The sequence below is a fragment of the Pinus tabuliformis genome, chromosome X (genome assembly GCF_031772625.1).
Source record: "Pinus tabuliformis cultivar Carrire ecotype Pingquan chromosome X, CPIR1, whole genome shotgun sequence".
In the NCBI taxonomy this organism is placed as follows: Eukaryota; Viridiplantae; Streptophyta; class Pinopsida; order Pinales; family Pinaceae; genus Pinus; species Pinus tabuliformis.
The window spans coordinates 357,347,931-357,636,288 of record NC_142308.1 but is presented as its reverse complement, the minus strand read 5'-3'; the positions used below and the strand labels follow the sequence as shown (position 1 = coordinate 357,636,288).

General features: G+C 38.9%; 1 protein-coding gene across 3 annotated transcripts; it reads left to right on the top strand.

The window, feature by feature from the left end:
- Positions 1-46,126: 46,126 nt before the first annotated feature.
- On the top strand, positions 46,127-263,933 carry LOC149139973 (ankyrin repeat domain-containing protein, chloroplastic-like). 3 transcript variants are annotated; one of them, XM_089448136.1, is made up of 7 exons: positions 46,127-47,193; positions 58,315-58,391; positions 137,938-138,036; positions 138,313-138,411; positions 221,628-221,726; positions 221,831-221,929; positions 262,542-262,769. In XM_089448136.1, exons 1-7 carry the CDS (start codon positions 46,173-46,175, stop codon positions 262,752-262,754), a joined length of 1,707 nt encoding a protein of 568 aa, XP_089304262.1. In that variant the 5' UTR covers positions 46,127-46,172; the 3' UTR covers positions 262,755-262,769. The 3 variants fall into 3 exon arrangements, with proteins under 3 accessions (XP_089304262.1, XP_089304263.1, XP_089304264.1); XM_089448137.1 differs by lacking the exon at positions 262,542-262,769 and adding an exon at positions 263,691-263,933 and having other exon boundaries at positions 46,128-47,193; XM_089448138.1 differs by lacking the exon at positions 262,542-262,769 and adding an exon at positions 222,058-222,175 and having other exon boundaries at positions 46,128-47,193.
- Positions 263,934-288,358: the final 24,425 nt, after the last annotated feature.

Below are 288,358 nucleotides of genomic sequence, written 5' to 3'. Positions count from 1 at the left end.
TCCTCTTCGCTTGATGGGGCTGGTAAAGCCAAAAGTCAAGTTCCTAAGGAGAAGAAGGAAAAGAAGAAGAAAGAGAAGAAGAAGAAGGAGCCGAAAGCGAATGGGGGCAAACGAGTGTCGTCTAACGAAAATCCACACACTGCACCGACCAGGCCTAAATCGCCATGTGTCATTTGCAAAGGAGACCACTTTCATAGAGATTGTCCTTGCATCGCTCAGATCTTAAGGGACTGGTCTCCTCGTTTGCACAACCCGGTGTCGTCAACCTCTGATGATCATGTTGAAAACACACCGTCAACTAGTGAAAGTGAAGCCCCAGGACAAAAAGGAAAATATAGATTTCCTTGTAAACTGTGTGAAGGCGATCATGCCGTCCACTGTTGTCCCTTCTTAGACGAAGCTAAAAGAGTTTTGGATGATCGTCCAGTTTCACCGTTACGACTTCCTCCTGGATATAAAAAAACTCTTGCCGAGTCCGTCACTAGTTGAAAATCCGGCTGACCCGCTCAGGTGGTCAGCCGAAGCATCTGTCATTGAAGATGAACCATCTGAATCCATACCAGAAGAAATTCAAAAGGTCAAGGCGGCAGTTGACCCGGTCTTGCCTTCAGAGGTTCCATCTTCAGATGACACAATCACTGAAGAGAACAAGGATGACACCGTCCAAATTCTTTTCATAAGCACAGACTCCAACGAACATAGGGGCAATTTACTCGTTCCTTTACCGCAGGAAGGAAGTTTGTCAGAGTCGTACCTGGCCATCTATTCGGTCCCACCTCCAAGCAACCTAGTTGTCTCCTTCGACTGGAATCAACTAGGCAGACCCCGTTTACCAGCTAGTGTACCATTCCGAATTATTGTTCAAATATATAGAATGGTTATGGATGGTACCATCATAGATGAGGGGGCTTCTGTGAGTATCCTTTCCTCAATTGCTTGGAAAGCGCTTGGTTCACCATCGCTTTTGCCTGAGACGAGAAATCTAACAGGCTTTGATAAAGGAACCAGTCGACCGTTAGGGATCCTTCCCGATGTGCCCATAACATTGAGAGGGAAAACCGTTCACATGAACGTAATGGTAGTTCAAGGACCCCTGGATTACAATCTACTCCTTGGACGAGACTATATTTATTGCATGGGAGAAATTGTCTCCTCACTCTTTAGAGTAATGTGTTTTCCGCACGAAGGAAGAGTGGTCAAGCTCGTGGACCAGCTTTCATTTCCCGGATCATACAGAGCAAATAGTCATATACCATCCCTGAATGGTCTTTTCACGCAAGAAATGTCTCAATCTCCAGTGCATCCACCCGATGAGCGCGAGTAATTCGGAGGGATATGACTGAAACCCAAGGGGCATGCACCCTGGTCTGCTTCGACAGGAAAACTTCGGGTATAGGGTAGGTTTCCGCGGGAGAAGATGACTAGTCTGTACCCCCGTCTGTGATTGGAAGAGGGGTTATTCTAGAACAAGATTCTCTTGTCAAAGTTATGTGAGTTGGCGGGCATCGCCGCTCACCTTTGTTTATTTCGGTAGACATCGCCAGAGAAGTGTTTTGTTTACGCCGTAAATAGAACTATCTTTGGTAACCTGTAAGAGGTAGGCCTCTCTCGGTAAAACAAATGTTTTAACGGACTAAAGAAGGGGTAACCTTGAAACTCTGTTTTATACCTGGGGGCATGCAAACCTTTTGGAGTGCAAGAAAAGAGCGATCATTTATCTATTTTTTGGATTGGTCGTTTCCTAACTTGCATAAAGAAAGGATGTGGGGCAAAACTCTAAAAGTTGCCGTTTTATATGAGACATTCTTATCACAAGACTGGATTAATCGAGCAGTGTTACCGCAAGGTTCAAGCTCGTTAAAAAATAAACCCGCATCGAGCAGTTTTAGCACATAGTTCAAGCTCGTTAAAAAATAAACATAAGACATGAGCAAATGTTTCCACCCGCGTTTAAGCTCATTAAAAAATGAACTATTCCCCGATAAATAACCATCGTGAATGTAGTACCTCAGCCATTAAAGCCTTGGTCGTGTTTGCACCGTCACCTCCACTTTTCATTGGCCGATCATTCACCTCCATTTGATTGTTTACCCATTTTGAGGAACAGCTGCGAAGAGTGATTTCACTAGCCATCCTTGTGACACTGCCATGATTGGAAAATTCCAAACCTTACCTGGAATCAGCTGCTACCCGTTTTATCACTCGTTCCTCAAAAGACGAGTCTCCTTTAAGCTCTTTTCAACTGACTCATAAAATATGAAAAGATTGCCGAGCCATTGGCCTCTCCAGCTCGTTAAAGGGACAGGAAGTGCTATCCCTCCTCTAGATTTTAATCTTTTTGGACCTGAGGGATTATTACACAAAAAGATCGAGCGATTGTTTTGTTCGACTCGTTAAAACTATCGAAAATTCATCCCTTCTGTATTGTTTTATACTTTTTTCGGACTTAAGGGATTAGGTGACGAAAAAGGAATTTTGGAGTTACCTTTACGTTCCTTTTCAAACTCTCTAAAATTGAAAAGGACCGAGTTATCTTTGTCATTAAACTCTTTAAAAAGATTAATAGCGACAAACTTGTCTTTAGACGAGAACGAGTTTCACTATCGCTAGGCTCGTTAAAACATAGCGATGGGTTTGCCCGAAGGGCAAATTATAGAACAAGCATATGTTATCCTCCTCAAGCTTGACAAAAATAAAGAGGTACTGGTCAGCAATGACTGGGGAAAAATTGGGAAGAAAACTCAAAGAAACTTTGTTGGTAGCAAGTCGCTCTTGAACATGACACTTCCACTCCGTGTCCGAGTCGGGTTGGGTTGTTTCATTCACCAGTCACATCACCATGGTCACGCCATACCATCCACATTTGGGGTTAATGCTACCAATCCATCACATCAGTGTCGCCGATATGTTCAAGAGAAGTCATCCAGAGAAGTCACCTGTGTCTCACCCACTACCGTACATTATACTCCATTCTTTCATGACCGCCACCCTGAACCTTATATCACCAGATCGTTTTCACCTCCATCAAAATCATTTGCTCCATTCCGTGTCATTGATGTGGGATTCATTAAGGCCCTCCTGTGACGGATCACTTCTTGTCGACATCAGCTCATTATCCAAGAAGTTGATCTAGGAACACCCCATTCAGTACTTTGAAGCTTGCATGCCTCAATGGCAAGTTTCTCACTTCCTACGACAGGTTTACATCAATGGCCTTCGACCGAAAGATTTTGCGTGGTGTTCGACGCCAAGTCCTTTATTTACACCACGTGAATTGTACTGCAGTACCTTGAGAGTCATTATCATTATCGGTGATTCCTCTCACTCTTGTTAACAGTTTACATCATTGACTGGTAATCAAGCGATGTCTTTCCATTTCGACTTCAAAACATTTCTCACATGGATCGACTTGTACTTCGAGTGAAGATCGGACGAGATTGAAGACCCCAGATCTAGTTTCATCCATCCGGGCTGCGATATATATTCAGGGAAATAAAGACATTAAATGTACAGCATTGCAGCACAGATAATCATCCTACCAAAAGGATGATGGCTCTATCAGAATCATCAGTCTACACTCAGACGGTTGTCTGTCCTATGTACATGAAAATGAATTTATAAAGCTAAGCATGGGAATGCCCGCCTCAGCTAGATCATGAAAATATTATGAAGATAATGTATTGTATTGTATCTTATTACAGGTCTCCTCCCAGCATTGAAAGAACTTCAGATCCTCATTTCACCCGACACCAAAAGGTTAACGGCCTCATACTTTAGGGGGCAACTGTTATAGACATTTTTGTGCCCTACAACTCCAAGCATGAAATGTCCATAAACCAAGGGCTCCTAAGTCCCTAAAAGTGTTGTTCTAACCCCTAAAGGAACAAGGTCAACAGATTACAGCTTCTCCCAGAAGTTCTCCATGAAAAACTACTCAAAATTGGTCAAAACAGGATCATTGCAGCTGCTCCACTGGCTAGGTGCGTTGCATCTCACCCAAATGCACTGTGAGGGTGCGTTGCATTTCAAAACTCCCTTCCGTGGGGTGCGATGGGCGAGAAATGACAAATGGTAGTGCCATTCCGCGAGGTGGAGAGGCAATGGAAGCTTCCAGAATCTTCTCCTGTGACACTTGCCTCACTGAATTCGACCAAGGATGAGTAAGAGGCCCTCAGTCTCCAAGTGGAAGCAAGAACTGACAGAGAGAAGACACTAATCAAATCACAAGCTGACTCATCCTCCTTACAAATATCTATATATGGATCCCTCATCCCAGAGATCCAGAGGCTGGAATTTTGCATATTGTAAGGAATTGTTGTTGGTTTCTAGAGACAAACATCAGATTGTTGGGTGATCTATGCTTTGTTTGAGGTGAAGAGGGGCTTCTTTGCTGGGAGGTTGATGCTGGGTCGGAACCACTGGTTGTAACTCCTCCTGGATCTTTTCTTGTTTATCAATAAAAGCTATTTGAGTTCTCCTCCATGCTTTTGTATCATTGATGCTTGTTACATTTGTATGGTCAATTTAAATCTGATCCTAAGTTGTTTATGAATATAGATCCATGTCTTTGTATAGTGATATGCTTTTGTGATCTCACAGGTACTTTGTGAAGCTGGGCGTGCTAGTGAGCAGGTAGCTGGAGACTATCAAAGAAGAGAGGGATCGAATCAAAGGATTAGCGCAAGACACAGGTTGGTTCTTTCTATTCCTCTCTATCTATAATTCATAAAGGAAATACAAAAGTAGCTTTTCTCTGTTTTTTTCTAAGGTAGCTGTCACACCTTAGTGGGATAGAGCAGTTCTAAATAGACACTTTTCCCTGTAACAGACCACCTCTTTCATTTATAAATGTGGGTGAAGGGGACCCCACTACATTTCATTGTTGACAATGAGAGTCAGAAGAACAAAATATCCACTATGTTCATCAAGATATTGAAGCTACTAATAGTGCTACCCCCTAATCCATATACCATTGGTTGGTTGAGCCACGGAATAGACATTCATGTTAACCAACAATTTTGTTTGTTTTATGGCATCAATCCATTCAAAGATGAGGCACCATGTGATGTTTTCCCACTTTAAGTTTGTGATGCTCTTTTAGGACAACCTTATATGCATAAATTTCATGTTGTTTATGAGTGTAATGTCCCTATTTTCATTATTACTTTAGGATTTCAACTCTACAAGGTACTTGAGGTAGTTCCAACTATTGCAATTTCATTGATCTCAGTGAAACAGTGTCGAAAGGTAATCTCTCATACTTCCAAGTTTGTCTTATTTATGGTTCAACCAAAAGGAGGAAAAAAGTTCACTACGACCATTACAACTTCAACACAAGCTTTCTCTATAGAACATAAACATGTGGAGAAGCTTGTATAAGGGTCCAGAGACATATTCACCTCACCTACAAGGGTACGTATACACTTTTAGGTCAAACATCCACATACATGGGATGATGACAATCTTCCATATGCTCAACATGGCTATGACAAATCACCTCACAACTTTGTTGGCCAAAACTATTTTTAGATGTGTTTGAGGTTTTAGTTAGCAGACCCCATGGATGTCACTATATTGAATGCATATTAACCAACAAAATTCTCCCATGCTCATGTCGAAGTAGACTAAGCAACCAAATTTGTTAAATAGATCCAACACCTACAACATTCATGATGGCCTGCAAAAAGCCAATGTGAAGTTCAAATTTCGATATGATCAGCATCAAGTTCCACACAAGTTTCAATCTATAATGGATCAAATCATGGACACCAAGACGAAGAATATCTACCGGTAGAACATACAACTCTACCAAGTGGTCAAAGTAGAGTAGCTCCTTCATCAAGGCAAATGGCTCACTAAGAGCCAATTTCAGCAATCTAAGTTTATTTATCTAAGCAGGGAACTTGAAACAATGGGGAACATTACTTCCTAAGGGAGGAGGACTAATCCGAGTGGAAATTGGTTTCTATCCACATTTTCTATTGAACTAACGTGTTTAATCTTTAATTTTTACTAGATTTCACAACTATGAGATTCACAGCCTAATGTTTAACCCTTGTAATATGATTTGAGTGGAAATTGGTGGTTATCCACCTTTTTCATCAAATCAATACAATTAATGTTGTATTTTTTCCTTTCATGGTTTATAAGCCCATGGTTTTGACAAACCATTGTATTCACCATGGTGATTCCCGTAGTATTCACCCATGACATTCACCATGTTATTTACCCATGGTATTTAATAATAAAACAAATAATGGAAATCCATGAATCCTAAGTGAAAAGACACCCATAAATAATATAAATAGGGGCTTTCACCCTTGTAAAATCCATGAAATTTCTCATGATTTATTATTAATATTTTTTTACCATTTCATAAAAAAAATTAAACTTTTTTCATATTATTATTTCCTCATCATTATTTTCTATGCACTTGTGATGTAATTTATTGTTGATATTTCCCTTACGTTATTTACTATAACTTGTGACATATTCTATTGTTAATATTTTGTCTCATTCCTCAAATAGAATCAATGCATAAAGTAAATAAACAACCAATCAAATGTATAAGGTAATCACTCAATCAAATTCAAGAAAGAAAACGCACTCATGAGAAGCAAAGTGCATAAATCAAAACAATAAAAAAATTAAATCTAAACCTAATGCTCATAGAGATTATTAATGTGCCATGGAAAAGGAAAGAGGTTACTCAGAGAACCATTTACCAAGCATGGTGAAACCATTCCACCAATGCAAAAATTCGATGAGGTTGCTCATTAATAGAACGAATGCCAAAATGAATAACAAGGTTCTCAATGCAAGATCAAAAGTATAATAGTGGACAACCAACAAATGCTTTCAAGGTGGGTCCAATTAAGGGATGTTCAAAAGATGAAACACAACCTTTAAGAGGCTAAGGTATCCTTCTATCAAGCAAATTTCACCATATCTAACTCTTGAAAACCCTTCACCTAAGTTTTCTAAGTCGTGAATCTTAGTCTGCTTCAACCTTGAAACTCCATTATCTTCATATTCAATATCATAAACAAGGTCTCTTTCAAAGTAGCAACACTTAACATCCCACCTAGATTCCACTATGTGAAAAATTGAGCAAGGCCATCATTGTCATTATAAGCAATAACTTCTTAGAATGTGCAGACTACATAATTGTTTAGATCATCATCATCCAAAGCAAACACGTGATCATTCAAAGGCTCACCCAGATTTTACACGTGATACTTCATGAATTGTTCCTTGTGTAAAATGACCAAAGTGTCATTCAATGTGGGGATGGTGGTATAACATAAATCTATATATAAATATTCTCCCAAGTCAGCTGATAATTTCTTGGATAACAGCATGCCCCTTTTTACTTATCACTAACAATACATGCTTAGTTGTTGCGCAATAGGATGCTTGATTCCAGTGCATCCACCAATCTCATGCCTTTGACAATGATCCATTAGTTAGGGTTTTACATGAGTAGGCCTTAACCAAGGTGATAGTGGGTGGCTTACTTAGAGGTCTCCCTTGGCTCTCACCCATAGGATTGATTTTCCCTTCTTAGAGAGCTTGAGTAGCAACAAGTTCCATTTTGTTCTCTTTTATGCAACAAAACAATTGAAAATTAGTATTTCATACAAAAAATAAATTTTATCTACATAAAAGAATAATTCAGTGATTATATATCTCTTATTCATGTTGTTGTTTGGATGGTTCCTACTGTGATGCAATTATGTCCATTTCTTTTACATCTCCTTTTACACTTTTTTGGACATCTTACTGGCATATATTAGTTTCCCCTCATTTATCCTTTGAAATTTGCACAGACTTCGTGAAAAATAAAAATCACATTTTTTTAAAAATTGACATGAAAGTAAATATAGCAATTTTTTTATTGTTTTTTATGGGAACATGTTATAGAAAAACATATTTGGTCATAACACATTTTTAAATTATTTATTTTCGCTATTGTATGTTTTTTTCTATTGCAAGTATCATGGGTCTCATTGGCCATTGTATTAGAAAGGCTTCATATATTTATATGTAACTTGATTCTTGAAACCATTGGGCTTAAATTTGTAATGGAAGTGAAGAGTATGTCTATATGTTCTTTCCACTATATCCATCATAGTTTTGTGAAAAAAACTCCCCCCTCTCGTTAACTTCCAACGCCACTCCAAATGAATAGAGGACCAAGTCATCATCATTTACATCCTCATAATTTTTATCATTTTATGACAATATTATGTCCTATCACTATTCGTCCCTGTACAACATTAAAAAATTGTGAAATTGAGTCCTTAAAATACTTTAGCGATTAATGTTTAGAAATTAATTTTAGCAAAATGTCAACTAAAAGCTTCATGTTGATTACCTTTTGATCCATCTAATCCTTCTCATTACAACATTTCCACAACGATTTTATGCTCTTTTGCACTCAAATTGTATATAATCTTATCAAATTTCTTTAAATTTTTGCTCTATATAACATGCCAATTCACATCATTTATTTAAACCTACAAATGATTCAAATATATTAATTTTTTAATAAAACTTAAAGAAATTGCCTTATTCTCTTGTTGAGATGAGCTACCATTGTGCTTGCTACATTAGAATGTTTTCTTTGAACTTCTACCACCCATCTTCTAGAAAAAAAACCAAGGACCATTAGATATAGATTTTTTTTTAAATAAAATATTGGTTAACACTAGTGCGTTACATGCACAAATACACGTGCACATGTACAAGATTGCCTTATTGTTACAAATTCAAAAACATTCTATTTGTAATTTTTTATAGTGATGTGATGCTTTATAAAGTAAAAAGTGCATTGGTACCTCATTTATGTTTATTAAGCACTATAGAACCCACAAACAAATTTAAACCATAATGTTTTTTTTTTGTATTAAAGGAATGTTACAACATATTTTTAACTAAGTGGTGTTGTTGACATGAACATGTGAATTGTTGCATAATTATTATACATTGTGCATCATTATTTAATTTATTTATTTATTAATTGACAATGACACGGTTTGGGATCCATTCGTCTAATTGGAATGGGTACCAAACACTCCATATACCAGTAAAAAAATGATATAAAATTATTGCTTAAAAGAAAAAAAAATACTTGTGAAATTTAAAGAGGAAAACCAAAAGAAACAACAAGAAAGTTAGGGATTTCGTGTTATAGATTTGACCTGAAAATATAAGATAATAGAAATAAACCCAAGAAATAATAAGATCTAAATATAGAAATGCTTCACTTTATTTATCAAACCCTTAAGGTAGGGCAACACCATACATTCACTCCTTAAAGAAGGAGAACACTCCACAAGCCATATGTTTGTTCATACAATATTCCTTAACATCTCTCAATGAGGAGTCTCTAGCCTCTATATAGACCTCATACATACAATACCATGGGTCATTACCATGGTTCTCTCAATACCATCTATCTAATACAATGGGCTTATTACATTATTGCTAACTACTTGTGGTCCCTTACATGATAGAGGTTAACCATTTTACTTTTTACTATGGCCCATCCCATTATTACATTATTCCCTTGAGTACCTCCCTCTGTACCCCATACTATCCCCTCTAGGTATACTACATTCCACTCCCCTTAAACATGTTTTGTCCCCAAAACATAAGAAGAACACAAATAATAAGATCTACTCAAAAGAGTAGTCCACTGGTATCATGCACTAGCATCTAGCCATCCAAGAGAAAGGTGAACCCTCGATCTAGCTAGTTCCTCGCTCGCTTGAGATGGAAGTTGATCCTAGCGGCTCTTCTGTGTTGATGTGTAGTTGGTGGATCGTCGCCCCTCTCTATTTGTCATGTGGGGTTTGTTGTCCTTGTGGCTAATTTGTTGCCATCGTGTTGGTTGTTTTCTTGCAGGGTGATGTGGGTGGTGATATGCTGAAGTTTTAGCCACCGGTGTATCTTTCTTTAATTCACCACCTAAAGGAGCCTGATTGGTATCTGGTACATGTTGTGGTGTCTGTTGTTGTTGCTTATCTTCCAATATTACTTCAACCACAGATTTCTCATCTGATGTATCCATACCTGTAACATTTTTTGCTTCAGCCTCCTTGGACTCTACCTATTTTTCTTGTACCTGGTTTGATGTTTGTGTTTGGTTGTCAACCATCAAGGGCTCATCATCTGATGTGTCAGTCCCTGGAACATCTTCTGCTTCAGCCTCCGTGGACTCTACCTGTTTATTGATGGAAATATCCTATAATGTAATTTTTTCTTTTTATACCAAAGCTTCAGGAATTTTTTCTACACATTAATATTGATAGTACCCACAAATTCCATCCAAGGGTATCCCAAAACAACATCCACATTAGCCATATTTGAAGCATAAAAATCACAATGCAACACATACTTATCCATAGAAAGCTTCAAATCTTTATAAACTTGAACATCCTCATTATCAACCTGTGTGTTTTCAATGTGTTTTGCTAGAACTTGCAATTTTTTTTCCAAATTAACATTGATAAAATTATGCTTGCAGCTAGGATTTATAGACACAATGATTTTCTCCTTCTGAATACATCCATGAACTTGCAATAAGGAGATACCAGTAGAAAATAACCCCTTACATGTCTCATTCCCCTGTTTTCTAGCATGAGACCATTTGTCCAAAAGGAGTTTTTCAAATTATTTATCTGAAAGGTCGGACAGTTGCTTGCTGTAAAGTGAGTTGCACCATATGGCAGCCTCATCTTGAAAACCAAGGGATAATAAAATTTTCAAATGTTTCCCGTATGTGAACTTTTGACTTTGTATGAATTCTTCAATAGTAGGGCTACCATCTTTTCTTGTAAAAAACATCTTGTTAGACGGCACGAAAAAAATTCACTTACTTGGCGAACATTTAAAGTGGCCACAGTTCAGTCAATATTGCTCAAAATATTTATTATGACCTGTTTTCGGAAATGGAACAACCATTCTGCATCTTCCCATGGAATAGAAATCATGATCTAGGCACTGGAATTCCAAATTCGCACTGCAACTGTCCCGTTATCACAAAAATTTCTGACAAAAAAGAAAACAAAAATTTAAATCAGCGATATCTCCCTCATCCGGACTCCGAATCAACTGATTTTTTTTTTAATTTGGTATTTTTTTGCAAATAACCCAGATCTGCAATTAGATTCTACAAATATTGACTCAAAACGTACATATCTGATCTGCAAACTCGCCACCTCGAAAATTGTCTGCAACACAACTGATTTTTAAATCAGCGATATCTCCCTCATCCGGACTCTGATTCGGCCGATTTTTTTTATTTTATTTTTTTTTGGGGGGGGGGGTATTTTTTTTGCAAAGAACCCAGATCTGCAATGAGATTCTGTAAATTTTGCCCCATAACGTAAATATCTGATCTTCAAACTCGCCGCCCCAAAAAAATGTCTGCAACACAACTGATTTTTAAATCAGCGATATCTCCCTCATTCGGACTCTGATTCGGCCGATTTTTTTTTTCAAATTGGGTATTTTTTCGCAAACAACCCAGATCTGCAATTAGATTCTACAAATTTTGCACCAAAACGTACAGATCTAATCTGCAAACTCGCCGATCCAAAAAGTTCCTACAAAAATAATAAAAATAAAATTTCTCCGCTTTGCCCAAGAAAGTGCTCTGATACCACTTGTTATAGATCTGATCTGAAAATATAAGAAAATAAAAATATACCCAAGAAATAACAAGATCTGAAATTTAGAAATGTTTCACTTTATTAATCAAACCCTTAAGGTAGGACAACACCATACATTCACTCATTAAGGAAGGAGAACACTCCACAAGCCATATGCATGTTCATACAATATTCCTTAACATCTCTCAATAAGGAGTCCCTAGCCTCTATATAGGCCTCATACATACAATACCATGGGTCATTACCATGGTTCCCTCGATACCTTCTATCTGATACAATGGGCTTATTACATTATTGTTATCTATTTGTGGTCCCTTACATGATATGGGTTAACCACTTTATTTATTACTATGGCCCATTCCATTATTACATTATTCCCTTGGGTACCTCCCTTTGTACCCATACTATCCCCCCTTAGGTATACTACATTCCAACACTTATAGTAACTATGAAACCATTTTATTCTTTTGAGAATGCATTGAAAATTGTTTGAATCAAATAGGGAAAATATTAAGAGAATCAATCAAATTAATTCACATACCTGAAATTTATCCTCAACAGATTTGTATGTGATCTATGGTGATCCCTTACAAATTTGACTCTTCAAAAAAATCAGCCCGCTCTAAATTTTTTGCTTGTAAATCTTCCTTTAAAATTTTGGCAAAAGAATGAAACAAGATTAGGGTTTTCAATTATAAACACACATTTACAAAAAAGGAATTTACCTTCTATTTTTTTTAGAATGCAATGACAATTGTTTGAATTGAATAGGAGAAAGATTGAGATGATCAATAGAATGAAGTCATATAGCTGAACTTTCTCCTCTACATATTTGTATGTGACCTATAGTGATCCCTTACAAAATTGTCACCTCAAAAAAAAATCTACCCATTCCAAAATCTAGTCTGGTAAATCTCTCATGCACAGATCTACCCTCCAAATTTCGTCAAAATAAAGAAAGAAAAATTACAATTATAATTTATAAACACACATTTTAAAAAGTGAAATTCCCAATCATTTTTTCATTGTATATTTCAACACACTGATGATAAATGCAAATGTTTTTCTACTTAGTGTAAAGCACATTGATGTGTTAGTTACATTAAAACACATTGTTATACAATTTTATTGACGAAATATAAATGTAAATCTCCATAATTAAAAATTTGCATTGGGAAAAATGGAGCTCACTCTTTAGTGCATATCATTAATTAGCCCCAATGCATTTTAAATATACATATGCATTAGGGTGTCATAAGATAATAGAACACATCGATCACTTTTAAATGCCCTCCAAAATTTTGTTTTAAATTAGATTGTTCTGTGATACACAAACATGTTCTAAGAATATATTCATGTATTAATGACACTTTTGGCTCAAATGCAAGGGAAAAAGTTTATAATACCAATTGCCCATTTCTTTAGATTCTGATTCATTTCATATTGTTATAATTTCTTCAAGTTCTCTCCCATTGTTTATACTAAGCTCCAATTTTATTTATGATTTATCAATCTGATTGAAAGAATTTTATTTATACACGAGCATTTGAATAATTATTTATTGAATTTTGCAAGATCGTGATTCATGATCAAGTTTAGATGCGCAAGGTATTCCACCAGTCCAAAAATCCCCCAAGTTTTTATTAGGAGAAAGATACCACAAACACATGCTTAATGAAAGTGAACAATTTCTTTACTTTGCTAATTGTAATATGCCATCTTCTAATAACCAGCCTGGGTCAATAATACTACATCAGGAATTGGACCTCTTCTATGACACCCTAGTAATATGTGGTTGTTCAAAATGTAAAGGGTTGAACGATCATCTAGATTTCTATGCATGCAATATATATTGCGTCCCTTTGATGAGTTGTTTATAAACTATAACTTTTGTAGACCACCAATCTTGTTAAAAATGCCTTGCATTAGGTCTACCTTTAGACATACCCTTGGGGTGTAAGAAAAAGATGATTAAGTAATTGTAGTTTTGGATTTTCAATCAAACTAATGTAAATGTATTTCTTATTCAACATTTGTTTTATAAAGTGATTGGTTGCATGCTTATTATAAAGAAAAAAAAATCCATCCTTTCAATAATTGTTTGGTATAATGTTTGAACATACAAAATGCAATTTTTTACTAGTATTATAAACATAATATTCAATATTGTTACAATTAGGACTCTAATGATGAACAACTTGTCTACTATCTATTCTTGCACCCGAATTTGATGTCAAATAAGGAGATTAATATTAAATGAGTACATCTTAAAGGGGAAGCATATCAAGAACGGTTTAATTAACCACTTATTCAATTCCTACTACATCTCTGAGTCACCAATTTAAAGCCTCTACAATAACATTGGTTCTTCACATGTTGGGGATGAAGGCAACGATTTAGAGGTTATAACGGATGATTTCTTATAGGATACCCATGCCATGGAGGGAATTTTGTTACAGGCATTCTAAAAAAATGAACTAGGGGATGATGTTGAAATCATCGATACTTTCGTCAAAAGCCTAAAATCTATTTCCACCACCCCTCTATTTCAACATGGGTCAGGGTCTACCAACGAGGGACAACAATGTTACTGTACAAATTAAAAGTAATGTATGGTGCTAGCCATGTGTTTCTTAGAACTTTTGAGGTAACTAACCATTAAGTCCCCTATTTTTTTAAAGAAATCACATAAAAAATAAACATTGAAAATGGTTGATTATGTGTGCTCGATGGCATGTGTACATTTTTTTTACCACTAACTGCAAGTTACTCAAAGATAAGGTAATTTAGAGTGATAATGTCTTTCCCAACAGTTGCACAACGGCAAAGAAAATATTAAAATGGTTGGGTACTGAGTACATGTCATACCATGCATGTTCGATTGATTGTATTGTATACAGAGACGAATATGTGAATAAAGAGACATGTCCAAAATGTGGGCATGACAAGTATTAGCAATAAAAAAAGGTAAGGCACATGCCTATATTTCCAAGGATTGAAATTCCATTTCATTTCAAATAATTATCCATGTTGCAGGGGTGGCGTGCCTCACATAGAAATGAGGGAGGAGTTATGTGAATGTCGATAGGTTCAATAGCCATGCATCATATAGAAGATACATGGCTTGATTGAGCATAGCCATGGATGGATTTAAGCCATATTCCCTCCAATACACCAACTATTATGTTGGACAGTGGTGGTGATCAATAACAATATCCACCCATGGTTGTCTGTGAAGAATGAACATCTTATGTAGACTCTTATAGTCTAAGGTAGAACACAATTGAAGAGAATGGATGTCTACCTCCAACCATTCATTGATGAATTTAAGTAATTATGGAGAGGGATACATGTATATGGCATATAAAGACCCATCCTAATGAAGAAGCCTTTTACATTGTATGGTATATGTACATACACCATACATGATTATCTAAGACTAAAAGTTGCTCTAGTAAGCATTTTGATTGATTTTTTTATATATGTAATGTTATTTGGCATACTTAATTTGATGTAACTATATTTTTTTATGCTAATGTGCCCTATCTGCACAAAAATCACAAGTCATATAGTAAAAGGGTATCATGGGTGTAAATGCTATGGACCTTCTATAAAGGCTATATGGTCCAACGAACAATAAAATATGGTTGATCCGAAATCACCCCTAGGTGACCTCAGGAAATTAATGAAGGTATTACAGACTCGTGTGCTGGTGTGTGTGTCTATGTTATCTTGTGCAATGGATCGATAAGATTGCAAAATACAAAGACACTTGAAACAGTAAGAGATCACAGTAAGCAAACATAAACACAACAAAATTTAATGAATTGACCCAATCCTCCCAGGCTACGTCTCCTGGTCTAGCCTTGAGTGGTGGTTTTTTTATTATGTTTTTAAAGCAGAGTCCTACAATAAGGAGCTCAATCTAACTCTCACTTGACAAAGGATGATCAGTAGGATGGCACTTGGAATTCCCAAGTCCTTAGAGTTCACAGACTCCCCTTACCGAATTTCGACCGTAATTGGTCTCTGTCTACTCGATGCTGCCTTTACTCTAATGGTCAGCTCGACTTCTCTACCCTCTGCAACTTTGCCTCTCTTTCTGTGTCTCTCGGCCTTTGGCTTCTTCACTGCTTCTCAGCCTCAATGTCTATCCTGTCTCTGTCAACTCGTGGCTTTAAAGCTAGTTCGTTGCTTCGACTGTTCGTTTCGGCTTCTCAGCTCTCTGCATCGCATGCCTCTGTCCGTTGGGACTCCTCTGCCCTGCATCATCATTATTGTGTAACGCTTTGCAGAGAGGTAGCCACCTATCTCTTTGTGAACTGAGTGTCAGTTCTTCATAAACAGTCGGCGTTTTTTTTTTTTTTTTTTTTTTTTTTTTTTTTTTTTTTTTTTTTTTTTTTTTTTTTTTTTTTTTCAGATGCCTGTGAAACGGATCCTTCTGTCGATTCATTGGTTAAATCAGACTTCAAATCTTATGTGTTTTATTTTATCTCTCCCCAGGGTCCGGTCATCCATCGAGTTGAACCTCCGCCATTGATTTGGAGCCCCCAAATCCTACGGTCTTCGCTTATATCGCGCGATTGAGTTGCTCGATCGTTAGTCCGCGATGTAAGCGGTTTCTCTCTCTCCCCGTAGGGCACACGTCACTCAGTGTATGGAATCGTTGGGTCCTCGACCAAATCCGCCTACCGCTCGAAATGCCTTCGATATTCCCCCGGTTTTGAGCGTGGGACCCGCCTTGTCAGTTTTAGCGCTTTCCCACGGTTTTCTGGTTTCCCTTGTGACCAAGCGCTCGAGGATTTTCCTTCTCGAGGGGTTTTGCCCAACGATACGCAATTAGCATTGCGTTAATCGCATATCAGAAATGGCCTCCATTTCCGAATCTGAGTTTCCCAATTGCATTTTTGCGCCATGCGCGGTCTCCATGGGCCAACGGTCAGCGTGCTTTGACCGAAGGTCCTTGTTGCTCCGTGCTAGCTGCAATTTGCCATGATTCAAAGGTTATTTCTGATAGCTATAAGATTTCTTGAAGTCTGTCATTCATTCTTACTAATCATGGAATTGTTTGAGGATCCAATTTGGATCACGACCTTCTCACTGAAAAAGCTTTTGGACCACCAAAAGCTGGTTTTCAAGCATCAACTAAGTGAGGATACAACTTTCTCACCTGTCCAATCTCTATCCATTTTGTACTGCTTGGATTTGAACCCCTGAGCCCAATTCTGAGGTACTCAATATCTCCCCTGCACGTCGTTCTCACTTTCTTGTCTAGAACTGTGCCTTCCTGCAATTCATTAAGATATTCAGGTAATAGGTCATCAATAGAAGGCAATTGACTCTACTCTTCAGGATCTTCAATTAACGAAGGTTCAAATAGTCTCAAGCTGTCTGCATTGACGATTGAGTAGATGTGCATATAAGCTGGCAAATCAAGGCGAAAATCATTCTCACCAATTTTCTCAAGGATCCTGAAAGGTCCATACCTTATTGGTTTTAGCTTTTTACCTTCACCTTGCATCCTATCCTTGCTGATATACAACCAGACTTGATCACCAACTTGGAAACTATGCTCCATCCGATGCTTATCATGCCTTGCCTTGTATTTGGCCTGGCTCTTTTCCAGCTATTCCTGTACTGCTTGATGGATCTCTTGGATTTGTTCAATGAACCTAGTTGCCTTGTCCACATCGTTGTGTCCCTCAACTGTTGTGTCCTTACCAAAGACAAAATCCAAGGGAGACCTTGGTGTGAAACCAAAACAGGTATCAAAAGGAGATCTTTGTGTGGAAGAATGTTTGGCTCGATTGTAAGCATGTTGCACATAACACAAATGTTCATCGCAAAGCTTGGGATATTTGCTGCAATATCCCCTGAGCAACTGGATCACCGTCCTGTTGACTACTTCTGTCTGGCCATCGGTTTATGGATGGAAAGTTGTGCTTTTCTTAAGTTTGGTGTCCATCAGTTCCCATAGACTTGACCAAAACTTCCCCACAAGTCTGGTGTCTCGATCAGATATAATGGAAGTGGGTAATCCAAAATGAACCCATACATGTTGAAAGAACAGTTTTGCAGTCCGTTCAGCTGTAATATGTTTATTACAAGGTATCAAAATACACATTTTGCTAAACTTATCCACAACAACATACAGATAATCATGACCCTTCCTAGATTTAGGCAATCCTCCAACAAAGTCCATGGAAACACTTTCCCAAGGATGAGAAGGAACTGGCAATGGAGTGTACAAGCCTAGTTTCCTATTGTTGGGCTTGCTTTTAGTACACATAGTACACCCTCTTACATATCTAGAAACTGTCTCGTTCATTTTTGGCCAATAACAAAATCTTTGCAGTTGTGCAACTGTTTTGCTTACCCTAAAGTGACCTGATATTAGAGAAGTGTGTGCTTCTCGAATTATCTTTACTCTTTCAGTTTGTGGAATGCATAGCTTCCCACAATGATACAAGAGTTGGTCCTTAATATGATAATCCAATTCTTCTACTCGTTTGCCTTGACTTAAAGTTGCATATACATTTTTAAAGTCTATATCTTGAGCATATTGTTCAATGTAACTTTCATGTAATACAGAATTATGCTTAAGTATAGTGGATGCATTCATAAGGGGTCTAGATAACATATCTACAACTTTATTATGTATGCCCTTTTTATATCTAATGACTAAATGAAACTGCTGTAGGAACCCCATCCACCTGTAGTGTCTTGATTGCTGCAACTTAGTTTAGGAGTGTAGATATTGAAATGGTTGATGATCAGTATGGATAATTGTTTCTTTGCCCATTAGGTAATGTTTCCACTTTTCACAGTCTGTGCTAATGCATACAATTCCTTATCATATGTGGGATAGTTAACTACTGCAGAGTTAAACGTCTCAGAATGATAACATATGGGTTTACCATGCTATATCAACACTGCTCCCATGGCATAGTCACTGGCATCTGTTTGGATCTCAAACGGTCTTTGAAGATCTGGCAGTGCTAGTACTGGTGCTGTACTAATCTTTTCTTTCAAGGTGTCGAAGGCTTTCTACTGTTTGCCTCCCCACTGAAACACCTTGTTCAATTCTGTTAAAGCATGTAAGGGAGCTGCAATTAAGGAAAAGTTAGAAGTGAACTTTCTCCAATATCATGTTGCTCCTAAGAAGCTTCTAACTTCTGTAGCAGATTTGGGTTTAGGCCAGTTTACAATGACTACCACCTTAGAGGGATCTATCTTCAATTCACCACCCCCTACTATATGTCCCAAATAATTCAAAGATGTTTTGCCAAATTCACATTTTGAGAGCTTAACATAAAGTTTTTCTCTTTTCAAAACATCTAGTGTCTGCTTAACATGCTTTAAATGTTCTTCCCATGTTTTGCTAAATATAAGAATGTCATCCAGATATACAATAACAAAATCATCAAGAAAAGGTCTGAGCACATCATTCATTATTCTCATGAAAGTAGCAAGAGCATTAGTTAAGCCAAAAGGCATAACCAGCCACTCATACAATCCCTGCTTTGTTTTGAAAGCAGTCTTCCATGCATCTTGTTCTGCAACTCTGACCTGATGATATCCACTATGCAAGTCTAACTTGGAAAAATAAACAGCTTCCTTTAACTGATCTAATAGATCATCTATGCGAGGAAGGGGATAACGATTTTTTATTGTTATTTTATTCAATGCTCGGTAATCAATGCACATTCTCCACGAGCCATCTTTCTTTCTCACCAAAACGATTGGTGACCCACATGGTGATGTGCTAGGTCTGATGAACCCCTTCTCGAGCAACTCCTGCACCTGCTTCTTGATTTCTGCATTCTCTAAAGCGGACAACCTGTACATCCCAATGTTAGGCAATGGAGCATCTTGCTGCAAATTAATATCATGCACTATTTCCTTTTTGGGTGGCAGACCTTTAGGTTCTTGAAAAAAGATATCATATTCTGAAACAACGTTTTCTAAATCAGCTTGTTGTTTAGCATCACAGCCCTCAAATACATTGGTTTTATCAAGTTTCTTTTCCTTTACAACCATCAGTAAAAATTGTTTGCATGAATTTACAATTTGTTTCATTTGCCCTGAATTTATGAGAGTATAATTATTCTTGAGCTTATGAGCCCTCACAAAGTATTCGATTCCATCTTTAACGAGTAGATACTTGTTCTCAGCTCTATAGAAAATAGCTTTTATGTCATACAAGTAAGGACTTCCTAAAAAAATTCCACATATATCCAAAGGAATTATATCTAACTCAACCTCATCTACAAATGCTGACCCAAAAGAAAACTTGAGTTTGCATTGTCTAGTCACTTGTAGTTGTGCTTTATCCCTTAACCAACCTAATGGGTATGGTTTCTTGTGAGGTGTAGTCAGTAATCCCAACTTCTTTACAATTGCTTCAGAAATTAAATTTACTTGTGAGCCACTATCAAACAAAGTATCAATCTTTTAATGTTTGGAAATAACTCGAATATGGAACAGCTCATGTCTTTTTCTCTCATTTTCTTCATCAATAGTAGATTGTGCAGAATTACTAGTAGATGCTTCAGAATTCTTAACTTTATTACCTGTGGCTGCAATGGTTGTTTCATCTCCTGAGTCCGACCCCAAATCTTTCTGAATAGTTGCAGCAGTCTTCTTCTTCTTGCCCTAGAACTTCTTAGGTCTTATCTCTGGATGCAGAATCCAACAATGCTCTTCATCATGCCCATCCTTCTTACAGTGAGTGCATGAAGACTTGCTTTTCTGTGCAATGTTGGCCTTCCTCTCTTTCCATTTATGTTTTCTTTTCTCCTTATTCTTGCTTGCAATGGGCTTGGATGATCCTCCAACCTCTGGGTTCCCATTCTTTCATCTAGCTTCTAGATGCGTAGCTTGAACAGATACCTCATCTATACTAGTGGGATTAAACATGAGGATAGTGTGCCTCATGTAGCTGTGTAGACCACCGATGTACTTCAATAGAGTCTCAGGTGAGTCTAATGAGATTCCTAGAATCAAAGCTCTCTTCCTAAATTCTTGGGTGTAACCTTGTACACTTTGCCCTTTCAATTGGCGAAGAGTTTGCTAGCTCATCATGGCTTTCTGCATGTAGGCCAATGGATAGAACTGCTTTTTGATTGCAAAAACAAATTCAATCCAGACAGAAAGAGTCTTACCATGTCAGCTTGGGTCCTGCCTTCCCACCAAACCAAGGCAGTGCCCCCAAGGCATAGGCTGGCCAGCTGAATCTTGCTCTTGTCTGAGTCGATACTCTACACTCTGCAATAAACATCAATTTGTCTGATCCAATTGTCCAGCTTTTTTGCATTCAACTCTCCATCATATATTGGTAAATCAAATTTAACATCTAGTTTAATCAAAGATGTCTTCTTTTTATGTTCAGGGCTATTAGGAGGTGTGAGAAAGTTTTCTTCTTTCCCTTTGCCTTTTGAGTGGTCATGGAGGAGAGACTCTTCTTCTCCTTTATCTTGTTTGGAGCCTGATGATTCCTCATCTTTATGTTTTCTAAAGTCCTTATACATTTCCTCTACCATGGATCTCATGGCCAGGAAACTATCTATAAATTGAGGGTCTGGGCCCACAGAACCTTCCTCCGACATTGTCTTCTAAGGATAGACTCTTCCAATTTCAGGATTAGTTTCGACCAACTCTCCTTCTCCTAATTTGATATTCAATCTAGTTAGCATTCAACAGCTAAATCCAGCACAAGCTTGTCTAACCTTAACAACCTTTAACTCTGATACCACCTGATTTGAAATCACCCCTAGGTGACCTCAGGAAATTCATGAAGGTATTACAGACTCATGTGCTGGTGTGTGTGTCTATGTTATCTTGTGCAACAGATCGATAAGATTGTGAAATACACAGACACTTGAAACAGTAAGAGATCACAGTAAGCAAACACAAACACAACAAAATTTAATAAGGAGTTCACCCAATCCTCCTGGGATATGTCTCCTGGTCCAGCCTTCATTGGTGGCCTTTTTATTATGTTTTCAAAGCAGATTCTTACAATAAGGAGCTCAATCTGAGCCTCACTTGACAGAGGATGATCAGTAGGATGGCACTTGGAATTCCCAAGTCCTTAGAGTTCACAGAGTTTTCTTACAGAATTTCGACCTCAATTGGTCTTTGTCTACTCGATGTTGCCTTTATTCTGATGGTCATCTTGGCTTCTCTGCCCTCTGCAACTTTGCCTCTCCTTTTGTGTCTCTCGACCTTCGGCTTCTTCACTACTTCTCTGCCTCACTGTCTGCTTGTCTCTGTCAACTCGTGGCTTTAAAGCTAGTTTGTTCCTTCGACTATTTGTTTCAGCTTCCCGGCTCTCTGGATCACCTACCTCTTTCTGCTGGGACTCCTCTGCCCTGCATCATCATTGTTGTGTAATGCTTCGCAAAGAGGTAGCCACCTGTCTCTTTGCAAACTGAGTGCCAGTTCTTCCTGAACGGTCATTTTTTTTCCATTATTTCCCAGATGCCTGTGAAACGGATCCTTCTGTCGATTCATTGGTCAAATCGGACTTCAAATCTTATGTGTCGTAGTTTATTTCTCCCCTGGGTCCGGTCATCCATCGGGTTGAACCTCCGCCATTGATCTGGAGCCCCCAGATCCTACGGTCTTCGCTTATATCGCATGGTTGAGTTGCTCGACCGTTAGTCCACGATGTAAGCGGTTTCTCTCTCTCCCCGTCGGACACGCGTCACTCAGTGTATGGAATCGCTGGGTCCTCGGCCAAATCCACTTACCACCCGAAATGCCTCCGATATTCCGCCGGTTTTGAGCGCAGGACCCGCCTTGTTGGTTTTAGCACTTTCCCATGATTTTCTGGTTTCCCTTGTGACTGAGCGCTTGGGGCTTTTCCTTCTCAAGGGGATTTGCTTTGTGCTAATTGCGTATCAGAAACAACCTCCATTTCCGGATTTTGAGCTTCCCAATTGCCATTTTTGCGCCATGCGCGGTCTCCATGGGCCAACGGTCAGCGCGCTTTGACCGAAGGTCCTCGTTGCTCCGTGCTAGCTGCAAATTGCCATTATTCAGAGGTTATTTCTGATAGTTATAATATTTCTTGAAGTTTGTCATTCATTCTTACTAATCATGGAAATGTTTGAGGATCCAATTTGGATCAATGGCGTACAACTATTTGTGGGTACTACTCCCGTAAGAACACCCTTATAAAGGAGTTACATATGTTTTCAATGGTAAACCAAAGAGAACCTAAAAAACTAAATAATGACACTAGAAAATTGGATTAGGGCATATGACACACTGAAGGAGAAGGAAATTGTAGAATTGTTAAATTAAAATGGGGAACCTATGTTCGATGATCCTGAATTTTTTGAAACCTATGTTGAGAAAAAATCCCATTGGGATGAAAATGAAATCAATATTTTATAAGCTTCCATATTGGGAGTGTCTTAAGATTTCCCACTTACTAGATCCCATGCATATATTAAAAAAATTCCATCCTCCCTATGGAGGCACATATCGTCAAACAAAATAAACACATTTGTTTTTAAGAGAGCTCTTATTTCTTTGAATACTAAAAAGAGATGTTGGCCAATAAAAAAGGTAGAAGAGAGATTGGTCCTTTTTGGTATTTTAAAGAAGGTGACGTCCCAGAATCAGAGGATGAGCCTCCCCTAGGGATCAACACAACTACAAAGCTCTTCATGTTTTTTTTTTCTAAATTGGACTAAATCTATATTAAAAAGAAAAAACAGAGTATTTTACAACAGGCCGCAGCCTGGAAAGATCAAGCCAGTACCATGGCTTTTTAGCATACGCATATGATAGAGTTGCGTTAGATCGCATGACAGAGATGCATTAGATCAGGATGTGTTTGGAAATTACAATCCGGTTTGCGCATGTCGTGGCTGAGACCTGTATGCACCTGACGTTTACACTATCCATTCGGTGGAAGGGGGTGTTTCAGTCTGTCCCCCTTACCAACATTACGCTGCCAGCTAAGATCGTTCTCTAGCTCAGAGGTGGGCCTGTGTATACAGAAGAGGACCGCCTTCATTGACTTGCGTGGCCCGTTTCGAGCCATTGCCATGGCCCCTGTATGTAACCCATTGCCTGACATCTTCGACCTTATCCTACTAGCTTTCCGATCAACGCCTCTGTGCTTGGATTGAAAAGTCCTGATGCGCCAGAGCGATGCATTCCTTCTGTAGCTATTCATCATTTGTATCACTGAGAGGGCCTGAGAAGTTGTGAGTCTGCTGACTGACCCCCTGGTTGGCCATTCTGTCTGCCACTTTGTTGGTTGTGCGTCTTATGTGCCTGAAAGTGATGCTTCGAGGCATTCTCAGTCTTTCCTCCATCTGTTCCAATCTGCCGAGTAATCTCCAACTTGTGGCTATTTTGGAAGCTGGGGAACCTGCCTGGATTCTGATGACCGCTTCTATTATTATGAGGGAGTCTCCTTCAACCTCAAGAGGATACATGTTTTCTTGCTCTGCAATGCAGATACCTTTCCAGATTCCTTCCAGCTCCGCTGCATTGTTGGTGTCGATGTCGATATTGCCATGATAAATGTGTCTAATTGTGCCTATTTCATCTCTGAAGACTCCTCTGTAACCAGCGGGTCCTGGGTTTCCCTTAGCCGTGCCATCAAAGTTTAATTTGAACGAATTGGGAGCAGGGGGAGACCAGAATAGAGGAGAGGTAGAGCTGGACGTGGAACAGGGGTTGATTTGGACCGGAGTGGAAAAGTCCATGTTCCAGGCATTTAAGATAAGGCGTTCCTGAGGGAGTTCTGGCAAGTCCGCCGATTGTCATTATCTTAATGCCAGAGTCTCTCGGAGATTGTGCTGGAGGAGAAGCCATAGAGTGTCGATAGGCTTGTTGGAGTTGTTGAAGACCCTATTGTTTCTCTCTTTCCATAATATCCAATAAGCGAAGCGTGGGATAAGGTTCCATAGCGAGTTTAACAAAGAGCTTTGAAAGGGATGCCTTGGCCAGTTTCTGATAGTTTCTGCAATGTCTCCTTGTCTTCTGCCAGATCTTCTGTTACAGTTATCAATTTTCTCCCATATGAGAGTAGCAAGAGGACAAGTATCCATTAGATGCACAGTTGTTTCTGCGTTGAGATTACAGTTAGGACATCTCGAAGGTCCTATGAAGCCTCGTTTTTGCAGCTTGTCCCATGTGAGAATGCGTTGTTTGCCTAGCAGCCATAAGAAAGTGGAGACCTTGGGCCATAAACCTGGTTGCCATACTTGGTCCCAGAGTTTGTCTTTGTTTTCCTGCGTGGGAGTGTAGCGTAGGTGATGACAAAGCTCTTCATGTTACAGGAGGTGGAGATTGGAATTAAGAAGATGAAAATAGGAAAGGCAAAGGACTTGGTTGAACTTCAAGAAAAGTATCTAAAATGGGGAATGGACACTCTTGCACCGCACATCATGGAAATATTCAATAACATAATTCAGCAAGGATTCCCAAAAGACTGGGCAACTAGCCTAGCAATACCCCTTTTTAAAAGAGGATACATTAATAATCCTTGCAATTATAGAACCATTATGATCAATCCTTTGTTTGCGAAGCTTTTCGATAGCATGGTAGAAAATAGAATCAGTAACTGGGCAGAAGTAAAAGAAAAGAGGGAAAAAGGACAAGCAAGTTTTGGGCCGAAGCATTCTACAGTGGATCATGGTATCACGTTGAGACACATTATTGAAAATGTTTGGGGGGGACAAAGAAGAAGTATTATGCTGCTTTGTTGACTTCAAAAAGGCATTTGACACGGTCCTTAGATATAAGTTGTGGCGTAGAATGGGAGAACTTGAAATTCCTTTGCATTATAGAATTGTTTTCCATAGACTTTATGAAGAGGTGAAAGTCAAAATTAGAACCTCAGCGGGTATTTGTGACATTGTAGTCAAGCAAGGTTTCCCTTTATCCCCTACTCTTTTTGGTTTATATATTGATAAATGGGAAGACTAGCTAAATCTGCAAGGTGGAGATGGTGTTCGGTTGGGGGAGTTTGTGATAAAGCTTCTTTTATATGTTGATGGTCTTGTATTGATTTATAAATCGTCCCATGGATTGCAGATGCACCTATCTACCCTTGAGCATTTTTGTAGAGAAGTGGGGATGCAAGTCAATACTAGCAAGACCAAAATAATGATTTTCTCTAATAAAAGGAAGCAGAGCCAGCATACGTTCTTCTTTGAAGGCAACATTCTTGAAGAATTAAATGACTAGAAGTACCTCGGGATTGATTTCAACAACAAACTTAATTGGGAGGATTGTAGAAAGAAGAGAATTTTAGGAGGGTGGAAAGCATTATATGCTGTTCAAAACAAATGTAGAGAGGCAGAGTTATGGGATTGGAAAATGATTAAAGTGCTTTTTGATCTTCTAGTTTGTCCAGTGATTCTATATGGGTGTGAATTGTGGGATAGCAGCACCCCCGTCTCAAAATGGAAACAAATTGAGAAAATCCCAAAACGCTTGATCATGAGCAAGTACAAGTTCGGTACCTTATGAGACAATGTTGAGTGAAACAGGGGAAACTCCCATCAAAGTAATTTCTATGGTGTGGCTCATAAGATATCTAAAAAGAATTGAGCAAATGGGAGTAGGTAGATGGCCTAATGTTATCTTCAATGAAGGCATGAGTGAAAGAAAGAAAACATGGATGAAACAAAAATACACATGGATGCAAAAGTGGAATATCTACCTCAATGCATGTCCCACAAATAACAAGGAGCTAAAGGATTTTGTTATGGAGAAGTTTCATAAAGGGGTATGGAGAAAAGAGTTGGGTAGAAAGAAAAAGTACTACATTGAGGAATTCAACCTGACGTGTGATCTCCAACAAAAAATAGTACATTGGAGCTAGCATTTCATGGAGGGAAAATGTTTTTATTGCTCAATTAAGAACCAACTCACATCATCTTCGATGTGAAACAGGACGATGGAAAAGGCCTAAAGAAGATTGGGAAGAACAGGTGTGTACATTTTGCACGTCCAAGGTAGTGGAATCGGAAAAACATTTCATTTTGGAATGGAATGTGATGCGTTCAAATACATTAGAGAAATTTATGGGAATATGTTAGCATTAGTTTCTTGGCATTGTCTTTTCAGTGAGGGGATTGTTGGAAGGTTGGGCCAGCTCATCATCAATTTGAATAAGAAAGGATTGAATTGCAAAAGGTGAAAAGAAGGAACTGATAGTCCCATAAAATATTTTTGGTCTCATAGACGTTAAAATATCATTTCATTTTAATTAAATATATATATTACATTATGTTGTGGAGTATTGTATAGATTTTAGATAGTGTTTTTAGTATTACTTGAGCCTTATTTTTAGGATATGAACTTACTATTGAAAAAGAAGAACCCATATAGATTCAATACGGATTTAGGCTTTAAAGACTATTCATAAGTTCAAACATAAATATAAAATTATATGTCCTCCGTGTTTAGAATACCTACGTGGTGAACCACATATCAACTTCCCAATAAGAAGATAGGACCATGAAAATAAATAGTTGTGTGCTCATTCCTTGCTTCCCAAATCTACCACCTATCATGTACTAAAAGTAAGCTTTGTTTTGAGAGATGATCAACTCGATTATTCCTCTCCCAAAAAATATACAAGAAAGAAAATGACTAAAAAAATTATAAGGCTTATCTAAAATTTATCAAAAAAAATACTAGAAATAAATTGATTAACTCTTAAATGGACTCAAGTAAGAAATTTGAACATGAATAATTGTTGTTCATTTATTTAGTAACCACATGAGAAAAATTAAAATATGAATTCTTTCCACCTTTTTCTAACGTCAATTGGCAAACAAGAAGGATAGCTGCGAAGCAGCAAGGCCCTGCCAGTGAGTCCACTAGATTAACAATATCACATGTATATATGACAACCAAAGAGACATATTGTTGAATATATGACCGTCAAGAGACATATTTCTGGTGCTATTGGAACATCCTTAAATCTAAATCTCCAATGTCGAAAAATCCAGCGCATAAAGGATCGGATGAGCATTAAATTCCACGAGTGTATCAGTATATTATCATGATTTTGTCTAATTAGTCAAAGGAAAGATATTGGTATTTAATATGGTATAGTAATATTGAATCTTTATTAACAAATCCAACTTGCTGGCTGAAGTGGTAAATGTTAGATTTTGCCACCGAAATCTCCAGCTGAGAAGGGCTTCAAATTCAAACCAAAGGTTAAAATGGTAATGAATAAGAACAAAAATCTCGGTGCCTCAATTTTCCACCAATTTATATGTTGACTCGATGGAACTAAATTTAAGAGAAATAATGCAAATGACTTGTAAACAAATATAAGTACAAGATCACTTGGTTGTGATAAATTTAAAAGAAATGATGGAAACAACATGTAAACAGATATATAAATGATGCAAAAAACATGTAAATAGATACAGGTACGAGATTGTTTCTTCTGAAATATACTACTGTGTAACTTGTTACATCTCGGTAGAGATGGATTCCAACAAAGACAAAGAAATAAGTGAAATTCTTGGCAAAAATGCGAGAGGTAGAAGGTCTCCATAACCAACAATAGTCATTGTTACAATGTAGAAATATTAAGGATCAAGATTAGCTACCTGGTTTACTTCAACGTTTTTAAGATTACATCATGTCTACGCTTACCCTCCATGCATGTAACCCGCATTTTTATTTTTATTATTTATTATTTTCTAATATATATATATATATATATATATATATATATATTATTTGTCTAAAACAATAAATATATGGCCAAGTAAGAAACATTTGGATGACACCTAGGCTTGGATGCAAGCCATGTTCCTTGCATGGAAAGCCACCTTTCAAACAAATTAGTAAAACTATTAAAATCATCGGCTTAAACCATGGAAGGCCAACTTTCAAAAGAATTGATAAAGATACTAGAAGCACTATTATAAACCATATAAACCAGATCATGAACACATCAATAAAAGTAAGTAATACAACATGCTAATAGAAACCTCCAAAATTATTTGGGTGGAAATATTGTAGATAAGGAAGAAACCATGGGTTTTACTCATATTGATGCAACTCTTGAAAATTTCTCCACCGTCTTTGAATCCATCCAAACTAACATTGACAAAAATTCTCCATCGTCTTTGAATCCATCAAGACTAACAATGAAAAGGATCAAGTCACGTTGCTGCTTTTCTTGGCAGACAAAGATCTTGCTTTAGGCCTCAGCTGGTGTCCAGGTTCTCATTTTTAATTCCCTCAATCCCTTTATTATGATTTGAATTTATAGAAACCCAGAAATCTAGATTGAAATTGACAATAGAATTAGTTGTAAAGGAAGACCCAGAGCTTAAATTTTTGGACATTCAAATATTTATATTTGCATAAATTCTTGTTAAATTGAAACCCTCAACTTTAAATTTTATAGACTGTCTTAGGGTAGAGGAAATGATTTATAAAACATTGGAAAAATCTGAGAATAATGCAATTCTCCTCAGGGCCTTTGCTGGGAACCGACCTACATGGCGAAACACTAGTCACCCATGGAGGGTGCATAAACACTTATAATTGAAAGGGTTGCCTACCCTTATCCGTTGGAAAGACGGATCCATTGCAGGGCGACTAGAGGACAAAGAGGTGCATATTGAATCTTGTATTAGTAAGTTGCTTAAGTATGGTTTGTGGGTGGTAGTATATTAGAGAAATTTACGTTGTTAAATTTGTGGACAATAATGCGATAAGAAACTAGCATATGCAAATACATATTTTATGTGAAATCTAATAATTTATTGTGTATTGTGAGAATTTGAATTTATGTCTTCCGCAATAAGTTTTTCTCTTATGGTAATGCATTGTAGGCAAACTCGACAAAGATCAAAAGATGCTTCTAAAAGGTTAAAAATACTTCTGAATCATCATCGACACCCACACATGAAGTGTATATTTAGTACAAGTTCTCATATTTATTTTTATCAGTGCTTAATAATAGATAAACCACCCTTTATCAGAAGAATTGAATTTTATTGGAGTTTTCAAGTTCTTTTATCTGCATTGTTTTGTTGAATGGTAGTGTTTTAGTGTGGGGACTACCCTTCTATTTCATGTTTCTAATTGTTTTAAAGTTGCTTCACAAATTCATTTCTTTTAGATATGGAAGAGAGAAAAAAATTGGCGAAAAGCAACTAACAAGTTCTCCTGCAACAGGTATTCCATTCAAAATTGGAGAATAATGTTGCATTCCATTCAAAATTGGAGAATAATTAAGCAACAATTTCAGCTTGTTCGAAATTGGAGAACAATTACGGCTAGGCTTGCTAAGGAACGGCGACTGGGCTTGCCAATGAGATGGAACCAAAGGTATCACGACTCTAAAAACATAAATCAATTCTTTGTTCTTTTAGTTGTTCTAGCTTGGCAACATGGGTCTTTCTCTCATATTCAATGGCAGTTTGTAGTATCATATTTGAAAATGTGTACAAAATAATCGAAAATGGAATTTACACAAACACAACAAGATTTTCTACATACCCATTTGGATAGACATTTCCTTGGATTGTAAAAGCAGTAGAACAACTAGTAGAAGTGGCTCAATATTGACTAGGTGGTTAGTAGGGAGGAAGAGGTTTAGTTGAGGTTAGGTCTACTGCTAGTGCGACTATCAATATTAGGTGTACTGCATTGTTGCTTGTTGCTTGGTCTTGCTGTAAATATAAGTATTAGATAGTTGCTGCTTTTTCCTAGATCTAGTGCGTACAACTTTACAGATAGGACTCTAGCATGTGGCTCCTGATCATTATTTCAGTGGTATCTTTGGCGGCGATGTCGATTAGTAAGATTATTCACTCACTTGAATGTTCATTGCTTGTTTTTCAGGGACAATCGTTCATTATATAAAGAAGGTGGGAATGCATGCTCTGCATTCATTGATATTGTTTCTTGCGTTCAAGTGAAACCAAAATAATTATTATTGAGCATGCAAAAAAATCCTTACCATGAAAAATAGAGGACCGGATTATCCATAGAGTTCAGGATGTGCCTCAAAGAGCTGCCAAAAACTGATGCATTTAAAGATTCAGACTCAGTTGTTTTGAATTGGAAGAACCGACTCCAGGGGGCTTGCCTCAGAGGAATTGGAAGAAGAAACTTTGTCAAGCATCTGCATTCACTGCTATTTCTAATAAGGTGTTTGTACCATGTTATTGACTAAACACTTCTTTCCCTGGCACTAAACTTACTTCTATTAAGGTGTTTGTTTCATGCAGGTGGCAATATTGCATGATTATGAATGTGGCAGCATGATTATGAACGTGAACGTGGCAACAAGTGCAAACTCGTGGAAGCGTGGCAGCAATGGAAGTAAGTGCAAACTCGCAACAACGTCCATAACATTACTAGATTATGGAAATATGACTTGATAGTATGCATTTTTAAGTTAAGTTTTTGGTATAATATGTCTCTCTCCACCTCAGGAAGAGGCCAAATACGATCTCAATTTTTTTTATTTGCCAATAGAAATCGTTCCATGTTTAATAGGCTCAACAAAAAGTAAATTACAATATATAGAACAGAACTTTGGTTAAAGCAATTTTAGTCCTTATAAACAACTCATATTGCAAAGCATATCGATTACTGGGCAATAGGGACTAATAAAAACTTAATTTCTTTCCACCCTTTTTAAGACCAACTTGAATGCTAACTTGAATTCCATTAATTCGACCTAATTGTTTAAGACTCTTTTAAAACCTACAATAAAATTCAAACAAAAGAGAATATGAAAGGTGGAGAGTTCTCTTAACTCCACAAATATCTAAGATTACATCAGATTACCCATCCTATGTCAAAAAGTTTGGGCTCAACAATAATTGGGTTCTATTTGAATTGGAATTTTTTAATAAGATTTAAATGAGAATTACCATTATATTGATCTCTATATATTCTTTGAAATAAAATATAACAAATTTTTACATTTATTTTTATTAATAACAAAAATAATAAAATATAATTAATTAGAACATAAGATAAATTTATACTAGTAATTTATAATCCAAAAAAGTTATATATATATATATATATAATTTAATTTAATTTAATTTAGGCAAACAGAAGTGTGGGTTCATAAATGAGTAACAATCAGTGATTCATAGGCAAATTTAATAAATTTAGATGTGGTCTTTCCATTAAGTCAAATTTAATGGGTGAATTTGAAAAGAAATCATTGACCATTCCCTGAAATTCATCCTATTTTTGAATAAAGAAAAACAAATATGACTCAAACCTGAACAATTTGTTGAGATTCATTGAACTTTGAACGTTAAGGTTCAAGTTTGGTTAACACTGTGATGTTAGCCCCATCAAAAAATAACCAAGCCTTAGACTTATCGTCTTTCTCTTCTACAACATATTTCACTGGTTTGTCTACCTTAACGTAGGGAAAATAATTTAAAATGTTTTTGACTTTGTATAACACATTGAAAATGAGCAAGACTAGAAAGACTAGCATTTTTATACAATTAGAATCCCCATGCCACTATGGTAGGAAGATTATTATACTTTATTGATGACGTTTGTATATAAAATTTTGGTTTATCGAATTTTAAGAAAGGTAAGAGATTACTTAGTTTATTTAAAATTTTATTTTACATTTGAAAAGTTAAAAATTAAGTCATAATAATTTTTTATAAAGTAAAAGGTTATGAAGGTGGGTATTGTAACAAATATTTTAAAATTGAATTTAGATTTATGTGATTCATATCATGAATAGCAAGAAAATTTTCAGTAAAAATCACATCATCAGAGTTTTGTGGATGCATTTCAAATAATTCAATGTGGTCCATTGTCAAAACAAGATGAAAAATCAAATATTGGCATCAAGTTAAATAGATGAAGAGGAAAAAAAAAAATAGTATAACAGTTAGTTTTGACTAAACAAATATTTTTTTCTAAGCTTGGCAAGACTACATCTTCATCATGTCCAATATATCACCCCCATCGGAGAATTGAACGGGTGACTTCACATCAAGGAGTGCCTTAACAAAACACCCAATCATTGTTTGGATCATTGTTTATCCAAGACACCGTGGACATTAACTAAATAAATATGATTTATTAATAAATAATATTTTAATATAACGAAAGAGTTGTTAGAATATAGCTATTAATATTTAATTAAGGAAAATAATTCATCAAAAAGAAAAATCTAATGGTATCTAAAATAAAATTAATATTTAAGTCAAATTTAAATAATCAAAACAATTAAACTATTAATTCTAAAAAATAAAATAAAAATAATATTTGGGTGAAATTTAAATAATCAAAACAATAAAACAATTAATTCTAAAAACTTAAAAAAAAAATTGGTCAAACTTAAATGGTTCATTTGGTTCCAAAGATGAACCACACTTGTTAGTTTGAAAAGTGTCCACAATATTTTCTCCTATGTGATTATCACTGAAAATCTAAGTTTAAAAATTTTAAATCTAAAAATAAAAATAAATAAAATATATATTTAAAATAATAAAAATAAAAATAAAATAAAACAATAATAAAGAAAATAAGTAATTAATTGTTAATTAACATCAAGATCAAGATTTCAAGATACAATTTAAAAAACTAAAAATAAATAAATAAATAAAAATTAAAAAATTAGATAAATAAGTAAATTAATTAAAATAAATAAAAACTCAAAAAAAATATAAACATCCGACACTTTTTTTTTTCAATTATCCTTATTTTTAAATTTTATAACATTTATTTATTTATATATATATAACCACATTTATATTTCAAAATAAAATAAAAACGTAATCCTCAAAATGTCTTCCTAATATGGTTAACATTTCACTATTCTCATTGATCTTCAAAAGCGAGATCTTTTATCATAATTCTTTGAGCCAAAATCACTAAAGAATAAACTTTATTGGACTTTACAAAGTTAAAAATAAAATATCTCTTGACAAACTTTGTGCTCCATCACACTAAGGTTTTAAGTTTACTTTATAAGTTTGATAATACTTAAAAAAAAATTAAATTTCAAAATTAAGAAAGAAATTTAATAAGATGGTATAATTAGCATTCTTTGTTGCTTAGTTTAAATAAATATTTTAATATCAAATATGTTGTATGTAATTCAAACAATAATAAAATTGTAAAATGAATTATATAAATATTTGTTTAACTTTTTTTAATTAATTTTTTAAATATAATTAAACATTTTTTTGGTAGATAAAAGTTATATATATATATTTGACATTGAAGAGAATGATAACAAGTTAATATTTATTTATTTAATATTGAATAATGACACTTTTTTATATAATGCTCATATTATAGTACACATGTCATGTCCTTAGAATATAGATTGATATAATGAGAGTTGTACAAATTGTACACATGTTATTTTTACATATTTTGTCAAATTTATATTTTTTTGTAAATTAAAATATGAAACCCATAAAAATTGTCTATTCAATACTTTACACCAATGAGAAATTTTTGAATATAATCACATTTCAACCAATCATATTTGAGATAAATAGAAATACATTTTATTTAAGAATAATAAATTTAATTTTATAATGTTAAACTTTAGATAGATTTTAAATTTTTTAGTCAAATAAAAACTATCAACTTTTAAATTGTCCAAATATATATATAATAGTTTTCATATTCAAAATCATCAAAATAAAAATTTCCTTAACTCATGATATTTATTTTAAAATTTGACAATCATTACCATTCATTTATAGATATCATATATTTATTATTATAATATCATAACTAACCAACTAAATATCTATTTCATATTAAAACTTTATTACAATCCAATACTAAATATTTTAACAATATAACAATAAATTTTACTAATAAAAAAAATTAATATTTCATAATTCAAATAATTTACTCCCAACTTACACTTTTATAGTAAATACTCATAAATATCATATATTTCATATTATTATTATTATTTACATGTGGGAAAACCTATCATAACTCCGTTGTCAAACTAGCAATGAGGACAACTATCTATAGTTGTTATCAGTGAATGTATGTTGACTCATCACTGTTATTCAAGGAAAACCACGTCACCTGGACTAACTCGCTGGTAGTCCGTAAGGGGGCAGAGTTTCACTCCTACTAGATGTCTTTGGGTCTTGGGTCATTAACCCGTTTCCTTACGTCTAAGGAAGACGAGCTCTTAGCCAAGCAGAAGCAATTTTAGGGCATACTCCAAGCCCATCTAATAAAACTTTATTACCATTCAATATTAAATATTTTAACAAATAACAATAAAAATTAATTAATAATTTACTTATTTTGAGTTGTAAGATTAACTTTCGGTCTAAAAATCATGAATATGGATAATTTTGGTTTAGAAATTCTAAAGAGGGGTAGTTAAGTTATCACTCGATGATAGTGGGTGACTTAAAAAATGAGTGTTGAAAATATTGAGAGGGAGTGAATTAGTGTTTCATTATTTTTAACTATTTTTATTTGTTAAAACATTTGATGCACATAAATCATGAAACATAAATATTTACATATGAAACACTTATATATATATATATATATATATATATATATATATATATATATTTGTAAATTTCCTTGTACAAAGTAAGCACCAACTTACAACTTTCATAAGCACCAACCTACAAGAGATTGCATTCCCCTAGTTGAGCACCAACTCAACAATTGTAGGCAGCAACCTACAAGAGACACCAATCCCCTCGAGCTGAGTACCAACACAACAAAATGTAGGAACCATCAAATCGCATCTTCGAGTTGTTCCTTGGATATGTCATCAATAACTTTTGGTCTTCAACAAATTTTTTAGTGAGTTTTCATCTAACCATGCAACCATCAGGTTTGCGCCTTCAAGCTTGATCACACCCACTTGACTTGTAACTTTTGGTCTTCAACAAATTATTTAGTGAGTTTTCATCTAACCATGCAACCATCGAGTTTGCGCCTTCAAGCTTGATCACACCCACTTGACTTATACACCTTAACTTTTTGTTCTTCAACTAGGCTTCTTGACTTGGCTCTTTAAACTTGATCTCCTACATGTCAGTTCTTTACATTTGATCAAAAATAGGTCTACCCATCTAGCACTTCAACTTCCGCAACTCTTGTTGTTCATTGTTCAACATTCATCGCTTAAGCTGATTATATGTTAAAATAGAAGGTCCTCCCACCTGACAATGTGTACTTGACATTGTAGATTTCTTTTTGCTACATAGGGATTTTCAACACACTTGGAACCAAACAATAATTTACAACCTTGAAGTTTTGCTTCCCACAACCTATCAACCTTTTCACTAAACACTCACCTTATGTAGCCCACAGGCCTATCATAAAAATTGTCCACAATATCGCTATTCTTATTGCACCTCTCTCCACAATAATGCTTGGCCTTATCATTACCTTAACATCACAACTACTTCAACTAACAACTCCCTTAACACTGCCTTAGCCAACCAGACTCACCCTCTAAAGATACTTGCAACAGTTCTCCAATAGAGCTTGATCACCTCAAAGATCAAACCAAAATTGTTTTATAATAGGACTTCAACTTCAACCACAAACCAAACTTGAAATCAACCTTCAAAACACTAAAAACCAACCTTCAAACTAAACCTGAAATCGACCTTTAATGCACTAGAACTTGGCCCTCAAACTAGACATGAATTCTACCTTCAAAACTCTAGGACTTGGTCTTCAAACTAGGCTCAGACTTGACCTTCAAACACTAGAATTTGGCCCCTAGAATAGACTTGAAACTCAGCTTCAACAGGACTGAATTTTGGTCTTCAACGAGCCTAAAAATTAACTTCTAAAACAACTCTATAACTTTCCTTCTAACCAGGACCAAAAACCTTCCTAAAGAGTGCCAAAAACTATTCCAAAAATGCACCAAAACCCTTCCCACAAAAAACCTCTCCAACTCGTCTTCACTTCACTTGGTTCATGATGTATGAACCTCATAAATGCTCCTTTACTTTCTTAGATAGACTAAAATTGGATTGAGCAAGTGATTCCTAGGTTCCTCCACATAACACCTATATATAGTGTGTGTTTGACCCCAAAAGTAGGTCCAATTTGCCCACTGGTTGCGCTGACTTGGCAGACTGTATAATGAATATTCAAAAAATCATTTCTCCTCGACTGTGAGGAGTCAGAGGTAGTGCCATATATATTTGGAAAGGTCTTAGAATGAGCTTTTCAACCATATATAGTGCTCACATTTGAGCTAGGTAAATGGAGTAAAAATGCATTCAAGTATAGGGTATCTAAATGGGGCATACAAAAAAAAAAAAAAAACATGCCAAATATGCTATTTAACTATAGAACTCTTTCATGTGGACAACTTTTGACATTAATAACAACTATTTCTAACAATATCCCCCTTTGTTATTGATGGAAATTCTTTGATATTTGCTTCTTCCAACAATTGTTGCCCCTGTTTGCATTCTCTTCATACTTCTTGCTAGCTACTCCCCCTATTTGACGTTCTCTCCCCCTTTGACATCAATAGAAAAGGGTGCTCCCTCTGTCTGCATTTTTCAACACTTCCTCATAGATGTTCCTCTTTTTTTGTCATTGAGGACTACTCCCCTTGAGTTTGTGCTCCAATCTTTATCTTCATATTGAGGATTTTCAATCAATGTCAAATATGGACGTCTTTCTCCATAGCTTAGAACATCATATGTATATAAATAATGTATAATATAGCTATGCTCCATCTAATAGACCATTATATGTATCTTCAGAGTGTCTTCAAGATTGGATAGGCCTAACTCCACTGAGGCCAAGCTAGGTGTCTCCATAGAGGCCTGTTGAACAATAGGTTGTTGGATCATGGATTGTTGTACTTTATCTGAACCTTCTTCCTCATTGATGAAGCTCTCCTTATGGGTATCCAAAGCCTCATTCTCATGTACTTCATGTTCACCATGATTTGTAACCAATAAAAGTTCACCCTCAAAGGGAAATGCTTGATGCACATTGCTATTGTGTTTTCCTTGTAACTCATCCTCATTTCCATTTGGCTCAACTAGTTCTTCAAAATCATGAATCAAAGGTTCTTCTTCATACAAATCCTCATACTCTTCGTCTTTATTCCAACCAAGCAAAACTCCAACTAGGTACTCTCAAGGGTTGTAAACAATGGAAAGCATTTGAAAATGCATTGAGTACTTGAAAATTGTTGGCATTAAGAGCAAGATCAGGGAAGTTATAATCCATGTTCTAGTTCACAAATAGTTGGAAATAAGGTATAAGATGGAGTGCACTTAATCTTTTGTATTCCTTTTAATGACACACACAATTACTACAAGCACCTTGTTTAGAAGATTGACTTTACTCATTCCTGGGTCCACTGCACAATACTTAACCAACAAAACCACAAGTTTTTAATACATATCAATTAATGTAAATGAAATCCCTTGTGTCATTTGTTGGGATGGTAATGGAAGTGAAACCGACACTGATATTTCTAAGGCTAAACAATTTTGGATGGATAGTTCCATTAGGACATGGAAGAAACAATCATAAATATCATCATCTTATAACATATCAAATTGTTGTAACTATGATATGTAAACAACACATGCTTTACCATTCACTCTAAGAAGATCATAAATACGAGCCTATTCTTTGAAGAGACTTCCAAACTGTTCATGAAAACCAATGAGATTAGTTGATCCACCATCTCGGTTGGTTAGTTTGTTGTCATCCCTATTTGCCCCAAGTTGACTAGGAATAGCCTTCTTATCTCTAGATTGTCTAGCCTTCTCCTCTTTCCCAACTAAAGATGCATTTTGACCAACTGTATTTGATGAAACATTTCTTACATCTTCAATTAATTATTGCAAGGACTTAGGAGAGCCTGGCATTTGTTCCACCTTTCCCAGAGCTTCAATAAGATTGTAGGGATCAAATGCACTAACCCCAAGTTCTTGAATAACATAGATTTGAACAAGACAATAGATTCAGTTGCCACAACATCATATCCTCCGTCCACTAGGTTAGCAAGATGCATGGTATATTCTATAAGATTAATTAGTTCAGAGTGAATAAATGCGACAATTATATCCTTGTTGAATTTAAATTCCTCATACGAACAAACAACCTAGCTTACCAGCTCCTTCAGAACCCATTTACAAACATCACATATGGTCACCAATACAACAATGTGGGTTGAAAATGTAAGTTGCTTGATGGATTCTCTTACAATCTCTTAAAAACCTTATGTGATATTGCTAGAGTTGCCTCATCTCTACTAATACATTGCAATATAATATCTGGAATATCTGAGACATGTCCGTGAATTTCATGATCATTGGCACCCTCTGAGATTGCAGCCTCCAACTTTTGAGACACAACTGATACTTGTCCAATGCTTCCCCTGTGTTTAAAGAGGGATCCAATCCACAAATTGTTGATTTTTGGGTAGCATCGGATGTGCTTTAGCTCTGAAATTCTGTGGAGGGGTTAGAACACATGAGATCTCCAAGACCCAGAAATTGTTTGGTGAAATTCCACCCAGATTGTATTTTATTAAAATAATTAATATTTTTAATGGGGTTCCTAAGTCTAAACTTAGGAAAATTAAAATATTAATGGGTATTAATAAAAATATGGGTGAGAAGCTTCTAAGAGACGAGGATCAAGTCTAATTTAATCTTAGCTATTGATTAGAGACATAATCTTGGTTGTTGATTTCTTAACAGGAAAAGTATAAATGGAGGCTTGGGGTTAGTTGGAGAAGACACACAAAGAGATTGAGGAAATCGATTTTCTTAGGTGAGAAGTTCTCAGGAGGGAAATCGATTAGGGAGATCTTGCAGCTCAGGGGTAGTGATAGTTTGGGAATATAGACAGAGAAGCAGAGAGAAACTTGTGGAGGCAACTCAGTAGCTGGGGGAGCTGACGCTGGGCTAGTCTGGGCCCACGCAGCCTTGACGCAGAGCTAGGAGGACCAGTGCAGAGGAAGAGCTGCCTTCCACACAGCAAGTCGGGGAGTTGTCGGAACAGCTGGGAAATTTGACGTAGTGGGAAGAAGTGTTGATGCAGAGCCTCAGAGAGCTCCATGCAGGCCCACGCAGTTACTACGAAGTTGTAGCTGAGGCCAGCCAATTTTTCTGCTGGATCAACCAGATTCTACCGGGTGAAGTGAGGTAAAACTCACTCAAGTTCTCCGCCATTGTATTTCTCTATCACTAGTTTGCCGGGAGGGCAACCAACATTTGTATTCAAAACTTCTACTTAATAATAGAAAACCCTTAGAGTTGTTGCACCGGTTTTCCCACATTGGGTTTTTACGGGGATGTTTAGTCTAAAAATAAGTGTGTCCTTTGCATAATTGTCTCATTTATTTTTCAGTTCTTGATCTGTATAGTGGTGTAGGCTGCAATGTATTTACATTAATATTTTCTAAACATTTCTGAAAATAACTTATTAAATGAAGAATACAAGTAGGTGATGTAAATCAGTGTTCTGCAGTAGGATTTTTGACTTGTTCGACTCAAAAATTCTCACATAAATCTCCTTTGATGCTCTTCCTCTTCTCTAGCTAGATGTTGCTTCTCTTCTTCTTCTTTTTTAGCAAGCTCTTAGGCTCTCTCTTGCTCTTCATTCATCCTTTGCACATAACAAGTTTCCACTCCTTTAGTCCATTGATGAGGTGGACCCTGGTTCTTTCAAGGAAGCAAAATCTAGCTCCTGTGCATTGCATTGATCTAATGCATCAACTGTAAGTTACCATCCACAAAGACCTATGCCTTGAGCATACATATCCATCTTGGGCTCTTCTTGTTTTCTTCTCGACACCTTAGCGTATTTTTATTTATGCTTGGTAAAGATATCTTCTTCCTTGATTTGTTTAGGAGTCCACTACATGCTACTTTTGCAGTTATGTGCCATATGCCCATTATTGTAGCATTTGTAGCATTCAATATTGTACTTGAATAAGGGGCCAAATGAATTATGACTTTTGTTGTTGTAGCCATTGGATCTTATGATTTGATTGTTTGCAATTTTTCTTCTAGAGGAATGATAAGGGGCTCTATATTCAACCTTCTCATAGGCTCTACAATTCCTTGGTTTATCTCCAAAGTTTGTGCATGAAAAACAATGACCAAGAAATATAGTTTGATACATGGATGAGAAGTCTTGTATTGATGAAACAATACACTTGATGAAGTATTGTTATGCTTTGGAGAAGATTCAATTCTTTGTTAATCCTTGTCTCTTATTTCACTGCTATTTGTATAACTTTTAGGTGTAGTAGCTCTTCCAAACTCATCTTGATTTCTTCCCTTACTTCCACTGTGGTTGGGACTTTGAAAAATATTAGCATGACTTTCAAGCTTTTCCTCAATCTTATTTTCTGATGATCTAAGGCTTGCATCTTCTTTGTATGGAATCTTACCCAAATAACCAAGACTTGTTTTGCCGTATAATGATCTTTGGCTACTGAGGATATCATCCAACATTTGAGAACTTTCCAAGTTCTTGTTGAGCTTGTTTACTTCATTCCTTAATGACACAAATTTTGCTTAAAGCTTCTCACAATTTTCTTCTTTTTCCTTTAGTTGACTTTTCATCGCTTCTTCCGTTCTCTTAGTTTGTTCTAGTTGAATGTTCAAAGAGATGATTTCTTCAAAATTTTGCTCTTGCTCTTTCAACTTTTTATCAACTTCTGCTAATATTTTCTCATAATCCTTATCATTTTCCTTAGACCGACTTAACAACATTTCTTCTTTCTCTTTTTCTTGCTTTGCTTGACATCTTGGGAGGACAACCTCTATTTCATCAATGTTATGACTCTTCTCTTCAAGGATTTGAAAACATTGTTTAAGCCCTATATTTTCTTTTATGAATCTGATTATTTACTCACGAGCAACCACAAATTCTACTTCAAAATCAAGGGTGTAAACCTCTTTTAGATTTGACCGACTCTTCTAATTGTCTTCATCTTCTTTAAAATATTCTATATTCATAGATATGAAGGAGACTTCTTTGGGGGGTTTGGAGTCACGTCTTCTTGATTTTTCCATCTGTGTTTCTGAGGTCTACCTTTCAGCTATTAGGCTGTGTCTAAAGGTACCAAATCTGATACTAATTGTTGGAAATATTGAGAGGGGGGTGAATCATTCTTTCATTATTTTTTACTATTTTTATCTTTTAAAACATTTGATGCACATAAATCATGAAACACATATTTTACATAAGAAACACACATACAATTCTTCTTTGTAGATATTTTGTAAAATCCTTGTACAAAGTAAGCAATAACTTACAACTTTTGTAGGTACCAATCTACAAGAGGTTTCATTCCCCTAGTTGAGTACCAACTTATCAAATATAGGCACCAACCTGCAGGAGACACCAATCCTCCCTATCTGAGCACTAATGCAACAAACTGTAGGCACCAACATACGTCTTCAAGTTGTTTTTTAGATCTGTCATCAATAACTTCTAGTTCTCAACAAATCATTTAGTGAGTTGTCATCTAACCACACAACCCTCAAGTTTGCGCCTTCAAGCTTGGTCACCACTACTTGACATGTACACCTTAACTTTATGCTCTTCAACTAGGCTTCTTTGCTTGGCTCTTGAGACTTGATCTCCTACATGTCAGTTCTCTATGTTTGATCAAAAAGAGGTCTACCCATCTGGCACTTCACATAAGGCTTTTTAACACACTTGGAACCAAACAAGCTTTTACAACCTTGAAGGTATGCTTCTTGTGACCTATCCACCTTTGCACTAAACACTCACCTTATGTAGCCCATAGGCATATCAAAAAAATTGTCCATGATAACCTTGTTCTTACTGCACCTTTATCCACAATAGGGCTTGACCCTATCATCAACTTAACATCACAACTACTTTAGCTAACAATTCTCTTAGACACTGGCTTAGCCAACTAGGTTTGCCCTCCAAAGATCCTTGCAATAGTTCTCCAACAGAGCTCAACCACCTCAAAGATTAGCGAGAACTTGGTCTATAATAGGACTGCAACTTTGACCACAAAACAAACTTGAACTTGACCTTCAAAACACTAGAAACCAATTTTCAAACCAAACTTGAACTTGACTTTCAATGCACTAGAACTTGGCCCTCAAACCAGATCTAAATTTGGCCTTAAAAAATCTAAGACTTGGCCTTTAACTAGGCCTGAACTTGACCTTCAAACACCAAAATTTGGCCCCCAAAACAAATTTGAAACTCAACCTCAACAGGGCTAAAGTTTGGCCTTTAACAAGGCTAAAACTCGGCCTCTAGAATAACTTTGCAACTCACCTTCTAACTAGGACCAAAAACCTTCCCAAAGAGTGCCAAAAACCCTTCCCACATAAAACCTCTCCAACTCAGCTTCACTTCACTTGGTTCATGAGGTATGAACCTCAAAACTGCGCCTTCGCTTGCTTAGATAGACTCGAATTGGCTTGAGCAAGTGAGTCCTATGTTCCTCCAGATAACACCTACAGATATAGTGCATTTGACCCCCAAACGGAACGCTGACTCGCCCATTGGCTGGGTTGACTTGTGCACTGGTTCGGCTGACTTGGCAGACTGCATAATGAATATTCAAAAAATCATTTCTCCCCAACTGTGAGGAGTTAGAGGGAGTACTATATACCATTGGAAAGGTCTCGAAATAAGTTTTCCAACCATATATATTATGCTCCCATTTGAGCTAGATAATTAGAGTAAAAATGCATTAAAAAATATGGTATTTAAATCGGGCATCAAAAATCCAAAAACAAAATTTCCAAAAGGCATGCCAATATATGCTATTTGACTATATAACTTTCTCTTTCATTTGTACAATGTTTGACATCAATAATAACCATTTTCAACAAGTAGCTTCTAGTCTAAACAATTTTGATCCACAACAACTAAGCTCTCCATCACACCCCATCTAAACCATACCAATAATTTGATGATAACACTTAATGTAAACCACACAAACCCTTAATATAACTAAATTTTAGAAATCTCCTCCTAATTACTATACATCTAAATAAAAATTAATTAATATTTCGCCATTAAAACATTTTATTTTTATTTTTTTATTAATTAAATAAAAAATCCTAATAATTACATTCAATTAAACTTTTACTCCCACCTTGTTCTATAATCACTTTCTCTTTATCAACTCCAATTAGAAAGAAAGAAAGAAAGAAATTATATTAACATCCACGAGGCTAAAGATAGCCTATGGGACAAATTGCTTCTTCATCTGCTTGATGTATTCAACCCTTTTTCTGTGAAGCTTCAAAATAAATGCTCCCAACTTCTCGACAAACCCCTCGCTAAATAGATTATCCCAAGAGCTAGCTGCCAGCATATCACATCCTAAAATGAATTTATTTTTTATTTTTATTATTATTTTTTTCCACTTTTCCGAAAGAACAAAAAATGCATACTCTTTCCTCCCACACTTCCTTTGGCCTTTACCAACGCCCTGTTTTACAACGGAGTTGATGAGAATAAGTCCTTAACTGAGCAATAAGAATTTTGGCTCTCCAAGAGATATTGGCCTCTATGTATGTTTTTGGTTGATGACTATGAGTGGGATTAAACACTTTAATATAGTAATTTTTCTTTTTTTCCTAGCTTCTTATCCCAAGTACGCTTATGGAAGTTTTCCATAACAAAAGCTTTTATCTCTTTATTGTTTATGGGACACGCGTTCAAGCAAATACCCCATTTACTAAACCATTTGTTATTTTGTTGCATCCAAGTTTTTTTGCTCTTGCACAATTTATCATTAAAGAAAACCTTAGGCCATTTACCCTCTTCCATTTGCTCAATTTTTTTTAAATACCTTATGACTCGCACCATAGCAATTGCTTCAATAGGAGCATTTCCCGTTTCACTTAACAAGATATCATAAGGAACTGCACTTTTAATCTTAAATTTGTTTGTAATCGAATGCTTCTGAATTTTCTCAATTTGTCTCCACTGAATGTCGGATGTACTGCTGGCCCATAGTTCACAACCACAGAGAATCATTGGAATCACTAGAAGCCCAAAAAGAGTTTGAGTGGTTTTCTAGTCCCATAACTTTGCCTCTCCACATCTATTTTGAAAAGCATAAAATGCTTTCCAACCCCACAAAGTTATTTTCTTTCTACAACCATTCCAACTTAGATTTTTGTTGAAGTCAATTCCGAGGTATTTGTAATCCGCAACTTCTTCCAGAATGTTGCCTTCAAAGTAGAACTTATGTTGGTTATGTTTTCTTTTCTTAAAGAAGACCACTATCATCTGATATTGACTTGCATCCCCACACTTCTACAAAAATGCTCAAGGGATAGTAAGTGCTCTTGCAAACCAAGAGCCGACTTAGCAATCAGAATAAGGTCATCTGCATAAAAAAGAAGCCTTATAACAAACTTGCCCAAATAGATACCATCACCCCCTTGCGAATTTAACCACTCCTCAAGCTTGTCGATATATAAACCAAAAAGGATAGGAGACAGTGGGCAACCTTGTTTGACCCCGATATCGCTTCTAAAACTTTCAGAAATGCCTATTGAAGTTCTAATTTTGACTTTAACCTCTTCATACAGCGTATGCACCACTGCTCTCAAATGTTTAGGAACCCCAAGTTCCTCCATTATGTGACAAAGCTTATCCCTAGGAACCGAGTCAAATGCTTTTCTGAAGTCAACAAAGCAACAAAAGACTTCTTCCTTTTTCTCCCAAACTTTTTCAATGATGTGCCTTAAAGTTATACAATGATCAACTGTGGAATGTTTAGGCTTAAAACTTGCTTGCCCTTTAGCACGCTTATCTCTTTCTTCTGCCCACTTGCTAATTTTGTTTTCCAGTATGCTTCCAAATAGCTTTGCAAACAAAGGGTTTATCATGATGGTCCTATAATTGGAGGGATTATTGACGTCACTGCTCTTGAAAAGAGGTATTGCCAGATTAGTTGTCCAATCTGTGGGGAGGCCTTGTTGTATGATGTTGTTGAAGATTTTTGTAACGTAAGGTGCAAGAATCTTTGAGCCCCACTTTAGATATTCTACTTGGAGTTCAGCTAAATCTTTTGCTTTTCCAACACTCAACTTCTTGAAATTATGAATAATATTTTAACGTCCAAAAAACCAAAATAGTTTATGAGCCTCCAATCTCCCTATTTATCAACTTTTCTAATTCAATCATTTTCTTATTAAAATTGATAATAAACTGAGTCAACCTTTTAAAATCCCCAACTAAAAAGAATGCCAAAAAAATACAATACCAAAAAAAATGATGATTATAGCTTAATTAAACATCTTAGTTTCACCATTCCAACTAAGCAAATTCAAATGAATCTTACCGATTATATCACTGGTTCATTCACTAGTACAATCCAAGAAAATACAATACCAAAAAAATAGATGATTATAACTTAATTAAACATCTTAATTTCACCATTCCAACTACGCAAATACAAATGAATCTTACCGATTATATCACTGGTTCATTCACTAGTACAATCAAATGTGGATAATTCCCAAACCATCACATGCTTGCCCAATGCTGCTCCATCTCCATGCCTCCTCGCCCATTCTTTCATCCAAATCAAACCTGCTTCGAATTCCTCCCACCCAATCCGAATTTCAATGGCGCGCCGAACGCCAATTCCAACCCGCCACACCTAATTTGAACACCAGAAGATTATCTCTGCATCTCTGTAAATGTCAATCTTCACACCACCAGAATTGGGTCCCTTCAGCTTCACTGGGCGACGAAGATAACGCCATTGGAGATTGTGTTGTCTTTGAAGAAGGCATATTTGAAAACCCATTCACATCATCTCAAGCAAATGCAAAAAAGCAGCACAATATTTCAGAGGACAAGAGCCTAATACCCGAAGGATGGCGGGACTTGCAGCAGGAGCTCAACATTTCAAAGAAGGAAAAGAAGAAGAGAACGAAGATGATGGAGTTAGAACAAAGCTTCCAGAGGAAAAGGGAAATCGAACTATTTAGGGAGGGTGCGTCGAAATTTAACACCATTAAATTACCTCCTTTGAATTTCTCAACGCCGGATTCTGGCAATAAACAGACGTCGGAGGACGACAAGGTATTATCAACCCGCCTCATATCCTCAACGCCGGATTCTGACGATAACCAGACACACGAAGATAATAAGGGATTCTCAACAAAGTTAGAATTCTCAAGCAAAGACACTGATTCAGAGCTTAGTGGTGAGACAGAGTCACTGAACGGAGAAAATAAGGTAGAAAATGAATCTGAAAACTTTTCTGTCAGTTATGAGCAGAAGGAAGCTGTAACTGTTGACAAGGAAGAGACAGCAATTGGTTCTGTTCAAGATGAGCAGAAAGTAGATAATTCTGTTCCGGTGCAAGACGCCTTGGGTAGTTCTTCTAGTAAAAGAGTTTCTCCGAGAAATCCTCGGCTTGAGCTTGCTGGTGCAGGTTTTGAAGATATTATCAAGAGTTTCAGTGGAGAATACAAGGCGAAAGATAATGAAATCACAGAGGAAGTGCCACGGAAAGGTAATATCGAAGTCATTTAGGGGGGATTGTGTTTTTTTATAAACTTAATAGTTATATTACTGAAAGGGATGCAAGTGTATGCTAACCCATCATCCTTCTACTTATCTATGTAATGCGAAATTGCTCCTATATCTAGACTCTTTCAATCTTTTCGCAAGGCAAGACAAGCTGAACATTTTTTTAAAGAGAGTGCTTTCTTTCATTATCACAATTATCAAAACATATATCCATAGGATTTTATTAAAAAAAGGGTGGTGGCATAGGCAGCCTCCACAAGTTAAGCGTCATGGAGTCTAAATCAAACTGTCCTAGCTTAGAATTAAAATTGCTTTTCTGACATAATAGCCATTTACAGATATTAATAACCACTATAATTTCAAGTATAGTTAGCTGGCTTACACTTTCAGAAAATTCCAGAAATCAATAGACACATGTCATGTTATTGAGGGAATCCTGCCCATATTGGGGGATGGGTCATCACAGTTCTCTGGTGGTGGCTCCAATTCATTTTGTACAGGCTCTAGGTTTGTGATAACGGGGCCAACATTTCCTTGCTTTGTCTTGGTAGTCTTCTTTGCTTCAGAAATGGCTAAGGCTGACCAAGGGTACTTGTCATTCCACTGCTGTGGCGGGGGCGCGGCGGGGTGTCAGTTGTAGTTTTTGAGGTTTCTCTTAAAGTGTTTACACAATGCTTGGGGGTGCTTCATGTAATGTGAGATGCATGGTATGTTGATAGCCTATGGTTCTACCATGATGGACATACACATTGAAAATAGGTTGCTCATGGATTTCTAGCCCTTGTGTTGATGTTTATATGGCACACTTCCTTGGAGAGTTGGAGAACCAGTTGGCATGATAACTTTTTTCATGGGGTGCACCCTTGGAGAAGTTGGTTGCTTGCTTGGGTGAAAATTTACCTTGGAGGAGGAACATTGGGCATCTTAAAGGAGGTTGTTGAGCCCTAGATGGCATGAGAACACTTTGTTGCTTACATGGAGGCTTGTACTTGACTTGAGGATGCTCGGGTTGAGGAGTGATCATGTAGGTGTGGTGAACCCTAAGGTATAGATGGCTTGGGAGGGAGTACTGGAGCATTAGAGGTCATTAGAGGAGGACTGCTGAACACATCTCATGGAGTGTTCTTTGTTGGACCCTGGTTTGTTGGATGTGCATGCCTTGAAGCTTGACATTTGTCACCTAGAGTTGGAGTGCTTCACATGTGGGCATATCTTGCGTAGATTTAGATTGCTTGTAGTGAACTAGGTCCAGTTTGTATTATTAGCCACCCTCACCTTTCATATAAATAAAGAGAGAAGAGAGTCCTTTCATTCATTTAGAGCAATTTAGTCTCTTTCATTGTACTCTTTCTTCATTTGTAATTGCTCTCTTTGTATTGAGCGCTAGGGTTCTTAAATTTCAAGGGAAAGCTAGGTTAGGTTTTCGTGCTAAGGAGACAAGGAAGCTAGGGTTTGGGACAAACCCTAGAGGAGCAGAGGGAGCACTCGATCTTGTAGCTTTTGTGAGTGAAGAAAATTAGAGCTTTGTGGTATTCAGAAACCTTAGTGCTAGATATCATTTTGGGGATTCAACTGCGTTAAGTAAGTCATTCACGTATGACCATTTCCATGAGAGGTAGTTGTAATTGACTAATTTCTCATGATTTTTGAATAGTTCACTTAGCACTCATTGCATCGGGTGATGCTCACAAGGGTGAAGAAGTGGGATTGAAACTAGTGAAATGAATCACATAGCGTCAATCATCACTTCCGGGGGTTGCACTCGGTAACCAGGACTTCCCGGGAGGTCACCCATCCTAGATCGCCTCTGGCTCAAGCACTCTTAACTGTGGAGTTTTCCCCACAATCAAGCCCACTTAGCTTGCTACCCCATTTGCAAAACCTTAGCAAGTATTGTGCCTCATGAACCATTCAAGAAGAGATCCCTTCACTCTTTTTGAATTGAAGTATTAGGGGGTTTACGCAGTGCATTATTTTAGATATCATTTTGGGAATTCAACTGCGTTAAGTAAGTCATTCACGTATGACCATTTCCATGAGAGGTAGTTGTAACTGACTAATTTCTCAAGATTTTTGAATAGTTCACTTAGCACTCATTGCATCGGGTGATGCTCACAAGGGTGAAGAAGTGGGATTGAAACTAGTGAAATGAATCACATAGCGTCAGTCATCACTTCTGGGGCTTGCACCCGGTAACCAGGACTTCCCGGGAGGTCACCCATCCCAGATCGCCTCTGGCTCAAGCGCGCTTAACTGTGGAGTTTTCCCCACAATCAAGCCCACTTAGCTTGCTACCCCATTTGCAAAACCTTAGCAAGTATTGTGCCTCGTGAACCTTAGTGCTACTTGGAGTGCTTGATGTGAAGAATGTAGAGGGAGACTATATTATTTGCTTGTATGATGCAAGCAGTGTTTTAAAAACTTGCCGTTTTGAACCAATAACTGGTCAAACCAATTGATTCATTAGCTGACCGGGTCAAACTGGTAGAAAAACCGGGTTTGATCCCTCACTTCGCCCAGAAACCACAAAAATCGGTGCTAACCGTCTAGTTTAGGACGAAACTGACCGGTTTATGGTCAAACTGGCTGGTTAGCTGCCAAGGCCGTGGAGGATCCATGCAACACAATTTAGGAAGCTTCTAGAGTGTTTTGGAGGGAAAATAAGGGTTGTTTTCCTCCAAAAACACCCTCTCCAAGCCTTTAAAAGGAGCTTGCCCCTCTCATTTGTCTCACACATCTCATTTGGAGTTTTTGTGAGTTTGATTGGGAGCTTGGAGAGTGTTGAGTTTTTGCTGGAGTAGTCATCTTGGAGGCTTGGAGTTGGAGTTGGAGCTATTTTGGAGATAGTTTGGAGCTGTCAGTGGAGTTGGCATCTTCAAGAGGAGGCTAAGGAAGCTAGTTTGCATTTCCAGGTAAGGATTTTCACTTGAAAAATTCCTCATTTGACTGTTGTCCATGTATTAATTTTTTTTATGTGTTCTATGCTATCAAATCTCTAGTTCTATGCTATCAAATTTTGTAGGCTACATGTGCATTTTTTCCTCTAAATTTAGCTTTGGTTTTCCATGTTTCCTAGCTGCAATTTTTTTAAAATGGAAGATTTCTTTGCAAATTTTAATTATTTCAAGCCAACATAGCTCCAAAAGGCAAGGGCAGTGCATGGTCTCATTATGATTTGATTGATGAAAAACTAATATGCAATTTTTTCCATAAACCTATTGGAGGTGGGGATATTCTCAGATTGAAACAACACTTGGTTGGGATAAGAGGCCAAGTAAAGCCATGTGAAGCACCAAATGAAGTGTTAGGTCCTATTAGGGCAGAATATCTTTCCAAGTTTGAAAAGTTTGAGGAGAATAGGGCTAGGGAGAAGGCCATCCAAGATGACATTGCAAGGAAGAGGGAATTATTATAAGCCATGAAAGAGAGTGGGTATGATGATTATGAGATTCAAGACTCCTCTTCTATCCCTTCCACCAATGACCCCTTTCACTATGTTCCTCCTTCTTTTGACCAACAATGAAAATGAACAAAGAGAACAAACATCTAGAGTTATTTCTCATCCCAGCCAAGTCGTCAACCCACTTCGGATCAACATTGGAAAAAACAACGCAAAGAAACTTCTTATCAATACATTGCTAGATGGTGGTATGATGCAGATATCCCATTTAATGCTGCTTGCTCACCTTATTACCAAGCTATGTGGGACTCTGTTATAGCTGCAGGAAAGGGCTTCAAAGGCCCTAGTATGCATGACTTGAGGGGAGCTCTTTTGCAAAAAGAGATTTCTTCCATTGATGAGTATTTGGCTGAGTATAGAGATTCATGGCTCAAAACAGGTTGTTTCATCATGTCAGATGGATGGACTGATGGAAAGAATCACACTATCATTAATTTCCTTATTTCTTGCCCTCAAGGAACCATGTTTTTGAGATCAGTTGATGCATCTGATAAGGTGAAGGATGCAACCCTTCTATTTGAGCTTTTGGATGACATTATTCAGGAAGTGGGGGAGCAGAATGTTGTGCAGGTCATCACCGATAATGCCTCAAACTATGTTCTTGCTAGAAAGATGCTTGAGTCCAAATATAGGACCATATTTTGGACTCCATGTGCTGCACATTGCATAGACCTCATGCTTGAGGACATAGGCAAAGTGGAGTGGGTAAAAAACACTGTAGAGCATGCCAAGTGCATTACAAAATACATTTACAAACACTCAGGGCTATTGAGCCTAATGAGGAAAAACACTCGGGGCAAAGAGCTTGTTAGGCCTACAATTATGAGATTTGCAAATCACTTCCTCACGTTGCAATGTCTCAATGCTCAACAGAAAAACCTACAGAAAATGCTTTCTTCTGATGATTGGCCTGAATCTCAGTGGGCTCGTAGACAAGATGGCAAAGACACCAAAAAGAAAGTGTTTGACAATTATTTTTGGAAAAGGTTGTAGAGCTTGTGAAAATTACTAAGCCCCTTGCTAAGGTGCTAAGGATGGTGGATGGGAAAAAATTGGCCATGGGCTACATTTATGAGGCTATGGATCAAGCAAAGGAGCAGATACAGGCAATTTACAAGGACAGGTTAGCTAAATATGGTTGTATATGGGAGATCATTGATAACATATGAAACAATCAACTCCATCGTCCTATACATGCAGCTAGGTATTTTTTGAACCCAAGTATCATTAAAAGCTTGGCTAGGAGATCTACAAGACTGGATTGATTGATTGCTTGGAGCGCACGGTCCCTTTCCATGCAGACCAGCTAGAAATACATAGACAACTTACTCTTTTCAGTATGGCAACTGTTGCCTTTGGCAAAAACTTGGCAAAGATGGCAAGAGATGTGGATCAACTAGGTAAGCAATTCCAATTTCCAATTTGTTTTTCTTTTCAAGTTAAATTGTTTACAAATTTACAATTCAAATTATCTATAAATACTTGTAATCTGTAAATAAGTAATGAAATGAACTAAGTTACTAATTAATGTTTTTTCTTTGCAGCACATTGGTGGGAGTCATTTGGTGGCCAATGTCCTCAATTGCAAAAGTTTGTAGTTAGAGTCCTTAGCCAAATTTGCAGTTTTTTAGGTTGTGAGCGCATTTGGTCCGTTTTTGAGCGCATACACATGAAGAAGAGAAACCGTTTGTAACAAAAACGGTTAAATGATCTTGTTTTCATGCAATACAACCTTCGACTAAGGTGGAACCAAATGATGAACAAAACACTTGATCTAGATCCCATTATGTTGGACGAGATTGATCCAACATCAGAATGGGTGGAGGAGACCGAAGATCCTGTGTTTGATGCTGATTTTGATATTGACATGGCATTAGCGGGGGATAAGCAGATTTGGTGGTGCCATCAAAACCAGGATCAGTAGCCGCATCAAGGAAAGACAAACAACCAATGGAAGGCACTAGTCGTGCAACTCGATCAACTCGTGCTTCCATTAGGTCCACTTCCATTGTTATTGGTGGCAGTGCTACTGAGGTTGAGGCATCCTCAGACTTTGAACCAGATGATGTCTATGTAGCTCCTGATGATGATGATGATCATGTGTCTATTAGTGGTGATGAATTTGATGATTGATTATGTGTAGACTCTAGAGTCTAGACTTGTAGTCTTGTAGTAGGCCAATGGCCTCATAGCTTGTAGCATTGTTTTTGGACTTTATAGGTCATTTAGAGCCTCATTGCTTATGTATTTTGTTAATGGTATGTATTGCACTCGGTGCCATTTTGATATATTCACCTTTACATGTTATATAAATGAACAAACTTTGCATATTTTGTCTCTATTGGCTTGGGATCATGGTTTTAAATCTTAAAAATAGTTTTTTTCATTAAAAAATAATTATTTAATGTATTTTTCAAAAAACCGGTTCATTTAGATCTGACCAGTCCCGGTTTGGCTGGTTCCAGTTTTTAAAACTATGGATGCAAGTGAAGGTGCCAAGGAGGACTTGTTGGTGTCTATGTTAGCTTGTGTAGCATCTTTGGTGAAGTGACTAGCTTTGGTTGAGAGTGATTCCTAGCTAGGAGGACTTGGTAGCTAGGGTTGTCTTATGGTTTCTCTAGCTAGTGTTAGGAGAACGTGACTTGTACTAGCTTTATAGTAAGTTTTGATATGTACTTGTACTTCATCTTATCTATATCTATGAAGTGTTTCAGCATGCCAGATTTTGTGCACTGGCAGTTTTGATTTTCAGCTTATGTTATTTTCATGATTGAGTAGATTCTAGAGCTGGTAATGCATGCTAATTTGACATAACATTGAACATAATCTGTTAAGTGATATAACACATATCTAGAAGATAAAAGGCCAGATTTACTACTGTAATAAGTATTTTCCTTGGGAAGTGTGCTCAAAGCGCTGAAACATTTTGGCATGGAAGTACACTGATTTATATTTACTATTTATTTGCTTGGGTTGCTTCATGAATTCGGTTGAAGGAAGTGAAGTATTTGCTGCTGTCAATTAGTATTTCAGATTCACCCTGATGTTGAAAGCTCTTAGCAAATAGATTTGGGAAACTTCAAGGTTGAGGTGAAATTTCAGAAAGTGCCATTTTTTGAAATTTATACATGGTATTAGAGCGGATTTGGCTGAATTACTCTCTTGGTGAAGAGGGATTTGGGTGTTTCAGTTGTTTAGTACATGCGAGAGGTGCTTGACCTAGTACATGTTGATTGGGGGTGAAATCCTATGGTGCTTGGGAGAAGTGCTTCGACGCTATAAGAGTTGTTCTACATTATTTGATGCTGATCTTTTATTAAGGTGTACTTCGGATTTGTAGGATGGTTGCTCTTGGTATTTGAGAGTGTGGGTGGATGGTGCTTCCAATTTCATACATTGGAAGTTCAAGCTGCAAATGCTTTTGGAGGATGCTGAGCTTTGGGAAAATGTTGAAAAAGAGATTGTTGCACCTACCGATCTGACAATGTTGGCCACCCTTGTTAAGGACGAGGCTAAGGAAAATATAATCACGTTTGGTTTAATGAAGGATCACTTCATTTGTCACATTGCAGATTAGACAATCGATAAGTTGATGTATGTGGCTTTGGTTCGTTTATATAAGAGTTCTTGTGTATCTAGACATATGCTCTTGTGAAATAAATTTCAACCATTTGCATAGGCAATACATGCTGCAGCTCATCTGGTCCATCCTTTTCATCTATCTGTGCACCATCCTCTAGATCCACATCCTATCATGTTGTTGGGTCCTTCTGATATTCTTGTGTCTTCCTATTCACAATATGGAGGGCATTGTGCATTGCAACGAGCCTCTCTGCTCTCCTAGAGGTAAGTCTATTCCTCTTGATAGAATGGATGAAATTATATGTGGACCAGTTCCTGTCTGCTATGGAGGAACTAACAATATGAGACAATAAGTGAATAGCAAGATGTTGGACCACTGGAGTATCATCCCTATGCATGGTCCACCAACCAATGGGGTCATTTTGATCTTCCTTTGCATTAGGCTTGTTGTAAGGGACCATTGAGACCTATTGCGTCCACTGCTTGCAAAGTGTTCTCCCCTCTTTTGCATTGTACATTTTTGTAATGACAACTTGTAATCCCTTCTTGATCTCTGGATCCTCAATGAGAAGAATTCTACTAGGCTTTATCATATACCATTTTGGATTAAGTGCATATGTTGCCATGTGCAATGGAGTATTAATTCAATCCCACTTATGATGAATAATAGGATGAATTTGATTTGTATAAAACTTAAATCTTCAAGGAGGGCTCTTTCTCATAAATGGCTGCCTTCACTTGACCCAACATGCGATGAAAAATCTCATAGATTTCTCCAAGATTAGGAGAATTTGTGTTAGTGTAACGAATGACCTCAACTATAAGGCATACAACAGATAACTACAATATGTCCACCAAACATTATCCAATATCCAAAGCCTGATGTTCTTCCCCCCATTTATCTTGATTATATCCACTTGTTTCAATCCAGAGTCACAACCATGTTGTACAATGTGTATTGCACTCCCAACATCCTCTCCAATAAGAGAAAATAAATAGCATTTCTAGTCTTTGTGGGCTTGAGTAATTCCTCCCTTGAGTGAGACCTATACATGGCCAAGAAGGTGTGGTGGTTGTAGATAAACATCTCTTGTAGTTGTCAGCAAGGTGGATACCCATTGAATTTTTCCAGTTTCTTTTAGTGCATTGTTTAGTGTGTGCACACAACAAGTGATCCAAAAAAATGCTTGAATTTACTCTGAATTAATAACCCATCTGATCTGCACACTGTTGTCGCATCTATCACAACTTGCACAACATTGATAGACCCAACCTCCTCTCTAGCATCTCAAAGAAGTTTAATTTCAAAAGCTATATCTTTGCACTTTCTAGAACAATCAATAGTTTTAAGAAAGAAAGGCCCATCTTGACATGTAACTATGATGTTGATAAATGGATGTTTGATAATGTTTGTCTACCCATCTGTAGCAATAGAATGACCTGCCTTCATCGATGTCTGTCTCATCCACTCTTTCTGCACATTAATATTGGACACTTGCCTTTCTAAAATCACTGTCTTCAGCATATGTTCACCTGGGGGCACAGATGAAGGTCCTGATGCTGCAAGTGCATGGACCATCTCCTTATCATAAAGAGAGTGACTATAACATAGAAATGAATGCCACTGGAATTTTTTTTTGCCAATGGCATCATCTGTATCATCATGGTTCAGCTTACCATACATCCCTATAATAGTTGGTCCTGTTGCACAAGAATGAAGAACTCTTCTGTTTGGATGAAGATGTCACATTCTTAATAGGAGATGGTGGAGGCATAAAGCCCATGGATGCTTTATTTTTATATTCCCTTTTGGAACTCGCAGTTGCTTACACATTTTGATCAACTTGGGACATCACATTTTGGCTAGAAAAAGTGTCGTTTGCATCCGTTGTCATTTTCATCCTCAAAAATTCAAATCATTGTAGTATGGTTAATTTTGTAGATACATCAACCCCGTTGCCACCTATGCTGAAAAGGTGCTGTTTAACCCAACTATAACTCCCAAGGATAACAATATACAAGATTGCATGTTCAGTGGTGTGACCTGCTGCTTTGCTTTCCTAGTTTTTTGTTGGTTGAGAGGCCAAGTAATTTGGTTGCATATAGCAAAAATGGAAATTTTGGATCCATGTCTCCTTTGCATATTCAACCAAAATCCTTGGTGGCACAAACTAGTGCTGGATTGGGTTTCATTCAACGTTGATGAGGTGTTTCCACTTCCAACCTTTGTCCCATTCCCAATACAAACCTTTTCCTGGGCATCATAATCATTATCATTGTCACTGCTACTGCTATTGCTGGAATCACTCACATTGCTAGTTTTAAACTTTTATGCACAGATTTTTAATTTTTGGCAACCTGCAGCGAGAGTTTCTCATTAAATTATTATTATTATTATTATTTTTTAATGTTATGGTTGATGGATGCCCAAATTCTGAGTTTGAAGGTTGGAAATGAAAAACAGAGATAAAAGCACACACAAAAATAGCCCAGAAGTTAAAAAAACAGCAAGCATTTCAATTTCAGATTTGAGATTGAGGATTTTGACTCTTGACCCTACCTCCACATTGCTAGATGAAGAAATTTGTTGAAGTAGAAACTCAGAATGTTGAAGCAAAAATCTGAACAGTGAAATCAGGATTCAGGCTTCAGCTCAGGAGAAAATAAAATCTGAAAATGTTGAATTTGAAATCGGTCCACTCATTTAGCAAGAAAATTTATCCACTTCTTTAGCATGTTAGTTGATGCACTCCCTCTTTCAATCCACCAAGACAAATGATGAATCGCTCCAGCTCTCCATGCAATGCTAAATTGCTCAATCGTCCACAAAGTTGCAGCTAGTTAAATGGTGGCTCACCTTTCTCTTGGAAAAGACAAAATGAGTTTGTAAGTGAAATGTGAGAGAGAAAAATAGGTTTTAGAAGGCTTTATGTCTCTAATTTTTTTGTTTTGTTTTGTTTTTGTTTTTTATAATTTATTTACTTATTTTTTAATAATTTTGAAGGTTTATGGGAAAAAAATTGGCAGATCCTTCCTTTTTGGCAAATGTGCTTTGCACACTGGATAAAATTTTCCTTTTTCGTTTCTCAAAAAGGGGGATGTCATGAAATGTGTTGCCAGGCACCCCCAATCCCAGGAGCATGGGAAGCGGTTGGGGGGTATGCTTCTGTGGAAGATTGGATTTTTTTTCATGCCATGGCACAATTTTTTCAAAATCTCTTGAAATTGCACTTTTCTGCGGGTGATGTTTTTTTTTTGGGTTCCACATCATAACAATTTTGCCAATACATTGACGATATTTGCAGCACTGTTTTTTGAGACCATATTTTGGTGAGTCAGTCAGTGCCACTGCCATATTGTGTAGAGTATTACAACCAACTGATCTATCCACATGTCACAGGAGCATTTGACCAATTTGAATGCCTTGTTCAACATTGATCAACACAGCTTTTCTCAAAGCTATCACCTTGGGCTCGATACTTACCCTTCCATTTACTCTGAAATGACAGTAACTATGCAAGGAAAAGGTTCATGATATTCCTTATTGCTTTGCAAGTCTTTTAGTGGGTCTTTTTTTGTTTTTGTTAATTTTCTTCATTTACGCCTATTTGACCTTGTTGAACCCTCTTTTCTGACCAGTAGGAAAATGGTTGCCACTGTTCTGTAAACCTTCTATGATAAGAGGCCTTTTGAATGTTGTTAAGTATCAACATCCTACTCGAGTCTTTACACCACATGGGTGATCAGTGGTTATTTAATGAGCAGATAAATGCCGTTAGAAGGAAAGTGTTTAACAGGAGTTCCCAAAGTAGGTGATGCACTCGCTCCTTCAAATTTAAATGATTATATAAGTGCCGATGGCAATGGGCATGTAATGTGATAGATGGAGATATCCTTTACCAGGTTAACTTTTATTCAACTTTAAAACATTGGTAATGACTGAACTCTTCTATTTTTTGATTAGATGTTAGCTTTGAGTTTTGATAAATGGTTATTGTTTTATTTAATTAAGCTTCATGGATCAAAGCGAATATTAAGTTTGTTGTCTTATATATGCTGCAGAGCGTCGACAGCTGTATACACCGGAGGAGAAGATTCTTTTAAATCAACGTACACCTGATCTTCAACGAGCCACATCAGTGAGTCCTTTCAACAACCAGTGCTTTTGGCAATTGAATATATTTGTTAAGTTGTATTTTCTAACTTCTCACAATATCTGTGTATTCCTTAACCTTTATACTTTTCCTTTTCGAAACACACTTTGAATAGCAAGGAGATAATAGGCATCAACAACACACCCTTGTTTCAAGATGTAACTTGATTTAAAGAGATCGAGAGACAAGTTACTTCAGGTGGCTCAGTGCTACATATACTGTTTAAAAATGAAGGATTTCAAAATGATACTTATGTAAAAGCTTCTTGGAAGATTTCAAAGCAGCAGTTTGGGAGATGCTGGAAACCCATTCAACATTGAATGCATTCAGTCTCCAGTGAATTTTATGATTTAAACTTGATAGCAGTGCAGTTTTGAATAGTTTTTTTTAAAGATATTTCAGGCCTGACATAATACTATTTTGAAGCCAGACCATCATTGGTTATCACTAATCTGATGAAGTTACTGTTGCAGAAGCACGTAACACTGTAGAATATGTCTATATAAATAATTTTTATTATTAATGAATGAGTTGATGCTGACATTCCTTCGTCACAGTGTGCCTAAATAGGCATTGACTGGTCATGAAGGTTGAATGGTCATGTCCAATGACTTATCCCTTCATAACTAATAAATTTTCATTAATGTTTATTAATTAATTATTTATTATTATTATTTATTGTTTAATAATTTTTATTAATTATTTATTTATTCATAACATTGTCACCCCCTTAAGATGCTTTGTCCTCAAAGCATGGGTAATGTTGGGTGTTGTCAAAACTTCTATGTTTCCCATGAAGAATCTTCTTCTCGAAGTTTTTTTCCATCTAATGAGGTATTCTTTAACAGTTTTAGAATGTAAAACCTTTTCTCTAGTAGCAAGAACGCCTTCTAGTTCTAAAACGATTCTTCCTTCATCATCAACTTTGGGTATTTTTGTTTGAGCTGATTGACTTTGTCCTAACATTTTTTTAAGACATGATACATGGAACACATTATAGATCCTATAGTTATTTGGTGATTTCATTCCATAAGCCACTTCACTGATTTTTTTGATTATTTGGAAAGGTCCATAAAATTTTGGAGCCAACTTGTTCTTTCCTTGTTGATTCAGAGATAATTGCTTGTAGGGTTGAAGTCTTACGAAGACCCAATTGCCTTCTTCGAATTCTCTTTCTGAATGGCGCTGATCTGCTTCTTGTTTCATCCGATTACTAGCTGTTGTTAAATTTTCTTTCAATATTTTAATGATTTGTTGATTTTCTTCCAACTGATTCTTCACTGCTTGAACCTTAGAGTCACTTAATGCGAAGTCCTTCCATTTTGGAGGTTCATAACCATATAAGGCTTGAAAAGGGGTCATTTTAGCTGATGTATGGTTGGTGGAATCGTATCACCATTGGGCTACATATAACCATTGAGACCATTTATTTTGTTTATCTGTTACGAAATGACAAAAATATGTTTCCAAACATTTATTCACTATTTTTGCATGTCTATATGTTTGCGGATGATAAGATGAACTCATGTTAAGGGATATTCCAACCTGGTTACAAAAGTCCTTCTAGAAATTCCCTTTAAATTTGCATCTCTATCGCTGATGATGACCTTTGGGAGGCCATGTAATTTATAGATGTTTTTGCAGAAGACTTCTGCAATTTGTTTTGTTGAATCTGTCTTCTTAACTGCCATGAAATGTGCATATTTGGTTAGTCTATCCACCACAACAAATATTTTTTTCTTTTCCATTAGACATAGGCAACCCTTCAATGAAATCCATTGAGATTTCCTCCCATTTCTGATTTGGGATATGTAAGGGGTGAAGTAATCCTGGGGTTAGGACATTCTCATTTTTATTCCTTTGACAAACGTCACATTCAACGATGAATTTTTGGATTTCTTTACTCATTCCTTCCAATAGAACGATTGACGAGTGTTATAGTATGTTTTGAAGAACCCAACATGTCCTGCTACAGGGGAACTATGTGTTTCCTTTAGAGCCTTCATTTTAAATTTGGAGGATGGAATTAGATAAATTCTACCTTTATACCATAATATGTCATTTTTCCATTCAAAGTTTGGATGTTGATCAATATTTTCAATTATAGAACAAGAGTTAGGATCTTTGGTGTGATTTTTTTTGAATCTAACACATTAGAAACTCCTACTGCAATATCTGGTTTATTATCTCCTACTTGTTCTTTACATTAACAAGTTATTTTATAATATAAACATCGAAATAAACACAATTGCAGCCTTCACAAATATACAGATCAACAACTGAAATAAACTGAGACAACACAAGGGACACCGTTATTTTTGGACAATCGTCCCCAGAAAAACCCAATGCGGGAAAACCGGTGCAGCATATACGAGGGTTTTATTATTAAGCAGATTCCTGAATACAACTAGGGCGCCAGGGATGACTCACCCTGCAGAGAATATCCTCAGCAATAGTACCTTTCTCTGGAGACAGATATTTCGGCTAATCAGCAACCAGATGATTGGCCCCACAGTGACTTCGACTGTTCCTCAGCTAGACAGTGAAAGCTGCTCCAAGCTATCTTCTGAAACTGCGTCACCTTTCTACTGCTTTGCGTCAGCTGATCAGCTCCTAGTCTGCCTCATAGAAGTTCCTTAGCGCACCTCTTCAGCCCAGCATCAGCCCTGTAGCCCTCTGCACTGCTTGCATCAGCTTTACGGCCTTTTGTGTCCTCTGCGCTGGCCTCCTTAGCCTCCGCGTCAGTTCTGGATGCCTCTGCGCCAGCCCTCCTTGGCTCTGCGCTATCTCTTCGACACTTTCATTGCCTCTCTACTATGTATTCTTGGCCTCTTGCTGAACTGCCCCTCGCTGCAACTGATCACACACTCGATTTCCTCAGCAAACCTCGCTCCAGAAAATCGAATTCTTGATCTCTCTTGGCGTGTCTCCAGCTGACCCTGAAGCCTCCTTTTATACTTTTCCTGTTGACGATTCAACGGCCGAGATTAAGTCCCTAATCAATGGCTAAGATTAGATCTGGCTTGATCTTCATTATTTAGAACTTTCTCACCCATATTATATTAATACACATTAATATTTTAATTTTCCTAAGTTTAGACTTAGCAACCCCATCAAAAATATTAATTATTTTAATTCAAATCTCATCTAACCAGCGAGGAACTACTACCAACGCTGCACATGTTGTTATGCTTTCATCTTTTCGTGAAAATGTGTCGGTGACTATGTTATCCTTTCCTCTTTTATGTGATATTTCCACGGGAAATGTGGAGAGTTTCTCTATCCATTTTTGTTGTTCTGTAGATAATGTCTTTTGTTGTAACAAAAATTGAAGACTATTGTGATCTGTACGAATCAAGAATTTGCTTCCCAAAAGGTATTGATGCCATTTATTGAATGCATGTATGATGACAAACATTTCTTTATGGTAAGTAGTCTTCAACCTTTCCCTTTTGTTGAGTTTTCGACTTTCAAAAGCTATCGAGTGGTTGTCCTGCATTAAAACTGCTCCAATTCCGAACCCTGAAGCATCACATTCTACCACAAAGGGTTTGGAAAAATATGGGGTTGCTAGTATTAGAGTAGATGACATTACTTCTTTTAATGTCTCAAAACACTCTTCTGCTTTGCTATCCCATTGAAAGGCATTTTTCTTTAACAAGTTTGTTAGGGGTGCAGTCAAGTGCGCATAGTTTTTGATAAATCTTCTATAATATCCTGTTAATCCCATAAACCCTCTTAGTTTTGATATATTTTTTGGTTTTGGCCATTCTTTGATTGCTTTGATTTTACTAGGGTCTACCTTGACTCCTTCCTTGGATATGATGTGACTGAGGTATTCAACTTTCATTTTACCAAAAGTACACTTCGATAATTTTGCATAAAACTGATTCTTTTCTAGTAAGGAAAGTACTTCCAAGTGCTTGGGTGCTCCTTCTAGGTTTTACTGTAGATGAGGATATAGTCAAAGAAAATTAATACAAATTTTCATAAGTATGGATGAAAAATGATGGCGGACAAATCCCGCCAACCCAGAATCTCTGTCTCAGATTTAAAATACCGCAACGGAATTTCCTTATCTCCTGTTCCACCCGGTGATTATGCGCTGGCTTGTTTAACACACTGGCCTCTGTTTAAATCCTTTTACAGAACCATCCGAGCTTGTTAACACATAATGCGTTTGTGCGCTTCATGAATTCTTAAAGGAATTCTTTAACTGATGGGTTCACAACGCGGACTTTTCCTACCTCCATAAATAAATGCGTCCACACATTAAACGGCGCCTGTCTATCATTTCATGCTTATTCTTCATTATCCTTTCAACAGAAAACATGCCATGCGCGCCTGCACATATGGGTTTTCATGAAGGTATATTTCCCTTCCTCCCTGCAACACTGTGACTATATATATATATATGACAGTTTTATAAAACCTTTGGATAGCACTTAATGAAGGGAAGCTTGGCAATTACGCAGCAAATATATGCATATATATACATTATGTCTTACGTGGCGTTCCCACATGTAATTGATACATATAACAGCCAGGCATAACAGCATCCTCTTTCTCGGTCATTAAACATACAGTAAATCTTCAATTTAAACCTGCGCATACAATATATATATATACCTTTTCTTCACTTGATGCCGCCGCTGGTTATAAGCTCCCGCCCCGCCTTGTTACGCTGTGGCTTCTCCAACGAACCCACAGTTTACATTGCTTGGTTTCGGAGTACAGACCTCGCCCACCTTATAACTCGCCTATGCACAATCAAATCAAGTCTGTATGATGGAGGCAGAGATAGAGGTTGTCTTTACTTGGTTGTGGCGCTGGGTACAGGCTCGTATGTATCTATGTAGGCGGAATTTATCGACGCACAGGCTCAGTTATATACTGCTTCCGGTTGATGTATATATATAATCGCCCGTTCCAATTCCGCAAGCCGACGAAATGGGCAACTCTCCCTTCCAAATGGCGTTCTGTCACGAATCTTCAACTGAGCATTCACGAATCTTTAACGGTTGCATACAATAGAGATATCCTTCACGCCATCGCTGATTACACTTTGAAGGTTTGGATAACCTGAGATGGGATTTAGCTAAGACCGAATTCAATTGTGCGTCCACAATTCTGTTAAAGAATGACACCTGCGTACACAGTGTTTGAACTCGCTGTCCGTCCACAAGTTAAACATATAGATACGGTTCAGCGCTTCCGCTATGAACTCACAAGGGGAAATCACCGGATTAATACACTACAATACGTATGGAATCATAACCAGAATCACCGTGCCATTCAACATTACATAACTGTATATATATGCGCCATATAAAATCAATTACAAACAGAGACAGAAATCAGTAATCATCGGTTATCCACTTAACAATTACGATACACCAGCACATATACGATTTCAACATGCTCATATTCACATAAAACTAATATTTACACAGAACTTGCTCTTCAAGGCCAGATATGCAAATCCATGGCCCTTTTACAAACTGCTGAAGGCTTACAGCCTTGCTGATCAAGCCTGTTCTCTATCAACCTCTCTCACCATCTCTCATAATTATACAATTTAAAAAAAATCATTTAATTAAATGCTCAATCCCTTCAATTCCTCAACAAACCCCTAAATCTCTCAACATCCCTAAAGGATAGATCTTTATCCCTAAAATCCTTCAACTAATTAAATTCCCTCATATCCTTTTATTAATAAAAAGATATTTACATAAATCCTCACCTTCTCCTATTTAATTCAAATTAATTAATAAAATATTAAAAATCATCACACCCCATATTTACAAATTAATATTATCACACCCCATATTTACAAATGGAGAAAAAGGTCTTGATGCTCCTGCATCAAAAAAGCTCATTCATAGTTGCTTGGAATGTAGCTGGGGCATTTGTTAATCCGAATGGCATGACCTTGAATTCATAATGTCCTTATGAGTTATGAACGCAATCTTCTTGATTTCTTCTAGCCTTACTCGTACCCTGATCTTAGATCTAACTTTGAGAAGTATTTTGTGCCATGGAGTTCGTCTATTAACTCATCTATGAACAGAATGGGAAATTTGTTTTTTTATAGTTATTTTGTTTAACCCTCTATAGTCTATACATAGTCTAAAAGATCCATCCTTCTTTTGAACCAATACCACTGGAGCTGCATATGGGTTTCTACTTTTTGTAATAACTCCACATTTTAGAAAATCTTGAATTAGCCTTTCTATCTCTGTTTTGTGATGATGAGGATAGCGGTATGGTTTGATATTAATGGGTGCTGCATCTGGTTTGACTTCTATAATGTGTTCTATCTTCCTTTCTGGCAGTAACTTCATAGGAAATTCTTGAAATACTTTGTTATACTTTTGGACTAGGGCTGCAATCTTTGGTTGTTGTGATTGAACTACATTTGTAGTTAATAATTCTATTTGTTGACATTGTGCGATATATACTGGTGCTCCTTTTTGAATAAGTTTCTTCATTTGTTGTGCAGATACAATTTGAGTAGGAGGTGGTTGGAATCCGAACAACTTATATCTTCTACTAGCGCATTTGAACTAAATGAATTGCTTTTGATGATTTGCAGAGTATGTTCCCAATGTTTGTAGCCATTGTATTCCCAAAACGACATCTACTCCTCCTAGGGGTATTGTGTAGAAGCTAGTCTTCATTTCATAATTGCTTGAATGTAATTTAGGCTTGTGACATTTGCCAACTCCATCTATTTATTTTCCATCTACCATTATGAATCTTATATCGATTGTTGGGTACACAAATAGGTTTAGTTTCTTTGAAATATTCACATCTATAAAATTATGAGTGCTTCTTGTGTTTACTAACACAGTGACATTTTCCTTTCTTATGTGTCCTCTTAATTTCAGTGTTTGTGGTTGCGCTATTCATGTGATGGCAGCAAGAGAAATTTTAGGCACGATTGCTTCTTTTGGTTTTGTGCTTGGGGCTTCAATTCCCTCGTTAGTCTCTTCATTTGAATCATTGCTAGTTGAGTCTTTCTCCTATTCTGCTGCACAAATGTAGAGTTTTGGTGTGTTGCATTTATGACCCGATGCATATTTGTCTCCACAGGTCCAACATTTGCCTTCTCTAGGTTTGGGTAGCGGTTACCTTCTTCTCGTAATTGGTGTAGTATGTACTTGTTAGATTTCTCTGAGAAATTTTTACTTGATTTTTCTTTCGAATATTTGCTTGGTTTCTCGAAACCTGTGAATGATGTCTTATTGAATTTGTTTTTTTGTTCAATAAGCCTTGCCGCATTTCTAGCATCTTCAATAATGTTTGGTTTTCATAGTTTCAACTCGGCACAAATATAGTCCTTTAGTCCACATATATACATTTTAAGTAATTGTTCTTCAATGAATCCTCTTTGTCGTGTAGCCAATACTTCCCATTCGTGGGTATAGTCGCTTACAATTTCCTTCTGCTTGAGATGTACAAATTTGTTGTAGACATCATTTTCTTCTTCATCGTAGAATCTTTTTAGCAAGGCATCCTTGAATTTCTTCCAATGAAAGAACGAGCATCACATTTTCCAAACCACCACAGGAATCAGTCATATGCTTCTCCTTCCCAATTTTTAGACGCTGTCATGATTTTCATATGTTCACCTAATGGTGTGTTTGATTTGAAGATGCCTTCTATCTTATTGATCTAAACAATAACTCCCTTATGGTCTTTACCATCGTGCTTGGGTAGCTCCTTTTTAATTCGTTGATAGTCCTTCCATGGAATTTTTGTATGGTACCGATTTCCTGTGAAGTGTATTTGTTGAATCTCATGATTTGGGGGATCTTTGCTATTTTGAGATTTGGGACTTTGTATTGGCTCTTGAGCGTTTAAGGGATTTACAAAAAATGAATTCACCCTTCCTACTAGTTGGTCCATTCTTTCCTCTTGTTCCTTAAGCCTAAGAGTTGCTTCCTGTTTGTCTTCCTCTCTCAATTTTAAGAAGGCTTGCCAACGATAATCAAAATCTCTGCTTTCTTGGCTTTGCATTCCTTGCAACATTTTTTCAATATTGTTTATTTTATTGATATTTGTCGCTAATTGCTTTTGAGTTTCAATTATCTCCTTCTGTCCTTCTCCCAACTCTGTTTGTTTCTTTTCAACATTGTCGAGACGATGGTGTACTTTATTGAGCTCCTCTCGGTATCTATTAACATAGGCTTGTAGCTCATCATTGTTCTCAATTTTGGGTTTGGCTTTATTCTTCTTGGCGGAACCCACTTTTTTTTAATATATATATTTATATATTTTATTTTTTATTATTTATTTTTTTCCCGAAGAAAAATCGTAATTTTATTCAACTTGAAATTCAAGGAACAAAATTACATTTTGCAGATGCCTATAGGCATTCCTTTAGATCAGCCTTTCGACTGATGCCCCAAAAAAATAAAACAAAAAAAAAGAAAATATAAAATTACATGGCGAGTCAATAGCTGGCGACTAAAAGCCAAAACCAACCAGAGAGAAGAGACTGGGACTAAGAGAAAAAACTTAGTCACCCTTTTCTACCCTTCTTCTTATCTACTTTTCGCCATCCTCCTTGATTAGGAGTGGACATTACAATGATTAGTTGGTTGTCTGCTGTTTTCTTCTGATGTTTTTTATCCGAGTCTGAGCTCTCAGAGGAATAAGGATGTTTGGATCCTTCGACTTCCTTCTCCTTCTGTATTTCTTGATTAAGATTTCCTTCCACATCTGGATTGTGTGACCTTGCTGCCACCATTCCTTCCTGATTGATTCCTTCGCTTGGTGGGGAAACTTTGTGAAAATTCCTACACTCAAGGAACCCATACTGTAGCAAAACTGAATTTACTTCTCCTACTTGATTTTAATATACATTATCGAGTTATTTTATGAAGAATATTGAAGTAAATTACTTCTGTAGCCTTCGCCAATTTAATTTGATTACATGAAACAAGAAATTGAGCAAAGAACAAGATACACAGGACACCGTTATTTTTGTGCAAAATAGTCCCCGGATAAAACCAATGCGGGAAAACCGGTGTAGCAGCTCTGAGGGTTTTATATTATTAAGCAATAGTTTTGAATACAATGTTGGATGCCCTCCTGGCAATCCAGTTATAGAGAAAAATATAATGGCGGAAAACTGAGTGAGATTACCTCACTTCACCTGGCAGTTTTCCGCTGATCCGGCAGCAGAACTGGCTAACGCGGTTATCTTTGCGTTGCCCCTGCGTCAGCTCTGTGCTCTCTTCTACCTCCTGGAGCTTCTGCGTCAACTTCTCCCGGCTGTTTAGCAACTCCCTGGCAGTTTCGGATTTCTGCGTGAAGGCAACTTCTCTTTTGCGCTAGCTCTCCCTAGTTCAGCGTCAGGCTTGCGTGGGCCTAGATTGGCCCAATGTCAGTCCCTCTAGATGTTGCGCTGCCTCCACTAGTGGCTCTTCGCCTCTCTGCCTAGTATTCCCGAACTGTCCCTGCCCCTTTGCTGCAGAATGATCACTTAGTTCGAATTTCTCAGCTTCGTAGCCCCAGAAATTTCGAACTTTAGATCAATTCGTTCTCTTGGTGTGTGTTTCTAAATGAAACCCAAGCTTCCTTGTTATACTTTTCTCATTGAGACTTCAACGACCGAGATTAAGTCTCTAATCAACGACTAAGATTAAAAACTTGACTTGATATGCTTTCTAGAACATTCTCACCCATATTTTGATTAATACCCAATAATACTTCAATTTTCTTAAGTTTAGACTTAGGAACCCCATTAAAAATATTAATTATTTTAATAAAATACAATCCGGGTCGAATTTCACCAAACGATTTCTGGGTTCTTTAGAACTCATGTGCCTTAGCCTTTCCACCAATTTTCATGGCTAGAGCACATCCGATGCTACCAAAAACTAACACTCCCTCTTAGCGAGGAATGTGCTTTAGCAACAATGTCCAACTGCATGCTGCTATGTCTCTTAAGCATCTCTTTTCTGCGCTGTTGTTGCCACCAACACTGTGTTGCTACTGCTACTGTACTGCTGCCCATGACACTGCCACTGCCACTGTTGCATCTGTACTACAACTCCTTCTGCATCTGCTGCTAACACTGCTAGCTCTGCACTGCGTCATTTTCCAATTTCTGTTGCTCAGCAATGGAAAAGCATCCCAAATTTCTGAACTCACTGTGTTCAACATAATACCATGTGAATGTTGGAATCTGACTACTACTAGTCTCTGACCCTCTGAATCTTCTGCACTGCTGTTGACTTCTGCATTGTGCCATCTACATTGCTGCCAACCTTGCTTTGCGTTGATCAGTCTTTGGTCTCAGGCTATTGCATTTGTCTCTCCAACCAACCCACTGCATCATCTGACACTAAGTCCATCTCGCTACTGCTGAATCTCGGGCTCTCGTAGCAAGGAATTGATCCAAGAGGTGGGTTCCTCAAGGATCCTGCCCACATGTAGTCCTCCCGACTACAGTTCTATATCGCCCCATTTCCCTCCTGGAGATGCGTGGGCACTCATGGCAAACTCATCTTCGTCAATTTTTGCTGGAGCAGCCTTAGGATCATGTTTCTCATCCTTATCCTTTTGCTTCAAAGGACACTGGGATGCAAAGTGGCCCATCTCGCCACATCTGAAACATTTCACCTTCGAAATGTCCTTCTTCCGCTTTTGCTTCTGCTGTCCCTTTGATGCTAGAGCTGCGTTCTCCTCCTCCTCCTTGGTCTTCGTGCCACTCCCACTGCTGCCATTGAGGTTGACCTTAACTAGATCCCTCCTTAATTCTTCTTGTTGAAGGGTTGCCCACATCTCCTCCCATGAAGGTAGTCTTTCCCTGCCCAATATACTTTGGATGAAGACTTGCCATTCATCCGAGACTCCATTCAGGGCCGTCCTTACCATCGCGGTAGACTGAGGAGTAGACCCCACTGCAGCAAGTTGGTCTCTGGTGTCCTGAAGACGTTGAAGATAGGAGTTAACCCCTTCTCCCTTCTGCATCAATGTCCGCTGCAACTTTTGTTCTAAGTACATCTTCTGCTGTTCGGAAGAACCTTCATATAGTGAAGACAAAGCTTCCCACATTTCTTGGGCTGTATCTTTGCCCTGCAAGTGTGAGACCACATGATCTCGAACTCCATCGAGTATGAACCTCTTCGCCTTTCCCTGCTCGACCTTGTACTTCTTATTCTGATCATTGTCTGCGGGAACAACCACAACACTCTTGACGTAAGCTTCGAGATCATACTCCTCTAGAACAACTAAGATTCTGGTCTTCCATATGACATAGTTGGAAGCTCCTTCCAACTTGTCTTGATCTTTGAGCCCATGTGATGCCATCTCACCCAAACTGTCGAATTGACTCCTCTAGTCACTGCTCAGCACTGATTTGCTGCTCGACAAGTGAAAAATTCGAACTTTTGGCGAGAAAAGTCCTCTGAGGAGAAAATTCCCCTTCTGTGTGTCTTCGCTCTTTTCCGACGAATTTTTGCCCCGGCAGAAATGTGCCCTTCAAGCACTGCGCTGAGGCTTTGCGTCACTCCCTCTGCCTCTGCAAGCTCACGAACCGGAAATCGTACCTCTCTGTCGACTCTCTCAGAGAGAGATTTCCTCGGAATCTCTGCTTTCTCGACAAGGATTGCACAATCCCTTAAAGGGGATTCAAATTTCTACCAAATGCAACTATTGGCCTCTCTGCTCAGCGCTGGATCTGCTCTTCCTGTTTCAAAATCAATGCTTTGATACCATGTGAAAATTCCTACACTCAAGGAACCCCTACTGCAGCAAAACTGAATTTACTTCTCCTACTTGATTTTAATATACATTATCAAGTTATTTTATGAAAAATACTGAAGTAAATTACTTCTGCAGCCGATACCAATTTAATTTGATTACATGAAACAAGAAATTGAGCAAAGAACAAGATGCATAGGACACCATTATTTTTGGACAAAATAGTCCCCAGAAAAAACCAATGCGGGGAAACTGGTGTAGCAGCTTTGAGGGTTTTATATTATTAAGCAATAGTTCTGAATACAATGCTGGATGCCCTCCCGATAATCCAGTTACAGAGAAAAACATATTGGCAGAAAACTGAGTGAGATTACCTCACTTCACCCAGCAGTTTCCGGCTAATCTGGTAGCAGAACTGGCTAACCCCAACTATCTCTCCGCTGGCCCTGCGTCAGCTCTGCACTGTCTCTTCTGCCTCATGGAGCTTCTATGTCAACCTCTCTCGGTTGTTCTGGCCGACAGTTCCAAGTTTCAGCGTGAAGGCAACTTCTCCTCTGCGCTGGCTCTCCCTGGTTCAATGTCAGGCCTGCGTGGGCCCAGACTGGCCCAGTGTTAGTCCCTCTAGATGTTGCGCTACCTCCACTAGTGGCTCTCTGTCTCTCTGCCTAGTATTCCTGAGCTATCCATGCCCCTCTACTGCAGAATGATCACTTAGTTCGAATTTCTCAACTTCCTAGCCCCAAAAATTTCGAACTCTAGATCAATTCGTTCTCCCAATGTGTGTTTCTAAATGAACCCCAAACCTCCTTCTTATACTTTTTTCGTTGAGACTTCAACAAACAAGATTAAGTCTCTAATCAATGGCTAAGATTAAAAACTTGACTTGATCCGCTTTCTAGAACATTCTCACCCATATTTTGATTAATACCCATTAATACTTTAATTTTCCTAAGTTTAGACTTAGGAAGCTCTTTAAAAATATTAATTATTTTAATAAAATACAGTCCGGGTGGAATTTCACCAAACGATTTATGAGTTCTTTAAAATTCATGTGCCTTAGCCTCTTTACCAATTTTCATGGCTAGAGCACATCCAATGCTACCAAAAACTAACAAACTTGTGGATTTGAGTTATCCTTAGTTATGGGATTCTCTTCCTCTTCTTCATCAGGTTGTTGGGCTGGAAATTGCCATTTCTTAGGCTTATTGATTGGTTGCTTTTTCTTCCTAGGATCTTTCTTTGTCAAAGGACATGCGTTTTGTAAATGTCTAGTTTGTATACAAGAGCGACATTTGAATGCCATATTCTCATAATCTAAGAACTGAGTCTAGCATTGGTTGTTGTGTGTTAGAAAAATACCATCAAGAAGTCCTTTACTGATACACAAATTCAGGCAAAAGTAGATATTGCTTCTTCTGTTTTTTGTGTATCCATCTTAATGTATCTCCCTAGCAGGTTACCAATTCCTTCTAAGACTTTTGGATGCCAGAAATGAAGGGGTAAATTATGCAATCTTACCCACACTGGCATTTTGGAGACCACCATTGAGTTGGCATCGAATTCTAGGAACCATGGGGTGATAAATAGTCCCGCATTACCCTAGAACCATGGACCCTCTTGTATAACATAATCTCTGATCTCTGATGATTCAAATTTTACTATGAAGAAGCCTTTGGAGCATAGATGGACCTCACAGTTTGGTGTCCAGGTTGTAAAAATCCATTGAAAGAGATCTAGAGGTTTTGGCCAAAAACCATTAAACCTGCAAATAATTGCCTGGGATTGATAGATTGTGCGAAGATTAGTTGACTCTACTAGATCTATTGTCATTGCCAGAATTTGTTTTGTCTGCTCCACAATATAGGGCCCATGAATGTTTAGAGTCTATTCAGATTTACTTGATGCAGTAGATTTACCTTTAAGAGCGTCTTTGAATGAGGTAGATCCATGGATTGGTCTAGGCGCGCTTCCCTGCATTCTTAGGTTAATGATAATTGTGGAATTCCGATCTATGCCACAGTCATGTAGCTATTGATCATCCTTCATGGACCTACTGGCATAGATCAGACTTTGTGACTCCATTGCAATACCAGATCTGTTATGGATCTCTCTTTTCAAATACAGAACCAAAAATCCTTTTTGACCCCCATGAGGATCAACCTTTTAGATGGGGTTTGAACGAGATATCTACCTGGGGGGTTAGCTTCCCAAACTCTGCCACTTCCTTATTTGCCTCTGCATGCTTTGTTTCCTATGAGCGGCTATTACCGCATCCACCATGAAGCACGAATCCACAGTTGGAGAAAAGTTTGGGACTGTTGACGCCCTGCAAATTGCATCTAATAACCAGCGAGGGGATCCATGCATGGGGAGACCAGTTTCACGAGGATTCCTAGTCTCTATAGCAGCCGTAATACACCATTTGATGAGTAGAAAACGGATGATCGGGTCCAACAGTCTTGCATGTCATTTGCAATGGCTTCAATGATGTCATAGAAGAAACGTGCCAGACACAACGTCCATACAACAAAGGATTGCCTATATTGCCTCGCAACCAATCCATGTTACCTGTATTGTTCCAACGAGTAGACTTGGGAGAAATTGACACCATCGTGACCTCCACAGATTCAAAACCCCCGTCACCAATCTGCACCTTGTCCAACAAGCAGAGAAAAGCCACCTTAGGGACAAAACCCCCGCCTCCATTCGGCTCCCTGGCCCCTAATTGAAGAAAGGTCGATTGATATGCTGCGAAAATAGGTTTAATATGGCCCCAACCAAGGTTGTGATCACACCGAGACCCAAAAACCCCGTGTCCCGGAACCCCATTGGCCCCAACTTCGAAACCTGTGTCCTTTGCAGCGCCATGACTAACATAGGCGGAAAACGTAAACCTAGCCATCAATAATCAAACTAAAATATTTCGCAAAGCTTCTGCCCAAGCACATGTTATCACAATTCATATATAATAATAATATTATTATTATTTAAATATATATATAATTAGCTAATAATAGTAGTAGTTATATATATATATAAAATTATTAATTAAACTATATAATTAAATTATATAATTATATAATTAATTAATAAACTATATAATTATTATATTAATTATATAAGAAATTAATTAACTTATATAATTATATAATTAATTAATGTATATAATTTAATTATTTAACTTATAAAGACAAGACCATGGGTCGTGACGGTCAAAAAATGATTCGTGGAATGGATTACAACAGAAGCAGAGGTGTCGGGCACCATCGAGAGGATGTGTGGTGATAGGGATAATGATGGGGGATAGGCACGGTAGCTGCAAGGGGTGTGTTGGCTATGGTTCGATGGAAGGAATTGACTGGCAATAGAGGGTAAGTTGTTGGGGCGAAATGGCAGTGGAAATAGGATCACGCAACGTAGCGGGGAGCACGATGGCGGTGAGACACAGAATGTAGGTCGGATGAGGTACAACGATCGGGGATAGACGCGGAAGTCATGTCGGAGAATAGGGCAGCAGTCACGGATGGCACGGATCGACGATAGCTGTGGCAAAATAGGAACGATAAAGCAACGAACAAAGAATGGTATAGACTATGTAGCGTTTAATGTCTAGAGGTTGATATGGCTCTGATACCAATGTTGCAGAACCATATAACGCTGTAGAAGATGTATATATAAATAATTTTTATTATTAATGAATGAATTGATGCTTACATGCCTTCGTGATGGTGTGCCTAAATAGGTATTGACTGGTCACGAAGGTTGAATGGTGATGTCCAATTATTTATCCCTTCATAATTAATAAATTTTCATTAATGTTTATTAATTAATTAATTAATAATTATTATTATTTTTAATTTATTATATAATAATTTTTATTAATTATTGATCTATTCATAACAGTTACAAATCATTTACAAAATATAATGGAGAAAAGGAATTTAAAAAAATGATGGTTATGCGCATAGTGCAGTTGATGAGCAGGTGAATTGTGAAGTCAATCATTTCATTATAGAAGTGAAAAGTGAAAAGCAAAAGGGGCGATTATATATTGAGCATTGATCCCATCATAATAACTTCCGTGGTCCTGTTACCTCCCAACTTGTACGTAATGATAAAAGCCCTAATCCATGTTGATATTTGTAGATCGGAAGGTCTTCTATGTAGGCTAAGTGTCTAGCATGCATAAGAGAGTCCTCTTTAGGGGCTTGTTCGAGAGGAACAAGTATTATGATTTTTTTTTTAAAGTTTTATTTGAGGAAAAACACATTAATTTATTGATTAATGTTGGCTATTGAGATAAAGTTTCTAAGGATAAATAGTTTAATTGTGTAAGTGACTTGTATCTAATCTCCACTGTTGATCTAAGTGGGTTAGGATTAAATCCTAACCCTCTATCACTTTCGAGATCAGGGATTTGGCTCAATCAGAAATTATAAAGAGAGCCTAAAGGAGAGGATGAAGATGTTAAAATTTGGGTACCAGAGGACAAGTGGTTCCCTAAGACTTTGATCTTTGGCCTAGGGAAAAGTGTCCAAATTTATTTTTTACTTTTCTCCTAAAGTGACTTTATAAGTGGTAAAGTCAATTTAATTTAAAAATGACTTTATAAGTGGTAAAGTTACATTCTAATTTAAAAGTGACTTTATAAGTGGTAAAGTTACATTCTAATTTAAAGGTGACTTTATCAAAGTGAACGAAGAATTAGAAAGTGAAAAAGTGACTACGGAAATAAAAGGCTAAGTGGGTCTTTATTTAAGTGGGTGAGTTAAAAAATAGAAAGTGAGAATTAAATGCACATTTATTCTCATCCCTAGATCTAAATGAATCTTAGCCATTAGATCTTAGGGTAATCCAAAAGGTCATTTAGAGAATAAAAGGAGAAGAGAATAGAAAAAGATCATTCATTCTTTCATGAACATTTGAGAGAAAGAGAAGAGAGAACAAGGAGAAAATTTTTGAACAGTGAGGAAGTGAAGGAGAGCAGCAAGAAAACATTTCAGCAAATCTGGGCAACAACATTTATTGGCACGCATCCCAAGGAAAAACCATACAACAAGAGAAAGGCACAGAAATCGAGGAAGAGGGACAACAAGTTGTGGGCACATTTTTCGAAGCTGGTCGTATAGCATTTAATGCTGTAAAAATTTCTGTTTTGGCTGTTTTGTGGTCGCTGGAATTTTTACTGTGTATTTCAGTTTCTCTGTAAAAGCATTTTCATAAATAAAGAAGAGCTCTCAAACTGGTTTTATCCAAGAGTTGTAGGAGGTTTTTCCAGGGTCACATTGACCAAAAATCAATGTGTTATTTTTTGTGTGTGGTTGTCATAATTTTGTTGTGTTTTATTTCTGCAATTTCAACAGTTGTAAAATCTCTAAATTTGTGTTTTCAGAAAAATATTATCATTTCTAAATTTTAGAATTTTTATTATGCTTGGATTTAAAACTAAATGCATGGAGCGATAAGGAAAATTGATAACCGGAGTGGGGGTTGAAATTTCTTCATGGTATCAGAGCTTGGTTGGCTGAAAAGTGCAGTTTGGGACAGCAAAGTGAAAATTACAGCAAGTTGATTTTTACACAGAAAACAAAAATCTTTACCGCAGATTTGAAAATTTCAGTTTGATAGGATAGTGAAATATGTTTTTGGGTTTGAGAGTTGAAGACAGGTTGGATGGGCAGAACAACTACAATGCATGGAAGGAAAGAATCCAAAGCATCTTTGAAGAAGCAAAAGTCTGGGGCATTATGGTAAATACCACACAGAACCCAGTAGCAGTACCTGCTGACCCTGTACAGTTGGCAGAGTTTAACAAAAAGAATGCTAAGGCAAAAAGATTGATTCTGGAAGGAATCAAAGACCATGTCATTCCTCATGTGAGAGGAAAGACTTATGCACATGAGATATGGACAGCCTTGACTAGTCTTTACCAGAGCTCAAAAGAAAACAGAAAAATGGTCCTAAAGGAGAAACTGAAGGCCATTAAAATGGCTAAGACTGACAGTGCTACAACATACCTCACAAAGATCACTTCAGTGAGAGATGAGTTGGCAGCCGTAGGTGAGATCATTGCACCCACTGAGTTGGTGAGAATTGCTTTGAATGGTCTTCCCAAGACTTGGGAGAATTTTGTGGATGGCATTGTTGCACGGGAAAACCTTCTCGATTGGGAGAGGTTGTGGGATGATTGCATTCAAAATGAGATAAGAAAGAACCATCTTGGGGCAGCCAAACAAGTGGAGGAGGATGACAATGTGGCATTGTTAGCAAGAGGCAAGAAGGGCAGAGCAAAGAAGCAAGCTTCCAATAGTGGAGGCAAAAGCAAAGGTAAAGGCAAGTAGCAGAACAAGGAGAAGGACTATTCCAAAGTCAAATGTTGGAATTGTCAAAAGTTGGGACACTATGCTATTGTGTGTCCGGAGAAGAAGAACAAGAAAGGGAAAGACAAACCCATGGCAACTTCTGCAGAGATAGAGAGCTTCTCAGAGAGATTTGATCGGGAGTTTGGGTTCATAGCTTGTGAGGCCACTAGTGCAGGATCACCTACCATACAATTTCAGAGGGAGTGTGCCTTCCCCGCTATTAGCAGAGCATCTTCTAGCATTTGGTATGTTGACAGTGGTGCTTCCCGCCACATGACAGGAGTCAAAGAGTACTTCATAGAGCTTTCAGAGGGTGATATTGATACGGAGGCAGTACTTGGTGATGATAGCATTGTTAGAGCAGTCGGTGTGGGGACATTGACATTTGATAGGGGAGCCAAACCCCCTTGAAAGTGTCAGATGTTCTATATGTGCTTGGAATGAAGAACCTGATATCCGTCTCAACACTTGAGGATAGAGGGTATGATGTGTTGTTCACGAGAGGGCAGGTGCTTATATATCCTAGGGGAACACCAACTTCTTCAGCTAGAGACATCGGTGTGCACCATGCCAAGGTGTACAAGTTCTCATTTCAGCCCCTGATTGCATTGAGTAGCAGCACCCGAGACAGGATCGACAACAGATCTAGCAGTTCAAAGTTGTGTGAGATTTGGCACTGCAGGATGGGGCACATGTATCATGGGGCCTTGAGTACATTGCGGGAGATCACCATTGGTGTGCCAGATTTCAGTTTTGATCACCTTGATGTATGCAGAGGATGTGCTATGGGGAAGTTTGCCAGATTCCCTTTTCCTAGTAGTGACAGTAGAGCGACTGGGATCCTTGACTTGATTTATACCGATGTGAGTGGTCGGATGTCTCATGTATCCTTGAGTGGCTATGAGTACTGTGTTTTATTCATTGATGACCACTCGAGGAAGACTTGGATTTATTTCTTGAAGACCAAGAGTGAAGTCTTCAAGCGGTTTCAAGAGTTCAAAGCTCTTGTGGAGACCCAGATAGGTAGGAAGATCAAAGTCCTCAGGTCGGACAATGGAGGGGAGTATACCCTTGGTGAGTTTGTTGATTTTTGTGCTGAGGCAAGCATTAGGAGGGAGTTCACAGTTCCTTACTACCCCCAACAGAATGGGGTTGTAGAGAGGAAGAACAGATCCATTGCAGGGGTTGCCAAAGCCATGCTTCATGATCAAGGGTTACCTTTATTTTTGTGGGCAGAGGCCTGCAACACTGCTGTGTACTTGCAGAACAGGAGTCCACATTGTGCCTTGGGGAATGTGACTTCGGAGGAGGCTTTTTCTGGGAAGAAGCCTGATGTTGGGCACTTTCGTATCTTTGGGTGCCTTACATATTCCTATGTCCCCAAGGAGAACAGGACCAAGCTAGAGCCCACTGCAGACAAGGGCATCTTTGTGGGTTATAGCGAGACCTCAAAAGCTTATCGGATTTATATTCCTACACAGAGGAAAGTGGTTTTCAGGCGGGATGTGAAGTTCGAGGAGGAGAGAGCTTTCAAGAGGTCACGGGAGTTAGAGTATCTAGAGTCACCAGACCCTTAGGAGCAGCTGAGTCAGTCACAGGGATCCAGTGGTCAGGGATCAGGAGGTACGTCGATTACAGTGTCAGGGCCATCAGTGAGCAGTGGCTCTCAGAGTCAGGTGGGTGGTTCTTCGGGCAGCATGCAGGGCAGTCCGCAGAGCAGTTCACAGGGTAGTCCACTAATGGACAGTTCGCACGGTACTTCAACATCTACAGGCACAGGTTCAGGCATGAGGTCAGTTGACAGGCCTTCAGGAGTTCAAGCTTCTGATGATGATGAGGATTCTTTCACTCTGGTGGGAGAAGTATGCTCAGGGAAGAGGAAGCCCAAGTGGCTTCAAGATACCTTGCGCGAGGCCACATCAGTTGTTGGGCCAAAGAGATATGTTAGAGAGAGTAAATCACCTGAGCGGTTCTGTAGTTACATGGCATTGATAACAAGCATTGTTGACTCCGAGTCTTCTAGTTATGAGGAGGCAGCCAGCCAGCAGGTCTGGAGAGATGCCATGATGGAGGAGTATTCTTCTATTATGAAGAACGATGTTTGGGAGGTGTTGACCACTACCGGTCAACTACCCATGCAGTACACCCCCCTTTTCTTTGCAAAAAGGGGCAGCACCTGAGCGACGTGTCCGTGCCAGCCTACAGTCATCAACAGCTTGATCATTTTAATTGTAAACCCAGTCTGCATGTATGAATTGTAAATAATCTAAGCAGATCAGAGTCATGTATGTAAAATTGCCTAGGTGGACCTAACTTTCTAATGATAATCTACGTCCCGGGAGGTTTTTCGTCTCACCGATCTACGATCGGCAGAGTTTTCCTTCAACCTGACCCCAAAGCCGGGATGCATTTTGTTATTAGAACTTTAGGAGAATCCTAGTGTGTTAATCTGCTAGATTATAGTTGTGTCGCAGAAACTGGGTATTTTGTGAGGGTCTGTATTAAGTGGGTTTGTCCCCTTAAGATGTAAATTGTAAAAGTCATGATGTAATGTGTCTTGAGGGTTGAAAAATGTTTTAGTCCCCTCATGAGTCCTAAGTCCTAGGTCCTAGGTGATGTTTCCAACGGCTTAGTTCGAATGATCCATTTAAGAAAATAAATGAAATACTAAAATAATAAAATAAATAAAAAATTAAAAAAATAAAAAAATAAAAAAATGAAATAAATAAAAAATAATAAAAAGTTCATAAAATAAAGCAAAAACCCTAAATAATAAAATAATAATATTTTTTGTGAATGCATGCAAAATATCATTTTTTAATAAAATCGACGGATGAGATTAAGAGATGTCTTAATCCTCATCGACGGTTGAGATCACTTCAACATGGATCACTCAAACTAGCCGTTGGGATCATTTCCTTTATATAGGGTCTTAGGGGGTCATTTCAGAGTTTGGGATCTGATCTGTGAGTCTGTACTGAAAAAAGCTCTCTTGTAATCTGATTTCTGGTTAATAAAAGAAGACTTTGGGGTCCAAATCGTGCTGGTGTTACTCTCTGGAATTGCTGTGAGATCTTTAATTTTCTGCATATTTCAGTTTTCAGCCATTAATCATAGCTTGTTTTTTTTTTAGAGTATTGTGAGCACAGGTATCTTGTTCACTTGCTAGGGTTTGAGTGTTGCTAGGGTTTCTGAAATAATGGCAGGTATCTCCATTATTTCCTGAGATCTGGTAGCATTCTTTCTCTCTTTGCTGATGGTTGCTTGAGATGTGCAGGAGAACTTTTTTAGTAAAGAATATTGGTGGGCGTTTGGGGAAGTTCTAGGCTGGACCAGCCGACTCCCACAGGCTCTTCTTTGCAGAGCCCAGCTGATTTTGCCCTGGGTTAATCATTTAAAATTTCTTTCCTGTTTTACATGAGAAATTTTCTTCAGTCTGTTCACATCAAAATTTAAGTTCCAATACTTCGAAAATATCACTGCAATTATTGCTAAATTTGGCTGTGCCAGAGCTATAAATTTTTGTGACTTTGGGTAAATTTTGGAGGGTTTACTGCAAAATTTTGTATATCTGCCAAATTTCCTTTTTGCAGGATATCTGTTGTCATCATCTCTTGCCTATTTCGCTTGCAAGTGTTAAACATAAACCCAGAATCCAATAATCAGGGCATCCTGTCATCCGGTTGATACTAAGAAAAACAAGGAGGGGTTGCTGCTTTCTCAGCATAAAATCGAAGCGATTGTGGCAAGCATTCAGCGTTCAGACGACTGACACTTCAAATTGATGCACGGTGAGTCAGATTTGTGCTGCCGGCAACTCCAGGTAACGTATTGCACAGTTTAAACCCCAAAATAGTTTCAAGTTTTCTTTTCTTTTCAGCTGAAAGTTGAAGCATTATTGAGCGTGAATTGATCTGGTCATCAGAGCTTTCCTTAGCCTGCATTTTCCTTTTGGATTTATGCCCAGGAAGCGTACCACCGTTTGAAACAATCACGTTTGAGTTTGCTGTGGCATAATTTTTATACGAAGTTTGAATCGATTTTTTTTAGGGCTATGGTTCCAATCGTATTTGTTTTCCGCCTTTCGATTTACTTCACGTGATCTGCGGGTTTCTTTTAAGACATTTTCATTCAAATTTTCGTGCCAGCGTTTATCTGCGTCTTTGGGCTTGCGTTTCTCTGTTCAAATAGCCGATTTTTGTTGCCGTTTCATTTTACTGGTGCCCTCATTCGCGCCGGTAGCAGCAGAGCATGCGTATACATCCTGCGGTTGTGGTGCTAACTGGTATCACCTCCATCGAAAACCTTGCCTCCGTCGACTGTGCATTAAACCCGACCACTGTGCCTGGACGCTTTCAATTCAGCATCGTTGGGGTAGAATTCACATGTTGTATGCGTCAGTCTTAGATTCATTCTCTTTCACGCTTGATCTTTATTTTCATTTAGTCATAGGTTAGTTCGATTAGGTTTAAATCTTAGAAGTTTCGTAAGAGCTTGTATTGTTTTAGATTTTATTTTATTTTAGTTTTGTCCATTAAATTTTAGATTTATGTTTTACATAGTTAATTTTCATAGTTTCCTTTTTAGATTTTCTTAAATATAAAAAAAAAAAATATATAAGAAGGTTTTTGTTTAGAGTTTTAAATTTTTAATTTAGCTTAGTTTAATTATTTTTAAGCTTTAGTTTTATTTTAATTAGTTCTAGCTTTTAGGATTTTTTATAAAAAAAAAAAAAAAATAAAAAATTTAGGATTTACATTTAGCCGGAAATTTTAGCTTTAAAACTTTTTGCCTGAAAATATTGTGGAAATTTCTTTTGCCAAATTCAGTTATTTGAGAAATTTTTATGCTGAGATTTAAAGTTATTGATGTGGAATGAATGCTTTACATGAATGATTATCTTAACATGGTATCTGGTTAACAATTGGCGATTTATAATTGTGTCATTATTTTTCTAAATTACTGGATATCGTTATTGAGTTCCATGATCTTTGTGGTTTTACTGAATATTTAAAGCATTGTTCTCATTATTTGATGATAAATGATTGCTGTTTATGGTTCATGTTCTTATATCATCCAGCGAGTAATCATTTAAGCACCAATCTCATAAGGCACTGGTCTATCAAATTAATACAATCATTTTAGTGCATCTCGTCTCCCGGCCCAACTGTTTGGCAGTTGGCCTTCATCATTTCACAGGTTCTACCCCCCTTAGTCGTGGGAGACAGGCTTAAACGGAGGGATCGGGGATCAGAGTGACAGCCCCCGGTTTGAGCGTTGTCGTGCCAATCCGCGCGACAACAGGAGGTAGTGTCGAGGCCCGAAGGTAAATCAGTTGTTAATTCTAGATGGCTCTACAAGATAAAGCATGCTGCAGATGGCAACATCGAGAAGTTCAAGGCTCGATTTGTGGCGAGACTGTTCTCACAGATAGAGGGAGTTGACTATGAGGAGACCTTCGCTCCCGTAGGTCGGTATACATCTATTCGCTCCATTATATTGATTATAGTAGAGATGGGTTGGAAGATCCACCAGATTGATGTGAAGACTGCATTTCTCAATGGCTTCATTCAAGAGGAGGTTTATATTGAGTAGCCGCAGGGCTTTGAGGTGCATGGGAAGGAGTCCCATGTATGTAGATTGAAAAAGGCACTCTATGGCCTGAAGCAAGCTCCTAGAGCTTGGTACTCGAGGATTGATATATATTTGCAGCAGTTGGTTTTCACAAAGAGTGAGGCTGATCCGAACCTATACTTCATTGTGGTGGGTGAGGAGCCTCTCATTCTGGTGTTGTATGTTGATGACTTGATCATCACTAGTGCAGAGAGACTCATTGAGGGTTGCAAGAGAGATCTTGCTTCAGAGTTTGAGATGAAGGATATCGGCTTGATGCATTATTTTCTGGGATTGGAGGTGTGGCAGGAGGAGGGGCATTTCTTCCTAGGACAAGGGAAGTACATTGTGGATATTCTTAGCAGATTTCACATGGAGGACTGCAAACCCATGTCTACACCTATGATCACTAACTAGAAGAAGCTTCACGCTTCTGATTCCGAGTTGGTGGATCCTACTCTATATAGACAGTTGATTGGTTGTTTGATGTATTTGGTCAACACTCGACCAGATATATGTTTTGCAGTTAACACTATGAGTCAGTTCATGTGTGAGCCCAGGAGAGTGCACTGGGTAGCTGCAAAACACATTCTTCGTTACTTGCAGGGGACAATGGATTTTGGTTTGGATTATAGACAGGGTGATGGAGTGAGACTAGCAGGGTACACGGATTCAGATTGGGCAGGTTGTGCTTCAGATAGGAAGAGTACTTCTGGGTGTTGTTTTGGGTTGGGTTCGGTAGTTGTGTCGTGGATTAGCCGGAAACAACAGTCAGTTGCATTGAGTTCAGCTGAGGCAGAGTATATGTCTACTAGTTTGGCTAGTTGTGAGGCCATATGGCTTCGCATGATGTTGTTTGGTCTATTTGGTCAGGCATTGAGACCTTCAGTAATTTACTGTGATAATCAGAGTTGCATAAAACTCACGGAGAATCTAGTTTTTCATGATAGGTCAAAGCATATTGAGATCAAGTATCACTTCATTAGAGACTATATCCAAAAGGGAGCTGTCAAGCTTGAGTATATTTCCACAATGAGTAGGTAGCAGACATTTTCACCAAAGCCTTACCATGCGGCAAGCATGTATACTTCAGAGACAAGATGGGAGTGGTGAGGAACACTTTCCTCGGTAAGAGGGAGTGTTAAAATTTGGGTACCAGAGGACAAGTGGTTCCCTAAGGCTTTGATCTTTGGCCTAGGGAAAGGTGTCCAAATTTATTTTTTACTTTTCTCCCAAAGTGACTTTATAAGTGGTGAAGTCAATTTAATTTAAAACTGACTTTATAAGTGGTAAAGTTACATTCTAATTTAAAAGTGACTTTATAAGTGGTAAAGTTACATTATAATTTAAAGGTGACTTTATTAAAGTGAACGAAGAATTAGAAAGTGAAAAAGTGACTATGAAAATAAAAGGCTAAGTGGGTCTTTATTTAAGTGGGTGAGTTAAAAAGTAGAAAGTGAGAATTAAATGCACATTTATTCTCATCCCTAGATCTAAATGAATCTCAACCATTAAATCTTAGTGTAACACAAAAGGTCATTTAGAGAATAAAAGGAGAAGAGAAGAGGAAAAGATCATTCATCTTTTCATGAGCATTTGAGAGAGAGAGAAGAGAGAGCAAGGAGAAAATTTCTGAGTAGTGAGGAAGTGAAGGAGAGCAGCAAGAAGAGATTTCAACGAATCTGGGCAACATCATTTATTGGCACGCATCCCAAGGAAAAACCGTACAACAGGAGAAAGACACAAAAATTGAGGAAGAGGGACAACAAGTTTTGGGCACATTTTTCAAGGCTAGCCGTATAGCATTTAATGCTGTAAAAATTTCTGTTTTCGCTATTTGTTGATTGGCACGATTTTTGAGGCAGAGTTCAAGCACGAAAATCGAGATAAGTTGTATTTTGTGGTCGCTGGAATTTTTATTGTGTATTTCAGTTTCTCTGTAAAAACATTTTCAGAAATAAAGAAGAGTTCTCAAACTGGTTTTCCCCAGAGTTGTAGGGGGTTTTTCCAGGGTCACATTGAAAAAAAATCATTGTGTTATTTTCTGTGTGTGGCTGTCATAATTTTGTTGTGTTTTATTTCTGCAATTTCAACAGTTGTAAAATCTCTACATTTGTGTTTTCAGAAAAATATTATTATTTCTAGATTTTAGAATTTTTATCATGCTTGGATTTAAAACTAAATGCATGGAGTGATAAGGAAAACTGATAACTGGAGTGGGGGTTGAAATTTCTTCAGAAGATACAATTTTGCAATTGAGGAAGTGATTTTCTAAGGAGTGAGAGGATCAAGTGACTGAAGAGACAGAAACAAAATGTGCAGCAGGTTTTTCCAGAGAGGAAAATTGTGGAGTCCAAGAATCTGAGTGAAGGGGCCGAGACTTGGAGAAAGGAAGGCCAAAAATCTGAACAGGCTGAGATTATGAGAGGAGAGGTTGAGTTCCAGTTGAGGAGAGGCTGAATTTACTAGGTAGGTTGAGAATTCTAGGGCACATTTGTACAGCCAAAAGGAGGCCGAAACTTGTAGGTATAGGCCAAGAATTTTCCAGGGCCGAGTTGTTCTCCAAAGGTTGATTTTTCTCTAGGTTGAAAAACAAGTGGGCCATTTCCACGTTCAAACAATTGTTGTAATTTCTGTGTATTTTCTCTGTGGGTCTAGGCCCTAAATTATGTAGAGTGATTAATGTGAAGGAATATTAGATTGGACAGATTCATGTGCTATTTGTCACTGATTTTTTCGAGTACTTTTTGCTGCAAATTTATTGCGAAAAGTTAAAATACAAATGTGTTTATTTTCAACAGTTCAAAAATTTAATTTACTAGTTAAATAAATTTCTGGGTATAAAATAATTGTTGTGTGAAATAGATTAGATTTGGTCTTTAGAAGTGAATATGGTATCAGAGCAACCTTAAGCTATGTGAAAAAGGAAATCAGTAGCATAAGGGTTTACAACAACATATTTATTTTTCAGCTGAAGAGTTTTGTGGTTGAGGGTTTGATCTAGGAGAATGACTTCTATCAAGTTGAAGTATGAAGACCGGCTAGAAGGGGCATCAAATTTAAGACCGTGAAAGGAGAGAATAGAGTTGATTCTCATGGAGAACAGTGTATGGGAGTTTGCAAAAACTCACGCTGCACCTCCTACAGATACTACAACATTGATCGCCCATAATTTGAACAATGTGAAAGATGGACGTATCATCATGGATGTGGTGAAGGATCATATGATCCCTCACCTATCAACAAAGAAGAGTGCCATTGAGATGTGGACTGCTCTTAATGAGTTTATATCAAGTGATAACCAGAATAAGAAATTGGTGTTGAGGGAAAAGTTAAGGAACATGAAGATGAATAGATCAGAAACAATGGCATCATATCTCACTAGGATTCAACAAGTTTGAGATGAGCTTGGAGTTGTTGGGGAAGTTGTGCCAAATGAGGAGCTTGTAAGGATAGCCTTGAGCGAGTTCACAAAACAATGGGCTACTTTTGTGACAAGTCTTCTAGCATGAGAGAAACTTTCTGATTGGGGCAAAGTACGAGATGACTTCACTCAAAAAAGAAATGTGGGAGGAGTCATTGTCTAGCAAACAATCTAAGAGGGGGATGAGGAGAACCTTGTACTTGCTAGTCAGGCAAGGAAGGGCAAGACGAAGGCCAAACAAAACCCTAGTGGAGGAGCTACTTCACAAGTTGACAAGAAGAGGGACATGAGCAAAGTGCAATGCTTTCTATGTCACAAGTTTGGCCACTTTTCAAGTCATGTCCGAATAAGAAGAAGGGCAAGGTAAAGGCATCTATGGCAACATTTGCACAAATGAATGATTTGGTCACAAAGTTTGAGAAAGAGTTCTCATCGGTGTCTTGCCTTTCTGGCATAGTTACACAAGGGGTGTGGTATGTGGACATTGGAGCATCTTGTCACATGATGGGATCTCGATATCTCTTCACTAGTATGGAAAAGAAGCATAGAGACCTACACGTGGAGCTTGTTGACAATGCCAAGTATGCAGTAAAGGGAGTCGGAACCACGCAATTTCAATTGGATTTTGAGAGTCCAATGGAGGTGAATGAGGTGATTTATGTACCAGGGCTTGAGAAGAATTTGCCCTTAGTATCGGCTACAGAGGACAAGGGTTTTGAGTTTGAATTTATAGGTGAATAGTTACTTGTTAGGCAGGATTTGACCTTAGCTCGAGGAGAGTGATTGGGGGCAGAGAGGGTAACTTGTACTTGTTGAGAGGGCAATTGGTACGAGCCCTAGTGCATGAGAATGATAACTTGTCTGAGTTGTGGCATAGGATGATGGGTCAGTTGCACTATAGAGCTTTACCGTTGTTATGGGAGATGGTCACTAGACTTCTAGAGATTAATGTAGAGCAGGATGGAGTGTGCAAGGGATGTGCATTTGGCACGTATGCCAAGGCTACCTTTCTAAGTAGTGAGAGCAGGTCGAAGGGTGTGTTGGATCTAATACATTCAAATGTGAGTGGTCCTATGCTAGTGGATTATGTGAGGGGCTTGTTACCCACCACCAGTGGGTGACCCCTATAGGAGAAATTTTCTCCTAGATTTGTCTTCAACCGACAACCAACAACCTCTTGCAGCCACCAAATAGCTCGATATGCCACCATTCTCCACCATATGAGCTAGCCATTGTGTGCCCTCGCCCATCTGTTATGATTGTATGTTTGAAGGTGGGTCTTCCAACCCTGAAGGTATGATTTCTCATTATGTAATTGGGTCTTTATGATTGCTTTTCTTGGACACATTTGGACATGGATTAATGGGGGGATTCGATGGAAAGAATGGGCTTGGACTGTACTCTTGTTCCCTTGTCCAAACTTGGTGGTTAGTCTTGTATCCTAGTCTTGTGGGATCTCCTCTATTGGCTACTAGCTTTAGGAATGGCACTACATGGGAAAGCCTAATTTTGGTAGCGTGGTCTCGCTTCCTGACACCATATACCTCACTCCCCTCCGCTCATTATAACCCCTTTTCACACTTTTCCTATCTGGGTCCACATTTGTCCATTGGGTACACAAGGTGTTAGCCTCGCCCTCCCCTTGTCCACACTTTGGTTCGGGCCTAGAACAATGCCCCGAAGGTTGATGAAGCTAAAAAAAAAGTTAAAAGCATAATTTGGCCACTTACAATAGGGAATGTACCACAAAATGCAAAAGGTGCCCAGGACATAAAAAATTAGTGCGTGGGCAAAAGCTAAACATGAGCTCTACTCTTTATTATGGCTATCACCCTAGTTCCTAGGGCCCCTATGAGTGCACCCCCTGCATCATTAAGGAACCCATGATTGTCCCAACTCCTGGTCGGCGATTAATTGCCCAACCTTAAGGGGGTAATCACTGCTTCATCATACACATGCTCTCATCCCCTGGAGTCTTGAGCAGTAAAAAAAATAATAAAAAGGCAAAAGGCATATGAAGAAGGGTGGAAAAACAAAGGCTAGGGTAACTCATGAACCACGATTGCTCCCTCCTACATCTATACACCCAATGTGTGGGCTTCCCTCATTATAGATACCCTTGTACCATAACATGTGGCTTGGAGCCTTCTCTATTGCTCCATTCTGTTCCATCATTATTTCACATGCCACTTGCCATTTGATGGATGTACCATGGACCTGTCACTCCCTTAGAGGTTGAAACTATTGAAGGAAATGTAACTAGGCTCGGTCTTCATAAATGTACTTTTGATATTTGTATTTATTCAAGAAAAAAAATATTATTTTTATAATATATGTCAATGAATTTCTCGCTCATTGAAATAGGTCTAGCACATATTAGAGTGCTATAGGTGAGTCAAAGAGTCAAAAGAAAATGTTGAAGACCTTAAGGGTATGTTACACCATGTATATTTATGTATTAGAGTCAAGAGAATACCTCCAAGCAAAGTCAACAAGTCTCCTCCATGCAATGACATCTCAAAAGAAGCAATTCGAATTATATATGTCAAATCGGCCTATTGTCCTCTAGTCGGCCTAAAGGGGGGACAGTCCTCTATGTATAGAGGCTGTCTACTCCTCTAAGAATAATGCAATCTACCTTTGAAATCAGCGAAGAAGAAAGACCGAGAAAGGGTGAAGAAAGTTGAAGTACAAGGAGCCTCTAGTGCAGCGAAGACGGAGAGACACAAACCGAAGTTTATAGGGCTGTTCTAAGGAAGAAACGCAGTCACATGTGCGAGAAAAGAAGGGCAGTTTGCGGATATAACAACATCAAGATCACAGTTACATATTCCTCCTTGTTTGGGCTAGTAACTTAGGCCTATAAGGCGTCATACTCAAGCGAAGAAGAGGGTCTCTCAAGCGAAGGATAAAGGAGCTAAAAGCATAAGGGAAACCTCCCACACGTGCGAGAAACTAGGGCTGCAGTACCACTATATCAAGTCTGCACTATACAAGAAGAAGAAGCTCGATTGGGTTAAGAGAAAGAAGGTATGCTCTTGGTGAAAGATCTCACTAAAGGATCGAATATTGGAGTCTCTTCTAGAGCTAGTGTACTAAGGGCTATCAACAAGTTGAAAGAAGAACAAAATACCGGAATAAGGAGGACAAAGTGCCGGGGAACAAAGTGCTGGAAGGAGAAGGACAAAGTGCGGGGGAAATGAAGTGCAGGAAGGAGGAAGGACTTGACTTGTGCTTGGAGGATATTCTAGTCAGGGGTCTGGGATTTGGTATTGATCAATAAGAAGCTTCAATAAGAGAAACTTACTAAAGGGTTATCCTCTCAAGAGAATAGAGGTTTTGGGCTTGGCAGAGAGCCAACATCTTGTGTTCTTGTTCTTCTTTTTTGGTAGCAGTATGATGAAGTACACACACATGCATTAATAATAAGAAGAAGATTAAGCTAACAAGGAAAGTAAAAAGACTCCACAAATTGTTATCAAGTCAAGAAGAATCACACTACACCTACTTGCCCTAGATTCTTCAACAAAAACCACCTAATAGGGTCCTTTATTGACCTCTCTTGTAGAGCAAGGTAACACCTATACTTTGTAAAGCCCATTTGGGAGGGCATGCCACTATGAAGTGTCCACTTTTTCCCCTGATTAGCAAGCTTATTTACTCAATTGCACTAATGATTGGTTGTACTGGAAGGTGAGGAGCCACATTGGATCTTATATAGGATTGTAGGTGGGTCTCCATCTCGAACTTGGCCTCCCTATACGGGATCCAAGCCCTCCAGAGGGTCATAAATTATAATAGCACTTGTATGGTGAGCGTTGAGAGCCATGGGCCTCCACATATTAGGGCATTTATTGCCATACCATGGGCTTCTTCAACACTACATATTGCTTGTTTGTGCCCCAACCATACAAAGACAATGATGTACTTGGACCTTGTTGTCCAGTCGACCACACACTTGCACCTAACTCTTGGTAGCTCATCCAAGGTGCAGATGGGGTTTTGTCTCATCCAGAGAGACAAAGGAGGGCATGCATCATCTTCTAGCCCTCACATATGGAGCATCGAATTGTTATTGAGTCACTTGAGACCCATGAGACCATTGATTGTGCCCCATAGTCACTTGGGAGCACCACATGATGTTTTTCTTAGAAATCAAAGGGCCAACCCCTTGATCATCATTTTTGGAGCTCTCTTCTTCATCATGGTACATTGAGGACTCATCTTGGCCTTCCAACAACCCTTTTGCACCATTATTTTATCATTTCGGCCTCATTAGAAGGCTTATTTTACACATTTGAGCTATTTGGTGGGCTTGTCACCAAAAGGGTTGTTATTTGCACATTAAAATATTATTAGGGGCTTAATTAGGCTAGTTAGACCAATTCGAACTTGTGAGAGGCTCATATAAATTAAAGAAACCTCATTTATATTTGATCATCATCATTTGGATTTGGACCTCTCTTCTAAAAGAATTCGGACCTGCAATTGTTGGACGAAATTGGATGTCTTTGATGTGTGAGAATTTGACTATCTTGTCTTGGAGCTTCTATTTGCAAAATTAAGGGATGGATATATTCTCATATCTTGTAAGTGCCATTTGATGCTATATTTTTATATTGTTACATGTCTAATGTATGGAATGTCATGTCATGATCTTTTATGTGCCCTAATTTAATGCGAATTCATGAAAACACTGAGATTATTGAAGTATTGCATGTGTTACTCATAGATAATGTGAATGAATGTTCCTAGAGGCTCGTTTTTCCTTGAACCATGATTTGCTACCTTTTGCCCCTACATGTTAGTTTGCATGCCTAGTTCCAAAAACCGCTTTATGGAGAAAATGCCGTACCAACTTTGTCAAATGTTTTCCTTGAGGATGGTAGGCCACGTCATGAGGATTCCAATGAGCTATCACTTGCCCCATTTGGTCTTAGTGTTGAGAAATTAATGCTTGTAGTGTTGAGAAAAATATGGCAACTACATTAGGGTGGTTTCTCTTACTTTGGTAACTGCTTGTGATGTTCTTTTAATTAACTTGATGTACTTGTAGTTAGCTTCTTCTTATCTTGATTATTATAGTGTTCTTTATCATCAAAAAACTACCAAACAATGAAGATCAATGAGACAAGAGGACAGAAGATATAGGCTGCAAGCTAAGGCCAAAACCTCTGCTCTTGAGGGGAAAACCCACTGGAATTCTTCTCTTCTTATAGAATCTTCAAATGACGAATTCCAAGACCTAAGACCCTTGTCAAAGTCCCCTCCAAGACCAAGTCAAACTTCTCCTTGATGAGCTTGTCCTTCACAAAGTCAACCAAATCAATACTTCTTCACACTTCAGATTTTGACCTCACTTCAAGATTTCGGCTACTGCTTCAGATCTCCATTTTTCTACCCTCCTGCAACCTGTGCAATTTCTCACGTGTGAGTGGTTTAGTGGCTGAAATAACCTTCTCTCTCCTTCACTCAAGGTGCTTCTTCTTCCTTAATAACTCGGCTTCCTTTGATATTCTTTCTACCAAACTTTGGCTTCTTCTAGGTAGGTCTGCAATTTGGTCTTCCTGCTACAAATTGATGCCCTAACTCTTTGCTAGGTCTTCTTGTCTTTCTTGTGCTTTAAAATGAACTTGGAGCGATGCCCTTTGACGAGGTCGAGTTTTTCCTTATATCTAGGCTTTTCTTGGAGCTCAAATAGCCCTTATGAGGCCGACTTGTCTTGGAGGGAGTCTTATGACACTTTTTGACTTACAATAATTCTCTTGACATGATACAATATGCCCAATGGGGTCTTTTACATTTTACAATGACTCTTTAACTTGGAGTCTTATGACACTTTTTGACTTACAATAATTCTCTTGACATGATACAATATGCCCAATGGAGTCTTTGACATATTACAATGACTCTTTGACTTCTTGACTTCATGACAAATTCCTAGAAGCACTCAATGGGTGCTTGACCTATAAATAAATTTACCTTGAGCATGAAACCCATGCATGAAGAATGACAATAATAAATTTCTTTTCTCTCTAACATCAAATACATGAAAGCAAGAATACATAGGACATTAGGAAAATCGAACCTAGTTACATATTTCAACAATCCCTCTTAACTAGGGAGGTATTCATAATACATACATGGTACATGGACATTCTCATATTGAAGAATACTCATAAGAAGAGTAAGATTGGTAAGCCATCCTATAAGCTATCTTATCAGCGTACATTAGTGTATCTCATTATATCAACCGACATTGTCATATAGCTAGGCTTTGACTAACAACTCTAGCTCTCCACTAGACAAGAGCACAATGCCGGGGAGACAATGACTAATAGACACCTTCATTAGTGTCTCTCAAGGCACATACCCCATCCGATGTTCACAAGGTATGCCCTTCTAGGACCATTCTTGTCTTGGATTTACACATCTGTAAGGAATTTCCTCTTCGACTACTCTTACCTATTGGATGGCCTACCACATCCTCAAAGAGTATTGGTATCAGTCTCAGATGCGTACCCAATCCTCCATTCTTTCTTCATAATGAAGACAAGAATGATGTGTCTATCTCTCCCTCTCAATTAGGGAGGATCTAGTCATTCCTGTAAAAGGAATATACCCAAGCTCCCTCTTAACTAGGGACTTGTTTTCAACAACAACTATCTGCTCTTCGGTGGAGATCATGGTACCATTAGCTACTTGTAGGGCTCCTCTTTCTGGATCATCATGTCATGGATGAACTTCAACTTCTTCATCATGGAGCTTTCTTCTTCATCATTTCTTTGTAGGGCATCGACCATCTTCTTCATCACTTCCCTTCAACGAAACATAGTGTTGAACCAATAGTCATGTCATCCTTCTCTTCACTGAGAAGTGACCTTCTTGTCATCATCTAGCTATCCTTCATACTGCTACCTCTTCCAAGTCATGATTCCTTCAGGATCTTCCATCCAATCTTAGCTATAGATGAACTTCTACAACCCTCTCTCGGTAGCCCTGTTATAACCCAACCAGATGCTTTCTTAAAAAAAAAATCCAAAATGAACATCAAATCAATATTAACTCTTTATGATGGTCCTTTGTCATGACATCTGCTTCTTGCAACATCAACATCCTTTCACATACTGTATGAATCCATCTCCAAGACATAGATTACCAAGGCTCTTCTTCTCCAACATACATATCAGGGTCTTCATACCTTCTCCATGGATGTCATAGCTAATCCTTCTTGTTATCAGATGTTGACTACTTATCTTATCTTATGTGACTATAGATACATCTTTCACGAACTCTTCTTTCACCTTCTTCACATTTTGATTTCTCAGAATTTTCTATACATAGTTCCTTCATCATAGCAACCATAGATGCCAAACACCTCATATTCTTCATGAGGTCATATAATGTTGATTTCATCTTGTCAATATGTAGAAGAGTTCAAGGCACATCGTATTCATACCTTCATGTATCATACATAAGGAAGAGTTCCTTCTTCTTTCATCATGCTCTTGAGATAGAGCATTCTATCAACAATTATGTGATGACATGATTTTATCTATTACCAAAATATATACATACCTCTTCCTTCATGTGGTCATCTAGACTTCCTTTGGCATCTCCCTCTTTTTGAAGATGAACATGCTTCAACCATTTTAACATGCTGCACTTCTTTTCCATCATATCACCATCCTTGTGGATTCCATACTAGGTGGAATGTAGAATATCTTTGTGATACTTGCTTCTTCAAATAATGATGAACCCTTCTAACAAGGATTCCGATGTATTGAGAAATCTAGGGCATCAAGATTAGGTGATTTCTCTACTTATGATAATTGCTTGTGAGTGTTTTTTACTTCTTTCGATTAAGATCTTTTACTTAAATTATTATTTTGTTCTTCTTCATCAAACAACTACTAATGCATAAACAATAAAGAGACAAAAGACACAGAGTGTAGGCGATCAGCCAGGGCCAAAACCTCTCCCAGTTGAGAGGAAAACCCAAACAAATTCTTCTTCTTATAGAGACTTCAATTGACGAATACGAAGACCAAGACCCTTGACCTATTTTCCACTCCAAGACCAAGACACAAAGCTTCCTCTTCTTCCTTGAGTCAACGATAGTCAAACTTCTTGCCTTTTTCCTCCTTCTCGTCTACCCTTCAAGATTTCGGTCCTTTGGGATAAATCTGCAACTTTTAGGCCCTAATTCAGAAACCCTAGATTCTGTATTTGAGAGATCTTTGCCTTCAACCTCCTTCACTTGATATGGAGACTAGTATTCTTCAACTTGGCTTGAAGATTCACTTGATTCCTTTCAAAATCTGCCTTCACAAGGTGACTATAAAACTTCAACTCTTTCTTGTAGTAGATAGCACTATAATCTCCTATGTGTGGAAGAGAGTAACCCTAAAGCACATCTGAAATTGACTCGATTGTCTTCTCTTCTCTTTCGCTTGATGGTTAGGTTTCTCTCTTGATGATTCTCGCACTTTTTCCTTGCTTCAGACCTTGACCGAATTCCTTGTGCTCAAATGGAGGCCGAGCTGCCTATTTATAGTGGTTGCCCATGAAATAAGCCGACTTCTCCTTGCCCATAGGCCAACATGCCATTTGGGGTAGGTTTATTATTCCATCTTGAGGTTGACTTGCTGGAGGAGCTTGAGCTTGATCTTGGAGGGCCTTTTGACTCTTTCATTTGACTCATATACAAATGTAACATGCCTAAGAAGGGCCCTTGATACATGACATTGACTCAATTTGACTTTATGACCAATCCTAAGGGCTCACGATGGGAGCCACAACTAAAAATAAAATTCCTTGCTCATGAAACCCATGAGATAAGCATTACAATAATAATTTTATTTTTCTTCTTTATATTAAATACATAAAATCATAGCTACACATGTCATTATGAAGATCGAACCTAGTTACATTTTTCATGACTCCCTCTTAACTAGGGAGATATTCATAACGATACTTGGTCATTCTCAATTTGAGGAATTCTCATAAGAAGATTCAGATTGGTAACCCATCTGTTTAGCATCATATCAACCAACATTGTTACATAGCAAGGCCTTGACTAACAACTCTATCTCCCCACAAGATCAGAGCTCAATGCTGGCGAGACCAATGATGTATAGACATCCTCATCGTCTCTCTCGGAACATACCCAACTCGGGCTCTCTCAAAGTATGTTCCACCAAGACTATTCTTATCTTAGGTTCCCAGTCTTTAAAGAATATCGGTCCTCTACGACTACTCTTATCTTGGATGCCCTAACTCGTCCTCAAAGAGCATCAGATGCCAATTGTTTACCCAATCCTCCATTTTGCCTTTCCAAGTGAAGACAAGAATGATGTGTTTATCTCTCCTTCTTAATTAGGGAGGATATATCTGTTCCAATGAAGGAATATACTCATTCCTACGGAAGGAATGTACCTAAGCTCCCTCTTGGCTTAGGAATTTGCTTTCAAGTTTCTACCAAGTTAGAAACTTGCAGCTAGGGTCCCTCTTAATTAGTGTTAATTTTAGGTATGTTCTACGCTGAGAGCAAATTTACTTCAATTTTCCATATTAGCTCAATATCAATTCCAGATTGGCAATCACATTTAGCATGATAGTAAAATGCAGATAGAACATAAACATAAATCGTGGAAAACAAGCCAAGACAAGAGGACACAAGATGTGGTGCCAGCCAGGGACAAACCCCAATGTGGGGAAACCCTTGATCAATTCTTCTTATGTTCTTCAATAGTTCAACAGAGAGAGAGATAGTACATATACATCAGAAGTCAACATTTTGACTTGAAAAAATAAGAGTAGAGATCTTCACTAAGAAGATAACACATGAGGTCGCTGATCTGAACTCAGGTGAAGGCCTACTGCTTCAACTGATTCTCCAAGGTGATTCCATCATCTTGCTACACCTATCACTGTGTTGCACCTTGCTGCTCCCATCATCACTATGCTGCACCATGCTGCACCCATCATCACTGTGCATCATCACTGTGCTGCACCATGTTGCACCATCACATCATGTCCATCATTACCATGCTGCTGCAATACATCATGTTACTACACCCTTTCATGTTGCTGCATCCATCATATCATGTTGCACCTCATTACATCATGCTGCACCTCATTATGTTGCAGCGTTCATCATCATGCTGTCTTCAAACTAAGACAACAACGCCAAGGTAGTCTTGACTATGGTGCTATGGCCTGCGGCCTAGCACATAGCAATGTTGAAGAGAATGTCTTCGAAACATATAAACACTGTGACTTTACTTTCATCAAACCATGAAAGAATATAGACACACATAAATACATTATACCAAGGCTATTTACTGAGTTGTTGTGATATCATTGATATACATTGCAAGGAGGCAGATCCATATACTGTAATACAGTGTCCTCGTCCGAAGTCATTCCTCCAAGAGATCACAGGGATACTACTCCTTGTCATGCGAGGCTAACATGGATAACAAGAAGACAAATCCATTCCAAGAATGTATGAGTCCAAACTTTTACTCCTTGCTACGGCTAGGTGTCTTTTGAACTGCATATAGGTTTGCTGTAGATAACACCCTTAGGACAACATATAGGCTTCCTTTTGACAATGTCTTAAGGTCTAGGCTATCTCTTCTCTCTCTAGTGAGGCCAGCACAAAAGGCTATTTATCTGCAGTTAGGTTAGCAATAACAGTTAGGTCTCTTATTAGACCTGTTTTTAGGGCACATGGACAACATTAGATAGGCTGTAGATATGTCTCCTCTTTTTTGCTAATAGATCTTCTCACAAGCCTGTGACTAGGGCACATTGTGACAACAGATTTAGGGCCTCATAGATCAACGTCATAGGGTCTCTTAGACCTGCGTTATAGATGCCTTCTCCATTGCATTAAAGCCTTCTTCACCATGATCGTGTTAGAGTCTAGGGCATCCTTACATGACAACGTATTAGATTTAGGGCATCATTAGGCCAACAGTTAGGGCTTCTCCATACCAGCATTAAGCTTCTCCATGGCAGCGTAGAGCTAGGGCATCTTCTTCTTAGGGCAATGTATACTCTTAGGATCTCTCCTCGCACCAAAACCCAAAGACAAGTGGAGAGAAGAGATCACAAGAGGTGTGTCTAAAATGACTTGCAAGGCACCTTTATTTATACTAAAACGTGGAGGACAAGTGGGGGTAATTTGGTTGTTGGCCGACCTTGACGAATTGTCACATAACACAAATAAATTCATATCTCCATGAATACTTGTTGGAATCAGATGATCTTTAGATCAATCCTACACCTCTCTACGACAGTAATCCAAGAAAAATATCAGCTGCCATAAATAAGATGACCCACATGGAGTTTGGCCCTAGTTGCCAATTTTAACAATTAGGGACCTAAAACGTCTCTTTAGTTGGAGATGATGGGATAACCAACTGCTCGAAGAACTCCTCCTCGCGATGTCATGAAATTCTTTTCTTTATTCAGGAGTCTTCATGTTTTGGGACTTCTTCGTAGGGAACAAACCATCCATCACTTTCATCCATGAGTTAGTCATGTCATTATTCCTTTCATCGGAAAGTGATCCATCAGTTCCTATCTAGCCTTCCTTCATGCCATGTTTCCTAAAGGATCTTTCATCCTACTACATGGACATCAGGGGTGGAAGATATCCATAAATCTTCCCTTGGCAGTCCTGCATAAGCCCATCCATATATCATTCAAAAATAAGGAATGAACATTAAATCAAAAATACCTTTGTGATGGTCTTTCATCATGACATCTTTTAGCTCGCATCATTTTCTTGCATACACATTGACACATCTCCAAAAGATATATATTGTGAAGGGTCTCTTTCTTTTTCAGAATTCATCAAAGTCTTCATATCTTTCATGGAGATATCTTAGTCAAATCTCTCAGTCCATGGATGTTGATTGCCTTTTCCATAGTTGCATATTTTATGATCTCTTCCTTTCTTTCTTCACACATTTCTTTCTCAGAACTTCCAGTCATTGTTCCTCCAATTTGTCAACAACCTCATATTCCATATGAGGACATAATATGTTGATTTCATCTAGACAATGTGTAACCCATGCCTTCCTGCATCCTCCCAAAGGAGTAGAAACTTTCTTTTGATCATGCTCTCGTGATAGAGCATTTATCCATGTTACCTGCAACCATATGACATGACTCTACACTATCGAATACAAGCATACATACCTTATTTTCCTTTAGGTCATCCAGACCTCCTTGAGCAACTTTCTTGATTGAAAGAACTTCAATCCCTTGATCTGATTTACCTCATTTTTCATCATACCATCATTCCATGAATTCCCACAAGTTGGAATTCTTAATGAAACACTTGCTTTCTTTTGATTGGTGAACCTTCCGATGAAGATTCCAATAGAGGATCTTGAGTATCCTCAGCCAACAAATGTTTTCTTTTGATTGATGTATGATGAGTTTTGTGCTAGATGACCTTTTCCTCCTTTTCCCATAAGTGCCACTTGTGCCTCTAATGAGGTTACCAAGAGCTATATCTTTCCATAGACTTCTATTTCAACCATCTTTCATGCTTATCTATGATGATGTCACGAGCTCTTGCTTCTAATGCTTCTATGATGCCATGATGCATCTTATCATTTTCTTTATTGAATCATGATAGCCATATCTTACAACATAAAAACTTGAAAATAGGAACTTGAAAAGAACTAGGTGAGGAAGACTATCTCAATCATAGTAGAGATCTCTTACTTCCTATTTCTTGGACTTCTTATTTAAGCTTCCTCTACTTCGTTGGTCATATGGGCTTCTTGGACTTCTTCTCTACCTCTTTTGGTATTGTCCTTCTTAAGCTTGGGACAATCTCTTTTGTATTGCCCATATTCTTGACATCCATAGCATTGAATTTTAGCCATGTTCCTCTTCTTTTTTTGAGGACCAAATTTCCCAAACTTTCCTCTTATCTTTGCCATAGCAACATATGCTTGATTTCACTCATTGGATCCCACATCAGTTTTAGCCTTCAGTCTAATTTCTTCAATCTTGAATAGTGACCATAGATCCTGGAATGGAGTAGGTTCTTTCTTCCCATAAATACTTGAAGTAAAGTTGCCCCACTCCTCTGGTAGTGCATTTAGTACTATAGTGGTCATCTCCTTCTTAGACATTATTTCTCCTAGATCTTGAAGTTGATCCCTTATCTCAAATATCTTCATAAAGTATGAGGCTATTCCTTCTTCTTTTGATATCTTTAGCTTGTAGAGTTCTTGTCTTAGATAGATAACTTCTGCTGCAGTGCTTACAGAAAACAACTCTACCAATATGTCATATATTTCTTTTGAGGTATCTAGTTTAGATACATATGGAATGAGGGGATCCTTGATGGATTCTATGAGAATCCTTTCAGCCCTTATTTCTCCTTTCATAAACTTTGCAAATGCTTGAGCATCTACTTTCGCTAGTTTGGTGATAGATCCTTTGACATGATCCATAACTTCATTTTCAATGAGATTAAGATCTGTCCTCTTCTTCCATGCAAGATAGTTTGAAGCCCCAACCAATTTGTTGCTTTCCTTGCAGAAAAACATTTTGACAGATTCAGAGATAAATATGCTTACTTGTGAAGATGCTTCTTCCACTCGCTGCCTCCTTGAATTTGATGATAGAAAACTTCTCCTTGAAAAAGATATATCTCTTCAAGAGTGATCCTTGACTTCTCAGAGAAGGAGATCACTTTAGATCCTTTGATTCAGTTGTCCTTGTTGATAATGATGACTTCTTGGATGATCTTCCTTAATGGTAGGGTCCTTGCTTTGATGTCTTTCTCGACATTTGATCCTTGAGTGTCCCTTGATAAGATGACCTTCCTTGACTTTGTCACCTTAGCTCTGTTACCATGTTGATAAATCTGGGCCATCAAGGTTAGGTGATTTCTCTACTTATGATAACTACTTGTGGGTGCTTTTTTACTTCTTTAGATTAGGATCTTTTACTTAGATTATTATTGTGTTCTTCTTCATCAAGCAATTATCAATGCATAAACAATAAAGAGACAAGAGACACAGAATGTAGGTGATCAACTAGGGCCAAAACCTATCCCAATTGAGAGGAAAAACCCAAATGAATTCTCCTTCTTATAGAGACTTTAGTTGACGAATACCAAGACCAAGACCCTTGACCTATTTTCCACTCCAAGACCAAGACACAAAGCTTCCTCTTCTTCCTTGAGTCAACAATAGTCAAACTTCTTGCCTTTTTCCTCCTTCTCGGCTACCCTTCAAGATTTCGGTCCTTTGCGATAGATCTGGAAATTTTTGGCACTAATTCGAAACCCTAGATTTTGTACTTGAGAGATCTTTGCCTTGAACTTCCTTCGCTTGATATGGAGACTAGACTTCTTCAACTCGGCCTGAAGATTCACTTGATTCCTTTCAAAATCTGCCTTCACAAGGTGACAATAAAACTTCAACTTTTTCCTGCAGTAGATAGCACTGTAATCTCGTACGTGTGGAAGAGAGGATGACTTCTCCTTGCCCATAGGCTGACATGCCATTTGGGGTAGGTTTATTACTACATCTTGAGGTCAACTTGCTGGAGGAGCTTGAGCTTGATCGTGGAGGGACTTTTGACTCTTTCATTTGACTCATTTACAAATGTAACATGCCCAAGAAGGGCCCTTCATACATGACATTGACTGAATTTGACTTTATGACCAATCCTAAGGGCTCACAATGGGAGCCACAACTAAAAATAAAATTCCTTGCTCATGAAACCCATGAGACAAGCATTACAATAATAATTTTATTTTTCTTCTTTATATTAAATACATAAAATCACAATTACACATGTCATTATGGAGACTGAACCTAGTTACATTATTCAACACTCCTTAACTAGGGAGGTATTCATAATGATACTTGGTCATTCTCAATTTGAGGAATTCTCATAAGAAGAGTTAGATTGGTAACCCAACTGTTTAGCATCATATCAACCAACATTGTTACATAGAAAGGCCTTCAATAACAATTCTATCTCTACACAAGATCAGAGCTCAATGCTGGCGAGATCAATGATGTATAAACATCCTCATCATTGTCTCTCTTGGAACATACCACACTCGGGTTTGCTTAGAGTATGTTCCATGAGGACTATTCTTATCTTGGATTCCCAGTCCTTAAAGAGTATCGGTCCTCTACGACTATTATCTTGGATGCCCTAACTCAACGTCAAAGAGCATCGGATGCCAAATGTTTACCCAATCCTCCATTTTGTCTTTCCAAGTGAAGACAAGAATGTTGTGTCTATCTCTCCCTCTTAATTAGGGAGGATATATCTATTCCAATGAAGGAATGTACTCATTCCTACAAAAGGAATGCACCTAAGCCTCCTCTTGGCTTTTAGGGATTTGCTTCCAAGTTTCTACCAAGTTAGAAACTTGTTTCTAGGCCCCCTCTTAATTAGGGACCTACAACAACTCTTTAGTTGGAGATGATGGGACAACCAACTGCTTGAAGAACTCCTCCTCACGATGTCATGAACTTCTTTTCTTTATTCAGGAGTCTTCATGTTTTGGGACTTTTTCGTAGGGCACAAACCATCCATCACTTTCATCCATGAGTTAGTCATGTCATTATTCCTTTCATTGGTTTGTGATGCATCAATTCCTATCTAGCCTTCCTTCATGCCATGTTGCCATCTTCATGCCATGTTTCCTCAAGGATATTTCATCCTACTACATGGACATCAGGGGTAGAAGATATCCATAAATCTTCCCTTGGCAATCTTGTATAAGACCATCTAGATATCATTGAAAAATAAGGAATGAACATTAAATCAAAAATACCTTTGTGATGGTCTTTCATCATGACATCTTTTTGCTCGCATCAACATCTTGCATACACATTGACACATCTCCAAAAGATATATATTGTCAAGGGTCTCTTTTTTTTTCAAACTTCATTAAACTCTTCATATCTTTCATGGAGATATCCTAGTCAAATCTCTTAGTCCATGGATGTTGATTGCCTTTTCCATAGTTGCATATTTTATGATTTCTTCCTCTCTTTCTTCACACATTTCTTTCCTGGAACTTCTAGTCATTGTTCATCCAATTTGTCAACCACCTCTTATTCCATATGAGGACATATTATGTTGATTTCATCTAGACAATGTGTGACCCATGCCTTCCTGCATCCTTTCAAAGGAGGAGATCCTTTCTTTTGATCATGCTCTCGTGATAGAGCATTTATCCATGTTACCTGCAACCATATGACATGACTCTACAATATCAAATACAAGCATACATACCTCATTTTCCTTTAGGTCATCTAGATTTCCTTCAGCAACTTTCTTGATTGAAAGAACTTCAATCCCTTGATTTGCTTTACCTCTTTTGTCATCATACCATCATCCCATGAATTCCCACAAGTTGGAATTCTTAATGAAACACTTGCTTCCTTTTGATTGGTGAACCTTCCGATGAAGATTCCAATAGAGGATCTTGAGTATCCTTAGCTGGCAAATGTTTTCTTTTGGCTGATGTATGATGAGCTTTGTGCTAGATGACCTTTTCTTCCCTTTCCCATAAGTGCCACCTATGCTTCTAATGAGGTTACCAAGAGCTATATATTTCCATAGACTTCTATTTCAACCTTCTTTCATGCATCTCTATGTGTCACGAGCTCTTGCTCTAATGCTTCTTTGATGCCATGATGCATCGTATCATTTTCTTTATTGAATCATGATAGCCACATCTTACAACATAAAAACTTGAAAATAGGAACTTGAAAAGAACTAGGTGAGGAAGACTATCTCAATCATAGTAGAGATCTCTTACTTTCTCTTTCTTCGACTTCTTCTTTTCAGCTTCCTCCACTTCTTCGGTGATATGGGCTTCTTCTCTACCTCTTTTGTTATTTTCCTTCTTGAGCTTGGGACAATTTGTTAAAATTGGCAACTAGGGCCATACTCCATGTGGGTCACCTTATTTATGGCAGTTGATATTTTTCCTAGATTCCTCTTGTCGAGAGGTGTAGGATTGATCTAAGGATCATCCGATTCCGACAAGTAATTATGGAGAAATGAATTTATTTGTATTTACTTGACAAATTTTCAAGGTCGACCAGCAACTAAATGTGTGGCACACATGCCTAGCGAATCATATAAGTACAAGTGAGGTTGAGTCATTGTGAACTCATCTCATCAGTCGTCTTCTCTCTCTCTTACGCATTAGATGAGCCCCTCTCTCTCTCACATGTGTGGCTGAAGAAGGAAGACGCTGGTTTCTGGTTAGGGCAGCATTGACTTGGGTTGACCTAGCTACAGGTGGGCTGATTGGATAGCGTTGACCAGCGTGGAGGCCTTCTTGACTGTGGATTGGGTTTGGCAGCCTCTCCTAGGCTCGCTGCAATTCTGTTCAGTGCTTTTGACCAGGTTTGACCACTCCTTTGACCAGTGTTGACAGTCAAGGCGTTGTCGTAGGTTTGACCAGACTTTGACAGGATGTTGACTGTTGTTTGACTGAGGTTTGTGGACTGTTTTGGGTTGCTGAAGATAGCTGTTGAAGACCGAGTTCTTCAGGTTGACTAGAAGTCAATCCGGGGCTATTTTGACCAAGTTTGACTTTGCTGATTTAGGGTTTGCTGCTGCTGTTATAAAATTACAGAATTCTGAACTGTACTATTTCTCTCTGCTGAACTATTGAAGATTAAAGAAGAATTGATCAAAGGGTTTCCCCGCATTGGGGTTTGTCCTTGGCTAGCCGCCACATCTTGTGTCTCTTGTCTTAGCTTGTTTTCTGTCGATCGTTTAATGTTCTATCTGCACTTCACTTTATGGTTATGTGATTGCTAAATAGTGACTAATAAAAATATTTGAAGTAAACTGCTCTAAGCATGGAACATACCATAATTTAACATGGTATCAGAGGTGAGGCGAAGACAAAGCCCAATCAAGAGCAAGAGTTAGAGCAATCACCGAAGGTTGTTGAAGCAATCTTAAAGAAGTCATGGGGTCCTCAGCACACTTCCCCGCTGAAGACAAACTCCATGAGAAGTCTGAGTATCACGGATGGAAGATGTCTCTCGATCTGACATTAGAAGAGTAGGAAGTGTTGAACCATGTGAGAGGCAGAATTGTTGAGGCTCCATCACATGTATCCGCTGCTGCTAGGAACAAGTGGACCAGGGGAGATGTCAAAGCAAAGAAGATCATCCGGGACTCTATCGACAAGCGCCTGGTCGCCTATGTTTCCGTTCTAACCACTTCCAAGGAAATCTACGATAGACTGGTGAGTTTATTTAAAGTTAATGATGCAAATCAAATTTTGTTCCTTAGAAATAAGCTGAAGGAAATTAAGAAGGGCGAAGATGAGAGTATGCAAGCATATTTCTTAAGGATCACCGAGATCAAGAATGATCTCCTATCTATTGGGGAAGTAGTTCCTGACAGGGAAATGACTATCGCAACTCTCGGAGGGCTGCCACCTAAATGGTATATATTTAGGAGTACTCTTCTCAACAATAATGTAATTCCTGGATTTAAGGAATTGATGGCAAGATGCATGCAAGAAGAAACAAGGATGGAAGAGCAAGAAATGCCCGCACTTAAAGGCAATCCTTTTGCCTTTTCTTCTCATGCTAAAAGAAGAAACTATTCCGGGGCTAAATCCAAAGGAAAGGTTGGACCGAAAGGTGTACAATTGCAACAAAATGGGCCACTATGCGAGGGAGTGCGCTGATAAAAGGGACTCACACCATGATGATGATCAAAATCACTCTCAAGGCAATCAAAGGAATGGCAGGTCCAATGGCAAAGGAATGCTGGAAATCAAGGAAGAGGTCAACCCTTCAAGAAAGCAAGAAACTCCAGCTATGAATCTAATGTTGTTAACAATAAGCAAGATGAATATTATCTACCAGCGGCCCTCTCTACTACTGCTCCCCCGAACTTGCTGGGAAATTGGCTTATTGATAGTGGTGCCTCAAGGCACTTCACTGATTACAAAGAAGCTCTCTCTAATCTGATAGAGAAGGAGACCAACCTGGAAATTATTCTTGGGGACAACTCAAAATATCCGGTGAAAGGTGTAGGGAATGTCACTCTTCAATTGAATTAGGAAAATACAATTCATCTACAAGAAGTCCTATATGTACCTGATCTCAAAAAAACCTGGTGTCCATTTCGGCAATGGAAGACAAAGGCTACAAGGTGGCCTTCATCGATGGCAAGGTACGTGTATGGAAAAAGAACTTTAAAGATGCTTTCACTCTTGGGTTTCGAGTTGATCCATTATATCAGGTCGGGGGAAGTTCGCTGGGTGTCATGTCTTGTGACACATCTCTTCAGTCCGAACTATGGCATCAGAGGTTTGCTCACCTTCATTAGAAAGCTCTACCTGATGTGAGAAAAATGGTGACCAGGATGCCCGAGTTCAAATTAGAGCAAGAAGGTGCATGTCCGAGATGTGCCGAAGGAAAGCTCAAAAGGGGACCATTCCCCACCAAAGCAAGACCTCCGATATATTGCAGTTGGTTCACTCAGACATATCTGGGATGATGCCTGTGAACTCCTTGGGAGGACATTTATATTACCTCACTTTTACAAATGATTATTCTCGCAAGACTTGTATATATTTCTTGAAAAAGAAGGATGAAGTGTTCTCTTGGTTTCGTCACTTCAAAGCCTTGATCGAGAATCAAACCAAAAAGAAGATCAAGACCTTAATGACTAATAATGGGGCTGAGTATGAATCCAATGAGTTCCATGACTTTTGCAAAGACGCTGGCATTAAGAGGGAGACTACAACACCACATACTCTTGAGCAAATTGGTGTGGCGTAAAGAAAGAATCGGACGATTGTGGAATCTGTCTGTGCTATGCTCCATGATCAAAGACTTCTGAAGTTTTTATGGGCCGAAGTTGCGAATATCGCCGTATATGTGCAAAACTGATGCCCTCATTAAACATTGGGTTCCAACACTCCCGAAGAGATGTTCACTGGTAAGAAAGCTGACGTATCTCATTTTAGAATTTTTGGAAGTCCTGTATATTTTCATGTGCCGAAAGAGAAAAGAAATAAATTGGGTGCATCTGGAAAGAAAGGAATCTTCGTGGGCTATAGTCAAAATACTAAGGGCTATAGAATCTACGTCGCTGGTCAAAGAGAAGTCGAGATTAGCTGTGATGTCACCTTTGACGAAGATATGGCTCTTAGCAAAGTTGACAATCTTCCTACTCTAAGGGAATCTAATGAAGCCGACACCAGGAAATCGGAGGAAAAGGAAGATGAGACGATGCCCGTTGTGGAAAAACCTATGGATCCTATTGATCCCCCTCTGCAAGAGCCTTCCTCTTCTAGGAAGAGGTCTTCATGGCTTAGGGGGACACTTGATGATGCTGAAGGACACATTGCACCCAGAGGGACTTTCTGGGAAAGTATGAAGTTGGCCAGGTATTAGCGATACTTGACCATCATGAGAACGATCATCCAAAATGAGCCTTCATCATTTGTAGATGCTGTCAAGCATCAAGTCTGGAAGGATGCTATGACCGAGGAATATGAGTCCATCATGAAAAACGATGTCTGGGATGTGGTCCCCAGACCCCAGGACAAAGCCGTTGTCACTTCGAAATGTCTTTACAAGATAAAGCATGGCGCTGATGGAAGTGCTGAAAAGTATAAGGCTCGTTTTGTCGCTCGTGGCTTCTCTCAGAAGGAAGGTATAGACTATGACGAGATATTTGCACCTGTTGCCCAATATACCACCATTCGCTCGAACATAGCCCTTGTTGCTTCACAAGGATGGAACCTACATTAGATGGATGTCAAGACCGCATTCTTGCATGGTTCAATCAAAGAGGAAGTCTATGCGGAGCAACCCGAAGGATTTGAGATTCATGATCGGGAATCTCATGTGTGTAGGTTGAAGAAAGCCCTCTATGCGCTGAAGCAAGCACCTCGAGCGTGGTATGAGAGGATTGATAGCTACTTGATGAAGCTGGGATTCACTAGGAGTGAAGCCGACCCTGACCTTTACTTTAAGGTTGAAGATGACAAACCTCTCATACTGGTGTTGTACATTGACGACCTCTTTCTGACAGGTGCAAACCTTCTCATTCTCAAATGTAAGAGGGAGTTGGCTTCCGAGTTCGAGATGAAGCACCTAGGATTGATGCACTATTTCCTAGGATTGGAAGTCTTGCAGAAACCAGGGGAGGTTTTCCTATCTCAAGGAAAATATGTGGTGAAGATATTGGAGAGATTCGGTATGGTAGACTGCAAGCCCGTGACTACCTCGATGGAGCTTGAATTCAAGAAGTTAAGCGGTAGTGTTGCCGGACTTGTTTTACAAAATGCTACCAAGTATCGTCAACTCATCGGAGCATTGATGTTCTTAGTGAACTCCCGTTTGGATATATGTTTTGCAGTCAACACATTGAGTCAACATATGGTTGAGCCTCACCACACACATTGGATTGGTGCCGAGAATCTGTTGTGATATCTTCATGGCACAATCACTCATGGATTGAGATACACTATAGGAAATGTGAGACTACATGGATATACCGATGATGATTGGGCAGGCAGTGTGGTGGACTGAAAGAGCACTTCCGGGTGTTGTTTCTCTTCGGGATCTGCCTCGATATCCTAGATGAGTAGGAAGTAGAAGTCGGTGGCTTTGAGCACCGTTGAGGCAGAGCACATTACTGCTAGTATGGCCTCTTGTGAGGCTGTCTGGTTACGGAAGCTCTTTAGTGAGCTGTTTGGATTTACATTGGATACTACCGTGATCCTATGTGACAACCAGAATGAGATTCGTTTATCAGAGAATCCCGTATTTCATGATCGCTCCAAGCATATCGATATCAGGTACCACTATATTCAAGATATGGTGCAGCGGGGAGCAATACGACTCCAACATATTGGTATAGATGAGCAAGTCGCCGACATTTTGATGAAGCCCCTGGGAAAGATCAAATTCTTGAATTTTCGAGAACGACTTGGTGCCGTTGAGAGACCCTCTTATGAGGATCGTGTAGGGTGCATACATTGAGCTATGGGAGCTCCAGGGGGGCGCGGGGTACTTCTTGGACCAACATGCGACCATAGGGCGACTCACCCTCCCTTGGTGGTGCGCTATGTATAGGGTGAAAGTTTCAACCTTCCCCTGTGACACCCCATGGCGACTGTGGGTCAGGATGATTAGTTCTCCCGTGGCCACTGTTAGACAGGATGATTTGTTCTCCTGTGGACAGGATGATTAGTTCTCTTGTTGAGGCATCTTACCCATGCAGTCTGGGACTCATGGGAAGTACCTCTCATCTGATCAATGAGTAGGGAAATGGGGTTAGGGACCATTAGTAGTACTATCAATGGATGCATCGTTGTATCTATCGTACTCCCTATGCTAGGATGACCTCTATTGATCTGGGATCAATGAGAGTGGTATGACACACTCTGAGACTGACTTCGAGTCAGTGGAGGATGGTATGATACATCCTCGATCATTTCTTCTTCTGCATAGTTCAGCAGAGTAGAGCAGAGCACAACCAAGCAGTGCAAGGCAGTGCATTTGATGACAGGGATAGGACCGACGGTCATACGGATTAGCAGATGGAGTTCTCCCTAGGTTAGAGGGAGTGTTAAAATTGGCAACTAGGGCCAAACTCCATGTGGGTCACCTTATTTATGGCATCTGATATTTTTCCTAGATTCCTCTTGTCGAGAGGTGTAGGATTGATCTAAAGATCATCCGATTCCGACAAGTAATTATGGAGAAACGAATTTATTTGTATTTACTTGACAAATTGTCAAGATCGGCCAACAACTAAATGTGTGGCACACATGCCCAACAAATCATATAAGTACAAGTGAGGTTGAGTCATTATGAACTCATTTCATCAGTCATCTTCTCTATCTCCTACGCATTAGATGAGCCTCTCTCTCTCTCACACGTGGCTGAAGAAGGAAGACGTTGGTTTCTAGTTAGGGCAGCGTTGACTTGGGTTGACCTAGCTGCAGGTGGGTTGATTTGATAGCGTTGACCAGCGTGGAGGCCTTCTTGACTGCAGATTGGGTTGGACAGCCTTTGCTAGGCTAGTAGCAGTTCTGTTAAGCACTTTTGACCAGGTTTGACCACTCCTTTGACTAGCATTCACTGTTAAGGAGCTGTCGCAAGTTTGACCAGACTTTGACTAGATGTTGACTGCTATTTGACTGAGATTTGTGGACTGTTTTGGGCTGCTGAAGATAGCTGTTGAAGACCGAGTTCTTCAAGTTGACTAGAAGTCAGTCCCGGGATGTTTTGACCAAGTTTGACTTTGCTGATTTAGGGTTTGCTACCGCTGTTATAAAATTACAGAATTCTGAACTGTACTATTTCTCTTTGCTGAACTATTGAAGATTAAAGAAGAATTGATCAAAGGGTTTCCCCGCATTGGGGTTTGTCCCTGGCTAGCCGCCACATCTTGTGTTTTTTGTCTTGGCTTGTTTTCTGTTGATCATTTAATGTTCTATCTGCACTTTACTTTATGTTTATGTGATTGCTAAAAAGTGACTAATAAAAAGATTTGAAGTAAATTGCTCTAAGCATAGAACATACCATAATTTAACACAATCTCTATTTTAGTGCCCATATTCTTGACATCCATAGCATTGAATTTTAGCTATGTTCCTCTTCTTTTTTTGAGGACCAAATTTCCCAGACTTTCCTCTTCTCTTTGCCATAGCAACATATGCTTGATTTTGCTCACTCGATTCCACATCAGTTTTAGCCTTTAGTTAGATTTCTGCAATCTTGAATAGTGACCATAAATCCTGGAATGGAGTAGCTTCTTTCTTCCCATAAATACTTGAAGTAAAGTTGCCCCACTCCTCTGGTAGTGCATTGAGTACTACAGTGGTCATCTCCTTGTCAGACATTATTTCTCCTAGATCTTGAAGTTGATCTTTTATCTCAGATATCCTACTTCTTCTGATATCCTTAGCTTGTAGAGTTCTTGCCTTAGAGAGATAACTACTGCTGCAGTGCTTACAGAAAACAACTCTACCAATTTGTCATATATTTCTTTTGAGGCGTCGAGTTTAGATACATATGGAATGAGGGGATCCTTGATGGATTCTATGGGAATCCTTTGAGCCCTCACTTCTCCTTTCATAAACTTTGCAAGTGCTTGAGCATCTTCCTTTGCTAGTTTGGTGATAGATCCTTTGACATGATCCATAACCTCATTTTCAATGAGATTTGGATCTGTCTTCTTCTTCGATGCAAGATAGTATGAAGCCCCAACCAATTTGTTGCTTTCCTTGCAAAAAGACATTTTGACAGATTCAGACATAAATGTACTTAGTTGTGAAGATGCTTTTTCCACTCGCTGCCTCCTTGAATTTGATGATAATATAGATGATAGAGAACTTCTCCTTGATGAAGATAGATCTCTTCAAGAGTGATCCTTGACTTCTTAGAGAAGGAGATCACTTTAGATCCTTTGATTGAGTTGTCCTTGTTGATGACGTTGACTTCTTGGACGATCTTCTTTAATGGTAGGGTCCTTGCTTTGATGTCTTTCTCGACATTTGATCCTTGAGTGTCCCTTGATAAGATGCCCTTCCTTGACTTTGTCACCTTAGCTTTGATACCATGTTGAGAAAACTAGGGCATTAAGATTAGGTGATTTCTCTACTTATGATAATTGCTTGTGAGTGTTTTTTCCTTCTTTAGATTATGATCTTTTACTTAGATTATTATTGTGTTCTTCTTCATCAAACAACTACCAATGCATAAACAATAACTAATAAAGAGACAAGAGACACAGAATGTAGGCGATCAGCTAGGGCCAAAACCTCTCCCAATTGAGAGGAAAAATGAAAATAAATTCTTCTTCTTATAGAGACTTCAGTCGACGAATACCAAAACCAAGACCCTTGACCTATTTGCCACTCAAAGACCAAGACACAAAGCTTCCTCTTTTTCCTTGAGTCAATTATAGTCAAACTTCTTGCCTTTTTCCTCCTTCTCGGCTACCCTTCAAGATTTCGATCCATTGGGATAGATCTGGAACTTTTCGGCCCTAATTCAGAAACCCTAAATTCTGTACTTGAGAGATCTTTGCCTTTCCTTCGCTTGATATGGATGTTAAAAATCTGGGTACCAGAGGACAAGTGGTTCCCTTAGGCTTTGATCTTTAGCCTAGGGAAAAGTGTCCAAATTTATTTGTACTTTCCTCCTAAAGTGAATTTATAAGTAGTAAAGTCAATTTAATTTAAAAGTGACTTTATAAGTGATAAAGTTACATTCTAATTTAAAGGTGACTTTATTAAAGCCAATGAAGAATTAGAAAGTGAAAAAGTGACTATGGAAATAAAAAGCTAAGTGGGTGAGTTAAAAAATAGAAAGTGAGAATTAAATGCACATTTATTCTCATCCCTAGATCTAAATGTATCTCAGCCATTAGATTTTAGGATAACCCAAAAGGTCATTTAAAGAGTAAAAGGAGAAGAGAAGAGAAAAAGATCAATTCATTCTTTCATGAACATTTGAGAGAAAGAGAAGAGAGAACAAGGAGAAAATTTCTGAGCAGTGAGGAAGTGAAGGGGAGCAGCAAGAAGACATTTCAGCAAATTTGGGCAGCAACATTTATTGGCATGCATAGCAAGGCAAAACTCATACAACAGGAGGAAGGCACAAAAATCGAGAAAGAGGAACAACAACAAGGCACACATTTCGAGGCAGGTTTTATGCATGATTTTCGAGGTAGTCAAACCGCTAAAATCCGTATGGTCCATACAACAGGGTCCAGGCACGATTTTTGAGGCAGGTCGTACAACATTTAATGTTGTTTTATTGCTAGAAAAAATTTCTGTTTTGGCAGTTTGTTGATTGGCACAATTTTCGATGTGGACTTCAAGCACGGAAATCGAGATAAGTTGTAATTTGTGGTTGCTGGAATTTTTACTGTGTATTTCAGTTTCTCTGTAAAAGCATTTTCAGAAATAAAGAAGAGCTCTCAAATTGGTTTTCTCCAAGAGTTGTAGGGGGGTTTTTCTAAGGTCACATTGATAAAAAATCACTGTGTTATTTTCTGTGTGTGGCTGTCATAATTTTTCTGGTGTTTTATTTATGCAATTTCAGCAGTTGTGAAATCTCTAAATTTGTGTTTTCAAAAAATATTGTCATTTCCAGACTTTAGAATTTTTATCATGTTTGGATTTAGAACTAAATGCATGGAGTGAAAAGAAAAATTGATAACCGGACTGGGGGTTGAAATTCTTCATGCTATCAGTGGTTGGCTGAAAAGTGCAGCTTGGGACAACAAAGTGAAAATCACAGCAAGTTGATTTTTACACAGAAAACAGAAACTTTTACCACAGATTTGAAAATCTCAGTTTGGTAGGACAGTGAAACATGTCTTTGGGTTTGAGAGTTGAAGACAGGTTGGATGGGCAAAACAACTAGAGTGCATGAAAGGAAAGAACCCAGAGCATCTTTGAGGAAGCAGAAGTCTGGGGCATTGTGGTAAATACCACACAGAACCCAGTAGCAGTACCTGCTGACCCTATACAGTTGGCAGAGTTTAACAAAAGGAATGCTAAGGCAAAAAGATTGATTCTCGAAGGAGTCAAAGTTCATGTCATTCCTCATGTGAGAGGAAAGACTTATGCACATGAGATGTGGACAACCTTGACCAGTGTTTACCGGAGCTCAAATGAAAACAGAAAAATGGTCCTAAAGGAGAAACTGAAGGCCATTAAAATGGCTAAGGCTGACAATGCTACAACATACCTCACAAAGATCACTTCCGTGAGAGATGAGTTGGCAGCCGTAGATGAGATCATTGCACCCACTGAGTTGGTGAGGATTGCTTTGAATGGTCTTCCCAAGACTTGGGAGAATTTTGTGGATGGCATTGTTGCACGGGAAAACCTTCCTGGATGGGAGAGGTTGTGGGATGATTGCATTCAAAACTAGATTAGAAAGAACCATCTTGGGTCAGCGAAACAGGTGGAGGAGGACGACAATGCGGCATTGTTAGCAAGAGGCAAGAAGGGCAGAGCAAAGAAGCAAGATTCCAACAGTTGAGGCAAAGGAAAAGGTAAAGGCAAGCAACAGAACAAGGAGAAGGACTATTCCAAAGTCAAATGTTGGAATTGTCAAAAGTTGGGACACTATGTTGTTGTGTGTCCGGAGAAGAAGAACAAGAAAGGGAGAGACAAACCCATGGCAGCTTTTGCAGAAATAGAGAGCTTCTCAGAGAGCTTTGATCGAGAGTTTGGGTTCTTAGCTTGTGAGGCCACTAGTGCAGGATCACTTGCCATACAGGTTTAGAGGGAGTGTGCGCTCTCCACTACTAGCAGAGCATTTTCTAGCATTTGGTATGTTGACAGTGGCGCTTCTCGCCACATGACAGGAGTCAAAGAGTACTTCTCTGAGCTTTCAGGGGATGATACTGATATGGAGGTAGTACTTGGTGATGACAACATTGTTAGAGCAGTTGGTGTGGAGACATTGACATTTGATAGGGGACCCAAACCTCCCTTGAAAGTGTCAGATGTTCTATATTTACCTAGAATGAAGAAGAACCTGATATCCGTCTCAGCACTTGAGGACAGAGGGTATGATGTGTTGTTCAAGAGAGGGCAGGTGCTTATATATCCTAGGGGAATTCCAGCTTCTTTAGCTAGAGTGATTGGTGTGCGCCATGCCAAGGTGTACAAGTTCTCATTCCAGCCCCTGATGGCACTGAGTAGTAGCACCCGAGACATGACCGACAACAGATCTAGCAGTTCAGAGTTGTGTGAGATTTGGCACCGCAGGATGGGGCACATGTATCATGGGGCCTTAAGTACGTTGCGAGAGATCACCACTAGTGTGCCAGATTTCAGTTCTGATTAGCTTAATGTATGCAGAGGATGTGCTATGGAGAAGTTTGCTAGATCCCCTTTTCCCAGCAGTGACAGCAGAGCGACAGGGATCCTTGACTTGATTCATATCGATGTGAGTGGTCGGATGTCTCATGTATCCTTGAGTGGTTATGAGTACTATGTTTTATTCATTGATGACCACTCCAGGAAGACCTGGATTTATTTCTTGAAGACCAAGAGTGAGGCCTTCAAGCGGTTTCAAGCGTTCAAAGCTCTTGTGGAGACCCAGACAGGTAGGAAGATCAAGGTCCTCAGGTCGGACAATGGAGGGGAGTATACCCTTGGTGAGTTTGTTGATTTTTGTGTTGAGGCAGGCATTAGGAGGGAGTTCATAGTTCCTTACAATCCCCAGCAGAATGGGGTTGCGGAGAGGAAGAACAAATCCATTGTAGGGGCTGCCAAAGCCATGCTTCATGATCAGGGGTTACTTTTATTTTTGTGGGCAGAGGCCTGCAACACTGCTGTGTATTTGCATAATAGGAGTACACATCGTGCCTTGGGGAATGTGACTCTGAAGGAGGCCTTTTCTGGGAAGAAGCCTAATGTTGGGCACTTTTGTATCTTTGGGTGCCTTACATATTCCTATGTCCCCAAAGAAAACAGGGCCAAGCTAGAGCCCACTGCAGACAAGGGCATCTTTGTGGGTTATAGCGAGACCTCAAAAGCTTATCGGATTTATATTCTTGTACAGAGGAAAGTGGTTGTGAGGCGGGATGTGAAGTTCGAGGAGGAGAGAGATTTCAGGAGGTCACGAGAGTTAGAGTATCCAGAGTCACCGGACCCTCAGGAGCAGCTGAGTCAGTCATAGGGATCCAATGGTCAAGGATCAGGAGGTACATCGATTACTGTGTCAAGTCCATCAGTGAGCAGTGGCTTTTAGAGTCAGGTGGTTGGTTCTTCGGGCAACATGCAGGGTTGTCCGCAAAGCAGTTCACAGGATAGTCCACTAATGGACAGTTTGCACAACACTTCAACATCTACAGGCACAGATTCAGGCATGAGGTCAGTTGCAAGGCTTTCAGGAGTTCAGGGTTTTGATGATGATGAGGATTCTTTCACTCTGGTGGGAGAAGTATGCTCAGGGAAGAGGAAGCCCAAGTGGCTTCAAGATACCTTGCACAAGGCCACATCAGTTGCTGGGCCAAAGAGACAGGTTAGAGAGAGTAAACCACCTGAGCGGTTCTGTAGTTACATGGCATTGGTAACAAGCATTGTTGACTCCGAGCCTTCTAGTTATGAGGAGGCAGCCAACCAACAGGTCTGGAGAGAGGCCATGATGGAGGAGTATTCTTCTATTATGAAGAATGATGTTTGGGAGGTAGTGCCGAGGCCTGAAGGTAAATCAGTTGTTACTTCCAGATGGCTCTACAAGATAAAGCATGCTGCAGATGGCAGCATCGAGAAGTTCAAGGCTCGATTCGTGGTGAGAGAGTTCTCACAGGTAGAGGGAGTTGACTATGAGGAGACCGTTTCTCTCGTAGCTAGGTATACATCTATTTGCTCCATTATATCGATTGCAGCAGAGATGGGTTGGAAGATCCACCAGATGGATGTGAAGACCGCATTTCTCAATGGCTTCATTCAGGAGGAGGTTTATATTGAGCAGCCGCAGGGCTTTGAGGTGCATGGGAAGGAGTCCCATGTATGCAGATTGAAAAAGGCACTCTATGGCCTGAAGCAAGCTCCTAGAGCTTGGTACTCGAGGATTGATACATACTTGCAACAGTTGGGTTTCACAAAGAGTTATGCTGGTCTGAACCTATACTTCATTGTGGTGGGTGAGAAGCCTCTCATTCTGTTGTTGTATGTTGATGACTTGATCATCACTGGTGCAGAGAGACTCATTGAGGGTTGCAAGAGAGATCTTGCTTTAGAGTTTGAGATGAAGGATATAGACTTGATGCATTATTTTCTGGGATTGGACGTGTGGCAGGAGGAGGGGCATTTCTTCCTGGGACAAGGGAAGTACATTGTGGATATTCTTAGCAGATTTCACATGGAGGACTGCAAACCCATGTCTACACCTATGATCACTAATTGGAAGAAGCTTCACGCTTCTGATTCCGAGTTGGTGGATCCTACTCTATATAGACAACTGGTTGGTAACTTGATGTATTTGGTCAATACTCGACTAGATATATGTTTTGCAGTTAACACTATGAGTCAGTTCATGTGTGAGCCCAGGAGAGTGCACTGGGTGGCTGCAAAACACATTCTTCGTTACTTGCAGGGGACTGTGGATTTTGGTCTGGATTATAGACAGGGTGATGGAGTGAGACTGGCAGGGTACACAGATTCAGATTGGACAGGTTGTGCTTCAGATAGGAAGAGTACTTCCGAGTGCTGTTTTGGGTTGGGTTCGACAGTTGTCGTGGATCAGCTAGAAACAATAGTCAGTTGCATTGAGCTCAGCTGAGGCAGAGTATATGGCTAGTTGTGAGGCCATATGGCTTCGCAAGATGTTGTTTGGTCTATTTGGTCAGGCATTGAGACCTTCAGTAATTGACTGTGATAATCAGAGTTGCCTAAAACTCACGGAGAATCCGGTTTTTCATGATAGGTCAAAGCATATTGAGATCAAGTATCACTTCATTATAAACTATGTCCAAAAGGGAGCTGTCAAGCTTGAGTATATTTCCACAAATGAGCAGGTGACAAACATTTTCACCAAAGCCTTACCACGGGGCAAGCATGTCTACTTCAGAGACGAGATGGGAGTGGTGCGGAACACTTTCCTCGGTAAGAGGGAGTGTTAAAATTTGGATACCAGAGGACAAGTGGTTCCCTAAGGCTTTGATCTTTGGCCTAGGGAAAAGTGTCCAAATTTATTTGTACTTTTCTCCTAAAGTGACTTTATAAGTAGTAAAGTCAATTTAATTTAAAAATGACTTTACAAGTGATAAAGTTACATTCTAATTTAAAGGTGACTTTATTAAAGGCAATGAAGAATTATAAAGTGAAAAAGTGACTATGGAAATAAAAAGCTAGGTGGGTGAGTTAAAAAATAGAAAGTGAGAATTAAATGCACATTTATTCTCATCCCTAGATCTAAATGAATCTCAGCCATTAGATCTTAGGGTAACCCAAAAGGTCATTTAGAGAGTAAAAGGAGAAGAGAAGAGAAAAAGATCAATTCATTCTTTCATGAGCATTTGAGAGAGAGAAGAGAGAGCAAGGAGAAAATTTCTGAACAGTGAGGAAGTGAAGGAGAGTAGCAAGAAGACATTTCAACAAATCTGGGCAGCAACATTTATTGGCACGCATCCCAAGACAAAATCGTATAGTAGGAGAGGCACTGAAATTGAGGAAGAGGGACAACAGTAGGGGCACAAATTTCGAGGCGGGTCTTGGGCACGATTTTTGAGGCAGTTGTACTGCTGAAATTTGTACGGTTCGCACAACAGGTTCTGGGCACGATTTTTGAGGCAGGTTGTACAACATTAATGTTGTTTTATTGTTGGAAAAAATTTCTGTTTTGGCAGTTTGTTGATTGGCATGATTTTCAAGGCTGAGTTCAAGCACGAAAATCGAGATATGTTGTAATTTGTGGTTGTTGGAATTTTTACTGTGTATTTCAGTGTCTCTGTAAAAGCATTTTTAGAAATAAAGAACTCTCAAACTGGTTTTCCCCAAGAGTTGTAGGGGGGTTTGTCAGGATATTCCGACACATAGGAAATAGTTAAGTATAACTTGGTCTTGTGTAGAGTTAGGTAAAGTGTGTTTCTTTACTATGTACTTTTGTAACTTACAATCTGACGATCACGATATGTTCTAGACATGAAGTGATCCGACGGTTCATTCTATCCTCGGTATTACCAACACTTGATCCGTGGCTTAACACCCGATTGGTCCATGATCTCTATTTAAAGAGCACGGAGGGTCATTTGTAGGGTAACCGTTCATGAGAGAAGTTTATGTAAATTTTCATTCTTTTATTAATAAATTCCTTGAAGTGGCCGCGTTGGCTCAAGCCGTGGACTATTTCCCTCTTTGAGGGTTTTAACCACGTCAACAATACTGGTGTATTGATCTGTGATCTGTTTGTGAGCGGTGTCCTTTGGTGTTCTGTTTGAGGAACTTACCCTATAAATTCCTACATGGTATCAAAGCTATTTGAGGGCCGCATCCGTTGGTGATCCAAATCTGAAGCCGGTAGAACTGCATTCGATTGTCGTTTCCTAGATCTACTGTTACTGACTGCTTTCAGGCTGAGAGGACTGCTCTATTGTGTTAGGAGCATTTGTTCCAGTGAGGAACCCCTTTCGTTTGACGCGAAAAGGTTTCTGGTAGCCTAGCTACGTCATTTTTAAGATCTGGAGGTATACAATGTTTATTTGTAGTTTTTAGTTATTTTCTCTCTATTTATTTCGGTTTATTTAGCTCTTTGTTTTTTTTATTATCGGATCTATACCTTTCATTTCTGCGTATGCTCTTTGCCCCGCGACTCTGTGTGATCTGGGCAAATCAGAAACAAAAAGGAAGGATTTTTCTCATGCGTATGCTCTTTTCCGCCGCGCCTTAGTGTGATCTCGGAAAATCAGAAACATTGAGGAAAATATTTAGTTTCCGGCTAAAGCTAACTTCAAGCTGTAAGGTTTGTTTTTTTTGTATGTTCGTGTTGGGTTTTGTGTTTTTTGTTTTGTAGGCAAAAAAGAGCTTTCTCAAGTAAGCACGCACCCCAAAGCTTCAGTGACTAAAAAAAAAACCCTTTTCTCTTTTCCAAAAATTACTAACCTTTTAATCTAGCTCACTTGGTCCAAATCTATTTTATGAGAATAGAGGTCTTGAGTTCAAGTCTTTCTTTTTGTTGAGCTAATTAGATTAAGTTTGGAAAGGGGGCGGATTTTTTTTTTTAAATATAACATTATCATTCATTTCCGCACATTCCCGCACTTCGTCGGCATCTTCAACAACTTTTCTTCAAAAAGCCATAACTTCTTCATCTGGAAGCCGTTTTCAGAGCCCCTTTTTTTTTTTGAATCAGCCTAATTTTTCAAGATCTTTCCATTGGAACACTTAGTTTCAGCATCTATAGCTTCAGTTTCTGTTAAAATGGAAAGTCCATGACAAGTTATTCTTGACAACACCAACTACTTCCAATGGTGGTCCTACATTGTGGATTTACTTAGAAGTAAAGGTCTTTACAGAATAGCCTCAGGCCAAGAAACCAAACCGAAAGATGAAGATAAGGCAGCCAAATGGGAAAATAGGCAAGATCAAGCACGTGGGTTGATAGGGATGTCTATTTCTGAAGACCTTAGATTCCATATCGCAGAACTTGATACTCCTAATGAAGCAATGAAACAGATCACTAAAGTTTTTGGAATTAAAAATGAACTTAGAGCCAATCAACTCGAAAATGAGTTGCTTACATTGGACCCCAATAATTTTTCTTCCATTGAAGATTTTTTGTTCAAATTCAAGATCCTTAGACTTCTCTTGGAAGGTGTTAAGTTTAAGAAAGAAGATGGTAACCTTATCTATTCCATTCTTACTAAGTTGGGACCAGCCTACTCTGTGTTTGTTTCCACCTTCCATTTTACTGGAGAAGCATTTATTTCTCAAGGACAAGACTACAAGTCCCCCTCTTTTGATGCCTTTTGTGATTCCTTAATAAGAGAACAAGAAAAACTCTTACACCTTGGTCTTCTTAATCTTGGAAACTCTTCTAAGAAAGCCTTAGCTGCCCAACAACAACCAAATTCAAAGAATCTTAAGAAGCCGTATCCTAAAAAGAATGGTCTTAAACCAAACAAGGGTCCTAAGCCATTTCAGTCTCAAAATGAAAAATCATTTCAACAAAATGATAAGGCAAATAAAAACAAAGGGAAGAAGACTGATAGACATTGCCACTTTTGTAATCGAGATGGCCACTTAGAATCCAAATGCTCTAAGAAGATGGAAGCCTTGGAAGCAGCAATGAAGAAGCATAACTTCCATTTGGAGCACTCAACAACTTCGACTTCATCTTCAGGAATAACACTTTCTACATGTGGTTGTCAAGTATCTCGGTCTGGATATGCATTAAATGTATCTTTTTCTTCTCATTCTCATGAGTGGCTCATTGATTCTGGAGCTTCTTAAGCTAAGATCTGATAATGGCGGAGAATATGTTAACAAAAAATTCATCAACTTTTGCATTGAGAATGGAATTCAAATGCAACATACTGTCCCATATACTCCACAACAAAATGGTGTAGTTGAAAGGAAATCGCTAATTGTATGCTTCAATCTAAAGGACTTAGTCTTAATTTTTGGGCAGAAGCAATTAACTGTGCAAATTACATAGTAAATTGCACTCCTACTAAGGTTTTAAAGAATATCACTCCAAAAGAAGCATGGAACTCAATTAAGCCAGATGTAAGTCACTTTTGTGTTTTTGGAAGTGAAACATGGGCCCATATTCCAAATGAGAAACATAAAGCTTTAGAACCTAAGAGTGAAAAATGTATTTTTGTTGGATATTCTGAAGATGTCAAAGGATACAGACTTATTCCACTTAAGTCCAAAAATGTTATCATTAGAAGAGATGTAAAGTTTGCTGAAAATATATCGGCCTACGAGCCTAGTTCGGCGGATGTGCCACCTCTCTCTATCCCTTCTACTTCTGAAAATATTTCTTCTTCAGATGATGACAGCGAGGATGAAAATCCTACCCCACCTTCTCAGGATCCTCCTTCAGCTCCTCAGCTTCCAAAATGGGTCCGTGCTACTCGGGATGCAACAGGTGCTCTTGTCGGTGATCCTACATATCAGCGACGTACACGTTCTTAGTTCGATAGAGCCTCTTCTTTACTATCTCAAGCTTCAACTAATTATGATCTTGACACCTTTGCAGAAGCTTCAGGCCATCCAGATCGGGACACAACTATGAATGAAGAATATCATTCATTATTGGCAAATGATACATGGGATCTTGTTCCCCTTCCAAAGGGACGAAAACTTGTTAGATGCAAATGGGTTTACAGAACCAAGTATGGACCAGATGGAAAAGTTGATAAACATAAAGCTTGTCTTGTTGCTAAGGGCTTTTCACAAGTTGAAGGCATTGACTATATTGAAACCTTCTCCCCTGTGCCAAAATGAACTCTATCTGCCTTGTTCTTTCCCTTGCTGCCTCTTTAAAATGGGAAGTCCATCAGATGGATGTTAAATCTGCCTTCTTGCATGGGGACTTGCATGAAGAAATCTATATGGAAGAACCTACTGGCTTTATACAAACAGACTTCAGCCTTGTATGTCGGCTTAAGAAATCCCTTTATGGTCTCAAGCAAGCCCCTCGGGCTTGGTACGCCAAAATGGATAGCTTTCTTTTAGAAACTGGATTTTCTAGGTGTCATTCTGACAATACTGTCTACACCAAGAAAGTGGGCAAGTCCCTTATCATTCTTGTTCTTTATGTTGATGATCTTATCCTTACTGGTACTGATCCCAACCTTATAAACCATGTGAAGTCCAGCCTTAAAAAGAAGTTTGAAATCAAAGACTTAGGACACTTGCATTATTTTCTTGGTCTTCAAGTCTTGCAATCCAAGGAAGGTATTTCCCTTTCCCAGTCCAAGTATGCATGTGATCTTGTACATCATTTTCACATGGAAGACTGTAAGCCAACCCCTTCTCCCTTTCAGTCTGGAGCCAAACTTCCAGTCACTTGTACTTCCCATGAAGTTGATGCTACCTTATACCGTCAACTTGTAGGAAAACTTTTGTATCTGATCGATACTCGTCTTGACCCTTCCTTTGCTGTTGGTCTTATTGCTCGGTTTATGCAAAACCCACATGAAAGTCATTGAAAAGCAGCTAAAAGAATACTTCGTTATGTTTGAGGTACAGTACAATTTGGGATTCATTACAGTGCAAAAGCATCTCCTCTACTGGTTGGTTTCACTGATTGTGATTGGGCTGGTGACCCTGATGATCTGAAGTCTACTGCAGGTTATGTATTCACTCTTGGTTTAGGACCTATTACATGGGCTTGCAAGAAACAAAGTGCCATTTCTCTTTCTTCCGCAGAAGCAGAGTATCGTGGTGCCGTAGAAGCTAGTAAGGAGGCCTTGTGGCTTCGTCAGATCCTGTCAGAGTTTGGCTTTCAGCAGTAGCATTCGACTACACTTTGGTGTGATAATCAAAGTGCCATTCAACTATGCAAAGATCCAGTCCAATATCAGCGCAGCAAACGCATTGAACTGCACATGCACTTCATCAGAAAGCTCATTCATGACCATGTTCTTGAAGCGAAATATTGTTCAACAAATGATCAAGTTGCAGACATCTTTACAAAGGCTCTCACAAAGGCAAAGTTTACTAAACTTCAACTTATGGTTGGAGTTCAAGAAGTTGTCACTAAGGGGGGATAGGCTCTAGTGCCTCCTTCCTTCTCCTATTGTGTCATATTTGTACATCCTTCAATCCTATCCCAAGTTATTCTTAAGGGGGGATGTTAGGATATTCTGACACATAGGAAATAGTTAAGTATAACTTGGACTAGTGTAGAGTTAGGTAAAGAGTGTTTTTTTACTATGTACTTTTGTAATTTACAATTCGATGGTCACGATATGTTTTAGATATGAAGTGATATGACGGTTCATTCTCTCCTTGGTATTACCGACACTTGATCCGTGGCTTAACACCCAATTGGTCCATGATCTTTATTTAAAGAGCATGGAGGGTCATTTGTAGGGTAACTGTTCATGAGAGAAGCTTATGTAAATTTTCATTCTTTTATTAATAAATTGCCTGAAGCAGCCGCGTTGGCTCAAGCCATGGACTGTTTCCCTCTTTGAGGGTTTTAACCACGTCAACAATACTGGTGTATTGATCTGTGATCTGTTTGTGAGCGGTGTCCTTTGGTGTTCTGTCTGAGGAACTTACCCTGTAAATTCCTAAAGGGTTTTTCCAGAGTCACATTGACCTAAAATCACTGTGTTATTTTCTGTGTGTGGCTGTCATAATTTTGTTGGTGTTTTATTTCTGCAATTTCAGCAGTTGTGAAATCTCTAAATTTATGTTTTCAGAAAATATTGTCATTTCCAGATTTTAGAATTTTTATCATGCTTGGATTTAAAACTAAATGCATGGAGTGATAAGGAAAACTGATAACCGGAGGGGGTTGAAATTCTTCAATGGAGACTAGACTTCTTCAACTCGGCTTGAAGATTCACTTGATTCCTTTTCAAAATCTGCCTTCACAAGGTGACTATAAAACTTCAACTCTTTCCCACAGTAGATAGCACTATTATCTCGTACGTGTGGAAGAGAGTAACCCTAAAACACATCTGAAATTGACTCGGTTGTCTTCTCTTCTCCTTCGCTTGATGGTTAGGCTCCTCTCTTGATGATTCTCACACTTCTTCCTTGCTTCAGACCTTGTCCAAATTCCTTGTGCTCAAATGGAGGCCGAGCTGCTATTTATAGTGGTTGCCCATGAAATAAGCTAACTTCTCCTTGCCCATAGGCCAACATGCCATTTGGGGTAGGTTTATTACTCCATCTTGAGGTCAACTTGTTGGAGGAGCTTGAGCTTGACCTTGGAGGGCCTTTTGACTCTTTCATTTGACTCATACAAATGTAACATGCCCAAGAAGGGCCCTTCATAGATGAAATTGACTGAATTTGACTTTATGACCAATCCTAAGGGCTCACAATGGGAGCCACAACTAATAATAAATTCCTTGCTCATGAAACCCATGAGACAAGCATTACAATAATAATTTTATTTTTCTTCTTTATATTAAATACATAAAATCACAATTGCACGTCCTTATGAAGACCAAACCTAGTTACATTTTTCAACACTCCCTTTTAACTAGGGGATATTCATAATGATACTTGGTCATTCTCAATTTGAGGAATTCTCATAAGAAGAGTCAGATTGGTAACCCATCTGTTTAGCATCATATCAGCCAACATTGTTATATAACAAGGCCTTGATTAACAACTCTATCTCTCCACAAGATTAGAGCTCAACGCTGGCGAGAGCAATGATGTATAGACATCGTCATCATTGTCTCTCTCGGAACATACCCCACCTGGGTTCTCTCAGAGTATGTTCCACCAAGACTATTCTTATCTTGGATTCCCAGTCCTTAAAGATTATCGGTCTTCTACGACTACTATTAGCTTGGATGCCCTAACTCATCGTCAAAGAGCATCAGATGCCAGATGTTTACCCAATCCTCCATTTTGTCTTTCCAAGTGAAGACAAGAATGATGTGTCTATATCTCCCTCTTAATTAGGGAGGATATATCTATTCCTACGGAAGGAATGTACCTAAGCTCCCTCTTGGCTTAGGAATTTGCTTCCAAGTTTCTACCAAGTTAGAAACTTGTTTTCAGGCTTCCTCTTAATTAGGGACCTACAACAACTCTTTAGTTGGAGATGATGGAACAACCAACTGCTTGAAGAACTCCCCCTCACGATGTCATGAACTTCTTTTCTTTATTCAAGAGTCTTCATGTTTTAGGACTTCTTCATAGGGCACAAACCATCCATCACTTTTATCCATGAGTTAGTCATGTCATTATTCCTTTTATCGGAAAGTGATCCATCAATTCCTATCTAGCCTTCCTTCATGCCATACTACGTTCTTCATGCCGTGTTTCCTCAAGGTTCTTTCATCCTACTACATGGACCTCAGGGGTGGAAGATATCCATAAATATTCCTTTGGCAGTCCTGCATAAGCCCATCCAGATATCATTCAAAAATAAGGAATGAACATTAAATCAAAAATACCTTTGCGATGATGTTTCATCATGACATCTTTTTGCTCGCATCAACATCCTGCATACACATTGACACATCTCCAAAAGATATATATTGTGAAGTGTCTCTTTCTTTTTCAGACTTCATCAAAGTCTTCATTTCTTTCATGGAGATATCCTAGTTAAATCTCTTAGTCTTCATATTCTTGGCATCCATAGCATTGAATTTTAGCCATGTTTCTCTTCTTTCTTTGAGGACCAAATTTCCCAGACTTTCCTCTTCTCTTTGCCATAGCTGCATATGCTTGATTTTGCTCACTAGATCCCACATTAGTTTTAGCCTTCAGTCTAGTTTCTTCAATCTTGAATAGTGACTATAGATCCTGGAATGGAGTAGCTTTTTTCTTCCCATAAATACTTGAAGTAAAGTTGCCCCACTCCTGTGGTGGTGCAATTAGTACTACAATGGTCATCACCTTGTCAGACATTACTTCCCCCAGATCTTGAAGTTGATCCCTTATCTCAGATATCTTCATAAAGTATGAGGCTATTCCTTCTTCTTTTGATATCCTTAGCTTGTAGAGTTCTTGCCTTAGAGAGATAACTTCTCCTGCAGTGCTTACAAAAAACAACTCTACCAATTTGTCATATATTTCTTTTGAGGTGTCGAGTTTAGATACATATGGAATGAGGGGATCCTTGATGGATTCTATGAGACTGCTTTGAGCCCTCACTTTCCTTTCATAAACTTTGTAAGTGCTTGAGCATCTTCTTTCGCTAGTTTGGTGATAGATCCTTTGACATGATCCATAACCTCATTTTCAATGAGATTCAGATTTTTCCTCTTCTTCCATGCAAGATAGTTTGAAGCCCCAACCAATTTGTTGCTTTCCTTGCAAAAAGACATTTTGACAGATTCAGACATAAATATACTTACTTATGAAGATGCTTCTTCTTCTCGATGCCTCCTTGAATTTGATGATAATATAGATGATAGAGAACTTCTCCTTGCTGAAGATAGATCTCTCCAAGAGTGATCCTTGACTTCTCAGAGAAGGAGATCACTTTAGATCCTTTGATTGAGTTGTCCTTGTTGATAATGTTGACTTCTTGGATGATCTTCTTTAATGTTAGGGTCCTTGCTTTGATGTCTTTCTCGACATTTGATCCTTATGTGTCCCTTGATAAGATGACCTTCCTTGACTTTGTCACCTTAGCGCTGATACCATGTTGAGAAATCTAGAGCATCAAGATTAGGTGATTTCTCTACTTATGATAACTGCTTATGAGTGCTTTTTACTTCTTTAGATTAAGATCCTTTACTTAGATTATTATTGTGTTCTTCTTCATCAAACAACTACCAATGCATGAACAATAAAGAGACAAGAGACACAGAATGTAGGCAATCAGCCAGGGACAAAACCACTCCCAATCGAGAGGAAAATCCCAAATGAATTCTTCTTCTTATATAGACTTCAATTGACGAATAGCAATACCAAGACCCTTGACCTATTTTCCACTCCAAGACCAAGACACAAAGCTTCCTCTTCTTCCATGAGTCAACAATAGTCAAACTTCTTGCCTTTTTTCTCCTTCTCGGCTACCCTTCAAGATTTGGTCCTTTGGGCTAGATCTGCGACTTTTCGACCCTAATTCAGAAACCCTAGATCCTGTACTTGAGATATCTTTGCATTCAACTTCCTTCGCTTATATGGAAACTAGACTTCTTGAACTTGGCTTGAAGATTCATTTGATTACTTTCAAAATCTTCCTTCACAAGGTGACTATAAAACTTCGTCTCTTTCTTGCAGTAGATAACATTGTAATCTCGTACGTGTGGAAGAGAATAACCCTAAAACACATATGAAATTGACTATGTTGTCTTCTCTTCTCCTTCACTTGATGGTTAGTCTTGTCTCTTGATGATTCTCGCACTTCTTCCTTTCTTCAGACCTTGACCGAATTCCTTGTGCTCAAATGGAGGCCGAGCTACCTATTTATAGTGGTTGCCCATGAAATAAGCTGACTTCTCCTTTGCCCATAGGGCCGACATGCCATTTGGGGTAGGTTTATTACTCCATCTTGAGGCCGACTTGCTGGAGGAGCTTGAGCTTGATCTTGGAGGGCCTTTTGACTCTTTCATTTGACTCACTTACAAATGTAACATGCCCAAGAAGGGTCCTTCATACATGACATTGTCTCAATTTGACTTTATGACCAATCCTAAGGGCTCACAATGGGAACCATAACTAAAAATAAAATTCCTTGCTCATGAAACCCATGAGACAAGCATTACAATAATAATTTTATTTTTCTTCTTTATATTAAATACATAAAATCACAATTACACATGTCATTATGAAGACTGAATCTAGTTACATTTTTCAACACAATGAAGGATCTTGATGATCCTTATTTTGCAAATGCTCCTTTCTAATGATGATGATGTATGGTGATCTCTTTATCTGCTATCTTGCTAGATGACTTTCTCCAACCATATAAACTGCTACTTCAGTTATCTTTCTATGATTCTAATGATGATGTCATGAGCTACTTCCTTTCTATCACGTGAGATCACTGCTTTAACCATATCCATTTTCATGCTTCTTGAATGATGTCATTTCAATTCTGCGATAATGCATCCTATCATACTTGTGATGCTTTCCATCATGACTGCTATCTTGTACAAACTGAAAAGAACTAAGTGTATGATGTTATCTTAGTCATAATAAATGTCTTTCACTTCCTCCTTCTTGGTTTTCTTCTTTTCTGGTTCTTCTACTTCTTCGGTGACATGGGTTTAATTTATTTCCTTTCTCTTCTTGTTGTCTTTCTTGAGTTTAGGACCATTCCTTTTGAAATGCTCATATTCATTACATTCATAACATTGAATTTTAGACATGTCAATTTTGTTTTGAAATCTTTTTCAAGACTTCCCTTTCTTACTTGCAATAGCTGCATATGCTTGTGTTTGTTCACTTGATCCAACATCGTTCTTTGCCTTCAATCTGATTTATTCAATTTTGCATAATGACCATAGATCATTAAATTGGGTAGTTTCCTTCTTTCCATAGATACTAGATACAAAGTTTTCCCATTCATCTGGTAGTGCATTGAACACAATGGTGGCCATCTCTCGATCAAACATTACTTCTCCTAGCTCTTGTAGTTGATCTCTTATTTGAGATACCCTCATAAGGTATGAGGCTACCCCTTCTTCCTTTGATACCTTCATCTTGTATTGTTCGGTTCTTAACGTTATAATTTCTCTTGCAGTACTTGCAGAGAACAATTCCACTAGTTTTTCATAGATCTCTTTCGCTATCTTCAACTTTGCTACATAGGGAATGAGGGAATCCTTGATTGACTCAATAAGGATTCTTTGAGCTCTTACTTCTTCTTTCATGGACTTTGATAGTGCTTGAGATTTCTCTTGATAAGGTTTGGTGATTGAGCCCGTGACATATTCATTAACTTCATTTTCTAAGAGGTTCAAGTCTATTCTCTTCTTCCATGCAAGGTAATTCGTTGTCCCAACTAGTTTGTTGTTCTCCTTGCAGAAAGAAGTCATTGTAGATTGAGACATAAAATATAAAATACTTACTTGTCAACTGAAGATGCTTCTTAGATGCCTTCTTGATGATGTTGACTTCCACTACTTCTTTGTTGTTGATTTTGAAGATGCCTCCTTGATGATGATTGTTTTCTTGATGATCTTCTTTCTTCAAAAAAGACAATGCTTCTTTTCTTAGATGGAGAGAGATGATTTCCTTTAAGGATGTTTGAGATGTGATCCTTTCTTCCAGGGGAAGGAGATTTCCTTGATTCCTTTGATGATGGAGTGTTCTTCTTGCTTCCTTTGGATGTAGCGTAGAATGTAAATACTTAGAGTCTTTTGAGTGGAGATGGGGTCCTTGTGGTCTTCTTCTTCTTCAAAGTGTTGTTCCTTCTAGATGATATGATCCTTGTGATGAGATGGATAGCCCTCCTTGATGCTTCTTAGTTCTCCTTATGCTTGGCCCTTATGTATCCTTCTTCAATTGGATGATCTTCAAGTTGCCTTTCCTTCTTGTTGTCACCTTAGCTTTGATACCATGTTGAGAAATGTAGGGTAGCTAGATTACGGTGGTTTCTCTTACTTTGATAACTACTTGTGGTGTTCTTTTACTTAACTTGATGTACTTGTAGTTAATTTCTTCTTATCTTGATTATAGTGTTCTTTATCATCAAACAACTACCAAACAATGAAGATCAATGAGACAAGAGGACACAAGATATAGGCTGCAAGCTAGTGCCAAAACCTCTCCTCTTGAGAGGAAAACCCACAAGAATTCTTCTCTTCTTATAGAGTCTTCAAATGATGAATTCCAAGACCTAAAACCCTTGTCAAAAACCCCTCCAACACCAAGTCAAACTTCTCCTTGATGAGCTTGTCCTTCACAAAGTCAACCCAAGTCAATATTGCTTCACACTTCAGATTTCGGTCTCACTTAAAGATTTCAGCTATTGCTTTAGATTTGCACTTTTTGACCTTCCTGCAACCTCTGCAATTTCGCATGTGTGAGTGGTTTAGTGGCTGAAATAACCTTCTCTCTCCTTCGCTCAAGGTGCTTCTTCTTCCTTAATAACTCGATTTCCTTCCCTGATCTTCTTTCTACCGAACTTTGGCTTCTTCTAGGTAGGTGTGCAATTCGGTCTTTTTGCAACAGATTAATGCCCTAACTCTTCACACGTGTGGGAAGATTTAGCCCAAAACAGTCCTTAAAAGCTTCGGTTTCTTCTTCCTTTAGAACTCCTCCTTGCTGGGGCTTCTTGTCTTTCTTGTGTTGCAAAATGAACTTGGATGGATGCCCTTTGATGAGGTCGAGTCCTTCCTTGTATATAGGCTTTTCTTGGAGTTCGAATAGCCCTTATGAGGCCGACTTGTCTTGGAGGGAGTCTTATGACACTTTTTGACTTACAATAATTCCCTTGACATGGTACAATATGCCCAATGGGGTCTTTTACATATTACAATGACTCTTTAACTTCTTGACTTCATGACAAATTCCTATAAGCACTCAATGGGAGCTTGACCTATAAATAAATTTACCTTCAGCATGAAACCCATGCATCAGGAATGACAATAATAATTTTCTTTTCTCTTTAACATCAAATACATGAAATCAAGAATGCATAGGACATTATGAAGATCAAACCTAGTTACATATTTCAACATGTAGTAATTAGAGTTAGATTCCTCTTTTCTTGATAATTACTTGTGATGTATGTTGGCTTATTTACTTCTTTATTATGTTATCTTTTCATCAAGCAATTACCATATCAAAAGTGCACGAAGATCACAAGAACAAGGAACACAAGATGTAGGCACTCGGCCAGGGTAAAATCGCTATGAAGGGGAAAACCCAGTCAAACTCTTCCATTAGTAGATTCAAATCAAGATGTGACAATCCATGACCCTTTTAACCTAGACAAAGACCTCCTCCAATCACTAAGTTAGCCCTTCCATCAAGTATATGATCTCAGCCAAAGTATCCAAGTGTTAGCTTCTTAGATGCAACTTCAATCTAGAATTTCGTCCCCCGAGCTACAAAATTTCGAACTGGCAGCTACTTCAAAAATTTCGGCCCTAGCTATTCCGCCCAAAAACCCTATAAACTTCACACGTGTGAGAGAGAGAGATGCTCCAAACTTCGATTTTGCTTCTTCCTTGAATTAGGTCTTCTTCTCTTGCAATTCTCTCTTTTTCGTCCTCTTTCTCTTGTAGATCGAACTTGTGAGTGTGTGCTTCAAATGAGTTGAGCTTTCTTTATTTATACTACTTCCATAGGGTCAAATTCCCTCTTTCTTGGCCGACTTCTCTAGGACAGGGCCGACTTGGTGAGGAGGTGACAAATGACACTTTTGACTCAAAAATAATTTTCTTTACATGATACAAATGCCCAAGAAGGGTCTAATAAATGTGACAAAGACTCTTTTGATTCATGCCAAAACCTAGAAGCCTTCAATGTAGGCTATGACCTAGTAAATAAATAATATAGCATGAAACCCATGCTTCAAAAATATTTTTCTTTTACAATAAAATTTCTTTTTCTTTTCTTTTGACAAATACAATTATGAAGACCGATACTAGTTACATTCTTCAACACTCCCTCTTAACTAGGGAGGTATTCATAATTACATATATACAGAGGTACATGGAAGATCTCAAAATGATATGCTTTATGAAGAGTCACAACACATGTAGTGTTACAGATTAGATACCTGACCAGGGTATCTAACTGGGTGGGACTAAGGTGTGTTCCAAGCTTTAGCCACTCTAGGTACCATTAGGCTTTAGCTCTAACACCAACCCAAGGATCTAGGTGCCTATCCAAGGTCGAAGCTCCAATACCAACCCCACCCTCCGTACTTCGGGATCTAGACACCATCATAGGTTGGCCATATGTCCTCCCAAGCATCTTGTCGCCCCATGAGGCTTCATCTCTCCTTATCTACAAAATCTATAATGTCAACCACTCCATGCATGCTTATGAAATATTTGAACTTCTTATTTGGAAGAGATTTTTTCAACACATCAGCTACCTGTTCATCTGTCGGAATATATTGTAGCTTTACGACCCCATCCTGCACCAAACTTCTAATGTAGTGGTACTTGTTATTGATATGCTTTGTCTTGGCATGAAACACAGGGTCTTCAAACATCTTGATGCTGCTTTGATTATCACAATTTATCACTGTAGGATCCAGTGGTCTTCCAAACAAATCTGACAAGAGTTTTCTTAACCAAATTGTTTCTTTTCCTACTTCACATGCAACAACATATTCAACTTCAACACTACTTAAAGCAACATGATCTTATTTTATACTCATCCATGAAATCATTGCAGATCCCAAACTGAAACAACCACTGATAGTGCTTCTTCCTGTTGAATAAAATTGTAACTAGGTTCGGTCTTCATAAATGTACTTTTGATATTTGTATTTATTCAAGAAAATAAATATTATTTTTATATTATTTGTCAATGAGTTTCTTGCTCATTGAAATAGGTCAAGCACATGGTTAAGTGCTTCTAGGAAGTCAAAAGGTCAATATATTTATATAAGACCCTTAGAGGGCATGTTACACTATGTATAAGGTCAAAGGAATACCTCCAAGACAAGTGCAAGTCCTCTCCATGCAACAACATCCTCCACAAGAAGCTAAACAAAGAAAATAATGAAGATATGGTCAAGTCGGCCTAAAGATAGAATGTCGGCCTAATGTCGGCCTAGAGGAGGGACAATCCTCTATATATAGAGGCTGTCCACTCCCTCATAAAGGACATAACGCAAGCTCTGAAATCAACGAAGAGATAAGCCGAGAAAAGGAAGGTGAAGCAAGTTTAAAGGGTCTCCAAAAGTACAACGAAGGAAGGAGGAAACTTAGCGAAGGTAGGTGACTATTTCTAGGGCTAGAAATAGTCACATGTGCGAAGAGGAGGAGGGCAGATTGTGGATATAAAAACAGTAACATTTCAGTGCAAGATTTGTTGGTGTTTGGGCTAGATATTAGGCCTACAAGGCCTCCCAAGACAAGCGAAGAAGTCTCTCTCTCTAGCGAAGGTGAAAGGACCCTAATTCACTAAGGGTACCCTCCACATGTGGGAAAACTAGGGCAACAGAACAATAGTACAGTCATACACCCATATCTCAAGAAGGATCTCGTTTGGTCAAAGAAGAAGTCTACTTGAGCAAAGGATAGAAGAGGAACATCTCATCTAGAAGGCTCACTCAAGGAAGGTCTATCTCTAGACTAGAAACAAAGAGGGAGGACGAAGTGCTGGGGAGCAAAGTGCCGGAAGGAGGAAGTCTATGTGCCGGGGAACCAAGTGCAGAAAATAGGAAGGACTTGACTTGTGTTTGGAGGACATACTAGTCAAGAGTCTAGGGTTTGGCATTGATAAAGAAATAAGCTTCAATAAGAGAAAACTTACCGAAGAGTTTTCCTCTCAAGAGGAGAGGTTTTGGCCTTGGTAGAGAGCCAACATTTGTGTTCTTGTCTTTATGTTTTTGGTAGCAATTTGATGAAACACACCCACTAATAATAAGAAGATCAAGCTAAGATAATTGTAAAAGTGCCTTGTTATCAAGTCAAGAAGAATCACACTACACCTAATTGCCCTAGATTCTTGAACACTTCCATTGGTCTCACTACCACCCGAATCAGAATCGGTAAAACCTATCAATTTAATCTCCTTCCCATAATACTTCAAGCAGTGATGAATTGTTCCACAGAGGTATCTCAAATGTGCTTGGTAGCTATCCAATGGTCATGACAAGGCTCTAACTGAAATTGACTAAGAACGTTTATAGCAAAGGATATGTTAGGTCTAGTATTCACCAAGTACATCAAAGATCCCACCAATTTACGATTGCTTGTAGGATCAACGAGATTAGAGTTAGAGCTTCTCAACTTCTTTAAATTTGTGATCATGGGAGTAGTCATAGACTTGGAATCCATCATACTAAACTTATGTAACATCTTGATTATGTTCTTTCCTTGACCAAGATATAGCTTGTTGGGTTTTTGTCAAACTTCCAAGCCCAAATAGTAGTGCATGTGTCCTAGATCTTTGATTTCAAATTCAACTGCCAACAACTTCTTACATTCTAGAATTCTGCACTCCACACCTGTAATAAATAAATCATCCACATATAGAAGTATAATGACTGGTTCATTCTTCACTATCTTGATGTAGAGGTTTGCATCAACAAAACTTTTGACAAAGCCAATCCTTAAAAGATAGGCATCCATTCTTGCGTACCAAGCCTAGGAGCTTGCTTCAAGCCATATAGAGTTTTCTTTAGTTTGCAAACATGAGTTTCTCTGCTATTTATCTCAAAGCCTTCCGATTGTTCAATATATACTTCCTCATTAATGGTTCCATTTAGAAACGCTGTTTTAACATCCATTTGATGTATATTCCATCCCATAGTTGTAGCTAGCGACACCAAAGATCTAATAATAGTGTACTTGGCAGTGGGAGCAAAGGTTTCTTCATAATATATTCCTTCTTTTTGAGAGAAACCTCTTGTAACAAATCTTGCTTTGTATTTGTCTGTGCTTCCATCAACGACATGTTTGATCTTGTAAATCCATTTGGAAGTGACACTAGATTTGTCACTACGTCTAGGAACAATTTCCCAAACCGTATTCTTCATGATAGATTGGTATTCTTCCTACATTGCTTTCTTCCATTCTTCTTGATGGGCAACTTCTTCGAATGTAGTTGGTTCAACTTTGATTAGCTTTGTCATGTATGCTACAAACCCTGAGTATCTTTTCGGTCTTTTGCTTTCTCTAAAAGTTCCTATTGTTGCTCCACGTCATTCGGCATCTTCAAGTGTAGCTCTTAACCAATTTGGCCTCTTCTTTATTTCAGGAATAATTGTAGGTTGAATAGGTTTACTTGGTCCTACTTCCTCTATGTTTGTAGGTGACTTGTCATGCTGCTCTTCTTCTTCAAATAGTGGTACATCTTCATTAGACTCAATTGGTATATCCTTAGATCTCTTGTAGGCATGATTTTCATGAAATATAACTTCTCTGCTAACTTCAATTCGTCTATCTTCTTTGATGTAGATTCTATAAGCCTTTGATGAAAGGCTATAACCAATGAAAATACCTTTTATACTTGTAGAGTCTAACTTCTTTCACTTGTCTTTTGGAACATGAATGTATGCAAGACATCCAAAGATTCAAAGATGGTCTACACATGGCTTCTTCCCTGAGAACGCTTCTTTTGTTGTCATATTTTCAAGGATTCTATGAGGACTTATATTTTGTATGTACACTGCTATCATGGCTGCTTCTCTCCATAGAAATTTTGGTAGGTCTTGATCAAATATTATAGTCCTTATGCATTCTTCATTGGTTCTATTCTTTCTTTCTGCTACTCCATTTTGTTCGGGGTTGTAGGGAACAATGAGCTCCCTCTTAATGCTGCTTCTTTGCAATATGCTATAAGTTCTTTTGAAGTGTATTCACCTCCATTGTCGGATCTTAGAGTTTTTATCTTTCTTTCAGTCAGGGTCTCAACTTCGGATCTAAACTCCTTGAACTTCTCAAATACTTCATCCTCTGTCTTGAGAAGATAGATCCATGTCATTCTAGAGTGATCACCAATGAAGGTTACATAATATTGATGGTCTCCAAGAGATTTATTAGACATGGGCCCACATACATCAAAATGAATGAGTTCTAATATCTCCTTAGACCTTGTATCACTGCTTGTAAAGGGTTTCTTAGTATTCTTTCCCAAGGTACATCCCTTGCATACTCCTTCATGGTCCTCCTTGATGTTGGGGATTCCCTTCACCATTTGACTTAGAGAGGGTATTATTTTGTAGTGAATATGTCCATATCTTCTATGCCAAAGTTCGATGGGACTAATTTCCATATGAACAAGGGCTTGAGGAGATGGAGTTATAACTCTATATAATCTTCCTTCACGAATCCCAATAACCCTTGCCTTTTCAAAACTAGAATCCTTTCCCCAAACCAAAACTTTACCATCTACAAAAGCAACTCTATCTCCTTTATCTTCTAAACAAGAAATGGAAAGTAAATTCTTTTTCAAACTTGGGACATAGAGGATGTTGTTGAGATGTAGCTTTGCTCCACTTTCTAGCTTCAATGATGTAGATCCAAGGCCCTTGATTGCATAGCTGTTGTTGTCTCCAAGCTCCACTGCATGTGATGATGATCCTTTTGATAGAGTATGAAGTTGTCCACTTTCTCCTGTCATGTGTCTTGAGGCTCCACTATCAATAATCCATGCATTGTCATCATCAAGTGTACCTGTAAGTGCAGCCAAGAATCCTCCACTCTTGACTTTCCTAGATAGATTGTAGATGATCCTTCTAACCAAGCTTCCTGCAATTTTCATGAGATTGAGTCCCATCTTCAAATAACTTGCCATTGAGAGAGTGATCTTTTCTACCAAGATTGCTTTCCTTTCTTCAAATGATAGCCAACAAAGTGATCTTCAAATAGTCCTTCCTTCACCTTAGCTCTGATACCATGTTGAGAAATTAATGCTTGTAGTAATTAGAGTTAGATTCCTCTTTTCTTGATAATTACTTGTGATGTATGTTGGCTTCTTTACTTCTTTATTATGTTATCTTTTCATCAAGTAATTACCAAGTCAAAAGTGCTTGAACATCACAAGAACAAGGAATACAAGATGTAGGCACTTAGCCAAGGCAAAACCCCTATTAAGGGGAAAACTTAGTCAAAATTTTCCACTAGTAGATTCAAATCAAGATGAGACAATCCAAGATCCTTTTGACCTAGACAAAGACCTCCTCCAATCACCAAGTCAACCCTTCCTTCAAGTAAATGATCTCAGCCAAAGTGTCCAAGTGTCAACTTCTTAGATGCAACTTCAATCCAAAATTTCGGCCACCTAGCTACAGAATTTCGGATCTGCAGCTACTTCAGAAATTACAGCCCCAGCTACTAGCCCAAAAACCTTAAAAGCTTCACACGTGTGAGAGAGAGAGATGCTCCAAACTTCGATTTTGCTTCTTCCTTCAATTAGGTCTTCTTTTCCTGCAATGTGCTCTCTTTTTCGTCCTCTCTCTTGTAGATCGAACTTGTAAGTGTGTGCTTCAAATGAGTTGCACTGCCTTTATTTATACTGCTTCCACAGGGTTAAATTCCCTCTTTCTGGGCTGACTTCTCCAGGACAGGGCCGACTTGGTGAGGAGTTGACAAATGGCACTTTTGACTCAAAAATAAATTTTTTTACATGATACAAATGCTCAAAATGGGTCTAATAAATGTGACAAAGACACTTTTGACTTATGACAAAACCTAGAAGCCTTCAATGGAAGCTATGACCTAGAAAATAAATAAAAGAGCATGAAACCCATGCTTCAAAAATATTTTTCTTTAACAATAAAATTTCTTTTTATTTTCTTTTGACAAATACAATTATGAAGACCGACACTAGTTACATTCTTCAACACTTAAGATGTTTACCTCTAGACCCACTTGAATCTTGCCACTTGTGAGCTGGAAATGAAGGCAATTTTTTGTGTGCATGGGTCACAGTTTGCTTGATTGATGGATTCTGGCATCTGGGTTTTGTCCAAAGTGTGGTTTTATTCAACTTTCATATCAAGTTTATCCATGCATCTCAAGGAATGACTTACTTTTGGCCATTTTTACCCACGTGGCTAGGAGAGAGAGTGTGACCACCTTTAAATTGGAATATTTGCTTGATGCCTTCACCTTTTTCCAAAATTTGTATGTGGCATGTCAAGTAGGCTTCATGATGATAATTTTGAGCTACTATTGAATTTTGGTCCCAGAAGCCTTGTGCATTGGGATATGTATTATGCTCCTATAAAATATGGAATGTTGTGAACTATGAGAAGCCATGTTGGGAAACTGAGATATGCTGTACCATATCCAAAAGATGCATATAGACTCTATGACACATGACTATGTGGAAAAGGCATAGGTGCAAAAGACATGGGATTGACTGGCCCTACAACTGCATTCACCCCTACCAAAACAATGGCTCCTTTAAACCATGTGTCCAAGTAGATCCATCCCAAGTCCTCCAATCCTATCTAAGACAAAAGGATCTAAGACTGGAGTCCAAGAGGATTGGGCATGGTTGATGACCAAAATAGGTCTAGGATACCATAATACATAACCTCACATGGCCTACAAGGCTTTTGAATTGCATCTTTTCGGACTTACAATGGTGTTGTCAAAAATGAAAATGGTTATAGTACCCTTGCTGAAATGAGGCATAACAGGCACTATGCTAGAATTCTAACCAAGGTCAAGCATCCACCCAAACTGAGCTACCCGTGTCCAATAAGCATCACAGGGGCCTAAGAGACCTAGCTCTCTCCTAGCCAGGGGAAAACACTTTCAGAGTAACCCCAAAAGCTAACATTTGCGAGACATGTCTCCTGCCTTCCAATGACTGTGTGACCTTGTGATTTCTATTGATTATTTTGCAAGGTACAACTAGTGCCTCTTCACTTGTAACTGATTGCTTATTTCTTTTTTGTTTTGTTTTATATCTAGAGGAATCAACAACAGGGCTGGGTTTGTACTTGTGTGACATGGGGTTGATTCCAACTGCTACAATCTCTAGGTGAACCTATACATGCCTCCATGGATGACCCACACGGTAAATTGGGGGGGATTTGATCCTCAAACCTCAAACTTCACAAAGACTTCATTACATGGTGATTGCCAATTGAACTGTTCCCCCGGGGGGCAATTTGTGGCTTATGTTGCTAGCAACCTATGTACAGGTTTTGGTTTGCTACTCTTTTCCTTGATGTCTTGATGGAGGTTAGCTTCCCCAAGTGGTGACTGCCATCAGGCACATTGGTTCAGTTTTTTGATCATCAGAGATACATTAATAATTACTTCTACATCCTACAATTTGCTACTGTCTGTTTTTGTTGTATTCATCAAAAGATGTTGAGTTATTGGAAGTCTATTTTATCTGTGTTGATTGCAATCTAGAAGATAATATTGCATGAACTTTAATATAGTACTCCTATTTTTATTGGAAATAATATATTTGTTATTATTATTTTAATATTTTGGCAGTACGTGAATTTGATCCTTATTTAGTGCAGTTGTAAGTCTTGTAGACATGTACTAAATGTATGTTCTGTTTAATTAGAATGATTGAAAAAGCATTAGAATTCAAATACTTTAAATATGGCACTAACGTAGTAAAGTTATTTAACACAATGGCAATAAAATGCAGGCAAAATGGATACCTCTGCATACATTTGCAACGGCAGGCCAATCTTATCTTTTAGATTTTCTGCTGACACACAATGTCGATATAAATTCTGTTGACAAGGTAATTTCAACTATTTACATTGATACCTTATTGAAAGAATAACTGTATATTTTATGATAATCTTATTCAGTGATGAATTGTTTAGAGAGTTGTTTTTGTAAGCTATCTTTTTTTATGGATGCCTAGTTTGTGGTATTAAAATTGAGAGGGAACTCGGTATTGTTCTCAGTATGAATCTGACATTTTATTGAGATGCAATTTTGCACATTCTCTTAGATTAAAAAATTATTGAGATTTTGACCTTGAACTAAAAATCTAATGGAGCATTTTCTGCAGGATGGTTTGACTGCCCTTCATAAAGCTGTGTTGTGCAAGAAAGAGGGCATAGTCAGCTATCTTCTAAAAGCAGGAGGAAATGCTTTGATAAGAGATAAGGTGCATACTAAATAAGATAATCTGTATTTATTCAGTATTCCCAAAGTTTTTGCATATTTTGATTTCAATATATTAGGATACATGCTGAAAAATAATTCTTTATTAATATGTATTGTGATGTGACTGCAACTCTTGGAGTAGATTTCTCTAGATCGTAGAAATCTGACTGTTTAGTGTTTAATTTTGAAACTGGAGAACTGATCCTTTCGTATTTAATCAGAAGTCTCAGTATGTATTGTATGGAATATTTCATAAATAAGCCTCTACAATATCAGCTGTTGTATATCCCACATTACATTTTTATTATTTTGTTTTTCTTGAAAAAATACTTATTATATCATACAAATTCCATACAAGTACAAGAGGCTATAAGTTATCTTATTACAGTTATGACAGCAATAAGGTCAGAACAAGCAGAGGCAGATACATTTTTTGCATCTTTGATCAACAAAAAACCCATTGGATCTGGATTGAGCAGCTAAATTATCAAATGCCAATCTGTTAAAAGACTGTAGTAGTATCATATCAGCCCATTGAGAACATACTATTGAATCTTCGAAATTGCTTGGAACATCGAGGTGTGGATGCAGTGACAAACAACGTAGAAATGGCTATGAAGAAGGAATTTGAAATCTCCAAACAGCACAGCTCACCAATATGTGTTGAAGAATTTAACTAGGTTCGGCCTTCATAAAATGTATGAGTCACTATGAAATGTATTTATCAAAATAATGAAAAAGATTATTATTATTATTATTATTATAACTTATTAAAGCATGAGTTTTATGCTTGGGTCATCATGTTTTAGGTCAAAGTCTCCATTGAGGACTTCTAGGATTTATTTTGAGTCATTAGACTCATTGTCCATTAAAAGAGACCCTTACTGGGCTTTTGAATCATGTAAAAATAAGTAATATTGAGTAAAATAGGCTATTTGTCCCCTCCACACCAAGTCGGCCTCAAGGAGATCAAGTCAGCCTCAATCTGGGTAATTCGACCTCACCAGAAGCCTATATATACAAGCAGTTCGAATTCATTTGGAGCACTCACTCTCTCACACACAAGTTTGATATCCAGAAGAAAGAGCTGGAAAAGTGCGAAGTAGGAAAAGAAGGCTAAAAGGAGTGCGAAGTTGGAGAAGAAGGAAGAAAAGGTCAAGATCAAAATTTTGGGCTATCTATCTCTCTCTCGTGTGGATTCCTCTAGGAGATCGAAGTCTCTCTTGTCAAGTTGAAGTTGCTGCTGCTTCTGCCAGTTGCTGGGTCGAAGTTGCTGCTGAAGGGTTATCATCTACAAGAAGGAAGAAAGGGCTGACTTGGTGTGGAGGAAGTCTGTGTCTAGGTCAAGAGTCTTGGATTATCTCAAGAAGTTATTAAGGAAGAGTTGTTGACTGGGTTTTCCCCTAGATAGGGGTTTTGCCCTAGCTGTCCGCCTATATATGGTGTCTGTGATCTTTGTGCTATTGTTTTGGTAATTGCTTGATGAACTAAAAGATAAAAGAAGAACATAAAATAAGAAAGTCACAAGTAATTATCTATATAAAGAAAATCTTTCTGCCTTTCTGATTTTCTAACATGGTATCAGAGCTAAGTTGAAGAAGGAAAAAGGCAGTTTGAGGATCTATTGAAAGGAGTCTAAGAAGCCTCAAAAGGTTGAGCAAGGGATCAAAAAAAGATATTTTATAAGGAAAAAGCTTACTACCTTCAAGGACAATGTCTAACACAATAAAGGGAGAACAAAATAGAAGGAGTATCAAATTACAGGTCATGGAAGAAAATAATTGATCTCATTCTTGAAAAGAACAAAGTCCTGGATTTGGTCAGAAGAAAAGTGAAGAAACCTACCAAAGGATCTAGTGATGTAGATAAAGTGAAGTTTAGAGACTCAAAAATATTGGCTATGGCACAAATGGTAGAAGGTATAAAGCACAATCTTGTCCCATACATTTCCAACATAGACCATGCTAAAGAAATGTATGAATTCATATCAAAACTGTTCATTATCAAGAACATCAGTCAAGTGGCAAGTCTTAAGAATGAACTAAGGACCACAAAAATGACAAAATATGACACTGTGGCTTCCTTCTTTGTAAGGATAGCTAGAATTAGAGATGACCTTCAAGCCATAGATGAGATTGTACCAGAAAAAGAGCTAGTGATTATTGCATTATTGGGATTGCCACCTACTTGGAGTGCTTTTGCTTCAGGAATCAACAACTGGAAATAAACTCCTTCATTCAAAGAATTATGGAATGCTTGCAACCAAGAAGAGATGAGAATCTCATTAGTAACCAACAATGAAGAAGAAAAAGTTTCAAATGCCTTCTCTGCTCATCACAAGAAAGGAAATTTCAAGAAGTCAAAAGGGCCAAGAAGGAAGATAGATATGTCCAAAATAGAATGCTACCAATGTCATGAAATGGGTCACTATAAAAGTGTCTGTCCTAACAATCTGAAGAATAAGAAAATGAACAGGGACCAAGCCAATGTTGCTGAAGAAGGATCTCCAAAGAAGAATAAAGACGAAGAATCATATATAAGCGACTTACACTACTAAGTCCTTTGCTCTAAGATTTAGTTGTTTCATTTTTGATATCTAGTATTTGTAGGTTTAACATATTTTGGAAAAACATTTTTGGATTGTTTTATAAGGTTATAGGTATCCCTCGAGCTTGGAGGGAGCCCTCACCAACTTCTAAAGATAAGTATCTTATTCCTTTTTGTTTTTGGTTTTCCTTACTTATCTAAGTTTGTTTGCATTAAATACTAATCTCATTTCTATTCATATTTTCCTTGTTTAGGAAAGGCTTGTTGAACACTCAAGGATTTTGGAAGAAGGCCTCACAAAACAAGCATTGGAATTACAAGGTATGTTAAGAAACAAAAGGTATGCCTTAGACTGTAAGTTTTGCTCTCTTCATGATAAAGGTATATTCATTCTTGATAAACTATTCTACATTACTAACATTGTTGTGTCTAGCTCTCTTGAATCATAAAGATTCTTGATTGGGTGATTCATCATTAGATAAATCTACCCTTCTCATATCTTTGATTATTCTTGTGGAACCCTAAAAAGGTTCTTTGTAAAACCCTAACTTAAGGGTATGTCGATGATAATGTGTGAAACCCTAGCCTACTTAGGGTTATTGATGAAGTCTAAAGAAAATGTTTGATGCTTTGATGATGTCATGTTTGAGGTTTTGGTATGGTTATAAAAACCCTAACTTGTTAGGGTTGAATGATGATGTCTGAAATCCTAAACCTTTGAAGCATTGATAATTTAGGGTTTGCTGTTAAAACCCTAGATCTTTAAGGTCTGGTATGGTTTATAAGCAAGACCCTTATTTTAGATAATGTCATAGGAATGAAACCCTAGGTATATGTTTGTCCATCTAATCAAATATGTTAGATGTCTAAATGTGTTTGTGCCATTGGGTTTGACTAACATATGTTGTTATGATATGCTTGTGCATGATGATGTAATCCTAGATATATGTTGACCTAATTGTTGATGGTCATAAGTCCTAGGGTTTTGAACTAAGTCGAAGTTTTAGGATGATAATGTCTGTGAATTCTAAGGTTTTGTAACTAAACCTGAGTAGAAGTTCAATTCTCTAATATATGTGATAATCTGAGATTTATGAAAAATTGTTGAAATCTGAAATTGAGCTGTGATTGGTTTTGATTGTTGAAGCTTAATGGTTCATGTATGAAATCTAGGATCTTGCACTAAATCCTAGTAGAAGTCTAACATATGAGTTCTAAAGTTGTTGGATGCATTGTAGAACTATATTTGTTTGAATTGCTTCTAGGGTTTGCAATATTTTGTAGTAGGGTATGTCATATCTCTGGAAGAAATATTGAAGTCCTAGATATAATGAAGATTGTTAGCCTGATTAAGTTTCTCAAAAGTCTTGATGAGAAAGTCTAGGGTCTATGACCAACCTTAGCAAGAAGTTGAAGTATAAAAGTATGTGTCCTCTGTTTGTGAACCTAACTAAGTTTGGGTATTTGATGTCTAAAGTCCAATGCTTCCATTATTGTATAATTCTGAAATAGTTAAGTTCATGCTTCTATATATGTACTTGGTTGTACTTGCTATTTAAGTTGTGCAGGTACATAATCTTCAAAATGTTGAAGATATTTGTAAGTAAAGTTGATTTGGTGAATAAGCATGATGAACGAAATTATATGAATAATGATGGTCAAGATGTCTCGAATAAGAAGAATGGAAGCCATAAAAGATTCTCCGATATCATAGAAAGAAGTTAATCTCCCTAAGTTAAGAGGGAGCCACGATAAAAGGAAGGATATCTCCCAAATTAAGAGGGAGGGCATATTATAGTCATGATGGATACCTTGAAAATTGGAGAATGCATATTAAGGTGCTAAGAAGAATTTGGTTGCTGCATGTGAAGAGGAAAGAGAGCCGAGTGATTGAGGAAACCTTTTGTCAAGATTTGTTTGAGAAGCCTTTGAGTCCTATTGTGATAAATTGTGAAGTAGCATCAAGATGTCTGAAGACCCCAAAGGTTTGTGTTTACTTATGCATTTGAAAGTTTGTTATTGATTGGGGTTGTGATTGTACAGATAAATCTCTCAAAGTTTTGGAAGCATGCTTGATGTTACCGATCTATTTGAGTGGGAGAGATTTGATGTGTTGAGGCATTGTGTGTAATACAAAATGCCTGGAAGGACGTCTGGCTGACCTATGTGTTGATGTCTAGTAGGGAGGGTGGCGTTGGTCATAGAGTGCTGACCTTGGATACGCACCTAGATACCTGGGTTGATAGTTAGCAAGTAAGCCTGATGGTACCTAGAGAGGCTGAGAGCTTTAGTCCATCTTAGTCCCACTCGGATAGATTGCCTTGGTTAGGAATCTAGTCTGTGGCACCGTGAGTGTCTACACTGTTGGAGGACCTTGGATAGATTGCCCTAGTCAAGAATCTAGTCCATGGCATTGCGGTGCCTAAACTCTTCATAGTTCATATGTTTTGAGATCTTCCTTGTACTTGTTATTATGAATGCCTCCCTAGTTAAGAGGGAGTGTTGAAGAATGTAACTAGGTTCATATGTTTTGAGATCTTCCTTGTTCTTGTTATTATGAATATTTCCCTAGTTAAGAGGGAGTGTTGAAGAATGTAACTAGGTTCGGTCTTCATAATATGTATTTGAGTCACAATGAAATGTATTTATCAAAAGAATAAAAAGGTTATTATTATTATTATTATTATGGCTTATTAAAGCACGGGTTTCAAGCTTGGGTCATCATGTTTTAGGTCAAAGTCCACATTGAGGACTGTTAAGATTTATTCCGCGTCATTGTCCATTAAAAGAGACTCTTCTTGGGCTTTCAAATCACATAAAAATAAGTAATATTGAGTGAAATAGGCTATTTGGCCCCTCCACACCAAGTCAGCCTCAATCTGGGTAAGTCGACTTCACCAGAAGCCTATATATGCAAGCAGTTTGAATTCATTTGGAGCACTCATTCTCTCACACACAAGTTCGATATCCAAAAGAAAGCGCTGGAAAAGTGCGAAGTAGGAAAAGAAGGCTAAAAGGAGTGCAGAGTTGGAGAAGAAGGAAGAACAGGTCAAGATCAAAATTTTGGGCTATCTATCTCTCTCTTGTGTGGATTCCTTTAGGAGATCGAAGTCTCCCTTGTCAAGTCAAAGTTGCTGCTGCTGCTGCAAGTTGTTGCTGCAAGGTCGAAGTTGCTGCTAAAGGGTTATCATCTGCAAGAAGGAATAAAGGGCTGACTTGGTGTGGAGGAAGTCTGTGTCTAGGTCAAGAGACTTGCATTATCTCAAGAAGTTATTAAGGAAGAGTTGTTGAGTGGGTTTTCCCCTAGATAGGGGTTTTGCCCTGGCTGTCCGCCTATATCTGGTGTCTGTGTTCTTTGTACTATTGTTTTGGTAATTGCTTGATGAACTAAAAGATAAAAGAAGAACATAAAAATAAGAAAGTCACAACTAATTATCTATATAAAGAAAATTTTTCCGCCGTTTTGATTTTCTAAGAATATGATGCTGCAAAACTGAGGCAAATTGGTCTGGATTGAATTCCAGCAATGTTTTGCAAACATGCATTCATAGAAGATGTTCTTGACTGTTTCTTCTCTCCCACAGTGGAGGCATGTCGCTGCAAAATTTGGCAGGCCTTGGAGAGGGGCACCTTACAAGGCTAACACTAGAACAAGTGATAATAATGGGGTGATGGCTCATTGTCACCACACCACAACTAAAACCCCTTGCTGTTTATTGATTTTCACCAATGGGAGGAGTCTCGGCATGTTACAAGGGAACCTAATAGGGTATTCACTATTCTAAGGTTAAGGTACAAGGTGATGCAATGAGGCCTTCTACAAAAATGTCACAATTTAGGCTCAAGGCTCCAATAGGAAGCAATTCACTTTCTTGATAGAGGCATACTAGATGGGGTACAACACTTGGGGATTGATTAGTAGGTTGAGTGTTGGGGGTGGCCAAAGGTCAAGGCAAGGAGAAAGGGTTTCCAACAATGATTTTCAACAAGAGAAAGGCTCATGAAGCCCTCAAACAAGCCCCTAAGTTGAAGCAAGACTAGACTAGAGTTTTAGCTTAGGGCAAACTTCTAGGGAAAACAAATTTATGGATAATATTGGAGTGAATGCCCATCAAAAGAAGAGATTTTGTGGCAAATACCCTCTTCTTGATGTTTAGGCACTTCAATGCCAAAAATACTCCATGCCTAGGGATTTGCACCAAGACCTAGTTAGCAAGCTTGGCCTTGAAGTGGCCAAATTTAGAGAAGAAGAATTTATGGGTAAAAGTAAGATTGATCACCAACAAAATAAGACCAATGCCTAGATCCTTAGGAGAATTGAGTTTCTGATTTGATTGAATGACAAAAAAGTTGCTAAGGAGGCTGAATTCTTGATGCTTTAGCACCAATACCCTTACAATTACCTATGCAATGTGTTGATCATTGGAGTGGCACCTGATGATTATATGAAGACTCCATGCCCAAGGATGATCCAAAGGACACTTGTACCATCAAATATCATCGGTCAACAGAGCTTTTTAACTCTACTTCTATTCTCTCATCATCTTTTTTGTACCCAAATTCCACACCCTACGGGGAATTGTAATAAGTGATACTAGTAACGATGAGTTTTGAGTTTGTAACAGGCCTAAGATGTTGGGACTCGATCAACAAACGAGTACACCTTGGAGTGTTTTTTTATCTGGTTAATTATCTCTTCTTTTTCAGAGGCAGATAATTTTTTGGGTTTTTTCACTCACTTTTTACACTAAATCCGGGGTGACAGTTTGAAAGCTGAGCCCCTAACACATCTTAGTGTCTAGAGTCGATGTATATTACCATACTAGATCACATAAAAAATTTCGTGGAATATGGTTAGGTCTAGGTAGTCATTTTTAATTTTTTAGATTTCCCGCATGTCAAAAATTGCAAATAAAATTGTATTTAAATTGTAATAAGTGTAGTCTAGAGAAGTTGTATGGGGTATTAGTAATAAAAATTACACTTCTCACCCTCAACTTTTTACTATGACACACTTTCAGGGGTTAATAAGGTGTTTTGGACTCTCAAAACCCACATTTCCTAAGTTTAGTGTGGCATTTATTTAAGCTAGAATTAAATAAAATAGAGAGAAATAAATTATTCTATGTGACAAAATTACGTGGAAATGACTTGGAAATTATCCCAAGTCAAAGAGTTGAGTCAACGGACATGTGGAAGAGGACTGAGCACACTGCATCATAAATACACCATTATTTGACAAAATCAAATTTCCCAGGGTTAAAGCAACAGTTGCACATGTAGAAAATCAAATTTATTAGAGGAACTCATGTACTGAAGGAATATTGTACGAAATATTTTGATTGAGGATTTCGTGGGGCCTTCTCTCACTGTTAGCTTGAGTTGTTTCTACACTTAACAGTTCACATGGAGGATTACGAGTTTTAATTGAGGAAATCACGCAGTTCCTAGGGATCTGTGCAAAGCATCTTTGGGATCAACTACATATGTGGCATCACTTAGTTCGAGTTTGCATTTGTTGACTGGAGTTATCGCGATACTTGGATTCACTCATGGATGAGTTTACTATGCCATATATGGAATTTGATTTTCTTTGAGGTCCACATATGGAATTCGATTTTGCTCTAGTGTTTATATCTTCTCCACATCGAACTTGACTTATCTTTCCTTGGGCTTTGCTCCAATTTCAGTTCTCATATCCATTCTTCTTTGGGATTTTCTCCCAACTCTCTATATAATGAAGCTATATGCTCTCATATTGTATCATGTTATGAGATTGGGCTTGATGAAACTCTGCCATTTCGTACTTGCATATTTTCTTAATATAATTAAGACTTTGGGGCTATCTCGCTGGTGTTCTCTTGGTGTTATGAGGTGATGTCTTTTCATGCTCTTGCTATTGTATTTAATTTTTTTTGCATATTGAATTAATATTAGTTTATACTTGCCATCTTGCTTGGATTTATGTGTGCAAGCTATCTTGCATATATCATTGATTTAGAGTAGTATTCTAGGGATAAGCTTTCCAATTCATTTTAGGAGGAATGTTTGGTTTATCTTATTCATTATATTGCTCTAATCTTTTGCAAACTAATACTTATTCAAGTGTGTAGGAAAGATCTTTTGTATTGTGTGCAGAAATCCATCTGGAAGTGGGAGAAATCTCAATTAGATCAATTCACTCTTAGAGTTACAACGATCCAAGACTCCGCCATTTTTTCGCTCCAAGCTTTCCATCCAACAAAGAGGAAAATGGAGTTTTCTTACTCTATAGCTACCTGATCATCCATTTAAATTTAAAATACTCCTTTGATTCTAGTTCTTTCAAAGTTATATCTCCTATTCAAGAGTCATTTCCAAAGCTAGGCAAATATGGGGGTTCACTCCCATTACTTGAGCTAGTATTTTGTATATTAAATTATAGTTTAGTTTTGGTTTATTTTTCCTAATTTCACAATGACAATTGGTTTTGTGTTTTGTAGTCCATAGGCTTGAGAATTGTGCAACAAGGAGCTTGAGGATAAGCTTTGGGAAACTACTAACTCGTGTGTATGTAGGACCCCCTCACGCTATCCAAACACTGATTTCTAGGGAGGCCGTAAGCACTTGGGAGAGAGTTGCAAACTCATCTACGCCGTGAGACTTTTGACCCTTGTGAATCTCTTTCGGAGAGTTTTTTCCATCTTCAAGTTTGTTATTGTTATATTTTTGGCGAGAGAGTCTAGCTTTGTTAGATTCCTATCTTTGAAAAGATATCTCTCATATTGTGGGCAACCCTCTTAGAGACATTTTTACTCGTCTTAAGCGCTAATAAAAATAATTTTTTTTGTTTGATGGAGCTTTAGATTTTTCCCATGGCACCCCCCTTTCTCTTTTAGAGAAGAGATTCTTGTGGGTGGACTAATTTTGCTTCTAGTTTTTCTTAGCTTTCTAACATTTAATTTCATTTTGTGCATGCTTAAAATCAACACTTTTTACTTCACATGTAATTTTTACTAAGCTTGTATTTAAATTCCCACGTGCATAAACTTTTAAATTGTAAATTTGAGCGAATCTTATCTTATATGTAAACACTTCATACTTTGTCAAGTTTTAATTGTTTCATAATTTCGTCAAGTATATGTTTCACTACTTGGTCAATTTATGCTATATGTTATGGAAGTTATTGGAGCACTATCATTTATTTGAAACAATTTTAGCTTAAAGCAATCTATTCCATTTTATTTGCCTATTTTCCATTTAGTGGTGCAAACACATATGAGCTCATTTACGTTTTAGTCTTTCGAGTTTTGCAACTATCTTATTTCTCTTTGAAGCATTTGCATGTAGTATTATTTTAAATTGAGAATTAACAAAATTTGCACTTCATCTAGGCATTTTAGTATAGGAAGGCCCCAAGCCTCATTAAAATTTTACCTCCAACATAAATTGGTTGAAGTAGACATTTTAGGGACTCTCTACTCCTCTATTGACTCTTCACTGTGAGATCGATATCTTTGGGCGAGAGTGAGCTCTGAGGATTGAAGAGTTAATTTGTAATCTTGTTGTAGAGATAATAAATAAAATTAACCAAAAGCACTTTCCGTTTACTTTAATTGTCTCTTGATGGTTTGAGATTTCATATGCAAAGTCTATTCCAAAAGCAAGTATTCTAATCCTTTCAAACAAGTGCTTTCTTTTCATACTTCAAGTCTAATTGCATATTGATGTCTTGGTTTAACACTTTTTTTTTTACATTTCCAAGTTAATTACTAATTGCTGGGTTTTGGTAAGATATGTTTCACATGTTTTGATTCATAAAGTTGATTATCTCAAAATCATTTTTGTATCGTGCAATATCTTGTGCTAACAAGCTTTTCTTTATATTTCAGGGTTACCTTGCTTTTTACTTTGAGAGCATTTTATTGTATTTTGAGCAAATATATCTTTAAATTGTTGAGAAAATTCCTTATAAGACACTGGTTTTATGGTTTTTCTCATGTTAATGATTGACATTGTTATTTCAAATTGCTCACATTATATTTTCTCATAAATCCTTAAAAGTAATCCACTTTCATTATAATACTCTCCTAGAAACTCACATCTTTTAATTTAACCTTTCATTAGGGACCACACCCCTTAGCTAACCTAGGAGATAGCTCAAACGAAGAGAGTCAGGATTAGTGACACAACCCCTTCTCTGAGTTCCTTGCCACCAACCACACTTTGTGGGGTTGAAGGCTCTTCTCACTAACTTGTAGGTAGGTGTAGGCGGCAGGGGCTAACATTTTTGGCGCCGTTGCCCAGGACAAGCTTTCTTGTACCTGGGAAATCGACTAACCTTTTTGTTTAACATTTTTGAACTTTAGATTTAGATTCTTGCTCAAGTGGCGACTCCATTTAATCCATATTTTGCAAGAGTCTCTACTAGGAGAAATTCAAGTGGTGTAGTTAGCCCCTTTCCTGATCTTGAAAGGGTTTTTAGAGAGAGGTTGAATAGACTTTCTCATAGTAGAGCTCTTGCTAGTCTTGGGCAACAGGCTATTTCTGATATTCATTTGTTTTTTCAAGAACAAGTAGAGCCTATCATCATGAATGATCTTTTTGTTCCTTGTGACTTCACTAACATAAATGGTTATCCTCACAATATCCCTGACAAGGCTATTGAAAAGTTGCCTTCCTTTCAAGGTAACAATGCCATCAGTGCTACATCACATGTGAAAAACTTTAATGTTTATATCTTTAAATGGTGTAACACTGTTAACTATGAGGATGCGAAGATGAGACTTTTTGTTTTATCTTTAGAAGAGGATGCTCTTGATTGGCTCACTAAGCAACCTGCTAACTCATATAACTCTTTACAAGCCATTCTAACTGCATTTTTAGATAAGTTTGGAGAGAAGAAGGAAAATAGGCATTTGATCAATGCCATTAGCAACCTGAAGAAAAATGAGAATGAAACCATGGAGGAGTTTAACAAGATATTCAATGAATTAGTAAAAAGCATTCCTGCTACTGTTAAACCTCCTGATGAATTTCTTTTATGCTCATATCTAGATGCTTTTGGGGTTGACATTGCCCTTGAGTTGAGGAGGAAGGAGCCTACAAATCTAGGTGTAGCTCAATCTGAAGTCTTGAAGATAGAAATGGCTAGAAAGCGATAAGGAAAATATGAAATTCTCCTTGTTTGAATAGAGGGCCATCAAAATCAAATGATTCCAAAGGAAAGGCCCAGGAAGAGACTACACATGATCCTATTAAAGAATTGACTCAACACATCAAGAGCATGGAAGCGAATCACATTAACGAACTGCAAGCCATGCAAAATAGGTTGGTGGCCATGGAAAGATCGCAAGTGCAAAGATTCCAACCTAGGTCAACTGATAGATGGCAAAAGAATAAAACCCCTCCACAAGATTATAGGCTTCTTAATCCATTGGAATCCACCAACATGGTAGATCAAATTCCCCTTTTTGTAGGCCATGTAATGAGTTCCATGAAGAGGCCACATGACCATATGTAAAGAGAATTATGGAAGGTGGCATGTTAGGAGATGAACATGTAGGGACAAGTGGTCAAATCAATATGTTCTCCATGGAATATCAAATATACACCATTGAAAGAAATCAAGAGATTGACCATAGGCCTAATAATCTTGGGGTTGAGAATATGATTGCAAATTTTGACGAAGTCACTAAGATTTTTGGGGAAAAACCTACATCTGGACAAATTCTTACTAATGCAAAACACAAAGGGATGACTTATCAGAGAAGGGATATCCAAGACCGGAATAATCACATAATTTTTTCTCCTCCTAATTCAGAATTAAATTTTGACTTGGGCAATTGGGTGAATAATGCAAAGGTTTCTATTCCAGCGACAGAACTTTTAAAGATACCATCTCAAAGGGCCAAGTTACTAAGCGCCATTGAAGTTACTCAAAGGGAAGAAAAACCTAGGGACGAACCAGAAGATGTGGAAATTGTATTGAAAAGTATGAAGTGTTATGTGGGGCATGAAGATCATCTACGATTTTATGTTTCTTTGATAGTGAATGATTGTCTTTTACACAATTGCATGCTTGATTCAGGGGCTTCATCAAATGTCATGACCAAGAAATTCACGGAGCAATTACATTTAAGGGTATCTAGGCCCTATCACAACATATGTTCAATGCATTCTAAAAGAATTGAAGTGTGTGGGATAATTAAAGATTTATATGTTTTTCTAGCTGCATACTTAGATAGAATAATGAATATGGATATTGTTGTGATAGATGTTCCTGATTCATGGGGAACGCTCCTATCAAGAAAATGGGCATCAATGTTAGGTGGTAGCTTTCAAATGGACTTATCATATGCCACCATCCCCATGCCTGATAATACCTTTGTTAGACTTGATCAGGAGTTAGAGAAAAGATGTCATGTTGAGGATCCAAGGAAACCTAACATTGAGATTATCTATAGATCATGCGAGACAGGAAGTGATGCAGTGTTGACAAATTTTCATCCCCCCCCAACAGAACAGATTCAAAACGAAGAAATTAGACATAGCTCAAAAGGCTTGAGTACTTCAAATTATCCATCAGAGCATTTTCAAGACAAAGTAGTAGGATTGACAGTAATTGCATCATCATCACCATCGCAACTAACCAAGAAGAAAATAAAAAAGCGAAAAAAGAAAAAAAGATATAAAAAATGAACCACCAGTTTTGAGTAGGGTCAAGCCTCAACGCATCAATAGTCGAAAAAGGAAAAAGAAGAGGTTTGGTATATCTGATGGCCACAAACAATTTAACATTGGAGCAAGTCATAGTCCCAAAATAGTCAGAATTGGACAAGACACATCAAAGAAAGAACCTATGGATTTGCCTGTGAGTAGGCAGGTTCTCAAGATGGATTTCACCGAAGACATCTGATGCCATGGGGCATTTTATTGTATCATATTTATAAGCTTATCCCTTGTCATTTTGTTTAAGTAGTTTTATTTCATGAATAAATTATCATTTATGCTCTTAGAATAAATTTCAATTTCTTTATTTTTGTACTTGATGATATTTTGAATGGATACTGCTGATATATGTCTTTTGTCGGTAGATGCAGATTCTAGGTTCTTCACTTTGTATCTAGTATGCATCCCCATATGGAGCCAAATGTTGACCATTGGAGTGGCACTTGATGATTATATGAGGACTCCATGCCCAAGGATGATCCAAAGGACACTTGTACCATCAGATATCATCGGTCAACCTAGTTTTTAAACTCTACTTCTATTTTCTCATTATCTTTCTTGTATTCAGATTCCACACCATGCGGGGAATTGTAATAAGTGATACTAGTAATGATGAGTTTTGATTCTGTAATAGGCTTGGGATGTTAGGACTCGATCAACAAACGAGTACACCTTGGAGTGTTTTTTTTATCTAGTTAATTATCCTTTCTTTTTCAAAGGTGAATAATTTTCTGGGTTTTTTCACTCACTTTTTAGCTCAAAGCTGGAGTGACGGTTTGAAGGTTGAGCCCCTACCACATCTTAGTGTCTAGAGTCGATGTATATTACCATACTAGATAACACAAAAAATTTCGTGTTAATTTTTTAGATTTCCCGCAGGTCAAAAATTGCAAGTAAAATTGTATTTAAATTGTAATTAGTCTAGAGAAGTTGTATGGGTTATGGGTAATAAAAATTACACCTCTCATCTTCAAATTTCTACTGTGACACACTTTGAGGGGTTAATAAGGTGTTTTGGACTCTCAAAACCCATATTTCTTAAGTTTAGTGGAAATTGTGGCATTTAATTAGGCTAGAATTAAATAAAATAGAGAGAAATAAATTATTCTATGTCACGGAATGATGTGGAAATGACTTGGAAATTATCCTAAGTCAAAGAGTTGAGTCAACAGACATGTGGAAGATGACTGAGCACACTGCATCATAAATACACCATTATTTGGCAAAATTGAATTTCCCAGACATAAAGTAAAAGTTGCACATGTGGAAAATCGAATTTATTAGAGAAACTCATGTACTGAAGGAATATTCTATAGAATATTTACACTGAGGATTTCGTGGGGCTTTCTCTCACTGTTAGCTCGAGTTGCTTCTACACTTAGCAATTCACATGGAAGATTACGAGTTTTAATTGAGGAAATCACGCAGTTCCTAGGGATCTGTGCTGAGCATCTTTGGGATCATCTATATATGTGGCATCACTTAGTTTGAGTTTGCATTTGTTGATTAGAGTTATCACGATACTTGGATTCACTCATGGATGAGTCTACTATGACATATATGGAATTTGATTTCCCTTGAGGTGCACATATTGAATTCGATTTTGCTATGGTGTCTCTATCTTTTCCACATCGAACTTGACTTATCTTTCCTTGGGGTTTGCTCCAAGTTCAATTTTCACATGCATTCTTCCTTGTGATTTGCTCCAAATTCTTTATATAATGAGGCTATGTGTTTTCATATTGTATGGTGTTATGATTTATTGGGCTTTGAAGAAACTCTGCCATTTTGTACTTGCATACTTTCTTAATATAATCAGGAATTTGGGGCTATCTGGCCGGCGTTCTCTTGGCATTATGAGGTGATGTCTTTTCATGCTCTTGGTATTGTGTTTAATTTCTTTTGCATATTGAATTAATATTAGTTTATACTTGCCATTTTGCTTGGATTGATGTGTGCAAATTATCTTGCACATATCATTGATTTAGAGTAATATTCTAGGGATAAGCTTGCCAATTCATTTTAGGAGGAATGCTTGGTTTATTTTATTCATTATATTGTTTTAATCCTTTGTAAACTAATACTTCTTCAAGTGTAGGAAATATCTTTTGTATTGTGCGCAAGAATCCATCTGGAAGTGGGAGAAATCTCAATTAGATCAACTCACTCCTAGAGTCACAATGATCCAATACTCAGCCATTTTTTTGCTCCAAGTCTTCCATCCAACGAAGAGCAAAAGAGAGTTTTCCTACTCTATGGCTACTTGATCATCCATTTAAATTTAAAATACTTCTTTGATTCTAGTTCTTTCAAAGTTATATCTCCTATTCAAGAGTCATTTCCAAAGCTAGGCAAGTATGGGGGTTCACTCTCATTACTTGAGCTAGTATTTTGTATATTAAATTGTAGTTTAATTTTGGTTTATTTTTCTTAATTTCACAATGACAATTGGTTTTGTGTTTTGCAGCCCATAGGCTAGAGCATTGGGTAGCAAAGAGCTTGAGGAGAAGCTTTGGGAAACTACTCACTCGTGTGTATGTAGGACCCCCTCACGCTATCCAAACACTGATTTCTAGGGAGGTCGTAAGCACTTGAGAGAGAGTTGTAAACTCATCTAGGCCGTGGGACTTTTGAGCCTTGTGAATCTCTTTTGGAGAGTTTTTTTCCATCTTCAAGTTTGTTGTTGTTATATTTTTTGGGAGAGAGTCTATCTTTGTTAGATTCTTATCTTTGTAAATATCTCTCTCATATTGTGGGTAACCCTCTTAGAGGCATTTTTACCCGCTTTAAGCGCTAATAAAACATAAAAAAAATTGTTTGAGGGAGCTTGAGATTTTTCCCATGGCATCCCCCTTCCTCATTTAGAGGAGGGATTTTTGTGGGTGGACTAATTTTGCTTCTAGTTTTTCTTAGCTTTCTAACACTTAATTTCATTTTGTGCATGCTTAAAATCAACACATTTCACTCCACATGCAATTTTTACTAATCTTGTATTTAAATTCCCACATGCATAAGCTTCCAAATTGTAAACTTGAACAAATATTATCTTATGTGTAAACACTTCATACTTTGGCAAATTTTAGTTGTTTCATAATTTCTTCAAGTATATGCTTCACTACTTGGTCAATTTATGCTATATGTCATAGAAACTATTGGAGCACTATCATCTATTTGAAACAATTGTAGCTTAAAGCAATTTATTCTATTTTACTTGCCTATTTTCCATTTAATGGTGCAAACACATATGAACTCATTTACATTTTAGTCTCTAGTTTTGCAACTATCTAATTTCTTTTTGAAGCATTTGCATGTAGCATTATTTTAAATTGGGGAATTAACACAATTTGCACTTCATCCAGGCAGTTTAATATAGGAAGGCCCCAAGCCTCATTAAAATTTTACTTCCAAAATAAGTTGGTTGAAGAAGACATCTTAGGGACCCTCTACTTCTCATTGTGAGATCCATATATTTGGGCGAGGGTGAGGTTTGAAGATTGAAGAGTTAAATTGTAATCTTGTTGTAGAGATAATAAATAAAATTAACCAAGAGCACTTTCCCTTACATTTACTTTACTTGTCCCTTGATGGTTTGAATTTTCATATGCAAAGTCTATTCCAAAAGCAAGTATTGTAATCCTTTCAAACAAGTGCTTTCTTTTCATACTTCAAGTCTAGTTGCATATTGATGTCTTGGTTTAACACGTCATTTCTTTTACATTTCCAAGTTAATTACTAATTGCTAGGTTTTAGCAAGATATGTCTGACATGTTTTGATTCATAAAGTTGATTATCTCAAAAGTATTTTTGTATCTTGCAATATCTTGTGCTAACAATCTTTTGTTTACCTTTCAGGGTTACTTTGCTTTTTCTTTTGAGAGCATTGCATTTTACTTTGAGCAAATATATCTTTAAATTGTTGAGCAAATTCCTTATAAAGCACTGGTTTTATGGTCTTTTTCATGTTAATGATTGACATTGTTATTTCAAGTTGCTCACACCATATTTGCTTATAAATCCTTAAAATTAATCCATTTTCACTATAATACTCTCTTAGAAACTCACATTTTTTAACTTAACTTTTCATTAGGGACCACCCCCCTTAGCTAACCTAGGAGGTAGCTCAAACAGAGAGAGTTGGGATTAGTATGACAGTCTCTTCTTTGAGTTCGCTGCCACCAACCACAACTTGTGGGGTTGAAGGCTTTTCTCACTAACTTGTAGGTAGGTGTAGGCGATAGCTGGTAACATAATGGATCAAGGAACTTTATGGGAGAGCTAATTAAAATTCACCACTAGGAAATTCATTCACATGTTTTTCACGAGTAATGCATGCAATAGTGACATCTAAATCATATTCAAGAAATCTTCAACAAATTAGGGCACAATAACAAACCCTAAATTCAATATATTCCATACATTAGACATAGAGAAAATAAATATTCAACAATAAGTTCACTTACGACTTAACATGCAAAAGATTCCATCCATTGATCAAAGATAATAACTCCAAAGGCAATCAGTTTGCTCCAAATGTCAAAATGCATTCATAGAAACCAATTACTCCACTGGAAAGACGACCGAATTCACTGGAGAGCTAAGTCATATGACACGAGGACACGAGACACGGAGGACATGTAAATACGAGTATTCAATACGAAACGCAACGACCTGGAAACAGGACACGGGGGACACGTTATATATATATATATATATATATATATATATATATATATCGAAATATAGTTTTTTATCCATATTAAATTGCAGGTTGCAGCTTATCCCAATGTCCCTTTAACAGATGGGTGGAATAAAAGCTTGGTTCTGCACAGTTAAATAAAAACAGAGTATAATTTATAAATATACATGTATTGATGTACACAATCAATTAGCATTTTGTCTAGCATGCACCCAAATCTGTATTGGAGTATAATGGCTTGAAAGTTGAATGTATGATGGATGGCAGATGTAGGCTTGACCCAGAATCAAGCATTATGAATGATGATGCAGATGAGGGCATTTCAGAAGTGAAACAACAGCTCCCTATCCTTGCTAAAAATTGCCTACAACTTACAAGGAGCAGACTGCAGTCAATATTTTGAGAGACCATTTGGAAAGTTGAAAGTTTGAAACCCTTGGTGATGAAAGCACATAAGGAAGTGCAGGCTGATTTAAATTACATTTAAACATTTGATTGCTCTTCCAACATAATATGGGGTAGACCAGCCATCCTTGAAGTTGAAAGGTTTCAACATGCCAATTGAATCTGAATGAAAACTCTAGTATTGTCTAAAACACCAAAAGGTCAAGACTCAACTACATCCCTAGTGTTTTTCTAAAACAATATCTTTGTGTGCTCGTCTTAAAGACTTAAACTCATAGTCATAAATTTATTATCTTACACAAAGAAAGTTTTTGTTTTTACATTGAGGCTTTGAGCTGATTTCTCCAAGATCACATTAAATCTCAAAAAGTTTTCTAAAAGATCCTTTTTATGCCCCAACAATTAAATGGACTTCAACAACCTTCAAATAGCCATGACAAATTTTCTTCCTGGAGGCTGGAATACAATCTGATTTGAAACAAAATGGCCAAGAAATTATCCTTATTGTATCTTTGGAAATTTGGCTAGAAATTAACATTCAATAATCGTGTCAAGTTGTCCGGTGTCATGTTAGGCAGGGTCGTATATATTTTCTGACAAGTTGATGACTCACTTTGCAATACTATATACAAATGTCAATATATCAATTTCCAATATGACAAAGTGAGGAGATTACATGATAGTTCATTAGATTTCTATATCAATTTTATTTTTATAAGATGTTGGTGTCTATGAGGTTTACTCCCTCCACGGAATAAAAGGTATAAGTTGTGGCTCGTGGGTATATTAAGCATTGGGTTGAAACAATTTTTAACCTTTCTTTCTAAATCCAATGTTTCTGATCAAGCTAATTGTTGAAAGTGCAGTTGAATCTAGGCATCTACCTGAAGGACAATGAGACAGAATTTTCTTTGCTTGTTGATCGTGCTGTTGGGGGTTCATTGGTTGCTCTATCTACGTAGTACAAACCCTTGACTCCTTACGGGATTTCCTTTGCTCTTCTCCAATTCATCATCCGCATAACAGATTTGGGGCTCATAATCCCCAAATTCATAATCACATGACGGACCTTATCACAACGTTGCATCAGCATGTAACGGGCTCTTCACAACACAAGGTTTTAGGTTTCCTTATCTTTGACTAGGATCATCGTGTCCAATAGAGTGAAATCAAAATGCCAGAAACTGCACGATAATGAAAAAAATTATAACATAGAATTTAGAAACGGTAAACAGAAACAGGAAACCCCATCTGGCATCAATCATGATATAAGTTAATTTGAACACGGGTTTAGGGGTTTACTGGTTTACGGGCTGGTCTTGAACGCTGAAGCGGAAACCTGAATGCTGCACAGCAATCGGCACGGGCACCAGCCGCACCACACTCTGCTCCAGACTCCAAATTCAGTTCTAACTTCAAACACCCTGCTCCACATGACAGCTCCAGACGACAGCACAGGACGAAAATAACCGGGAAAAATCCATTGCGTGGGCAGCTAGGCTTTAAATTACATTTTTTTGCGGGGTACGTATTCAACCTGTCGAAAAACGTTAGGGCCACGTTTTCTACCAACGAAATATGCGTTTTCCAAATGCAAGACACGACGAAAACCGGCGAATACATTTTCCATTTTCCAGGACACGATAAAAACTGTATTCGACACGTATTAGGGCCGTTTTTGTGTCCAGTACGTAAAATACGGGACACGGGACCCTGGAGGACGTGTCCTGTGACTTCGCTGGAGAGGTCTCAAGTTGTGATGATGATTTGATACAAATGATCTCTCTATTTATATGAGGAGACATTTACCCTAATGCCCCCTAAAATAATAAAATAATGTGCTAAAAAACAAGCTAGGTTTGAAGCCGACCTAGTAGCCAATGAATAAAATCAACTCTAGCCCACACATGTGAGTTGTAGGTGAGAGAATGATGACAACATGCATTTGTGAGCCCTTCTAGGGATAGTGCTGATGCTTCTTGGTGCCAAGATGTGAGTAGAAGCCCTCTAAAATCATCTTTTAAGGGTTGGCCCTTAGGTCTTTGTCAATGCTCCTCTGTGGACCCCAATTTTCACATTAGGGCACAAAAGTGGTCTCATGGGTCTCTAGGTGGTGAAAATGCCTTTCTCTACTCTAATGTTGGGGGCTCTCAAGGTGGTGCTAGCCCTCCCATGTCTCAAGGTGTGAGACCTGTTGACCACACGTGTGTCAACTTGATCCGGATTTAAGCAGGAACGCAATAGATTACAGAGATAACCATAAATACAGAGATGCGATAACCATAAAAACAGAGATGCAGCGGAAATAATACTTCATTTCATTAATGGAGAATACTGAAATATGCTTACAACCAGAAATGGAAATAAACCAGCTAGGGCGATGGTAGCTTATCTCTGAGAAGAGATGTGCGGCTACATGCCTCTGAACTGTTCTGAACGGTGTTACAATGAGGCTCGAAGGCCTATTTATTGTTGAGAAACAATGGAAAACCCGTCACATCCCAAAACCTAACCGTAGAAGATGAAACGCCAAATTGTGGGCCCCGTTTGGGTAAATTGGTACATCAATTTCCCGGGGTCGTAACTTTGGCATACGATCTCCGTTTGACGCGTACGATAGCTCGTTAGAAAGATCTATCCGAGTAGTACCACTTTGGGAGGCAACATGGGTCCATGGACCCATGTTGCCCCAGACTTCCCAAAACACGTCGTTTAGGGCCTCAAAACGGCTCCGGAAGTTCAGGACCCGAAAAACTGCTAAAAATAGTAAACTATGCTGCAATTTAGGAAACTGAAAAGACTGAAAGAGACAGTTGTGGGGGTCCAAATGGGATAGGTGGGTGGCCACCAACATCCACCTGGATCATTCCTCCCCCCTTAGGAAGCAATGGTCCCCATTGCGTTGAGTTCCTCCCTGAGATGAGGAAGCTTCTGCTGAGTTGGGTCTCTGGTGAGCTGTTCTGCAATCTCTGATGTGTCCAGAAATGGTGGAAAGCATGGTCGACGATGGTCCACATTGAACACTCGGTGCAAGCGAAGGAATGGAGGAATGCTGTGCTTCAAAGCATTGTTGCCCATAGCCTTGGTACTGGTGTAAGGACCATGTCGGAGTGGTCTGAGTTTCTGATGGGTTCTGGTAAGGCGTTCTCTCTGTCGATGCAACCAGACTTTGTTGCCCACCTGAAACTTGTGTATTACCCCTGTGGGTGAGGAGAAGTTGTTCCTGTGTTTTGTCATGACTGTATCCCTTTGCTGCTGCTGCTGCATGGAGGAACCCTTCACGGGGGCCATGGATGTAGCAACGATCTTTCCCATACAGATGAATTTCCTGGTCTGGGAGATGAGCTTGCTGCCTTTCTTAGCGGTGATCAAAGATGTGGCGGTAGGTGGGGCTACCTCCGGTATCCTGTATAATGAATTATTCAAAGAAATAATGACAACACGAGGCCTTGACTCATACACAGCATGTCGCCTCCACAAGTATGGCTGGCCTAATAATACATCACAAACATCCAGAGGTGTAACATCACACAATACCTTGTCTGTGAAGGGTTTGATGCTGTAGGGAAAGCGGCACTGCTGGCGAACTTTTAGATCTTTTCCTTCGTGAAGCCACCCGATACTGTACGGCTGCGAGTGCGGTGTAGTTGGTAGGCCCAACCGCTTCACGACCTCTGCTGAAATGAGGTTCTTTTGGCTGCCACTGTCGACAATGAATTGCAGCGGCGAACCCTTCACCCACATCTGTGAGTGGAAAAGACGCTCCCCCTCTTCTGGATCTGTAGGTTCATTCTTCTGGATCTTGGCAGTGGCAACAGTGGCGCTGGGATCCGCATCAATGATCTGCTTCCCTTTGCCATTCCCCTTGTCAGGTTCTGGCTCAGGGTCGGAACATGCATCTGATTCGGAAGCCTTCAACTCAGCCACCAGCGACTGCTTGGTCCGACACTCACTTGTGTTATGAGTGGGACTCTTGTGGAACTCACACCACTTTCCTGTGTCCTTCTTCGGCTTCGTGGTGTTGTTCTTTTCTTGCAGCTTTGACGGGTTGTCTTAGGTCACCCTGCCTTGGCTTTGTCCTTTGGGCTTCGGATTTGCAGATCCAAAGTCTCGCTTCTTCTGTTTGAACTTTTGCTCGATTTTGACAGCGTATCGGTATGCTGTGCCGAGTGAGGAGATGTTCAAGAACACCATCTCTTCCTGGATGTATCTATGCAGGCAGCCACGGTATTTGAGTACCAGATGCAGCTCAGAATCTTTGATACCCAACTGTGTACGAAGGGTATGAAAAATGTTTGTGAACTCCGGCACATCTTGGTCTCGTCCCTGCCGCAGTGTGGTCCATTTGATGTATTTGTCCTCATAGCTTCCTATAGGGTAGTATTGCTCCTTGATGGCATCCCGGAAGTCATTCCAAGTGGGGGCGGCTGAAAAGAGTGAGCCTGTACTTTCATCATTCTGCTCGCAGTATAATTCCCACCAGTCCTTGACGTGGGGGGCTGCTTTGAGAAGAGCGAAAACAATCTTTTCCCAACTTGAAAATTCATGAACAGAAAAATACCCATCTAGCAAATTTAACCATTTATCTACGACATCTGCGTCTATTTGACCCTCGAAGATGGGGATTTCAAAATTAACTTGTACCTTAAACGGTGTGGCGTTTCCAGAGTAGCTGTTGGAAGCCGATGCGTCGCCTCTGGGTAGCCGCTGAAGGATCTGCGCAAAGCTGTCCATCATCGCGTTCCTTTGCCGCTCGAGGGCTTCTTCGAGCAAGATTCTGATAGGATCTCCTGCGCCCTCGTCTTTCTTCTCATCCGCCATGGGAGGTCGTCGAGATTTGCGAGGCTGGTCTTGCAAAGGTTCGACCAATTCAAGCCCTAACTCCTTATATCCCGACCTCGTTGGGGACATGCAAAGAAAAACAGAGAAAAAGCAGACCGCTCTGATACCACTGATCCGGATTTAAGCAGGAACGCAATAGATTACAGAGATAACCATAAATACAGAGATGCGATAACCATAAAAACAGAGATGCAGCGGAAATAATACTTCATTTCATTAATGGAGAATACTGAAATATGCTTACAACCAGAAATGGAAATAAACCAGCTAGGGCGATTGTAGCTTATCTCTGAGAAGAGATGTGCGGCTACATGCCTCTGAACTGTGTTACAATGAGGCTCGAAGGCCTATTTATTGTTGAGAAACAATGGAAAACCCTTCACATCCCAAAACCTAACCCTAGAAGATGAAACGCCAAGTTGTGGGCCCCGTTTGGGTAAATTGGTACATCAATTTCCCGGGGTTGTAACTTTGGCATACGATCTCCGTTTGACGCGTAAGATAGCTCGTTAGAAAGATCTATTTGAGTACTACCACTTTGGGAGGCAACATGGGTCCATGGACCCATGTTGCCCCAGACTTCCCAAAACACGTCGTTTAGGGCCTCAAAACGGCTCCGGAAGTTCAGGACCCGAAAAACTGCTAAAAATAGTAAACTATGCTGCAATTTAGGAAACTGAAAAGACTGAAAGAGACAGTTGTGGGGGTCCAAATGGGATAGGTGGGTGGCCACCAACATCCACTTGGATTACAACTACCCCAAAAAGCAGAGTACATGTCAGTAGATAAAAATTTTCAATGTCATTATCATCATGCAACTTTCGGATTGTCATTATATTTCCAAATTCTGCAACCTTGTGGGCTTTTATTTGTAAAAATGATTCTAGTATGACTATAAAGCCATGTAAAAACATCTAGGTAAGCCTTTGATTCTTAGCAAAGAGTTCACTTTAGGGAGTTTTTACCCTCTGCCAATTATCCGTGTTTTCTAACCCAAATAATTGGTAGAGTTTTTCTCCCACACATACCCCAAAGCTAGAGTGGGGCTCGATGGTAAGGTCTTAGATGTAGTCCTAGTGTTAGCGAGTCTATGTAAATTCTCATAATAGATCATCTGTCATGTGTCACAGTATTTGGTTGTCTAGAGGTCATGTTTTAATTGTAAAATTTCCCCTTCTGTATGGGACGTCCGTGTAATATTTGATGTAAAAAAGTGTCGTCAAGGAATATTTTAGGTGGATGATTAATCATAATTAGATGTCATTGCCTAAATATTTTTTAGACCCACTTTGAGGGTTAAAATATGTTTAATCCCCTCTAGAGTCATTTAATTTATTTTCTGGCAAAAAATGGCAAAAATATTAAGCCATAAATTATTCAAAAAAATAAAAAATGAGAGAAAATTAAATTCTCTCCAAGTTGAAAAATTATAAAAATTACTGAGGTCCTTTGTCAAAGAAGGAATCAAGTCAAAAGTAAGAAAGGACTCATTTCCAAGGCAGAAAATCCCACTCAAAGATTCGTTGGGCCAAAAAGAAATATTTTCAAGCAAATCGAATTTCTTTGGTCCAGATAGTTATTTTGAATGAGGGCATTTCAAGAATTCTATTTTTTTGAAGATTCTCTAGTGGTCCAAAACCACCCAGAAGTCAAATATTGGTCCATCTAGCACATTCATCAAGGAAGTCGATTTTTTTGGAGATCTGTGCACCAGTTATCATGGGATTGAATTATTTGGACAGGGATGAAGCGATGGATCAAGGGAACTAGCCGTTTTCTCCACTGGGAGGGGTCTTATGCTCTCATTTTCTATATAAGGAAGCTATTTTGCTCCTTAGTGCTATCAATGTATCATCAAAAAATCATTATCGAGCTCTAAGTCAAGCTTTGCTACTTTAATATTTTTTTTGGAATAATAAAGAAGTCTTTGGGGTTTATTCATGGTGATGTTCCTCTTCTGCTTCTTGTGGTATTGTTTTTCTGGATCATGTTCTTAATGCTCTACTGAAATAATATTATAAGTTATTATTTCATTAGCTAGTGGTTGGATTAACTATTTGCATAGGTATCTTGCATTAGTTACTGGGTTTAGAGAAGCATTCTATCGTGATTGATCTAGCAGGTATCTCTAGATCTTGAGGGTTATTGTGTCTATCTAGCCTCTATTGATCTAATAACTTGATTTTAAGTGTGTAGAGACTTCACGGTGTTTAGATCTTGGGCATGAAGGGAAGTCTTTGGTTGGACCAACCAACTCCCAAGACAAGAAGTTTAAGAGCCAGTTGTATTAAATCTCAAGGCTTATCTAACGATTTGTTTTGTAGTGATCTTGGTGATGGCTCAATTATATTATATTTTATTTTATTTCATTTATCTCTATCTTATTTGGGCATTAATGAATCAAATTGCTAATTAGAGCTATAAATTATTGTAAGTTTTGTAGATAAATTGTGTAAATAATTCCTCTAACCCTTGTATATATTTCTTCTTTTGTATATATAGTCATTTGGGGTTTTGAGTTTGATTTTTCTTGTGGATCTAAAGAGGATGACTAGGGTTTTGCTTCTTGAAACTCGTTTTGTAGGTGGATATTCAAGGGATTAAGGAAGAATTTGAATTCTTGAGGGTTTTAGCCCTCACCTAGCCTAGATGACTAGGGTTTTAAGGCTCAATGTCACATTTTTGAAGGTCGTCTAGCTTCTATTCAGGGCCGCAACGGTTTTAGGCCATATTATGCCTTCCAAAGGGTTCGATTTGCATTTTTGTGGCCCCATTCATCAAGCAAAAATTTCCTAAGGGAGCCGTTGGGCATTTGAAGCCCTAATCTCACTGTGAATTTGAATTTTAGCAAGGGTTTCAAATTCAAAATTTTGTAATTATTTCTCAATTTTTCTCATCAAACTTCTAACTTGGGTTTGATTTAGTAGGCCCATAGACACATCTTTGGGTCAAGTTTTAATTTGTAGGCTTGTTCTTAGCTAGCAGCTAGCCTCATTGACCATTTTAGGCCTAGTTGCAAGGCCTATTAGGGCCTCTTTACCCTAGCTGCAGGCCTATTGGGATTCATATTTGTTGCTCTGGTTTATTACACTAACCCTTGTGGTTTTGCAGGCCTAAATCCATCAATTTGAAGGGGTTTTATCACTTGTTTTGGGCTAGAGACTAGCCAATTTAGATCTGATCACTTGGAGGCTACTTTGAGGGCTAGCCGGAAGGCCTAGAGGCCTTATCTAGCCCAGTTGCAATGCTGTTCAAGGTCTGCTCCTAGCCTTATTTATTTCAAGACTAACACTCTTTGTGTGCAGCGGTTTCATCTCATCATTTGAAGTGTTTCTCCACTGGTTTTGTGGCTAGGGCTTTGCCCTTTGAGATTTCATTTGACATACTATTTTTTTGAAGGGAAGCCGCAGGACTACGAAGCCTTCTTCTTCCTAGCCGTGAGCCTCTAGAGGGCCGCATACCTTTTAGATCTGAAGCATAATTCTTTGGAGGGTTACCACATTAAAATTTAATAACAAAGGGGTAAAAAACAAATAAAATTCATCACATATAATTCACAATTTTTTTTTTTTTTGCTAGCCTTATTTCCTTGCTTTGTTGTGGGTTTTGTGACTGATTCATCAAGGCCATGAGGTTTTCTAAGGTCTGGTGCATGTGTTTTATCATTGAAGTATATTGCTTATTGTCTTGTGCTCTCATTTTGGCATTTGGTAGTTTGAGGAGTAGTGGAAGTGCTTGTCATCTCCTCAAGGCATTGGGAGGAGGTTCCATCTTCTTTTCTTCCTCTAGTTTAGATACTAACTCTCTTTGCTCTCATTTGTTTAGATTAGAATTTCATTGCATTAGATTAGATCTAGTCTTTGATTGTATTTTCTCATGAAATCACTTTTAGCAATCTCATCTGTCATTGGTTGTGTTTGTATCATTTAAAATCTCACCTGTTTCTATTATAATATCATATAAGTGAAAATCATCCTAACAAACACTATAACAAAGGAATTTGAAATTGTTGTTAATTGTTTCATTGAGTAATCCTAAAGTGCTTCATTGGTTCATTATTGAAATCTTATAATCTTGTGTTCTAAGTGATATTCATAAGCTTGGTTATAAGTGGTTTTTATTACATTGAAGCATATTGCCATAATTGTATCTCATTGAAGCAATCACATCATTTGCACTATCATTCTAGATTAGTGTTGCATCTTTAAAATTTATCTCCAAGCATAAGCTTGGTTAATAGAGAGATAGGACCACCTTCTTCATACCAATTTGAGAAGCTTAACCCTTACTCAACGGTTAAAACAGGTGACCTGGTATTTCTCTTGTGGGAAATCTCTTGTAGGAATGAAGGTACTTGGGTTGTTAGAATTCCTGACATGGAAAATTTTAGGGGCTAATGTTCGCCCAGTGGGCTAATTTTCCATGATTTTTACATAAAAAAGATTCGCCAATTTCCAATTTTATAAAAGACGATTCGCCTAAATTTTAGAATATAAAATTATTTTACCTTAAAAATTACCAACATTATATAGAGACTATATATAAAATCATTATAAATTTGAACAATTTTACAAATATATCAATAAACATTTTATAGTTTGCATATTAGGGATTAGTGAGATTCACCAATGTTTTTAAACTTCTTTCTACAACCTTGTTTAAGACTTGCTTCAAAACAGTTGAGGAGAAGGCCTTCACCCTTAGGATAGGCATATAATTAAAATTAACCAAGATCCTGCATCTCACATTAGATAGGTCTTGCATTCATCATCATTGGTCATTATAATTGGAATTGTGAGCTTAATCTATAATTGCAAGTTTTACATAATTTAACTTGTCTTTTCAAGCTTATTGTCTATTGAATATCATCTTAACTTGAAAGAACAAGTATCTTTTCCTTGCAATTGTCCTTTAAAGTTTATCGCTCATATTTTCAATTATCTTGATTTGGTTACTAACATCTTCTTGCAGCATTGCTTATCTTGTAGCTTGAAATATCATTTACTATTGTGCAAGTATCTTAAATTTCTTTGAGCATTGTTATCAAGGCACTGGTCTCTCATTGTTTAATTTAAAGTGTCATATCAATTAAATCTCTATTGCTCTGAGCTCAATAGTTTAACTTGTCATTTAATCTTAATTCAAGTTACTAAGAAAGTGATTGCCTTGCCCATAGATCTCTTAGACTTGTTGATTTCAACAAGTTTTTCTATAGTTTTCCACTTATTAGGGACTAGCCTCCCTAGCTTGCCTAGGAGAGAGCTTAAATGGATCAAGTAGGGATCAGAGTGACAACCCTAATTTTGAGCATTGTGCCCTAAAGATATATCTTGTTGGGTTGGAAATTTTTCCCACACTTAAGTTTACACTTCAGACGACGACAAGGCCATCCTCCTCTGGGCCTTGGATCAACTGCCCTCCCTCGAGATTGCTAAGCGGGCTTGGGCGATGCTGGGTGTAGGGGCATCGTCCAATAAAAGTCATCAATGTAGGGCAAAGTTCTGGAATGCTGTGGGTGCTGGAGGTGGCCACGGGTATCCATGATGCTGTGTTACTTCTTTTAGTCCCATGGCCCCCAACACTCCACCTATGGGTGTCAAGATGCTCCTCTAAGGGACTTGGGCCCTAGTTAAGTTGCCTAAGTCATAGCTGTGGAACCACCTGGCAATTACACATAATATCTAGTGCTACCAACTACATCATTAGGTACATTTAGTCATTTTTGCATCTCAGTGAACCAAGCTTGAAAGTAATGTGCAATTTGACACTTCAAATAAGGCTTCCCTTCCAAAGTTAAGGCTGTGAAATCGCAATGGTGTTACCTCCCTAGATAGGAATGGCTAGTAGATTGTTGAAGAAAGTGTAACTAGGTTCGGTCTTCATAAATGTACTTTTGATATTTGTATTTATTCAAGAAAAGAAATATTATATTTTTTATATTTATCAATGAGTTTCTTGCTCATTGAAGTAGGTCAACCACATATTTAAGTGCTTTTTGGAAGTCAAAGAGTCAATGTAATTATTGAAGACCCTTAAGGGCATGTTACACTATGTATAAAATTGTATAAGAGTCAAAGGAAATATTCTCAAGTAAAGTCAAGTCTTCTCCATGCAATGACTTCCTTCAAGGAGCAAAAATGATGAAGAAACTTCAAGTCAGCCTACAGTCAACAAGTCGGCCTAAAGGAGGGACAATCCTCTATATATAGAGGCTGTCCACTCCCTCATAATGACATGTACACATCTTTGAAATCAGCGAAGGAAGAGAGCCGAGTAAAGGGTAAAAGAAGTCGAATAGAAGGAGCCTCTAGTGTAGCGAAGAAGGAGAAGACAAGACCGAAGTTGTGAGGGCTGATCTAAGGGTAAAACACAGTCACATGTGCGAGAAAAAGAGGCCTCTTTGCGGTCATAACAACAGTAGTATATCAACACCATATCTCACATCGTTTGGGCTAGTAACTTAGGCCTATTAGGCCTCCCACTATAGCGAAGAAGAGGCTATCTCAAGCAAAGGTTAAAAGAGCCTAATACTCAAGGAAACCACCCACACGTGCGAGAATCTAGGGCTGCTGTACAGTCACATCAGTCTACATATACATCTCAAGAAGAATCTCGTTTGGTCAAGAGAAGGAAGGTGTCTCCATAAGTGAAGGATATCACTAAGTATAGAAGAGAAGCATCTCATCTAGAGCTCACATAAACAAGGTCTATCTCCAGTCAAAGAACGAAAGAAGGAGGACGAAGTGCCGAGGAGCAAAGTGCTGGAAGAAGGAAGACTAAGTGCCAAGGAACAAAGTGCAGAAAGGAGGAAGGACTTGACTTGTGCTTGGAGGACATTCTAGTCAAGGGTCTAGGGTTTGGCATTGATGAATAAGAAGCTTCAATAAGAGAAACTTACCAAAGGGTTTTCCTCTCGAAGAGAGGGAGGTTTTGCCCTGGCAGAGAGCCAACACCTTGTGTTCTTGTCTTTTGTATTTTGATAGCAATTTGATGAAGTAAAAGAACGTACACTAATAATAAGAAGAAGATCAAGCTAAGATAAATTGTAAAAGTGCTTAACAAGTTGTTATCAAGTCTAGAAGAATCCTACTATACATAATTGCCCTTGATTCTTCAAAATAAACCACCCTATTAGGTGTTTCCAACCCCTAAGGGGAAGTGACATGTCCTTGGTCCACCTTCCAATTGATAGTTGTCATGTGAATAATGATGGAACGAAGGGGAGAAGACTTCATGGCCAAATGCCATGGTCATAGGGACCAACTATGATGGGCTCCTCATCTAGAGTGTATAGATGTGGCGAGGGAGCAATTGTGGATGCATGAGTAACCACACGACCTTTGTTTTTCCACTCCTCTTGTGCGCCTTTTACTTTTTCCTTGATATTTCTTTGTATTACTGCTCGTAGCTTAAAGGGTTAGAGCTTTCTTTCTATGATGTATAGTAGTGATTAACCCCTTAATGGTGAGGTAACTCATTTCCCACTAGGGGTTGGGACATGCAAGGGTTCCTTTTCATAATATGAAGAGCAACATGTGCTCAAGAACTGGGTGATGGCCATAATGAATGAGGTAGAGCTCATGCTAGGCTTTTGCCCACGTGCTAATGTGGTTGTCCCAACCATCTTTTCATTTTGATCTTCGTTTGGTTTTGCTTGTGGCCATCATATGCTTTTTCTTGTTGTTATAGCTACATCATCCTCCTAGAGCCAAGGTTTGGGCCGTACACAGGTACGAGGATCTATGGTGCCAAATCATAGAGAACGATTGGTCAGTTAAACCCAAAGAAGGGAGGTAAAATATAGGTCTTGTAATGTAAGATGGAAAATGGTAAGTTTGGAATAGGGAAAAATGGGACTGTGCTATCTTAATCGGGGTTTCCCAAGTAGCGCCCCCCTTATACCCATTGGGCCATTTGGGGAGGTCTTGCTAGACTAGGATGAAAGATTAATCCCCCATTTAAGGTGAGGGAACAAGATCACGGTCGAAACCCCTCTTTCTTTCGGGCTTCCCTATAATCCATGTCAAATGCCCAAATACTAACAAGCATATGCACCTGGTTGCAAAATGAATAAAGTACCTTTTGATCGGGAGCCCACCTTCCAACATGTTGCCAAATGGGTGAGGAAACATGTGATTGATGCATGTGGCAAAGATATGAATGGCACATTGTCATCGACTAGTGGTGGTTGTCAGGGGCTGTTGGCTGGCTAGCTAGAAGAGATGATGGGAGAAAAATTTCTCCTTTGATGTCGCCCACTTTTGGTGGGTAACAAGGCACATATCATTAGTAAAACCAGTCTTGGCTAGCCTCAACTTGGAAGGTAGTCCTTGAGAAATGTGTGGCCACACATATTTTATGTTAACACCCTAAATGACTTTCTTCTAAATTCGTATTGGGAACCTAGCTGTTCCTTCATGGATACAATACAGGATGAACTTGTTACAAGTTAATCATTTGGAATTGATAGTGTATGGACATACTATGGGGAGAACTCAACATTATAGAGTTTCCCATTCAACATCAATGGTTATGGAGTACTAAATCAGGCTTATCACATTGTTGTAAATCTTCTATTGCTTAGGGGTTGAGGATTGAGGATCAGACAAGTTCTTGGTAGGTGGCTCATAGTAGGTGTTACGTGGCAAACTCTTGCTTATATTTGAAAAATTCCCAAGAACAAAGTGAAAACCTAAGTGCAAGTTAGAGGGGCTACCCATTGTCACTGAGGTAAATCCCTATTTCAATTTACGTTGGCTCTTCTACAACATAGGGGAGTTTCCCTAAATTAAGATTGCTAAGACTATGACAAGGAAGCTCAAGATGATGCAATGAGAGCTTAATAAAACTTTGTTTTTGTGCCATAGTTAGATGATGGGGTGATGGAGGATAAGGGACTAGTACCTTTCCAATATAAGGCAAAATGGATTCAAAAGATCAAATTAAAGAGAGTAAGTTCATGGATGGTTAAGACAAATAGATCCATTCCACAATAGGCTTTGACTTTTTTAGAGTGGATATTTCCACAGTTATTCATATTGTCTGAATCTTTCGAAAATAAACTGTGTAGGTGTTTACCTTGTCCGACGTTTTGGGTGGACACTTTGTTAGCACTTCGTAATTCCTCCAGGCTGAGGAGAGGAACCCAAAGGTAACCACAAACCACTTGAAGTTGGAATCTAGCCCTTTGATCTTCAGAGAGGGCTCTCTTTGTCGAAATCTTCAGTCACTTACATCTTAGGCTAATTATGTTGCTTAGAGAATATAGGTTTTAAAGGTTTGTTGGCAGGGGAGAAGACAAATCCATTGGCCAATACGATCATATAAGTTGATTCTTTTCCAATGATAGCATGAAGAGAAAGAGGGATCCTCTACAAGGGCAAGGTAGGCAATAATTTTGGATTTTTTTCAGTCAACTTCATTGTAGGAGGGTGAGTAGAAGATAAGTGGAAATGGCATATAGAGAATCAAACAATGGGATGAATTCTAAATGCTATGCAAGAAGAAAACTAAATTAGAGCACTTTTAAAGCGAATTCTGAAACAAATCTTTGTTTAGCTAAACATGAAGACACATTCAAAGCATTATTGATAACATAAGATAACTTACAAAACAAAGAAGCATATCTCCATAGAAACTGACATAGGAATCCCTATAAAATCAGACCTCTGTCTTTTCATTCACTAAAAAAATATCAAAAAACGTAATACACAATGTCTCTTCTTCTAAAACCTGACCAACCAACCAACCCTTTGCACACTAAAACTCATGAAATATATACAATTAGCTCATCCTTGGACTTAGGGGGTCGAGCTCAACCATTTCCCCAAAGATAGAGTCAGTTACATTATATTTAGAAGTTGCTTGCTAAGAAATAGGGACCGAATTTCTAGAAAATAGGGGTCAAAGTTTAGATCATATCTCTCAAATCATGACAATTGTTACAATATCGAAGGAGGTTTTTGTTGATGAGCTTGTGCTTGAGAGAAACATCTCTCAATTTTCGAAAATTCTTCTCCAACTCCTTGGAATCTTACCCAAAGATCACGACTAAAACGGGAAATGAAAAAAATCTAAAAATAGATTGTAAAGATTCATTCGAATCTTCCAATCTATGACACTTGTTACGAAACTGAAGGAGGTTATTATAATTTAGCCCGTGTTTGACAAAACCTCTTTCACTTTTTCAAAATTCATCTCGATTTGGTTAGAAACTGATTTTGAAGTTAATTGTCCAAAAGCGCATCAACTCCCTTGAAAACAAAACGCAACGAGCTTATTTTTCAAATATCTCCTAAACAGTGAATCAAATTGAGATGATTTTTTGTCAGCAGGTTAATATCATTATAATTCTTCTCCACAAAAAAATTGGGCTAAATCCGACTCACAGATTTTGAGAAAATCCAAAAATGGCTGTAGATGACAGTGTCTCGTTTCTCGAAAATCATGAAGCATTTTGACCTGAAATTGAGTGAGTTTATTCATCTCATCCTCATGCATCTCCTATAAACATTTCATGGCAAATGGGTATAGGGTTTAAGAGATATGGTGAAAATACGTTTGTAGCATTAGTGCAGCAAGAAAGCGCAACAAGTTGATGGTTTGACTAGTTTTGACCACTTTTTGAGCCTCTGAATGGATCATGCTCGTAGAAAATAACTTGGACATCATCAACTTCCCCTTGGGAAACCTCCTTTCATTTTGCAAACCTTCCATCTTTCAAAAACTCCACCTACAGTAAAAGCGCAATGCCTGTGTGAAAGCGCAATGCATGCCTCATAATTGTTGTACTGGTGGTGATGTCATGGCACAATGTGATTTTGACACTCTAACTGACCATACTGACCCTACAAATCTGTGCCAATGATGAGAAGACAAGACACACTATGACCTCACTCATGATTTTTTATGAGACATGACCCTAGACTCACTTAACTCAACTTTTAGGAAATCATAAACTATATTTACATCAATCTTTCACACACTTTGACATAATTACACCAATAATGAAATTTGTCATTCTTTACGGGGACCAATAGCTTGATCTCTAAGAGATCATAGCAAAACCTTACAAATTGACAACAATAATGAAAAGACTAAGCTCGACTTTGATTACTATAATATAGGACACTAACGCACTCCACCCATCATCAAGGACTAGAAAGCAAACATATGATAAGAGTGAGTGCTGATCTGACCTTAACTAAGGAGAGACATGAGATTAGATTAACAGTGAACAACTTATAAATTATTAAAATATTCAATAAACGGTCAAATGAACGTTAAATATGTTGGAAAATGTAACTAGGTTCGGTCTTCAGAATCATCATTGTACTTGTGTCATTGTATATTTTATGTAAAATCTAAAACAAGAAAAATAAATTTTATTTCAAATCATGGGTTTCATGCTCAAGTCAAATTATTATTTAAGCATGTTCTTCATGCTCATTATTTTTTGTATTGGTCAAAGTGAAAGGTTTATTTATAGCCTGGAGAAATATTTTTCAAATATGTAATTTGAGTTAAAGTTACCTCTAGATGCCAAATCGGCCCTACCTCAAAAGACATGTCTATTTGAACCCCTCTGGAAAGTGTAAATAGAGGGTGAATTGAGCTCATTTGAGGACAAGCAATTCACATGATGTGTTTTGAAATATCGTAGAGAAGGATAGCAAAGGAGGGCCGAAGTCTGAAATGATCAAGTGTAAAGAAGGGTTTCTATTGAGCTCGGATTTGTGGAAGTTATGCCTTGACACATCTCTTGTTGAAGGTTTGTTCTTGATTTTGTACATGTTGCTGGTTTCTTGCTGTTGATTTTAGATAACAATGGTATGTTCTATGCTTACAACAATTACTTCAATGTACTTTTATTAGCCCAATGTCAATTCCACTTTAATTTCCAATAGCAATCACATAAACCATTAATTCACATTGACAATAACTGTAGATAGAACATAAACAATAAATGCAGAAGACAAGTCAAGACAAGAGAACACCAATATTTGGCTAAAGCCAGGGAAAAACCCTCAATCAATCCTTCTTATTATCATATATCAAATGTTTAGCAAAGAGAGAATGTCCAATAGAGTACAATGATGAATGTCAAAGTCAATGTGACTTGACTTTTGCAAATTACCCAAACCAATGTAAATCTGATCAACTTGATGAAGTTCTGCAATTCTGTGAAGTCAACAGCAGTCAACATGCCCAACCAGTCAACAGTCGATGGTCAAAACACCTCCTTTTGAGCTCAGTCAAAGCTAGTCAAACTCGACCTTTCTTGGTGGTCAAACAATAACAAAAAAGTCAACAAAATGGCTGTCAAACCCAATCAAATGATGAAGTCAACTTGCGGCCAAAACAATCTTGTAACTTTGTGGTCAACCCTGGTCAAACAACTCTTCTTGCCTCGATTTTTGTGCTAGATAATGCGGCCTTCTAGAACAATATTACCCTGGTCAAAACGTAGTCCAATAGTCCCTCTAAAGTCCAAAAGTCAACGCTGCTCAAAGTCTCTTCAAACAGAAAGTCAACACAGGTCAAAACAACTCCAAGAACTCGCACGTGTGAAGAAGAATAGGCTGCCTCAGACTTGTACAAACCAATCAATGAAGGAGAGAGAAGAAATGATGTGTTGTTGATGTGTCAAATGAGGTTGAGGGTCTCCTTTATTTATATGCGATGGAGGGGGATCAATTTGTCCAATTTGACCCCAAGCTGACCTTGACCAAATGTGCTCTTGTGGGCTTGACATCAAAAACATATTTCTCCTTGTCCAAATTCAGTGCTTCCAGGGTCGATTTTGGTCCTCTCGGAAAGAGGAATTTTGTCCAAACATCATCTTAGGTCAATGAGCTGCCCAAAGTGGAATTTGGCCCTAGTTGCACATTTTAACATTTGCTATGTGGAAGGAGGGCTTGACTCGGCATCTTGAAGGTTGGAGTCTTTTTATGGTCATGGGTCTTGGGTATCTCACTTTGATCTGATTCTATATGAAGATAATTTTTCTGGGTTTTCCCCCTTGAGGGTTTTTCACCTTGGCTTGGAGCCCATATCTTGTGTTCTTTGTTTCTTGTGATTTTCATGTTTTGTACATTTGGTAATTGTTTGATAAAGAGAACATAATAAACATTAATAAGAAGCTAACAACATTTACAAGCAATTATCAAAGAAGAGAAATCTACCCTAATATATAGACAACCTGATTTCTCAACAAAATAATGGGAGGAATTGATGAGTGATCAAAAAAGGAGGGATTACATGTATTAATATGGTTAAGTATAAATAAATAGTCAAAAAGGAGAAAATTAATTATATAATAAAATGTTAGAAAAGAGAAATTTTAAAAAGGTCAAAAAAGGAGGAAAAAAATAATAATAAGGGGGGTTAGATAAAATAATATTTAATATCTATATATATATATATTATATTATGTATTGAAATAATTATTAGATAGTTTATAATATATAATATAAAATTCTTATAACATATATTATAAAATTCTTATAACATATATTATAAAATTCTTATGACATAGAAACATATTAAATGAATTTTGTAATATTATATATATATATATATATATATATTTATTTGAAAGAATTATTATATAGTTTATAATATATATCTATTCAGCAACGTCTCATCCCTCATGCCCCCCAAACCCCTAAAATCTATGGTTAACCCAAAATTCACAAACCAGGGGTCCCCCTTAAGCCTATTGTCAGTGCCATTGGAGCCTCAACCCACACGCTTGGTCGGTATTTAGCGAGAAAGCTTCAATAATTTGTTGGCTCTATCCCCTCCTATATCAAATATTTTTCTGATTTCATTCTTAAAACCAAAAACATCCACATTGACGAGAATGACTATTTGGTTAGTTTTGATGTAGTCTCCCTGTTTACAAAAATCCCGGTCCTTGAAGCCTCAAGTCTAATCTTTGAGCTTGTTGATGATGAAACTCTTAACGTTATCATTATTTGCCTCTCCTCCACTTTCTTTTCTTTCAAAGGTACCATCTATGAAAAGACTGAAGGGATTGCTATGGGTTCTTCCCTATGTAGTGGCCAATATCTTCATGGAAATTTTCGAAACCAAAGCCCTTAACTCGTGGCATTAGAAGCCAAAGTGTTGGTATATTTGTTGACGACACTTTTGTTGTTTGACAACATGGTCTGCAAGCCTTCAGTGCCTTTCTTGCCCATCTTAATAGCATTTCGATTCATATTCAGTTCACTATGGAATTTGAATCTAATAAATCCCTTCCTTTTTCATGATGTGCTCGTCACCTAGCTTCTTGATGGCTCCCTTACCCACTAAGCTTACAGGAAAAAGGCCCACACTGATCATTACCTTCATGCCCAATCTCACTACCACCCTTCCTAAAAATCTGGTGTTCTAAAAAATCTCATCTCTCGGGCCCTTAAAATATCTGCTCCCCAGTTCCTTCCCGCTAAAATAGCCCACCCGATCCAAGATTTCAAAGCCAATGGATACTCTTCCTCTCAAATTCATAAATCTTTTCAAGCCGCCTCTCACCCCAAATCCAACAACTCTGTCCCCTCCCCTCTCATTGGCCAATTCTATCTCCTGTACATAAAAATAACTACAAATATCATTGCCAAGATTCTACCAAAAAAGAACATCAAGACCGTTTTCAAACCCCATAAAACTCTCAGACAATTATTCTGGTTAGCCAAAGATAAGTCTCACCCCATGCAAGGACTAGGTGTCTACCAAATTCCTTGTTCATATGGAAAGTCTTACATTGGCCAAACAGGTTGTTCGGTCATAGCCTGCCTTAAGGAGCACATCGCAGATAACAACCATCACTAAGTAACTAAGTCCGCCATCGTTGAGCACTCCTTCAACACCAAGCACTTTATTTGTTTTGACCAGTCTTGAATCCTAGCTTGTATTCCTTTCATAATACTCAAATCATTAGGGAAGCTTTGGAGATCAAAAAGCACCCCAATAATATCAACAGGGAAGATGGCTATAAACTCAGCCAGCCCTGGAACCCAATAATCCATCAACTTACTCTTTAATCTTGTTCTCCTACACTCCCCCCCTGCCCCTTTTAATTCAAATCTCTATATTCTTCTTCCCTCCCGGTTTTCATTTCGTAATTTATTATACCTTTAGCTTTGTCTTTATTATGCCCTCCCCTTTGTGCTTTTCTTATTGTTCACCCGATTAATCATATATATAGATTATTGATTCTTTAAATAATATAAAATATAATGAATTTTATAATATATATTATAAGCTATATAATAATTCTTTCATATATATATATATATATACATATTCATTTAATATGCTACTATGTTATAAGAATTTTATAATATATATTATAAACTATCTAATAATTCTTTTAATACATAATATAATATATATATATATATATATTAAATATTATTTTATTGAACCCCCTTTTATTATTATATTTTTTTCTCTTTTTTTGACCTTTATTAAATTTCTCTTTTTTGACCTTTTATTATATTATCAATTTTCTTGTTTTTGACTATTTATTTATACTTAACCATATTAATTCATTTAATCCCTCCTTTTTTGATCTCTCATCAATTCCTCCCATTATTTAACATTCATTTGACCATTTATTGAATTTTTTAATAATTTATAATTTGTTGACCGCTAATCTAATCTCTTGGCTCTCCTTATTTAAGGTCAGATCAACACTCACTCTTATCATATGTTTGCTTTCTAGTCCCTGATGATGGGTGGAGTGTCCACCCGAAACGTTGGATAGGGTAAACACCTACACAATTTATTTCTAAAAGATTCAGACAAAGCTTTGACTTGTTAAATGATTTAGAAATAAATTTGGAGGGACCTTAAAGGTGCCGCACTCAAACAACACTATGAGGGTGTGTTCTACAATGAAATGCTAACCTAACAACAAATATTTAGAGACGATGGATGCAAGATAACACATTCAGAAATAAGAGATCAAAAGGTGTTAAGATTGGCAACTAGGGCCAAACTCCATGTGGGTCATCTTATTTATGGCAGCGAATATTTTTCTTGGATTCCTCTCTCCGAGAGGTGTAGGATTGATCTAAAGATCATTCGATTCCGACATGTATTTATGGAGATATAAATTTATTTGTATTATTGACAATTAGTCAAGGTTGGCCAGTGAGCAAATTACCCCCAGCTCAACCTCAACATTGCATTTAAATAGAGGAGACCTCAAGTCATTTGAGACACACATCACTCTTGATTTCTCTCTCCACTCGTTTGGGTTTGTCCTCTCACAAAGAGGATGTGGTGGAAAGAAAGGTCAAGGGGGAGACCTAGCCGTAGTCATAAAGGTGCCCTAGGCACAGTTAAAGGAGACATAGCCACAGTCATAAAGGTGCCTTAGCCGCAGTTAAAGGTGTGCTAGCCGCAGTCAAGGACGAGGCCTAATCAGCGGTGAAGTGCAAGCCCTATATGCAGTCAAGAAGGAGTCCTAAACATAGTCAAAAGGGAGAGACCTAACCGCAATCAAAAGGAGGCTTAGCCACAACAAAGAGAGGCCATTAGCAAAATAAGGCCTCAATCCGCAGTCATAGGAGAGACCCTAGCCACAACAAAGAGAGCCCTAACGCAACAAGAAGAAGCCTGTTGACAGCATGGAAGAAGCATAAGAATTTCGGGTGTGCTATAGGTGACAACGAAGTCATTTAAGCGCTGTTTCAGGAGTCCGTTTAGAGGACAAAACTGCTGGTTGGAGGGCGGAGTCCCTGTTCTTGGAGGTCGAGGCTAGGAGGTATGCTTGAGGACTTGCTGGAGGGTGGACAATCCTCCTAAGAAGTTGCCACAAGCCTAGTCAAGGTCCTGTTGAGTGTTGTAGCTGAGTTAGGGAGGCTAGTCCTTGTGTTGGGCTTAAAACTGCCTTAAAGGAGTAGCGTGGAGGGCAACATTCTATATAAGAACAATTGTAGTCAATAGGAGTTATTCTGGGCCAGTTTGATGGGTTGTTAGGGACTATGGTTAGTGCCCTAACCAGTCCCAGATTTGCAGTATTGCAGCAAGTTTATGAGCAGTGTTTGTTCTGATACATCTTGCTGTTGGAGGCTGAGTTGACTAAGCTTTGACTAAGCTGGATTAGGGGTCAAATCTGACCTGTTTGACCAACGTTGATTTTGTTGTCATAAAATATTAGTTTTGTATATTTGTACTATCTCTCTCTTCTCTGAACTATTGAAGAATATAAGAAGAATTGATCAAGGTTTCCCCACATTGGGGTTTGTCCCTGGCTGGTGCCACATCTTGTGTCGTCTTGTCTTGGCTTGTCTTCTACTATTTATGTTTATGTTCTATCTGCATCTTACTATCATGCTAATGTGATTGCTAAACTTGATATTGATATTGGGCTAATCAGAAATTTGAAGTAAATTTCTCTTAAGCATAGAACATACCAAAAGTTAACGTGGTATCAGAGGCTGGGGTGAAGACAAAGCCCAAGCAAGAGTGAAAGAGCAATCACCGAAGACAACTAGACAAGGACAAAGGCTCAATGGGTTCCTCATCCCACTACCCGGAGAACAAGAAGTGCTGGATTACATGAAACGTAAAATCCCTGAGCTTCCATCAAATGCACTGGCTGCTACAAAGAGAAAGTACAACAAGGCTGAAGTCAGAGCGAAGAATATTATCAGAGACTCCATAAACAAGTGTCTGGTGGTTTACATCTCCAATTTGAACACCTCCAAGGAGATCTACGACAGATGGGTAAGCATGTTCAAGGTTAGTGATGCAAATCAAATTTTATTTCTCAAAAATAAGCTGAAGGTTATTAAGAAGGCCAAGGACGAGGATATTCAATCCTACTTCTTAAGAATCATCGAGATCAAGAATGATCTTCTCGCGATTGGAGAAATCATATCTGACAAGGAACTTACTATCACTACTCTTGGAGGTCTCCCACCTGAGTGGTATATATTTAGAACCACCATTCTCAATAATGATCGAATTCTGGGATTTGAAGAATTGATGTCAAGATACATTCAAGAAGCAACAAGAATGGTGGAGCAAGAAACGCCTTCTAATAGAGGCAACCCCACTGCTTTCTTTGCTCATGCAAAAAGGAGAAATAATGCAAGGTCTAAAGGTCATTTCAATGGAAAGCTCGGATCTAAGGGTGGAAGGAAAGACAGATGCTTTGCTTGCAATAAATTTGGCCACTATGCAAGGGAGTGTCCAAATAGAAGGGGCACATCACATGATGATGATCACAATCATTCCAGGGGCAACTTCAACAACAACGATCGAAGGAATGACAGGTACAATGGCAAAGGAAAAAGGAATGTGGGACATCAAGGAAATGGTCGACCCTCCAAGAAAGCAAGGAACTCCAGGTATGATGAATCGAATGTTGTTAACAATAAGCAAAAGGAGTATTATCTTATATTGGTCCTCTCCACTGCCTCTCCTCTGGACATTTTGGGGAATTGGCTTATTGATAGTGGTGCTTCAAGGCACTTCACCGGATACAAGGAAGCTCTCTGTAATCTGATAGCGAAGGAAACAAACTTGGAGATTATTCTTGGAGATAAAGGTGTTGGGAATGTTACTCTTCAATTGAATCAAGGTAACATGTTCATTTACAAGAAGTTTTATATGTACTTGATCTCAAGACGAACCTGGTGTCCATTTCGGCAATGGAAGACAAAGGTTACAAGGTGGCATTCATCGATGAAAAGGTACGTGTGTGGAAAAGGAATTTTAAAGATGCTTTTACTCTTGGGTTTAGGGTTGGCACTTTGTATCAAGTTGCAGAAAGTCCATTGGGGGCCATGTCTTGTGACACATCTCTACAATCTGAACTGTGGCACTAGAGGTTTGCCCATATTCATTATAAGGTCCTACCTGATGTGAGACAGATGGTGACAAGGATGCCTGAGTTCAAAGAAGAGCATGATGATATATGTTCGGGATGTACTGAAGAAAATCTTACAAGGGGACCTTTCCCCTCAAATAATAGCAGGACCACAGATGTGGATCAACCCAAGGGGTTTGAGGTTCATGACCTGGAATCTCATATATGCAGGTTGAAGAAAGCTCTCTATGGTTTGAAGCAAGCACCCCGGGCTTGGTATGAGAGGATCGATAGCTATCTGATGAAGCTGGGATTTACTAGGAGTAAAGTTGATTCGAACCTTTAAGGTTGAAAATGATAGAACCTCTCATACTGGTGCTTTATGTGGACGACCTCTTTCTGACAGGTACATACTCTCTCATTTACAAACGTAAGAGGGAGTTGGATTCCGAATTTGAAATGAAGGACCTAAGACTGATGCACTACTTCCTAGGGTTGGAGATCTGGCAAAAGCCAGGAGATTTTTTCCTATCTCAAGGTAAATATATTGTGAAGATATTGGAAATATTTGAGACGGTGGACTGCAAGCCTGTGACTACCCCGATGGAGCTTAACTTGAAGAAATTATGCGGTAGTGCTACCAGACCTGTATTGGGAAATGATTTTGAGTATCGTCTACTCATAAGAGCACTGATGTTCTTGGTGAACTCTCGTCCAGATTTATGTTTTGCAGTTAACACGTTGAGCCAATATATGGTTGAGCCTCATCACACACATTGAATTGGTGCCAAGAATCTTCTGAGATATCTTTGGGGCACAATCACTCATGGACTGAGATACATTGCTAGAAATGTGAGGCTACATGGTTATTCTGATGTTGATTGGGTAGGTAGTGTGGTGGATCGCAAGAGCACTTTTGGGTGCTGTTTCTCTTTGGGTTCTGCTTTGATATCCTGGATGAGCAGGAAGCAGAAGTTGGTTGCTTTGAGCATCGCTGAGGCCGAATACATAGCTGCGAGTATGGCCTCCTGTGAAGTTGTCTAGTTGAGGAAGCTCTTCAGTGAGCTGTTTGGACATGTGTTGGATACCACCGTGATCCTCTGCGACAACCAGAGTGGGATCCGATTATCAAAGAATCCTGTATTTCATGATCGCTCCAAGCACATAGACATCAGGTACCACTTTATCCGGGATATGGTACAACGAGGAGCAATAAGGCTCCAACACATTGGGATTGATGAGCAGGTAGCTGATATTTTGACGAAGCCCCTGGGAAAGGTCAAATTTTTGACTTTCCGAGATCGACTAGGAGTCATGGAGAGACCCTCTTATGAGGGTCCTGTATGATATGGATATTGAGCTCTAGGAGCTCCGGGGGGCATGGGGTACTTCTTGGAGCGATAAGAAACCATAGGGTGAGTGGTTCAACCTTTCCCTAGTGGTTTGCTATGTAGGCAGGATGAGTGGTTCATCCTTCTTTTGCTGAGACAATCATAGGGTGAGTGGTCCGGCCTTACCCTAGTGATTCGTTGTGTACAAGGTGAGTGGTTCAGCCTTCCCCTGTGATACCCCATGGCGACATGTAGGCAGGATGAGTGGTTCATCCTTCTCCTATTGAGACATCCCACTCATGTAGTCTGGGACTCATGGGAAGTACCTCTCATTTGGCCAATGAGTAGGGAAATGAGGATTTTGATTGTAGTACTACCGATGGACGCATCATGTACTCCCTATGCTGGGATGATATTGATTTGGGATCACTTGGAACTGACTTCGGGTCAGTAAGAGTGGTATGAGACACTCTCTTTTACTTGGAACTGAATTCGGGTTAGTATGAGTGGTATGAGACACTCTTTTATCTGGGACTGACTTCCGATCAGTAGAGAATGGTATGATACATTTTCGATCACTTTTTCTTCTTCATAGTTCAACATAGCAGAGCAGTGCATTGATGGCAGAGATAGTACCGATAGATAGATGGATTAGCAGATGGAGTTTTCCCTAGTTGAGAGGGAGTGTTAAAATTGGCAACTAGGGCCAAACTCCATGTGGGTCATCTTATTTATGGCAGTTGCTATTTTTCTTGGATTCCTCTCTTCGAGATGTGTAGGATTGATCTAAACATCATCCGATTTCAACATGTATTTATGGAGATATAAATTTATTTGTATTATTGACAATTTGTCAAGGCTGGCCAGCAAGCAAACTACCCCCACCTCAACCTCAACATTGCATTTAAATAGAGGAGACCTCAAGTCATTTGTGACACACATCACTCTTGATTTCTCTCTCCACTCATTTGGGTTTGTCCTTGTTGACCACTATGTGTCAACGACCCATGGCAGTACACCCCCTTTTTTTGCAAAAGTGATAGCGCCTGATCGATATGTCCGTGCTGTTCAACTATAATCATCACCTTGATCATTATGTTATATTGCAAACCCTTTTTGCATGTGTAAATTGTAAATAATCTCAGCAGATCCGTGTTGTGTATGTAATTGCCTCGGTAAACCTATTTTTCTAGTAACGATCTACATTCCAGGAGGTTTTTTGTCTCACCGATCCATTCTCGGATGGTTGGCAGAGTTTTCCTTCAGCCTTACCCCAAAGCCGGAGTAGATTTTGTCACTAGGATTTTAGGGGAGTCCTAGTGTTCTAGATCGAGTCTATGTAAAAGTGATTTGGGAATAATCCTAACTATTTGGTTAGGTTATTTTATTACAAATTGCTTAGTCTGCGGGATTATATGTGTCGTAGAAATGTGTAGTCTGTGAGGATCTATCTCAGATGGGTTTTCCCCCTTGTGATATAAAAGATATGAAAATGATGATGTAAAGTGCTTTGAGGGTTGGAAAAATAATTTATCCCCCTCATAGGTTAATTAATTAAATTTTTTGGCCAAAAATTAATTAAAATCCCATGCCAGGAATTTAATTAATTATAGGTCCTAGGTAAATTTAAATTTTCCAAAGGTAAAATTCGTGGGTCCTTAAAATTCAAATTTTAAAAGGTCCTAGGACTGAGGTAAATTAATTATTTTGCTAAATTTTAAGGCTTTGGTCCATGGGGTTTAAGTCAAAGTCAAATTTTTTTATTTTTGAGTTAATTAAAATGCATTTAATTGAAAAATTTGAATTTTCTCAAGAATTTAAAATTTCGACAGATGAGATTAAAAGAAATTTTAATCCTCATTAATGGTCGAGATTGCTTTGATGAGGATCACCCGAACTAGCCGTTGGAGGATTTATCTTTAAATAGGTCATTTGTCAGTGAGTTTATCTGATCTCTGGATTGTGTATTAAGCTCTCAAGCTCTCTTGTATACTTTTTTGAATTAATGCAAAAGCCTTTGGGGTTTCAACGTGCTATAGTGTTCCTCTTCATGAATTTATGGTAACATTGTTTTAATTTCTGCTTAATATTATGTGAAAACTATCAATCAATAACTTTCTTAGAATAATCTGAATACAGGTATCTTATTTAGTTTGTTGGATCTAAGGTAACATTTCTAATTTTGATTGAAGTAGCAGGTATCTCTATTTCTTCAGAATTTTATTGTTGTTCTATTTCTCTACTTGATTTGATGGTTGATCTAGTGTTTGCAGAAGATCTCTTAGGTTCTCATTGAGCGTTTGGGGATAGTTCTTGGTTGGACCAGCCTCAGGTTTTATTTAACAATAATCTTTTTTCTGCTTGGCGTTTTTTGGCTAGTACCTTTCTAAAATTTCAAAATTTTTTAAATATTTTGTGGAAATTTTGATAGATCTGGCTATTAAGAGCCTTAGATTATCAGATTTGGGAGTGGAGTTAGACTCATACTCCTCAGATCTGATAGATCTGTAAATTATTTGTATAGATCAGTTATTTACTTGTGTAGATCTGAAATTTTATAACATAATTTTGAATTTTAACACTTGGGTTTTTGGGATTTTCTTTATTTTTGTACATATTGGGTATTGGATTTTTCTCTTTTCACTTGTGCAGAAATAGATCTGAGAAATCAGCCAAGAAAATCTTCAGATCTGAGCTAGATCTAGACCCTGGAGAGCAAGATCTGGGCTCAAAGATTGTTTGTAGGAATAGATCTGAGAAACTAGCCAAGTAAATATTCAGATCTGAGTTAGATCTAGACCCTGGAGGGCAAGATTTGGACTCAACGATTGTTTGCAGGAATAACTCTGAGAAATCAACCAAGAAAATCTTCAGATCTGAGCTAGATCTAGACCCTGGTGGGCAAGATCTGGTCTCAAAGATTGTTTACAGGAATAGATCTGAGAAATTAGCCAAGTAAGTCTTCAGATCTGAGCTAGATCTAGGCCTTGGAGGGCAAGATCTGGGTTCGAAGATTATTTGCAGGAATAGATCTGAGAAATCAACCCAGTAAATCTTCAGATTTGAGATTTTTCAAGCAGATCTGGGGGTTTTGAGACAGATCTAGGCCGTGGAAGGAAATATCTTATCTCAAATCTTTTTACAAGGCCAACCATTAAAGATTTTGCAATAAATCTGAAGATCTAAAGCAATATATATATATATATATATATATATATATATATATATATATATATATATATATATATATTCAGAACAAGGATTTCAAGTTTTGGGGCCCCTAAGCCCAAATCTACCTTCTCCTAGCCCAATGCTAGTTCTATTGGCTCTCTGCTAGCTCTCATTGGCAGTAGATTCCCCTTGCTCCATTTCTGATCTGAATATTTAATTTTCTAAAGCTAATCATTGGTGGGCTTTTGCAGAAAATTTGGTAAAAATTTGTGTTTTAGGTATTGAATTTTTGTTGGCAACTTGGGCAAGTGATTTTCAAGGCCTAGGGCCTAAGGGTTTGATCTCTAAACCATTTTTTTCCTCACTGTTTGCTAAACAGTCATATACATTTCTAATAGTAGTGAAAAACACATCTAAGTGGTTTGAAATTAACTAAAAAATTGCTAAACACATTAATAAGTCATTTATGTTTGATGTGTATCAAGAATTTGACCTAGATCTACATTTTGGGTCACTGTTATCTCTGAATAATTCTGTTTCTGAAGTCTGAAATATAACAGTGGAAAAATTTCATGTGGGTTAGCCTAAAATCAGTTTCTAAGTTGTCCAATATGTTAAAGAATTAATTTCTTGAGTTGGGCATTCATCATTAGGCTTATTTCATGTTTTAATTGTTGGTTGTAATAAATATATCCGATCTGATATAATTCTAGAAATCACATCACAATAGGCTGAAATTTTTTGATAACTCATGTGGGCAAGTTTGGAAAAATTTCGATAAATTTTTGCCATAAAGATATCATTGATAGCTTACTATTTTCATTGTCATATCGTTGCTGTCATAAGGTTTTATTTACTGCTGTCCTAAAAATTAATTTCTGAAAATTAAGTACTCTGTCATGGAATTGTGATAAAATGCATATTCTTTGTTTTATAAACTGAGTATTTTCTGAGCATCTGTTGATATTAATTACAAAGAAGTTTTTGTTCTCTTTGAGATATAACTGTATCAGAAAGATTTGAAATAAGCTTGTGTTCTAACTGTAATATCTTCAAGGGTTAATTTTGAGTCTTCATTTAATAAAGCGAACATTTCATTTGGGTATTGGAAGTTTCTGCGACATAAGCATCTTTTCATCCTTGAATTTAACTTCATCTCATCTTTTCATCATCTGGTGCATTTGCATATAAGTTAGTTTTGCATAAATAAAATTTAATTCCAAGCATAAGCTTGGTCGATAGAAAGAGAGATCTCCATCCGTCTTTTCTTGAGAAGCCTGCTTGAATAGTACTTAAAACGGTGACCTTGCAGTTGTCAGAGCCATAGTTCTCTGCAGCGCCGGAGGCACCGGGTATGTTAGAAGTTCAAGAGAGGTATCGTTAATCACACCTTAGTGTGCTTCTCCTGATCTTCTCTCTGCCAATTACTACGAAATCAGGCTCAACATAGAAAGGATTGAAGGGTTCACATTTAAATAGGCATTTAACTAAAATTAACCAAGATTCTTGCATCTCACATTAGTTTTAGGATCTGCATTTCATATAAAATAGTCATTCATCTAAGCAGCAGTTGCTAATCGATTACTTGGTCTTGATTTCCCTAGCAAGATCGTTGACTCCATAAGGCAATGGTATCAATCGTTTAAAATCTAATAAAATCCTATAAGTCTTGCTAAATCTTAATTAAGTACTCGATCACTTCACTGTGTCTCCCGAAGTGGTTGGTCCCAACTAGTTCTTCTTCATTCCACTTTTCCAGATGGTCTACCCCCCTTAGCCTGTTGTAGGGAGATAGCTTAAACGGAGAGATTGGGGATCAGGGTGATAGCCCTCGATCTGAGCTGTTGTCGCGGTGCCTAGACATTCTGTGCGACAAAAGTCCATTCACAAAGAGGACGTGGTGGAAAGAAAGGTCAGGAGGGAGACCTAGCCATAGTCATAAAGGTGCCCTAGGTGCAGTTAAAGGAGACATAACCTCAGTCATAAAGGCGCCCTCGCCGCAGTTAAAGGCGCCCTAGTTGCAGTCAAGGAGGAGGCTTGATCAGCAATGAAGTGCAAGCCCTATACACAGTCAAGAAGGAGTCCTAAATGCAGTCAAAAGGGAGGGTCCTAACCACAGTCAAAAGGAGGCTTAGCCACAACAAAGAGAGGCCCTTAACAAAAGAAGGCCTCAGTTCGCAGTCAAATGAGAGACCCTAGCCGTAGCAAAGGGAGCCCTAACGCAACGAGAAGAAGAAGCCTGTTGAAAGCATGGAAGAAGTATAAGAATTTCGGGTGTGTTGTAGGTGACAACGAAGTCATTTAAGGGTTGTTTCAGGGGTCCGTTTAGAGGACAAAACTGCTGGTTGGAGGGCCGAGTCCCTGTTCTTGGAGGTCGAGGCTAGGAGGTATGCTTGAGGACTTGCTAGAGGGTGGAAAATCCTCCTAAGAAGCTGCTGCAAGCCTAATCAAGGTCCTGTTGAGTGCTGCAACTGAGTTAGGGAGACTAGTCCTTGCGTTGGGCTTGAAATTGCCCTAAAGGAGCAACGTGGAGGGGACCATTCCATTGGAGAACAACCGCAGTCAATAGGAGTTATTCTAGGCTTGTTTGATGGGCTGTTAGGGACTCTGGTTATTGCCCTAACCAATCCCAGATTTGCAGTATTGCAGCAAGTTTATGAGCAGTGTTTGGGATGATACATCTTGCTATTGGAGGCTGAGTTGACTGATCTTTGACTAAGTTTGATTGGAGGTCAAATCTGACCTGTTTGACCAACATTGACTTTGCTGGTTAGGGTTTGTTGTTGTTGTCATAAAATATCAGTTTTGTATATTTGTACTATCTCTCTCTGCTAAACTATTGAAGAATATAAGAAGAATTGATCAAGGGTTTCCCCACATTGGGGTTTGTCCCTGGTTGGTGCCACATCTTGTGTCGTCTTGTCTTGGCTTGTCTTCTACTATTTATGTTTATGTTCTATCTGCATCTTACTATCATGCTGATGTGATTGCTAAACTGGTATTGATATTGGGCTAATAAGAAATTTGAAGTAAATTGCTCGTAAGCATAGAACATACCAAAAATTAACAAAATGAGATTAAGAGAAAAAGTTACACATTAACTCCTTCCGACATGGTAGATATACCCCTCACAAATGTCCCTCTCAAGGATGTTCTTTGCAAGTCCTTCTTAGCACACATCAACAACAATTAGAAATATAGAACATTAGCCTCACATGTGAATAGAGAGAATCCTTGAACTTTCCATTATATCTTCCAAAAGCTATACAATGAGGATCCAAGAGGAGAGACCCCTCACAAATCCAACCATACATCCAATGGATAGAGCAACCCTTGTATAGGTTTTAGCTCAACATCAAAGAAGTATTTGTAGCAAACTCGTAGGTTTTAGCTCAACAATAACAAATTATTTGCTTGCCCAAATCTGCTGGTTCTCCAAAAAATAACAATAAAATATTCAAGGAAAATAATATGATAATGCTCTCAAGCAACCAACTCCATGAGAACAAGTCAACAATAATAAAATAATGGTGTTTATTATGTAACGACCTCCCAAAATAGCACAATACGGTGGGATGCATCCTGTAGATGAGTGGAGGACCATTTTAAATGCTACAAAAAACTCCCTAAACTCCTTCAAGAGAGAGCGCTCCTCAAGAATATCTCAAAACAAGTGCCAAGTAACCAACTCCAGTGACATGTTCAGCGCCCAATGCTAAACCCCTCCATCAAGTGCAAGAAAAAAGTGTGTAATGAAGGCTTCAAGTGGCACATGTGTGAGATATAATATAATATGAGGGTTTCCCCCACAATATTAACCAATACGGATTTTTTCCACTAGAAAAACAACAAAAATTGGGCAAGGTCCAACGCATTGTGGCACATGTGGAACAAATAGGTGAGATGTCCCAATATTTAGTGTTTGAAGCTTCCTAGATCTTCTCTAGAGTCCAAATCACATGTGTTGATTCTCCAAGGTGGATGTCCCCTCCATTAAGTATGAAATTGTGTGAAATAGGTTTGTAATGATGAGCCAAATAAACTCCTCTAAGGCGGATGAATTGCTTCTAAGGTTTTGACCAAGTATTAGAGATAACAATTCAATTAACTCGATAGAACAATCTCCCATGTGCAACAACCTCCAACATGCATGCAAGGAGTTGATAACCACTAAAGTAATCCTCCATAAGCCAAAACATAATGATGCGCAACCAACTCATGGAGGTGCACCCTACAGAAATGTGCTATTCTCTACAAGCAATCAAATAATCATATGGAATGTGAAGATGCATCCACATGTGTTGCAACAAGGTGAGTGCTCCACATTGAACTATAAATTATTCCATAACAAACCACTGCTAGCTTGAATAATACCAAGATGGGTTAGGGCGCTCAAGAGATAGGCCTTCCTATTGTTAGAAAATCGATAATGGCAGCTTATTATAATTATTTTCCTTAACCTTAAGATTTGCTTGTGTTCTTTTAGTTATATCTTGTTGAAAAGTGTAACTAGGTTCGGTCTTCATAATGACATGTAAATATGATTTTATGTAATGAGATGTAAAGAAGAAAAAATAAAATTATATATTGACTTGCTTCATGGGTTTCATGAGCAAGGGGTTTTGTTTTTGAGTCAAGACTCCCATTGAGAGTGTTTAGGATGTATTTGTCATCTAGTCATAAAATGTTAGTCATTGTCATGTAATGAAGTCATGTTACACTTTGTAAAAGGTCAATCTTGTCTATGTAAAGTATCCTCCAAGAACTTGTCACCTATCCTCTTCAAGTCGGCCTACAATGATGAAGGAACATGCTAGAAGAAGTTGGCCTAACCTCCAACAGTCATGTCGGCCTAAAGGACATGTGTGGAGGTGTATAAATAGTCACACTCGACCTCCATTAGAAGCAAGTAACTCGACAAGCTTTTGGTCAAAGAGAAGTGCGAAGAAAGGGTGAAGAAGTGCGAAGAAAGAGCTGCAAAGAGAAGTGCAAAGGAAGGACAAGAAAGGTTTCTTCTGGGTATAGCAAAGGAGACTTTCTTTTGGGCAATATGAAGGAGTTTCTTTTGGGAAGTACGAAGGAAGGGTTTCTTCTGGAAATGCGAAGATAAGGTTTCTTCTGGAAGTGCGAAGATAAGGATTCTTCTAGGCAGTACGAAGATAGGGCAGTGACGGAGTTTCTTCTAGGGCAGGCCCACGCAGGGGCAGCGCAGAAGTAGCCGAGGAACTCGTTGGTTCAGCTGCTGGATCAGTAGAGACTTGCAATGTAGAGTGAGGTAATCTCACTAATTTCTTTTGCCAAGTGGTATTCTCTGTACTGGATTGCTAGCAAGGCATCCAAAGATTGTATTCAGAAATACTTCAGCTTAATAATTAAAAACCCTCAGATCTGCTACACCGGTTTTCCCGCATTGGGTTTTTCCGGGGACATTTGTCCACAAAAAACTATGTCATTTGTGTTGTATCTTTCTCTATTGTTCAATTTATTATTTCGGCATATTATTTAATTGGTGTTGGCTGCAGCGTATGTATTTTGATGTTTGCCGTAGGAAACTGCAAATAACTTGTTCATGTAAATATAACAAGTAGGAGAAATATCATTAGTTGCTGCAGTAGGGATTCTCGAGTTTAAGGAATTTTCACAGTAACAAGGCTTTCAAGAATACGCTGCTGTAGGTCTTCAAATAGATTTCTTCTTACACCGATATAAACTGCTTCCTTGATCCTTATTACAGTATGCAAGAATGATGGATTTCAAAAGACTGAGATTATGCTTTTCCTTGTTTGTAGAAGAGATCTCCAAGCTCTTTGAAGATCTCCTTTTTATTGCTATTCTATAGTAGATCAGGTCCTAGTAGCCTTCTTACTTAAGCAAGCTTCAAAGACAGGTATATGACTATGTTTCTTTTCAAGAGTCAACTTTCTCTATTATTGTTAAGATTTAGATCTCCTGAGTGTATATATATATATATATATATATATGTGCGCAAACCCTTGTCAAACCACAAAGATGATGACTTGATATTGCTACAAGATTCTCAGATCCTTTTGTTGACTGTAACTTCTAATAGGGTCTTCCAATGAGATTAAGAGTGCCTCTATGTTGCTCGGTCTTAGTTCCTCTCTTTAAGAGGCTCTTTGTTGGAGATTAGGACTATATAAGAGATGCCTTTGGATTGTGATTCTTTAATATGCTCAAAACCTGTGGTAACTTCAGATGCACATAATTCGGATTTCTGAGACTATTTCAAACCTTAATGCACATGAACTTGTAAAATGGTGATTTAAGAACCCTTAAACAATGCTCTTAATTTTGCTTTACTCCATAAGGAGCTCGACCTTGACTAAGCTAGTTATCTAGTCTTTCGGACCTCACAAATATGCTATTCGGCTCCTCTAGGTACTTCAACCTATTAGATCATGTTTGTGGCTTGTTTACAAATGTATAGACTTGTAATTGTGCCTAGAAATATGCTCTTTTAAAGCTCAGATTCTTTTCTAGGTTGCTCGCTTCAAACAATTCCTTTTGAAACCCTATTTCACTAAATGAATGTGATCTTCAACTGTGTTATTCCTCTGACCATAGCTTTGAAACCATGTTGAGAAATCTAGGGCAGCTTAGGTAGGGCTTATTTAATTTGATTTCTCTTAACTTTGATAGTTGCTTGTGAAATTCTGTTTAGATTCTTCTTCTCCTTGTTATTATTATGTTCTTTATCATCAAACAACTACCAAAAATATGAAGATCATCAAAGACAAATGGAGCCTGGACAGCAGATGTAGGCACTCAACTAGGGAAAAACCCCTCAATAGGGGAAACCCAAAAACTTCTTCTTCTTATAGAATCTTCTTCAAAGGAGACTTCCAAGACACAAGACCAACTCACCAAGACTAGGCCAACCTGTTATTTACGTATGTTCTATGCTTAGAGCAATTTATTTCAATTTTCACAGTTAGCTCAATATCTTTTCTAGATTAGCAATCACATCAGCATTAAAGTAAACTGCAGATAGAACATAAACATAAATAGCAGAAGACAAGCCAAGACAAGAGGACATAAGATGTGGCGTTAGCCAAGGACAAACCCGAATGTGGGGAAACCCTTGATCAATTCTTCTTATATGTTCTTCAATAGTTCAGCAGAGAGAGAGAGAGAGATAGTACATTTACAATAGAAGTCAACACTTTGACTTATCTAGATAAGAGCATAGATCATCTCTAAGAAGATGATACATGAGATATGCTGCTTCAACTAATTCTCCAAGGTGACTCCTTCACCTATCATTGTGTTGCATCACGTCATCACGTTGCACCTCATCGTGCTGCACCATGCTGCACCCATCATCACAACGCTAGACCTTATGACCATGCTGTACACATCATACTGCTGCATATTATGCTACACTGCTGTCCCAGTGTTTAGCACTGTTGTACCTTGTGCCACTGCTGCACCATGCTGTCACCCATGTGCTTGCTGCACCATTGCTGCTTTGTGTACTCACTGCACCAAGTACCATACTGTTGTCCCAATGTGCTTGCAGCACTATGCTTGCTGCACCTTGTTGTTATTGTTGTCCCATGTACCATACTATTGCAACACCATGAACTCGCTGTTGCTGTTGCAGTACATCATACAACTGCACCTCATTGCAACATTCATCATCATTGTGCTACACTCATCATTTCATCACTATGCCCTTCATCATGCTGCAACATTCAACATGCTGCACCTTTTTATATCATGCTGCTGCACTTACATCAGTTCATTGTTAGGGGATTCTCTGATTGCCACATTGCTGGACTGGTAAGGGCATTCTAACAACTGTTTGGACAACCTTCAAACATCTGTCCCAAGGCTACGATCACCCTTCTCTAGCATTCCTAAACCACACGTTGGCTTGTTATACCCCAATAGTCACAACTAGCCCTTATGCCCTCCTTGTTAGCCTTCACGTAGACCTGTAGGTGTATAAGGGACTGCGGCTTGCTACAACAAGCCTATCCCTTGCTGCGGTAGCCCTTTCCAAGGGTTCTAACCCCACGAAACAGTTCCTCATGTCTTCGGCCCTCAAGAACAGTCTGCGGCATCCAAGACAACCTCTAGGCCTCCACCAAAGTGACCCAAAAACAAGCTACTGCTCCAGCAATTAACTCGGCCTCCATTGAGGAACTCATACCTCCTCCACGCTGTCTTAGAGCCTCCCTCTCTTGTTGCGGTTAGGGAAATTTTAGAGCTTTCATTCTTCCATAGACCGCGTTAAGGTTCTAGGGCATCCATTTAAGGTAGAGACCCTTTTCTAGGTTGCGTTGAGAGCTTACATCACTGCCCTTCTTGACTGCGTATACCTCTTCATAGGTTATGTTAGGGCTTCTCCATAAGGCAGCGTTAGGGCTTCTTAGGATCTCTCCTCCCACCAAAACCCAACGACAAGTGGAGAGGAAGAGATCACAAGAAGTGTGTGTCCAAATGACTTGCAAGCCACCTCTTTTTATACTAAAATGTTGAGCACAAGTGGGGGCAATTTGGTTGCTGGCCGACCTTGACGAATTGTCCCATAACACAAATAAATTCATATCTCCATGAATACCTGTCGGAATCAGATGATCATTAGATCAATCCTACACCTCTTGACGAGAGGAATCCAAGAAAAATATCAGCTGCCATAAATAAGATGACCCACATGGAGTTTGGCCCTAGTTGCCAATTTTAACACACCCTCTCAACTAGGGAGAACTCCATCCATTGATCCATGTGTTCGACTGTACTATCTTTGCCATCAGTGCCCTGCACTGCTCTGCCGAACCATGAAGAAGAAGAATTGATCGAGAATGTCTCATACCATTCTATACTGACCCGAAGTCAGTTTTATTGATCCCAGATCAATATCATAGGAGAGTGTTTCAAACCACTCATACTGATCCCAGATCAATTTCATTGATCCCATATCAATGGAGGTCATCCTAGCATAGGGAATATGGTAGATACAATGATGCGTCCATCGATAGTACTACTATGGTCCCTAACCCCATTTCCCTGCTCATTGGCCAGATGAGAGGTACTTCCCATGAGTCCCAGACTGCATGGGTAGGATGCCTCGACAGGAGAACCATTCATCTTGTCCCTAAGTCGCCTCGGGGTATCACAGGGGAACGCTGAGCCATTCAGCGTGTACACAACGCACCATTAGGGGAGGGTGAGTCGCCCTATGGTCGCGTGTTGCTCCAATAGTACCCAAGCCCCCTGGAGCTCCCAAAGCTCAATGCATGCAACATGCAGGACCCTCATAAGAAGGTCTCTCAACGACTCCAAGTCGTTCAGGAAAGTCAAAAATTTGACCTTTCCCCGGGGCTTTGACAGAATGTCTGCGACTTGTACATCAGTGTCAACGTGATAGAGCCTCCTCTCTCGTTGACGTACCATATCCCAGATAAGGTAGTATATGATGTCTATATACTGAAACAATCATAGAATATGGGATTCCTCAACAATCGAATCCCCCCCTGGTTGACACAGAAAATCATGGTGGTATCCATCATGTGTACAAATAGCTCACTGAAGAGCTCCTGCAACCATGCAGCTTTACACAAGGTCATACTCTTAGCTATGTATTCAGTCTCAGCGGTGCTCAAAGCAACTGTCTTTTGCTCCCTGCTCATCCAGGATATCAAGCAGAACCCAAAGAGAATCAACACTCAGAAGTGCTCATGAGATCCTCCACACTGCTTGCCTAGTCAACGTTCGATTAATCATGCAGCTTCACATCTCCGACAGTGTATCTCAATCCATGAGAGATTGTGCCCCGAAGATATCTCAGAAGATTCTTGGCACCAATCTAGTGAGGCTCAACCAAATATGAGCCCAACATGCTAACTGCAAAACATATATCCGGACGGAAGTTCACCAAGAACATCAATGCGAATGAGTTTATGAAACTCAAAGGCATTTCCCAAATCTGGTCTGGCATCACTACCACATAACTTCTGAAAGTTAAGCTCCATCGAGGTAGTCATGGGCTTGCAGTTCACCATTCCAAATCTGGAATCCAACTCCCTCTTACTTTTGCAAATGAGAGGGTCTGCACTTGTCAGAAAGAGGTCGTCCTCAGAAGGTGCCAGTATGAGAGGTCTATCATCCACAACCTTCAAGCAAAGGGTTGGATCGGCTTCACTCCTAGTGAATCTTAGCTTCATCAGACAGCTATCAATCCTGTCATACTATGCGTGGGGTGTTTTGCTTCAAGCCATAGAGGGCTTTCTTCCACTTGCACACGTGAGATTCCCGATCATGAATCTAAAACCCCTTGGGTTGTTCCAAACTTGTGGACTTGCTATATGAGGGGAATGGTCCCTTTATAAGATTTTCCTTTGGTACATCTCAGACATGTACCTTCATGCTCTTCTTGAATTTAGGCATCCCTGTCACCATCTGACTCACATTAGTTAGAGCCCCATAATAAGTAGACCTCTGGTGCTATAGATGAGATGTGACAATTGACATGGTCCCCAATGGACCATCCTGCAACTTGATACAACCCTGAACTCAAAAGCATCTTTGAAAATTCCATTTTCAAATACGTACCTTTTCATCGATGAATGCCACCTTGAAACCTTTGACTTCCATTGCCGAAATGGACATCAGGTTCTTCTTGTGATCAGGTACACAAAAGAGATTCTTGTAAATGAATCAATTTACCCTCATTCAATTTAGGGGTAACATTCCCTACACCCATTCCGGGATAGGTGGCATCGGCTCCAAGTATAATCCCACGATTGTTTCCATCTTTGCTAAATTAGAGAGATCACCCTTCTATCTGATGAAGTGCCTTGAAGCACTACGATCAATAAGCCAGATTCTCAAAGAATCTAAGGGAGAGGGCCAATACAGGATAACGCTTCTTTATCTTATCAGAAACAACATTTGATTCTTCATACCTGGGGTTCCTTGCTTTCTTTGAAGAGTCGGCCGTTTCCTTGATGACCTGCATTACTTGTCATTCCTTCGATCATTGAAGATGTCCTTGGAATGATTCTTATCTTCATCAAGAGATGTGTCACTGCCATCCGGACACTCCTTTGCATAATGGCCGAACTTATTACAAACAGGGCATCTGTCTTTCTTTCGACCCTTAGATCCGGACTTCCCAATGAAGTGGTCTTTAGGTAGGCCATTAGAAGCTTTCGCTGCACCATTCTGATAATACTCTCTGCTTCGATTTCACCCTCGGTGAATTTGAAGAGGGATGAGTAATCCATTGATCCTTTTGTCCTTTCCCAACTGTCTTCGATGATTGCTCTTTCACTCTTGCTTTGTTAATTTTAGGTATGTTCTATGCTTAGAGCAATTTATTTCAATTTGCACAGTTAGCTCAATATCTTTTCCAGATTAGCAATCACATCAGCATTAAAGTAAATTGCAGAGAGAACATAAACATAAATCGCAGAAGACAAGAGGACACAAGATGTGGCGCTAGCCAGGGATAAACCCCATGTTAAGTTATGGTATGTTCTATGCTTATAACAATTTACTTCTTTTTCTTATTATGTTCCACCGATTAGCAATCACATGTACATAAAGTAAAGTGCAGATAGAACATTAAACGATCGACAGAAAACAAGCCAAGACAAGAGACACAAGATGTGGCGGCTAGCCAGGGACAAACCCCACAATGTGTGGGGAAACCCTTTGATCAAATCTTCTTTTATCTTCAATAATTCAGCAGAGAGAAATAGTACAATAAATCTGATTCATATCAGCAGTAGCAAACCCTAGATCAGTAGCATCAGCATTAGCGGCTTCATTATCAAACTAGGGCAGACCATATCTCACAAACCGACAGTCGGATTGACTTCATTCCACCACCAAAAGTTTCGGCTTCCAGAGGAGGTTCAGATGAACCTACAGCGCAGTTCAGATGAGGAGATCTTCTAGGCCACGCAAGTCAATCTTTACTTCTGCAGTTGCAGCTTCAGTTTCAACAGTTTCCGGCTTCAAACTAGGGCAGTCGATATCTTGCAAACCGTTCGTCGGATTGACTTCATTCCACCACCAAAAGTTGCGGCTTTCAAAGGAGGTTCAGATGAACCTACAACGCAGTTCCAAAGAGGAGATCTTCTAGGCCACGCAAGTCAATCTTTACTTCTGCAGTTGCAGCTTCAAATTCAACAGCTTCCGGCTTCACATGTGTGAGAGAGAGAGACCCATTTCAGCGCAGTAGAGAAGAGACTCATATCTGCGCAGTAGAGAGAGAGAGATGTGATGAGATGAGTGAGTCCAAATGAGGAAAAGTCCTCTTATATTTATACACAACGTTGGTGGGTGAATAGATGCGACTGTTGGGCTTCTGAGCCTACATGAGTTTAGGTCAGCTTGATAATAATTCCATAATCAAAATAAATTCATATCTTCATGAATACTTATCGGAATCGGGTGATCTTTATATCAATCCTACACCTCTCGACGAGAGGAATCTAATAAAAATATTATCAGCCATGAATAAGATGACCCACATGAAGTTTTGCCATGGTTGCCAATTTTAACACCCCAATGTGGGGAAACCCTTGATCAATTCTTCTTATATGTCCTTTAATAGTTCAGCAGAGAGAGAGAGAGAGAGAGAGAGAGAGTACATTTACAACAGAAGTCAACACTTTGACTTATCTAGATAAGAGCATAGATCATCTCTAAGAAGATGATACATGAGATCAGTTGAAGACATGCTGCTTCCACTGATTCTCCAAGGTGACTCCTTCACCTATCATTGTGCTGCATCTCGTCATCATGCTGCACCTCACCGCACTGCACCATGCTGCACCCATCATCACAATGTTGGACCTCATGACTGCTGCACCTAATGTTGTACTGCTGTCCCATGTGTCATGATTGAACCATGTTGTCCATGTTTGTTGTCCCATTGCTTGCTTGCTGTCCCTTGCATGCTTGCTGTACCATTGCATGCTTGGTGTACTTGCTGCTAAGTACCATACAACTGTCCCAATGTTAGTTTGTTGTCCCTTGCATGCTGCTGTACCAATGTGCTATACTTGCAGCACCATGAACTTGCTATATCATACTGCTGCACCTCACCATTGTGCTGCCCCTCATTATGCTATGATACACTTCGTCACTATACCCATCATGCTGCAACATTCATCAACATGTTGCTACAATATATCATCACCATTGCTGCTTCCATCATCATGTTTCTTCAATGTATCATCATCATTGCTGCTTCCATCATCATGCTGCTTCAATGTATCATCATCATTGTTTTGGGGCTTCTCTGTTTGTTGCATTGCATGACTGGTTAGGGCATTCTAACAGCAGTCCTAACAGCCTTCAAAATGTGGCTAGAATAGCCCTCCACAACTGCGGATGCCTTTCTAAGAGGGGAGGAAAGCCTTGGCTACAATGCTTGACTGTTCCAACCCCTGTTCCACCCTTTGGTCTCTTATCTATTGCGGCTTACTACAACAAGCTGTCCCTTAGCCGCGACAACCCTTCTAAGGGATATTCTTTCACCTAACCACCCCAAAACATTCCCCCTACCTCTCAACCTCAAGATATGGATTGCAGCCCTCTTCAATAGCTCCTCGGCCTCCTAGAATAGCCTCCTAACTCCACGCTGTTCTCTTCTAGGCTTGCTATGGCTAGGGTATATCCATACCACCCTTAGGACAGCGTATAGGCTTCCTTTTTGATAGCGTATTAAGGTCTCTTCTTAGACCCTCCATGGCTGCGTATTATTACTTCTTCATAGGGCAGCGTTAGGGCTTCTCCATAGGGCAACGTTAGGGCTTCTCCATAGGGCAGCGTTAGGGCCTACTGTTAGGCCTCCTTCACCGTGCTAGGTCTCCCTTTCCTCCTGCGTCTAGGGCTTCTTCCTTAGGGCAGTGTAGAGCCTAGGGCACTCCCTCTAGATTAGGGCAGCGTTATCCCTTAGGATCTCTCCTCCTACTAAAACTAAAAGACAAGTAGAGAGGAAGAGATCCCAAGTGTGTGTTGAAATGACTTGAAGGTCACCTCTATTTCTACTAAAACATTGAGCACAAGTGGGATTTATTTGGTTGTTGGCCGACCTTGATGAATTGTCCCATAACATAAATAAATTCATATCTCCATGAATACATATTGGAATCAGATGATCTTTAGATCAATCCTACACCTCTCGATGAGAGGGATCCAAGAAAATTATCATCTTCCATTAATAAGATGACCCACATGGAGTTTGGCGCTAATTGCGATTTTTAACACTCCCTCTCAACTGGGGAGAACTCCATCTGTTGATCCATATGTCCGATTGTACTATCTTTGCCATCAGTGCCTTGCACTGCTCTGCTCTACTGAACCATGAAGAAGAAGAATTGATCGAGAATGTCTCATACCATTCTCTACTGACTCGAAGTCAGTTTCATATGAGGAGAGTGTGTCATACCACTCTCACTGACCCGAAGTCAGTTTCATTGATCCCATATCAATATTACAAGAGAGTGTCTCAAACCACTCATACTGATCCAGATCAATGGAGGTCATCCTAGCATAGGGAGTACGGTAGATACAACGATGCGTCCATCGATAGTACTACTAGTGGTCCCTAACCCTATTTCCCTACTCATTGATTAGATGAGAGGTACTTCCCATGAGTCCTAGACTGCATGGGTAGGATGCCTCGACAGGAGAACTAAGCATCCTGTCCCAAAGTCGCCATGGGGTATCACAGGGGAAGGCTGAGCCATTCACCCTATACACAACACACCATTAGGGGAGGGTGAGTCGCCTTATGGTCATGTGTTGCTCCAGTAAGTACCCCAAGCCCCCCAGAGCTCCTAGAGCTCAATGCATGCAACATGCAGGACCCTTATAAGAAGGTCTCTCAACGACTTAAAGTCATTCAGGAAAGTCACAGATTTGACCTTTCCCTGGGGCTTTGACAAACTTTCTGTGACCTGTACATCAATCTCAATGCGATGGAGCTTCCTCTCTCATCGACTTACCATATCCCAGATAAGTTAGTATCTGATGTCTATCTGCTGGAGCAATCATCAAATACAAGATTCCTCAACAATAGAATCCCCCCTGATTGTTACAGAGAATCACAGTGATATTCATCAGTTCATTGAAGAGCTTCCACAACCAGGCAGCTTCACACGAGATCATACTCGTAGCTATGTATTCGGTCTCGGCGGTGCTTATATCAATTGACTTTTGCTTCCTGCTCATCCATGATATCGAAGCAGAATCCAAAGAGAACTAGCACTGAGAAGTGCTCTAACGATCCTCCACACTCCCTGCCCAGTCAACATTTGAATAATCATGCAGCTTCATATTTCCGGCAGTGTATCTCAATCCATGAGAGATTGTGCGCCGAAGATATCTCAGAAGATTCTTGGCACCATTCCAGTGAGCTCAACAATATATGACCTCATCATACTAACTGCAAATCATATGTCCAGACGAAAGTTCACCAAGAACATCAATGCGGATGAGTTTATGAAACTCAAAGGTATTTCCCAAATCTGGTCTTGCATCACTACCATATAACTTCTGAAAGTTAAGATCCTCGAGGTAGTCATGGGCTTGCAATTTACCATTCCACATCCGGAATCCAACTCCCTCTTACTTCTGCACATGAGAGGGTTTGCACCTATGAGAAATAGGTCGTCCTCAGAAGGTGCTGGTATGAGAGGTCTATCATCCACAACCTTTGAGCAATGGTTTGGATTGGTTTCACTCCTAGTGAATCTCAGCTTCATCAAACAACTATCAATCCTCTCATACTATGCGCGGGGTGTTTTGCTTCAAGCCATAGAGGGCTTTCTTCCACCTGCATACATGAGATTTCCGATGAATCTCAAACTCCTCAGGTTGTTCCAAGCATGTGGACCTGCTACATGAGGGGAATGGTCCCCTTGTAAGATTTTCCTTTGGTACATCTCAGACATGTACCTTCATGCTCCTTTTGAATTTAGGCATCCCTGTCATCATCTGACTCACAGACCTCTGGTGGTATGTGTCAACTGACATGGTCCCCAATGGACTTTCCTGCAACTTGATACAAATTGCCAACCCTGAACCCATGAGAAAAAGCATCTTTGAAAATTCTATTTTCAAACACGTACCTTCCCATCGATGAATGCCACCTTGAAACCTTTGACTTCCATTGCCGAAATGGACACTAGGTTCTTCTTGCGATCAGGTACATAAAAGAGATTTTGTAAATGAATCGAGTTACTCATTCAATTGAGAAGTAACACCCTTTCCTGGATAGGTGGCATTGGCTCCAAGTATAATCCAACGATTGTTTCCATCTCTACCAAATTAGAGAGAGAGCACCCTTCTATCCGATGGAGTGCCTTGAAGCACTACAATCAATAAGCCAGATTCTCAAAGAATCTGAAGGAGAGGGCCAAGATAACACTTCTTTATCTTATCAGAAACAACATTAAATTCTTCATACCTGGGGTTCCTAGCTTTCTCTGAAGAGTCAGCCATGTCCTTGATGACTTGCATTACCTGTCATTCCTCTGATCATTGAAGATGTCCCTGGGATGATCGTTATCATCATCAAGTGATGTGTCCCTACCAGTCGGACACTCCTTCGCATAATGGCTGAATTGCCTTTCCATCCACCCTTAGATCCGGACTTCCCATATATCCATACCACCCTTAGGACAGCATATAGGCTTCCTTTTTGATAGTGTGTTACGATCTCTCCTTAGACCCTCCATGGCTGCGCATTATTATTTCTTCATAGGGCAGTGTTAGGGCTTCTCCATAGGGTGGCGTTAGGGCTTCTCCATAGGGCAGCATTAGGGTCTGCTGTTAGGCCTCCTTCACTGTGCTAGATCTCCCTTTCCTCCTACGTCTAGGGCTTCTTCATTAGGGCAGCGTAGAGCCTAGGGAATTCCCTCTAGATTAGGGCAGCGTAGAGCCTAGGGCATTCCCTCTAGATTAGGGCAACGTTATCCCTTAGGATCTCTCCTCCTACTAAAACCCAAAGACAAGTTGAGAGGAAGAGATCCCAAGTGTGTGTTGAAATGACTTGAAGGTCACCTCTATTTATACTAAAAATTTGAGCACTAATGGGGTTTATTTGGTTGCTCGCCGACCTTGACGAATTGTCCCATAACACAAATAAATTCATATCTCCATGAATACTTATCGGAATCGGATGATCTTTAGATCAATCCTACACCTCTCGATGAGAGGGATCCAAAAAAAATATTATCTGCCATTAATAAGATGACCCACATGGAGTTTGGCCCTAGTTTCCAATTTAACATGCTTGGGCTTTGTCTTCACCTCAGCTCTGATACCATGTTAATTTTAGGTATGTTCTATGCTTAGAGCAATTTATTTCAATTTTCACAGTTAGCTCAATATCTTTTCCAGATTACCAATCACATTAGCATTAAAGTAAACTGCAGATAGAACATAAAAATAAATCGCAGAAAACAAGCCAAGACAAGAGGGCACAAGATGGCGCTAGCTAGGGACAAACCCCAATGTGGGGAACCCTTGATCAATTCTTCTTATATGTTCTTCAATAGTTCAGCAGAGAGAGAGAGAGAGATGATACATTTACAACAGAAGTCAACACTTTGACTTATCTAGATAAGAGTATAGATCATCTTTAAGAAGATGATACATGAGATATGCTGCTTCAACTGATTCTCCAAGTTGACTCCTTCACCTATCATTGTGTTGCATCTCGTCATCATGCTGCACCTCACCATGTTGCACCATGCGGCACGCATCATCACAATGCTGGACCTTATGACCATGTTGTACACATCATACTGCTGCATCTTATGCTGCACTGCTGTCCCAGTGTTTAGCACTGTTGTACCTTGTGCCACTGCTGCACAATTGCTGCTTTGTGTACTTGTGACACCAAGTACCATACTGCTGTCCCAATGTGTTTGCAGCGCTATGCTTGCTGCACCTTGTTGTTGTTGCCCCATGTACCATACTATTGCAGCACCATGAACTTGTTGTTGCTGTTGCAATACATCATACTATTGCACCTCATGCTGCACCTCATTGAAACATTCATCATCACTGTGCTGCACTTTGTTACATTTGTGCTGCACTCATCATTTCATCACTATGCCCTTCATCACGTTGCAACATTCAACATGTTGCACCTTTGTATATCATGTTGCTGCACTTACATCAGTTCATTGTTAGTGGATTCTCTGATTGCCACATTGCTGGACTAGTAAGGGCATTCTAACAGTTGTTTGGACAATCTTCACAACATCTGTCCCAAGGCTACGATCACCCTTCTCCAACATTCCTAAACCACACATTGGCTTGTTATACCCTAGCAATCACAACGAGCCCTTACGCCCTCCATGTTAGCCTTCACATAGACCTGTAGCTGTATAAGGGACTGCGGCTCACTACAACAAGCCTATCCCTTGTTGCGGTAGCCCTTTCCAAGGGTCCTGACCCCACGAAACAATTCCTCATGTTTTCGGCCCCTCAAGAACAGTCTGCGGCATCAACACAGCCTCTAGGCCTCTACCAACATGACCCGAAAACAAGCTACTGCTCCAGCAGTTAACTCGACCTCCATTGAGGAATTCAGGTCTCCTCCACGCTATCTTAGAACCTCCCTCTCTTGCTACGGTTAGGGCAATTTTAGAGCTTTCATTCTTCCATGGGCTGCTTTAAGGTTCTAGGGTATCCATCTAGGGTAGAGACCCTTTTCTAGGCTGCATTGAGGGCTTACATCATTGCCCTTCTTGACTTTGTATACCTCTTCATAGGTTATGTTAGGGCTTCTCCATAGGGCAGCGTTAGGGCTTCTTAGGATCTCTCCTCCCACAAAAACCCAAAGACAAGTGGAGAGGAAGAGATCACAAGAAGTGTGTGTCCAAATGACTTGCAAGCCACCTCTTTTTATACTAAAATGTTGAGCACAAGTGGGGGAAATTTGGTTGTTGGCCGACCTTGACGAATTGTCCCATAACACAAATAAATTCATATCTCCATGAATACATGTCAGAATTGGATGATCTTTAGATCAATCTTACACCTCTGGACGAGAGGAATGTTAGGATATTCCGACACATAGGAAATAGTTAAGTTAAACTTGGTCTAGTATAGAGTTAGGTAAAGTGTGTTTCTTTACCGTTGTACATTTTGTAACTTACAATCCGACGGTCACGATCATTCTAACAGTTGTTTGGACAATCTTCACAACATCTGTCCCAAGGCTACGATCACCCTTCTCCAACATTCCTAAACCACACATTGGCTTGTTATACCCTAGCAATCACAACGAGCCCTTACGCCCTCCATGTTAGCCTTCACATAGACCTGTAGCTGTATAAGGGACTGCGGCTCACTACAACAAGCCTATCCCTTGTTGCGGTAGCCCTTTCCAAGGGTTCTGACCCCACGAAACAATTCCTCATGTTTTCGGCCCCTCAAGAACAGTCTGCGGCATCAACACAGCCTCTAGGCCTCTACCAACGTGACCCGAAAACAAGCTACTGCTCCAGCAGTTAACTCGACCTCCATTGAGGAATTCAGGTCTCCTCCACGCTATCTTAGAACCTCCCTCTCTTGCTACGGTTAGGGCAATTTCAGAGCTTTCATTCTTCCATGGGTTGCTTTAAGGTTCTAGGGTATCCATCTAGGGTAGAGACCCTTTTCTAGGCTGCATTGAGGGCTTACATCACTGCCCTTCTTGACTTTGTATACCTCTTCATAGGTTATGTTAGGGCTTCTCCATAGGGCAGCGTTAGGGCTTCTTAGGATCTCTCCTCCCACAAAAACCCAAAGACAAGTGGAGAGGAAGAGATCACAAGAAGTGTGTGTCCAAATGACTTGCAAGCCACCTCTTTTTATACTAAAATGTTGACCACAAGTGGGGGAAATTTGGTTGTTGGCCGACCTTGACGAATTGTCCCATAACACAAATAAATTCGTATCTCCATGAATACATGTCAGAATTGGATGATCTTTAGATCAATCTTACACCTCTGGACGAGAGGAATGTTAGGATATTCCGACACATAGGAAATAGTTAAGTTCAACTTGGTCTAGTATAGAGTTAGGTAAAGTGTGTTTCTTTACCGTTGTACATTTTGTAACTTACAATCCGACGGTCACGATATGTAGTGATCCGACGGTTCACTCTCTCCTCGGTATTATCGACACTTGATCCGTGGCTTGACACCCGATTGGTCCATGAGTTCTATTTAAAGTGCATGGAGGGTCATTGTTCAGGTAATCCGTGCATGAGAGAAGCTTATGTAAATTTTCATTCTTTGATTAATAAATTGCTTGTAGTAGCCACGTTGGCACAGGCCGTGGACTGTTTCCCTCTTTGAGGGTTTTAACCACGTCAAAAATACTGGTGTATTGATCTGTGATCTGGTTGTGAGCGATGTCCTTTTGGTGTTCTTTCTGAGGAACTTACCCTGTAAATTCCTACATGGTATCAGAGCTATTTGAGGGCCGCGTCCGTTGGTGATCCAAATCTGAAGTCGGTAGAACTGCATCCGACTGCCGTTTCCTAGATTTGCTGTTTCTGACTGCTTTCGGGCCGAGAGGACTGCTCTATTGTGTTCGGAGCATCTGTTCAAGCAAAATATTAGCTGCCATAAATAAGATGACACACATGGAGTTTGGCCCTAGTTGCCAATTTTAACACAACCACCCAACTAAGAGATTTACTCCAACAAGTTCTGCTGCTAGCTTCTGCAAAATTTGGACCTGTGGAAATCCTTGTCTTCATAGAACTTCACATATAGTATAGAACACTTCAGAAAAACACGAGTTCCTCTTTCTTCGTTCTTTTCTGACTGCATATAAGTCTCTCGCACCTCCTTTCTTGCCTCATATCTGTGAAAATTTCAATCTGTCACAACAACTAGAAATTATTTTCCTAGTTGTTAATTTATTTAACTATTTATTTGCAGTTTGCTATGGAAAATACCAAATAATCCACACTGTGATTTTCACAAATAAACTGTGGAAGAAAATAGCATTGGAAACTGTGTAAAGTCTAGTGCACACACACACACAAAAATGACACCGTTATTTTTGGACAAACATCCCAGGAAAAACCCAACTTGGTAAAACAGGTGCAACAACTGAGGGTTTTATTATTATGCAACAGTGAAATCTGAGTACAATCTATGGATGCCCAACTGGCAATCCAAAAAGCAAAAAAATATGGCGAAAATTATCTAAGGGAATTTCCCTTTCTCCACAAGCAATACCGACACAACTCAACCTCAGAAAACTCGTCCTCCTGGAACCTCTGCATCAACTTCTGCCCAGTGCTTGTGCAAACCCTTGGACGTCTAGCCCAGAATTGCCTCTGATGAAGTTGTTCTGCCTGTCTTTGCTGAGGAAATTGATTGTCTGGTGCTCTGGAAGACTTTCCCAACCTTTGGAAATTGAATTGAATTTTCCTCCAGCGAAATCGAATTGCTCTTTTGAAGCAACTGCGCAGTGCTTTGCATTGCCCCACTGGGAATAACTCAGCCTCTTGCTGCTGCCTCTTCGGACCTGGAAAACCTCCTCTCGATCATAGTCTTTGCTTCCTCACTGAATCTTGAACTCTTCGATAACTAATTGCTTCTACTTTGGAAATCGAATTCTCCTAGTGTCTCTGGTGTATTCTCCAAGTGCCCATCGAATTCTTCTTATAATCCTCTATTGGAGCACCAACAACCAAGATTAAAACTTAATCATCGGATAGGATCATCTTGAAGTTGATCTCTCTCAGTTTCTAGACTATTCTCACCTTGCATTAATTAATTCTGTTTAATTAACTAGTTTTCCTAAGTTTAGACTTAGGAAACATTAAAAAAATAGGCTAGTAGTATGATTAAGTCATTTCTAGGTGGAATTTCCAGAAACAATTTATGGGTTTCGGAGATCTCATGCAGTCTAGCATTTCCACCAAATTTTGTGGCTAGAACACATCCAATGCTACAAAAACTAACACTCCCTCTTGGCGAGGATTGTGTTCTAGTGCTGCACACCCTGCTAGAACACTCTGTCTTTGTATCATCTCCTATCACGCTGCTGATGTCTGGCTACTGCTGCCAACCAACCACTGCGCAACTCTGATGCTGCATTTGTGCTTTTGTTGACACTGCCATACTGCTGCCAACTCTGCATCTGCATTGTAACTCCCTCTCATATGTTGCTGCAACTGCAACTACAACTGAGAAACATCCAAAATACTGAATCATTTGTGTTCAGTATGATGCATTTGTCTCCCAAGTCCTGACTGCTACTAGCCTCTGCACTACCATTGAAGAATCTGCGTTGCTGCTAACTCTACACTGAGCCACCTTCTCTGCTGTCAACATTGCACTGCGCTCCTCAACATCTAGCTGCTACTAGTCTGCGACTGTCACTCTGGTACTGATTGCGTCCACTGTCGCTGATCCATCTTGCTACTGAATATTGTGAGCCCCCGTAGCCAGGTAATGATCCATGAGGTGGACTCATCAAGGACCCTGTCGAATCTCTGTATCTCTCTGGGCCTACAACACCAAATCACCCCACCTTACTCTTGGAGGTATATCTGCAAACATAAAAAAGTCTTCCTCTAGCCTAGAGGAAAGCTTGTCTATTTCCGCGAATGCTGTCTGCTGGTCCTGCTTCTCTTGCTTGTGCTTATTCTTGATAGGACACTGCATGCTTTTGATCTGAAAATCACTCGTGAATGATCTCAGTTAATTAATGAAGGTATTACAGATCCATGTGCTGGGGTGTGCCTATGTTATTTTAAGCAATGGATTGATAGGATTGCGAAATACACAGGCACTTGAAACAGTAAGAGAAACACAGTAAGCAAATACAAAAACACAACAAATTTAATGAGGAGTTCACCCAATCCTCCTGGGCTATGTCTCTTGGTCCAGCGTTCAATGGTGGCCTTTCTATTGTGTCTTAGAGCAAAGATTTTACAATAAGGAGCTCAATTTGAGTCTCACTTAACAGAGAATGATCAGTGGGATTGTACTTGGATCCCTCAAGTCTCTGGAGTACACAGACTCCCCTTACTGAATCTCGACCTCAACTGGTCTCAGTGGTATGAGTCCAATTTGGTACTCAATACCCGACAAGAATACACAGAGGAGTTGCTTGAGCCTCTCAAGCCTTCTCTGGAGTTCACAGACTCTCAGACTCTCTCTGTTCTGTCTGCTCGATGCTGCGTTTGCTCTGCAGGTCAACTCGACTTCTTTGTTCTCTGCAATTCACTTCTTTCTCTACTTCTGTCTCCTCTGCTCTTTGTTTGTTCGTGGCTTAAAGCCAATCTGCTCCCTGATTGTTCGTTTCCGCTTCCCGGCTCTCTAGATCGCCTGCCTCTGTCCGCTGGAATTCCCTTGCTCTGCATCATCATCGCTGTGTAACGCTTCACAGAGAGGTGGCCACTTGTTTCCTCACGAACTGAGTGTCAGTTCTCTTTGAACGGTCATTATTTCCGTTACTCCAAGATTGCCCACGAAACTGATTCCTCTGCCAACTCATCGGTCATGTCGGACCCCAAATCTCATGTACCTCAGTCTATTTCCCCGTCAAATCTGGTCTTCCATCGGGTTGATTCTCCGCCGTTGATCTGGAGCCTCCAGATCCTACAGTCTCCGTCTATATCGTGCGGGTAAGTTGCTCGACCGTTACTCACACGATGTAAGCGGTTTTCTCTCTCATCCGTTGGACGTGTGTCACCCGGGGTGTGGAATCGTGCTGAACTCGGCCAAACCCGCTTACTGCTCGAAGTGCACGCGATATCCTGCTGGTTTTGGGTGCGGGACCCACCTTTTGACGGTTTCCACACGGTTTCCTATTTTCCTTGTGACTGAGCGCTTGGGGCTTTCCTTCACTGAGAGTTTTTCCCTGCGATCGCGTATCAGAAACTGCCTCTATTTTTGGATTTGGGCTTCCGATTGCCAATTTGCGTCCATGCGCGGTCTCCATGGGCCAACGGTCAGTGCGCTTTGACCGAGGGTCCTCGTTGTTCTGTGCTGGCCACAAATTGCCATTGTCCAAAGGTCATTTCTGATAAGCTCGTTATTCATAAGATTTTGAAGCCTGACATAATTTGAAACAATCATGGAAATGTTTAAGGATCCAATTCGGATCACGGCCTTCCCACTGAAAAAGCTTTTGGACCACCAAAAGTTGGTTTTCAAGCATCGACTAAGTGAGGGTATAGTTGTCTCACTTGTCCAATCTCTATCCATTTTGCACTGCTTGGCTTGGAACCCTTGAGTCCAATCCTGAGGTACTCAACATCTCCCTTGCGCGTCGTCCTCACCTTCTTGTCCAGAACTGTGTCTTCTTGCAATTCATTGAGATATTCAGGTAACAGATTATCAATAGAAGGCAATTGACTCTGCTCTTCGGGATCGTCAATTAATGAAGGTTCAAATAGTCTCAAGCTGTCTGCATTAACGACTGAGTAGATGTGCATGTAAGCTGGTAAATCAAGGCGAAAAGCATTCTCACCAATTTTCTCAAGTATCTTGAAAGGTCCATACCTTATTGGCTTTAACTTTCTAGCTCCACCTTGCATTCTGTCCTTGCTGATATATAACCAGACTTGATCACCAACTTGGAAACTATGCTCCATCCGATGCTTGTCATGCCTTGCCTTGTATTTGGCTTGGCTCCTTTCCAGCTGTTCCTGTACTGCCTGGTGAATCTCTTGGATTTATTCAATGAACTTGGTTGCCTTGTCCACATCACTGTGTCCATCAACTGCTATGTCTTTACCAAAGACAAAATCCAAGGGAGACTTTGGTGTGAAACCAAAACAGGTCTCAAAAGGAGATCTTTGTGTAGAAGAATGTTTTGCTCGGTTGTAAGCATGCTGCACATAACACAAATGTTCATCCCAAACTTTGGGATGCTTGCTGCAATAGCCTTTGACCAACTGGGTCACTGTCCTGTTGACCAGTTCTATCAGGCCATTTGTTTGTGGATGAAAGGCTGTGCTTTTCTTCAGTTTGGTGTCCACCAGTTCCCACAAACTCGACCAAAACTCCCAACAAATCGGGTGTCTCGATCAGATACAATGGAAGTGGGTAATCCAAAATGAACCCATACATGCTGAAAGAACAACTTTGCACTTTGTTTAGCTGTAATTTGTTTATCACAAGGTATCAAAGTACACATTTTGCTAAACCTATCCACAACAACATATAAATAGTCATGACCTTTCCTAGATTTAGGCAATCTTCCAACAAAGTCCATGGAAACACTCTCCCAAGGATGAGAAGGAATTGGCAGTGGAGTGTACAAGCCTACTTTTCTATTGCTAGGCTTGCTTTTAGCACACATGGTACACCTTCTTACATATCTAGAAATTGTTTCTTTCATTTTTGGCCAATAACAAAACCTTTGCAGCGGTGCAACTGTTTTACTTACCCCAAAGTGACCTGATATTAGAGAAGTGTGTGCTTCTCGAATTATCTTTACTCTTTCAGTTTGTGGAATGCATAGCTTCCCGCAATGATACAAGAGTTGGTCCTTAACATGATAATCCAATTCTTCTACTCGTTTGCCTTGACTTAAATTTGCATATACATCTTTGAAATCTATATCTTGAGCATATTGTTCAATGTAGCTCTCATGCAGCACTGAATTATGCTTAAGTATAGTGGATGCATTTATAATAGGTCAAAATAGCATATCTGCAACTTTATTGTGTATGCCCTTTTTATATCTGATGACTAAATGAAACTGTTGTAGAAAACCCATCCATCTATAGTGTCTTGATTGCTGCAACTTAGTTTGGGAGTGTAGATATTGAAGTGGTTGATGATCAGTATGTATAACTGTCTCTTTGCCCATTAAGTAATGTTTCCACTTTTTCACATTCTGTACTAATGCATACAATTCTTTATCATATGTGGGATAGTTAACTACTGCAGAATTAAATGTCTCAGAATGATAACTATGGGTTTACTATGCTGTATCAATGCTGCTCCCATGGCATAGTCGTTGGCATCTGTTTGGATCTCAAATGGTCTTTGAAGATCAGGCAGTGCTAGCACTGGTGTTGTACTAATCTTTTCTTTCAAGGTGTTGAAGGCTTTCTGCTGTTTGCCTCCCCATTGAAACACCTTGTTCAATCCTGTTAAAGAATGTAAGGGAGCTACAATTAAGGAAAAGTTAGAAATGAACTTTTTCCAATATTGTGCTGCTCCTAAGAAGCTTCTGACTTCTATAGCAGATTTGGGTTTAGGCCAGTTTACAATGACTGCAACTTTAGAGGGATCTATCTTCAATTCACCACCCACTACTATATGACCCAAATAATTCAAAGATGTTTTGCCAAATTCACATTTTGAGAGTTTAACATAATGTTTTTCTCTTTTCATAACATCTAGTGTCTACTTAACATGCTTTAAATGTTCTTCCCACGTTTTGCTAAACATAAGAATGTCATCCAGATATACAATAACAAAATCATCAAGAAAAGGTCTGAGTACATCATTCATTATTCTCATGAAAGTAGTAGGAGCATTAGTTAAGCCAAAAGGCATAACCAGCCACTCATACAATCCCTTTGAAAGCAGTCTTCCATGCATCTTGCTCTGCAACTTTGACCTGATGATACCCACTATGCAAGTCTAACTTGGAAAAATAAACAACTTCTTTCAATTGATCTAATAGATCATCTATGCGAGGAAGGGGATAACGATTTTTGATTGTTATCTTATTCAGTGCTCGGTAATCAATGCACATTCTCCACGAGCCATCTTTCTTTCTTACCAAAACGATTGGAGACCCACATGGTGATGTGCTAGGTTTGATGAACCCCTTCTCGAGCAACTCCTGCACCTGTTTCTTGATTTCTGCATTCTTTAAAGTGGACAACCTGTACATTCCGATGTTAGGCAATGGAGCATCTTGTTGCAAATTAATATCATGCACTATTTCCTTTCTGGGTGGCAGACCTTTAGGTTCTTGAAACAAGATATCATATTTTGAAACAAATTTTTCTAAATCAGCTTGCTGTTTAGCATCACAGCTCTCAAATACATTGGTTTTATCAGGTTTCTTTTCCTTTACAACCATTAGTAAAAATTGTTTGCATGAATTTACAATTCGTTTCATCTGCCCTGAGTTTATGAGAATATAATTATTCTTGAGCTTATGAGCTCTTACAAAGTATTTGATTCCATATTTAACGAGTAGATACTTGTTCTCGGCTCTATAGAAAATAGCTTTTCTATCATACAAGTAAGGACTTCCTACAACAATTCCACATATATCCAGAGGAACTATATCTAACTCAACCTCATCTACAAATGCTGACCCAAGGAAAACTTAAGTTTATATTGTCTAGTCACTTGTAGTTGTGCTTTATCACTTAACCAACCTAATGGGTATGGTTTCGTGTGAGGTGTAGTCAGTAATCCCAACTTCTTTACAATTGCTTCAGAAATTAAATTTACTTGTGGGTAACTATCAAACAAAGTATCAATCTTTTGATGCTTGGAAATAACTCGAATATGGAAAAGCTCATGTCTTTTTCTCTCATTTTCGTCATCATTAATAGATTGTGCAAAATTACAAGTAGATGCTTCAGAATCTTTACCTTTTATACCTGTGGCTGCAATGGTTGTTTCATCTCCTGAGTCCGACCCCAAATCTTTCTGAATAGCTGCAACAATCTTCTTCTTCTTGCCCTCGAATTTCTTAGGTCTCAACTTCGGATGCAGAATCCAACAGTGCTCATCATCATGCCCATCCTTCTTACAATGAGTGCATGAAGACTTGCTTTTCTGTGCAGTGTTGGCCTTCCTCTCTTTCCATTTCTGTTTTCTTTTCTCCTTATTCTTGCTTGCAATGGGCTTGGATGATCCTCCAATTTCTGGGTTCCCATTCTTTCCTCTAGCTTCTAGATGCATAGCTTGAATAGATACCTCATCTATGCTAGTGGGATTAAAGATGAGGATAGTGTGACTCATGTAGCTGTGTAGACCGCCTATGTACTTCAACAGAGTCTCAGGTGAGTCTAATGAAATTCCTAGAATCAAAACTCTTTTCCTAAATTCTTGGGTATAACCTTGTACACTTTGCCCTTTCAATTGGCGAAGAGTTTTCCAGCTCATCATGGCTTGCTGCATGTAAGCTAGTGGATAGAACTGCTTTTTGATTGCAGAAACAAATTCACTCCAAACAGAAAGAATCTTACCATGTTTCTTTATGTCAGCTTGGGTCCTGCCTTCCCACCATACCAAAGCAGTGCCTCCTAGGCGTAGACTAGCCAGCTGAATCTTACTTTTGTCTGAGTCGATACTCTGCACTCTGCAATAAACATCAATTTCTCTGATCCAATTATCCAACGTCTCTGCATTCAACTCTCCATCATATATTGGTAAATCAAATTTAACATCTAATTTAATCAAAGATATCTTCTTTTTATGTTCAGGGCTATTAGGAGGTGTGAGAAAGCTTTCTTCTTTCCCTTTGCCTTTTGAGTGGTCATGGAGGAGAGATTCTTCTTCTCCTTTTTCTTGTTTGGAGCTTGATGAATCTTCATCTTTATGTTTCCTGAAGTCCTTATACATTTCCTCTACCATGGACCTCATGGCTAGGAAACTATCTATAAATTGGGGATCTGGTCCCAAGGGACTTTCTTCTGACATTTTCTTCTGAGGATAGACTCTTCCAATTTCCGGGTTAGTTTTGACCAACTCTCCTCCTAATTTAAGCTTTGATCTAGTTAGCATTCAACAACAAAATCCAGCACAAGCTTGTCTAACCTTAAACAACCTAGAAGCTCTGATACCACTTGATTTGAAAATCACTCGTGAATGATCTCAGTTAATTAATGAAGGTATTACAGACCCATGTGCTGGGGTGTGCCTATGTTATTTTAAGCAACGGATTGATAAGATTGCGAAATACACAGGCACTTGAAACAGTAAGAGAAACACAGTAAGCAAATACAAAAACACAACAAATTTAATGAGGAGTTCACCCAATCCTCCTAGGCTACGTCTCTTGGTCCAACCTTCAGTGGTGGCCTTTCTATTGTGTCTTAAAGCAGAGATTTTACAATAAGGAGTTCAATTTGAGTCTCGCTTAACAGAGAATGATCAGTAGGATTGTACTTGGATCCCCCAAGTCTCTAGAGTACACAGACTCCCCTTACTGAATCTTGACCTCAACTGGTCTCAGTGGTATGAGTTCAATTTGGTACTCAATACCCGACAGGAATACACAGAGTAGTTGCTTGAGCCTCTCAAGCCTTCTCCGGAGTTCATAGACTCTCGGACTCTCTCTGTTCCGTCTGCTTGATGCTGCGTTTGCTCTGCAGGTCAGCTCAGCTTCTTTGTTCTCTGCAATTCACTTCTTTCTCTACTTTTGTCTCCTCTGCTCATTGTCTGTTCGTGGCTTAAAGCCAATCTGCTCCCTGACTGTTCGTTTCTGCTTCCCGGCTCTCTGGATCGCCTGCCTCTGTTCGTTGGAATTCCCCTGCTCTGCGTTATCATCGCTGTGTAACGCTTAACAGAGAGGTGGCCACCTGTTTCCTCACGAACTGAGTGTCAGTTCTCTTTGAAAGGTCGTTATTTCTGCGACTCCAAGATTGCCCGCGAAATTGATTCCTCTGCCAACTCATCCGTCATGTCTGACCCTAAATCTCATGTACCTTTGTCTATTTCCCCGTCAAATCCGGTCTTCCATCGGGTTGATTCTCCGCCGTTGATTTGGAGCCTCTAGATCCTACGGTCTCCATTTATATCGCGCGGGTAAGTTGCTTGACTGTTACTCACGCGATGTAAGCGGTTTTCTCTCTCATCCGCTGGATGCATATCACTCGATGTGTGGCATCACGTTGAACTCGGCCAAACCCGCTTACTGCTTGAAGTGCACGCGATATCTTGTCCGTTTTGGGCACGAGACCTGCCTTCTGACGGTTTCCGCACGGTTTCCTGTTTTCCTCGTGACTGAGCGCTCGGGGCTTTCCTTCACTGAGAGTTTTGCCCTGCGATACGCGATTAGAGACTGCCTCTGTTTTTGGATCTGGGTTTCTGATTGCCAATTTGCGTCCATGCGCGATTTCCATGGGCCAATGGTCAGCGTGCTTTGACCAAAGGTCCTCGTTGTTCTGTGCTGGCCACAAATTTCCATTGTCCAGAGGTCATTTTTGATAAGCTCGTTATTCATAAGATTTTGAAGCTTGACATAATTTGAAACAGTCATGGAAACGTTTAAGGATCCAATTCGGATCAGCTGTAGTCACTGAACTCACCACACCTAAAGCACTTGACCTTTGACAGATCCTTCTTCTTCTGTTACTCCCCCTTCCCTTTACTGTGACCCTTCGAAGCTAGGGCTAGCATCTCCTCCTCCTTCAGGCCCTTCAATCCGCTGCTACTGCTGCCACGGATGGGGCTCTTAAGAAAATCTTGCTTCATTTCCTCTTATTGCAAATCGACCCACATCCTGTCACATCTGGGTAGTGTGTCTCTGCCCAATATACTTTGGATGAAGACTTGCCAATCCTCCGAGACACTGTTTAGTGCCAACCGTACTAGCTCTGATGGTTGAGGTGCTGCCCCAACAACTGCAAGTTGATCTCGGACCTCCTGAATCCTGGTGAGGAAGGGATCTATGCCTTCTCCCTTCTGCATCCTGATGCATCTAAGCTTTTCTTCCAAGAACATCTTCTGCTGCTTGGAAGAACTCTGATATAGCATGGAGAGAGCTACCCACATCTCTCTGGCTATACCTTTGTCTTCCACATGTGAGACTATATGATCTCAGACTCCATCCAAGATCAATCGCTTCGCCCTCACCATCTCCTTCCTGTATTCTTTGAGCTGATCCACATCTTGGAGAACTGCTACCACATTATCTATGTAGGATTTTAGGCCATATTCATCTAGAAGGAAGGACATCCTAGCCTTCCAGATGACATAGATGGAGGCTCCCTCCAACCTGTCTTGATCTCTAAGCCCAGTTGTGGCCATATTTGGATATGATCTGGAAACTCCCTCTTCCTCTGCTTGGCTATTGCTCTGCTACTCGCACTCCCTCCTGGAATGCGCAAATTTGCTATCTGCTACTGCCAATCTGCCAGTGGGAAAATAAGACTTCTTGGCTAGAAACCCTCTGAGAGAAGTCTCCCTGTGTGTGTAATTTCTCTTCCACTCGACGCTGATTCTGCTGCTGCAAAACCCTCTCCGTCCAACCAAGGAATCCACTTAGCGAAAATCAGAGTTGCTGCTGCTCCCTCTGATTGCTAGAATCGCTATCCTGAGCAACTCGAATTTTCTGCCGAATTGCAACTGAAAATCGATTTTTTCCCCATCAATTCAGCATGCCTGTTAATGAACTGTGCAACATCTAGGAATTTCAGCCTGCTGTTCCCATTGAACAGTGAAATTCCCTTCTTCGCTTCTGAGATTCTTGGCTGATCACTCACGCTATGATACCATGTGAAAATTTCAATCTGTCACAGCAACTGGAAATTATTTTCCTAATCGTTAATTTATTTAACAATTTATTTATAGTTTTCTTTGACAAATACCAAATAATTCACACTGTGATTTCCACAAATAAACTACAAAAGAAAATTGCACTGGAAACTGAAAAAAATCTAGCGCACACACACAAAAATGATACCGTTATGTTTGGACAAATGTCCCCGGAAATGCCCAACTTGGGAAAACTGGTGCAATAACTGAGGGTTTTATTATTATGCAACAGTGAAATCTGAGTAAATCTATGGATGCCCAATCGGCGATCCAAACAACAAGAAAATCTAGCCAAAATTATCTAAGGGAATTTCCCTTCCTTCACAAGCAATCTTGACACAACTCTACCTCAGAAAACTCGTCCTCCTAGACCCTCTGCTTAAGCTTTTGCGCAGTGCCAGAGCCTTAAACATCTAGCCCAGAACAGCGTCTAATGAAGTCGTTCTGCCTGTCTCTGCTGAGGAAACTGATTCTCCGGCCCTCTGGAAGACTTTCCAGGCCTCTAGAAGTTAAATCAACTTTTCCACCAGCAATCGAATTGCTCTTCTAAAGCAACTGCGCAGTCCTCTGCACTGCCCCACTGGAAATAACTCGGCCTCTTGTTACTGCTTCTTTGGATCTGGAAAACTTACTTCGGATCACTATCTCTGCTTCCTCACTGAAGCTCGAACTCTCCGGCAATTCACTACTGCTACTCTAGGAAATCGAATTCTTCAAGTGTCTCTGGTGTATTCTCCAAGTGCCAATTGACTTCTTATAATCCTTTATTGGAGCACCAATGACCAAGATTAAAACTTAATCAAGGAAGGATCATCTTGAAGTTGATTCGTGTGATTTTCTAGACTATTCTCCCTTTGACTTAATTAATTATGATTAATTAACCAATTTTCCTAAGTTTGGACTTAGGAAACATTAAGAAAATAGGTTAATAATCTAATTAAGTCATCTATAGGTGGAATTTCCAGAAACGATTTCTAGGTTTTCGAGATCTCATGCATTCTAGGCTCTCCACCAAATTTCGTGGCTAGAACACATCCTATGCTACAAAAACTAACAAGATCAAATCAGATGTATAGACTCCAAGTGTGTGTCTAATGGAGGTCGAACTCCTTTTTATATATAGGCTTCTTGTGGGTTGGAAGGGTCTCCTCTAGGGCGACTTGAAGGGTTGGCAGACCTGATCTTTGGTGGACTCTAGTAGTGTTGAAAATTTCAGTATCAACAAAATATCGGCGAGGGTCAAGAAAACATCTTATTAGCGATATCAGCGAAAATATCGACAAATATCGACAAGCATAAAAAATGTATAATATATTCATTTTTTTCAGATCTTTAAACATATAAAACAATAACAACATGAACTAAACACTTTGGCACATAAATATGAAGAAAGCACTGATATATATGATGTCAAATAGAAATGATACATCAAACTTCAAAGGCGATACCAAATCCTGCTGATCCCTGATAATTGTCCAATCAAGGACTCAAACAAAATAACATCACATATCCTGCTGATCCTGTTGATTTGGGGTAGCATCGGATGTGCTCTAGCCACGAAAATTGGTGGAGAGGCTAAAGCACATGAGATCTCCAATACCCAGAAATGGTTTGGGCAGATTCTAAACAATTTGGGAGATATTAAAATAATTAATATTTTTAATGGAGTCCCTAAGTCTAAACTTAGGGAAAATAAAATATTAATGTGAATTAATATAAAACTGTGTTAGAAGGGTCCAAAAATCATGGATCAAGCCAGAGTTAATTTTAGCCGTTGATTAGGGACTTAATCTCGACCGTTGAATTGTCAACGAGAAAAATATAAGAGGAGGTTTGAGGGTCACTTGGAGAACACACCGAGTTGATCAATATTTCGATTTTCTGGGGCAGAGTTTGCTGAGGAAGTTGAAAAAGTGATCAGAGTTGCAGCTGAGGGGCAGTGAATACAAAAGTAGAGAGGCAGAGATAGTACCAGGAGGATCAACGCGGAAGCTGGGAGAGAGGGACGCAGAGCCAGTGAGAGGTTCACGCAGAGCAACCAGGGCTCACACAGAGCCAGCCAGGAGCTGCGCAGTGCCTCAAAGAGCCAATGTGGGTGACGCAAAGGCTCTAAGGGCTGACACAATGCCTCCAGAGGTTGACGCAGGGCGAGCTAGGGTGACGCTGGGCCAGAAAGGGCTGACGCAGTGCCTAGAGGTTGACGCTGGGGTTTTCGTGGGGCAGATTGGAGCTGGGAGCTATCAGAGTGTTTATCCGAGGTTTCAGCCGGAATATTTGCTTCCGAGTAGAGAGGTACTACTGCCGAGATTATTCTCTATTGGGTGAGCTGGTTTTGGCACCCAGATTGTATTCAGAAACTGCATAATAATAAAACCCTCAGATCACTGCACCGGTTTTCCCGCATTGGGTTTCCCCAGGGACATTGGTCCAAAAGCAATGGTGTCACTTGTGTGCTTGTTTTGTTTCCTTCAGAAGATGATCTATAATGTGTTGAGCATGTACTTGTATTTATTTTCAGTATTTACATGGTAAATAACTTGTTAATTGATCAGAACAAGTAGGCAGAAATAAATTAGAAAAGTATATGAAGGGTTTCTAACAGATAGACTTAGAAATTCCAATAGATCCCTGGTAATTGTCCAATCAAGGACTCAAACAAAATAACATCACATATATAAAACTTTAAAAGTATTTCATCATCATGAGTTATAAACTTATATGTAGCAAAACAAATAAAACTAGCGGCTATCTATCTGAGTCTAGTGGCCTCTCCCTAGCAGCGTTCTCTCTGTCTTGTTCAGCGATTGCTTCAAGAACTTTTTGTATAACCTCCACACTAGAAACCATACAAGGTATTACATCTGCATCATGTGCAGGGAGTCTAGCCAGATGGTATTTCAATCGCGTAACCCCCCCTGACACCTTGGTCCCACACAATTTGCATGATATATATGCCCAATTTGCCCCATCAACAGCCTCCCCATACTCCCAAAATGGGTCCAAGGCTTTTGGCATATTTGAAATTTGTAGTGAACTAATTCAAACCTAGGACACAAAAAAACAAAAAACTGGCATTAAACCCCCCAACACAAAAAATAATAAGTAATATCCACCTCATTTAAAAAAAATTACTACATTATTTGCATTTTGCAATGTGAATGAAAGATGGCAATAAGAGGGTGCATAGGAAAGTTGAAAAAAAAATGAAGCTTGCTGTCCAAATATGGAGAAAACCCTTGCATTGGCTCATGGGCATGAAAATCATAGCAAATGGAAAAGAAACAAAGAAACAAAATGTTGGTAGGCAAAGAGGCAAGCAAGCATAACCCTAAATCTATGAAAAAATCATTAACATAGGGGTTTTAAGAACATATCTGTTAACGGAAGAAATGAAGTTTGTCTCACTGTTCTTCAATCTTTGATCCACAAAATAATCTTAGTTGGTGGTGATAATTGTTGTTTGATCCTCAATCCCTCCTTGACAACCACCACAAAACTCTTCCCCTTCCTTCTCCAACACTCAGAAACAGAAATGAAGGAAAAAAAACGATTTTCCCTTTTTCTAGACACTTCTTTACATAAAACAAAATTTCTTTTTCTTGTTACATGGGCCCCAATGGGTCTTTTACATCATGACTTTGAGTTTCACTCAATACAAAAATCGTAGAGCACACAATGGGTGCTTTGACCTATTGATCAATGACCCAAGCATGAAACCCATGCTTCAATAAGTCAATTTTCTTTTACAATAAAATTTCTTTTCCTTTCTTTTGACAAGTACAATAATTACATCATGTTATGAAGACCGAAACTAGTTACATTCTTCAACATCACTTCCTCTATATGGAATGGATTCTACACAACATAACCAATCAAATTCATGGCGTCTTCCATTCACACAATGGATCATTAGCTATGATCTCATAAAGTAGAAATTCACAACATGAGCAAACATTATTATTTACTACTGTTATAAACATACAGCCCTACTTGTATCAACAGAAAATTTAAGGTGAGAAAATCATCCTTACTAATAGGTTTGTCTTGCTAGCCATGTTCACCAGTTGCGGCTACAACAAAATCCTCAACATCTTGTAGCTTTCTAGAACATTGTTATAGGTTCCTCTGTTGTGTTGGGCAGCTTCCTTTGCTGTCTTAGGCAACTTCCTTTTGTAATGTACCAAAGCTAGAATATGCTAATAAAACCAACAAAATTTCATGAATTCCCTTTGATGAATTTTGTCAAACACTTAATGGGGAAACGTTTTGTCAAACACTTTGGAGACAAAGTAATAAATTCATGCAACAGAAATATATGTGAGGCAAGACACAAATTTTATTAGCTTGCTTGGAGGGATTACATTGCAAATAACAAATTCTGAACCCGTGATTTAGCTCCAGCAACTAGAAAAACCTAATTGGCCCTTAAGAATAGTGATCTCGGTCCACTTGAAAGAGACTCAGCCCACAAGAACTTGATCTGGCAATTAAGAAACATTTGACCCCTACATTATTGTGGCTGTGTCTAGACTCTATTGATATGGAGGCTCTTCATATCGCATTTGTCCAAGATCAAAGTTTTCTGGGGGATTGTCTGTTAAAAGTGAGAGTACATTTTAGATAAGTTAGACATTATTTGTGGTTAATCTCATAGCTTATTTACAAATATCTGCATCTTAAATCTTCTACCCCAGCATTGGAGTGCTAGCAAACAGACTGACCTCTAAGCATACACTTTGGTTATCACCTTAATGTGGTCAGTTATACACAGGTAGCCATAGTATGACTTAAAGCCTGGAAATTAAATCTGTATTCTTTCCAAAAAGAAAGCAGACATGTGCTTTTTTTTTAGTTTTATACATTGTTGTTGATAGTGATACTTCCCACTGTTAGGTCTGGGTCAAAGAATCTCTTAGAGCTGGGAAAATCTTTCAATTCTATACTTCTTTTCAAGTTTTCATACCAATTTTTCGTATTTGTCATATTAAATCCTGTTTCTGCACATTGATCTGCCTTTCGCCCTTCCTCTATTAAATATCTTGCCCACTGCCTGGGTGCTACTAATGTTGTCCTTTGCCTTGTTGTGTCCTTGGTTTGAACTGCTTTTTATTAGAATGGCCGCTTAATTTGATGTCATCCTTCTATGATACTCTTTTTAGTAAAAAAAAATGTCCCTTCAAATTTAACCTCTTTTTTGGTTGATGACAGGATGGTGCTACGTTAATACATTATGCAGTTGAAGTTGCAGCAATTCAAACAATCAAGCTTTTAATCCTTTACAAAGTAGATATCAACCTTCCCGATAATGTATGTCACTAGCATTCAACCCTCAGATCTTAAAAGCCTACAAATCTAATGGTAAAATTTCAATTTTCAGTTTATATATCTCAATCTTATATTTCCTTTTGCAGTATGGATGGACTCCTCTACATCTTGCTGTGCAAAGTAAGAGAACAGATGTTGTGAGGCTCCTGCTAGTTAAGGGTGCTGATAAGAGTATCCGAAATAAGGCAAGTGGCATGTTGCTCCAATTAAATCACTTTTTTTTCCATTGATATTTCTTATTTTTTATTTTCATGTATAAATGTTTAGTAGTTATCGTTGTTGTTTACATACAAACTGGCTCTTTATTGTGCAGGAGTGTTCTTCATAAATAAATCAGTGAAACTGTTTTAGCTTTCCTTATATTTAGTGGACTGTTAATTTCTCTAACACCAGCCACTGGAAATTTATTAACCTAGTATATTCCTTGCTGTAAATTACTTATTACTGCAGATCTACTGAATAAAGAGCACTGCTGAGATTTTAACACTTAAATAAAAGACACAACAGAAGCAAAATAATACACCAATCTCAAACAAATGCAAACATAAATTTCTGCCCTTAATCTGCTGTCTCATTAAAGTAATCTTCAGCATACAAGGGCTTCCATCCTGGGAAGATAGCCCTTTGAGGAAAAATACAAATAGAGAAAAAACTTGGAGTTATTCCAGCTGATCAAACCTTTTGTAGATCTATCCTTCAATCATGCTCGCTGATCTGGATCCATCTCCCTTGCTGTCCTTGGCATTCTTCCTTGGACCCTGCACACTTGGATGAATTTCCTTCTTCACCCAATCACTGAGATCTCACTATCTCACTATCTTGTGCTCACTAGATGTGTCTTCTCCCGTAGTCTAGCACTGAGATGGTGATGAAAGGATTGTGTTATTAAATATTTCTTCTTCTAACTATAGCAATGCTATACTTACCTTGAGTAAAATGTTCTTGTTGTCGCCTAAGATGTACACCTAAGTGTGGGAAAAGTTTCCAACCCCACAAGGTATAATATTTTTGGTGCAATGCTCAAAGCAGGGGCTGTCACATATTCCCTACTCACTCCGTTTAAGCTCCCTCCCAGACAAGCTAAGGGGGGTAGTCCCCAAAGATGATGATGGAAGGAAAACTTGTTGAAATAACAAGCTCTAGGAGACTAAGGGCAAGACAATTATTATTAATGTAACTTGATTAATTAGAGCAAGTGTAAATATTTATGAGCAATGTGAAGGATAGATTCGATTACGATCAATATGGCATTAAACAAGATGAAATGTGATAGACCAGTGCCTTATAAACAATGCTCAAATAGAAATCAAGATACTTGCAAAAGTAGATTGATATTTCAAGTCACAATAACAACAATGCTGCAAAACAAGCGTTAGTACAAGAAACCAAGAGATGATATAATATTGAAATATGAGCAGAGAAATATAACTTGCAATGGAATTGTACTTCTACTTCAAAAAAGATGCTCAAGTAAGATATGACAACATCAAAGAACAATGAGCAAGAAATTTAAATGGTAAGTACAAGAGCAGTAATGTGATATTGCAAGTGAGATAAAATACTCACAAGTCAACAAGAGCAAGATGAAACATTGATAGATGATGGAATGCAAAACTAATCTATGTGAAATTCAAGAGATCTTGGTTGATTTTAGTTAAATGCGTAAGATATGGTGAATTCTTTCTCTTCAATTGTCAAGACAAGTCTTGGAACAAGGCTGTTGAAAGAAGTGGTGGGGAAGGAGGTTAAGGGCTCATTAACGATACCTACCAAGGACTTCTAACAATTCAAGTGCCTCCGTTCCTACAAGGGATCGTCCATAAGAGAACTGCAAGGTCACTTGTTTTAACCGTTAACCAAGGGTCAAGCCTATTAAATTAAATATGAAGAAAGTTGTCCTAAGATTTCTATTCAACCAAGCTTAAGCTTAGGGGTAGATTTTAAGGATGCGAGCCTAAGACTAATATGCAATGAGATTGTTAGTGCAAATGCTTTGATGAGATACAATTAGAGCAAGATGTTTCAAAGAGTAAGATGCCAACTCACTTATGATAAGCACTTAAGCACAGGATTAACTTATGACAGAGATTAATTCAATGAAACAAAGCATTAGAGAAGAATGCCAATATAAGTGCTTTTAATTTAGAAATTGCTCTTAGGTGAAATTAGTCAATGATTAGATTTAGATATCATTTCACTTATGATATGTCTTAAAGAGTGTTCAAGATCAATAGAGGAAATATAAGTTATAGAGCACAAGTAGTTATTTAATGATGGCAAGTGAGATTGCTACTGAGGTTTGATAGTTAAAGAAGCACAACCCTAATCTAAAACACATGTGAAATTAGAATAACCAACAAAATCTCAATAGCAGTTTGATGAATAGTGAAACAATGCAACAATGCAAGGAGATTAGGTCTAAGATGCACTACCCAAGAAGCTAATTAAGTTAACACAGTAAGCAATAGTGTTATAAGTACATAATCGGACTGGTTGGTTCACACTGGTCCGATTGCTTTGAGGCAAAAACTAGTTCGAACCAGTGACTTGAACCTTTTTTGTCCGGTTCAGTGTGGTAAAGCCACGTAGAACGCATCAAGTGGGACTTGTTTTGCTTATTTTCTTTTAATGTTTGTCTTAGCTGGGCACTAGCCCATAATAGGCGCCTAATATTCAAGCATATGACCCTACTATTGCTATGCATTTCATGGTAATTGACATTCTCCTTTATCTTTAATTTTCATCCTTTTAATTAAATTTTTAACATTACCATGAAATGACAGAGGATGTTTGAGAGTGGTTTTGGCCTCATTGGATTTCATATGGGGAAAGTAGAATTTTAAATCTCACTCAAAATCCAGCGGACTTAACAGTTTTCCAGGATTTCAAGATTGGGGGGATTGCAATGTTACATTGGATTTTCTCATGTACGAGGGTATGGAACTAGTATTTAATCAAGAGAACCAAGTCCTCTATGTACCTTGATGTTAGTGGCATTGGTGTGAGAATTTATGAATCTACACATCAGAAATGCTACTGCAATCACTAGTTTATCATCTCCTACTTGTTAGATTCAACAAGCTATTTAATTATTTAAACAACGATGAAAAACACTATTGCAGACCACACATACATATAGATCATGAACTGAAATAAAATGAGACAATCACACAAGGGACACTGTTATTTTTGGACAATCGTCCCAAGAAAAAACCCAATTCGGGAAAATCGGTGTAGCATATAGAGGGTTTGTATTATTAAGCAGATTTTTGAATACAACTAGGGTGCCAAATCTGGCTCACCCAACAGAGAATAAACCTGGCAGAAGTACCTCTCTTCGGAGACAGATATTTTGGCGAATCCAACAACTAGATGATCAAACCCCACAGATGAACCTGCTGTCCCCAGTGCTGGGCAACGATGGCTGCTCCAAGCTCTGCGCTGGGACTGTGTCACCTCCTCTAGGAGCTGCATCACCCTCTCAATGAGCCTCCCTTGCTCAGAAAGTCGATATGCTGAACTGCTCTCTCTGCCCCATAGAAAACCCCAGCGCTGCCTCTAAGGACCTGCGTCATCCCCTCTGGCTTATGCGTCACCCTCTCTGGAGCTGCGTTGTCTCTCTTGGTGCTGCTCTTCCTCTTTGCTATGTATTCTCGGCCTTGGACTGAAGTCCCTCTACTGAACTGCCCCTCTCTTCGCAACTCAGATCACTAGCTCGATTTTCTTAGCAAACCTCGCCCTAGAAAAACCGAACTCTTTGATCTTTCCTAGTGTATCTCCAACTGACCCTCAAGCCTCCTCTTATAATTTTCCTATTGATGAATCAACGGCCTAGATTAAGTCCCTATTCAACGGCTAAGATTAAAACAGACTTGATCCTCGTCACTTAGAAGTTTCTCACCCATATTCTTATTAATACCCATTAATATTTTTATTTTCCTAAGTTTAGACTTAGGAACCTATTAAAAATATTAACTATTTTAATAATTCCTCATTCAGGTGGAATTTCTCCAAATGATTTTTGGGTTCTGGAGATCTCATGTGTTCTAGCCCCTCCACAAAATTTCGGAGCTAGGGCACATCCGATGCTACCCAAAATCAACAATTGGTTGTTGAACACCTCTATCATGAGCCTACTAAAAAAAATACCCATCACTCAAACAAAATCTTGACTTGACATGCTATGATTTTTCTATCTTATTTTAATGCTTAGAGGGTGATATTGATGGCAAAGATCCCAATATAGGCAATGATTTTGATGATCTGTAGGTATTTGTTGTAGCATTTTTTTTTTGGATGCTAGAGGCCATGTGGAGCTTGTTTGCTAATGTATTTTCTGTTTAGAGATGGATTGTAGTCGGTGCTATTTTGGTTATGTGCACCCTTACATGCTATATAGATGAGAAATTTTGCTTATTTGTGTATAATGGTTTGGATTCATATGGATGCACATGAATATATATGTTTTTGTTTAAAATTTGAATATTTTATATGTTTTTGGTTGACCGGTTTTTTTACCGGTTACCGTATGGTTCTGACTGGTTCCTAGGCCCTGGCCTGGGGGGTATACCAGTTCAATGACCGGTTTATTAGTTTTTGGTAGAATCAGAAGTGCTATAGCCTTGAAAATTGGTGGAGAGGCTAAGGCACATGAGTTCTAAAGAACCCAAAAACCGTTTGGTGAAATTCCACCCGGATTGTATTTTATTAAAATAATTAATATTTTTAATGGGGTTCCTAAGTCTAAACTTGGGAGAATTAAAATATTAATGGGTATTAATCAGAATATGGGTGAGAATGATCTAGAAGGTGGATCAAGTCAAGTTTTAATCTTAGCCGTTGATTAGAGACTTAATCTTGGCCGTTGAAGTCTCAATAAAAAAAGTATAAGGAGGCTTGGGGTTCAGTTAGAGACACACAAAGAGATTGAGGAAATCGATTTTATGAGGTGAGAAGTTCTCAGGAGGAAAATCGATTGGGGAGATCTTGCAGCAGAGGAGCAGTGAGAATCTGGGAGGACTTTTCGGAAAGTACAAGGCAGAGAGAGGACAGAGGACGTCCAGAGGAGGGCTGACGCTGGCCTACGCAGTGTTGACGCAGGGGAAGTCAAGTTTTTGCAGTGGGAATTCGAAGTTCTGTTGCCAGAAGGCAGGGTGAATCTGGGAGGCAGGAAAGTCGATTTCTCAGCCAACAGAAGATCCAGAGAAGAGAGGCAGCGTAATATCCAGGAGGGGTGACACTGAAGCTGCTCAGGGTGACAGTTTGACGCAGAGGCCATCAGAAGGTGATGCAGAGCCTCCAGAGCTGATGGATCAATCACTGATTCTCTAGTGACAGGGTGAGATCATTTCACCAGCCTTTTGTCCAGTATTTTCTCTATAAAGGATTGCTAGTTGAGCATCCTGGTTTTTTATTCAGAATTTTCTCTTGCATAATAGAAAACCCTCAGAGTTGCTGCATTGGTTTTCCCGCATTGGGTTTTTCCGAGGATTATTGTGTTCAAAATCACTGTCCTGTGTATCTTGTTCTTTGCTCAGTTTCCTTGTTTCATGTAATCAAATTTAAGTAGTGTAGGCTACAAAAGTAATTTGCTTCAGTATTCAGAAGAATAACTTGATGAATGTATATTAAAATCAAGTAGGTGAAGTAGATTCATATTTTCTACTGTAGGGGTTCCTTGAGGATTAGGAATTTTCACATGGTATCGAAGCATTGATTTTGAAACTGGAAGAGGAGATCTAGCGCTAAGCAGAGAGGTCAAAAGCTGCACTTGGTAGCAATTCGAATCCCCTTGAAGGGATTGCGTAGTCCTTGTCGGGAAGCAGAGATTCCGAGGAAATCTGTCTATGAGAGAGTCGATATAGAGGTAGGATTTTATAATTGTGAGCTTGCAGAGGTAGAGGGAGTGACGTAGAGCCTCAGCCCAGTGATTGAAGGGCACAGTTTTTGCCGAGGCAGAAATCTGTCGGAAAAGAGCGAAGACACATAGAAGGGGATTTTTCTCCTCAAAGAACTTTTTGCCAAAAAAAAGTTCGAATTTCTCACTTGCAGAGCAGCTGAGCAGTGACTAGAGGAGTTAGTTCGACAGTTGGGTGAGATGGAATCGCATGGGCTTAGAGATCAGGACATGTTGGAAGGAGCTTCCAACTATGTCATATGGAAGACCAGAATCTTAGCTGTTCTGGAGGAGTACGATCTCGAAGCCTACGCCAAACGTATTGTAGCTGTTCTTGCTGACAATGATCATAGGAAGAAGTACAAGGCCGAGTAGGGGAAGGCGAAGAGGCTCATTCTCGATGGAGTTCGAGATCATGTGGTCTCACACTTGTAGGGCAAGCATACAACCCAAGAGATGTGGGAAGCCTTGTCTTCTCTGTATGAAGGCTCTTTCGAACAACGGAAGAAGTACCAAGAAAAGAAGTTGCAGCGGACATTGATGCAGAAGGGAGAAGGAGTTACCACTTATCTTCAACGTCTTCAGGACACCAAAGATTAGCTCGCTGCAGTGGGGTCTACTCCTCAGTCTACTGCGATGGTAAGGATAGCCCTGAATGGAGTCTCGAATGAATGGAAAGTCTTCATCCAAAGCATATTGGGTAGGGAAAGACTACCTTCATGGGAGATGTGGGCAACCCTTCAACAGGAGGAATTAAGGAGGGACCTAGTAAAGGTCAGCCTCAATGGTAGCAGTGGGAGTGGCACGAAGACCAAGGAGGAGTTGGAGAATGCAGCTCTAGCATCAAAGGGACCACAAAAGCATAAGAAAGAAGGACATTTCAAAGGTGAAATGTTTCAGTTGTGGTGAGATGGGCCACTTTGCATCCCAATGTCCTTTGAAGCAAAAGGATATGGACGAGAAACATGATCCTAAGGCTGCTCCAGCAAAGATCAACGAAGAGGAGTTTGCCATGAGTGCCCACACATCTCTAGGAAGGAAATGGGGCAATATTGAGATGTAGTTGGGAGGAATACATGTGGGTAGGATCCTTGAGGAGTCCACCTCTTGGATCAATTCCTTGTTGCGGGATCTCGAGATTCAGCAGTAGCGAGATGGACTTAGTGTCAGATGATGTAGTGGAGTTTTTGGAGGATAGAATTTGTAGCCTAAGACCAGGACTAATCAGCGCAGGGCAAGGTTGGCAGTAGTGCAGAAGTAAGCAGCAACGCAGAAGATTCAGAGGGTCAGAGACTAGAGCAGTCAGATTCCAACATTCATGGTATTATGCTGAACACAATTTAGCTAATTTTGGATGTTTTTCAGTTGCTTCTCTCAGCAACTGAGTTGTAGTACAAATGCAATGTTAGCAGTGGCAATGCTAGCAGCATAGTAGATGCAACATTTGAGAGGTAGTTGTAGTACATGTTGTCAGTCACTGCATTGTGGGTTTCAAATGGTCAAAGTTGCCTAAGAGCAGTGAAATTTGGAGGCCCTTTCTCAAGCCACAAAAGATCTTAGAGTTGAATTAGACCCTCCCCATTGCGTAGTGCTCAGAAAGAACTTTCTAGCGGTATATGGAAGTCCTAAAATGGACTCTTGAGCAAACGATAAAGCATTTTGAAGGTCTACCTTGGAAAAGCCCAACAAACCAAAAATGACTAAGTATGGAGGGCAAATCGCAATCGGAGGTCTGGGGGGCCGATTGAAATCGCAAATTGGCTATCAGCGGAGGTCAGCAGGCAAGGAACACTAGCGGAATGAAAAGTGGCGATTTGCCGATCGCCGATATCGCATATCGACAGTTGGTGGGTCCAGGCAGAGCATTTATCGCAATCGGCCATCGACAGGATCCTTGGGGCACACAACTAAGGTTATTGACATGTCGTAGTCTCGAACGTCGATATCGCATCTCGCATCCCGCATCCCTCAGGTCCCCCGCATCCTGCAAATCCAATAGTCCTGCAGTCACAACATACTCCAAAGCATGTGGGGGCCGATTTGCGATATATTGTTGCACCGCTAGGGAAGGGCCAGAAAGAGTTAACAAAGAAAATCATGGAAAAACCAAGGGCCAGGCCTCCCCTTTCTCTCTCCTCTAGGGGGCATCGACGATTGATGGGGTTTCAACTTAAAAGGACCTGCAAACCGCCGATATTGCGATAAAGTGGTGCATCGCCGGGGGGCCGAGAAAACCAAGTACAAAGGAAAAGCATGAAAAAACAGGGCAGGCAAGCCTTTTTCTCTCTCCTGCAGGGGGCCATGTGGTGACCTCTGATGGGTCCTTAAAGCAGACATGGCAGTTGATGTCACCAAGGATGTGGCAGTATGGATGACAAGTGGTAGTACGGAGGACACGTGGCAGTATGGATGTTGACGTGGCAAGCGGACACGTGTCACTCGGTTTCAGCGTTTTCAGGTTCCTATGGGGCCATTTCTAGGTGACATGTGTCACCACTCATAGGGTGACACGTGGCAAAGATGACGTCATCCTACATATCGACAATCGCAACTGCTTAGCGGAAAAACTTAAGGGAAAGTGTATTCAGTGTCGGATGCAGGATTGTGATTGCGATAAGAAAAAGGCCCCCCCTGATGCTATGTTCCATAGGTTGTATTTCATAAGGTTTTTGCATCTGGGATATCGACTGATGCGGTGTAAGGGGTTACTAAAGGTTTTTCAAGTAACAAAGGAAAAAGTCCCCGCGCGACGATTGAAAGCCTTAGCACCCAAAGGACTAAGTGCTCGGTTCAAGCCCTCGATCACATAAAAGAAGAAGCAGAAGGGGGTTGTATTCCCAAGGGCGTAAAGGGCAGTCAGGCTCGCCTGTTTCACGGTGTTCTTGTGTTAAAAGGCCAGCGTTTGAAAGGCTCCTGGGTACTCCATGAAACACGACACTAGACTTTTCAGGGCACCGATATTATCTAATAGAAAGTTAAAGGGGCGTATGAGTTGGCAGTTGTTTCAGAGGCTGTTAAACACTGAGAGTGACCTGAACCGACCGAGAGAGGATTAACCATGACTTAGAAGGAACACGCCAGGACCAAAGGCCAACAAAGAAGAGTGGCATGAAGATATATCCAGAAACCATCATTTCAGTTCCGATGGATTAATTCTGTTTTGTTGTTTTGATCATTGTATTGTTATTCTGTTTTGCTTTCAACAAAGGAATCTCTTTGCTGTAATAGTTAGAGGATTTACACTGAGAGAACCATTCATACAGACAGCTGTAAATTTCCACCTGAAGATATTTCTATAACTGATTTTCTTACCCTCCCTTTCATTATAAAAGGGAGGAAGAAACATTGAAGAAAGGTTCTAAATTCTAGGAAAAAAATGTATGTGCTTTTGAAGTTGTATGGATTCTAGATCTACATCTTTCTTAATATGAACGAAACAATGGTGATTCCCATGTTCGAGTATTATAGTATGTTGTTTCTTTGTTAAACTTCCATTATGTTCGCACTTCCTCTCTGATTTCAAGCAATTGTAGCTGCCATAAATATCTCTTATATTCTTATAGATTCATTGGTGTTAACTAGTTAATACATATGCCTGTATGCAAGTCTGAGATTATATCTTTAAATGTGCACTTCTTGAAATCATAGCATTCACTTTTCTTACATCTACCTACCTATCTTTAGCTCAAATAAGTATAGAACTCTTGATGTTTCAAGCTCTATGTGATGAGTTATTATTCTCTTTCTCTTTTTTCATTATTCTGCAAAATTTGATTAAACTGTAAGTCCTTGATTACTCGACCTCCACTTGTTTTTGCCTTATTCTTGTGAATTGTATATGTGAAAGGATACCATAAATACATGGCTTATATCCTTGGATGAAGGAACCAACCCATGCTGTTATGTGTATATTTGTATATTTGTAATTACTATGTGTAGAAGATGCATATGATGCCTTCGATTTCTTGAGGATCATATGAGATACATAGAATTTAGATGTGCCCAGGCACTGGTCTTGTAAGCAATCCAAGGCTGTCTCTGGAAGAGACAACAGTATAAATGCAATAGTGGCAGTGGCAGTGGCATGGGTGGCATTGGATGTGCTCTAAGTCTCAAAATTTGTAGGGAGGCTTAGACACATGTATTCTTCAATATCCGGAAATCGTTTTGGGAAATTCCACCTGGAGAAAGTTTTATTAAAATAATTAACTAATTATAATGGGACCCTAAGTCTAAACTTAGGAAATTAAAATAATTAATGGGTATTAATCTAAACTATGGGTGTAACTTCTAGAAGAAGACGAGGATCAAGCCAAAATGATCTAAGCCATTGATTAGAAGTTAATCTAGGCCGTTGGTTGTCCAACAGAAAGATATAAGAAGAGGCTTGAGGGGCACTTGGAAAACACATAGAGGGGAGATCAAAAGTTCGATTTTTTAAAGCAGAGCAGCTGCTGGAGAGATTTTCAATAGTGATCTTTTGCAGTGAGGGGTAGGGATAACATCCGAAGGGAAATCTTTCCCGGTCGGAGAATACTCATTGGAGAAGAGAGAGAGAGAGAGATCCAGCAGAGGCAGCGCAAAGCCAAAGAGAATGACAAAGAGCCAATGCAGAGGCAGCGTAAGTTGACGGAGAGGTAGCGCAGAGCCTTGAGGAAGTCTGAAAATTTGTTGAGGAGAGCGATTTTTGTAGCTGGAAGCCGGGGTGTGAGACCGGGAGAGCAGAAGTCAGAATCTCAGAGGCAGATCGATCAGTCGGGAGGAGTGATGCAGTCCCTAGAGGGTGTGACGCTGGGCTCATGCAGTGACTACGCAGAGGCAGCCAAGGGCAGTTCATTCAATGGCTGGATCAACCAAGATTTCTAGTGATAGTGTGAGGTAACCTCACTTATCTCTTTGTCAGTGATATTCTCTGTAACTAGATTGTCGGGAAGGCATCCAAAGATTGTATTAAAAAATTACTACTGCTTAATAATAAAACCCTCAGAGCTGTTGCACCGGTTTTTCCGCATTGGGTTTTTACGGGGACATTTGTCCAAAAATAACTGTGTAGACATGTGGTATTTCTTTCTTGTTTCCGCATTTATTTAAATGGTGAAGGCTGCAGTGTATTCGTTTCAGTGTTTACTGTAGGAAATAGTAAATAATTTTGTTCAGTAATTAACAAATAGGAGAAACGTAATCAGTCGCTACAGTAGGAATTTGGGCATCCAAATTTTCATAGGCTCACTTTGGGATAAGTCGGCTTATTATGAGGCAACAACCACTATAAATAGACAACTCTGCCTATTTTAGAAGACAAAATTTTTGGACATCTCATCTTTGAAATTCGGTTGAAGTTTGAAGAAAAGAAGTGCGAGAATCATCCAAAAGAGAGTCTCACAACCACTGAGAAGAAGGAAGGGAGAATGAAGGTACTACAAGTCTGTTTTCAGCAGTGTGGAAAAAGTTGGGAAAAAATCGGGATTAAATCCCCAAAATGCGATTTTTTTCGCTGGCTGATTAAATCGGCCGATTTTTTGCCAATTTTTTCCCAGTTGAAAAAGTCGGGATTAAATCGAAAAAGTCAGGATTAAATTGGGACTATTTCCAAAAAATCGTGAATGAGGTAGTTTCTTTAACAATTTTTATTTTTTTTTGAAAAAAATGGGATTTTATTGAAAAAGTCTGGATTTTTAAAAAAATGAATATTTTTTTATTTTTTTAAATTTTGCCGACTTTTTTAAAAAACTCCCGACTTTAACAACTTTTTCAACTTCTGGACCCTTGCCGATTTAATCCCGACTTCGACTTTTTCCACATTGGTTTTTAGGACTAGTTTGCAGACACACGTGCGAAGGTGAGAAGGATCTTCTGTTGCAAGAAAGGTCGAAAATATTGTAGACCTTCAGGGCAACCGAATTAAGGAAAAAGGTCAGAAGTGTGGTGCTAAAACAAAGCACTGAAAATATGAATTTATAGTCGAAGTATAGAGAGGACAAGCAACTGAATCAAGTTTTGACTTGGGTACAAAAAAGAAGCAGTGAAAGGGAATTTGTGTCTTGGTCTTGGAGCGGAAAATAGGTCAAAAGTCTTGGTACTGATCTTGGTATACATCCACTGGAATTTCTATATCAAGAAGAATTTGTTCGGGTTTTCCTCTCAAAGAGTGAGAGGTTTTGGCCCTAGCTAATGGCTATATTTTGTTGATTTTTGGTAGCATTGGATGTGCTTTAGCCACGAAATTTGTTGGAGAGGCTAAGGCACATGAGATCTCCAAGACCCAGAAATTGTTTGGAGAAATTCCACCCGGATGAAGACATATTAAAATAATTAATATTTTTAATGAGTTCCTAAGTCTAAACTTAGGAAAATTAAAATATTAATGTGTATTAATATCACGGGGTGAGAAAGTTCTAAGTGACGAGGATCAAGCTAGTTCTAATCTTAGCCATTGATTAGGGACTTAATCTCGGCTGTTGAATTGTCAACAGGAAAAGTATAAGAGGAGGCTTGAGGGTTAGTTGGAGACACACCAAGAGAGATCTGTTAGTTTGATTTTCTGGGGCGAGGTTCGCTGAGGAAATCGAGCAAGTGATCAGCTGCAGTGAGGGGCAGTTCAACAAGGGATTTTCATCCAAGGTTGAAGAATACATAGCAGAGAGGCATCACAGTGCCGAAGATACAACGCAGAGTCTGGGAGGGCTAACACAGAGGCAGCAAGGGCTAACGCAGAGGACGCAGAAAGCCGCATAGGCTGAAGCAGAAGCTGCAAAGGATGACACAACCAACGCAGAGGGTTGTAGAGGTTGACACTGGGTGAAGAGGCTGTGTTGAGGAGGTTATGTGGGGCAGATTGAGCGCAGATCATCCAGGAAAGGGTGACGCAGTTCCAGAGTATTGGTTGGAGCCACTTTCGCTGTCCAGCAGAGGGAACAATGGAAGTCACTATGGGGTTGATCATCCGGCTGCTGATTTGCCAGAATATCTGTCTCCGGATAGAGGTACTACTGCTGAGGATATTCTCTGTTGGATGAGCCATTTCTGGCACCCTAGTTGTATTCAGAAATCTTTTTATTAATAAAAAACCCTCTATATGCTGCGTCAGTTTTCCCGAATTGGGTTTTTCCGGGGACGATTGTCCAAAAATAATGGTGTCCCTTATGGTGTCTCAGTTTATTTCAGTTGTTGATTTGTATATTTGTGAAGGCTGCAATTGCGTTTACTTCGATGTTTATGTTATTAAATAACTTGTTAATGTAAAGAACAAGTAGGAGATAGTAAACCGGATATTGGAGTAGGGGTTTTTGATGTGTTAAATTCAGGAATTTCAACATGGTATCAGAGCGATTACAGATCAAAGGCGATTGAAGACACCAACCGAGAAAATCTGAGAATTTGCAGCAGAGAAGTAGCTATCCTGAGAGACAACACTGTTCTAGAGCCAGAGACGCAGAAGGAGGAGTGACACAGTGCAAAGAAGGTGATGCAGAGGCTCACGCAGTGCCTGCATCAACACTCTGATCTAGGTAAAGGTGATGCAGCAGTTGGGAGGAGCCCACGCAGTCGTTGTGTCAGCGATACAAGCTAGCGCAGAGGCAGAGGGGAGCAGATCAGGCCTTTGCAGTGCCAAGTCATGTTTCTCAGCCAGGAAGGATTGACGCAGTGGCCAAGAGGAGCTGATCCAACTCTCACTGTGACTACGTAGAGTGAGAAGGGCTCAGACTCTTTAGTTCCAGGGGCTAAGGGAGCTAAACAGATTTTGATTTGTGGTGCTAGTGGGACGCTGTTTCTGTGAGTGCGTAACAGTGTCTAAGGAGACTGAACCAAGGTAGAGGGAAGCAATAACTCGATAGATTTCTAGCCAAGAAATCTAGACTCGGGTTGCAGCGGCAAAGGAGTATTGAAGAGGAGTGATTCAATAGTTGGACGGAGGATTTCTGAGAGGGAAATCAAGACTCAGAGGGAGTCTAGAGAAGAGGAGTAGAGATGACAGTAAATAGATTGAGGGATCGGGGAAGATTGGACGAAGCTTCCAATTTTGTCATCTGGAAGGCCAAGATCCTGGCAATCCTAGATAAACATCGCATCAAGGACTATGTCTTGAAAACCGTAGCTGTCCCAGTTGACCCTAATGCAAATGAGAAGTATGAGGAGGCGGAGGCGAAGGTGAAATGCATGATCCTAGGTGGGGTCAAAGATCATGTCATACCAAATATTGCTGAGAAGAACACAGCAAGGGAGATGTGGCAGATGCTGAGCACCTTATATCAGGGCTCTTCCGTGCAGCGGAAGATGTTATTAGAGAATCAACGAAGGTCATATCAGATGCAGAAAGGAGAGGAGATAGATCCGTTCCTTCTCAGGTTGCTAGGAATTCGCGACCAACTTACTTTGGTGGGGTCTACAACGGATCTAGAGTTCATGGTCAAGACTGCTCTGAATGCAGTCTCCGAGGACTGGGAGATGTTTGTCCAAAGCATTTTGGGCAAAGCGACTCTCCCTAGCTGGGAGGAGATGTGGGCAGCTCTTCGATAGGAAGAGATCAGGAGATTGACCAAGGCGGGGAGTAGCAGTAAGGGAGTTCGAATCAAGAAAGAGGAGGAGGATGTAGCTCTAGCATCTGCGGGACAACATGGGGTTCAAAAGAGGAAGAAGAGAGATATCTCCAAGGTTAAGTGCTTCAACTGTGGGGAGCTGGGACATTATGCATCTCAGTGCCCTGAAAAGAAAGGCAAGGGAGAAGCTTCCGACTCAAAGACAGATCCAACAAAGGCCGAGAAGGATGTTGAGACTGATGACAATTGTGCCATGAGTGCTCATGCGCCTCTAGAGAAGAGGTGGGGAGACATAGAGTTGTAGTCGAGAAGACTACATGCAAGGGTAGGATCCTTGAGGTGCCCAAACTCTTGGATCACATATGGCTACGGGAGCCCTTAACGACAGTAGCATGATGATAGCTGTCGGGTGGAGAAAAGTGTGATGGAGCAACAGTGGCAGAGCTAGAGTGCTGAAAATTGTAGCAATGCAATGGAGGTTGCAGCAGTGCGAGAGGCACAAAAGAAGTTGCAACAGTACAGTGGAAGTAGAGGGAGCACATGATAGCAGCTGAGGTAGCTTCAACATCACGAGGCTTCTAGACTGACCAGGTTGTCAATGATTGGGTGAAGTCAGTTACTTACTTCTCGGTAATTGAGTTGCAGTGCAACAGTTAGCAGTCGTTGTGCTATGGGCAACATGAGGCAACATTTTGAGAGGGAGTTGCAGTACAGATGTGGCAGTGTCATGGGCAGCAGTACGGGAAGCAACAATGCAGTGGATATGGGTCAGCAGGTGAATCATAAACACAAAGGACTGATGCAGAAGATCAGTGTGATGCTTCTATGGTGAAGCATTGCTAGAGCACATTCCTCGCTAAGAGGGAGTGTTGATTTTTGGTAGCATTGGATGTGCTCTAGCCACAAAATTTGGTGGAGAGGCTAAGGCACAGGAGATCTCCAAGACCCAAAAATCGTTTGGAGAAATTCCACCCAGATGAAGACATATTAAAATAATTAATATTTTTAATGAGTTCCTAAGTCTAAACTTAGGAAAATTAAAATATTAATGTGTATTAATATAATATGGGTGAGAAAGTTCTAAGTGATGAGGATCAAGCTAGTTTTAATCTTAGCCATTGATTAGGGACTTAATCTTGGTCGTTGAATTGTCAACAAGAAAATTATAAGAGGCTTGAGGGTCAGTTGGAGACACACCAAGAGAGATCAGTCAGTTCGATTTTCTTGGGCGAGGTTTGTTGAGGAAATCGAGCAAGTGATTAGTTGCAGTGAGGGGCAGTGCAGCAAGGGATTTTCATCCAAGGCTGAAGAATACATAGCAAAGAGGTAGCACAGTGACGGAGAGACAACGCAGAGCCTGGGAGGGCTGACGCAGAGGCAACAAGGGCTAACATGGAGGACACAAAAAGCTGTAGGGGCTAACGCAACCAACACAGAGGGCTGTAGAGGCTGACGGTAGGTGAAGAGGCTGCGCTGAGGAGGTTCTGTGGGGCAGACTGAGAGAAGATCAGCCAGGAGAAGGCGACGCAGTTCATGAAGGGTGACACAATTCCAGAGTATTGCTTGGAGCAACTTTCGCTGTCCAGCAGAGGTAACAGTCGAAGTCACTGTGGGGTTGATCATTCGGTTGCTGATTTGCCGGAATATCTGTCTTCGGATAGAGGTACTACTGCCGAGGATATTCTCTGTTGGGTGAGCCATTTTTGGCACCCTTGTTGTATTCAGAAATCTGCTTAATAATAAAAACCCTCTGTATGCTGCACCGGTTTTCCCGAATTGGGTTTTTCCAGGGATGATTGTCCAAAAATAATGGTGGTCCTTGTGGTGTCTCAGTTTATTTCAGTTGTTGATCTTTATATTTGTGAAGGCTGCAATTGTGTTTACTTTGATGTTTATGTTATTAAATAACTTGTTAATGTAAAGAACAAGTAGGAGATAGTAAACCAGATATTGCAGTAGGGGTTTCTGATGTGTTAGATTTAGGAATTTCCACATATCCTGTGTCTCTTGTCTCTTTATGCTTTATGCATTGGTAATTGTTTGATGAAGAAGAACACTAATAACCTAAGTAAACGAAAATCCTAATCTAAAAAAGTAAAAGCACTCACAAGCAATTAGTAATAGAAGAGAAATCACTTAATCTCTATGCCTTAGATTTATCAACATGGTATCAGAGCTAAGGTGACAAAGTCAAGGAAGGGCATCTTCTCAAGGGACACTCAAGGATCAAATCTCGAGGAAGGCATGAAAGCAAAGATTATCGTGAAGTCAAAGGAAGTATCATAACCCTAGATCAAAGAAGTCTACAAAGAAATATTGGGATCATCATCAAGAAAAGAAGGCCAAAACCCTACATCTACTCAAGTTAAAGTATTTTGAAGACTATTCATCCAAAGGAAGCTAGATCAAAAGGTGGTGTCATGTGACTCTTTGTGGGATCAAGGACCATTCTTGAAGAAAACTACCTTCATCAAGGAGAATTTTTCTATCCTCTATATCATCATCAACATCAAAGAAGAAGCAAGGGGAAAGGAGCTTCCTATCAAGTAAGTATATGAACTTATTCGAATTTGTCAATATGTCTTTTTGTAAGGAAAGCAACAAATTGGTTGGGGCTTCAAACTATCTTGCATGGAAGAAAATGACAGATCTAAATCTCATTGAAAATGAGGTCATGGATCATGTCAAAGGATCTATCACAAAACCAGGAGAGGAAGATGCTCAAGCTCTTGCCAAGTATATGAAAGGGGAAGTTAGGGCTCAAAGGATTCTCATAGAATCCATCAAGGATCCCCTCATCCCATATGTATCTAAACTCGAAACTTCAAAAGAAATCTATAACAAACTGGTAGAGTTGTATTCCGTAAGCACTGCTGGAGAAGTCATCTCATTAAGGCAAGAACTCTACAAGCTGAAGATGTCTAGGGAAGATGGAATAGCCTCATACTTTATGAGGATATCTGAGATCCGGGATCAACTACAAGATCTGGGAGAAGTCATGTCTGATAGTGAAATGACTACAGTTGTATTAAATGCACTATCAAAGGAGTGGGGTAACTTCACTTCAAGTATCTATGGGAAGAAAGAAGCTACTCCATTCCAGGATCTATGGTCACTATGCAAGATTGAAGAATCTAGACTAAAGGTCAAATCTGATGTGGGAGCAGGTGAGCAAAATCAAGCTTATGCTGCAATGACAAGAAGAAAGGGACAATTTGGAAAGTTTGGTCCTCAGAAAAAGAAAAAGAACATGGCTAAAATCCAATGCTATGGGTGTCAAGAATATGGACACTACAAAAGAGATTGTCCTAAGATCAAGAAGGACAATAACAAAAGAAGAAGAGAAGAAGCCCACATCATTGAGGAAGTGGAGGAAGCTAAAAAGAAGAAATGAAGGAGGAAGTAATATATCTCCACCATTGAGATAGCCTTCCTCACCTAAGTTCTTTTCAAGTTCCTAAGTCTTATGTTGTAAGATATGGCTATCGTAATTCACTAAATGGGATGCATCAAGGCATCATAGAAGCATTGAAAGAAAGAGCTCGGGACATCATCATAGAGGAGCATGAAAGATGGTTAGAACTTATGGAAGTGAAGGATATAACTCTTGGGAATCTCATTGGAAACATAAGTGGCAAGGTCATCTAGTACAAGGTTCATCATACATCTGACAAAAGGAAACATTCACTGATGGGGATACTTTAGATCCTCAAGATTCTCTGATGGAATCTTCATCGAAAGGTTCATTGATCAAAAAGGGAAGCAAGTGTTTCATCATGAATTCCAAACTTGTGGAATTCATGGGATGATGGTATGATGACATAAAAGTGAAGCATATCAAGGGATTGAATCTTTTTCAATCAAGGAAGCTGTTGCAAGAAGTTTGGATGACCCAAAGCAAAAATGAGGTATGTATGCTTTGATTTGATATTGTGGAAGTCATGTCATATGGTTGCAGGTAACATGGACCAATGCTCTATCTTAAGAGCATGATCAAAAGAAAGGATCTCCTCCCGCAAAGGGACGCACAAATGCATGGGTCACACATTCACTAGATGAAATCAACATAATATGTCCTCATGTGAAGTATGAGGTTGTTGACTACAATTGAGGAACTCTGACTGGAAGCTCTTGGGAATGAAATGTGTGAAGAAAGGAAGGAAGAGATTGTGAAATATGCAACTATGGTAAAGGCAATTAACATCCAGAAGACCAAGAAGATTTAACTAGGATATCTCCATGAAAGATATGAAGACTCTGAAAAAGAAAGAGACCCTTGACAATATATATCTTTGGGAGTGTGTCGATATGTATGTAGGATGCTGATGAAAACTTGTAGATGTCATGATGAAAGACCATCACAAAGGTCATGGTGATTTTAATGTTCATTCCTTTATTTTTGAACAAATATCTAGATGGTCTTATGCAGGGTTGCCAAGGGAAGATCTATGGGTGTGTTCCACCACCGATGCACATGTAGTAGGATGAAATATCCTTAAGTAAACATGGCATGAAGAAAGCAGCATGGCATGAAAGAAGGCCATAAATGGACTTATGGATCACTTTAAGATGATGACATGGTTGATTCATGGATAAAAGTGATGGATTGTTGATGTCCTATGTAGAAGTCCCAAACATGAAGACTCCTACATAATGAAAAGAAGTTCATGACATCGTGAGGAGGAGTTCTTCAAGCAGTTGGTTGTCCCATCACCTCCACCCGAGGAGCTGTTGTAGGTCGCTAATTAAGACAGAGCTTGGAAACAAGTTTCTTACTGGGAAGAAACTTGGAAATTCCTACTCCAAGAGGGAGCTTAGGTACATTCCTTTATTGGAATAGATATGTCCTCCCTAATTAGAGGGAAAGATTGACACATCATTGTTGTCTTCACTTGGGAAGACAGAATGGAGGATTGGGTAAACATCTGGCATCCAATACAATTTGAGGATTAGTTAGGGCATCCAAGATAAGAGTAGTCATAGAGGACTGATATTCTTTGAGGACTGAGAATCCAAGATAAGAATAGTCTTGGTGGAACACACCTTGAGAACCCGGGTGGGGTTCCGAGAGAGACAATGATGAGGGTGTCTATACATCATTGGTCTCGCCAGCATTGTGCTAAGATCTTGTGGAGAGATAGAGATGGTATTCAAGGCCTTGCTATGTAAGAATGCTGGTTGATATGATGCTATACAGATGGGTTACCAATCCGACTCTTCTTATGAGAAATTCTTCAGATTGAGAATGACCAAGTACCATTATGAATACCTCCCTAATTAAGAGGTAGTGTTGAAAAATGTAATTGGGATCAGTCTTCATAATGACATGTAATTGTGATTTTATGTAAATGATGAAAGGAAGAAAAATAAAATTATTATTGTTTATTTTTAGTTTGACTCCCATTGTGAGTCCTTAGGATTGGTCATAAAGTCAAATTGAGTTGATGTCATGTATGAAGGACCCTTCTTGGGCATGTTATATTTTGTATGAGTCATTAATTAAGTATACAAGCCCTCCAAGACAAGCACAAAGGATCTCCTAGCAAGTTGGCTTCAAAAGAAATGACAAATAGGCACGTCGACTCACTCTGGGATAAGTCGGCTTATTATGAGTCAACAACCACTATAAATAGGCAGCTTGACCTATTTTAGAAGATAAAATTTTTGGACATCTCATCTTTGAAATTTGGTTGAAGTCTGAAGAAAAGAAGTGCGAGAATCATCCAGAAGAGAGCCTCACAACCACCGAGAAGAAGGAAGGGAGAACGAAGGTACTACAGGTCTATTTTTAGGACTGGTTTGCAGAAAAACGTGCGAAGGTGAGAAGGATCTTTTGCTATAGGAAAGGCCGAAAATATTGCAGACCTTCAGGGCAACTGAATTCGGGAAAAATGGTCAGAGGTGCAGTGCTAAAACGAAGGACTGAAAATCTGAAGTATAGTCGAAGTATAGAGAGGACAAGCAGCTGAATCAAGTGTTGACTTGGGTACAAAAGAGAAGCAGTGAAAGGGAATTTGTGTCTTGGACTTGGAGCGGCAAATAGGTCAAAGGTCTTGGTATTGATCTTGGTATTCGTCAACTAGAATCTCTATAAGAAGAAGAATTTGTTCGGGTTTTCCTCTTAAAGAGTGAGAGGTTTTGTCCTTGGATGATAGCCTATATTCTGTGTCTCTTGTCTCTTTATGGTTTATGCATTGGTAACTCTTTGATGAAGAAGAACACTAATAACCTAAGTAAAAGAAGAGCCTAATCTAAAAAAGAAAAAGCACTCACAAGCAGTTAATAGTTACTAATAGAAGAGAAATCACTTAATCTCTATGCCCTAGATTTATCAATACTCTATGCTAGATGACTTTCTTCTTCCCATAAGTACTACTTATGATTCTAATGAGGTTACCAAGAGCTACATCCTTCTATAGGTGATTTCTATAGACTTCTATTTCAACTATCTTTCATGCTTCTTTATGATGATGTCACGAGCGCTTGCTTTCAATCGTATCATGCTTTTTAATGATTGCTACCATGATAGCTATATTTTACAATAGAAAATTTGAAACATAAACTTGAAAAGGACTAGGTGAGGAAGAATATCTCAATCATAGTAAAGATGTTTTACTTCCTCCTTGGATTTCTTCTTTTCAGCTTCTTCCACTTCTTCAGTGATATGGGCTTCTTACCTTCCTCTTTTGTTGTTGTCCTTCTTGAGCTTTGGACTGTAATGACCCATCTGCTATTACAAACGGAATGTGAATTATTAACATGCATATGATAACTATGTATGCATGCATCGCCTGCACTGCACTAGTATTCATATTATCCAAGCATAGGATAAAAGAAGTAATTAACATGCATATGAGACATACATATGATAGCTACATATGCATGCATCGCCTGCACTGCACTAGTATTCATATTATCCAAGCATAGGATAAAAGACGTAATTATTAAAAATACTAAATAAATACCTAACTCGCAAAAGTATGTTGAAATATGTATTTTAGTGTGTCGTCATCATAATAGGTAACAATAGAATATTATTCAAAATAAAAGATTAATGCTCTATACTATACAAATTAAAATGGAATATAATTTATACAAAATAAAATGAAAGGGCAATTATAAATAAAAGAAATTAACATTTAAAAAAATATTATGTATTTTATACAATTAATAAAAGAATATTAGGTAAAGCAAAGAAAAGGGGAATATAATGTGTTATATCTTATCTAACCCAACCAAATAATGAAGGTACACTACAACATTAATATTTTGGAGGGTGACTGATATTATACGCTCAGGTTCCAAAAATGAGATGGTAAACCTGTCATCTTAAGATGGACCACTGCCTCTAATCATAAATACCTTATCCTCCTGATGAGGCCAGCACAAAAGATAAGTGGCCATGTAACTGACTGAGAGAAGAGAAGGGTCCTCAGGGGGGATATAAGGGGAACAAAGACGAACGAATGGGGGGGGGGGGATTTTTGGGAGGAGGGAGAATATTTTTTTAACAGAAAGTTACAGACAAAGTGAGGGATGGGCCTTCGTTGTTCTTGAAGCTTTTGGGCACGGGGGCCAGATTGCATCAATTGTGAATTATTATAGCGTTGGCTACCGAGGTTGTGCCCAGTTTGGCAGGGAGGTTTTGGTCTTTTGGTAACGAGAACAAATTGAATGCTACAACAATGCGGGATCGACTTCAAACTCAGAAACCAGGTATGTATATGTGTATTAAATTTGACAAATTTTGCTTTAAAACATCACTGTCTGAATTCTGGGCTTCGGTATTGTCAAATTCCGTTAATTAGGAGATTGTTTTGGTAAGGGTATTACATGGACAATCTCTCTTGCAGTGCCCATATTCATGACAACCATAGCGTTGAATCTTCGACATGTTCTTCTTTTTTTGAGGACCAAGCTTCCCTTTTCTTCTAGCCATGGAAGAAAATGCTTGAGCTTGCTTGCTTGAGCCTATATCACTCTTTGCCTTCAACCTGGTTTCTTCTATCTTGCATAGTGACCATAGTTCATTGAATGGAGTAGCTTCCTTCTTCGCATAGATGCTTGATGTGAAGTTGCCCCATTCCTCTGGTAGTGCATTGAGCGCTATTGTAGTCATTTCCTTGTCAGACATTATTTCTCCCAACTCTTGTAGTTGTCCCATATTTCAGATACCCTCATAAAGTATGAGGTTATTCCTTCCTCTTTCGATATCTTCATCTTGTAGATTTCTTGTCTTAACGAGATTACTTCTCCTGTAGTGCTTACGAAGAACAATTCTACAATTTTTTCATATATTTCTTTTGATGTTTCTGATTTTGATACATAGGGAATGAGGGGATCCTTAATAGATTCTATGAGAATCCTTTGAGCCCTCACTTTCCCTTTCATGAATTTTGTAAGAGCTTGAGCTTCTTCCTTTGGAGGTTTAATGATTGAGCCCTTAATATGTTCCATGACCTCATTTTCTATGAGGTTCATATCTGTCCTTTCCTTCCATGCAAGAAAGTTTGAAGCCCCAACCAACTTGTTGCTTTCCTTGCAAAAAGACATTTTGACAGATTCAGATGTAGACATAAATATACTTACTTGTGAAGATGCTCCTTCAACCTGCTGCCTTTTCTAATTTTATGATGATATAGGTAATAGAAAACTTCTTCTTGATGAAGATGGTTTTTCTTCAAAAGTGATCCTTGACCTAAAGAGAGGGCGATCACCTCGAATCTTTTGATGATGATTACAACACCTTTTATCTTTGTTTCCCTTGGATGAGTAGACTTCAAGATGCTTTTGATTCGAAGTCCTTCCTTTCTTGAGTAGAGATAGGGTCTTTGAGGTCTCCTTCTTTGAGGTGATGATAGAGTGAGGATCCCAAGAATGTTTTAAGTGTAAATTTATTCTTTGATTGATCTGGGTTTTTGACACTTCCTTCAAGATGATGAAGTCCTTGTCTTCGAAATGTCTTGGAGATGAGAGGATCTTCTTGATGCTTTGAAGCTCTTGATATTCTTCTTTGGTCCTTGAATGCTTGAGTGTCCTTTATTGAGCTACCATTCCTTGACTTGTTACCTTAGCTCTGATACCATGTTGAGAAATTTAGGGGCAACAGTATAGGTGATTTCTCGATACTTATGATAACTGCTTGTGAATGCTTTTTATTTTTCTTGATTAGATTCTTCTTTAGCTTGATTATTATTGTGTTCTCTTCATCAAACAAATATCAAAAACATAAATAACAATGAGACAAGGACACAACATACAGGCGATCAGCCAGAGCCAAAACCTCTCCAATCTTGAGAGGAAAACCCGCAAAATTCTTCTTCTTATAGAATCATCAATTCACAAACTCCAAGAACTAGACCTTTGACCAATACCCCTCCAAGACCAAGTCAATGCTTGTTTCAAGTCAAAGTCAATTTCTTCTTGATATTGTTGCTATCTTTGTTTCGACCTCAACCCTCGATCCTGCAATCATGGTATGAAACTTTTGACTTTCCTTCCTGCAATTCTCGGCTCCCTGCAATTCACTCTCTTTTTCGCATGTGTGACAAGATTAGGGCTCTTTTAAGCCTTCTCCTCCTTTGCTAGACTTGAACTAGTGAAAATTTCTGAATCTAACAAACGAGAAATCCTACTGCAATAAACTGATTTGCATTACCTACTTGTGTTCTTCATTTAACAAGTTATTTTCAAAAATATTCAAAAAATATTAATGCAAATACACTGTAGCCTACACCACTATACAGATCAAGTATTGAAAAATAAATGAGACAACCATACAAAGGACACTTATTTTTGGACTAAACGTCCCCAGAAAAACCCAGTGTGGGAAAACTGGTGCAGTAGATATGCGTTTTATTATTAAGTAGATTTCTGTATACAACTAGGGTGAGAAATCCGGCTCACCCAACAGAGAATAAACCCAACAGAGGTATCTCTATCCGGAGACAAATATTTTGGCGAATGGATGAACAAACCCCACAAGTGACTGTGTTGTCACTAGTGCTGTGCATCGATGGCTGCTCCAAGATTTGCGCTGGAACTACGTCACCTCCTCTAGAAGCTGCGTCACCCTCCCAGTGAGCCTTCCCGGCTTAGAAATCGATCTGCTGGACTGCTGCTCGATCTGCCTCACAAAAACCCTAGCGTTGCCTCTAAGTGACTGCGTCAACTCCTCTAGCCTCTGCGTCACCCTTCTGGAGCTACGCTGTCTCTCCCTGGTGTTGTGCTGCCTCTCTGCTATTTATTCTCGGCCTTGCACTGAAGTCACTTTGTCGAACTGCCCCTCTCTGCACTAGAAGCTCACTCCGAAATTCTCAGCAAACCACGCCCTAGAATTTTGAATTAGCTCAAGTGCTGCTGTGTGTGTGTGTGTTCTCCGACTGACCCCAAACCTTCCTTTATACTTTTCCTATTGAGAAATCAACAACCGTGATCTAATCCTAATCAACGGCTAAGATGAAATTAGACTTGATCCTCATCTCTTAGAAACTTCTCACCCATATTTTCATTAATACCCATTAATATTTTAATTTTCCTAAGTTTAGACTTAGGAACCCCATTAAAAATATTAATTATTTTAATAAAATACAATCCGAGTGGAATTTATCCTAATGATTTCTGGGTCTTGGAGATCTCATGTGTTCTAACCCTCCACAAAATTTCAGAGCTAGAGCACATTCGATGCTACCCAAAAATCAACACTAGTTGCTTGTTGATTTTGACTTACAAGATGAATCAATTCCTTTCCTTAATTCAGTCTTCTTGAGGTGACTATTGTTGATTTGGGGTAGCATCGGATGTGCTCTAGCCACAAAATTTGGTGGAGAGGTTGGGGCACATGATCTCCAATACCCAGAAAGAGTTTGGGCAGATTCTAAACAGATCAGGAGATATTAAAATAATTAATATTTTTAATGGAGTCCCTAAGTCTAAACTCAGGGAAAATAAAATATTAATGTGTATTAATATGAATTTGTGTTAGAGTGGTCCGAAAGACATGGATCAAGCTAAATCTAATATTAGCCATTGATTAGGGACTTAATCTCCACCGTTGAGATGTCAACAGGAAAAGTATAAAAGGAGGCTTGAGAGTCACTTGGAGAATACACCAGAGTGATCAGTCATTCTATTCTCTAGAGCGGGGTTTGCTAAGAGAGATAGAATCAGTGATCAGAGAGCAGCTGAGGGGCATTGAGTACAGAGAGACAGAGATGTTAGATAGTGCCAGGATAACAGCAGAGCAGCCAGACAGAGAGACGCAAGAGTAGCTAGCGCTCACGCAAGGCCACACAGAGGTAGCTAAGTGCTGCGTAGAGCACCAGAGGGACTAGCGTAGCTGACGCAGAGGCTCAGAGAGCTGACACAGGGCCTCCTGTGGCTGATGCAGGCCAAGATAGGCTAATGTAGGGCCAGTGCTGGGCTAGGAGAGGCTGACACAGTCCAGATTGGGCAGACGCTGGGGTTTTTGGGGCAGATTAGTGCTGAGTAGCTGCCGGAAGGATTATCCAAGGTTTCAGCCAGTAGATTTGTCAGAAACTAAGAGGTATTACTGTTAAGGAAATTCTCTGTTGGGTAGGCCAGTTTCGGCACCCAGATTGTACTCTGATATTTCTTTAATAAGAAAACCCTCAAATAGCTACACCTGTTTTCCCACATTGGGTTTTTCCTGGGACATTAGTCCAAAAATAATGGTTTCATATTGTGTGTTTGTTCTTGTTTCTTTTAGTTGCTGATTTGTAATATGTTGAGTATGCACTGGTGTTTACTTTCAGTATTTACCTTTGAAATAACTTGTTAAGGAAAAATAACAAGTAGGTAGGAATAAATCAGATAAAGTGCATGAAGGGTTTCTAACTAAGTAAACTTAGAAACTTCAATAACTATCTCTGATTTGCAATAGTATAATGTGCCCTAGCTTCCTCGCATGTGTGGAGAGAAACTAACCCAAAAACCAATTCAAAAATTCGTCCTTTATTCTCTTCCTTCATCTTCCTCTTCTTTGCTCCTTTTTCCTTTCTTGTGATCGAGTATCAAGTGTGTGAAGTGTCTTTGAGAGAGGCCAAGTGCCTCATCATATAGGCTTCTTGTCCATAATTTGAGGCTGACTTGCCATTGAGTCTAGTCCAACTTGTTCTTGGTGTAGGTTGATTGCTTCATTTGGAGGCCGACTTGCTAGAAGCACTTGGACTTGGTCTTGGAGGGTCTTTTGACTCTTACAATGACTCAAATAAATTCTCTTTTACAATATGTAACATGCTCAAATGGGTCTTCAATACATGACAATGACTCAATTGACGTTATGACTCAATGACCAATCCTAAGAGCTCACAATGGGAGCTTGACCTAAAAAAGAAATTTTCCTTGAACATGAAACCAATGCCTCAAGATCAATAATAATAAATTTATTTTTCTCATTATATTAAAGACATAAAATCATGGTTACACGTCATTATGAAGACCAAACCTAGTTACATATTTCAACACACCAACCAAACATCACTGCCATTTGTAATAGTGCTTGTAAGAGTGGAGACAAAAAAATATTCCTTCGACTTCTTCTGTGGTGGATGCTCATCATCGTCATCGACATCAACTGCTAATGCATGTTGCTTTCCCTTCCTTTTCTTCTGAGGACACTAGGAGGCATAGTGACCAAAATCATGGCAGTTGAAGCACTTGATCTTTGACATATCCTTCTTTTTCAGATCTGGCATTGGAGTTGGTCTTCTACCTGCATTTTTCTTATCTAACTTTCCAAAATTTCCTCTTCCCTTTCCTTTCTCTGCATGAGCTGCAAGTGCTCGAGTTTCTTTATTTTGAGGTCTCCACAAGTTGTTCTTGGATGTAATATTCCTAACCTAGAATATTCCTCAAACCCTAGCAAAAACTCCAACCAAATATATGCAAATGATATAATAACCCAGAAGTGATAAAATAACAGTGGAATAACATATAATAATGTAAACCAGAAATATAAGCAGATACACAAGAAATGTAGCGAGAAATGCTAAGCCAATTTATTATACTGAGCAATAAAATGAGTACAAGAGGTGATTAGGCAGATGGCACCTCGACTTGCACAAGGCAAGTGAAGAAATACTTTCAGAATGACAAGAATGGCCTCTTTGCGTGGATGCTGTTGCTAGGAAACAAATGATGATTTGGGTCTGCTCCCCTCCTCGGAAAAAGCTGAAACTCTGGATTCGGGCTCTACTCAAGAAACCCAGAAAAACCCAGAAAGCTTTCCTAGAATGGCCGAACCCGAAAAACACCCTCTTGGGGTTCTGCGCAGTTCCTCAATGCCCTACGCTGCCACTGAAGAAAACCCCTCTAAACTCTGCCTGAAACACTGCCTAAAACCCTGCCAAAAATCCTCCAATGAGACAAGAGCTGGATCCTTGCTCAATCTCCTAGCATAAATCCACCTGCAAAACCCCAATCCAGCACTACAACCAAAAAGAACTGCGTCCCTCTCCAAGTGCTGCACAGTCCTCCAAAATGCTGATGAAACTGCTGCTGAAATGTTGATAAAACTACTGCTGAAATACCGATGGAAATACCTTTCCCGAGCAGGCACTCGAAGTTCCCCGGGGCTAAGGGTGAGATCTCCCAACGGAGACACTCAATGCACTAAACAGTGCTGCAGACTAGCTAAACAACCAACGTGCTCAGAAGTCAAAACGACTAGCTTAAAATGCACATAACTGAATGATCCAAAATGAGGGGGTTGCTCTCTATTTTATAGTTTCTGCCTCTCACAATCCCTAGGCTCACCTGCTCCTGCGTGATTCCCCTCTTGCCATGTGTTCTTCCCTCTTGCGTAGTCCCTCCATGTGTTTGTGTGGGCCCCATTTCTGCGTCCCCCTTTGGCCCCCTTGGTTCCTCCTTAAGTCACAACGTTATGTTACTAGGAAGTGACTTTTTATTCTTAAAGTGAGTTATGCCCCCCTTCCTCACTTTTTTTATTTATAAATAATTATAGAAGGCAAAAATTGGGCAAAATCGAATATTCCAATTACACATGGCTAATTAGGAATATTACAGTCTCCCCCGGCAAAATGTTGCTTGTCCTCAAGCAACTGAAGTGATGGATGCTGCAGATCTTCTCACTCTCCCAAGTGGCATCCTCATTCGGCAAATTCTTCCACCTTACCAAGAATTCGCAGACCGTCCTGCTCCGCAGCTGCCTCTCCCTGGTATCAATGATAGCCTTCGGTTGCAATACCAAATGCCCCTCGTCATCCATGGGTGGTAGCTCATCTGTCATTGTTACCTGCTGCCCCAATGCCTTCTTTAGGCATGATACATGAAAAATGTTATGAATCTCGCTGCCTTGGGGCAGCTCCAACTCATATGCGACCTGTCCAATCCTGCGTATCACCCTGTATGGCCCATAAAAGCGGGGCTTGAGCTTCTCAGCCCCCTTCTGCTTCAGTGACGACTGTCTGTATGGCTGTAATCATAGGTAGACCATGTCCCCTACCTCGAACTGCCTCTCCACCCTACCCCTGTCGGCATACGGCTTTTGCTGGTTTTGTGCTGTAGCCATGTTATCCTTGAGAGCTCGGAGGATATCCTGACTCTCTTGGATCCAAATCTTGGCTCTAAGAGCCCTGTTATCACCAAACATCACGTCAACAAAAGATAAGGATGATACCCATATAAGGCATAAAATGGTGACATACCAATGGACATGTGATGTGAAGTATTGTAGCAGTACTCCCCTAGAGGCAACCACCTCAACCATGCTCGTTGCTGCCCACTGACATAGTTACGCAAGTAGCCCTCTAGTCACTTGTTAACTATCTCTGTCTGTCCATCTGTCTGTGGGTGATAACTGGTACTTGGTGTCAACTCTGTCCCCACCAACCGGAAAAGCTCCTGCCAAAACCCGCCCATGAAATGGCTGTCCCTATCACTGACGATGGTCTTAGGAAGACCATGTAGCCTAAAGATCTCTCTAAAGAACAGCTTGGCCACTTGTGCTGCTGTATAGTGTGCGGATATGGCAAAAAAATGTGCGTACTTCGTCAGTCAATCAACGACGATAAAGATACAATCCTTGCCCTGTACCATGGGCAACCCTGTGATGAAGTCCATCGAAATACTCTCCCATTTCCCCTCTGGAATGGGAAGAGGCTGCAATAATCCCGCGGGATGGCTCATCTCTCCCTTGTTTCTCTGTTAAACATCGCACTCCCGGATGTGCTGGAGTATGTCCTCCTTGAGGCCCTTCCATGAGAACCTCTCCCTAATGGCCCTGTAGGTTTTGGTAAACCCCTGATGTCCTGCCAATGGTGAATCATGAGATGCCTGGAGTATCTTCTTCTTGAGCTGAGACCCCTCAGTCAAGAAGATCTGGTCCCTGTAATAGATGATCTCATCGACCACCCTGTACTTGTCATCTACCACCTGCCCATCCAGAACCTCACATGCAAACCTGTCCTTGGAGTACTCTACTAAGAGTCGAGCCCTCCAGTCTGTATCCAAGCTCATAAGAGACAACGTGGTTGGTCTACGTGAAAGGGCATTTGCTACCACGTTGTTCTTACCCTTGACATACTCAATGTCAAAATCATATGCTTGGATCTTGCTGATCCACTTCTGCTGCCTCTCCTATAGCTGCTTCTGCTCCAAAAAGAACTTGAGGCTGTTGTGATCAGTCCTCACCTTGAACCTGTTACCCACCAAATACTGCCGGTACTTAGCCAATGCATGCATGATGGCCAACATCTCCTTGTCGTATATGGAATACAACCTTTCATGCGGAAGGAGCTTCCGACTCTCAAAGGCTATAGGGTGACCTCCCTGCATCAATACTGCACCGATCCCCTCTCCCGACGCATCACACTCCAAAACAAATCGCTGCGTAAAATCTGGTAACGCAAGCACTGGGCAGCTGCTCATAACCTCCTTGAGCCTGTCAAAGGCTCGCTGCGCTGTATCCGACCAACTGAATACCCCTTTCCTCGTCAAATCTGTCAGGGGTGCAGCAAGCTGTGAGAAACCCTTGACAAACTTCCGGTAGTAAGTAAAAATGCCAATGAATCCTCGAAGTTCCGTCACATTTTTCGGCTCCGACCATTCTTTGATGGCCTTGATCTTCTCCTCGTGGACCCTCACTCCGTCCACTCCTATGATGTGTCCCAAATATAACATCTCCGTCAACCCAAACTCACACTTGGAGAGTTTGGCATAGAACTATTGCTCCTGTAAGATATGCAATACTGTCTCAATGTGCTGGAGATGCTCCTCCCAAGTCCTGCTGTAAATGAGAATGTCATCGAAGAATACGAACACAAACTTCCTTAAGTGACTACGGAAGATGTCATTCATGCAGGATTGAAATGTAGCGGGGGCGTTGGTTAGCCCAAAAGGCATCACCAAGAACTCAAAGTGCCCATAGTGACACCTGAAGGCGATCTTGGGAATGTCCTGCTCCCTCACGCGAATTTGATGGTACCCAGATCTCAAATCAATCTTTGAGAAGAATCATGCTCTCCTCAACTCGTCCATCAACTCATCGATCCTGGGTATGGGGTACCTGTTCTTCAGGGTCTTCTTGTTCAAGGCCCTATAGTCAATGCACATCCTCAATGTACCATCCTTCTTCTTCACCAACACTACAGAAGAAGCAAAATGACTTGTGCTCGGTCGAACGTGCCCAAGAGCCAGCAACTCCTGGATAGCCCGCTCAATCTCATCCCGATAGGCCTTGGGGTGCTTATAGGGGGTGGTGATCACTGCCTGTATGCCCTGCTCAAGCTCGATGGTGTGCTCAAACCCCCGATCTGGTGGTTGTCCTGGTGGAATCTCCCCAAACACTATGGCATACCGATCAAGGATGGACTGTATCTCTGGATGTACTGTCTGTCCTGTAGTCCCTGCCTCTGATGCCCGCAACTCCACTGCCCACTCTATGTCTCCCTTTCGGAAGACTGCCTCCATCCGATGAGCCGAAACAGTCTGAGGTGGATATGTGTACTGTCCACTATCTTCTCATGCCTCCCTGTCTTCTCGTCATCCCACTCCATCTCTAGGGTCTTCTAATTCGTCGTGACCTTCCCTAGAGTAATAAGCCACTGAACACCCAATATCATGTTGGTGTCTGGAATATTGACCACGAAAAAGTGGTCAGTCAATGTGTAGGTGCCCATCGTCACTGAAAGCTCTGGAACGTAGCGAGCACACGTCATGGTCTGATCTCCTGGAACCAATACTGAAAACCCATCGAAGCTCTCTGTCTGAATACCTCTTCGCTCAACCATCTGTGCATCGATGAAGTTGTGGGTTGCCCCACTGTCAACCAAAACTGATACACACTGGCCACGTACTGTCCCTTGTACGCGTAGTGTCAGATTCTTGGGAGCTCCTCGCAATGCTGCAAGGGCCCCTCCGGTGGGTGCAAAAGATGCACCACTTGTTGGTGGTGGTGGAGGTGGCAAAGGTCCCTGTATGGCATGGCTATCTCTTGCCTCCACATCCTCCTCGTCATCCTCTTCTCCACTGCTCTCGGAGAAGACCTCAATAAAATGTGCTTTGCCAGCAGCACATCTATGTCCTGGTGCCCATGGCTCCTGATAGGTGAAGCATAACCGCTTCTTCTTCAACTCCCTCCTGGAATCGTCGTCAAGCTGTACTCGTCCTAGATTCCCCTTTGGAGGAGGAATCCTCACATCCTTCCCCTCAGACTGAAAAGTCGGTCTCTTGGGGTAAGGTGTCCGGGTCCTGGGTAAGACATCCTATAGTCCCGGGTCCTGCTGATAGCGTCTTGGAGTGTAGCTGGTTTAGTGGATCGGTCTAAACCCTGAAGTGGCTCTGCTAACCCCTCAACATACATATAGACCCTCCATGCCATAGATAGGTCTGGCACCATCACGGAGACCCTCAAGAAATCTGCAATGTAGGTCTCTCGGCTCCCTGTCTGTTTGAGCCTCGTCAGCTCAACAAAAGACTGCTCTGGATCCCTCTGATCAAATCGCTCCATCAGTCTCCTGGTAAACTCGGCATATGTCGTCACTGTGGAGTGCCCCAGTGTAAACATCCCATGAAACCACCAATCCTAGGCTTCGCCATCCAAATACAATGCTGCCACCTTGATGGCCTCTGCCTCCGACATCTGGTTAAGCTGGAAATAAATGTCCAGCTTCTCCACCCAAGACTTTGCCGAACTGTTTGATGAATCATCAAACGTAGGCAAGTGGAATCTACTCGCGGCACGGTGGGTGTCACCATCATGGTAATGCTGGTAACCTCTGTGATGGTTGCGGGGTCTACTATCCCGCTGGAGCTGAACAAAATCTCTGAATGAGAGGGCTTCCTTGAACTCCTGCCCATAGACCTGGTACTCTGCAAAATAATCGCCCATATGTCTGGGCTCTGCCTCCTGCTAGGCTACAGCCCCCATGTCGGCTCCTATGAAAGTGGGCATGGTAGAGCATGTAGGGGCATGTGAGGCCACCTACTGCGCAGTATCACGCTGCTCTGGCAAATGGTGGGATCCACCTGATCCCTCACCAACCTGGAAAACCCGTGGGCTCTCACGCTGTCTAGCCTCTACTGCCGTGACTCTTTGCCCCATCACCTCAATCTGTCTCGACAGATCTTGCATTGATTTGAGGAGCATATCTGCAAATCTCTTCTTGTCCTCGTCTGCCATCTAATCCTTCTGCTCTGCGTCCACCACAGGCTCCTCCTGTTTTGCGTCCACCACTGGAACACAGTCTCCCTCTCCATAAGTATTCTCCAACCTACGCTCACTGTCTCTGTATTTCCTACCTCTGTAACAGATGTAGGGTTTTTCCCCTGGTGTCATAGATTGCTAGCTCCACAGGCTGAGCCAGATCTATGCTCTGATACCACTGTAATATTCCTAACCCAGAATATTCCTCAAACCCTAGCAAAAACTCCAACCAAATATATTCAAATGATATAATAACCCAGAAGTGATAAAATAACAGTGGAACAACATATAATAATGTAAACCGGAAATATAAGCAGATACACAAGAAATGCAGCGAGAAATGCTAAGCCATTTTATTATACTGAGCAATAAAATGAGTACAAGAGGTGATTAGACAGATGGCACCTCAACTTGCACAAGGCAAGTGAAGAAATACTCTCAGAATGACAAGAATGGCCTCTTTGCGTGGATGCTGCTGCTAGGAAACAAATGATGATTTGGGGTTGCTCCCCTCCTCGGAAAAAGCTGAAACTCTGGATTCGGGCTCTACTCAAGAAACCCAGAAAAACCCAGAAAGCTTTCCTGGAATGGCCGACCCCCGAAAAACACCCTCTTGGGGTTCTGCGCAGTTCCTCAATGCCCTGCGCTGCCACTGAAGAAAACCCCTATAAACTCTGCCTGAAACACTGCCTGAAACCCTGCCAAAAATCCTCCAATGAGACAAGAGTGGATCCCTGCTCAATCTCCCAGCGTAAATCCAGCTGTAAAACCCCAATCCAGCACTACAACCAAAAAGAACTGCGTCCCTCTCCAAGCCCTGCGTAGTCCTCCAAAATGCTGATTAAACTGCTACTGAAATGCTGATAAAAATACTGCTGAAATACCGATGGAAATACCTTGCCCCAACAGGCACTCGAAGTCCCCCGGGGCTAAGAGTGAGATCTCCAAACGGAGACACTCAATGCACTAAATAGTGCTGCAGACTAGTTAAACAGCGAGCGTACTCAGAAGTCAAAACGACTAGCTCAAAATGCACATAACTTAATGATCCAAAATGAGGGGGCTCCTCTCTATTTTATAGCCTCTGCCTCTCACAATCCCTAGGCTCACCTCCTCCTGCGTGATTCCCCTCTTGCCATGTGTTCTTCCCTTTTGCGCAATCCCTCCATGTGTCTGCGTGGGCCCCATTTTTGCGTCCCCCTTTGGCCCCCTTGGCTCCTCCTTAAGTCACAACGTTGTGCTACTAGGAAGTGACTTTTTATTCTTAAAGTGAGTTATGTCCCCCGTCCTCACTTTTTTTATTTATAAATAATTATAGAAGGCAAAAATTGGGCAAAATCGAATATTCCAATTAGCCATGGGCCATGGCTAATTAGGAATATTACATTGGACAACAATCTAGCCTCCTCTTGGACACAATCAGTTCATAGCTTATCAAACTTGGGCATATTTTCTTTTGCACAAATTACCTGATCAAATGGCTCCCATGAGGAAGGAAATCCATTGAGTCACTGTAACAAGCTCTGTATCATCAATGATATCTCCAATGGCTGTACGCTCATCTCTAAACTGGGAGATTGTCATAAGATAAGAGACAATAGAATTTGATCTAGACATGATGACACTATGTAGTTGATGCCTCAAGGTCAGCTTTCTACTAGTGTTGCTACTCTTGTACAATGCCACCAAAGCATCATATACTTATTTGGCAGTTTTCAACTCAACAACACGTGGAATCAAGTGGTCATGTATGGAATCTATCAAGATTCTCTTTTCCTTGGCTTCATTCTTCTTATACTTGGCTTTCTCCTCAGCGCCCTCTGACTATGGAATGACTTCCTTCACATGATCCTAAAGTTCATTTTCTTCCAATACCAAGAGTAACATGGTTTTCCAAGATCTGCAATTAGTAGCACCATCCAACTTGTCTTTAACTTTGAGACTTGGCACCATTTTGACAAGAGATCAAAAACCGATCAAGCTGTTGAATACTATCTCTTAGGTTGACTTCAATGGTTGATCTTTCAACAGAGCTTTGATACCATGTTGAAATTCTATGATAAGTGTAGTAGAATACAATTTTCTGCCAGGTAATTACTTCCTAATGATTTTCAACCAGTATTTTATGCCACTACTATCATTGAATAATTACACTACAAAAAATCTCAACAGTAAATGCACCGGAAATAGTAAAGATCCTAGAAAAACAAGCATGCACAAAAGAGAATATTTTTACCATGGGAAACCGAACCTTGGAAGAAAACTCAACAACTTTTCTGAGGAGAAATTATTCTTCAAGAAGGTTTACAAATGAACTATTTGTCTAGAAATCTGTGCCAATATCCAAGTCAAAACACCAGTCAAACCTGGTCAAAATAGCAGCAAGTCAACGCTGGTGAAACCAACCAAAATAGCCAAAAGTAAATGTTGATAAAATAGTCAATTCCTACAGTCAACTTCAGCGCTGCGGTCAACCCCGCATGTGTGAGCTGCGGCTGGTCAAATTGCGGTCAAATCTACACATGCGAATATGTACAACTGTGGTCAATTCTGGTCAAACAGTCTGGTCAAATCTCCATCAAGCAACTTGGTCAAAAGTAGTCAAACTCGGCCTTCCTTCACACGTGTCTGTCCAAGAGAGATAAAAAAATGATGATGAAGAAGGATGAAGAATTGCTCTTGCTTGATGGTCAAATGAGACGTCACATCAACTTATTTATACATGTTAAGGGGGGTGACAACCCAAAGGACACGTCCCTTCACTGACTGGCCGACTTGTCTTCTTCCTGGGCCGACTTGTAGCCATGTGGGAATACCTTCCGGTGCTACACAAAAATCAACCATCATCTTCAAACCACCATGTCAACAATTTGTGGCCATTGAAGTACAAAAACTTCGGATACACAGAAAATATGTATAAATAATTTATTAATAAGATGAATTTACAGATGATGTTGATTTACAATGGGTTGCCTGGCTTATATACCGCCATGGACACCCTTTAGGAAAGGGCATGATCTTATGATCGTGCCCTTTCGCCTAACTAAAACTAAATTAAATAATAAACCTAATATTAACTCATTTTTACATAACATTGCCTTCCTCTCGAAAGAATGCTTTGTCCTCAAAGCATAAGTAACGACGGATGTTGTTGAAGAATGATTCGTTCTCCCAGAAAGCGTCTTCTTCGGGTAAGTCCTTCCACTTGATCAGATACTCCAAGATGATCAAAGTCACACACTTTAAAAGATCTTGGATTAATCTCTCAATTCCCGCTTTTTGGAGATGTGGATATCGGTATGGCTTGATGTTGATGGGGTTTGACTCTGTTTTAACTTCTGTTCTACGCTCAATTTCTGTATTAGGCGGCATCTTCATAGGTAGGTCTTGAATCTCTGGTGATTCTTCTCTGGTCATATTTGCAGATAACATTTCTAATTGGTGACATTGTACTACATAAGCAGGTGCTCCATTTCGACTCAGCTTCATCATCTGGGATGATGATGTAACTTGATTTCCTGGTGGTTGAAATCCGTGTAGCTTGTACTTCTGACCTCCCCATTTAAATTTTATAAATTGTACTTGATGGTTGGCGGCATAAGTACCTAAAGTTCGTAACCATTGGATACCTAAGACTACATCTACTCCTCCTAACGGTACTGTGAAAAACGGAGACTCTAAACTGAAGTCTTGAATCTGCAATTTAACCTTATGGCATTTTCCCACCTTTTCAATCTTCTTACCATTAGCTATCATCACTTTCATGTTTGGTAAGGGAAATGAAAATATATTGAGTCTTTTTGCCACGGTTGCATCTAGAAAATTGTGTGTGCTTCCAGAGTCGACGAGAACCACTACATTGTTCTTCTTTATGTGTCCTTTTAACTTTAAGGTCTGAGGTTGTGATATACCTGTCATAGCTGATAATGATACTTGTGGAATACTTCCATCATCCAGTTCTGGTGAAAATTCTGGAGTGTCTTCTGTGTCTTCTACGTCATAATCTTCACTGTTTGAATCATTGGTTGCTTCACAATTATATAGATTCTTTGGTTCTTTTCCTTTAGCACATCTATGTTTGGGGTCCCACTTCTCACCACAACGTTTACATTTACCCTCTTTTATCCTTTGCATTTCCACATTAGATTTTTCATCTTCACGACGATGTGGTGGAACATATCTTGTATTATTTGAGTCCACATACTGGGGTATCCTTCGTTTTGCATAAGCTTTTTCCGCTGTTGACCAAAATATTGGTTCGGCTTTCTTTTCGGCTGTTTTTGCTTTTCGTCTTGCTTCTTCTATAGATGTAATATCATGCATCTCAAGTTCTGCTTGTAAATGGGTTTTGAGTCCTGAGATGTATGACTGAATTAGACGAGATTCTGATAACCCAGGTACTCGTGTTACTAAGGTCTCCCATTCTTGAGTGTATTCATCGACACTTCCTTTTTGTCGTAGTTTGATGAGTTTTGAAAAGAACTCTTCTTCCTTTACACCTTGGAATCTTTTGAAGAATGCATCTTTAAATTTCCTCCAGCTAATGACATGTGTTGTCTTTTTCCACCACATATACCAGTTATATGCTTCTCCCTCCATTTTCATGGACGCATGTCTGAGCTTTTCGTCATCGTCAGTGATGTCATATATCTCAAAGTATTCTTCTGCTTTATTTATCCATGCAACATTGTTTTTTTCGTTTCCATCGAATTTAGGCATCTCGACTTTTGCCCTTCGCTGGTATGTTGCCACTGGTTGAGCGAAAAAAGGGTGTTGATTGGTAAAGTTATCCCAGAGTTGCTTGTTTGTAAAGATTGTGTTACTTGCTTCTTGGTGGGGTGTCGCTGATTTTTTTGGGGATTCTACCTTGTCATGAGGGTCTGTGGACTTAGTTGAATCCGACGAGACGTGTTCTTGATTCTCTTCACCTTCTTTTAATAGCTCTTCGGGTGTACAATTCGACTTTTTACACAGAATTTTCAGCATTGTTAAGACTTCTCTGAAGTTTACTTCTGTTTGGACATGTTGACTTTCCATCTTTATCTCTATTCGATTTGTCGTATCTTCAAGATTTTTGATTTTGTTCGCTTGCTCACCCAGCTTGCTCTCGACTTCATTTAATCTTTTACTGACCTCGTCGTGGTTGTTATTTATCTTTTGCTCTGCCTCCAACAGCCTTTTTTGAAAATCCGCCATTGTCATTGTCGACATTGAGCGGGTTTGCAGAGGCGTGTATATATTTGCCAACTAAAATATTTTTCCTTCCCTTTTTTTTTTTTTTAATAATTAAATTAAATTAATTTAATAATTTAATTTAATTAATATATATATTTTTAATTATAAATTATAATAATTATAACTTATAATTATTAATTATTATATATAAATATAAATTCTAAAGTTATAAATTATATAACTTTTAATTAAATTATATATATATAATATATAATTAAAATACGATATATATATATAACTAAATTAAATTACGTATTATATATAACATATATATATATGATTATATTATATATTATATATATATTTTTGATATTATATATAAACAACCGTCATATATATATATATATATATATTATATAATATACCTCACCTTATATTTATTCCAAACTCTCTGTCGACTGTCGAAATACCACCGCAGATTTTTTTTTTTTTTAAAGGATGCTGTTTTTTTAAAAAAAAATCGTGAACCGGTTGACTGTCCAACAGAATATCGAAATACCACCGCAGATTTTTTTTTTTAACGGACGCTGTTTTAAAAAATCGTGAATATCACCGCGGATTGCAACGGATTGGGTGCAGAGGCGTCGGCCGGGTGCTGAGGACTGCGGACAGGTGCGGACAGCAGTTTACCAAAAAAAAAATACCCAAACCTGAGAGCTTCCGATTCCCTTCTCACCCCCCGAAAGACCTCGAATGAAATCGCAGATAATTTCCAACACCGAGAGCTTGCGATTTTGTTTGAGGGCGAGAGCTTAGCCTTAGCAAGCCTCTGAGGAGCAACTTAATTTCAAAAACCGAGAAATATGTCGCGAGGGCAGTGGGGTATGGGTGACAGAGGGAGCTGTGGTAGGGCCACAACAGTCGCAGGGTGAGGCAATGAGAAACAGGGACGTGGAGTGCGGCGTATTGTCAGCAGGTGACAGGGACGGTGATGGCAACAGAACAGCGAGGACTTGCAGATCGATTGCAGCGGACAAGAAGGGGTTGCAGACCGAGGGTCGTAGGCTCCGATACCAGATGAAGTACAAAAACTTCGGATACACAGAAAATATGTATAAATAATTTATTAATAAGATGAATTTACAGATGATGTTGATTTACAATGGGTTGCCTGGCTTATATACCGCCATGGACACCCTTTAGGAAAGGGCATGATCTTATGATCGTGCCCTTTCGCCTAACTAAAACTAAATTAAATAATAAACCTAATATTAACTAATTTTTACATAACAGCCATCTTTAAACCACCATCAAAGAGCACTTCCATTTCACAGAAGACATCAGCTTCTAGCCAGATTCAGAGTTGTTTCAAGAGGTTCTTCAAGCCAAGTTTTAGAGTTGGTGGTCAGCCTTAAATTACCATGAGTAGAAGACTTTGGTTTCTACTACTCCATTTGGTTTGTGGTCTTAAACCACCAGATTCAGAGAGTACATCCAGCTATTGGCTGTTATCCACCTCTATATTTTAGTTCTCTTCTTGGACTCACATATACTCTTTTGGATTAAGGGGTGGGGATGGGAATGGGCGCGCGGATGTTGGAAGCATATTCCTTAGGGATTATGAAAAAAGAAGACAAAATCTGCAGGTGAACATGAACAGACATAGGGAATCCAAGAGACTACTTGGAAGATGAAACCAAGGGTCATGAATTTATATATTTATGTGTATCATATGAATGGGAAATGGATCTCATGCTTTATCTTGTGTCTCTTTCAATTTAATAAGTCTAACATACACTAATAATAATAAAGAAATACTTAAATCCTTAATGGAATTCCTTGAACAAAACTAATGGTAGTTGGTGATTCATCTACAATGACTCTTCTTCTGAGGTCTAAGACCTCTTCTTCTTCCTTGCCTCAAAACTAGTTTAATTTACACCACAACCTAGTTTAATATATTAGCACCTACTGACATAATATCTGTTAGTTTCCTGTGTTAGCACGTAAATTCATAAAATCTGCTGAGACAATAGGACATAAATTCATACTTTCTTCAATGAGGTCTCAGCTTAAGTGCTATATTGATGTCATACATGAGATACAGAACAGTAGCTACTTGAGAAATTGGGATTTGAGCAGGTCAGGTTTTCCACATACAAGAGGTTGTTTATAGATAGCTGCTACCATATTCGTTGAGAAAATTGGCACATAGGTCGTTATTACCAACTTCGTTGAGAAATTTGGCACAACATCACAGTTGCATTAGCCACAGAGAATAGTTAGAACCTTGCAACAATTCTAGGCTCTCGGTGTTGTGCATGATACAATATTTCCATACTTGGTTATTGAACCATGGGAATACTGAATTCTAAATATGAAAATTGAACCATAATAGTATAGTAGCAGATTGACAGTTAACTACTTTGCTGAGCATTTGAAATGAGTTCTTACTTTCAGAAAATTATTTGACTCAAATTTTTATCAATCTCAAATTCTTGCAGTCTTATCAGTCAACAGATAGGACGGCTATATGTTCCAACGAAGGGTTGAGGGATGTCCAGGTATCCCTTACATTAGAAGATGCACCCATCTGGTGGGTCATGTGTCAGTGTTGTTCGGCAGCCATCCCCTTTGTCAGTGATGTTTCCTACTGTATCCACGTCTATGGGTTACAGGAAAACGCAGTGGGCATGTACTCGTGGTACACTGTTTGACATGCAAAAGCACTTCAAAACATATAAACAAAATTGCCATGTGAGCTTATATAATATATTCATAAAATACAGCTTCTATGGATGGCGACTATCCATAAACCATACCACCTAGCTTGACATTTTTACAGCTGATTCACTGAAAATGAAAAGTTACATGGATGGAATGAGCAAAGGGATGGGAAAAAACATTACCAGGATTAGTTTCTAGCATTTCTAGATTCTCAGCTCCTATATTGAGGAAAAATGTCTCCTTTGTAAGATGGAAATGCCTTGATGAACTGAACGGAAGCATAGATAACTGCTTTATATCTTTTTTTTGGTAGGTGGTATCTAGAGGAATTGGCAACTGAGCCAGGCTCGTACTTGTGTGATATGGGATCGATTCCAACTGCTACCACTAAACCTCTAGGTGAACCCATGCACGCCCCAATGCACAGCCCTCAAGGCTAGCTGGGGGGATTTGAACCTCGAATGACATATTTCATAGACGATTCCAAATCGAGCTACCCCGTGGGGGCTCTTTATATCTCTTTATTATCTCCATAGTGACTTTCAATTTCTTATGGGTTTGTTTGACATTTTTATCAATGTCAGTTGAGGGATTACTAGATCATCCTTAAGACTCATGTATTCCAAACTTTCCCCTCTGAATGATCATTCGGTCTGTTTTGACATTTCATAGCGTTGCATAAATTATAAGTCGCACTTGCGGTTTTACTTTTTAAAGCAAAGCATGCCTTTACCAAGAGTTTTCATAGCTTGCCTAATTTCTCTGTTTGAATATAAACTGTGGTAGTTTACATAAAACATTAGATACATCTTTAAACCCATGTATTCTTATTTGGTGAATTGTGCAAATGTTTGCAACCAACAGGTATGCGTTTAACAGTTTTTATGTGTTTGTAATACTTTATGTTATTGTATGAAATATTTCAGGATGGAAATACACCTTTGGATCTTTGTTTGCACTCTGGGAGAGATATTAGAACATATGAATTGATAAGGTTGCTGAAGACATTACCGAAGGCTAGGTTACAAAATGGCAATAATTTGCAGACTCTGAATGTAAGAAAAACTCTAAGGTAGTCAATTTTGACGCAGACGTCATTTTTCTTCCACAATAATTCTGAACCTGTTTCTATATTAAAAATGAGCAGATATCTTGCTTCAGCTGTTTAATTTTCTCTGCTTTTGAAGAATGTAAAATTTTGACCTTAGGAAAAGTTGAGAGTTTGCTGTTTTGATTGAAGGAAAGTTGCCCCTAAAAGATTATAGTGGAATTGAGGTTTCATGTTCAGTTTGGTTGGAGGAACACATTATATCCGTATGTTCATCAATGAGTGAAGTGAACTTTATGATCACTGTTGGAGAAGAGATGGGAAATCCTTATAATTAATTAAATGTCGTCATAATAACTACTTATGGATAGGGTGTTTAAAGTTGCCGGTTGAAAAGTCGTGTGATATGGGTAAAAGATGGGGACCATAATACCCATTTTTTCCAGCAATATGCCACGCAACGGAGGAATAGAAATACCATATGGGAAATTAAGACCGAGTCTGGTGGAAGGGTTTTCAAAACAGAGGATATTCAAAGAGAAGCTTTCAAATATTTCGAAGTTATTTGCAAGGAATGTATTTCTGTGGACATTCATGTTGTTTTTCCACGACACTAGAGAATCTAGGTTAGTGTCTTAGAATCTCTGACACAACCAACTCAAATGCCACAACAAACTACTTTGCACAGTGAAATAAACACAACAGTAAATCAACCAGTGCACAAATAGACAATTTTTTACAAATTTTCAACAACCCAACTTCATTATATTATCAATCTATAATACAACTGTTTAGAGTTCTCGTACCAGGGATCATGGCCTTCATACAATCACTGATATAATACAAACTAGGGTTTGGTGTCAACAACTATGACAACCAATCTAACCTTGAACAAGATACCACTGACTTACTAGCTGATGTAGTGCACCTCACAACTCCACTTGGTTGTACCCTGAACATATCTGCTGGTCCGTCTGCTCCCAATCTGCAACAACACCAATCTACCTCTATCAATGAATCTTGCTCCTTTAGGTCACTAAACACAACTCACCAATTTTCCCTCTAGCGAATCATTAGTCCATCAACGAATCAACACATAGGGTTTTCTTGTGAGTTTTTCACAACTCTGTTTGTAATCAACTCCTTAGCTGCTCACTTGCTGCTCCTCTACACTTTGGGACTTCTTCCCTCTATTGCCTTCCTGTGTTTCCCCAAAGAAGTCAAACTTAGGGCATGGAGGCTACCACTATCACTGTCAAACGTCCTTCTCCAACAATCAACTTAGGGTTGATTCATAAGCATACTTGGCTGCCCTTATTCCTCCAAGAACCACTCTTAGGCTTCACTTTCTCTGCCCTTCTTACAACTATCAAAGTCCTTCTCAACAAGCTGATCTAGGGCACCAAGAATACCTTGTTGCTGCCCTCCAAACAGAGCTTCAGATGCCGAACAAAACTGTCCTAACTAGGACCTTATCCACTAGCAACAAAATCAACTTGAAGACACCATACAACATACCTTTTTACACTTTTCTGGGTTTGTGTATCTGTTGTAGGATCTCGGCCTGGTTAGGGTTTCTAACTGTACATGTCATCCCTACTAATTTGCGCCAAGAACCTCGCCTCTAGTTGCAGTCTACTTCCTTCTTCAAGCTTCTTCCTTTCGCTAGCATCTAGGGTTGTTTCTAGCCCACTGCTAGGATTTTCGGCCCCTTCCAATCTGAAGTTTCCTGGCTCGGCCCTCTTGCCCAGACAATACAAATTTGCGGCTTGATCTTAGAGGGTTATACCATCAAGAAACTCGCACAAAAACAACCTAGAATGTCCCTTCAAGTCACGACCCGCACTCCTACCAAACTCGGCTCCTAGCAGAAACATAAATAACCCAAAACAAGTCTTCTTTCCTCCTTCATTGAGCTCCAATGGTCTATGGCCTCTTTCAGAGATTTCTTCCTTATGATTCATTGCACTTGGATGGTGTAATGAGGCTCCTCCTCTCACATATTTATATGTTTTTCTAGGGTTAACGACTAGCCCCTCCAAAGGTTCTTCTCAAGTCAAGGCTGACTTGAATCTCCAACCATTTAGCCCACATGAAACACATAAAAAATATTTTCTCCACAATGACAAGGGTTGTCTTGGTGCTTGAAGCAGCCCCTTGCTCCTCTAAGGGTGCTCTATCATCTCCAAGTGCCAAATCATCAAAATCAAGCTTTGTTTTTGGGTCCACTCCTTTGGGTGCAAAACCCCCACCTTGGGTATTTAGCCCACAAATGACTTTGTGGTGCCAATGTCCTCCACAACCCGATACCCTAGGGTTTGGAGAACCTCCCAAGCTACCAATCTCAACAATTCATAATCAATTATGGTTTATTGATGCATATCCTGCTATGTTCTCGGCTAAAGCTAATGCTATTATGGGTTAGTTTGTCACGTTGGATGAGATTTCCACGATTCTTTGCTCTTTCTTGCGAGACAAATGCCCTGGGCCAGATGGGTTGACGGTTGAGATTCATTCATTTCTTCGACATTATGGGCATGGATTTATTGAACATGGTGAAGGAGTCTAGACGCTCTAGATAGGTTGCTAGATCAATAAATTCCACTTTCATTGCTCTTATTCTGAAGTCGTCTCACCCTACTTCTTTCAAAGATTTCCGATCGATCTCTCTATGCAATATCACACATAAGTTGATTTCTAAGATCATTGCTTTCATGATAAAAGAGACTTTATCTAATTATATTTCCATGGAGCAGTTCAGTTTCCTTCGGATTAGGCAAATCCTGGATCTAGTTGCAATGGCACAGGAATGCATTCACTCCATTTGGACGAAGAAGAAAGATGCACTGGTCCTGAAACTGGATTTACATAAAGCCTACGACTACATATACTGGACATTCCTTCGGACGATTCTTACCAAGATTGGGTTATCCCTGGACAACATTGACTAGATTATGGCACCTGTAACGTCGGTTAATTACACAGTCTTGATTAATGGGGTTCCTTTGAACTTCTTTTGGGCTTTCATAGGCCTTCGATAAGGTTGCTCATTATCTCCTTTATTGTTTCTACTGGTTATTGTTGGTTTGAGCAGAAAGCTATGCTCGTGATGGTGGATTCTTCTGCGGTATGCAGGTAACTAAAAGGGTCTCTATTTCTCATTTAGTGTTCGTAGATGATGTGCTTATCTTTGGAAAGGTCTCGTTGTCCCAATGGAGTATTTTACATTCAATTATTACAGGGTTTAGAGATGCGTCGAGATTATATCCTAATTGCCAGAAATCTATATTGATCCAATCCTCTGACAACATCGAGGAGGTTGCTGAGATTGCAAAACTATTCAGCGTGGCTACTTCTGGCCTTGAAGTGGGTTTCACATACCTGGGTTTCAAGATGAAGCCAAATAAGTATCGGTCCATGGATTGGCAGTGGCTCTTGAATACATTTGAGAAACGTTTATCACTTTGGTCACATCATTGGCTATCTGTGGGTGGCAGATACATTCTCATACAATTGATTCTCCAACACATTTCAGTGTATTGGATGCACCTGTACTATGAAAATTCCTACACTAAAGGGACCCGTACTGCAGCAAATCTGAATTTACTTCACCTACTTGATTTTTAAAATTATATTCATCAAGTTATTCTTCTGAACACTGAAGCAAATTACTTATGCAACCTACACTAAATTAAATATTTGATTTCATGAAACAGAAAACAGAGCAAAGAACAAGATACATAGGACACACTTATTTTAGGACACAATAGTCCCCGGAAAAATCCAATGCGGGAAAACCGGTGCAACAACTTTGAGGGTTTATTATTATGCAGGAGAAAATTATGAATACAAATCTAGGATGCTCTGCTAGCAATCCTTTAAAGAGAAAACACTGAACAAAAGACTGATAAAATAATCTCACCCTGTCACTTGAGAAGTGGTGACTGATCCTCAGCTCTGGGAGGCTCTGCGTCACCTTCTGATGGCTTCTACGTCAAAACTGCGTCACCCTGGGCATCTTTTGCATCACCCCTCCTGGGTATTACACTGCCTCTCTACTCTGGATCTTTTGTTGGCTGAGAATTCGAATTTCATGCCTCCAGTCTCACACCTTGGCTTTCGGCACCTGAACTTCGAATTCCCTCTGCAGAAACTCGACTTCTCCTCACTGACTGCGCTGCCTCTGCGTTAGCACTGCATAGGCCAGCGTCAACCTTCCTTTGGACGTCTTCTGTCCTTTCTCTGCCTTGTATTCTCCGGAAAGTCCTTCTCCTGGAATCTCACTGCCTCTTTGCTGTAAGATCTCCCCAATCGATTTTCCTCTTGAGAACTTATCAGCTCTGAAAATCAATTTCCTCAATCTCTGTGTGTGTTTCTAAATGAACCCGAAGCTTTCTTTTTATACTTTTCTCGTTGAGACTTCAATGGTCGAGATTAAGTATCTAGTCAACTGCTAAGATTAAAACTTGACTTGATCCACCTTCTAGATCATTCTCACTCATATTTTGATTAATACCCATTAATACTTCAATTTTCCTGGGTTTAGACTTAGGAACCCCATTAAAAATATTAATTATTTTAATAAAATACAATCCGGGTAGAATTTCACCAAACGGTTTCTAGGTTCTTTAGAACTCACGTGCCTTAGCCTTTCCACCAATTTTCATGGCTAGAGCACATCCGATGCTTCCAAAACCTAACATTTACTTGTTACTGCATAAGATCATCCAGAGGATTAAGGTTGTTCTTGCAAATTTCCTGGTGTCATAAATTTCATCTAGTTAGTATAGATGCCATTTCGCGGGGGAAGGAGTCTAGTGGTTGGGGTTTATTGGATCTTAAGATTTTTGGTTGGGCTCTGTTGTCGCTCAGATTGTACATTGGGACAACAACTCAGGTCGGGGGTTGTCACTCTGATCCTTGAACTCTTCGTTCTAGCTGTCTTCCAACAACAGGGTATGGGGGGTAGTCCCTATGTAAATGTGAAGATGAAGGACAAGTTGGCAACCAACGAGTCCGGGAGACACGATTGAATGGCCTAGCTAATTGGTTAATTTTAGCAAGATTTAATGATTAGATTAGATTTGAATGTGAGACTAGTGCCTTATGGAGTCAACTTCTTGCTTGTTACCAATTAAATGCAAAGTAACCAAATGAACAATCGTTGCTTGGATGCTTCACTAACCTAGATGAAATGCAAATCCTACAAGCAAGGTGAAATGCAAAGTCTTGGTTGATTTTAAGTTAGATGCCTATTCTAAATGTAACCTTTCTCTTAATTGTTTTGGAACTAGCCTCTAGAGTAGGTTGTGGGATGGAAGCCAATGGGAACCAAACAAAGGCTTGATTAACGATACCTCTCATTGTGTTCCAACCACTCGGTGCCTCCGGTGCTGAAAAGATTGTGGCTTTGACGACTGCAACGTCACCATGTTAACCACTAAAGAGTTTCTGGACTCCTCAAGTTAGATGAGAAAGGTGGTTCTATCTCTCTATCAGCCAAGCTTATGTGAAGCATAAAAACTGATAGCTTGTTGACTTAATGTAAAAATACACAAGAGGTATTTAATAATAATAACTTATTATATATAAAAATGTATAAGTGATTAATGTTACAATGAGGATCCACATATATATACCTAAGCAGGTGTCCTTTCGTGACTGGGCATGTCTTTTAGACATGCCTTTTCACTTAACTAATGACTTCTTAACATAATCACTACTTGATTACTTAGTATTTATATTATTTATATTTATTTATTTTGTTATGAATTATACTGAAGCATAAAAACTGATAGCTTGTTGACTTAATGTAAAAATACACAAGAGGTATTTAATAATAATAATTTATTATATATAAAAATGTATAAGTGATTAATGTTACAATGAGGACCCACATATATATACCTAAGCAGGTGTCCTTTCATGACCGGGCATGTCTTTTAGACATGCCTTTTCACTTAACTAATGACTTCTTAACATAATCACTACTTGATTACTTAGTATTTATATTATTTATATTTATTTATTTTGTTATGAATTATATTCATAACATAGCCCCTTCCTTCAGAAGCTTTGTCCTCAAAGCTTGTTGATGAGAGGACTTGATCTCTTATCTACCATGAATGTTTTCTTTTCACTTGACCGCTAATACTTTCTTCATTTGACTGCGTCATTGGTAGTTCATCTTCTATGATTTGCTGGTAACTCTGATTTGAGTCCAGGGTTATCGTTTTGTTTGTTTGTTTGTTTTAAACTCTATTTTTTTATGATAATAATTTTTTTTTTTAATAATAATAATATTTTCATATAGTTTTTTTTTAATATATATATATATATATATATATATATATATATATATATAATACAAAATAGTCATATATTATAACTATATAAATTAAAATTAAAATTTGAATTCAATGCTCCCGAAATCCTGTCCGAAACACTGCGCAGACTTGTCGTTTGGGAGCATGTTGATTGACCATGTTATGAATCGAGCCAATCGGTGGTTCTAATTTCTAACATCTAATTTCAATATGGAGCAACAACACAGAAAACAAATTTTGCAGGACGCTGAACTCAACGGATGGAAAGAAGGAAGGTGTTCCGATGGTAAGATGTCTTCGTATATATCTTGTATTCGTCTGCGCGTGCCCCAAATGATGACACAACCTATCCAGAAGTTTCGGATATGACACTTTGATGACATTTCTTTTATCAATCGAATGCTTGTTGCAAATTTTTCCCAGCGGATTTTTACAGATGGATGTACCAGTGAACAATGCAAGGTGCAGTGGAGGCGGCTTACACAACGGTTTATGCCGTGGTTGAACTCAGTGACACCAATCTCCCCTATTTGTCGAGCGAAGGTTGGATTCCCTACACGTGGAGAGGCGAAAGAAAAAACTATAACGTGGTTGAATTCAGTGACGCCAATCTCCTCCATTCGTCAGGCGAATGTTGGATTCCCTACGCATGGAAAGGCGAAAGAAAACATTGTAACAGGAATAGTTGGTTGCTTGTTGTTGCCCCCAATTTCTACATAAATATGGCGTTTATAGGCGTTGATGTCTTTCGCAGTGGGCAAGTAAAAGGCATTGTTGCGGTCCATTGTCAAGGGTTCTGCAAGCTTCACTAAGCTCTTGTTCAGCATAGGGCATGAATATTCATGTACAGTTGGACAATATAAATAACTGTCACTGTTGTCTTTCGTATGAGTTGCTTGGTGTAAATTCCTTTCTAAAAATCCATTTTTCCCATGAGAACCAGACTTGAAGCATGAGGAATTTTCAAGCCCCTGCAACCTTGCAGCTGCTGGGCATTTTGTCTGCTTTTTTGTCAAGTTTTGCAATCATATTCATTCTATAAATGTGTTTTAATTCTAATAATTGACTATCACAACCATCATATTCCCTTGGAGGACATGTACTGTTGTCATCACTATTAGCCTCCCAATCTGGTAATCTATCTACAAGGTCTCTTTCTGCATCATACTTTTCTTCTAATGCATGAATCCATTTCTTAGTGTGCTTCCTAGATTTCTGTTTCAGTTGCTTTACAAATTTGCTAGACTTCCTGGGGCTACTAATTATAGTCTTAGCACTAATAAAAGAGCCACTGTGAGATTCACGTCTTGTATCGGTTACATTACTTGTGGAGTTTATTGAAGGTACAACAAAAGATCTTGACTTTGTGATGCTCGAAGAGCTTTCTTTTTGAGCTACATGGAACTTTTGGAAATTTCCTCTGTGGGAAGATGCATCTACTTGATGAATATCAACTTCAGTAGAAAATGAAACCTTTCCACCAATTTGATCCCGCAACAGAATTGTTCTTCCCTGGATTACATTTTCAGCGTCCTCAAGTTCCTTTGTTTGTACCCCCTCCTCAGATGATAACCAAGAGTTCCCATCGATATCTAAGTAATCATTTTGATCGTCAATCATAGTTTTTTGTGACTTTTCATTGCGGTCGTAAGATAGAAGTTCATTCTTCAAAACATTCGCTTCTTCTGATTCTGATATCTATTCATCTTCTTGTTTCTCAAGATAGTCCTCATCTTGGTCTTGTTTCGTTTCTTCATTGTCGATATCATCTAACTTATTGTCGATTTCCCTTCGACATGCTTTAACTTCTGCGTATAATTTTTCTAAACGCTGAAATGCTTCTTGAATTTTACTAAACTGCTCAACGCATTCAGGATGTAAACGTAATGGAATATTGTGTGGCGAACTACGTTCAAAGACTCGCATGATTATATTGTGCGCCATGGCTCTGATACCACTGAAGCATAAAAACTGATAGCTTGTTGACTTAATGTAAAAATACACAAGAGGTATTTAATAATAATAATTTATTATATATAAAAATGTATAAGTGATTAATGTTACAATGAGGACCCGCATATATATACCTAAGCAGGTGTCCTTTCGTGACCGGGCATGTCTTTTAGACATGCATTTTCATTTAACTATTGACTTCTTAACATAATCACTACTTGATTACTTAGTATTTATATTATTTATATTATGCTGAGGTAAATTAGTGCAATAGAATCCTAGAATGTAAATGCAGGATGTAAGATTACTTTTAATGATATTGTTAAATGTCTTGAGTACTTAGCGATAAATCACAACGATAATTTGAAACGATGAAGTACTTAATCAATATGTAATGATGATCTTCACTGAAGAGAGAATGCTCAATGAAACAAGATAGAAAGCGCCAAGATGTTGTTAAGATCAAGACAATTTCTCTTGAAATAATAGTGCCAATTAGATAATGACCAATAACAATAGAGTGCCAATGTGTCAATTAGATACACAAGATAGAGAGCTTAAACACAATTAGCGATTCTTCCAAATTACCACAAGACTATTTCTTATCACGACTATGATTATCAATTGACTTGAACAACAAGGATGTAAGGAACAAATGCCAAATGAATTTAAATGACTGTCAACAATTTTTGACATCACTGCAATGTTTATGTCAGACCTTAAGCAACATATATTAGGCCTCTGATTTTTATGACAACCCTCAAGAAGTGAAAAGATATGCAAATAAATGCAAGCCCAACCAATGCCAATGATTTTCCAATGATGAAATATGCTTGCAATTCAATTATTATGCCACCGTTATTTTATTTTAGATGGTTGTAGCAAACATATCAGATCTGAAAATTTCTTAACAGTGCTCAAAAAATAATTTATATGCAATCAATTTAACAACAAGATTAATGTTCAATGCCTTAAGTGACTTGTTAATGAATTTAGACTTATTTTATGTGTGTTTTATGCCCTGAATACACTACTGTAACAATTATATCAAACTTGAAACTTTCATATCGGACCTCTGCAATTTCAAATCAGACCTTGAAAATTATATGATAGCCAACATAAAACAATAAAATTGATAGATCAAACCCTTGTAATTTATTTTTGATGCCTTGTATGAGTTATTAGCTTAATGTGTGGGTTCTTTAGGCTAGTATTATGATGATTATGCCATTATTATATCAATATACCAAATCTTATATAAATTAAACAGTCAATTAAAATGAGATATGAAGGGAATAAAAACAAACCCCAAGGCCTAATGGCCTATGCCAAGTTTGGAGATGTGAGAGAAATCACATGCACTCACAAAATGTTAGCTCAAAACCCAAAGATCAGACCTTTATGACTTCTGCAAGTGGTTTTAGGTGGATGTAGCAAACATATCAGATCTGAAAATTACCTAACAATCCACAAAAAATCATTTCTATGCACTCAAATTCAACTTGAGGTTAATTATAAATGCCTTAGGTGATTTATTGATGAACTTAGGCTAATAAAAAGTGTGCTTAGGCCTTAATTATACTACTGTCATAAATTACTTCAGAATTCAATTTTAGGACAAAGGTGAAATAAAAAGGTTAGAGAGCAAACCAAGAGGCCTTGGGGCCTTGTAGATGGCTAGGAATACTTCCAAAGAAGTTAACCACCTAAAAACACAATGTTAACCCCAAAATCGCTGCAAAACAAATTGTTAGAGATAAAATGCCAATCCCTTGAAGAAACCCTTGTTTGCAATGAGATCTAACTCTTGTAGGGCTTATGGCCTTCTTAATGCTTGTAAAATAGGTCTTGTTGTCACCCAGATTGTATAGGCACCACGACAATGCTCAGGATGGGGGTTTTCACTCTGATCCTTGCCCACTCCGTTCTAGCTGTCTCCCAACAACAAGCTATGGGGGGTAGTCCCTATGGAACGAAGCAAAGGAAAGCAAGTTGAGAATCAACTTACTTGGGAGACACAGATGAGTGGCCTAACCACTTGGTTGAAATTAAGCAAGATTATTGATTAAATTGAATTTTCTATTATGAGACCAGTGACTTAATGTGTTGAGAAATCTAGGGCATGAATAATTAAAAGATTTCTTTGCTTGATAATTGCTTGTGATATACTTTTACTTCTTAGCTTATAGTCTTTTCTTCCTTATTTTATTATTGTGTTCTTTTCATCAAGACAATCGCCAATATGCACAATAAAAGACAAGTGACACAATATGTAGGCTTGTCAGCCAGGGCCAAAACCTCTTACCTCTTGAGAGGAAAACCCGGTCAAAATTCTTCTTCTAGATCTTTAATTGACGAGTACCAAGACCATGACACAGAGCCTTGACTCTAGTATCCTCCCAAGAACCTTGTCACTAACATTGATGCTCTACCTCTTCTCTTCCTCGACTTTCTTCTTGATCTTGAACTGCTCTCCTTGGTTCCTTCTAGAGAAACTCAGTCTCTATCCTTAACACTGCTTCTTCTCGATTTCTCCTAGAGAAACTCGGTCTCTATCCTTCACATTGCTTCTTCTCGACTTCTCTTAGAGAAACTCGGTCTCTATGATTTCACTGGCTGCCTCTAGAGAATCTCGGTCTCTAGATCTCTATCTTGGTTACCCAGAACAAGTATCCAGAAGAATCCTTCCTTTGTTGCCCTAGAAGAAACCTGTTTCGCTTCCCGAGAAGAAACCTCTCTTCGTTGATCCCGGAAGAAACCTTCGTCGCTATTCCTAGAAGAATCCTCCTTCCTTTGCCCATAAGAAACTTCCTTCGCTTGCCCATAAGAAACTCTCCTTATCACTTCTTCGCAGTTCTCTTTGTAGCCCTTCTTCTTCGCACTTCTTCACCGAATGTATGTCGAGTTTTCTTGCTCTAAGTGAGGTCGAGTGTGGCTTATATATACGCCTTTCCTTATGTCCTTTAGGTTGACATGATCACTTGAGGTTAGTGTGACTTCTTATAGCATGTTCTTCCATCGTTGTAGGCCGATCTGAAGAGGATAGGTGACAAGGTCTTGGAGGATACTTTACATAGACAAGTTTGACTCTATACAAAGTGTAACATGACTCCATTACATGACAATGACTTTATTATTTTATGACTAGATGACAAATAATTCCTAAAGACTCTCAATGGGAGTCTTGACTCAAAAACAAAATCTCTTGCTCATGAAACCCATGAAGCAAATCAATACAATACTTTTATTAATATTCTTTACATCTCATTACATAAAATCATAATTACATGTCATTATGAAGACCAAACCTAGTTACACTTTTCAACATAATGGAGTCACAAATACTTGCTTCTTATGAATTGGAACCAAATGATTGGATGGACACCCACTGCTTGAATGATTGACTAACCTATATGATATGCAAATCCTAGGATCTATGTGAGATGCAGTGATCTTGGTAAATTTTAGTTAAATGCCTAGTCTAAGTGTAACCTTTCTTTAACTATTTTGAAGTTGGACTCCAAGATAGGTTGTGGGAAGGAGGCTAACAGGAAGCAGATTAGGGCCTGATTAATGATACTTTCTGTTAGGCTTTTATCACCCGATGTCTCTGGCGCTGCAGAGACTATGGCTGTGACGACTGCAAGGTCACTGTGTTAACCACCGAAGAGTTTCCAAGGCCCCTCAAGATAGATAAGAAGGGTTGTCCTATATTTCTATCAACCTAACTTATGCTAGGAGGTAAATTATTAATGTAAATCTCGATCTAGTATGCTTATGCAAGAGGTTATGAGTGAGATTTATTTTGAGTTAAGATTTTATTAAGTTTAAGTACTTGATTAGAATATTTTTAAGAGTACTTAACAATAGTGAATTGCAGTCTTAGACAAGATAAAATGCGTAGAGATACAAGTGTAAATTTCAACAATATGTCACAAGATACCAAGTGACCCAAGATGCCAAATGCCAAAAATAGTCAATCAAGACACTGATCACAGATTTATGACAGTTTATACCAGCAATACTAGTTCAGAAAATCATATCTTATCAATGTTGTAACAAACAACAATAGTGCATAAACCACTTCAAATGATGAAACTTGCCCAACACAAAACAATCAAATTCTAATGACCAACAACTGTAATTCAACTTGTTCATATCACTTTAAGATGATGTATTCAACAAAATTTCAGATTTGATTTCTTGGTTTACAACGGTAAGTAAAGACAAATCAACAAGATAAAACTATCAAAAATATATGGTCAATATGCCAAAAATTAGCAAAATGCGCCAGAACTTGAAAATTTCAATTTTAGGGCTTTTAGAGAGTTTGACTTAGCAATTTTCAGAACTGATATGTTTATTGCATCAATGAGTTAACAACAAATCAACAAACTAATCAAACCCAAAAATAGATGCCCGATATTTCCAAAAATAGATTTTGTTTTTTGAAAATTGAAAATTTCAGTTTTTGGCCCTTATTAATTATTTGATTTAGAAATTTCAGAATTTATATGTTTATTATAACAGTGAAACAGTGACAGATCAACAAGCTAGAAATACCTAAGACAAACCTTAATATTTCCAAAAATAGTAAAACTTTGCCGAAAATTGATAATTCAATTTTTTGGCCCTTATTATGGATATGTTTCAGAAATACTGCAGACCTGAATTTCACAGTTATGCAGTAAATTCCAGAAAGCTAAAAAGTTAGCTAGGTCAAATTAGAGATGCCCAAGTGGCCAAAACTTGTGAAAATTAAGATTTTGCAATTTTAAATGATTTTAGCCCATTAATTTGTGATCTTAGGGCTTAGATATTAATGCTCTGAGCACTATAATAAAACTGGATCAAAACAAGGGTTTAGAAGTCAAACCCTAGGCCCAAGGGCTTGAAGATCCCACGGTTGAAAATCATTGATACTTTGGAATCACGTTGCCGCTTGAAAAATATGACTTTTGAGACCATAACCTTGTAAAAACACCAGGTGTTTAGCCTTAAAATTTTCAGATAAGGGTTTAGGGCAGATTAGGGTAAAAAGAGGCCAAGGAAAGACAAAACAAGGCCAAGGAAAACCAATTTGTGGGGATAAAATGGTTGAAATGATAGATTGAGGGTTGAAATGGCAAGAGGAGGTCAAAAACTGAAAACCCGTGTCTCGAATATTTTTTTTTCTTCCGGATCTGAAATTTGCCTTCAAATCTTCAGTAAATGTCCCTACAAAATTGTCTCAAGATTAGATCTTACCCTCAAGGGCCTAGATCTAGCTCTTCTCTCACTTGATTCCTTGATCCAACCTGCAAAATTGAAAATAAAAACACCTAAACCCCAAATATATACAAAATACTAAAAATCCCCAAATCCCAAGTTAGAATTTTTTTTTTCAATTTAGATCTGTAAAATTATTCACAAGATCTACAAATATACAAGGGTTTTAAAAATTTTAAGTTTTTGATAAAAATATGTTTATGGAGTTTTTATTTTTACTTTGAAGAATGGCTAAAAATACATTAGAAACCCCAATGTATACTATAGCCTTAGCGAATATTTAATCCACCATATAAATATTTGGAATCCAAGCAACAGTGATTCCTGCCCAAGTTTGTGAACTTGGACGCCAAGGACTGAAGTACCTTCAAACACTGTGGATTTATCTCAAAATAATTTGTTAGATCACGTGGGGAATCAAACCACCATTGATTAACCCAAAACTATCAATAGTATGGTTCTATCTCCATCTAATGAAAAAAATAAATTTTACCAATATTCAACACAACATAGAGATGCCCGTAATCAAGCCATACCACAAATCAATAAGCAAGAACACCTTGAATTGCACCCCAAAGTCTTTATTATGATTGAAAAATAGCTCCCAGCGAGACAATAGTTACAAAGTTGCTTCAGTAGAAATTTTCTAGCCAAAGATCAAGATGAGTAGAGACTCAACTGACTCTCTAATTTATAGATAAATCCTCCAAATGGAAAAATAATGGCTAGTTTCTTTGATCCTTGTCAAAATAATTTTGACCGTTGATAAACATTTCAAGATCTTTTAATCTTGGCCCTTGATTATTTTACGTTTGAAGAATTTTATAATTTATTATTTAATTCCATTTTAATTAGCTCAAAATTAATTATTTATTGCTAATTTCCTTAAAAATTTGACGTTGAATTAACCACCAAAGTTCCAAATTTTCTTGAAGAAGACAGTATTCCCTTGGTGGAAGACCTTTGAAAATTGATTCTTTTAAGGCCCACAAATTTTCCCACTTGGAGAATTTATTTTCTTAAGACAATTTAACTTGGCTTGAATTAATTAATTTTTTGGCTTAGGATTTAATTTTATTTTGCAAGAAAAATTAATTAATTTACATATGAGGGGATTAATTATTTTTCCAACCCTCTAATACATATGATTTTTCATTTACAAGACTCAAAAAGGGAATACACATTTGTCTTCGACCCTCAAGACGCATAACCCATCTGCGAGTCAATATGATCTAGTAAACCACGTGATTTGTAATAAAATAATTAAGTTGATTAGCTTAAATTATTCCCAAATCACTTTTATATCAGACTCGACTAAAACACTAGGACTCATTCGATAATTTGACAATAAATTTCACCCTAGGTTTGGGGGTTGAAGTTGGAGGTAAAAAAACTCTTCTGGTTAGCCATGTTGAAAAACATAGGTAATCAGTGTGGTTAAAAAACCTCCTAGGATAGAATTTGTCATCAAATTATATGATTCCCTAAGTTGTTACATGGACTCAAGATTTTACTAAGATCATTTACAATATATAACTTTCAGAATGGGATGACCATGACATACAAAACGCTGATATGTGATTTGATCCTTGTTGAAAAAGTTGGCACTTTCGTTTCCCTGGAACTTTGACAATTTGAGTGCAACAAGTCTCAAACACTAGCCTTTTAGGTTGGGTAAGGGCTAGGGCCTTAAGAAAATGAGTTTTCCCCCAATTTGAAAATAAGTAGCCTACAAAAATAGCCTGAAAACTCTAGACGTCTAGAGTTTCTGAGGTCTCTAATGCCAATTTCTTCCTCAATCCTGAAACAAATTTAGAATAGAAATCCAAGTACAAAAAAAAATAAAATTCTAAACCCCAAAACCCCAAATACTATACAAAAAATAAAATGGGTTAGGATTTAAAACACAAGGGTTAGAAAAATAATTTACAAAAAATTATTCTACAAAAATATATTTACAAATATACAACTGTTCAATGTTTGAGAGAATTTTTGAAGAGTAAGTTTTTTATGATAATGACAATAGCTTGATGTATTTCGAAAAATAGGTGTTAACCACAACCTTAGCAAAGTAAGAAACCCACATAAAATTTCTGGTGGCCAAACAAAGTTAGCCTTCGCCACAGTCTGTGAACTTGGAGCCCAAGGGCTGGGGAACCTGCAAACTCTATATATGTCTTAAGAAAAAATGGTTAATTCATACTGCTAGATTCCGTCTGGTCAGCTCATGCAGTCGAATTCACTAAGTTGTAGAGGCTGGTTCTCATTGCCAAATTTCAATATTAATTATCCCTGCAAGCAGACAAAGAAAAAGCCCTCATTCAAAATCAACAAATTTAAAGAGGGAATTAGAAAACAGAGTTTGTAATAATGTGTTGGAGCATAATTGGCAAAGAATATTGCAAAGAGGATTTCATCAGATGGTGGCGGTGCACTCATCATTGATTATGGACAAATATGGAAGGCGTCCACTTCTAATGATTGCTGCAGGAGGAATGTGCATAAGCTGCTTTATTATTGGATCATTTTACATACAGGGACATTTTGATGGGTCTTCTCTTCTACTACTTGCAAGAAAATTATCATTAATTGGTCTTTTGGATTATATTGCAACATTTTCAATGGGCATGGGTGGAATTCCATGGGTCATGATGTCTGAGATATTTCCTTTGAATATGAAGCGTATTCAAGTGTCTCTCACAGCTTGGTTTGGTTCATGGATTGTCACCCTCACTTTTAATTCTCTCTTTTCTTGGAGTTCTACAGCTTCCTTCTTTATATTTTGCATATGGCTTTTCTGAGGTTCATATCATCGCACTCTGTGGCATCCAAGGATCGTATATAATCTCTGTACCTGTGGCTTGCATCTATGATTATAATGGTTCGATTTGTTTTGAAGTTCATATGGTTTGAGGCTTGTATGATTCGTATGGTTCAACCCTGAGCCCCTCTGTGATAGGTATATATATATATATATATATATATATATATATATATGCGTCGTATCAATGCAAAGGCTCGCTTGCATCAGTTACTTGCTGATTCTGAAGTCGAGCTAGAAACATCTCATCTCTGCTCTTAGTGAAAGATCTTTCGAAGGCCGGCCAGAGAAGCAAACGGTGTCACACTCTCCACAGTGTCTCGGCATCTCAGGTTACTCACATCTCCGTGGAAAGACATATTGGTGAGATGGAAGGTATACTGTTAGAAGCAAAGACAAGGGATTTTCTTGGGAAGCACAGAGGATTTTGGTCTTATACAATTGGGCAGCATCAAGGTCTTCGACTTCCCGGAGGACCATGGTGCTACTCCAGAGGATCTTGAAAATCTACAATGCAAGGTGTTGGTGAAGTTGTGTTGGTGAAGTTTTATTGCAGAAGCAACATCAGCGATTTACAGGAGGGACCTTGTACGAAAGGTTTATCCTGGAATGAAGCTATTCTTGTTTGGCATTGACACAAGATTAATGCATGGCATTTATGAAGCTTCATCCTTGGGTGTGAATGAGCTAGTACCCAATGCTTTCAGACGATCCAAGAAGCCATTTCCTGCTCAGGTTCGCTTTCGTTATCATAGCAATCGTGAGCCGCTGCCTGAGGACATATTCATGACAGCCATTAAAGATAATTATGTTGAAAGAAACAAATTCAAGCTCCAACTGAATGCAGAGCAGGTAAACCATCTTTCTCGGCTATTTCTTTCAGCTGACGGCAGCAAACCATTAAGAGATGAGATATATCCGAAGCAACGTTACATAAATGAATATGGAAGTGAATTAGATGAATATAATTTAGCACCCAGGGATCCAGTGATTGCGAGAGATGATTTCATGGCTGACTCGCACTACCGATGCAATGGTCGACAATTTGATGCTTATTAACCGAGAATGGATAAGAATATGATGCAGCAGAACATGGATGGAATTCTTGTGATGAAACCGAACAATGGAAAGATTATCAGAGAAGTGGAGGATCTGAATTCTACAAAGTTTCTCAGCAATTAGTTAAACCATAGTACGTCAGAAAGCAATTTTTTGTTCAGTGTCAAGCACATAATCAGCTTGGTTTCTCCTTGTTTAAAAATCCTAAAAAGAAATCCTAAATTTAGAAAAGAAAAAAGTGTATTCACTTGATCAAATTTCCAAATGATAGCAGTTCGCTGAATATCTGGGAATCCCATCCGCTTAACACCTTTACTGCTATGTGGACCTGCCAAGGAGCATCACTTATGTACGTGTCAGCGCCTGGCAACGTTCATCAAATTAGTAGATCCGATTTGAAATTGTTTCAATCTGATCTTGAATGCGCATCATATGAAGACAAACTGCAGGAACTAATGGTTCAATTGATGAAGACATATCCTTTTCAGAGACAATGTTTCATTGCGTGCCAGATAGCGCTCTCCCTGTGCAAATCAGAAGAGGACTGCGACCCATGCATATCTTTGAGTAACGTGCAAGCAGATGCGCATAGTAAGGAGATTGCCAGTTGTGTAGAAATTGCTGAGTTACAAGGAATTCGGGAGTATGGTTTATTGAACAGGTTACATAGTATCCAATGACACGAAAGATGGACTATAAAAGCATTTGCATTTAAAAATTAAATTTTCATTCAAATGGCAAATGTAAAATAGGAAACCACGCCTAAATTTGAAAGAAGACATCGATCATAAGCAGAAAAATAGGACTTGAGGCCTATTTTTATTTTCTGTTGCGATTTAAAGGAGTTACACCTACAGATTTCATTTTTTGGTCATCAACAGTTTCAAGGGAAGCGTTGTGTTGTCTTCAGAACAATCCCTTAGTTTTAGTGGATCTGTTATCCCACAGATAGTTTATTTAATGTATTGAAAAATCATTTGTTTATAGGGAGAGAGAGAGAATTCTGAGCGCTGGTGGAGAAAAACAGAGCTTCCATTGTACAGTCTTTGACAGAGATTTTAATGAAAATACACAGCTCTGGCTTCTGAGATTCCTGTGGTATGAGATTTAACATTTGTTTCCTCCTTTGTTTCATGTATAGCCTATTATGTGTTCATTTCATTTCATGATCATTTCCAATTGAACAAATGAAGTGTTAAGGTAGAATTCATATTTTGTATGCTCTGCCTTTAAGTTTGTTCATATTTAATGTTTTCTTCTGTTTGACAAGGATTCATCCTCTATGCCCTTGTCAGCTCCTCAGCAGTCTTGCCATTCCATTTAATCTCAATTTGATGTTAAACTTTCTTGCCTACCTTGCCTCAGGAGACAATCTGTGTTTTTGATTACATTTCTCTGTTCAAGCTGTTTCTTTGCCCCATGCAGCCCAGAAAAACCCCATCATTTTATTAAAAACCCTTTTTTTAATCAATTTACTAGCCTAAAATCAGTATTCATATCGGTCATCTCAGCCCTTTGAAGACCTTTTGCCGAGATAGACCCGGAGAGAGCCCTCTCCTGTCCTCGTAGGGCTAGCTACGAGGCTAAGTGGTTTGATGTTGCCTTGGATTTTGCCTTCCTCAGCCTGAGGCAGATTCGAGCGCTAACACATACAATGAATCGGATCACCTAAGATAAGTCCAAAACTTATCAATAAAATGTTCCTATCATCTACAAATGAAATAACAATATATGATATTGAAGCACAATATAGGAAGGCACATACCTAACACGTACCACAAATCAATGAAACAAAGACACCATGAACTGAACCCTAAAGTCTTTTATTATATATTTCAAACGTTCCTAGTAGAACAATGGCTTCACATCAACGTTACAAAATTACATTTAGACCAGAGTCACTATCATTGTGATCCAAATAGAGGAAAAATTCCTTCTATTTATAGAGAATCCAAGTAAAATATAACGGCTAGTCGATTTGATTCCTGTCAAAATAATTTTGACCGTTGAAAATATTTATTTTTGAGGAATTTTCGAATTTCTCATTAAAACCATTTTTTATTAGTTCAAACATAATTATTTTGAACTAATTTCTTCAAAAAATTGACTTTGACTTAACCACCAAGCTCCAAGTGTCCAAGTTTTCTTAAAATTTCCAATATTCTCTTGGTGGGGGACCTTTAAAAATTAACTTCTTTTAGATTCATGAATTTTTTTACTTGTAGAAATTAATTTCTCTAACATTTAAATTTTGACTCTAAATTAATTAATTTTCTGGCTTAGGATTTAATTTTATTTTTGCTAAGAAAATTAATTAATTGACACTTGAGAAGATTAATTATTTTTCCACCCTCAAATATTTTAGCCATGGTCTCTAAGTATGTGGGACCATGCTCTAAAATATTTTTTACATCAGATTTTACAAATTCAACCCTCAAAGGGGGATACCCATTCGTTATTGACCCTCATAATATTTACCCAATTTTGTGATCTAGCAGACCAAGTGATTTGTAATAAAATAATTTAGTCAATTAGCTTAAATTATTCCCATATTACTTTTACAATAAACTCGACTAAAACACTAGGACTCACCTAAGACATTGACGATAAATTCCACCCTAGCTTTGGGGTGAGACTGGAGAGGAAAACTATGTTGATCATCCGTGTTTAGAAACAAAGATAATGAGAGACGAAAAAACTCCTAGGATGAAATTCGTCGCCAAAATCATAGGCTTACCTAGGTTGTTACATAATTAAATGGTCATACTAGCATCATTTACATTACAAATTTGCAGAATGGGTTTACAACGATATCGCAAATTGCTTACTGATGATTTTGACTTTGAAAATTTTCCTTTAAGTCTTTGGATCTTGCTTCCTTGGAATGTTGAAAAAATAGGTACAACAGGCTCTATTGACCAAGAGTTTATGGAGAGCTTTAAATGGTCGTGGTATATGAAAGTGTTGAAAATAACAAGAAGAAATGATAAAAATAGAATCCAGAAATTTTAGTTTAATTTGTCCTTGAATTAAACTGAGAATTAAAATCGAATTCTATTCTCATAGCAACTTGTAAATAGTTAATTAAGTTTAATTAACTTAATTAGCTTAAGAATTCCGAATTGGAAGTCTCTCTGAAGTCATGTATATGTTCTCTTTATTTTATAGGAGTCCAGGATGAGTTAAATATGAGTTGTAATTAGTTAACTCAGTTTACTGAGTTAAGTCCAGTTAAATTAGTTCCAATTTATTTAGGGAACTAATAGTGAGTTAATAGTTAGTTGGTGCACTAATGCATTAACTAGTGTTACTCTAGTTAACTGAAGATTCCCTCATCAAAAACTTATGTATGTCGATTCTGAGAAAGACCTAGTTGAGACTAGAGTGCAGGGACAATGTACTATTTGTTGTATAATTTTTTGAGTTGTACAGATGGTGCATGCAATCAGGAATTGAACCTTGAAGGGATTGCGCAGTTTTGGATGCACTGGTTTCCCTTTAAGATAGGCTAATCAACCATAGGAATTGTGCAAGGAAATAGGGGGCTTGGAGAGCAGAGAAGAGGCCTGGATTTGGCTTGAGCTTGCTTGTGAGCTGGAGATTGATTTTACTGAATGATGGGATTGTTCTTGTGAGAACAAGCATTATATTATCATCTTGGATTTCTGATTAATGCAATACAGATAGTAGGGGTTTTGAGTTGTGGCTTTTCTCGGATACTTATTGTGTTATGTGCCATTGATGTTCTTCCTCTTGTCGATTATTGTTTTCGTCGATCTTTATGGGCTTCCGCTGTAAAGAGTGGATGTAAATTCTTGTCTCTTGTTTTAGTAGATTACATGAGCTTGTGAATCTACAAGAAAGACATCATAAAAGAGAAATATCTAAAAGGCATGTCAATTTTGGATTGGTATGTATGTGAGGATGCTGCTATAAGGAAATTTTTTTACATTTGGAATGACTTTTTAAAGATAAGGAGTTGGCTTTTTGACAACATACATTGGACTTTTGGTAATGGGGGTAAGATCTTAGCTGAAATTGACTCTAGACAAGGCATGCTAGATAACCATATCCTTCCTATGCAGATCTTAGAAGCTCTGCATGTAAATGGTATCTTTTTCCTAGCTCAGGGTTATGAGGGCTTTGATATTTTAAACACTTGTTCGTCGTGGAAAGAGGCCGAGGAGGTTGGCCTTGAAGGTTTTAATGCAGTTAGATGGAATCAATATATCTCCGACTTAAAGATGGCTGGCATATCTATTGGTGGCTGTGAAGATGTCCTGTGCTGGAATGGCTTCCTATGTGATGGCAATGTTGTGGTCTCGGAAGCATATAAATACATCTCCTGTCTATACAATGTACTGTGAATCAACGCTGGTACAGGGCGGTGTGGTGTTGGAAATTTCCTGTGAATGACTTGCGTGGAAAAACCACATTCTCACATGGGACAACATTTGCAAAAGAAGAAACAATGGTCGGGGTTGGTGTATTTTCTTTAGGGACTCGCAAGAGAATGTCCTCCATATATTTCTACAATGCCCCTTTGCTGTTGCAGTGTGGATACAAGTTATGCAAGGCTTCCTGCAGCTTTCAGGTTGGGTTTTCTCCTCGCTAGAAGCATGTTTTAAATGGTGATTCAGTAGGCGTTGGAAACATAGAACTTTACCGTTGTTCATCACCTGGGAATTATGGCGGGCTGGGAATGCAAATTTATTTGAATGATGCCCTATAGACGTTGCTCGAATCTGCAATAACATTCGTGCCCGTTTTGATGAAGGAGATCCGATGCCAAAAAAATATTAAGTTGCCCAGAAATCTTATGAATTGCCATCAGGTGGTGTTCCCAGCAGGATATTTTAAGGGTGCTACCCAACATGGGTGATGTGGTTGCGGGGCTGTGATTATGGTCAATTCAATTGTTCAGATTCAGGGATATTAGTTCGGCGGTAGTGGCACAAACACTAGTGCTGAAATCCTTGCTCTATGGAGACTGCTATACATGGCTAGGAAAATCAATCTGGAACGTATTTCAATCTATGGTGACTCGAGGGTCATTATCCAATGGTGCATAGGAAAGGCAAAACTTTCTTCCCCTAATTTGGCTAACTGGATGCTTCACATTGAGATATAAAGAAAACTTTTACATGCATTTCTTTTGAACATATTTACAGGGAGTTAAACATCATGACAGATATGTCATGAAAGAAAGGTTTGCCTGGTGCACAGGTTTGCCTGGTGCACCAGGGTCTTTTCAGTACAACATTAGACAGCACCAGGGTCTTTTCACTACAACATTAGACACAATGGGGAAATTCAGAATGAAGGCTCGTTCCTTATATGCTGAACTATTTCCTATTGTTATGATGGGTAGTTAGTTTTTCCTGAATATAACTTTGAAGTTAGGGGATGAAAAGATTTACAGTTTTGCTATATATGAACTTTTTTTTGAACATTTTTGAGCTTTAGGCTAGCATAGTTACTACTCACATGGGGTTTTTTTATTTTTCAATATATCCACAGAGGTGATAGTTTATGATGTTATTTTTGATGGCTCGGGGAACAATGGGATATGTTAACTTTCTTGGTTTTTTATGCACCGGACTTTTTCATATTAATATGATTTTCCAGCGGTTTTTTGTTAACTTTCTTGGTATTTTTATGCACTGGACTTTTTCTATTAATATGATTTTCCAGTGTTTTTTCTTTCCTGATTTTTTTTTTTTAATCTTTCCCGGAAAAAAAGGTTTTTAAAGTTCAACTTTTTTAAACAACATTCCAATAAATTTGGTGCTACTATTTCTCCTGAGGTAAAATCAATTTATTTTTATAAAATATAATTTTTTCACAAATTTATAAATTTCCTGAGTATAAAAAGTTCACATTTCGAAAGTTACAAAGATTAGCCAAAGCTTTTATACGAGCAAGGAAAATGTATTAATAAAAGTTTAGTTAAACCATAAAATCATGATTTGAGCTTTAATCTAGTAATGCTAATTTCTTTTGCGCTTCATTTTCATTTGGATCATTGGATTTTCACCTCAAATATTCCAAAGGAATCCAAATATTCCGAAGGATGTTTATTAAGGTAAAAGAAAAGCGAATGACAACTATACATTATGGTGAATAATCTTAAGTTACAAAATATTTAATTTTTAAATGTTATGGTGACTAGTTTTTGAAGCCAGTTGTCTTTAGTAAGATTTTTTTGGAAGATTTTTGGTGGATTTTTCCTGTTTATTTTTTTTTAAATCTCGCAGGAATTTATTGAAATTACAAGTTTGATGGGTAATCTTTGCATAATCGAAGTGCTGTAGGGGTTTTTAAAATTACAAGTTTGATGGGTAATCTTGCATAATCGAAGTGCTGCAGGGGTTTTCAGGGTTCTGAATCTATATATACAGCCAAAAAATCAGTTTAAATAACACACATCAAAAATTTACCTCAAATTTTTCTACTAGATTCCAATGCCAAAAAATCTTACTAAAAACAATTCCCTTTTGAAAGTTATAAAATATTTAATTTATACAAAATTAAGTAAAAACAAATTTATCATAAATGAGTTTTCATCCCTTAATCTTTTCAAGGTACAAAATATTTAATTTACACATGTTATGGTGACTAATCTTTTCCAGTTATAAAATATTTAATTTGTGTAGTGTTAACAAATTCATGTATATCAATGGATTTTGATCCCAATGTTCTAAAGGATGTAAGGCAAAAAGAACAAGCATCAAACGATAACCATATATTATGGCGACTAATCTTTTTAAGTTATAAAATGTTATGGGTTTTCATTCCAATGTTCCAAATGATGTAAGGCAAAAGAAAAGCAAATGATAGCCATACATTATCGTGACTAATATTTTCAAGTTACAAAATATTTAATTCGAATAGGGTGGGAAAAAGCCAAAAAAAAAAATAAAAAAAATAAATAAATGTGTGTGCTACCGTGATCATCATTTTGATTATTCGGTACAATTGAGATTTTTTAATTGAAAGTAGCTGTTATTTGCTTTTTCAAGGGTTTGAACAAAGCCAGTGATTCCTTTATTAATTGAAAGTAGCTGTTATTTGCTTTTTCAAGGGTTTGAACAAGCCAGTGATTCCTTTAAATATTAG

What these genes read in the sequence shown, in the direction of transcription:
- LOC149139973 (XM_089448136.1), top strand. Translation starts at nt 46,173, where the DNA reads ATGTGGATAATTCCCAAACCATCACATGCTTGCCCAATGCTGCTCCAT. An exon ending in ATATAAATTCTGTTGACAAG is followed by an intron (nt 138,037 to 138,312) that starts GTAATTTCAACT and finishes CATTTTCTGCAG; the next exon opens with GATGGTTTGACTGCCCTTCA. An exon ending in ATAAGAGTATCCGAAATAAG is followed by an intron (nt 221,930 to 262,541) that starts GCAAGTGGCATG and finishes AAATTCTTGCAG; the next exon opens with TCTTATCAGTCAACAGATAG.